Source organism: Nycticebus coucang, chromosome 12 (genome assembly GCF_027406575.1).
Source record: "Nycticebus coucang isolate mNycCou1 chromosome 12, mNycCou1.pri, whole genome shotgun sequence".
NCBI lineage: Eukaryota > Metazoa > Chordata > Mammalia > Primates > Lorisidae > Nycticebus > Nycticebus coucang.
In genome coordinates this window covers 47,311,310-47,521,238 of record NC_069791.1, presented here as the reverse complement: position 1 = coordinate 47,521,238, position 209,929 = coordinate 47,311,310, and the positions used below count along the sequence as shown (strand labels likewise).

The following is a 209,929-nucleotide window of genomic DNA, read 5'->3' as shown; positions in this document are numbered from 1 at the left end:
CCCAAGAGGAGAAGGGGTGCCAGAAGGCCTGCCCAGTCGTCTCACATCCCCATTGTTTACAATAGAAATTTTCCACCCCCCCACATCTGTTGGCTTGGCTTCTCGTTCTCCCGTCCCGGGGACAGATATAGAACTCCGTTTGTTGCATCCGGCGCTGGGCGGGCAAGTTGCCACAGCCAGGGGCGTCTGCAACGTACTGGCCTTGGGATGTGGAGCCTTGGGTAAGTGAGCGCTTTGTTAAATGGTGATCAAGGCTTGATGGAACCTCTTTAAAGGTCTCATCGGAGATATCCCAATTATCTAGCCCTGCTATTAGGGCGCAAATATCTGGGGTGAGGGACGGCCACCAGGTCCAAGGAGGGTCTTCTTTTGTAGTACTCCATACTACATCACCAGTCTGAGAGAGAACCTGCCAGGTTAACCTCTGGGGGGCATGGGGCTTGGGACCGGAACTACTTATCACCGGGAGTTGTATCAGCAGGAGCAGGGCTACTGCGGCGAATGCGGAGTTTGAGGGGGTTGTCTGTCTTTTCCACTGTCCACCCGGAGTCTGGCGGCGGTGCTGGTTTGACATGAGATGCGTGGATCCAGGCTGCGATGCCATCGACTTTTATTGCCGTAGGGGTTGTGAGCAGCACCAGGTATGGTCCTTTCCACCGTGGTTCAAGGTTGGCTGTCCGGTGGCGCCGGATGTACACCGAATCTCCAACCTGGAACTGGTGAGGTATTTGCAGATCCCCGGGCTTGTAGGCCTCGATCAGCCGGCTCCACACCTCCTTTTGCACGGTTTCAAGGGCTTTTAATCTGGTGTATAGAGATTGAGAGGAGTAAGATTCTGGGGAAGGGAGGTGCTGCATGGCAACAAGCAGGGGGTGAGCTCCATATAGGATTTCAAAGGGGGTCAGTTTGAGAGTGCTAGGGGTGTTGCGCACACGGAACAGGGCAAAGGGAAGGAGGACTGTCCAGTCAGTAATGCCAGTCTCTAAGGATAATTTAGTCATGGCCTCTTTTAGGGTTCTATTCATCCTCTCTACCTGCCCTGAGCTTTGGGGCCGATAAGCACAATGTAATTTCCACTCAAGCCCCAGGATTTTGGCTAAACCTTGATTAACCTGGGCAACAAAAGCGGGACCGTTGTCGGATCCGATTACCTTGGGTAGCCCAAATCTTGGAAAAATTTCTTCTAATATTATTTTGGCTACGACTTGAGCAGTCTCCCTTTTTGTAGGAAAAGCTTCGACCCATCCTGAGAAAGTATCTATGAACACCAGCAAGTACTTGTATCCGTATTTGGCCGGCTTAATTTCTGTAAAATCTGTTTCCCAGTAGCTCCCAGGACGATCTCCTCGGAGTCGTCTTCCCTGAGGTAATGTGCTAGGCTGGGTGCTTACTAATTGGCAAGGTCTGCACTCTTTTGCAGCTGTGTCAACGAGTTTACTTAATTCCATAATATAGTATGGGGAGGACTGAACAATAGTTCTTAGATGCTTGGGGCCCAAATGAGTTAATTTATGAAGTTGTCTGAGAAAGGTGATCGCCTGCTCTTCAGGGAGGATGATTTTTCTTTCCGGAGTTTCTCGGATCCCCTCTGGGGATTCTAAGTGGAGGTCTAATCTGTTCATTCTCTCGAGATCCCGCTCCGAATATTTAAAGTGTTTGGCAAGGGGGGGTGCTATTTCTTTAAGGCTAGGCCTTAAAGTGTTTTCATATAGCGGCAGGATGTTGAGCCTTTGAGCTGCTAGCTTAGCTTCTCGGTCGGCTCTTTGGTTTCCCTCGGCAACTCTGGACCCCCCTTTCTGATGCACAGGGCAGTGGATAATGGCCACTTTCTTAGGGAGGTGAACAGCCTCCAGTAGACTTAGGATTTCTTCCTTGTGTTTAATTTCTTTTCCTGCTGAAGTCAGCAGTCCTCGCTGCCTGTAAATGGCCCCATGAACATGGGCCGTAGCAAAAGCATACCTGCTATCGGTGTATATGTTAACTTTTTTCCCTTCCGCCAAACGTAAGGCCTGGGTCAAGGCGACCAGCTCGGCCTTCTGGGCCGACGTCCCTTCAGGCAGACTACTTGCCCAGATGGTCTGCTTATCGTCCACTACCGCCGCCCCGGCCACCCTTTTACCTTCTATTATGGAGCTGCTCCCATCAGTGAACCAGGTCAGCTGGGCATCCGGCAGGGGCTGATCACAGAGGTCCTTCCGAGTTCCAGTTTCCTCAGCCAATACTTCTTGGCATGTGTGTAATACATCTTTCTGGACAGAAGTATCAGGTAATAGGGTAGCTGGGTTGAGGATGACAGGCGGGCCAAACTGGACTCTGTCTCCGTTTAATAGGAGACTCTGGTAATGTGTCATGCGGGCATTAGACAGCCACCGGTCAGGGGGCTGTCTGATGATGCTTTCTAAAGCATGGGGGGCAATGACTGTCAACTTCTGCCCCATAGTCAATTTGTCTGCATCTTTTACCAGTACCGCTACTGCCGCCACAGACCTCAGACAGGCTGGCCAACCACCAGCGACGGGGTCCAATTTCTTGGAGAGGTATGCTACCGGTCTTTTCCATGGCCCTAAAGGCTGCGTCAGCACCCCTCGGGCCACTCCTCTCTTCTCATCTACGTATAGGACAAAGGGCTTTGTTACATCTGGTAGAGCCAGGGCCGGGGCTGATAATAAGGCCTTTTTAATGTTGTCAAAGGCCCGCTGTTGGCTGGCACCCCACTCGAAGGGAGTGCCTTCCTTGGTCAAAGGGTAGAGGGGAGCTGCCAGAGTAGCAAACCTCGGTATCCATAAGCGGCAGAACCCTGCAGTTCCTAAGAATTCTCGCACCTGGCGGGGCGAGCGGGGAACTGGAATCTGAGTCACAGTATGCTTCCTAGCTTCCGTTAACCATCTCTGCCCTCCTCTTAAGGCGTAACCCAGGTACGTTACCTCTTTCTGGCAGATTTGGGCTTTTTTAGCAGAGGCTCGATATCCTAAGCGGGCTAGTTCTAGCAACAGTTCTGTGCCCCGATAGCACTCTTCTTTTGTTGTTCCGGCTAGTAGTAAGTCATCTACATATTGTAGGAGCGTCACCTGAGGGTGGCTGGCGCGAAAGTGAGCTAGGTCTTGGTGGAGGGCTTCATCAAAGATGGTTGGGGAGTTCTTAAACCCCTGTGGAAGTCGGGTCCATGTCAATTGCCCGTTGTTCCAGAGTCCGGGTCTCTCCATTCAAATGCGAAGATGTTCTGGCTAGAGGAGTGTAGTCGGAGGCAGAAGAAGGCGTCCTTTAAATCCAGGACAGTGTACCAGATATGGTTTGGAGGGAGAGGGCTTAACAGATTATAAGGGTTAGGCACGGTGGGGTGGATGTCTTGTGCCCGCTTGTTTACTTCTCTTAAGTCCTGCACAGGGCGATAGTCACCTGTGCCGGGTTTCTTGACGGGTAATAAGGGCGTGTTCCATGGTGACTGGCATTTTACTAGTATGCCCAGCTGTAGGAGACGCTGAATGTGAGGCTTAATTCCTTCCCGAGCTTCCTTAGTCATAGGATATTGGCGCACTGCCACAGGAGTGGAAGTAGCTTTGAGTTCTATGACTATAGGCGGCCTTTCTGCAGCCAGTCCCATTCCAGCAGTTTCGGCCCATGCCCCGGGATATTTTTCTAGCCAGTCCTTTACGAGACTAGTCCCTTTCTCCCGCTGCTTTTCAAAGAGTCTATGTTCATCCTCTAAACGCATGGTCAGGGCTATTACCCTCTTATTTTGGGTTACCTCTGGGCCATCAGGAGTAAAAGTGATTTGGGCTTCCATTTTGGTGAGTAAATCTCTCCCGAGGAGGGGCGCAGGGCACTCAGGGATAATTAAAAATGAGTGGGTTACCCGTCCCACTCCCAGATCTACTGATCTTCGGGTAGTCCATGAGTACTGCTGATGCCCTGTGGCCCCTACAACCCAGGATTTTTTCTTGGAGACGGGTCCTGATGGTTCAAGTAGGACTGAGTGTTGAGCTCCGGTGTCTACAAGGAACTCAACTGGCTTCCCCTCCACCTTAAGTATTACCCTAGGCTCGGGGAGGGGTTCCGAGCCCCGTCCCCGCTAATCTTCTTCTTCCTCTAAGGCCAGTACTTTCTTCTTTTTTTTAGGACATTCCCTGGCCCAGTGCCCCTTTTCCTTACAGTATGCACAATGGTCCTTATCTAACGGGATGCGGTTATTCAGACTACCTGACTTCTTAGTTCTACCTTGGGCCTGTTCCTGGCTCTTCTCCCCTACTACTGCGGCCAAAATCCGTGTTAAGTTTTTCTCCTGTCTTCGGTCTCTCTTATTTTCCCTTTCTTCTCTCTCTTTCTCCTTTCTCTGCTCTTTTTCTTCCTCAGTTTCTCTTTTATGGTATACTTTCTCAGCTTCCTTAACTAAATCCTGCAAGGTATAGTCCTGCAATCCTTCAATTCTCTGCAGCTTTCTTTTAATGTCTACAGCTGACTGCCCTATGAAAGTCATAGCCACGGAAGCCCTCTGTCCTTCAGAGGCAGGGTCAAATGGGGTGTAGCGCCTAAAAGCTTCCATTAGACGCTCAAGAAACACAGAGGGGGGTTCCGTGGCCCCCTGTATTACTTCTCTTACCTTAGCCAAATTAGTGGGGCGTCTTGCCGCCCCACGGAGGCCAGCCACTAGAGCCTGGCGATAGACTGACAGTCGCTCCCTACCTTCTGCCGTGTTGAAATCCCAGTCTGGTCTGGAGAGGGGAAAGGCAGCCTCGATGATGTTGGGGAGCTGGGTAGGATGCCCGTCCGCCCCGAGTACATTCTTCCTAGCTTCTAATAAAATCCTCTCCCTCTCTTCAGTAGTGAAGAGAGTCTGTATGAGCTGCTGGCAGTCATCCCATGTGGGCTGATGAGAGAACATCAGGGACTCTACCAGCCCAGTCAGGCGTTGGGGGTCTTCTGAAAAAGGGGGGTGATTAGTTTTCCAGTTATACAGGTCTGCGGAAGAAAATGGCCAGTACTGGAGGGGCTGGAGAGGAGGTGGTTCCTCATCTGTTGCCACCGGCGGGGGGGCCGTATGCCCTCAGGGGTAGGGCAACAGTAGTGTCGGGAGACACTCCTCCCCGGCGGTGACTCCTGGTACCTTGTGCGGGCCCCAGTGAAGGTTCCCCCGGGGGTGCAGAGGGGGCAATCGCCGGATCCGGCGATGCTGGTCCTCCCTGCCCCCCGACAGGAGCCAAGGCGGGAGGGTATGGGGGAGGAGGGGGTGGAGGGTCGAGGAGAAGATGATCAGTCTGGATTTCCGGGTAGATCTTCTTAGGGGGGTCCGAACTGTCGCCCCCTTTTCTGGGACCGGAAGATTGGACAGCGAGCACCTGAGGATTAGACGGGGGCCTGGATGTGGCAGTCCACGGCCGAACCCAGGGGGGCGGATTCTGCACCAGGTCCTGCCAGACTATGATGTAAGGTTGTTGATCCGGATGGGCTCCCGGTCCTCTCTGAAAAACAATCTCTTTAATAGCAAAAATAAGAGATAAGTCAAAGGTTCCTCCTGAGGGCCAGCCGACGTTAAAAGTAGGCCACTCCGAGGAGCAGAAAGTCTGCCATGGGCCTTTTTTAACCTCTACTGACAGATCACGACCTCTTCTCTTCACTTCAGTCCAATGATCTAGAGTTAAACTCAGAGGGGTCGTCACAGTCTGTCCCATCGTCAGTGGATATGTCAGAAACACAAATAACAGAAATAACAGAAATATTACAGGTACAAGGACCCACCTACTACACTTGGTCCTTCACAAGCCTATAACAGAATCAGACGGGCGCGTTTCCTGTAATTTTTGATCGAACAACCAGACTCGACCAGCGCCCTTACAGCAGGAGACAACCAGGCGTCCCTGGTTCTCCTCAGTTCCTGGGGCGTCCCCCAGGGTTTCAGCCTGTGGTCCTCCGGGCACGTCTACCGACCACTGTCCGGCCACTCTCACGAGGTGCCGAACGGCTGCGAAATCGAAAGCGCGCACACAAAGTCAAACAAAAGGACTGAAGACACAGACTAGACAGTTTTTGGGGTACCCCTTTCTTACTTCCAAGGTCGACTCTGCAGGTGAGGGGTGGTCGTTATCTCCCGGACGAGCCCCCAAATGGAAGACTTGGGGGCAGAACCCCCCCCTCAGCCCGGAGCTCTGACCACCCCAATCAACCGCAAGAGTCGTCTCTTGATGCAAAAACGCAAGAGGATTTTTATTCCTGTACACGGGGGACTTGATTCACAACTCTTTTAGGAGCCGAGAAATCAAGTCCCCCACAGCAGTTTTTTACAAGCTTTTAAAGGCAAAAACTACAAAATGGGCGGGATAGCAGACATGCAGGGATTTTATCAAAGTAAGAGAGAATACACACACCTGGGATTCTAAGTAGATAAGGAGAACTCTAATTCACTATTCAACTGTCTTAAGACAAGACTAACAGTCAAATATTTACTATTAAGTAAATATTTGCTGAAGCTCCTGGGGCTATTTACTTAATAGTAAATATTTGCTGAAGCTCCTGGAACAGTTACAAAAGGTCACATTCCTAAGGTAGGGGGCGAGAAGTGGTCACATTCTCATGGTAATATTTTCTTTCAGAGCAAGACCCACCCTCTCTAGAAACTAGCTGGGCATTGCAGTGGGTGCTTGTAGTCCCAGCTACTTGGGAGGCTGAGGCAAGAGGATCACTTAAGCCCAGGGGTTTGAGGTTGCTGTGAGCTGTGACACCATGGCAGTCTACATAGGGAGACAGAGTGAGACTCTGTCTCAAAAAAAAAAAAAAAGTAAAAATAAAAATAAAAACAAAAGAGAAACAAGTTAAAACTGGAAGAATAGGAAAATATGCAAGAGTAAAAGGAAAGCTGGAAATGCTATATTAATACATGTTATCAGTCAAAGTAGACTTCAGGTCAAGGAATATAAAGACAGAGGAACATAAAAGTATGAATCATTAAGAAGCTATAAAAATCCTAAATTATGAACAGAGCTTAAAGCAACAGCTAATAGAACTAAAAGGAAACAAATTCACAATTATAGTTGGGCAGTTTTAATACTATTGTCTCTGTAATAGTGGATAGAAAATCAGTCAAGATATACAAGGCTTGCGGGCGGCGCCTGTGTCTCAGTGAGTAGGGCACCGGCCCCATATACCAAGGGTGGTGGGTTCGAACCTGTCCCTGGCCAAACTGCAACAACAACAACAACAAAAAAATAGCCAGGCATTGTGGCGGGCACCTGTAGTCCCAGCTACTCAGGAGGCTGAGATAAGAGAATTGCCTAAGCCCAAGAGCTGGAGGTTGCTGTGAGCTGTGACGCCATAGCACTCTACAGAGGGTGAAGAGTGAGATTCTCTTTAAAAAAAAAAAAAAAAAAAGACATACAAGACTTGAACATTGATAAATCAAACTGACCTAAATTGACCTTAGAGAAAACTGTATTTCAGGCTCGGCGCCTGTGGCTCAAGTGGCTAAGGTGCCAGCCACATACACCTGAGCTGGCGGGTTCAAATCCAGCCCAGGCCCACCAAACAATAATGACGGCTGCAACCAAAAAATAGCTGGGCACTGTGGCAGGTGCCTATAGTCCCAGCTACTTGGGAGGCTGAAGGAGTAGAATTGCTTGAGCCCAGGAGTTGGAGGATGCTGTGAGCTGTGATGTAACAGCACTCTACCCAGGGTGATAGCTTAAGGCTCTGTCTCGAAAAAAAAAAGAAAAGAAAACTGTACTCAAACGGCAGAATATTTAAGTGTTCATAAAACATTCACTAATAGAATCACAGTGTGGCCCATAAAACAAGTCTCAATATCTTTAAAATGATTAAGTCTCTAACCATTAAGTAATCAAATCTACAAATAATAAAATATCTCGAAAATGCTCAAATATTTAGAAATTAGGCACACTTTTATGTAAACCATGATTCAAAGGTTAAACCATAAGCACAAGCTTGTAGTAAGTAGTATATTTTCAGCCCCATCCTGGGAGACCCAAATTACCCATGTCAGAAATGAAAACAACATTAAAAGGATAAGGGACATATTTTATGTCAATAAATCAACAACTTAGACAAAATGGACAAATTCTTTCAAAGACCCAAATTACTAAAATTAACACAATAGAAAATATATGTATCTATTGGAGAAGCTGAGTTATTACAAACTTCTGTGATACATGAGCAGTGAAGAATCCTACCAGAGCATAGTTGAGGGCCCTAATCCTTTCCTTCCCATAGAATTCCCAAGAAAGAAAAACTCTCTATTACTCTAATTGCTGGACAAAACACAGAGTCTTCAAGGTTTTTCAGTTGTGTAATGGTAGTGGGGGAGCCTTTGGTAGGATAATTAGAAGTCAAAAGATCTCAAGATAATCATTTTTTCCAGCTTATGATGGAAGACAGGCCATCAAGCCTTCTCCCTTTTGGGAGTTACAATTTCCTCTGGAAACCAGAGGAAGGGCCTAAGGGAAAGAGGCATCACACAGGAATCTGGGGGAAATAGAATACAACATAGGTGTCTGGATTCTACTAGATTCTACCTCAGGCATCCTCAAACTGCGGCCCGTGGGCCACATGAAGCGGTTGTGAATTGTTATTTGTTCCCATTTTGTTTTTTACCTCAAAATAAGATATTTGCACTGTGCATAGGAATTTGTTCATAGTTTTTTTTTTTTTTTAAACTACAGTCCGGCCTTCCGACGGTCTGAGAGACAGTGAATTGGCCCCCTGTTTAAAAAGTTTGGGGACACCTGTTCTACCTTGTAACACACAATTCATTGCCTCCAACGCACTAGTCTCTCCAGAATGGGTAGTGAGCTGATTAAGGATTCAAGGTTCAGAAAACTTTACATTGGAGACTAATATAAAGAAATAAATACTGAGAGAATAAAGGAGTCCACACAGGCCTTGAAAATTAATTACAAAAGAACAAAGATTAGACTTTAGACCTCGAGATCCATGTCCTCCTTTTCCCTCCACCCACAACTCAATCAACAGTTTTGCACTGGAGATTTTCATACTCAAATTGGGCATCTCCTGTCAAGTTTCATCATTAATCAGCTGATTATTTTGAGGGTAAAAAAAGAGACATTACAGTACCTAGTACACAGTAAATGGAGGACAAACGTTAATAAAATTACCCTTCATTTTAGCTTCTTTAAATCTTCTACAGTTGGTTTTAAATACTGATTAAATCTTAATCTGCAAGTGCAAACTTCAAGTAGAAAATTTTCCATAGGGGTCAGGGAGACCTAAACTGAGCACAGTAATTCATCATTTGAATTAAATTTATAGAAATAATACAATTATATATGAGACAAAGAATTAAAATGAAAAGGAATATGTAAACTTCAGCTGAAAACCTATCTGGGAAAAGGAGTACTGAAAACAAATTGTAGTGCTTTTCCCATTCTTGAGACCACCTTTATTTTTATATTTTTAAACTTTTTTAAAGAGATAAGGGCTTTACTTTACTCCCTAGGCTAGAGTACAGTGGCACAATCATAGCTCACTGCAACTTTGAACAACTGGGCTTAGGAGATTCTCCTACCTCAGCCTCCTGAGTCAACAAGCCTGGCTAATTTCCAAAGAAAATTTGGAGAGATGAAGTCTTGCTATTTTGCCCAGGCTGGTCTTGAACTCTGACCTCAAAGGATCCCCTCCCCTTCAAAGGATAACAGGTTTTGAGGTACAGCACCCAGCCAAGACCACCTTTAAATCCAGGCAAAGCAATCATAGCTTTTCTTTTCCTTTGACTTGAAAATAGCACAACTTAGGAGATTCTAGTTTCTGCTCCAGGGGAAAGCAATGGGAGGAGTCAGGAGAGACCAAGGTAAACTTATGTGAGAGCACCTGCTAAGAAAAGGAATTATGTTGGTTTGTTTTGTTTAATTGATATTTGAGCCCAAATACTACAATTAAAAAAGCAGCTTTTCCCTCTTCCTATCAAACCAATAAGCTTAGTATCACTGAGTTCTCAATTGTTTTTACCACAATCCACCCTCTAGGAAAAAGTATAATTACATCATATTGAGCTCTACACCAGGAAAACCAAAGTTCATTTTATAAGCTAATTCGGGGGAGGGGAAGAAAGAGAGACAGGGTTCACCGAGATTCCTCCTAGGAGTTTACTGCAAATGAGCAGTCCTGAACCAGACTATGCCTTATTCTGTGCTCCCAGTCACAGGTGCTGTCAACTTTGAACCAGACAATAGCCCTTTTCAAAACCAGACAATAGCCCTTCTCAAAACTTTCTCAAAACTTTTTTCTAAAGCAGTGTATCTTTGAGAAATGCAAATAATAAAGCTGGGTTTTACTGCGTTTGAAAGTCTTATTTACATCACAGCAAAGCACAACCAACTTCTGTTTTAATTTATTGCTAAAAAGAAATGACGCTTTTATTTTTCCATTGTTTTATTATAAAAATCAACATTTGTTACCATTCAGCTTATTGTAATAATCAAAAAGGGGATTTATACAAGGCATTTTTATACAGTTTATAATTAAAGCACTTATTTTACAAAAGGGGGAAGTGAGTAAGTGGACAAGGGCTGACCAAATGTTGGCCATTATAATATAAATACATCCTTGCAAAGCACCATCGTACCAAAGTCGATGAACAAGAAACACCAGTTGACTTTAAGACAATGACAAAGATTAAAGCTTAAGGAAAAAAAAACACAAAGGATAAACAACTGAAAGCAGCACCAGATCCTTCACTTGCAAATAAGGCTAGTCCAGTTTAAGCTTCTTGGTATCCTCTTTACTCTTTTTAAATGTTCCTCACTAACCCATATACTTATTAAGTCCTTGTGATACTGGATTTAATCAGACTTTATTTTCCTTGTAATACCCAAATTTTGGCATTGATATATAGAGATAGATCTATATATAATTTCTATCCGCTATCATGGCTATATTTGATAAAAACCAAAACATCCAAAATGGACAATTAAGCGAAAGTACTTTGTGAATAATTCTTTGGTGCTAGTTTTGGGCAAATACTAATGTTGCTGGAAATACAATGGCTTGTTAGGTCTACACTCCACTCCTAAGTACAAGAAGTCATTTAGTTTGTAATTCTATTGGTAAAGTCAAGAAGATTGTTTTCAGCAGTAAACTTAATGATTTTAAAAGCTTTATGAAAAAGAAAAACAGAGGGTAAGGGGTAGGTAGAGTCAGTAACTGATTAATGTAATTTACCACCCTGTACACTCAGGTTTAGGCTTAGTGTAAAGAGATGTGTGAGATCAAGTGACTCTGAGGATATTTACAATGCTTATTTAAAAAATTTTTAAATTATAAATGTATACCTTCATGCTTGAGGCCCAAAGTCCTCTACTCTAAAACATTGGGAATTTCAAAAGCTAAATTTTGAAATTTCTTATGAAATGATGCAATTCCAGAAGTCAGAAATTAACCCATATGTTATTAGTACTTTTTAAAATCATTTGTTATTCTCTTGGCTCATTTTAGACTTGGGATAAGGAATACCAAACAAAAATTAAATTTCTTGATTTTGGGAATTCTGACGATGTTTTAAGTAACACTTGATTATAAACTTTAGGACTTAGTCCACTTAGTGTACAGCCTATATAGATGCTCAAATATTTTGTCTACCAAATGACACTGGGTAAACATACTAATATCCACGCTCCACAGTACGGATGCCATATACAGACTTAAGCATCAAACATTTATTAAAAGCATGACATATGTGGGGTGTGAAAAGCCCAAGACTTTGTTTCTGAATCTTATCAGATATGTAATGGTAAACAGCATGTAGCTCCTGTGGCCTGCAAATCAATGACATAGCAGTGTTTTCACTGCAAGAAATAAAACACTTTAAAAAACTACATTTCCAAAAATCTAGTCTAGGCACAGGACTAGACAGGAAAACAGCAGCAGTCCTTTTATTGCAGAGAAGCTGGCTTGGTTAAGACAAGCCTCTCAAATTTCTATTACGACTATTGGTATCAGGTCCCATAAATAAGCACATTTCATTAACAGGTTAGGTAAGCCACAGCTATTAACTCACTTGAAGTATTTATTAATTTTTTACAGCAAAAAATGATGTTCCCCCAAACTGACTGCTACCTAATATATCTGATGGCTATTTTTACATCTCAAATATTGAATAATCTTCCCTTATACAAATTATTGACTTTAGAGTATTTTTAAATGAAGAGATATAACCCTTGAGACCATTGTAAAATTGTACTGCTCAAAGACCCCCTCCCCAATGACTGACATATATTAGATATAAATGTACTTTAATAAAGTTTCCATTTCTAAATACCTAAAATCTCTGCAGAATAGTTGATCTCAAAACTTACTAATCTCTTGGTGGTACATCACCAAGTGTTTTTATATTAAAATGATATAATCTGCTAAACAGATAATTATATAATCTGCTAAACAGGCATCTCGTGAAATGCTAGTATAGAAGAGTAGCAGCAAGTGTCAAATGCATAAAAAGATTAATGGAAGAAAAAAATTAATACTAAGAAAATTCTATCCACCAACTTTTTCTCTTGCGAATATGTCATTATCTGACTTAAGCAATAAACCCCAATGGGCCACTGTTTAGAAGACTAGGGCTTTGTTTGAGCTAAGTCCAGAACCTTAGTTATAAAAGACTACTACGCAGAAAAGCCTACTGTGGAATACAGAAAGTATGTTATGCTCAAGTTCATTTCTTAATTTTAACCACATCAGTGGGTATGTACATATGTTCAAAATAGAGAGTTTTTTATTTAGGCACTCTAATGAAATTTTTATTCATTCTTTCCGCTCGGATAATGAATTTAATAGTGAGCTAAATTTAAAAATCCTTTTGCATTCCTTCCCAATTTGTGGTTTCATGCTTATTTTTTCTCCTTAGTTTAATTAAAGCTCTTGTGTTTAAAATAATCAAGATACAGTTTACTTAAGCTTAACTGTCCATATAACCTGATGGCAAATCCATCTTTTCTGAATTTGACAATTCTCTCATTAAAAGGTATTCCCAGAAATATTAACAATCTATCTCGATAGCTCCAGAAAGAGGATACTGAGATTAAGCTGAACTGCCTTCAAATAATTTCAAACAAATTGGCACACAAATTAGTATTTTGCAAGAAGAGGCCATTGCCATAGCAGTACAAGCACTTGGACTGAGATACAACAAGGCAATGTTCTTCTCAGTTTATTATAGTGCAAGTTTCCACATGGGAAGCCCACCCAATAAAGATGTACATTAAAAAATGTAAACATACAAAATTCTCAAATTCTAATTGATACCCAGTTATTGCTAACCTTTCCATCTTCGCTTAGGCATCATGCACCCGTGTGTCCCAGAATGCAAGTTGGATGTCCATTTTGTCTTATGTGAGCACTCGGTTCCAGCCAACAGAAGAGTTAATGCTTATCTGACTAAAATGCAAAACACTGATGGTTTACCAGTTACATGCAAAATCAAGTGCACCTGATTCTTATAAACTGTCCCCAACATTCTGAGCATTATCCTGAAACCACATGTTTTCTATAAGAAGATTATTACTTAGGTATTTTTTAATTTCTTGAAAAGTTACTTCAGAAGCTTCAGCTAATATCCTGAATCCTTCCTTTTATTGTTTTCTCTTGAGCCTTGAAACTCAAGAGAGGCCTCAGCAATATAAAATTTATGAAAGAAAAAAAAATCATTCAATAACTAACTGACCAATGTCTGTTAAGGTGAATGTACATTAGTTAAAAGCACATTCAATTTTAGTAGAGAAGTGCTAGACACATGGAAAAAGCAGGAAACTAACTTATGGCAAGGTGGCAGAGCATACTAGAATCATTCCACAGTCAGCCCTGACAGCTGAAGATGTAGCAGCCCTCGTACGGTACAGGACAGCAGGTCAGGCAAATGACAAATGAGGCTTCCGCCATTCCCCTCCACCCACTCAAGTTCTAACAGCTGAGAAGTTAACAGTTTGTCTTCTCATTTCATTCCCATTGTTAAATTTGCGGAATTATTAATCCATAATGGGGATAAGAGAGAATATACATAAAATATATGAGGTGATTATAAGAATAATTTGTGGATAATTTGAAAACAACCTAACATTCACAGTGGGTAACAGGAAGATATTAAACTCTTGCTACACATTCAAGAGGTATGTATGCAGACATCATTCTGAGAAAAGAATTGGCCTAAAAAACAAGAAATTGTCACAAACCATTAATAGAGGGAAAACCTAATGATAACAAAAATTTTTTTAAATAGACTGTCTCTAACCAGAATATATTTAAATGTTTTACTCAGAAAAAAAAAAAAAAAATATATATATATATATAAAGACTTCATACTGTGATATTATAATGCTGAAAGTACTGCAAGGATATATGATTAATTTACAACAAAACACATGGTTAAATTTGTAACTCTTAAACATTGTCTATATGTGTTGTAAAAAGACATTTTACTGAGCATTACAACAGTCTTGGAAGTAAGGAAGAGCAGTAATGTGTATAACCTTTGATCATTACGCAAAAACAGTGTCAAACTGAAGAGCTAAGCTTACTGGGGAATGGAGCTTGTAGAAATTTTAAAATCAGACCTTAATTTAGAAAGTTCCATTTAATTAATTCCTCAGATAAAAAACTTGAATATTTCCCATGGTATCTTGGCAAAATGACCTACAAAGTTAGTTCTAGGGGAGGCAACAAACTGAATATGCCTAGAGAAAAAATTAATTTTTAACAGAAGCATGGATTCCAAGGTAGGGACAGAAGACTTGCACACACACACAGCCTCCCAGCATCTTCTCAGACAGCTGTCTTTCCTACAACAGCATGACTCAGAATGAATCTATATAAATATCTATTTCTTCACTAACATTGTTGGATTCCTACAGAAAACCCCCCTTGTCCAAGGTTAGTATTAATTCCTTTTTTTTCTATTATTTCTTAACTTGTTTGCCCTCAAAAGTTAATTAACATGAAGGCTATTTGGCTACTTCCAAGTATATGGTTTGATGCTCTCAGATGGATTTAATTTCTTTCTTCTCTTTCGTTCTTTTTTTTTTCGGTATCAATAAAGCCAGGACATTCCTAGTCAGTGATGCTTTTATTATTCCCGTTTCCTTTGTACTCAGTCACTTCCATGGATTTAAGGCATGCTTTGTGTATTTAGTTTGCAAAAATAAAACTTTTAGTACAAATTTATTTTTTATACAAACTTTTATGGCACAAGCAGCAAATCTGCTGTTTTAAGAAAATATATAAATATCCTTTTCTTCTGTACAAATATCTCCAGTATTCCCTACCCCATTTTATAATTTTAACTGTACATTGTCTGCCTCGTCCTTCTATAATAATTCCCTCCCCCCCTCCAGATCTCAACCAAGTTTCTATTTACATTTTCACATTGGAGGCAGTCAGAGGAGGAGGGCCCCTCCTCAGGAGGAGTCTGTACAGGGAGAGGGTGGCGGTGGGTAGAGGTGATGAGAATAGCTCCTCTCTGTGTATGGAGAAGGTGGGCAGCTCTCATAGTTCTCCTCTGCCGACAAGTATTGGCTTCGGGGCGTGGGAGGTGGGGGCACAGGTTCTGAATCATAGTTCAAGTCACTGGTATAGCCCTTGGCTGTTGTCACTGAGGTCATTCTCCGGCTAGGGGCATAGTCACTGTCACAAACATCTGTGCTGCAGGGTGTTGTGGGGGGTGCAAAGTGGCGGTAACTATATGGTCTGTAGCTGGCGTAGGGAGAAAATAAAGAGAAATGGAGTTAGTTTTAAAAAAAAATAGATGTTCCCTATCAGAATACAGAAATATCACGTGTAAACTTCACTTTGAAAACAGTAAGCTACTGCAATTTAAGTTTGCACAGACTGAGGCAACTTTCAATGGCAGATTGGCAGAAGAAGATAGCATATATTTTCTTATTTGCAAATAAAATGTAATTAGAGGCAAGCAAAAATGAATTAAGATAAAATGCAGGGATGAATTCAATGTAGCCTCTGGATGTGCTCTTTTTTAGTCAAGTTAACTACATCACAGAATAAAAAGGACAATTCAAAGCTGTACTTAATGATCATCTTTTGGAAAAAAATATCTGTTTTATACATTTTGCCCTTTACAAAGCAGACCTCACCCATTTTTGTAGTTTCATTACCTATGAAAAGAATGGGTTTTTACATAATTTAACTACTCAAACATGTCAACATTCCCTCAACATTCTTTAACTGCTCCGTAATTTACCTGATGAACAATTAATTTAATAATATCTGAAGATTTCATTTCTTTCCTTAAAATTCGAATATTGTATATATCCCAGGCTGAATTTTGGTAGAAAGCCCAAGGGGCACATCTATCCCATTACATTTCCCTTTACTAATGGGAAAGGGAAACTGTAGTGGTTTGTGGAAAATAGCTTTCATTCCCTGTGTATAGACAAGAATATTGTCATAAGAGCAGCTTTAATGAACCATCACAATGATAAATTTTAAAGTCACGTAGGACTAGTTAAGTTCTAATGTATGTATGACAGAGGCCTAATTTATTTATTTGTCAGAGGCTTTATTTATTTATTTATTTATTTTGGAGACAGAGCCTTGCTATGTCCCCCTCAGTAGAGTCCCATACCATCACAGCTCACAGCAACCCCAAACTCTTGGGCTTAAGTAATTCTCTTGACTCAGCCTCCCAAGTAGCTGGGACTACAAGTGCCTGCCACAACGCCCGGCTATTTTTTGGTTGTAGCTGTCATTGTTGTTTGGCAGACCTGGGCTGGGTTCGAATCCGCCAGCCTCACTGTATGTGGCTGGACCATACCACTAAGCTACAGGCACCAAGCCAGAGGCCTTATTTATTTATATTTATGTATTTTTTTCAAGCAATCTTTAGTTGTTAAGCATGTAGCATGGCTAAAGAAAGGGGCATTGGAAAAAAAGCAACATCCTAGTGAAAATAAGAACTGACCTAAAGTGCTGGATTTTTTGTCATTCCTACTTCTATTTATTTGTAACCTTTTCATTCTATTGATAAATATGCTAACATTAATCTTATATTTATCGCAAAGATTTATTCATAAGCTTTCTCATCAAAGTTGACTACAAGAGAAGCAAATATAAAACTAATACAACATTTCAGAGCTAGCCTGCAATCCTAGCACTTTGGGAGGCCAAGGCAGCAGCATCACTTAAGGCCAGGAGTTCAAGACCAACCTAAGCAACATAGCCCCCATCTCTAACAACAAAGAAAATCAGCCAAGCATGGTGGTGTGTGCCTGTAGTCCCAGCTACTCAGGAGGCTAAGGCAGGATAATCACTTCACCCTAGAAGTATGAGATTGCTGTGAGCTATGATAATGCCATGGCACTCTTGCCTGGACAACAAAATAGACCTTTTCTCAAAACTCCCCCAAGAAACAAACAAAAAATACCTGATTTAACAATTCATAAAATACCTAGCAATTTATACAGAGCCACAAGATAATATCCCAGGATACAATCCATTTTGCATCTCTTGGGATTGCCTCAAAAGTAAGAGCTGCCAGAAAGACCAAAAGTTACATGACTTGCTGAACAGGTTCTCAAATGCTGCTACTATCAAAACTGACATGATGTTATAGTTTTGTATTTTTTAAGTCTTATCTTTCTATCCAATCCGGTGTCAAGCCCTGGTAAAATTTCAGGCCAAATACTGCTATTTTTATGAATAAAAAGAAACTGAATTAACAAAATTCTTCTATGCCCCAGTTTAAACAAAAATCTCAACAAATATAAAATAAAAATCTCAATAAATGACTCAGATGAAAAATAAATTTGTCATATAGATATGAAAAATGGTTAATCAAGTATTTTTTTTTGAAACAGAGACTCACTCTTTTGCTCAGGTTGGAATGCAGTGGCGCCCACCACAATACCCAGTTAATTTTTCTATTTTTACTATAGACAGGGTTTCACACTCTTGCTCAGGCTGGTCTCAAACTCCTGAGTTTAGGTGATTCATTTCAGCCTACCAGAGTGCTAGGATCATAGGAGTGAGCCACCGTGCCCAGCCTGTTTTTTATTATTGTTGCTTTAAATTTGCTTTTCATTGACAAATAGTAATTGTATATATTTGTGAGATGCAATGCAATGTTTTGATATAAAAATACATTTATAGGTGTGAGCTGCCATGCCTGGTCAACAAGAACTGTTTTTGATATAATTATGTTTATTTTGATCAGTGTTTACTCAATTTGATTTAAACAAATTAATTTTTAAAGGTTTAGGTCTTTTACTTTTAAAATTTTAGGCTTTGGTTTTTCTATTTTAGCTTTTTAGAGCAAACTTGTAGCAGGAAAAACGATTTACAACAAATCATGAAAACCAGTTTAAGATCAGGTATAGTGGTTCACATCTGTAATCCTAGCACTTTGAGATATCAAATTGGGAAGATCAATTTGAGGCCAGGAGTTTGAGACTAGCCTGGGTAACAGCAAGACCCCATCTCTATAAAAAGATAGGAAAATTAGTCAGGCATGGGAAAATAGTCAGGTATGTGCCCAGCAACTTGGGAGGCTGAGGCAGGAGGATCACTTGAACCTAGGAGTTTGAGTTTGCTGTGAGCTATGATGATGCCACTGCATTCCAGGCTGGGCAAAAAGTAAGACTCTGTCTCAAAAATAAAATAAAATAAAAATCAGTTCAGAGCCAAAGCTATCTCAAATAGTCTTATCTAATAAAACTGAGAATTCTGAATGAGATACTGTAAGTGGTTTTCACTTTATTTCTATTCATGTATATGGTTATATCAGGTCATTTTGACAAAAATGCAAAAAAACACGTATTCTAGTAACAGGCATTCAATGTTTAGACAGAGTAAAGAAGCTGACAAGTAAGGCTGAAACAATCTGATCTGGTCATTGCTCTGTATAATAGACTCACAAATCAGCACAAAGCCAGGAGTTCACCTTTTTTGGCTTATAAATATACTTCATTTATTTTGGTCAGTTGATTTATTCCACGCAACTACATGAAAAATCTTTCAATCTAGATCATAACAACATACATTAGCAAGGGCTGAACCTACACTTCTCTCAACCTTTCTCAAATTCTTTATTAACATCCCTGATGTTTTAAGCTCTCACAATTCTCTAAACCATGATCTTACCCCATATTTCATTCTTAGATTATCAAATTTAACCTGAGCAGTAACCTACTGTAAAAATCAGTCCCTTTGGCAGGTGGCCTTTCTTCAGAATACTGCCAAAGCCTGGGCTCTACTTTATTATTATAAAAGCCAGCATCAGCGGCGGTGCCTGTGGCTCAATGAAGTAGAGCGCTAGCCGCATATGCCAGAGGTGGCGGGTTCAAACCCAGGCCCGGCCAAAAACTGCAAATAAAAAGCCAGCATTTGTGATTCTCTTTTTAAGGGGGAGGAAAAAAACAAACCTAAAGTATAATATTTGAAAGGAAAGATGTGTGGTAGGGGCAATGACAGCATTACTAAGACAAGATGTTTATTCTCTCTCTGGTAACCATCATCTATTTATTTGGGGCTTTCTCAAGTCCACAACCAGCATATGTCTTCCTTCGTAAATACTTCAACTTTTATTATAGAAGGCTGTGTATTACCTGTATGACCTATGAGTGGAAGGACTGTTTGAAGAATACCCAAATTCCATAGTGTAATGTGATCGCTCTGTGGCTGGGGATGGTGGAGGATTCAAAATCTAAAAGAAAAAATAATAAATATATTAAAAATAATAATAGTTTATCACAGAGACTATTGGACTGACTTTCTACTTTTTCTTTTGTCATCTTTATTAATGTTCTTTTCCATTATCCTATAGCACAATTCTTGCTTTCCAAAGAACCAGCCTCAAACAGTACTTTAGGATTGTGTCCCTCATTTCCTAAGACAAAAATTTCATCATGGCTAAAAAGTACAAAGTGAAGAAAAGAAAATCTGTAACCTGCAAGTCACTGCTTTAAGATCAGTGGAGCTATGTTCTGTTTTTTATTATTATTATATTATAAATATTTAAAGAAAATTTACTGATTTAGTAGAAATTCCAGGTGTGCTTTCTATTCTGGGAGGTCATAAAACAAAACCCCTCATCTCTCAAGAGGTACCATTCTGACTTGGTGCCCATATTCAGTGGTTAGGGCGTCGGTCACATACACTGAAGCTGGCGGGTTTGAGCCCGGCCCAGGCCTGTTAAACAATGACAACTGCAACAAAAAAATAGCCCAGTGTTATGGCGGGTGCCTATAGTCCCAGCTACTTGGGAGGCTGAGGCAAGAGAATCACTTAAGTCCAAGAGTCTGAGGTTGCTGTGAGCTGGGAAGTCTCAGCGCTCTACCGAAGGCAATATAGTGAGATCCTGTCTCCAAAAAAAAAAAAAGAGGTACAATTCAGTTTTTCTAAATTTACTCAAATAATGAGATTAATGACCAGTGCTTTCAAAATGCTGGTTATTACCCAATAAACTTAAAGATTTATAAGAACAGAGGTGTGGCAGTAAATTCTTCTTTGAGGATTTTATGCCTAAATTCTGTATTCAAAACTATTTTTACATACTATCACTGAGCAGCCACATTTGAATAAGTTAAGAAATCTACGACCCTATGTATTTTCAGCATTCAAAGTAAGACAAAGGAAAACAGAGTGCTTACTGCAGGGAAGTAAGTGCCTTTGGTGCTTGAAGAACTACTTGACGATGCTCCTGTGACATGAGCACGATCATAGGGGGGTCCACTGCTTCCCCCCATGATACTGAGGGAACTGATCACTGATTTACCACGAGACATTCCTGAAATGAAAGGAGAATTAAGAAACTGAACATGAATAAGACCTATAAAAATGCACAAAATAATTTTATTCAATATCAGATTACCAATATCAATACTCAAGTAGTTTGACTTTACAACAACTTATCCCCTCTTTTCCTAATAATAATTGAAAACATATAATGGAGAAAGAAATCAATGTTCTCTAGAAGTGAATGCATCCATTGAGAGCTGGCCTAGAACAAGGCCATGAACAACTCCCACTCCCCTCCCCTGATGGAAGCAGAAATCTTCAACATAAGACAATTTCTACCTCTTGGAGGATTTGAAGGAGAAAGGACTGTGAAGGGTAAAGGCTGTGAAGCAGGGTGGATTAAATAATAGATTTTTTCAAAAGAAAATAAAAACCATTTTTTAGGGCATAAACACAACATATACAAGATATTTCTTCATCTCCTAAATGCAAATGCTGCTGGGATCAAAACTACCGATGCTAAAGAATAAATTCTGCTTTTTTTCCATGTAGCTTCCCAAATTCTACTAAAAATAGGTATGGCAACAAAGAAGCATTACCATTAACAGTTTAAAAACCATGCCTGTTTATTTAAGAGTTACACCCAGAGCAAGTTCCTATTTTTGGAGGGCTTTTACTAAGGCTCTTCCTTCACCATAGTCATTAAAAAGAAGGCTTCTTTTTACTAAGGGCACAGAAAATATTGGAAATAGAGCTATATTTACTTAAATATGACCTACCTAATTATAAAACTTCTCACTACTCAGCTATGCTTCAACTAGCCCAAGTTTCACTCTCATAATGCAAAGTCAGGAGAAAACATGACACCAAATAATTATTCCCTTCTATTGCCCAGCTATTTTCAGGTCTTAGGTGGCTAAAGGAAATCTTATTTATTTTTTGCCCTCCTTTTATTCCTGGACTCAGTAGTACTGGGGTTCCCTGGTAGTGAACCTAAAGAGCTTGTGGTTTGTAACTCCTTTTACTAAATGACTGGCTGACTCACTTTCAGAAGGGCTTGTGGGGATGTGTGTGTATTTGCTTTCTATCTTTGGGCAGTTCCTACCAAACTGTATCTAAGGCCTTTTGGGTAAAGAGAAGATGCTAATAGGTAAAATGAACATTTGTTCATATGTACACACACACACTTTTTTCTTTTTTGAGATAAGGTCTAGCTCTGTCTCCTAGGCTAGAGGCAGTGGCATCATCATAGCTCACCACAACCTCAAACTCCTTGACTTAAGGGATCCTCCTGCCTTCCAGGTAGCTGGGACTATAGGCACCTGCCTCCATGCCCAGCTAATCTCTATATTTTTTGCAGAGATGGGGTCTCACTCTTGCTCAGGCTGATCTTAAACTCCTGGCAAACGATCCTCCTGCATCAACCTCTCGAAGTGCTAGGACTTCACACGTGAGTGGTCTTATATTTTTTTAAACCCAAAGTAGATTGAAAGACTCCGGTTAGCATCCTGTTTCCATAATGGACCTTGGCAATCTTGCCAGGACCCAAGACTTAATTCTCAATGGATCAGTCTTAACTCACCCGGAAGAGAGCCTGACAAAGAGCTCGGGTGTGGCACATAACCCAGGGGAACAGAGGCTGGACCGTGCACTACATAGTCATTAGCCATGGTTTCCCCATCTCCCTTCATACGTGGACACAACATCCTCTGGCAGATAAAGTATATAGTTCCAGACACAAAAATAGTGACAATCACTCCAATAACTGAGCCAACTGTATTGGTGGTCTGCGGAGCCGGCTCTTCAGTGGGATCTAAAGGAGAGAATGCAGCAAGGTCATCTTATACATTCAAAAGAGTGATCAAAAAGAGGACTTGGCTAGCAGAATGTGAAGTTATGAGCCTAAAGAAGATAATAAACATTTCTTTTTTATGAAAAAAACACACCATGCCCCGTGGACATGTGGATTAAATGTCATCATTAGGAATCATAATGAACTATCCTTAAGTGAAGGTGGAAATAAAATACATTTGAAAATATAATTGTAAATTGACAGAAACAAAGATGGTAAGAGAAGTGTAGATTTAAACACCACGAAGAAGCTTTAAATATATACACAAATAAAATCTATTCTGCTTCACTCTGCATACTATAAAAATCAACAAGGTTATTTTGGAATTTTAGGGCTAGAAGATAACAACCTAGAAAAGTCATCAAATGTTTTACCTTGAATAGCGAAGAACCAAATGCTGTTCTGGGCACATGTTAGATTTTAGATTTGAACAGTGACAATTAAACTAGGTGAATAAAATCAGAAACTAAAGATGAGCCTTAGCACTAGACTAATTGTTGCCTTCAGGGTTTTAGGATGCCTGAGAGCAAGGGATATAGGTCTCCAATACTTGATTACTGGAGGAATCAGAGAAAGGTCAGAGTGCCTGAGGATCCTGCCCATGGTATCCACTGTCCTTGGATTCCCGAGCTACCTTATGAAGCAGAGGGCATCAATATGGTAGAGCAGTGGTTCTCAACCTTCCTAATGCCCTAATGCCACAGACCTTTAACACAGTTCCTATGGGTCACGACCCACAGGCTGAGAACTGCTGCAGTAGAGGGAAAGAGTAAATGGGCTTATCAAATGGAGAGCATTAATCTTCTATTCAGAAGAAAAATGCTTTCATCCGAACAGTTAAATTATATCTCACAGTTACAGGTCCTTTAAAAAAACATCTGCTTCATCCTACCTCAAATCTCCCATGCATATAGCTAAACTAATCCTCTGGCAGATTATATAAAAGAAGTTAAGTAAACATGACATCACTAAGTTACATTTGGTCTGCGGAGGTACAAACTCTTCTTAGTCCTTATGAGCAACTATCCCATTTTTATTCCTAATGCCTTGACATTCCTTCCTAAGGCCATACTTCAAGAAAGAAGTTTGGGTGGAGCCGTGGCCCAGTGGGTAGGGCGCCAGCCCTATATACCAAGGGTGGTGGATTTGAATCCGGCCCTGGCCAGCTAAAACAGCAATGAGAATTGCAAACAAAAAAAAGCTGGATGCTGTGGTGGGCGCATGTAGTCCCAGCTACTCGAGAGGCTGAGGCAAGAGAATTGCTTAAGCCCAAGAGTTGGAGGTTGCTCTGAGTTGTGACGCCACAGCACTCTACCAAGGGGGACAAAGTGAGACTCTGTCTCAAAATTAAGAAAAAAAAAAGAAAGAAAGAAAAAAGTTTATATTCAGTACCTTCAATACCTAGTCTCTGCATCTCATCTTAACTCACTGAAATAAGGTTTCTACCCAGAGTTCAAAAAAACTTCTGTCTACCATGTTTAATAAACTCTTCATCTCACTGACTTCTCTGTACATTCAATGCTGGTTCCTGTTTTCTTCTAAAAAATGCCTAATCAATATCCTTCCAAGACATCATTCTCTTCATTTTATCATTTCTAATTATTGTTTTGTTGTTAGGGAATCGTTGAGTGTACAAAGAACCAGGTTATACTGCTTGCATTTCTTTTTCTTTTTTTTTATAAAATATGGAATGCTTCACGAATTTGCATGTCATCCTTGCGCAGGGGCCATGCTAATCTACTCTGTATCGTTCCAATTTTAGTATATGTGCTGCTGAAGTGAGCACAATAGTGCTTGCATTTGTTAGGTAAAGTCCCTCTTATTGGGCGGCACCTGTGCTCAGTGGGTAGGGCGCTGGCCCCATATACTGAGGGTGGTGGGTTCAAACCCAGCCCTGGCCAAACCGCAACAAAAAAATAGCCGGGTGCTGGGCGGCGCCTGTGGCTCGAAGGAGTTGGGCGCCAGCCCCACATGCTGGAGGTGGTGGGTTCAAACCCAGCCCTAGCCAAAAACTACCAAAAAAAAAAAAAAAAAAAGAGCCGGGTGTTGTGGTGGGCGCCTGTAGTTCCAGCTACTCGGGAGGCTAAGGCAGGAGAATTGCCTGGGCCCAGGAGTTGGAGGTTGCTGTGAGCCGTGTGATGACATGGCACTCTACTGAGGGCGATAAAGTGAGACTCTGTCTCTACCAAAAAATAAATAAGTAAAGTCCCTCTTGTAATTAATTCTGTCCTGCCCCTAAGAGGCGTGCCATACACTGGGACCCCTACCCACCTCCCTCCTTCCCTCATCGCCTACTATGTACTAGCATCAATTGTCCTCATATCAGAATTGAGTACACTGGATTCTTGTTTCTCCATTCCTGTGATGCTTTACTAAGAAGAATGTGTTCCACCTCTACCCAGCTTAATACAAAAGATGTCAAGTCTCCATCCTTTTTAGTGGCTGAATAGTGTTCCATGGTATACATATATACTTGTTAATCCATTCCTGGGTTGGTGGGCATATAAGTTGTTTCCACGATTTGGCAATTATAAATTGAGCTTCAATAAACAGTCTAGTGCAAATGTCCTTATGATAATATAATCTTTTTTCTTCTGGGTAGATGCCCAGTAACAGGATTGTAGGATCAAATGGGAGGTCTAGTTTGAGTTCTTTGAAGATTCTCCATACTTCCTTCCAGAAAGGTTGTATTAGTTTGCAGCCCCATCAGCAGTGTTAAGTGTTCCCCTCTCTCCCCATCCACGCCAGCATCTGCAGCTTTGAGATTTTGTGATGTGGGCCATTCTCACTGGGGTTAGGTGACATCTCAGGGTTTTGATTTTGATTTACATTTCTCTGATAATTAGAGACGAGTGTTTTTTCATATGTTAGCCATTCATCTGTCTTATTTAGAGGAGGTTCTATTCCTCTCATGTGCCCATTGATATAAGGGATTGTTGGCTCTTTTTTTGTTGCCTGAGTTCACTGTAGATACTAGTTATCAAGCTTTTGTTCAATTGATAATATGCAAATATCTTTCCCCATTCTAACGGTTGTCTCTATGCTTTGGTTGTCTCCTTAGCTGTACAGAATAATTCTAATTATTCTTTCCCTGCTGCTTCCTTTGTTGGCTTCATTCTCTTCTGCCTCTTAAGTGCAGGTGTTCCCCAAAGAGTCCTACCTACAGCTTACGATTTTCTCCCTATGCTTACTCTCCTGGGAGATTTCGTCCACTGCCACAGTTTTAATTATTAAGAAACTGAAGGGCACCACATTTCTCTCCTGAGCCACAGACCCATACAATCAACAACTCCCTGAATAGCTTCAATGGGGTATCTCCTGGGTATCTTTAATGTAACATATCTCAAACGGAATTCATCTTCACTTTCATCTGCTATTTCTTCTAGATTCCAGAGGTAAAGGAGATCATAACCATAGTCTAGTACAGGACAGTAAAGAGTGATAAGGCCTGTGGATGGTAAGGTGCATGCCTGTCTAAAGCCATCTAAATCAAAAGAACAAAAAACATTAAATTATCCAAATATTGTATCTGCAGCCAGGATATAGTATAGTACTTCATTTTCAGTCTCTGCAATGTATCCAAGCTAATGACACCAGTCCCTCAGTAAGGTATCTGTGGGTCAACTGAAACTTATCAACTATATGGTTACCAACTCCTCTTTATTCTATTTCTGAAATAACTCTGAAATTTATTCCCTCTTTTCTACTACTACTGCTTTCTCCTGATAAAGCCTCCTTTTAAAATTATAAGATACAAGTCATTAGTAGAGAGAATGATCTAATAGGTTATATCCAGCATTTATAGAAGTAAAACAGAAAAAAACATCAGAACATATTCTACATAATATGGGTAAGTACTATTATGTCACCCTTTTGGTTTTTTATGCATGTACCCACATCTTTGTATTCCTCTAGATGTGATCAAAGAAGTCTGAAAACAACCAATCTAACAAATTTCCTGCCTATAAATTTTATCACTTCTAATTTATCTGCTTTATAGCTTTTATATTTGCTTGGGCATACTAGTCTTATTCTTGAAATTTTCAATCACTCTCCTTTGTTAATAGAATACTACCTAGGCTTTTTAGAAGAGCATAGTCCTCCAGGATTTTACCTTTGCCTATGTTATCTCTTTTTTTTGGTAGAGACACAGTTTTGCTTTATCACCCTTGGTGGAGTGCCATGGCATCACACAGCTCACAGCAACCTCCAACTCCTGGGCTTAGGTGATTCTCCTGCCTCAGCCTCCCAAGTAGCTGGGACTACAGGCACATACCACAAAGCCTGGCTATTTTTTTTGTTGCAGTTCGGCTAGGGTCGGTTTTTAACCTGCCACCCTCGGTATATGGGGCTGGCGCCCTACTCACTGAACCACAGGCAGCGCCCAGCCTATTTTATCTCTTGCTGACAAGATATAGCCTTTGTCAGCCCCATTTACATGCAGTTTCCAAAGGCTGGCTGTTTCACTTTCTGCTTCTGACCAGTATACTCCCTCTTCCCTCTTCTGCATAATGAACACTCTCATTGACTGACACCTGATCTTAAGTACCATTTTTTAAAGAAAGACTTCCTTGACCAACTCCATCTCTGTTCCTAAAAAGTTGACTACTCTCCTTTGTACTATTACTTGCATAGATCTCTACTGCAGCAATTTTGATATTACTTATCACAGTCTATTATCAATAGTACCTACTATGAACCAAGTTCTGTGTTTGTCAGGCTAAATGACATATACATTAAATCTCAGTCATCAGGGCAAGTGTCATCTTCATTTTAAAGATAAGGAAACTAAGATTTAATAAGAAAAAAATAATTTGTTGGTAAAGTAGAAGAGCTATAATTCAAATTATATTCTCACTGTTATCTAAACTACAGAGGTCTTTGAGAAACCTGGTGCATGTATCCTTAGCATTACAGCAACGTCTAACATTTTGCTGAATAAATGAATAGATTGTAAGTCTTATTGAGTAATCACACTTTGGAAAATTTTTTAATGTGTTTTTTTTACACTTGGTCTTAACCAAAAGGCCAAAAAGCAATAAATGTTTATTTTTTTGAGAAAGGATCTTATTCTGTTACCCAGGATAGAACACGGTGGTGTTATAATAGCTCAATGAAACTACAAACTCCTGGATTCAGGACCTTAGTCTCCTGAGTAGCTAGGACTACAGACATGAACTACCCAGTGCAGCTGATTTTTCTATTTTTTTGTAGAGACGGAATCTTGCTATGTTGTTCAGGCTGGTCTCAAACCCCTGAGGTCAAGTAATCCTCTTGCCTCAGTTTCCCAAAGTGATAGGATTACAGGTGTGAGCCACTGCACCTGGTCTTTATTTGAACTTTGTAAAAATACCAGCTTGATTTCATCGTTACAGTTGAAAGCATTTTTTTTTTGGTTATTTTATTTTATTTTATTTTTTTGGCTTTTTTATTTTATTTCGTTGCTTATTTTTTATTTCTTTACTTTTTTTTTGTTGTTGTTGTTGAGACAGGGTCCCACCCTATGCCCCTGAGCAGAGTGCAGTGGGAGTGGTAGCACACCACAACCTCAGACTCAGGCTGCGGGCACCCCCGCTGCCTCAGCCTCCGGAAGCCGCTGGGATTATAGGCGCTCGCCGCGGTGCCTGGCTGGGTTTTTCCATTTTTTTCCACGAGTCAGGGTCTCACTGTCGCTCAGGCGAGTCTCGAACTCCTGAGCTCAAGCGATTCTCCCTCCTCAGCCTCCCACAGTGCTGGGATTACAGGCGTGAGCCACCGCGCCCGGCTACTGAATCTTATCTAAATTCTATCCAATAAGTTTTGACAGGTTAGACCTGGGCTTACAATGAATTCCACTCAGAATTAAGTGTGCTGATTTGGGATACACTGTATGTGAAGACAATAGTTAATAGTTAAGAATCTTGTAGGAACTGTAGGCTGTTCAGCCAAGCATCTCAAAGTTTAGGGATATATGCTGACCCAAAGTATCCTCAGGGTGCATTTTAAGAAAGCTCTTAGAATCTAGCCACTGAGAAATTGATAGAAACAGTTCAAGAAAACAAAGGGAGACAAATATGGATTAACTTTCTGAAATTAAGTTTAGACCATCAATTAATTTCCATGTATCTAAATTATTTGAGAATTTTGTAACTTTGGTGTGGCAAAACATTTATTATTTTCTGGTGCTTTACTAAATATTTCTGTGAAGATTTCTGTGCATAAGAAAACTGCTGTGTTTGAGGAATTATTGAAAGCAGAGCATAAAAAAAATCCCTGTCACAAATAATTAGCTTAACCTTTGTTACTTAATAAGGAAATCTTGATAAGTAAACCTCACACATAATGAAAAAAAGTGTTTTTAAAAGTTCAAATAATTTACAAGTTCTTAGTGCTACTTACAACAATCCAGTTCATCTGATTTGTCACTGCAATCCATATTATGATCACATTTCTTGTGTTTTCCAATGCACTGACCATTGGCACAGCGGAACTGATCAATTAAACAAAGCACTAGAAAAAAAATGCAAGTAATTTTCTTATTTTTAATACCATGTAAAGCCAAATTCTTAGCAGAAGTCAAAAGGTGCTTTCTAAGTATAAATGAAAAACCGACTGACTAGAGTTTTAGAAATAACTGAAACATTATTCTCTGGGAATTTCCACTGATGGAATGGAAAAGGAAATCAGGTAGAAATTTCTTATTTTTTCTTCTTCACTAATAATTCTTGTTGGTTACTTTAAGTTTCACTGTATTAAAATTTAGTAAGGGAAAGCAGAGACTATCAATTATTTTATATCTTAATAAATAAATCAAATAGTTCAGAGTTCATTGGCTACGGACTATTTCAACATTCTGACAACCTCATATATTTCTCAATTTTCAAAGCTTATTAATCTGCATGTTATAGATGTGAAATGAATTAAAATAACAATTTGGAACAGAGTGCTATGTTCAGACGTAATATGGTCATGTATACTTGAAAACACCCAATTTACCACTGAGCCAAAGCAATACTCTGATTTTAAAGAACTTAATGGAAAAAAGTCTGCATAAGCAGGCACTGAGGAATTCTGGATACCTTCACAGTTCTTCTCATCTGATTTATCCTGGCAGTTTGCGTCTCCATTGCATCGGAGGGCACCATCAATACACTGCCCACTGGCACACTGGAACTGGGACTCTGAGCACACAGGACAATTGAGTTCATCACTGTGATCTTCACATTCAGTAAACCCATCACACCTCCATGCCACAGGGATACAGTCAATTTCCCCCGTGAAACAAGTAAACTGCTGAGGAGAACATGTTGGGGGTTCTTCAAATGAACAAGGGGGAAAAGAATGACAAAAATACAACAATGGTCACAGGGAGGTACAAACACTTAAAGCTGAGTGAAGCTGTTGTAATAATTAATATATATGAACACTTTATAATAAGCATATTTTGTAAACTAACTCATCTAATTAGAGTAGAAAAGTTTTTACACATTTAGGCTCACTAAAGTCTACATTTAGACACACTAGACTCACTGTGTAAAAGTTTTCTCATACAGTGTAATTCAAGGAGGATTATAATATTTACAATCCATTTTAATCTCACACATGACCTAAGGATAATCACTGTAATTACCAACCTCCAAAATTTTAAAGTTAGTGTAGAACTCACAAATCGTCTCAAATCTGATGTTCCAAAAGATGGCCTACAAACCCGTGGGGGTCTCTGAGACCTCTTTCAGAGGATCTACCCGGTCAAACTATTTTTATAATAATACTAAGATGTCTTTTTTTTTTTTTTCACTACATTTGTACCAATGCTACAAAAAGAATGCAGGGTAAAACTGTTCGTACCTTCACAGACTCAAGGCAATGGCAAAAAAACCACTAGTCCTCATACTCTACACAGTCACACACTCAATGTTTAAATGTACAAACAGAAAAGGCCAGTTTCACTTAAGCACATTCTTGACAAATTATATGAAAATCAATTCCTGAGTACATGTATCTTCAATGTTCTATTTAATAAAAAGAGAAATATGCATAAAGATCATGTTGAAAACCTAAGTATGATGATTTCTACTGGGAAAGCATCTGATTGATTTGAAAACTCAATTAAAAACAGAACACCATTTTTACCTGAGAGAATAGCTGACATGTGAACTATACACTAGTTACTTATACTTGGGTATCTGGCATCAATTTAAAAAAAAAAAAAAAATGAATCAAGTGAGTCTCTTATTTCAAGGTGTTAACAATGGATAGTATTTGTGGCAAATTATAACACTGGAGCTTTGAATCAGAAATTAGAATTTTGGAAAACCTAAATCCAGTACTATAAAGTCAACAAATTCCTAGTACATAAAAGATTTTTCTGATTGAGAGTTGGCAGTGATATCAAAAATTTGTGACTTTTTTTATATTGTATAATGAAATGGGTTGAAATCTAAAGATGTGTAAGTTTCTAAATGAAATCCTATTATTTCTAAATGACCAAGGTATGTGTTTACAAAATCATGCCTGGGTAAAAGATCCATTCTGAGTACAAAATAAAGCAGTACATTTTTACATAAATGAAAAAAATTACAAAAAGTTAACTGACAGAGTCCCAAATCCCACCCTGCAACTAAACATATAGAAAACTATCCCTTATCAAGATGTGATAGAGAATCCAAGATAAATACCCAAAATTATTTGAAAAGGCTAGGACAGTCCTGCATTTTCTAACTGTGAGGCCTAACTTTCATTTCAACCCAACTACACATTACAAAATACTGAATTTTAGACATGAGAATGCAGCCCAATATTAAAGAGTCACAGAAATGTACAATTAGTGCTGCTCTTCTCACTGAAAATATCTTGCTTTAAACACTGAATTGTCTTAACATATATCATTTATAAAATCATGTGCTGATTTATTGTCATGTTTAATAAATGTTTTTAAAAGTTCTTGGTTTTAAATTCTAATACAGTAAATATAGATAAATATATCTATGCAAGTAAAAGCACTTTGGGCTCCTCAATTTTTTAAAATGTAAAAATACACAGAGACCAAATCATTTGAGAACTCATTCAAGCCTTATTTTTTTGTTTTGCCAATGGCGAAATTGAGGCTTAGACAGCTAAGTGACTACTCAGGGTCACAGAGCTTCCCAATTAGAAAAAAAATAGTACTATAAGTGAGTCTTGTTTAGTCCACTGCCTTTACTGCTTTATCACAGGCTGACTTCTGTGAAAAGCCTGATAGTAAATTCTCTAAAAACATACAACATTATTATATGATTATGGATCAGAATACCTTTTATCTCTAAAACAGAGAATATTACATATAATAGGTGAACACTGTAGATGAGGAATTTAAGGGATTTATTTTCTAAGAGCCTATTATGTAATCAGCACTATATAATGTGGAGAATTGAAATAGATAAAATATAATTTATGTCCTTAACGAACTTTGAATATGGTTGGGGATACAAAGAAACTAATAAACATAAAGCAAACCATCCTTGTACATCATGCAACTGTGGCAACAAATGCTGCAATTCAGAGAAAGAGGAGAACAACAGCCAGAGAAGTTTCATAGATTTTGAAAAGATCGGCTGCATTGTGGAGTAAGATTTAAGACAGGCATGCAAGAAGAGAAATACGCACAAGTAAAGCCACAGAAGCAAAGCAAAACAAAATAGAACATGCCACAGTGATCCTCAAACTCTAAACAGCCAAATAAAAAAATTGAACACGTTGGGAAGGAAATATAAGATGAGATGGATAGATAAGACAAGCTCAAATGAAATCACATCTTGAAGGTCTGGCAGAGACATTAAGATTTTGTATTTATCTAAATCAATATTAAATTACAAAAAGACATCCACACAAATGTTTACTGCTGTTTTTTAATTTTTATCATTTTTTTAAGGCAGAGTCTTGCTCTGTTGCCTGTACTAGAGTACACATGTAATAGTATCATCATCTTAGCTCAAAGGTATCTCAAACCCTTAGGCTCAAGCAATCCTCTTGCCACAGCCTCTAGAGTAGCTGGGACTACAGGTCTGTACTACCACACCTGACTAATTTTTTTACTTTTTTTGGTAAAGATGGGGGTCTCAATATGTTGTTCAGGCTGGGCCGGAACTCTAGGCCTCAAGCAATTTTCCCACCTTAGTTTCCCAAAGTGCTGGGATTATGGGTATCAACTAGCATGCCCAGCTGGCTATATTTTTAATAACAAAATATGGAAAACAATTGGAATGTCCTTATAAGAGAGTGACAAATCATAGTATTAAATAATAAAATACTATTTAGCTATAAAAAGGAAAAACTACTGCTATACTCAACTGTATAAATGAATCTCAAAAGTATATTAAACATGAGAATCCAGACATAAAAGAGTACACATACCATGATTTCATTTATATGAAGTTCAAGAACAGCTAAAACTAATGTATAGGGATAAAAATCAGAACAGTAGTTATTTCTAGAACATAACTGACTGTTAAGGGACATGAGAGCACTTTTCTTAAAGTCAATGTTTTGTTACCTTGATTTGGGTGTTGGTTAACACAGTTGAAGACATTTGTCAAAGTTCATTAACTATCAATTTACATATAAATTTAAAAAACATAACAAAAATATATCTGTACCTCCCCCCAATAATAATCACTTAATGCACAAGCAAATGCACAAACACACACACACACATGCCTTTTTAAAGACGTTTTCAAACTGGAAAATGAGAATCTTGATTCTTTTTTTTGTACGTTATCATTACCATAAAAGGAATTTCCCTTATTGAAGTAATAGTGTAGCACCTTGATTGAGACATGTGCTATTTTTGTGTGTATGGTAAAATATACATAACAATCAAGAGTCTTTTTAAATTTTCTGCCACTGTAGATAATAGCACAATACAGTCTTTTTCCTTAACTGAATTAGAGTTATCCCCAAGAGGAGGATTTCTAAAATGAGGACATGAATACTATTATGTTTTATACTGCTACATTATGATTTAACAAAGAAAATATCAATTTGTTATGCTCCATGAATGATCAAACCAATTTTAGTATATTATCACTACATTCACTGACATCTTTTTTTTTTTTTTGGAGACAGAGCCTCAAGCTGTCGCCCTGGGTAGAGTGCTGTGGCATCACAGCTCACAGCAACCTCCAACTCCTGGGCTCAAGTGATTCTCTTGCCTCAGGCCTCCCAAGTAGCTGGGACTAGAGGCTCCCGCCACAACGCCCGGCAGCCGTCATTGTTGTTTGGCAGGCTTGGGCTGGATTCGAACCCGCCAGCTCAGGTGTATGTGGCTGGCGCCTTAGTCACTTGAGCCACAGGCGCCAAGCCCACTGATATCTTTTTAAAAATCTTTTTTTGCTAGATAAGAAAGAAAAATGGGAAACTGCCAATGGATTTGAACCAAAGAATATTCTTTTTCATTGGACATACTCCCAACAATGGCATATACGTAAACTGACAAAATCTAGAACTCATTATAGGAGGTAGAATTAATTCATTTTGTTCTGCTCCCAGGGGTGCAGAAGCTACTTCATTGTTAGGAAACACACTTAACTCACAGGTTGAAAATAATGTGGTAATACATATACAAGGGAATACTATTCAGCCGTAAAAAGGAAGAAAATCTTATCATTTACAATAATACAAATAAACCTGAAGGACATAATTAAGGAAAAAAAAAAAGACAAATACTTCAAGATCTAACTTATTTGTAGAGTGTAAAAAAGTCAAATGGATGGGGCGGTGCCTGTGGCTCAAAGGGGTAGGGCGCTGGCCCCATATGCTGGAGGTGGTGGGTTCAAACCCAGCCCTGGCCAAAAAAAAAAAAAAAAAAAGTCAAATGGAGCAACAGAGTAAAACAGTGGTTACCACAGGCTAGGAGGTGGAAGGACTGAGGGCAAAACCAAAAGCCTAATATGGTACAGAATAATGGAATACAAGTAACTAACTTAGAAGACAAAGCAACTTCACTGCCTAATTACATAAGGCCAGACTAGGATATGGAATATGTTAGCATCCAGGTCCGCACAAGAAAATTACAACTTATTTACCTCCACACGACAGCTCATCTTGAAGCAAAACCAGGTGCATGGGACAAGAACACCTTGTAGTACCATCTCCCTTTACGAGACAAATATGTGAACAGCCACCATTATCCTGAGCACAAGGGTGCTGTCCTATAGGAGGAAGGAGAGGAAGAGGAAGAAGAAGAAAGGAAAGAAAATAAAAAGAACAACCCTGTCAGAATAAATCATTTATAAATTACAAAGAAAAAAATAAAATCAGCTTGGACTTTATTTCTACACAATGATCCTTCACACAATCTACAAGAAAAACTTTTTTTTTTTTTTTGGCCGGGGCTGGGTTTGAACCCACCACCTCCGGCATATGGGACCAGCGCCCTACTCCTTGAGCCACAGGCGCCACCCGAGACAGTCTTGTTCTGTCACCCACGATACAGTGCAGTGGCATCATGATAGTTCACTGCAACCTCAAACTCTTAGGCTCAAGTGATCCACCTACCTCAGCCTCCTGTGTAGATGGGTCTATAGAAGGCCACCCTAAAGACCATCTGGAACAGCTCCAACAGATAGACACCTACCTGAATGCCACCCTGGACCTCCTAGGAGGCGAGGACAAGCTCTGCCAGTGTAAGTGCAGTGATGGATCTAAACCTTTCCCACATTATGGTTATAACCCTCCCCCTCCGAATGGATGTGGCTCTATACTGTTTGGTGTTCATCTTAACATTGGTATCCCTTCCCTGACAGTACTACAACCAACGCACAGGTGCTATGAGACCTGTGTCAAAAGCAAGAATGACTAGGGTAAGTTCCACTACTGCCTCTCCAAGACCTGCCAAAATGTGCAGAAAACACTAGTATGTTCAGGCATGTGAAGTAACAGTGGAGCTCTTGTTGGACAGTGCCATACACCCAGGCTGTAAGCTATACCTGGACAGTCAACAAGCTACATATAGGTGTTGTTATGAAGAAAAAAATGGATCTTTAAAGATGATGCTGACAGCTGATGACAGACGAGAATGGAAAAAAATAACATTTGACCAAGAACTAATGTTTTTACAGCATAAAACTATTTTACTGTGGGAAAAGATTATTTTCAGATCTTACAAAAGCTAATATTTTGACATTAAAACCTCAAAGTAAAACACAGTGAAGGAGGTCAGAGGAGGCAAGCCTGCCTTTTCAGCGCTCTTCTTGGGGGTATTGCCTTAGTGTGCGAAATTGTCTTGACCAGTGTACGTTAAGGGCAGAATTTTTACAAAGAAGAATATATACCTTGATTTTTCTAACCATATTTACCAAAAAAAAAAAAAATTTATCAAATATAAAATCTATTATAAGGGTTACTCAACATTATTTTATTTGGAACTATAAGAAATTCTTCACTTAGAAGTATTATTTGTTTACTAGGAAATTTTAAATACACATTTTTGCCTAAAAAAACTGAATTTGTTCTTTTTCTATTTTAATTACACATAATTTGCTGTTTCTCTGTAGTCCATTTAGCATATAAATAAGTCACACTTCTATTAGGACTACTTACAGGGACATGGTTTTCACATCTGTGTCTCTTGTAAAAGTGACACCATCAAGCTGATTACCTCTCAGGGGACAAACCCAGGGTATCTAAAAAGGTGACATGAACAAGATTCAGAAGCATAGCTCCTGCCATTTTACTGACCACTCTTAAGACAAAGGTCATCTTTTGTTATACAACCTTTGCCTAAACTGGAGTAAAGATGGACTTAATGAAACAAATGAAGTTATTTAATAAACACATTAGAGCTCTATTTGCCGTTTTGCTTAATGTTTACTTCCTAGCACTTGTTCCTTGTGGTGAAAGGTAGGTTATTTTTAAAAGAGTGTAACCTTTTACTAATTGTGGTCTTAATGACAAAATGGCAAAACTAAAAGTGAATGAAAATTCTATCATGAAAGAGGTCAAAAAGATGTAAAGGACATATTAATTTCTGAAAACAAACACGAGTCCTCCAATTAGCTTTACCCCATCAGCACTTACTGTATTCTTGAAGGTTCAGCTCCTTCACCGCATGAATGTCACTAAGCTGGGCAATTCGAGCCTGGACTTTTGTTCTACCCTCTCGACCTGTCATGTCAATTTTTTCAATCATTTGTTGCTGCTTATCAATCCAATAGAGCCAGTTTTCAAATACAGTCAGTCCCACAGGCTGCAAGATATTGGAGTCCTCTAATACTATCCGGTTTGCACCTTTAAAAAGGAGAAAATTTAACAGAAATTATTCTGGTGGATCACATCACACTTTTTTTTTTTTAAATTAATTCTTGGGGATTCATTGAGGGTACAAGAAACCAGGTTACACTGATTGCATTTGTTAGGTAAAGACCCTCTTACAATCGTGTCTTGCCCCCAATTCACTTTGTTGCCCTCAATAGAGTGCCATGGTGTCACAGCTCACAGCAACCTCAAAAACTCTTGGTTCAAGCGATCCTCTTGCCTCAGTCTCCCAAGTAGCTGGGACTACAGGCACCTGCCACAACACCCGGTTATTTTTTGTTGTAATTGTCATTGTTGTTGTTGTTTAGCAGGCCAGGTCAGGTTTGAGCCCACCAGCCCCAGTGTATGTGGCCAGCACCCTAACCATTGAGGTACAGGTGCCAAGCCCACACTTTCAATAATTATTTACCAATAAGATTCTAAAAGTAAAGGCAGGCATGGTAGCTCATCCCTATAATCCTAGCACTCTGGGAGGCCATGGTGAGAAGACTGCTTGAGCTCAGGAGTTTAAGCCCGGTGTGAGCAACAAGACCTTTCTCTACTAAAAATAGAAAAATCAGCCAGGTGCCATGGGCTACGCCTATAGTCAAAGCTACTTTGGAGGCTGAGGCAGAAGGATAGACCTGAGACCAGGATTTTGAAGTTGCAAAGAGTCATAATGATGCCAAGGCACTCTACCTGGGGCAACAGAGCAAGACTCTGCCTCAAAAAAAAAAAAAAAAAAAAAAAAGAAAAGAAAAAAGAAAGAAAAAGAAACTCAAAAATATGGAAAAAGAAAACATGTTAATATCTCTACTACAAACTTGAACATCATGCTGACATACAGACATCAGAAAATAGGTAATAAATAGACATTTATGTGTAATCAAAAGCAAATATGCCCAAAGTAAATACTCTAGTTCACAGAAATGTAGAAAAGAACTTAGAGCAGCAGTTAAAAAACTATCAGCAGAGTGCATTTTTCAAAACCCTAAATTTTATATAAAACACATGAAAATGGCACTTCTCTGAAGGAAACAGTGCTGGTAAATCCAGCATTTTGTGGTCTTGGTGTCCCCCACTTTCACATCTGAGGCACCCCCGAAGAACAACCCTACCCTTACTCTGGTTTCTTAGAACATAGAAACAAATGACTGACTCAAGAGGTTACGGGTGCAAACCTCACCCCAAGTTAAGAATTATTTCTACATCATAGAACCATACATCCTCTGAAAAGAGAACTTGTTCTACTGTTGAATAGTGAGAAAGTTCTTCCCATACCATGAGTTAAAATCTGTGTCCACACATTCCTCCCATTCATGGTTCTCTCTCATTCAGAAAGAAAGAATACACTCATTCTTTCCCTCTTCTCCACAGGAGTCCTCAAATATTTACAGAACATTTCCATGGTTCCTAAGTCCTGAGTTCAATTAAAGAAAGACATTAGCTAGGCTCAGTGCCCATAGCACAGTGATTATGGTACTAGCCACATACACTGAGACTGGCAGGTTCAAACCTGGCCTGGGCCAGCTAAACAACAGTAACAACTGCAACAAAAAATAGATAGGAATTGTGGCCGGCGCCTGTAGTCCCAGCTAATCGGGAGGCTGAGGCAAGAGAATCACTTAAGCCCAGGAGTTTGAGGTTGCTGTGAGCTGTGATGCCACAGCACTCTACCGAGGGCAACTTAGTAAGACTCCGTCTCAAAAAAAAAAAAAAAGAAAGACATTAGCTAATATGTTGAAAATACCAAAGAAAAAGTTCTAGGAAAGAGGTAAGCATAATGCTAAATTCTAAATAAATGCAGAAAACTGGGAACATATTCCAGATGGGAAGGCTTTACCTAAGTCAACATGCAGATCCATGGTAGGCTAAGCGCAAGCTTACTTATGTTCACTACAAAGGTGATTAAGAAAAAAGAAAATTCTTGTCCCATACAGACAAAGAAAGCAAAGGAGTAGATAGGAGTAGAAAACGGATACAAAAATTTGGAAGTTGGAGAACTTATAGATGAGGGGTAATAACAAAGCAGCCCAGAGAATGACATCAATTAGTTCAGAAACCGGGAGCACCAGGTATTTTAGAATAGAGCACAGGTAGGAGATATAGCTGGGGCTAAAAAGACTATTAATTTCAAGAACACCAGGTAACCCACTTTTATCCTCATGCACGGGACTAGAAGATTTCTCTGTAGGAAAAACAAAAACAAAATAACAAGCAAAACAATTAAAAAAAAAAAAACCCGAAGGGTGGGGTATGATGGTTCACGCATATAATCCTAGCACTTTGGGAGGCCACAACAAAAGAATCACTCAAGGCCAGGGGGTCAAGACCAGTATGAGCAACATGACAAGACTCCCATCTTTATGAAAAAAATGAAAAATCAGCCAAGGAGCAAACACCTGTATTTCTAGTTACGTAGGAGGCTGATGTGGGAGACTTGCTTGAGACCAGGAGTTTGAGGTTGTTGTGAGCTATGACGACACTAGTGTACTCTAGCAGGGGCAACAGAGCCCCAGAGTTCAAGTGAGATTACTCAGTAAGACATAGCAAGAATAAAGAACTCCACATGTCACCTGGGAAGCTCATCAGAAAACAACCCATCTCTGTAAGAGACTTACTGTGTCACAAGTAGCAGCAATGCATTAAGTTAGCATTTTTGGTGCCTCTTACAAAATATAAAATACCAAATATTTTTTAAAACATTTACCTTTGGGTGGTGCCCAGAGCTCAGTGGGTAGAATACCAGCCACATACACCTCAGGCTGCAGTTGGAATCCAGCCTGGGCCAGCTAAACAATAATGACAACTGCAACAAAAAAATAGCCGGGCGTTGTGGGAGGTGCCTGTAGTCCCAGGGCACTGTAGTTCCTCTACTCGGGAGGCTGAGGCAAAAGAATCGCTTAAGCTCGAGTTTGAAGTTGCTGTGAGCTGTGATGCCACAGCACTCTACCCTGGGCACAGAGTGAGATTCTGTCCCAAAAAACAAAAACAAAACAAAACATTTGCCTTTAAATTTGAAGCCCAAGACAAATGGAACAAAGAAACTTGGAGAAAAAGACATTACTAACAACAGAAGAAAATAAGTTGATCGCAGTTTTAAAATGCTAAAGAATAAGATGCATTTAGAGAACAAAAAAGAGCCCTTGGAAACTAAAAGCATTATACCTAGAAATGAAAAAATATATATCCAATAAGGTGGTTGGATGATAAATTTGAAAAGTGCTCCTAGAAAGCAGAACCAAAGACAAAGAGATGAATAATAGGCAAGAAAAATACAGTTATAGTTAAGAAGGTCAAGCATCAAAATAAAATAGAAAATAACTTATCAAAGAAATAACATAAGAAAACATTCCAGAACTCAAACTGTCTTAAGTTTCCAGATAAAAAGGACTTGCCTTATAACCAGTGCAAAAGAAAGAAAGAAAAGAAACAAAGAAGAAGGAAGGAAGGGATCACACAAAGGCATATTACAAAATTCTAGGACACTGGAAAAAAAAAAGACGTTAAGAGTTTCTGAAAGAAAAACTAAAGAATCACCTATAAAGAATTGGGAGTTATAATTACATCACGCTTCCCAGTAACACAAGATGTCCAAAGACAATGGGATTCCATCTTCAAAATTCTGCAAGAAAATAGCTATGAAACATGGAAACAAATTATCAACCAAGTATAAGGAGAAAAAAAAAGTTCAAAACAAACAAGATCAAGAATTTTAACCTCCTATAAGCCCCTTTTCAAGAAGGCACTAGAAGATAGTCTTTATTAATAAAAGGGCATTAACCAAAAGAAATGGAGTCCAGGAAACTGTAGGTTCAGCACCAAGGAGACTATAAGGAAGAAAGGAAATTGGCCTAGAAAGCAAGCACACCCAGCCTATAGCAAGATGATGAAGAAATCCAGGAGGTACACTTGCAATCAGAAAAGAAAAATAGGCTCGGCACCTGTGGCTCAAGTGGCTAAGGCACCAGCCACATACACCTGAGCTGGGGGGTTGGAATCCAGCCCAGGCCCGCCAAACAATGACGGCTACAACCAAAAAATAGCTGGGTGTTGTGGCGGGCACCTGTAGTCCCAGCTACTTGGGAAGCAGAGGCAGGAGAATAGCTTGAGCCCAGGAGCTGGAGGTTGCTGTGAGCTGTGATGCCACAACACTCTACCCAGGGCAACAGCTTGAGGCTCTGTCTCAAAAAAAAAAAAAAAAAAAGAAAGAAAAGGAAAACAGGTACATTGTTTGATGCATCTGCATGATTGAAACAATATTTATGTTAGACAAGTATTAACTGTAGGTAGAAAAAAGTTATAGAAGGAAATATAGCTAATAGTAATATTTTCATATCCATAAATAATAATTAAGTATACATTTTAAAATTATGGCACTGGTTACTAGGCAAGTTCTTTCTATTTGGAATCTTATACCATGAGTTCTGGAAAGTTCATAAATATGCTGGGAAGATGAAGAAAAATTTTTATGGATGTTTTAGGTACATAAGGTTTAAGATAGCAAGATTTTTATCTTCCATTTAAGGAAATCAACTTATGACGTCTAAAATTGGAAAATCAGGAGGGCAGGAGTACAGAGGATATTTGGTAGGACCTCACCTATTGGGCACAATGCAATCGTATACTGCAAAACTATTAAAAGTAGAGCAAAAATGTCTGACCACAACGAGTAAGTGAGGTGATAGTTATTGTTAATCAGTGTGATGTAAGCATTCCACATTATCTATCAAATCACCACATTGTACCCCATAAATGTACAGTTATGATTTAATAAAAAAAGAAAATAAATAAAATTGGAAAATCAAGAAGTAGCAACTTTAAGCAAGTTATTTAAAAATAAATGAAAGTAGATGCCTCTACAAGTGGGAACTGAGCAGGAAAGAAGAGCAACAGACTTTAAAAACAGAGTCTCAGGCGGCGCCTGTGGCTCAGTCGGTAAGGCACCGGCCCCATATACCGAGGGTGGCGGGTTCAAACCCAGCCCCGGCTGAACTGCAACCAAAAAAATAGCTGGGCGTTGTGGCGGGCGCCTGTAGTCCCAGCTACTCGGGAGGCTGAGGCAAGAGAATCGCTTAAGCCCAGGAGTTGGAGGTTGCTGTGAGCTGTGTGATGCCACAGCACTCACCGAGGGCCATAAAGTGAGACTCTGTCTCTACAAAAAAAAAAAAAAAAAAACAGAGTCTCACTCTGTGCCCAAGAAGAGTGCCATGACATCACAGCTCACAGCAACCTCAAACATCTGGGCTTAAGCAATTCTCTTGCCTCAGCCTCCCAAGTAGCTGGGACTGCAGGCGCATGCCACAACACCCAGCTATTTTTGGTTGTAGTTGTCATTGTTGTTTGGCAGGTCCGGGCTGGATTCAAACCCGCCAGCTCAGGTGTATGTGGCTGGAGCCCTAGCTGCTGAGCAATAGGCACTGAGCCTTTTTTTTTTTTTGGATACAGAGTCTCACTATGTCACCCTTAATAGAGTGCTGTGGCATCATAGCTCACAGCAAACTCAAACTCTTGAGCTTAAGTGATTCTCTTGCCTCAGCCTCCCAAATAGCTGGGACTACAGGCACCCGGTACAATGCTCAGCCATTTTTTGTTGCAGTTGTCATTGTTGTTTAGCTAGCCTGGGCTGGGTTTGAACCCACCAGCCTTGGTGTATGTGGCACCGTAACCACTGTGCTACAAGTGCTGAGCCAGACTTTTAAATTATAAGACAGGTAGAACTATTTTATTTTCATAAATATTTAATGTATTACTGTAATGAAAACTAAAATTCAAATTTAAAACAGTAAAAAAGAGAATGATTAAAAAAAGATTAGTCAGTGGTAATGAAAGGTGAGTTTCAAGAAGACAACTGGTGTAAATGGGAAACCAACAGAGTGACTATAGGACTCCAAAAATGAAGATGACTGGATCTCTACTGATGGCAGTGAGAAAGAGTATTAGTTATGAAACACTGGAACCAACAAGGAAAAGATATGTTTCTTTGTTGCACAAACTAAGCATGCCCTAGATGCAATCCACTAGGTCCTGTGGTGACTAAAGATACAAAATAGAAAAATACTATCATAAAAGCTTAAGATTATAAATATATAAGGAAGAAAAAACAACATGACGGTAAACTTTTTTAGAGACTAGAAAAAGACATTTCTTTATATGAGGCCACTGTAACCTTGATGGCAAACCCCAACAAATGAGAAAATAAAATTAGAGGGCAATCTTTCTCATGAGCATAGATACAAAAATCTTAAAATAAAATATAAGCAAACCAAATCCATCAACATATGAAAAGAATAATGCATAATGCTAAATTTTACTTATAGCAAACTGAGAAGTTCCTTAATTTGTTTAAAAAAATTGTTATCTAGAGAAAAACCTTAGCAAACATAATACTAAATCACAAAGTATCAAATGCATTCCCTAGGATCAAGAAAAAAACAAAGAAAAACAAGGATTCTATTATCATTCTACTGAACACTGAATTGGGGATCCTGGCCAGTATAATAAGGCAAAAAGGATAAAAGGACTGGAAAAGAAAAAAATAAAACTTTCATTACTTGTAGAAACATGATTCTATAATACATAAAATTTTAAAGATAAATGTATTTAAGCAAGATTCCTTAGTATAGGCTCAACATACCAGAAGAAGAAAATATATTTTATTTCTACATTACAGACACAATCAGAAAGTTAAATACTGTATTATAAATTTATTTTATTTTTGAGACAGAGTCTCACTACGTCACCCTCGGTAGAGTGTCATGGCGTCACACCTCACAGCAACGTCAAACACTTGGGCTTAAGTGATTCTCTTGCCTCAGCCTCCCAAGTAGCTGGGGCTACAGGCATCCGCCACAATGCCCAGCTTTTTTTTGTTGCAGTTGTCAATGTTGTTTAGCAGGCCTGGGCTGGATTCAAACCTGCCAGCCCTGGTGTATGTGGCTGGTGCCCTAACCACTGAGCTACGGTGCTGAACCTGTATGATAAATTTAGAATACACTTTACCACTAGCATTCGAAAGCACCAAATACCAAGAAATAGTTAACTCCAATGAAAGGCAAACAAGGCCTCTATACTGAAAACTATAAAACACTGACAGAAATTAAAGATCTAGATAAATAGATACACCATGTTCATGGTTTGGAAGGTTAATATTATAAAGATAATAACTATTTCTAAATTGATTTATCAATTTAATGCAAGCCCAATAACCACCTTAAGCTGTTTTTGGAGGGAAGGAGGACTGGAAACTCACAAGCTGATCCTACAGTGTATATATGGAAATTGCAAAAGGTCAATCATAAAGGCAATCTTTTTTTTGTTTGTTTGTTTTTTGAGACAGAGTTCGACTATGTTGCCCTTGGTAGAGTACCATGGCATCACAGCTCACAGCAACCTCAAACTCTTGGGCTTAAGTGATTCTCTTGCCTCAGCTTCCTGCGTAGCTGGGACTACAGGCACCTGCCACAACATCCAGCTATTTTTTTTGTTGGACAGTTGTTGTTTAGCAGGCCTGGGCTGGATTTGAACCCGCCAGCCTTAGTGCATGTGGCTGGTGCTGGTACTGCTGTGCTCTGGACGCTGAGCCCATAAAGGCAATCTTAAAGAAATAGTAAAGATGTAGATAACTCTATTACAAAGAAATAGATCAGTGGTTCTCAACCCTCCTAATGCCGTGACCCGTTAATACAGTTCCTCATGTTGTGGTGACCCCCAACCATAAAATTATTTTCGTTGTTACTTCATAACTGTAATTTTGCTACTGTGATCATAATGTAAATATCTGATATAAAGAATGGTCTTAGGCGACCTCTGTGAAAGGGTCGTTCAAACCCCAAATGGGTTATGTCCCACAAGTTGAGAACTGCTGAAAGAAATCATAATTAAGACACTATAAATAATGGCAAAGTGACCAAGGGAAGGTCATGGTCTAGAAACAAACTCCTACAAATATAGTCACCTCATTTATGAAAATGGTAATACTGAACAGCATTGAGGAAAGATGGTCTTTTTTAATAAATGATGCTGAATCAAAATATAATGGTGGAAAAAAAGAAACTTTAACTCCTTCCTCACACTACACTAAAAAATGTTATAAAATTCTAAGACATTAGGGAAAAAAATAAGACATTAAGCACTTCTGAAAGGAAAACTAAAGAATCACATATAAAGAATTGGGAATTATAATTACATCATACTTCCCAATAACACAAGATGTCCAAAGACAATGGGATTCCATGTTCAAAATTCCAGGTGGATTATAGATCTCAATGAGAAAAGTTTTTTTAAAAAATGCAAACAAGAAAGTATCTTTCAAATTGTGGTATATGCATATCATGGAGTACTATTCAGCCACAAAAAAGACGGTGACTTCACATCTTTTGTATTATCCTGGATGGAGCTGAAACAGTCTTCTTAGTAAAATATCACGAGAATGGAAAAACAATTATCCGATGCCCTTAATACTAATACGAAGCCAGTAGATGATCTAATGCATGCCCACATAAGAGAAAAACCTCATTTCAAGTTAGGGGGAGGGGTAAAAAGAGAGGGGGAGAGAAGAGAGTGGATGGGGTGGGCATGGTGAGGAGAGGGCACGGTGAGGGGATGTTTGGCACACCTTATGAGTATGGGACATAATCACAAGAGGGACTCTACCTAACAAAATCAAATACTTTTTTTAAATTAAATCATAGCTGTGTACATTAATGCAATCATGGGGTGCAATGTGCTGGTTTTATATACAATCTGAAATATTTTCATCAAACTGGTTAACATAGCCTTCCAGGAGGCACCCTCTTAGTTATTGTGTTAAGACATTTATATTCTACATTTAGTAAATTTCACATGTACCCTTGTAAGATACACAAAATCAAATACTTTTTAGTTGATTGTTTGTACGCTCACATTAACCTGAAATTTAAAAAAAAGAGAGAAAATATCTTTGTGACTTTGCAACAAAGATTTCTTAATATAAAAGGTGCTAATTATAAAAGGAAAATAAATAAACTGCACTACATTCAAATTAAGAGCTTCCTTTTCATTCAAAGATACCACTGGGAGAATAAAAAAGGTAAGCCATAAACTGAGAGATCTATGCAATACATTCCTTTGACGAAAGATTCGGATCCAGAACGTACAAAGAACTGCTATGCCATCAATACGCTTTCAAGTTATCACCACACTTTTAACAAAAAGCTGTTTTAGAAATCAGAAAACTACAGAATACTCTCATCAACATATTTTAAGAAGATAATGTAACTTCTATATCAAAACCAAAAATAGTTTAAGAATGCTAAATCAGGCCAGGTGTGGTGGCTTACACCTGTAATCTTAGCAATCTGGGAGTCTGAGGCCGGTGGATCACCTGAGCTCAGGAGGTGGCCACTAGCCTGAGCAAGAGAGAGACTTCATCTCTACTAAAAATAGAAAAACTATTCTATTTTTGTGGTGCACACAGACAGTGCCAGCTTCCAGGAGGCTAAACAAGAGGATTGCTTGAGCCCAAGAGTTTAAGGTCGCTTGCAAGGGAGGACATCACTCTACCCAGGGCACAAAGTGAGACTTTATCACAGAAAAATAAGAATAATACTAAATCAGAAACCAATTTGCTCAGTAAGCCAATTTCGGCAATGCATTTCAAAAATGCACTATAAATAAGTTGGATTTAACTCAGGAAAAAAAAAAGCACAGTAATTGCACAAGTTAACAGATCTATGTGATAGAATAAGAGAAAAAATAAACATCATCCTTCCCAATAACACAAGATGTCCGAAGACAATGGGATTCATGTCTTCGGATTCATGCAACAGAACTGAAAAATTAACTCATGTATGTTTAAGAATCTCATTTATAATAAAAATCCCAAAACAGGCTTGGCACCTGTGGCTCAAGTGGCTAAGGCACCAGCCACATACACCTGAGCTGGCAGGTTCGAATCCAGCCGGGACCTGCCAAACAACAATGACGGCTGCAACCAAAAAATAGCCGGGCGTTGTGGTGGGCACCTGTAGTCCCAACTACTTGGGAGGCAGAGGCAGGAGAATCACTTGAGCCCAGAAGTTGGAGGTTGCTGTGAGCTGTGACAGAAGTTGGAGGTTGCTGTAAGCTGTGATGCCACAACACTCTACCCAGGGCAAAAGCTTGAGGCTCTGTCTCAAAAAAAAAAAAAAAAAATACCAAAACAATGGAAAAGATAGATTTAGTCATGGCAGTGAAATACTGATCCACTATACAGACAAAAAAAGATGGACTCCTTATCTCATCCTATAAGCAAAAGACAGCCCTAAAAAAATCTGCAAATAAAGTATAAAACTACCATAGGCTTGCCAGGGTGCCTCACCCCTGTAATCCTAGCATTCTGGGAGGCTGAGGCAGGTAGACTGCGTGAGCTCAGGAGTTTGAGACCAGTCTGAGCAAGAGTTGAGACCCTCTCTCTACTAAAAACAGAAAGAACTATATAGTACCCTAGGTTTCCCCTACTGAGGAAGCTGAGGCAAAGGATCACTTCAGCCCGAGAGTTTGAGGGTGCTGTTGAGCTATGGTGACACCATGGTAGCCAGGGTGACAGAGTGAGACTCTGTCTCAAAAAAAAAAAAAAAAAAGATAAATAAGTAAAAATAAATCTCTACAGAAGAGGTGAGTTGTGGCGTCTAACATCTGTAATCCTAGCACTTTGGGAGGCCAAGGTGGGAAGATCACTTGAAGCTAGGAGTCCCAAAACAGCCCGAGCCAAATAGTGAGGAGCCCATCTCTACAAAATTAAAAAACTTAGCCAAGCATGGTGGTGCACATCCATAGAGGATAGCTTAAGACTGGGAGTTTGACCAGTAAGATTAGCCCATATCACAAAATCCCAAGACCAGAGATGTTGGCGTGGATGTGGAGAAAAGGGAACAATTCTACACTGCTGGTGGGAATGCAAATTAATACATTCCTTTTGGAAAGATGTTTGGAGAACACTTAGAGATCTAAAAATAAATCTGCCATTCAATCCTATAATTCCTCTTCTAGGCATATACCCAGAAGACCAAAAATCACATCATAGCAAAGATATTTGTACCAGAATGTTTATTGCAGCCCAATTCATAATTGCTAAGTCATGGAAAAAGCCCAAGTGCCCATCGATCCATGAATGGATTAATAAATTGTGGTATATGTACACCATGGAATATTATGCAGCCTTAAAGAAAGATGGAGACTTTACCTCTTTCATGTTTACATGGATGGAGCTGGAACATATTCTTCTTAGTACAGTATCTCAAGAATGGAAGAAAAAGTATCCAATGTACTCAGCCCTACTATGAAACTAATTTATGGCTTTCACATGAAAGCTATAACCCAGTTATAACCCAAGAATAGGGGGAAGGGGGAAAGGGAGGGGAGGGAGGGTAGGCAGAGAGAGGATGATTGGTGGGTGCATCTTACAAGGGTATATGTGAAACTTAGTAAATGTAGAATGTAAATGTCTTAACACAATAACTAAGAAAATGCCAGGAAGGCTATGTTAACCAGTGTGATGAAAATGTGTCAAATGGTCTATAAAACCAGTGTATGGTGCCCCATGATCACGTTAATGTACACAGCTATGATTTAATAATAAATAATAATAATAAAGATTAAACTAGAAAAAAAGAAAAGAAAGATTTAATCAACACACACACACACACACACAAAAGACTGGGAGTTTGAGGTTTCACAGACCTACAATGACAATACCATACTCTATTCAGGGCAAGAGAGTGAGACTGTCTCAAAAGTAGGAAAAAAAAAAAAAAGGCACTACAGAGAAAATTATAAAAATGTACTAAAATTGACTGAACAATACCAAAGTTTAAAAAAGGGGGAGAGAGAGAGAATACTCCACAGTTACAGATAAAAAGAATGAATTCCAATGCCAATTTTCTTTATATATATAAAAGAAAATATATATTATGAAACTTAATAATAAACTAATATTCTGAATAGGTAAAGAATTTCTAAAAATCAGAAACAGAAAAATGGCCAGAGGCTATGAACCACAAAATTCATAGAAAAAACATGAATGACCACTAAATACAGAAAAGATTTTGTTAAACCTCAATAGCAAACAGGGAAATAAAGATTTTATTAACGAGATAAGCCTTTTAAACTACTGGATTGGGCAAAAAGCCTGTGAGTGTCTCCCAGTAACAATCACTGGGACTTTGTACTAAAAACTTTCCACTTGAGGGGTATTTATTACCTTGCTGTATACATTAACTAAAGCTGCCCCCATGACTGAAGGACATAAAATGATCTTGAAACCTGAAATACCCATGTTGTCTTGGGTGCTATCAGAGAAACACTTGAATGGGGATGGCAGTGCCCGAAGAGTTCATAATAAAATGGAAAATGGTTTATATAAAATCGTGCTACCTGGGGAATGCAAGGAGAAAATACAAGCGAGAAGCCTCTTTCTCCCTAGGACTGACTCCGGAACTAAGGAGCTACCAGATTCTATCTTCACTTGGACAGTACCCTGTAACAGCTTACAACTGACTGACAAAGAGCTGCTTGGTTTGCAGATGACAGGTTTAAGGTGAATGGACAATATTCTATTTATAAGGAGAAGGCAAAAATAAATCAGTTCAGTAGGCTGAATTATGTCACTGCACACAGATCTACCATTATTCTTAAGAATGATAATATTCCATACAGTGATATACTAGAATGCATTTCTCCATGAAAAGACTATCACAAATAATGCTGTGAATATCCTCATATATTTGAGCAGTATTTCTGTAAGACATCAATCTAAAAAGGAAAATGCTAGATCAAACGGAATGCATATTCTAAATTTTGATAATTACTGGCAAATAATTACTGGCCCTCCATAAAGGTTCTACCCATTTCCACTTCCACCACAGCAGATAAGAGCATGTCATTCTGGCTAATGCTGAATGTAACCAACTTGAACATATTTTTACCACTCTGATAGACACAAATAGTGTAGTATTTTAATTAATATCCCTCATCACTAATGAGGCCATACTGAATATCTAGCCATCAGAAATTGGTAGTACGGGAGTTAACTATCATTATAGATAGAGAACTGCAGAGAAATAAGAAAGTAAAAATCTATCTTAAGACCAACAAATAATTTAATTTGGTTAAAATACCAGGAATTAAAGGCCATAATAAGTTTGTAAAAGGCGAAGACCAACTTATACCAACATATGTGTACCATTAGACATTTTTCCTGCTGGTTATGAGCTTACACTGAAGATTTTTTTTTTTAAGAGACAAGAGTCTCACTTTGTCACCCTCTGTAGAGTGCTGTAGCATCACAGTTCACAGCAACCTCCAGCTCTTGGGCTTAGGTGATGCTCTTGCCTCAGTCTCCCGAGTAGCTGGAACTACAGGCACCTGCCACAATGCCTGGCTATTTTGTTGTTGTTGTTGTAGTTTGGCGGGGGCCACATTTGGTAATGGGGTTGGCGCCCTACTCACTGGGCCACAGGCGCCACCCACCCTGAAGATTTTTTAAGTAAAGTAATGACATTAAAACCAGGCTTTGAAAAATTTTGGAGCTATGCATAAACTTTCATGGGGAAAAATCTAGGAGGAGATCAATCACTGGTTAGAATTTGGGCCAGCGATGATGAGACCATAAACTAGAACACAAGAAATAGGAAAGGAGAAGAGATACATTAGAAATATATTACCTATGGAGCCAAGAGCAAGAAAACTGGCAAATAAATAGATAACAGGGGAAATAATCATGTTGATGGCTGAAGAAAAAGCACTTCACCCACAAACTTGATGCTGACTACATTTAGTAAGTAAAACCATTAAGAAATGTATACAAAAATTAAACCATTCAAGAACAATACAAATTCTCTCAAGAATGATCTTAAATCAAAATTTAGAAATACATTTTTTGGGTACCTGAGAGATCACTGCTTTCAATTCGCCGGAGATCTGAATCAGCCCAGAAAAGCTTGCCCAATCTGCTATCAAGGGCTAAAGCTATTGGCTTACTCAGGCCACTAAAAAAGAGGACCTCCCGTTCTGTTCCATCCAAAGCAGCCCGTTCAATTTTGGGAGATCTTTCCTGAAGATTGGTAAAATACATATATCTAAAGAGAAAGGAAGAAAAAATCAGTTACTAGAATAAGCCACATGAACTACAAATATTCTTGTTGATGAAGACAAAGTTAACATAGTATTTTTAAATTTTATTTATAAATGTTTTAAAATACATTTTTAAGAAAATTCATGAGGTACTTTTATTACTTTTCAAAAATAGTAATAAAGGTACACAGATAGAAGTTCTTTGGGAACTTTTATAGATTAATAGAACTGTGTTAGATACAAGCATACCTATATTTCCAGAACAATGCATTAAATAAAAGATCAATGACCAGAGAGACCTGTACACAAAGTTTTTAATCCTTTTCTAATTAATCTATCTAGTAACTAAGTCACGCATGAACCATTTCTCCTAACTTGTAGATTTCATCCCTTTCCTATAAGTCTTTTGAAGTAAGCTATTCATTCAGGTACCACTGAGCACATTTAATTAAATGTAAAGCTCTGTATTAAATGAAAAAAAAACATATTAGTTCTTGTAAAAGAACATAAAATCTAGTAGGAAATATAAAACTGAAAAATAGTATAAGGCAAATTAGAAAGGACTAAGTATAACTAGAAAGGTACAGATACAGTGTGCTGAGTTTTCAGGAGAAGGGAAGTCACATTCCGCAGGAGGTGGGGTAGATTAGGAAAAACTTCATGAAGGATGTGGCAGCTGAAATGGTCCCGAAGGTGTGGGTAGGATTTAGGCAATAGTGACCAAGGAAAGAAATTCTAGCCAGTGGAATCAGAGAAGGTAAAAGAAAGCTTAAGAAAATACAGGGGCAAATGGATGGACAGAACATTGAGTTGTTCACTGGGGCACAGGACACTTAAAGGTAAATAAAAACAGGTAAAAAAGAAAGTTAAGGAGGGGCTCAGATGCCATGCTATCTGAATGCTGCTTTAGTAACATACCCTTTTTCTGGGTTTACCACAATGGCTCGAGGTCTGTCTTGTTCACCTTTTAGCACCACTCCAATTGATCTCCCATCTAATCTTGTCACATTAATGACATTGGTAGCCTCACAAGTCCAGTAGATGTAGCGGCTATAAATATCAATGCTGAGGTCATAGGGTTGTATTTCTAGGTTCTGATTCGGAGCTGAGCTCACAACCACAGTAAAGCCCTAAGGAAAGAAAAGAACACACATGGAAAATTAAGACTCCAGGACACACAGGAGCAAGGAAAACTACATAAGTGAATGAGGGTGGCATGACAAAGTCATCACCAATATAAGAGCATAAGTTATCCTTAGCACAGCATATTGTATCCTAATATAATTTTCATCCCAGTATCATCATCAAACAACTATTTACTCAAAGAAAAGATCACCAAGACGAAGAAAAGCTACTAGGTCAAGAATTTTAGTTTTATACAGACACACACATGGACACCTAAGCAGAGTCAAAACTTAAGTGAAATAGAATGGTTGATCAGTCTAGTCACTAGTCAAAAGAAATGGATTTTAAACTGAGGCTTCCCAGAAGCGGAGACTCTGTAATCCCAACACTGTGGGAGGCTGAGGAGGGAGAATTGCTTAAGCTCAGGAGCTCAAGACTTAAGCTGAGTGAAAGTGAGACCCCACCCCCCGACTCCTAAAAAAATGAAAAACCCAGGTGGGCGCCACACCGAGCACCTGCAATCCCAACGGCTGCCGGAGGCTGAGGAAACAGGATGCCCACAGCCCAAGTCTGAGGTTGCAGTGAGCTATGATGCCACTGCACTCTGCTCAGGGCATAGGGTAGGACTCTCTCTCAACAACAACAAAAATAAATAAATAAACTGAGCCCTGAATTACCTGGCTGCCATCTTCTTGTGCCTTTCGGATCATGTTTTGTCTTGAGTCAATCCAATAGAGTTGCTTGTCCAGTGGGTCATAGTCAATGGCCCGGACATTCCGAAGGCTATGGATAGGAAGGATGATGTCAGGGCTCTGTTGTTCATCAATCACCATGCGGTTGATGGCACTCTTTTGACTGAAGAGCAGGAAAGTAGTAGGAGCTTAAAGAAAGAAAAGAGCAAATGTAAAATACAATTACTCTAAGAGCTCTATATTATCACCCAAAGATTTGATCAGTCTGTTTATATAAATCAGACATAAGATACTGAAGAAGTAAGGCTAAGGACAGAATTCTTTGGCATGCCCTCAAAAACTCTCTTCAGCATAACACTAATCAGTGCCCTGGTTACCAAACCATTCATGAATTTACCCAGTGGCATAGCTATCTAAACTATTTTTTTAACATCTTGTCCACAGAGATATCACAAGAGACTTGATTTCATTGGGACATTTGATAAAGATTTACAAAATTTTCCTGGTCCACCAAGTGAATAACTCTATTCCTCCTTAACCCATTGTTATATATATGGTACGTGGCAGAAAGCTTGGTGCCATAGGTCAAGGCAGACATTTAAAGACTGATTTTAGTCTCAGCCTTCTCACTATCTAGTTATTTAATCTTCTCTAAATCATAGAATCCCTCTGGATCAAAGTTTACTCAGCTGTAAAATAAATGGTATAGTCATCTTGTTCCTCTCACTGAGTTGCTATAAGAATTTTACAACATATATGAAAATACTTTAAAAACTGTAAGACAGTATGTAAATGTTAATTGAAAATACCTATTATTACTATCAGTAGTAGCAGTAACAAACTTGGAATTAAGCTCTCACAGACAGCAGATACAGACTTTTATTTTGTGCGTATGTGATGACCTACATGGAGAGGGAGCAGGTAAAAATTGCCAAAAAAAAAACTAATAATAGATTCTTTACACTCATTATCTCTAATCCTCACAACGAACCTTGCATTTATATTTTCACTAAAAAATATGGTGTTGATGACTTAAATTCATGAAATTAGAAAATGCAACAGAGACAGTATTTCCCTTTCCCTGAGACTAGGCCTCTGATTACTATGTAGTCTTCTTTAACACAGGAATACCTAGAAAAGAACGCATTATAGAGTGCTGCTGTCAACTTCAAAGTCTAACAACATTTTATAAACCCTCATTAAAAATATGTACATATTCCATAATCATATCCTATTTTCTTTTTTTAATTTTAATTTTTATATTCTATTTTCTTGGTGCTCTATTTTCTTCATCATCTAAATCCAGTTCAATTTTGCCTTTCAGGAATATAAAACATAAATAGCCAAACCAGGACTTCTTGCTTTATTTCCTCCTATGGCCCATTTTCATGGCTCCGCTATTCATGGTCCCTCAGATACTTTATGCTTACATTCAAATGTACAGTGGCCTAAATCCCAAAGGAATTCATTGGTACTCACAAAGAAACTTGGTAGTCACAAAATTGCATTTCTGCTTCATTTAATTTCATCAGTTAAAAGCCCACACTCAACTTGGAAGATGTACAAAGTATCCTAAGTGATACTATTGGACATTTCCTCCATTATCTGGAGTCCATCACTTAATGATTTAGCAACTTTTAGCAATTTAAGTAGAGACCAGGTCTTAAGTAGTAAGAACACGTGTCATATAGAAAAGTATCCCACCACCTTTTTGGGGGGAAAGAATTTTTGGCAATACTATTTTTTTTTTAGTAAATCAAGAAAAAAAGGCTCCAAATTTAAGATTCCACCAAAATAAACACCAATTGTACAAAGATATGCAATGAATCCTTGAAGAAAGAACCTCAACCCCCAATCCCAAGTTTTAGTTCCCAAATTTTACTGTCTAGAAAGCAATTAACCAAATATATATTTGTCTCCTAGTACCCTTTCTTTTCCAAGTCAAGTTTTAACCTTCAATTAAGATTTCACAATTAGGTATGGACCTTATGATTCTAGAAATGTGGATTAAGATAAAGCTAAATATGGCTCCAAATAAATGTTTGTTTCAAAAAGTCTACTTGGACCAGGCGTGGTAGCTCACACTTATCATCCTAGTACTCTGGGAGGCCGAGGTGGGGGATGGCCAGAGCTCAGGAGTTTGAGACCAGCCTGAGTAGAGTGAGACTCCGTCTGTACTAAAACTCGAAAAACTAGCCCGGCATTGTGGTGGGTGCCTATAATCCCACCTGTGTGGGAGGCTGAGGCAAGAAAATTGCTTAAGCCCAAAAGTTAGAAGTTGCTGTGAGCCGTGATGCCACAGAACTCTACCTAGCTTGACAGAATGAGACTCAAGGTGGGGGGGGGCGGAGTCTATTCAAAGACATTAAAAATTATAAGCAATTGGCTTGATATTTCTGAAAGGAAGCTGAATTTTTATTTTTATTATTGGGGAATCATTAAGGGTTAAAAACAACAGGTTTCACAGCTTACATTTGTTAGGTAAAATTCCTCTTATAATTGTGTTCCACCCCTAATCAGTGTGTCACACACTGTAACCCCCACCCCCCTCCCTAATTCCCTCTTTGCACTCCCCCACATCCCCACCATGTACAAGCATCAATAGTCCTCATATCAGAATTGAGTACACTGGATTCTTGCTTCCCTATTCTTGTGATGCTTTACTAAGAAGAATGTATTCCTCTCTCACCCAGGTTAATACAAAAGATATAAAGCAGGGGTCCTCAAACTACGGCCCGCAGGCCACATGCGGCCCACCAAGGACATTTATCAGGCCCGCTGGGTGTTTTTGCCACAGCTGCCTGTCTGGCTTAGCAGCCAACTCGTCCCCAGCCGCAGTGCGCATATGTGGAATGTGCATCAACTCTCCGACTCTGCTCCTTCTTTCTGTCTCTCCCCACCAGGTGTTTTTGCCATCCTGCTTAGCAGCCCACTCTTCCCGGCCCACAGTGCGCATGTGTGGAATGTGCCCCCCACTCTCTGACTCCCCTCCTTCTCGCCATCTCTCAACTCCTCCTCTCAGTCTCTGGTGTAATCAGAGGAGTCACCAGGTTGCCTGTGCAGAGCCTGCTGTTGCCTAAGGACTGAGGTAAGAACAAGTTAGAATTTATTTTTTTTTTTAAGTGAGAAGGTCTTTTTTTTTTTTTTTTAATTTTGCAGTTAGTAGGGCCTTTTTTTTTTTTTTTTAGGTTAAGGGGGGGCCTTTTTTCCCTGAAGTTAGGAGGTCTTTTTTTTTTTTTTTGCAGATGGGGGCGCCTTTTTTTTTGAATTAGAAGAGCCTTTTTTTGAAGTTAGGAGAGTCTTTTTTTTTAAGTTGGTTAGTTGGTTGGGGCTTGTTTCTAGGGGGGTTGCATCACAGTGATAACGCAAATAGCGCTCAGTGCTAATGCAAATAGTCAGTGCTCAGTGGTAGTGATAATTCTAAGCACTCAGTGTTAATGCAAATTGTTAGCACTCAGTATTAATGCAAATTGTCAGCAGTCAGTGTTATCGCAAATGGTCAGTGTTAATGCAAATGGTCAGTGGTCAGTGTTATTGCAACTAGTCAGCAGTCAGTGTTAATGCAAATGGTCAATGCTCAGTGTTATTGCATGGGGGCCCCAAAATGGTAATCTGCCTAGGGCCCTATGGGAACTTAATCTGACTCTGCAGACAGCCAAGGAGTAGGAAACCCAATTTAATTGACAGTAAGTGCATTTATATTCTGATTGCTATTCAGTTGTGTATGTTGTATATTGTGTGCTGTGTAAGCCCTGGTTCACACTGTTGTGATCTCTGAGCATATGCTTGTATGGCTGAACTCACATTAGATTCGGAAAAAAAACGGCATACGTGTCTTGTTTTTTCCTGCAGTGGAATCTGATCGCATGGGTCTTCTCACCCATGCGATCAGATTCCTGTGCGAGTTCACAGATCTCAGTGCCGTTTGCACAGGGTAGTGTGAACTGGAAACGTGGTGGAAGAACCAGCTCTGAAATTGTGCCTCTTCCTTTACCGCACCAGTGTGAGCCTGAGGTAAACGCGGAGTTCCACCATATGGGCACTGGCGAGGCTGAAATGATGTGGACTGGCAAGGCTGCATTGATGGGCACTGATCAGACTGCATTGATGGGCAGTGCAGTCTATATGTCTCTGTGTGGGCAAAGTTATTGCTGGTATATTGTTTTTGGAGTGCTGTGTATATATATATATATATATAATATATGTATTTTACTAACAGCAATTTGGAATCTCTAGGAAACAATGATATCAAGAAAGAGAAAAATTGACTCGGAGTGTAGGATATTCAAAGAACAGTGGACTTATGATTACTTTTTCATGCAGTACAAGGAAAGAGCTGTGTGTTTGATATGCCGGAATATAGTGTCTGTGTTCAAAGAATACAACTTGTGTCGACACTATCAAACTCAACATAAAGATAAATATGATTGTTTGGTGGGAGAAGTGAGAAAAGATAAAATATTAAAACTGAAATATATATTTACTCAGCAAAATACTTTTGTGAAGCAGAAACAGCTAAATACTTCATCACTGTGAGCTAGTTTTCAAGTTGCCAAGCTAACAGCGTGCACTGGCAGACCATTTGTGGAAGGAGAATTTGTTAAAGAATGCCTTCTTTCTGTTGCCAAAGAGATGTGTCCAGAGAAGGCCAATTTATTTAGTTCAGTGAGTCTTTCAGGACCCTCAATTACATGAAGGATTGAAGAAATGGGAGACAATTTGCATCAGCATTTGCAAAACTCCACGAAGAAACTTTCCGATTTTTCCTTGGCACTCGACGAAAGTAATGATGTTGGTGATTCTGCACAACTTCTAATTTTTTTTTTTTATTTTTATTTTTTGTAGAGACAGAGTTTCACTGTACTGCCCTCGGTAGAGTGCTGTGGCGTCACACGGCTCACATCAACCTCTACTCTTGGGCTTATGCGATTCTCTTGCCTCAGCCTCCCCAGCAGCTGGGACTACAGGCGCCCGCCACAACGCCCGGCTATTTTTTGGTTGCAGTTTGGCTGGGGCTGGGTTTGAACCCGCCACCCTCGGCATATGGGGCCGGCGCCCTACTCACTGAGCCACAGGCGCCGCCCACAACTTCTAATTTTTATTCATGGGACAAATGACTATTTCCAAGTCACAGAAGAGCTTGCTGCACTGCAAAACATCAAAGGAACAACTACAGGAGAGGATATCTATGAAAAGGTTTGCCAAACTGTGAATGGTTTGGAGCTGGACTAGGCAAAACTAGCCAGTGTGACAAGTGATGGTGCTACTAGCATGGTAGGGTCTAAGAAAGGAGTAATTTCTTACATGAACCAAGAGATGGACAAACATAACTATTCTCATCCAATACCCACACACTGCCTCATCCACCAGCAAGCGCTGTGTAGTAAGTCACTGAAGTGGGACTCTGTTAGTGGGACTCTGTTATGAAAACTGTGGTATCTTGTGTTAACTTCATTAGAGGTAATGCACTAAACCACAGACAATTTTAGGAATTTCTGTCTGAGCTAAATGTTGCCTATGAACATGTTCCGTACCACACAGAAGTCCACTGGCTGAGTCAAGGGAGAGTTTTGAAACATTTCTATGACTTACTTCCACAGATTATAGCTTTTCTGCTTTCAAAAAACAAAGAAGTACCAGAGCTCAATGATGCAAAATGGAAATGGTACCTTGCCTTTCTGACAGATGTAACAGAGCTACTCAACAGTTTCAATGTGCAACTTCAAGGAAAGGGGAAGCTCATCTGTGATATGCAATCACATGTGAAAGCATTTGAAGTAAAATTAGGCCTCCTCATCAAACAAGTGAAGGAGGAAAATTTCTGCCATCTCCCCACAACTCAAAATCTGTTAGTGGAAAATCCATTGGTTGCATTCCCAAATAAAACGTGTGGATTCACTGGAAAAGTTGCAAAAGGAGTTCCAATTTAGATTTAAAGAGCTTCATCTCCACGAACAGGACATACAGCTTTTCCGTAACCTATTTTCTATTGACATTGAAAATGTGGATACGATTTACCAAATGGAACTGGCTGAACTGCAGAATTATGACTCTGAAAGATGCATTCAAGTCAAGCAGCCTTCCTATTCATCTCTCCCCTCTGAGACATATCCTAATCTCAGGAACCATGCACTCAAAATGGCAACCATCTTTGGCAGCACTTACGTCTGTGAACAGACTTTTTCCAGAACTAAACATCTGAAATCTCCAATCAGATCTAGACTAACGGATGCACACTTGAATCACTTGTTACGACTAGCAGTGACAAATATGGAACTGGACATTGACCATCACATTAGCCAAAAGCAGAAGTTTGTGGATTTAACTTTACTTGTTCTTCATTTTAAATATTGCATTTGTTCCCGCTTTGTTTTTTTACTTCAAAATAAGGTATGTGCAGTGTGCATAGGTATTTGTTCATAGTTTTTTTTTTAAACTATAGTCCGGCCCTCCAATGGTCTGAGGGACAGTGAACTGGCCCCCTGTTTAAAAAGTCTCCATCTTTTTTAGTGGCTGAATAGCATTCCATGGTATACATATACCACAGCTTGTTAATCCATTCCTGGGTTGGTGGGCATTTAAGTTGTTTCTACAATTTAGCAATTGTAAATTGAGCTGCAATAAACAGTCTAGTGAAAATGTCCTTATGATGAAAGGATTTTTTTTTCTTCTGGGTAGATGCCCAGTAATGGGCTTGCAGGATCAAATGGGAGGTACAGTTTGAGTTGAAGATTCTCCATACTTCCTTCCAGAAAGGTTACAGTAGTTTGCAGTCCCACCTCTCCACATCCACCCAGCATCTGCAGCTTTGAGATTTTGATACGTGGCCATTCTCACTGGGGTTAGGTGATATCTCAGGGTGGCTCTGATTTACATTTCTCTGATTAGGGCTTAGTGACAATGAGCACTTTTTCATATGTTAGCCATTCATCTGTCTTCTTTAGAGAAGGTTCTATTTATCTTACTTGCCCATTGATATAAGGGATTGTTGGCTTTTTTTATTACTTAATTTGAGTTCTCTGTAGAGTTTAGTTATCAAGCTTTTGTCTAATTGATAATATGAAAATATCTTTTCCCATTCTGATGGCTGTCAGGAAGCTGATTGTTTTGCTTCATTTACAAGTCAATCAGAGCTTAAAGTGACACAGAATATGCCATTTAAAAAGTCTAAATCTGTTTTAATTTATGTAAACTCTAATCACTACATCCACATTTCTTGCAGTCTAGTGCTTTAAGAATTGTCCTATCACGTTGTCTGAGTCTTGAACTCCCATTATGAAAGCAGCAACATGTAGAAGCTGGAGCACAAAGTATAAGAAAAAGGGATTTTTTCAGCTTTCTTTTGAAAGGCACAAAAGTTTACTGGTAGCTTAACAAAAGGCATTTCTCTTGTTAAGAATAAACTATAGGGCTCAAAGGGGTAGGGCGCCAGCCCCATATGCTGGAGGTGGCGGGTTCACAACCAGCCCCGGCCAAAAAACCACACACACAAAAAAAGAATAAACTATAAGTAAGACCAAGCCCATCAGGTATGACTATGCCATTTGCACACTGTGCCGAAGGTATTGAGTGGGAACGGAAATGTGGTCCACACTTCATTAGCTACACCATGCACCTGTGAGGCTAAATCTGCCCAGAGGGAACATCTTTCCCCAATTTTGCACAAAGGTGCCATAGAGAGAGGCCACTTCAGTACTGAACAAAAGATTATACAATTTGACTTCCTGTTCCTCTTACTCTGTTCCTAGGTGTTCCTCTAACATGTCAGACACGTTCCCCTCAAGGCCTCTGCATTTACTGCCCCCTTCTGTTTGATAGGTCTTCTCCAGTTATCCACATAGCTCATTTCTTTACCTCTTTCACTTCTTGATACAAATGTACTTTTGCACCAAAACCCCCTTGATGACCCTATTTAATTCTACAACCTCTGAAGCCATCGGCTTTTCTTACTTTTAATATTTCTCCATAATACTTATTACCATTTAACCTAATACAGTTTATTTAGTTCATTAACTTTCTTACTAGAGTGCAAGCCCTGCGGAGGCAGGGATTTATGTCTATGTCGTTCATTGCTGTATTTTCCACTGGTTGAAATAATGCCCTATGTAGCCAGTATTCCATAAATACTCAGTGAGAGAATTAATGAAGAAACAAAGAAACAAGCATTAGAGCTGGGCATGGTATATGTACCCAAATGCATGGGTACATGTTTGTAGTTCCAGCTAGTCAGGGAGGCTAAGGTGGAAGTGAGGGAGGATACCCAGGAAGGGTGAGATCCAGGAGAACAGTTCTTCTCAAGAAGACCACAAGGATAGACCTGCTGCAGGGTCCTCTCTATGGTGACTCAGCTCTTGGAAATTTGTAGACTTAACTTCCTGGAACTTGGGAATTTCCCCATCTGTGAAATCCTGTCGTTCTTGTGGGGGCTGGAACAGCATCTCCCGTTTGATTCAAACTGACCAATGAGAAAGGTACCTGTGAGTTGGAACTTTTTGACTGGAGATAAAAAGGGAAAAACCGAGCCAGTTGGGGAGGGCAGCCATTTCGAATTCTTCTATGCCATAAGCTCTGCCAGCTGAAATAAAGCCCTTCCTCTTATAAACATGGTGTTTGGGTGCTCTTTCTCTCCACTGCGCCTCGTCTTCCTGCAACAGAAGGCTAACTTGAGCCCAGGAGTTTGTCCAGTCTGGGTAACATAGCTAGTGAGGCTCCATCTCTTTAAAAAAAAAAATCAAGTATAAAAGCATTGGATGTCAAAGAGAGCCCTGTAAGCAGGACTTTGAAAGTAAGAAAATAAAATTATTTGAGAGGAAATAAAATGCACATTTATTAAGGACCTCCGACATGTTACATATCATGAGAACTAGATGTTATTTAATCCCCCAACTTATCTCCATTTTACAGATGAGGAAACTGAGGCTCAGAAAGGCTAAGTAATTTTTTCAAGTCACAAAGCTATTGAGTGGAAAGGCCCATGTATTTTCCCAGATGCTGCCCTGCTTCTTTATTCATTTAACAATAACTTCTTGAGTACTACCATATATTGAGCACAATTCTAGGCATCTAAGATAACACTGCTAAAGAAAAGAGAAAAAATTGTTCCTTCATGATGTCTACATGCCATTAGACAGTCAGCAATAAACATAATGAAGAAAATCATAGCGTATAAACGTACAGTCTATAAATTACAAAGCATATAAAAGGGTGGTAAGGAAATAATACCATTTCCTATAAAATGGGAAAAAGAAATAATACCTAAGGCCCAGTGGCAATGATGACCGTGTAAAAGGATGATGGGCAGTTTTAAATAATGTAGCCCAAGTCTCACTGTGAAAGTCACAAATAAGCAAAGACTTGGAGGTGAAGGATATCCTGGCAAGTATTTGTAAAGAGAACATTTCCAGGGAAAAGAAATAAGCAGTGTAACACTCCTGACATGAGAGTAGCTATTTGAAAGTAGCAAGGAGGCCAGTATGGCTGCCATGCAGAAAGCAAGGGAGAAAACAGTATAAAATGAGGTTAGAGAAGGAATTGGGAGGTACAAAATGTGGGTTATAGATTATGTAGGACCAGGGAAGCCTTTATAAGAACTAGATTTTTACTCTGTGTGAAGTGAAGAGTCATTTTTAAGATTGTGAACACAAAAATAACATGATCTGATTTAGCTTTTATAACAGTCGAAAGGTAAATTACACGGTGTTAAAAAACTTTTGAGGATAAATACTTTTTTGTTTTTTTGAGGTAAGAGTCTCACTATGTTGCCCTCGGTAGAATGCCGTGCATCACAGCTCACAGCAACCTCAAACTCTTGGGCTTAAGCAATTCTCTTGCCTCAGCCTCCCAAGTAACTGGGACTACAGGTGCCCGCCAAAACGCCTGGCTATTTTTTGGTTGTAGTTGTCATTTTTGTTTGGCGGGCCTGGGCTGGATTTGAACCTGCCAGCTCTGGTGTACGTGCCTAGTGCCCTGGGCACTACAGGTGCCAAGACATGCTAAGTACTTTGTATTAAACTCTTGCAGTTATGTTTTAGATTCTAATACGTCTCTACAGAAATATGAAACAGTACCCCATTAATTTTTAAAAACACGTAAGAAGCCTCCTGAAGCACTGGTGGTCTACTTCAGAAAGGTAGCCAACAGAGACACCAGAACACTCAGCTGTAATTTCTCACCACCTTCAAACACCAACAAGCATGAGTAGGAACAGCTAAAACAATAATAACACTAAAAAGTCTTTCCCTATTTGTTTCCTTCCATCTTATTACCCCATTTACTCCTTCCATTCAAAGCCAAACTTCTTGAAAGAGTTATGTATGCTCCCACCTCTTCCTTTTTCTCCATTCACTTTTTAATCTACTCCAATCTGCCTTTCACCATTATTTCCCTGAAATTACTCTTTTCAGAGTTACAAATAACCACCTTACCCTCAAATCCAATGGATATTATTTATCTTTTTATGGAGACAGAGTCTTCTCTGTCGCCCTGGGCTAGAGTAACATGGTGTCAGCCTAGCTCACGGAAACCTCAAACTCTTAGGCTCAAGTGATCCTCCTCCCTCAGTCTCCCAAGTAGCTAGGACTACAGGTACACACCACCACACCCAACTAACTTTTTCTATTTTTAGTAGAGGATAGGTCAAGCAGTCCTCCTGCCTTAGCCTCCTAAAGTGCTAGGATTATAGGTGTGAGCCACCATGCCCAGCCTAAGTACTATTTTAGACCTCACCTTGCTCAACTTTTCAGCAACATTCAACACAGTTCATTTTTGAAACACTCTTATCTCTGTATTCTGAGCCTCTCTTTTCTCTGCTTTTCCTCTTACCTCTCTGGCTGCCATTTCTGTGTCCTCTGTGAACTTTCCCTCTTCAACTAGAGTTTCAAGGTTACCAGGTCCCTTCTTTTCTATCCACCAGGAGTCTGCAAACTATGCCCATAAATCAAATCTGGCCTGCTGCTTGTTTTTGTAATAAAGTGTTACTAGAATTCAGTCATGCCCATTTAAAATAGTATGTTGTCAGTGGCTGTTTTCATGCTACAGTAGACAGAGCAGGGCAGAGCCGAGCAGGTGCTCATAGACCCATACATGCACAAAGCCTAGAATATATGTTTACTATCTGGCCCTTTACTGAAAAGCTTACTGCCTGCTACACTGTATCATCTCCCTGGACAACCTTACTCATAAAGTAAACATCCTGGCAATTCCAGAATTCATATCACCAACCTCATCTCTCTTCTCTAACAGTCCATCTACTATGACATTTAATCTAGAAGTTATCTTTGCTTCCTCTATTAGTAAGTTTTGTTTCTTCTCTCTTCAAAATATACCTTGAATCCCTCAAAATCTCTCCATCACCACACACACTGCAGCCACCACAGTCCAGGCCCACCTGCTATCATCACACTATCTAACTGACCTACCTGTTCTTGTTACTCCTCAGCAGAAATCAGGTCACGTAGCCTATTAAATCTTCACAACAACATTATAAGGCAGCTACTATTATTATTCTCATTTTACAAATGAGAAAAACTAAGGCTTTAAAAATTTTATGTTACTTGTGTAAAGCAAAAAGCTAATTATGTGTGTATACTCCAAAGTATAAGTTCGATAGAGTGCCTTGGTGTCACAGCTCACAGCAACCTCCACCTCCTGGGCTTAGGCGATTCTCTTGCCTCAGCCTCCCGAGTAGCTGGCACTACAGGCGCCTGCCACAATGCCCAGCTATTTTTTGTTGCAGTTTGGCCAGGGTCAGGTTCAAACCTGCCACCCTAGGTATATGGGGCCAGTGCCCTACTCACTGAGCCACAGGCACTGCCCCAAAGTGTAAGTTCTTACTTGTTAAAGTGCATGCTTTTGATCTTTCTCTTTCACAACTAAAGCCTGTGTCAGAAGAGACAAAATCCTTTTCTATTTGATCTCTGATATGTTCTCTCGGGTGCAGAATAAAGTAATTTTTTTTGATTGTTTTAAAGATAGATAGGGTCTCACTCTGTTGCTCAGGCTGGAGTGAAGTGGTGTCATCACAGCTCACTGTAACCTCAACCTCCTGTGCTCAATCCTGAGTAGCTGGAACTATAGTCACACCACCACACCCACCTAATATTTTTATTGTTTTGTTGAGGTGGAATCTCACTGTGTTTCCAGTCTCCAACTCCTGGCCCCAAGTGATTCTCTCACCCTGGCCTCCCAAAATTCTGGGATTACAAGTGTCAGCCACCATACCTAGTTTTTTTTGTTTTTGTTTTATTTCCATAAAGAGACAGAGTCCTGCTTTGGTACAAACCACCATACCTGGCTAACTTTTTTGTTGTTGTTAGAGATGGAAGTCTCACTATGTTGCCCAGGCTGGTCTCAAATCCCTGGCCTTCAGTGATCCTCCCACCTTGGCCTCTCAAAGTACTAGGAATACAGGTATGAGCCACCATGTCCAGCTCAAAATAAAGTTTCGATAGTTAATTATATCCAGTATCCTATATAGTGGTCTGATACTTTCTTCTATACTCTTCAACTTGTCTATCCATCAAGTTGTCTATCCATCAACTTGTCTATGAGCCTTCACATATACTTAAATCATAATCCAAGTTTCTTCTTGACAGTAATCTCTTGTTATACATCTTGTTCTTAGCACTGTATGTGTGTGAAATGCTTGCCAATCTTTAAAAATCAGGAGATGCTGTAGCACCTCCATCCCCATATACATACACATCCAAAAAAAAGAATTTCAAAGTCTAGATTCATGACTGGATAAGAAGATCTGGCAACCTCAGTTACAGTTAAGTAGCGACTGCCCAGTATGCTCAGAGAATGTGCTTTCCAGCTCTTTGTCTATCAGCTATTATTTTATACTGGGTTAAATTTTTCTGTGTAGCCTCTTCTACATTTAAATTTTTTGTTTGTCTTATTACATGTACTTCTAGGGACAGGAGGCTATATTTTAGGATTCCCTTTATCGTTTGTACTTCCTTTCGTTTATGATGAATAAATCTGAATTATGTACACCACACATGTGTAAGTCTGTCCTTCATGCCCTCTCTGATGCTATGCAAAGCTTGCACTAAATATTCAATGTCCAAAGGTAAAAGGTTTAATTCTTCTATAACATCTAGCTGCTATCATCAAACGGTAAGTAACAAAAACTTTAATTTCTCCCCCTTAACCCTCCCCTTTAAACTAAACAAATGGTCCACTCTGAACTCTATATTTTACTTTAGAAACAACATATAAACTAAAGCCCTTTGAAATGACTACTGTCTCTCCTAATTCTAGCTTCTTTGCAGGAAACGCAGCTTACCACTGCAGGTCCTGTTGTCAGCATTAAGAGAGTAGTGTGCAGGGCATCCACAGACAAAGCCTCCAACTGGCACAGCCAGGCAGAGGTGGGAGCAGTGCCCATTGCTGGAAGCACACTCATTCCATCCCGCCTGCCGAGAAGAGTGAAACACAAGGATGTCCATCACATAATCCAAATGGCCCTGTATGATGGTGCGGTTTTGGCCGCTGGTTTTGTTGGCACGCTCAATGCTGCGTCGGCTCCAGTCTGTCCAGTAGATGTAATCTTGGTACTGAGTTAAGCCAAAAGGATGAGGCAAGTCATCTGCTATAACTTCACGGTTGAGTCCTATTTTGGAAAGGGAATAGACGGGGAGAAGCAGAAAGATGAAATATGTGAGAATGTTAAGTGTCTTGCTAGCAAAAAAAAAAAAAAGTAACACATAAAGCATTACATTTGTAAGCAATTTAAAATAGAACAATTCATTTAAAAGCAATTCTAAAACCAAAACAGTCCTCTGAAATCAATACATCTGCAGTCTGACCCCATGCCTCAAACTTATATTCCTGCTATAAATCACTGAGTCAGTTTAACTCCTGCAGTGTTTTAATTGTGATTTTATTTTCTCTACATAAGAATCAATAGTTTGTTTTTCCTTCTTCCTTTTATAGAAAGATAGAAATAAGTCACTTGAGGAATATCTAGGAAGCTATAAATTTCATTACAATCCCAATGACAATGACATTTTCCTCATAACAAAGAAATATGAATGCAACTACCTAAACCACTACTACAAATAAGAAACAGAATACAATTCCAGAACAGGGGAAGGACCTAGACCAGTGCTTCTCAACCTTCCTAATGCTGTAGCCCTTTAATATAGTTCCTGTGGGTCACGACCCACGGGTTGAGAACTGCTGATCTAGACATTCATATGAAGTTGTATTAAAAGTATCTAACCAAAGAGGAATAGCAAGCACTGAATTTTGCACGGAAAGAATATACTATCTGTCTGAATAAAAAGTAGTAACGCTTACCAAGCATATTTGAAGATTCTATTAAGTTGGTATCCAGGTCTGTCCAGTAAAGCCTCCTTTTAGCATAATCGATAGTTAGGCCGTTTGCCCGCCCCACATTTGGAACTAATGTAGTACGTTCACTTCCATCCATAGCAGCTCTGTCTATCTTAGGTTTTCCACCCCACTCAGTCCAATACATAAATCTAAATTCAAAACAATGGATATTTAACATTTCAATTTTGATTATCTGGAGAAAGGGTCATAATCATACAGCAGAACCACATAAATATAAATAATATACGGCAAATCAAGGAAATGAGTAAAAGAAAATCATGCCTATAATTCTTTCAATTATTTTGGCACTCTCAGCTAAATCTTTTTTTTCTCATATCCCAAAAAGGAAGTGAGTCAGCTTTCCTTAGTCTTTCCAATAAATTTGTTCCATCCAAACCTAGAAAATGGAAACAAACCAATGGTTTCTTTATTGCAGCAGTGGCATTTATAAAACCTAACACTCAAGAAAACAGCAAAGGATTAAAGCTTCAGTCTCAAAATCTGGTTCACTTCTGAATAAAACATCTTTGTATTTCTGAATACAATTTCTCAATCTGAGTTTTTTAAATGTTGAACTTACTTTTCAACTTCTGTAATCAACTCTCCTCCAAAACAAACTGAGCACATGAAAGGTAAAAATAATAGCAAGCCTTTAACAAGTCAAAGCAAAGTCTGAAAAATGTATTTGGTCATATGGTCCAATGGAGCATCCCTGGATATGTCAAGTGAGGCAATGAATACTACCTTCTCCCTTAATATGTCAAGTGAGGCAATGAATACTACCCTCTGATCTCTGTAAAATCGTAGAATAATTACTTTGTTTTCCTTTTACCTTTTTAGCTTTTTCACTTTAATCATAGAGCAACCCTACAGCAGAGGCCAAAACATAAAAGACACACTGTATCTGTCTAATGTCTTCCCATCAGTTACACGGCAAAGCTACAACTAGAACCTGATCCTTAGCCAAATGTTCAACTAAACTGATAAGGTGCTAGCTTTTGAGACACTCTGAATATTCGCACTAGGAAAGCACTCCACATGCCAACTCTCATGAAATACCTGAGGACAGATATTTACTCATCAGCCCGTCAGCTTATGGCTGACTTGGTTGCAATGTATGAACATGCTTTTCTGAAAACTAAAGTTGTCCAGCCTTTGTTTGCATTTGTACTTGTCAGTTGACAGTCATGTGCATTAGGAGAGCCAAGGAGAAACAACTGTGAGAGACATTTCACACTTGCCAGCAACAACCTATACCAGAATCCTTAGTCCCAACTACTAAATTTATCTGTCTGGCAACTAACCCATAGAGCAAAGATCACCATAATCTTACCATGTCAGTGCAGAGTAACTCTGATATGGTCTTTTAACTAGATAGATAACTAGCTAATCTTGGAATCAATATGTGATTTCAGGAAAAGTATTTTAAATTACGGATACGGTAAATTCATATGTTCACACTGCTGACTTCTTTTAAAAGTGGAATTTTTACTCAAATTTCAGATTTCTTTGCTGCTGGCTTTTAAAAATGTGCTAACTCTTGTTAGATCACCTACCCTCAAAAAACAAATCTTGTTGTACATAAACCTATCTTAGTCTATCTTATAATGCCAAAATTACTCCAAGTTTAGAATAATGATCTAATTGTCCATTTGAATTAAGAAATATTCCAAAATTAAGCCTTTACCATGCACACAACATTGTTTCAGTATGTTTACTGTAACAGGTTGGAATCCAGTATAACTGGGGAGGGGGGTGCAAGCAAATATAGATTGATAACATTTTTAAAAAAGGTTATTCATATACAGGGTAGACATAAAGTTCATGGGCAATTTAAAATAGTTTAACTTGGTAAACTGCACATGAACTTTATGCATATTTAGTATATAATTACTGTAACATTTTATTATTAATCCATTTTATTCTTTCTTCACCCAATGTTTATAATGATGAAAGTAAAATCCGCTTTTATTCATTTTCAATCAGTGAAATCTTAAAATAAAGCCTATCATTTAGTTACAGCATTCCTAATAAGCATTATTTAAGACATGAAGAATATAATTTATAATGAGGCCACATTCCTGAAAATGTATGAAGTAGTTGCAAAGAATGCGGACATAAAGCTGTTTACCCTTCAGCAGGATCCAATGCTAGTGCTCTGGGGCTATCAAGGTCTTTCCACACCAAAACTTGTCGGTGCTGCCCATCCAACTTTGACACCTCGATTCGATTTGTTCCTGTGTCTGCCCAGTACAGGTTCTTCCCAAGCCAGTCTACTGCCATGCCTTCTGGATAATCGAGGCCAAATTCCACCACGTGTTCTAGTGCACTGCCATTCATGAAGGCTCTGCTGATGGTCTGCAGAAATAAAATCAACAACTAAGTCATGTGGCATAAGTATAAAACACTATCCAGAAAGGAGGTTTGGTTTGGTTTTTGTTGGGCATAGGAGGACCTAAAAGTGTCAATAAAATTCCAAATAAAATTGACATAATTTAGAAATATAAATACTTGATATCAATCTCTAATAAATGCAACTGAAACTTCAAGTTTTTTGCTATTCAGGGAAAAAATTTTCAATTCTTAAGAACCAAAAATCTATGAAATAAGACAGAGGAATGATTTTTCTTTTAAACTGTTTTAGCAATCAAGTGAAAAGATGTGACCAGAATCCTGAAGACTCTTAACTGATAGCTTTCTGAAGGTGCTTGAGAATATGCCACATCACTGTGTCAATTTAGAAGATCTCAACAACTATATACCTTATAGAATGGATGTAACTATTGTGACATTATTACCACTGTAGCTTTGAATACCGCAAAATTTAAAATTACCCTAATTCAAACTAATAATAGATGCTACTTCTTGTCAAGTATTGTCCTAAGTACTAATACTTAGTATCCATAAATTTTTCTCATTTTAAACTCCCAACTATTTCTCTTGAAATAGAGATGATGCCTATCATGCAGAGGAGTTGGGAGTAAAACTTAGCAGGTCAACCAATTATTCACTTAATAGATTTTACAGAACACCAGTAGATTCCAATTCGGTTCAGCTCCATCACTCCATATTTTTTGCATATTAGACAAAAGTTTACACAGTTATCTGAAATACAAAGCCCAAAACAACTTGGAATGATTATTTCTTCTTCCAGATTTTCTGGTCAGGAGCTTCTTCTCTTTCACTATCCCAGTATGCTTTTCAATATTTATTTTATGAAAAAGAAAATAAACATTTGCTATAACTCACAATTGGTATTTTATATCTCAATCAGCCTCCAAAATTTTGTTTAAAATAAATCAATAATCAAGTCTATATAAGCCATTTTATATAAAGCATACAATTAACTCAACTAATTACAGAAAATACCATTGAAACAAAATGGAGAAAGATGGTGTCTTGCAGATTTAGGAGACTCTAGGCAAAGCATCTTGTATTATTGATACCTAATAAAATACTGAGTGGGCCTTTCCCTTCATTTCCTTTAAAAAGTTACAGGTTTTTGTTGACTTTTGCCTATTAAGCAATGAGGGAGATGGGTCATACAAGATTCAGAAATTCTTTATTATTTTTTTTTTAATTAAATCATAGCTGTGTACATTAGTATGATCATGGGGCACCATACACTTGGTTCATAGACCGTTTGACACATTTTCATCACACTAGTTAACATAGCCTTCCTGGCATTTTCTTAGTTATTCTGCCAAGACCTTTACATTCCACATTTACTAAGATTCAAATATACCCTGTAAGATGCACCGCAGGTGTAAGATTCAGAAATTCTAATTGCTCCTTTCAGTGCTCTTAAGACTCTAATTCTTTTGCTAACCTTGAGTGATATATCAGTCCAGTAAATGCGGTTGTCCGTCACATCAAAATCCAAAGCAGAAGCTTCTTTGACACCAGTGAGCGGAATGGCTACATTATTATTGTTTGTTTCCAAAGAAATTCGTCTGATATCCGCTCTCCGTGAAAATAAAAGGAAGGCCTCTGGGACAATGCAGGTCTTCATGTCACTGATGAGTTCGAAGCCAATGGGGCAGGCACAGCGAAGGCCCTGAGGTCTATAGAGGCAAAGATGGCTACAGCCCCCATTTTCATCAGCACAGGGGTTAGTACCTAAAAGACAAACTAATTATAAAAGGGCACAGAAAGATACACACACATTGACATAATCAACACATTTTCACTTTTAAATTACTAAGCATTTGGTTCACAAAGACTTATGGTTATTTCTGCACCCACTCCAGGGTCTCAATTTCTAATTTTTCAAATAAGCAATACATGGACTAACAGAAAAGAAGGGCATGGCAAAATATTTTCTTTTTATACCCACAGTAAACTTTATTTTATTTTACTTTTGGAGACAGAGTCTCATGCTGTCACCCCAGTTTGAATGCAGTGACATCATTGTTGTTCACGGCAACCTCAAATTCCTGGGCTCAAGCAATCCTCCTGCCTCAACCTCCCAAGTAGCTGGGACTACAGGTCCTCACCACCGTGCTCAGCTAATTTTTCTATTTTAGTGGAGATGAAGGCTCACTCTTCCTTAGGTCTAGAACTCATCATCTCAAGCAAGGGTCTCTCAAAAGTGCTAGAATTACAGGCATGAGCCACCATGTCTTGCACCGTAAACTTTAAAATAAGGTACACTGTTCGTGCAATAGGAATGAATTATTTTGATGGAGATGTGCATGTGCCCATGCTTGTGCATTCAACTCTTCTATTCAAACTGTGTAGCCAGAATACTAAACCAACATTTTAAAAGTCCCTTCTCATTAAAAAGGGGTTAAAGATGATTCCTACACTGCCTCACAACATCAACAATTGACACTAATGCTTCACAAAGCTGCAGGCTATCTCTATCTTTTCTTATTCCTGGTTTCCACGTCCAAGAGAATTTTGGAACTACTTACCGATGATACGATGAACATTTGTGGCCTTTAGGCCCATGAGGTCAGGCAGCTGATCTATGATGATTTCCCTTTCTGCACTTCGCTTGTGAACTCTTTCAATGCTACGCCTCTGCCAGTCAGTCCAGTAAACATAGTCACCCAGTAAAGTAAACCCAAATATGTGAGGAATTTTATCTTCCACTAGTACTCGTCTTCCAGTGCCATCAGTATTCATCACCTTCAAGTTTAAATTCAAAGAGAAGGAAGAGGATAACATGTATGTTTAACCTGCAAATATATGTATAAATGATAACTCCAACTACCTGTTGCATCAAAATCCAAGAGTCTTCTTAGTCATTCCTAATACAATGCTTTCACAAAATTACAACATGATGATTTAATGAGTACATTTCAAATAATCGATATAATCTTGTATTTAACCTCTTCTTCTCCAATCTCTTATTCTTCTTCCTTCTAAAAACTCTGGCAACTTTGTATTAGTATACAACTCTTCTGTGAAATGACTGTGTCAAAACAAGTCACAGTTTGTTTTGTTTTACAGTTGTTTCAGTTTGTTTTTACACTTGTTTTCAAACTATAATCACCTTTGCATACATTATTTTATCACATATTTTGTTTTATAACATTATTTTACTTTATTCTGAGAGTGTGCCTATAGAAACTTAGATTCATGTAAGGTCACATGGCTTGTAGACAGAGCTGACCTCTTTGTTAGAACTTTTTCCGCTTATCATTCCCTTTGTTGTTGTTTCCTACAACAATAACGATGACAAAAACAGCTTAAAAGGGCTCTCAATAAATCTCACTCCTCTGAGCTTATAATCACAAAGTATTAGGGGTTTATAACACCTTCTCTATATTTTAAATGTCAAGAAACTAGGACATACCCACTCCTTCTAACTACCCATAGCAACATTATTAAATGCATTCTGACATTCACATTGTAGCAACTTGTGCACCATTCAGTGTTGACTTACTTGGAATATCTCTTACTGACTTTATGGATAAAAATGATTAGTATATTGCAATCAGTGTAACCTGGCTTACTGTACCCTCAATGAATCCCCAACAATAAAAAAAAAAAAAAATGATTAGTATAAAACATTACATCTAACACCCTTTGCTGGTGGGTAGGGGCAGATACAGTTCACATGTATATGTTTTTGGTACCAGAATAACATTTCTAAAAGCTAATTTGCTCAAAACACAGTTAAGAGACCGTCTAAAATGTCATATAATTAACAATGACATTTCAAGTGGGGGGGGGCCTCAATCATCCTATTAGGGAGTACTCAACACAGAATGCTAAGTATGCTATATTATAAATACTACTTTTCTTACAAGATTATGGCATGTTAAAACATGTCTGATATTATTTTATTCCTAGCTTTAGTTCTATCTCAAATCAATTAGCTTGCATTATCTCAGATTTAATACATTACACTAATTTGCTGATCATCCCTAGATTCAAATGTTGGGAAGTTTATTAAAGTTTATTTTTTGATCTAAAAGCACAAACTGGATGACCAACTTCTTTTTAAAGATGATATTTCTATTTCTACTTCAAAAATATTATAGGATTGACCAACTTTTCTTTCAGCTATATCACCCTATAACTTTTTAATTTGTTCACTGTGATGAACAAGTAGCTTAAACAAAAGATGGATGATTAAGTATAAATTAGGAAAACAGGTTAAGAATGAAACTTAAAAATCAGTGAGGGCTCAGTGCCTGTAGCTCAGCAGCTAAGGGCGCCAGCCACATACACCGGAGCTGGCGGGTTTGAATCCAACCTGTGCCTGCCAAACAATAACAACTACAACCAAAAACAAGCTGGATATTGTGGCAGATGCCTGTAGTCCCAGCTACTTTGGAGGCTGAGGCAAGAGAATCATTTAAGCCCAAGAGTTTGAGGTTGCTGTGAGCTGTGACGCCATAGCACTCTACCCAGGACTACAGCTTGAGATTCTGTCTCCAAAAAAAAGAAAAAAACACAGTGAGAAAAAAATAACAAAAGCCAAATTCCAAGACCTTTTTAGCTCACACAACTCTCATATCTTCTATTTAGCAGTTACCCTTTGTTCTTCTCTCTAAAACTTTCTCGTGATCAACAAATAAAGTAACAGAAACAGATTTACATTTCTAATATAATTTTTGTCATTCTTTGGGTACTCTTAAGCAATTTCTTGTGTGTAAAATTAGGGAGAGAATCACTGCCTTCACTGAATTATTTAAGGGTCAAATAAAATAATGCTAAACATATAGCACAGTATTAGACTATATAGTGGGTACTTGGTAAACATTGGTTCTTGCCCTTTAAAATTATTTTATTAAACTGCTTTCATCCCTAAATGTAAATAGCTACCTGTTATTTAAATAAATTAAACAGTGCTTCAAAATAAAAATACATATACAAATATAAAAGAACATGTGGAAATAAAAGAGCAATCACACACTGTTAAACTGAACAATAAAACTAGCAGGGACCTTTCTATATTCTGGCAACTCCTACCACCTACCATGTACTAGCATCAACCAATGGAAAACTACAGGGCTACAACCTTATTCCCATTTCCTATCCCCATTTTTATTGTTTGCTTTTCCTACAGAGATATAAAGTAACTAAAAGAGTAAACAAAAAGGAGCAAATAGTTTGACAATTTGATTGGAGTATACTTCTGCTGCTCTACCAAACCATTACCCTATCCCCTCCCAAATCAAACAACATTAATAAAATTACGTAATGAATACAAACTGCCATGACAAGTAAGATGGATGCTCAGAGTTCAGAACAGGACTTCTTCTTACTAGGGACAGCAATCTAGTTGGGGAGGTAAACTAAATTTATATTAAAATTACACACATATACCCTCTGTAGCCTATAAACAGTCAAGATAAACTTGGGGAAATAGAGCTGAAATCCATCTTGAAGATCAGGATTCTGACCAAGAGAAAGAGAAAAAGATTTTTCCAGACTCCAGAAAAGATTCTATTTATGTATTCATTTATTTTATTTTTTTATTGTTTGGGATTCATTGAGGGTACGACGATTTAGGTTACACTGATTGCATTTGTTAGATAAAATCTTCTTATAATTGTGTCCCACACCCAAAAGGTATGCCATACACAATGACCATCCCCCCATTCCCCTCCCTCCTCCCCCATCTCCCACCATGCACTGGCATCGATTGTCCTCATACCAGAATTGAGTACATTGGATTCTTGCTTCTCCATTCTTGTGATGCTTTACTAAGAAGAATGTGTTCCACCTCCATCAAGATTAATACAAAAGATGGAAAGTCTCCATCTTTTTAGTGGCTGAATAGTATTCCATGCATACACCACAACTTGTTGATCCATTCCTGGGTCGGTGGGCATTTAGGCTGTGTCCACATTTTGGTGATTGTAAATTGAGCTGTGATAAACAGTCTAGTGCAAATGTATAAAATTTATAAATGTATAAAAGTGATAAAATGATTTTTTTTTCTTCTGGGTAGATGCCTAGTAATGGGATTGCAGGATCAAATGGGATCGCAGGATCTAATTTGAGTTCTTTGAAGATTTTCTATACTTCCTTCCAAAAAGTTTGTATTAGTTTGCAGTCCCACCAGCAGTGTAAAGGTGTTCCCGTCTCTCCCACATCCATGCCAGCATCTACAGTTTTGAGATTTTGTGATGTGGGCCATTCTTGCTGGGGTTAGATGGTATCTCAGGGTGGTTTTGATTTGCATTTCTCTAATAATTGGGGATGATGAGCATTTTTTCATGTTAGCCATTCGTCTGTCTTCTTTAGAGAAGGTTCTATTCACCTCTCTTGCCCAGTGATATATGGGATTGTTGGGTCTTTTTTTGTTGATAATTTTTCTCTATAGTTACCAAATTTTTGTCTGACTCATAATACACAAGTATATCTTTTTGTCTGATTCATAATATGCAAATTTCTTTTCCCATTCTTAAGGTTGTCTGTTTGCTATGGCTGTTGTTTCCTTAGCTGTACAGAAGCTTTTCAGTTTAATGAAGCCCTATTTATTTTTATTGTTGCAATTGCCACAGAAGTCTTCTTCATAAAGTCTTTCCCAGGCTGATATCTTCAAGTGTTTTCCCCAAACTTTCTTCAAGAATTCATGTGGTTATCCAGTTCTCCCAGCACCATTTACTGAATAGGGATTCTTTTCCATAGTGTTATGTTCTTATTTGGTTTATCAAAGATCAGGTGGCTGTAAGAGGTTAGTTTCTATTAAGTCCCAAAAGTCAATGTCTCTATTTTTGTGCCAATACCATGACCAGTATTGATCAGTATGACCTTCTAGTACATGGCCGAAAGTCTGGTAAGGTGATACCCCTGGTTTGTTTTTATTACTAAAAATTGCCTTGGCTACACGGGGCTTCTTCTGGTTCCATACAAAGAATTCTTTTTTCTAAATCTTGAAAGTATGATGATGGTATTTTAATGGGGATTGTACTGAATCTATAGATTGCTTTGGGTACTACAGACATTTTCACAGTGTTGATTCTTCCCAGCTATGAGCAAGGTATGTTCTTCCATGTGTTAATATCTTCTGCTATTTCTTTTCTTAGGGTTTCATAATTTTCTTTGTAGAGGTCCTTCACCTCTTTTGTAATGTATATTCCTAGGTATTTCATTTTTCTTTTTTTAAAGCTACTGTGAAGGGAATTGCATTCTTGATTACCAGAAAAGATTGTAAACATGTGCTAAGGCACAGCAGTCACGGATGCACATGATGTGTCTGATGTTGAAAGAAATGCTTTAACTTCAGCAGAAAGAACACAAAAGAAACTCAAGATGACAGCACCAGGCAGATACCACCCAATAAAGCTGCATTTCAGGAATCCCTCCACTTACCTTTGTCACTGTGTTTATACTGTTAATGCTAAAGATAAATATCTTATTTGAAATACAGAATTATGGTTGGCAAAAATATTTTCAATTTCTGTGAGACAGTAACAGAGGCCCAAAATACCTTGTTCAAAAGTCTTAGGGAGAGCCAGCTATATTTCAGAATTCAGACTTTTTCAAAAATATTTAGAAAGGCTTGGTGCCCATAACTCACTGGTTAGGGCGCCAGCCACATACACTGGAGCTGGCAGGTTCGAACCCAGCCCAGGCCTGCTAAACAACAACTACAACAACACAAAAAAATAGCCAGTCGCTGTGGCAAGTGCCTGTAGTTCCAACTACTTGGGAGGCTGAGACAAGACAATCATTAAGCCCAAGAGTTCAAGGTTGCTGTGAGCTGTAATGCAATGGCACTCTACCGAGGGCGACATAGTAAGACTCTGTCTCAAAAAAAAAAAAAAAAAATTTTGTTTTTTAGAAATGTTAACTGCCTTGAGTCCAAGGCAGCACTTCAATGCCAAACGTGTTAATATTTCTGCAATAGTACGTGTAAGTAGTCCCACAAAGTAGGATAAATAGAGACCACAAATAGTCTCATACTGCTTCAGGTCAGGTTTTCCACCAAATGAATTAAAAGCAACATTTGGTATTCAGGGCTTTTTGGATTTCAAACATGCCAATCAAGGATTATACATTGGAAATGCTTTGTTCAACTTCACTTCAATCCCTAACAAAACTGGGGATCAATGTTAACTGTTGCTTAAAGTACAAGCAAGGCTGTCTGAGGAAGAGAGCAAAGGAAAACTATAAAATAGTAAGGAAAGAAATCACAGATGATGTAACAAATGAAAAAACATCTCATATTCATGGATTGGAAGAATCACTATTATTAAAATGACCATACTGCCCAAAGCAATCTACAGATTCAGCATAATTCCTATCAAAATACCAATGTCATTTTTCATAGAATTAGGGGGAAAAAAGTCCTGAAAGTCATATGGAGCCAAAAAAAGAGTCTGAATAGTCAAAGCAAAACTAAGTAAAGCTGGAAGGATCAAATTGCTTGCCATCACATTATTATATAACAAAAAGCCTGTAACAACCAAAATAGCATGATACTAGTAATAAAATTAGAAATATAGATCGATAAAACAGAATAGAAACCCCAGAAATAAAGCCACATACCCACAACCAACTGATCTTTGACAAAGTAGACAAAAACATACACTGGGGAAAGGACATCCTATTCAATAAATGGGGCTAGGCCCGGGTATGGTGGCTCATACCAGTTAATTCCCACACTTTGGGAGGCTAAGGTAAGAGGATTGTGTGAGGCCAGGAATTCAAGACTGACGTGGGCAACAAAGTGAGACCTCATCTCTACAAAAATAACAAAAAAACCACTGGAGCATGCTGGTGTACACTTGTAGTTCCAACTAGCCGGGAGGCTGAGGCAGGAAGATCGCTTGAGCCAAAAGTTCAGCGCTGCTGCTGGCACTGTGCTCCAGCCTGGGCAATACAGTTCTCTAAGAACTCTTCTCTCTCTCTTTTTTTTTAAAGTTGCTGGAAAACTGTACAGTTATATGAAGAAGACTAAAATTGGACCCATATATCTTACCATACACAATAATGGACTCAATGGCCTAAAGATTTAAACATAAGAGCTGAAACTACAAAAATTCTAGAAAAAAAACCTAAGAAAAATTCCTCTGAACATTGGCCTAGGCAAAGAAGTTATGACTAAGACCTTAAAAGCAAATGCAACAAAAATAAAACTAGACAAATGGGAGTTAAAGTACTAAGGTTCTGCACAGCAAAAGAAATAGTCAATAGAGTAAATGACAAGCTACAGAATGTGAGAAAATATTCGCAAACTATGCATCCAACAAAGGACTAAAATCTAGAATCTACAAGGAACTTAAACAACTCAATGAGGGAAAAAAACATTAAAAAGTCAGCAAAGGATAAGAACATTTTTCAAAAGAAGTCATACAAAAGGCCAACATATGAAAAACCACTCAACATCACCAATTATTAGAGAAGTGTAAATTAAAACAATAAGATACCATCTTACACCATGAGAATAGCAATTAATAAAAAGTCAGTAAAAAAGAGCTGTAGACGAAGATGTGGAGAAATGGAATTGCTTATACCCTGTTGGTAGAAATATAAAGTAGTACAACTTCTATGGAAAATAATATGGAGATTTCTCAAAGAACTACAAATAGAATTATCATCAGATCCAATAACCTGACTACTAAGTATCTACCTAAAGGAAAAGACATCATTATTATCAAAAAGATTGCTGCAGGTTGGGAGCAGCGGCTCAAGCCTGTAATCTCAGCACTAAGGGAGGCTGAGGCAGATGGATCTTTTGAGCTCAGGAGTTCAAGACCAGCCTGAGCAAGATTGAGACCCCCGTCTCTAAAAATAGCTGGGAATTGTGCCGGGTACCTGTAGTCCCAGCTACTTGGGAGGCTGAAGCAAGAGGATCACTTGAGCCCAAGAGTTTGAGGCTGTTAGGAGCTCATGGCACTCTAATGAGGGCAACAAAGTGAGACTCTGTCTCAAACAAACAACAAGAAGATAATTCCACTCATATGTTTATCACAGCACTACTCACAATAACAAAAGATATGGAATCAACCTACCAGTCCACCAATGGATAAATGGATGAAGAAAATGTGGCATATGTGTAAAATGAAATACTATTTGGTCATTATCTTAAGTAAAATAACTCAGAAACGAGAAGTCAAATACTGCATATTCTCACTTAAGTGGGAACTGAATAATATTTGCATAGACAAAGAGCAGAATAGACTCTGGAAATTGGAAAGATGGGTGGGGTGTGAAGGATGAAAAATTACCCAACAAGGACAATGTCCACAATTTGGGTGATGATGTCACAAAACAATCCTGACTTTACCACAACACAGTATATCCACACAACAAAAATGCACTGCGCCCTCTAAATCTATAAAAATAAAATTTAAAAATTACATAAGTAAGAATGTCTTTAGCAGCACCTGGTGAAATAAGAGCAAATGCTAATAATGATCTTGCAGGGAGGCTTTGGATGGCACAGCGGCCAGGAATTCAGAGTTCCTGAAAAGCCACAGCCAAAGACTGGGTTGCTTTACCGGCCAGAAAACTAGTCCCTTCTAGCTATTCTTTTTCCTCTCACTTTAAAAGCAAAACCTAAAAGATAATTAAGACATGCTAATGATTTTTTTTTTTTTTTTTTGGGGGCCGGGGCTGAGTTTGAACCCACCACCTCCGGCATATGGGGCCAGCGCCCTACCCCTTTGAGCCACAGGTGCCGCCCTGATTTTTTAAACATAATTGTTTCAGCTTACTATTTCCTTTTATTTCTTATCTCCTTTTTCTCATCTGTTGTAGTTTGTACAAAAGGTTTGAATCTAAAATCATATTGTCCAAGAGAAACGTAAGCCACAAATGTGAACAATATGTGTCAATTTAAAATTTTTTAGTCAGACTTTTAAAAGTAAAAAAAAAAGGAAAATATTTTAAGATTTTAATACATCCAAAATATTTTAATTTCAACATATAATCTTATATAAGACATAATGACATCTTACGAGTTTTTTTAATACTGGGTCTTCTTAGTGCCTATTTTACACTTAATAATTCCAATCTAATTTTTTTGCCACCCAGATACTCCCTAGCTCTTATTTAAAGAGGTTGGTGGATTACTTGAGTTAGCCTATACTTTTTCTTGTTGTTAGGGAATCATTGAGGGTTCAAAGATCCAGGTTACACTAATTGCACTTGCCGCACCCCCGGCATCTAGCCGGGGTGAAGTGGCGCTGTCCGCATTATAAAATGCGTGAGTAGGTGGTATGTGCTCCCCGGAGCGAAACCCCCAGCCCCCCTGGTTTGCGACAGCAGCGCATAAGTTGCCTAGCATGCCTTTGTTTGAACGTAATGACTCACGAGGTACGGCATAAAAGCCTAAAAAACCTTTGCTCTGAAACCTGTCTGTTCAGTTGGATGCCTGATTATTGCCTGATTGTCTTGAGAAACTAAGAATAAACACAGTGACTTACTGATCCACAATTAAACACAGCAAGTATAGCTGTGCTGAACTCAGTGGCTCCAAGAGAGCCTACACAACAGCACGTCTCTACCATAAATGTCAGTGACTTGAGACAATGCAGGCACGGCAAACAAGATGTTCCAACATGACACCTTCTGCAGTAAAACTTTACTTAGAAAAACATCTTACTTCACTAATTTTCATATGTAACACAAATCAATAAAGTAGTTTAATGTTTAACAAACAATGAATCAAAATATAGTTACTAATTAGAGTAAAAATATATAGAAGTAGTCAAGCATTATACATAAAAGAATATGTTCAGCTGTTCTTAAAAGAAATCATAAGAAACTGAGACCAATTACAGAACTAAGAGAAGTCACAAATCTTGACATTCCTAGATAAGGAGAAGCAACCAGGTGTTACTAATGAAACCACTTCCCTAGAACAAAAACCTTGAAAAAATAAACCACCTCCCTCCAAAAAGAAAAACCTTGAAAACATATAGTGCATGATAAACCACATATGGAGACACAAAGATAATTGGAGACACAAAGATAATTCACAAGCATAAGCAAATTAATGATTATATTGTTTTAACCCTGGAAAGAAAATGTATAAATACCAGACTTAAAAATCAATAAAGTGCAGCTGCTTTGTGTAGCAGTCTGTCAATTCATCCTGCGTCGACCTTTCAATCAACCTGTGCCGTTCGCCCTGAGCACCCTCAGACTGAGGCCCATCGACTGGCGGTCTGCGACATGCACTTGTCAAGCAAAGTCCCTCTTATAAATGTGTTCCTCCCCCAAGAGGTGTGCCAAACACCATGAATCCCCCACACCCTCCCTCCTCTCTCTCCCCTCCCCCATTCCCTCAACCCCCACCATGTCATCAAATGTCCTCATATCAAAATTGAGTACACTGAATTCTTGCTTCTCCATTCTTATGATACTTTACTAAGAAGAATGTGTTCCACCTCCATCCAAGTTAGTACAAAAGATGTATAGTTTCCATCTTTTTTAGTAGCCGAATGATATTCCATGGTATACACATACCACAGCCTGTTAATCCATTCCTGGATTGGTAGGCATTTAGCTGTTTCCACACTTTGGCGAATGTAAATTGAGCTATCTTACACTTTTAAAAGAGAAAAACATAAATATGAACTCACCTGATGATTTTATTATTATCTATTTTAGGTTACATAAAATAATTCAGGTGTTTTTGTTTATAATGTTTTTGAATGTGATACTTCTTAAAACAACTCAAGGAAGAAATCCAGGCTTCCTCTTGCATCACTCACAATAGAAAGTTTCTCTCTTTCTACCCTTCCCATTTCTTCTACTGCAAACCATGTAATCCTTTATTTTTTTAATTTTGCATTATTATATGGATCCTTCCATTTAGCCTTTCCTCAGTGTCAGAAAATGTTGTCTTCCCCTCTTTCTTGAGTTTCTGTTCCTCACCATTGCTCAAAAGCTGAGTGATAAGATTTCTCCTGTAAGAAAGGTATGTCTGCATTTTTTCTCCACTTTCCTTCTTATCTAACAAGAATGTACCTCTTCACAACTGCAACTTCCATCAGCCAGAAGAGTAATATTTTCCATCATTTGTAGGACCTCCTTGGAAATCCGTAACATCCACAGTACTGATCAGCTTTATCCACTCTTCCCATAAATTTTGAATTCTAAAATAGCTGTCAGTTTTTCACATTGAACAGGCTGTTTATTCCTATAACCAGTGATCAACTATGTCTGAGGTCCAAAGAATGTACTCAGCATTGTCACTAACCTCTTGCGATGGAATGAGAGGCGCATCATTTTCACATCACATTAACAGGCATGTAATTCATAATCCTGAAGTATCTTCTTCTTCAGATCACTTGCGAAATTTTTCCTAGAAGCTGTAACTATTCCTGTTATATGTATTTTCATTTTATGTAATTCAAACAATGTCCTCTGACATTGGAGCAGGAGGAAAATCATTATGCCAGACAAGATCTGACACAGGACTGGAAAGGGCTTTTGGTTTTTTGTTTTTTTTTTTGCAGTTTTTGGCCTGAGCTGGGTTTGAACCCACCATCTCAGGCATATGGGGCCAGCGCCCTACTCCTTTGAGCCACAGGTGCCGCCCCTGGAAAGGGTTTTAAAGCACATCTCAATTTAGACAAGCCACATTTTTAAATGCTCCACACCTATATGTGGCTAATGGCTACATAACTGTACCATGCTATAGTGTTGACTATGCAGCCTATAATGCGAATGATTTGCTTCTTTTTGAGTTGCGATCACTGTCTCTCCCATAGCTATCACCTACAAGCTTACCCTAGACCCACTAGGTTCAGTAAAGCCACAAACAACTAAATGTCTTCCACTGGGCTGGGTGCAGTGGCTCGCGCCTGTAATCTTAGCACTCTGGGAGGCCAAGGCGGGTGTATTGCTTGAGTTCAGGAGTTTGAGACCAGCCTGCGCAAGAGTGAGACCCTGTCTTTAAAACCGGGCACTGTGGCAAGTGCCTGTAGTCCCAGATACTGGGGAGACCGAGGCAAGAAGGTCTCTTGAGCCTGAGTTTAGAGGTTGCTATGAGCTAACATGCCACAGCACTTTACCAAAGGCAACAAGGTGAGACTCTGTCATTTAAAAAAAAAAAATGTATCTGCTCGTGTTGTCTGTCTGTCTTCCTATTCTAATGGTTAGGAATGGAATTCCTAGGAATTCTAACATGGGTTAAAATTACTTCAAAAAGTTTGAAATATGTATCTTCTGGTGTTGTCTGTCTTTCTAGTCTGTCTTCCTATTCTAACATGGTTTAAAATTACTTCAAAAAGTTTCCGATGAAAAAATTAAAACTACTTTTTGTTCTTACAGTACATTTGCAATCTTAACATTTTAAAACACTAGCTGAGACTGGTAGGGCGCCGGCCACATACACCAAGGCTGAAGGGTTTGAACCCAGCTTGGGCCAGCTGAAACAACAATGACAAATGCAACAACAAAAAAGATAGCTGGGCATTGTGGCAGTTGCCTGTAGTCCCAGCTACTTGGGAGGCTGAGGCAAGAGAATTGCTTAATTCTCAAGAGGTGGAGGTTGCTGTGAGCTGTAACACCAGGGCAACAGTTTGAGATTCTGTCTCAGATAAATAAATAAATTAATTAATCAAAACACTAGTTGAGACCTGCAAGGACAAAGACCTGATTCCTATTAATACCACAGTTATACTAAAAAGAGAATCCACCTCTGCTATCTCTTTGGCTCTCCCCTTAAGACCTGCTACCCTCTAGTTCAGCCAGGTACTAATAATGGTTGAGGCTAGGTACTTTATGAAAACCTTTACTCTACTTTCTATATATCTGCAATTTTCCATAATTAAAAAAAAATGGAGAAAAGCAGGAAGTCCAAGAACACTTAAGCAATAATAATGATGATGATGATAAACTGATGTCATTAATAAATGCTGTTACCATTTCTGCTGTTAACAAAATGACATAGAAAGCAATTATAAGGATAGGGATCCTCTGAAGAAATTAAGAGATCAACAGCTTAAACAAAATCTGATTGTGCATCGAAAGACACAGATATGCATTTTCCTTTTACACACAGTCTAATGATTACTTTCTGAAATGTTTTCCTCAATTACTTTCGCAGAGCTGACACTCCTATTAGAAAACTGGCTTCTACACCAAATATTCTTGTACTAACAATATAATCTTCTACAGCAGCAGTTCTCAACCTGTGGAACTGTATTAAAGGGTCACAACATTAGGAAGATTCAGAACCACTGTTCTACAAGGTAGGGGCAACATAATACAACAAAAATATGCTGCTTTGTCTCAAAGAAAAGCTCTCATATTCAACAAGTAAAGATTTTGGACAGATTACTAGCTATATACATACGGTTTTAAGCCCCTTATGTATAAAACAACACGAATCCTGACAAAAGTGTGTCTGTTCATGCTGAACCCAGAACAAATGAACCATGTTAGGTGATTCCAAAAGATTACCCTTATGCTTTAAGAGCTGAGCCAATGTTAATTAAATCTGGCAACTCCTAAGGGTGTGCTTTACTTCATTACCTCAAAGTGGTTTAATTAGTTAAACTGAAATTAGGCTTTTGTCACTTCTAAAATCTCACTCCAAATCTGAACCAGAGTCTATACTGGTTTGGGCTATTTCAACTACTTATGGTATGGGTTTTACATTCTGAAATACTCTAGGAATACAGGCTACAAAAGGAAATAGATATTGGTTAACATTATCTGTACAAGGAAGAGGCAAACCTTAGTTATCATATCCAGCTGTTGAGCAGTTTTACCAGGTTATTAAACGCCAAGATAGGATTACCCATAAAATCTTGGAATGCTGCCAGTCTACTACCAAAATTGCTACTATGCTGCTTCACTTGACCAGACACGTTCAAGGAACAAATGACAGGACAACCAAGAGCCTATTACAAATGAGCTAGAGTGGGAATACTATAAAGTTCTAGAAGAGAAACTTAAATTATGCACAACATGAACCATTCCCTTCTAATGCTCCACCCAATATCCAAAATTAAAAGGTTAGGCATAAGACAGACAGACAATTGGGGGGTTGGGAGTATACTTTTTCTTTGCTAGTTTCACAGGGTATAAAATGTAATTTCACATAAAGGGCATGTTAAAAATAGAGTATCGGGCGTGGCACCTGTGGCTCAAGGAGTAGGGCGCCAGTCCCATATGCCGGAGGTGGCGGGTTCAAACCCAGCCCCGGCCAAAAACCACAAAAAAAAAAAAAAATAGAGTATCATCCATGAAAATAATATTTTAATCATGCCAAATCTCACTGAAATGGTAAGTAAAAAGAAAAGCTTTAGATCCAGTAGGTGAAGAAAAGAAATACCATGTATCTGTTTAAGACAGCAGAAAGGGCAGTTACAGTGCTGTATTCAAGGTCCTTTTTTTGGCCTAGTTCAAGATACATTGTATCTGAGAACATACAAGTGATTTTTAATATAAGAGAAATAAAGCACTTATTTACTCTAGGTAGTTTTATAATATTTTTACAAGAAGTAATGCTTGGAATATTAAATGTTTCCAAAGACTACACTCTTTTTTCAGATACATAGGGCCAGGTATTACTACTGTGACAAAATGTTTCTAAAACCCGAATTACTCAAGGAAATTTTAAAATTGAGAAAAGGTTTCCAGATAAAGCATGGTGATAAACACTAACAACACATTGGTCAAATATACTCAGTTGCTTGTCTTGAAAGCCCAAAACTCTTAACAGGAAAAACATTAACATGTTAACAAGGGAAAACTCTGTCTTTGCTCTCATTCTTTTTGAGTATAAATAAAATAAATACTATTTGAAATTTGAGTAGGGAAAAAAATCATAATACCATAGCATTAAAAGACAGATTATTCTAGTTCTAATGAGCACGCTATATGCCCAGACACTAGATTTTAAATTCAGTATTATTCTTCATTAAGAAGAACCAGGGCGTGCTCTCTTGGGCAGCACATATACTAAAATTGGAACAATACAGGGAAGATTTGCATGGCCCCTGCGCAAGGATGACATGCAAATTCGTGAAGCATCCCATTATTTTTTAATTGGTGGGACCACACCTATGGTGCATCTTACAAGGGTACATGTGAAATTTTCTAGGTGTAGAATATAGATGTCTTAACACAATAACTAAGAAAATGCTGTGAAGACTAGGCTAACCAGTTTGATGAAAATATTTCAAATTGTATATAAAACTAGCACACTGTATCCCATGATTGCATTAATGTACACAGTTATGATTTAATAAAAAAAAGAACCAGGGTTCCTTGGAAAAATAGCTGATTCCAGGGCTGAGTCAAGGGAAATACATGTAAGATGAGGGTGGAACATGTTGTTTCAGAAAGTGCTTTAAAAATGATGAAGCTATAGTCCCAGCTACTCGGGAGGCTGAGTCAAGAAAAATTGCCTAAGCCCAGGAGTTGGAGGTTGCTGTGAGCTGTGTGATGCCACAGCACTCTACCGAAGGCGATAAAGTGAGACTCTGTCTCTTAAAAAAAAAAAAAAAAAAGATTAACCCCCCCCCCTCAAATCATTAAAAATTACCATATGATCCAGTAATTCCACTTTGGAGTATAAATGAAAACAGGATCTTGAGATACTATCACACCATCGTTTGTTATAGTGTTCATCAGAATATCCAAGAGTTAGAGCAACCTTAATATACATCAAGGGATGAATAAATTTTTTTTAAATGGTACATGTATATACACAGAGTAGCCATAAATTTCATGTGCAATTTAAAATAGCTGACTACTTTAAATTACCACAGGAACTTCACGGCCGCCCTGTATAATAGAATATTATTTAGCCTTTAAAAAGCAGAAAATCCTATCACATGCTACAACATATATAAACCTTAAGGACATTATGCTAAGTAAAATAAGCCAGTCATAAAAAGATATATACTGCATAATTTCACTTTATATGTAGTATCTGCTGTAGTCAAACTTGTAGAACAAAAGGAGAATGGTGGTTGCCAGGAGCTGAGGGGAGGAAGAAAAGGAGAGCAGTTGTTCAACGGCTATGGTTTCAGTTTTGCAAGATGAAAAAGTTCTAGAGCTCTGTTGTATTTTTTTTTTATTAAATAGCTCTGTTGTATTATGCATATGGTCAATACCACTATACCGTACATTTAAAAATGGTTAAAATGATAAAGTTTCTGTCTGTTTTACCACAATTTTTTAAAAACATGGGCTATATGAGAGGAACACTGGAATCAACTTGAAAGTATCCCAATGCCAAATCTGAGACAATCTGTGCAACAGTATACTAGTATATCTCATTTTATGGTACTTCATTCTTTTCTTTCTAAATAGAAAGCTATATTACATTTGACAAAAAATAAAATAAAACAGCTAAGCAAAAAATACCAAACATTGTTTAATTTTTAGAAAGAAGAACTTGGGACAGAAAGAATAATTGTGTCCATAAGGAATTATCTAGAAACTAACAATGGCTAATTTCATGAGATCTGAAAACTGCTTTCTTTTATTTAAAAACAACAACATTTTGAAAATGATGAAACATGTTTATTATTGACAGACTAATGAAATTTGTGGCACAGAAGAATTTTTTTACATTCTGACAATAATATAGTAACTAAAAAACAAAAGCAATATTATAATTCTCCACCAAATCCAAAAACCAAATCATCAGAGTCAATCCCAAAACAAAAATAAATCAATAAAAACAAATGAAAATCTGAGCAGAGACTACATCAATTGCACAAAGCTAATTTCATCCCTACTTACAAACTCAAAGTCTGGCAGATTTCTGAAGCTCAAAATTACAAATGAAAATACTAAAACAATACCATTTTATCAAAAATCTCAGTAGAATAAAAGGAATTCTAATCCTCCTCCAAGATTTAGTTACTTCAGATTAAATCTAACAATGAAAAATTATATTGTACTAAGTGAAGAGTTTAGGGACTATATTAGATTTCAACAAAAAATTTACCGAGTCTGCTTCATTACATTCCTAGCTGGTCTAAATTTCAGACCACAGGTAAAACTGAAAAAACTGGAAAATCCTTTGCCCACTGTGGACGACTAAAGCAATAACTACTACACAGAATCTTTACATAGCTGGTGGTGACATTAAATTGAAACAAAAGTTAAAATACCTACCATTGTAAACTGCTCAATGGTTTGCAAACTTCCTTCCAAGTCCCCAAATATGGTCCTTGCCATTAACTTTCCACTTACCCTTTCTGACCCTTCTTAAAAAACATCTCTGTGACCCATTTAAAACTATAGTAGTTTCCCACCTCTACTGAAATAACCTCCAGTCTTTAAAAAAAAAAAAAAAAAATCAGTATTTTACATGGACTCCATTAGTTAAAAAAGAATTATTATTTGTATGTTTGGCAAGCTTCAAACATTTATTTAAACCCATCAAGCATCTTAGTAATGGTGTAGTTTGTATAAAGGTCAGCACAAAATCTAAATGGATAGCTTACCAGGAGAGGTGGTTTCAGCAAAATTGAGTTACTCAAGACTTTGGCAATGAATAAATTTTCTTAAGGTAATAGGGATTAACTGCACAGCAAATAAGGAAAAGTTGAAAGAAAAAAGAAAATATTCATGTCATTTACAACATAAATTTTCTTTAGCAATTGTCCCAAGGCAAAATGTATTATCCTCTCTTAACATAAGATATCCAATTAGTACAATAAACATCAAAAAATGTTATAACTGATAAGAAACTTAAAGGTCATCTGGTTTAAATGGTTTTATTGGCCAGAGAATATATGAATTATCTAACATCTCTCAGTTAAATGGGAAAATCAAGTAAGAATTAAGGTCAGGGTCCACTATCACAAAATATTTCAATAAAGATCTAGAGATTACCACTCTTAAAAACTAAACACTATCATAAATTGAGAGGCTAACTCTCCTCAAGAAAGTAGGACACAAAATCAATTTTAATTCAGGAGTATAAAAAAGCATTTTCAAATAATCAGATTTTAACTAAAAATATCTCCACACATATATATTAGAACATGAGATGAAAATGTGTAATGCAGCGGCACCCGTAGCTCAGTGGGTAGGGCACTGGCCACATGCACCAGGGCTGGTGGGTTCGAACCCAGCCCAGGTCTGCTAAAAAAAGAAAAGAAAATGTGTAATGTGAGAATACTTTAAAAAATGGTTCAAGAACAAGTTCAGGCCAGGTGCACTGGATCACACCTGTAATTCTAGCACTCTGGGAGGCCGAGGCAGATGGATTGCTTGAGTTCTGGAGTTCGAGCCAGCCTGAGTGACAGCGAGACCCCATCTTTACTAAAATTAGGAGAAAAACTAGTTTGGCATCATGAAGAGCTCCTGTAGTCCTAGCTATTCAGAAAGCTGAGGCAGGAGGATCTCGAGTCCAAGAATTTGACGTTGCTACGAGCTATGATGCCAACACAGCACTCTAGCCTGGGTGATAGAGTGAGATTCCGTCTCAAAAAAAAAAAAAAAAGGAAGAAAGAAAGAAAAAATCCGAAGTTCAAACCTTGTCACTAAAACACTATCCAAGTACCAGTACACATCAGATTATCATAATTTGTATAGATAAAACTATCCAAATTCCTAATTAAATCAAAGCATCCTGTTTGGTGAGGCTTTAAGGTTTGTTGTGGTAGCTCAGTATGGCATGATTACATCTGTCATCAAGAAAGTTTCTCTCTTTATATACTTGCGATAATTTTTTTAGAGCCAGACTTTCATGGATAATGACACAGTAGAGCATGCAACTGGATGATGTACTACTTTGGTTGTCAAAGATTATAGAATTAAATAATATTTCAGGACTGTTAACCAACTGGCAACTTTCAAATAACAGTTCGCAAATTCATTACCAAGAAATGCACCCCAAACAGATGCAAAATGGTATAACATTGTGGCTCCCAACCCCTGGGCTGTGAATTGGTACAGGTTCACCTGGGCTACAGCGCAGGAGATGAGTAGCAGGAATTGAGTGGCAGGCAAACAAGCAAAATATCCTCTGTATTTACAGTCACTTCCCATCACTCACATCACCACCTGAGCTCCAGCTCCTGTTAGATAATCTTTGGCATTAGATTCTCATGAATGCAAACCCTACTATAAACTGCACGTGTAAGAGATCTAGGTTATATATTCCTTATGAATGACAACAACCAAAAATGAGATTATGGAGTAGAATGGATATAAGCAACACACTTCAAATTGTTACTCTCTCCCATAACCCCCAGATGGGCCCATCTAGTTGCAGGAAAAGCAGCTCTGGGCTCCCACTGATTCTGCATTAAGGTGAGTTGTATAATTATTTCATTACATATTACAGTGTAATAGTAACAGAAATAAAGTGCACAATAAATGTAATGTGTTTGAATCACTGCAAAATCATCCTCCTCCCCAATCCCCAATCTGTGGAAAAACTGTCTTCCATGAAACCAGTCCCTGGTGCCAAAAACATTAGGGACCACCAGTATAGCAGAACAGCTCCATGTTTACAATTAATGAGTTATTTATAGGCCCCAAATCTATAGGGTCTAAGTTGAGAAATCTAATGATGATGTTTATCCATATGAGTATCATTCTTCTTCTATAATCATAAGTCATGAAGATTTGGGGAGAAATATGTATTTATACACATACAGAACATATAGTAAGATAAAACAGATGAAATGGGCTACGATTTGGATATTTAAGTTCATTATCTTGACTATTTCTCAAGATACAATATAGTCAATTTTAAGGAATACTGAATGTTATAAAATAGCAAAGATTCAAAAGCAAGTACTTATTAGCACTTGTAATATTATCAAAAGAGCTTTGCTGGTGCAGTGGCTCACACCTGTAATCCTAGCACTTGAGAGGCCGAGGCAGGTGGATTGCCTGAGCTCACAGGTTCAAGACCAGTCTGAGCCAGAGGTAGACCCTGCTCTAAAAAATAACCAGGCGTTGTAGCAGGTGCTTGTAGTCCCAGCTACTTGGGAGACTGAGGCAAGAGAATCGCTTGAGCCCAAGAGTCTGAGGTTGCTGTGAGCTATGACACCACAGCACTCTACCAAGGGTGATCAAGTGTGACTCTGTCTCAAAAAAAAGAGAGATTTCAACAATAATGTTATAATTTCTTAAGGAAAAATTAATCTCAGTAAGAAGTATCATATAAAGATGTTCTTGCATATGTCTGACAAACTCTTAAAATACATAGGCTAAAGATGCCAAATAAATTCCTTTAAAAAGAAATCTGAATATTTAGGAAACAAATTTCTTTTTTAGGGTATTGATAGAATAGAGGAAGTTATAAGAGGAAAATGTTGCCCTGCAATTTCAAGCTTAGAACATGAAACAACATCCAAATGCCAAGTTTTCAGCACACATCATACATAATAATAACCTCTTTATTCAAAATTTCTTGGAACTACCAGTTCAAATAATCACTGTTTCTATTTGCTAATGAAGTTGTGGGTCTAATTAGATATGAACAAAGCTACCTATGGAAATAGTATCCTTTTAAAGCAGGGAAGCTTACACTTACATATGCCTCAATGGAGACAAGAAAAATCTCTTTTTTTACCTGTAACTACCAAGTGTTATTGCATTGGGTGCTGAAGCTTAGAAATAAAGGGAGAGGATCTAAAATAAAAAGTATATAATTGAGAGAATAAGCTTTGAGGAAAATTTAGTTATTACAGTATTATTTCTAATAAAATCAGTGATTCAAAACATTAATTTTGTTAATCTGTTAAACTGGTATATAATGAAAAAAACATCCTCAAGAAAATATAAGCTAATAGTACATTCTTAATTTTATATCATGGGCAAGAAATGCTTTAAATTTATGAATTATCAACATGTCTTTGCTATTATCATAGTAAGCAGTACCAGGCCCTCAGTGCCACAGATACTTTTGGGAGTGAAACCTGACCAAGAAAATAACAATGTTAAGACACAAAGCTGTTCTGCTTACTGTAGGGTCATACAAAATAAAGGCTTTTGTTGCTTCTTTCAGAAAAATGAAATTATTCTTTCTTTTAGTGTGTTCTTATTTGTTATTGAGAGCCCCGAGAATGCGAGAATAAAAACTGGGGAGCGAAGGAAACATAATGCAGACAAGTAAACTAGAAAGGCTGTTCATAAAAGGCAATGAAATCATTTCAGCATAATGAAGAAGAAAAATAAACAAGTACCAGCAAGTATCTTTCAAATAAGATGTACAGGTAAGTGGACGCTATGAACTGACAAGTAAGGAAAGCAGACATATCCCCACATACACATTATTATATTAAAGCTGCAGTCAGTACCACAACTATCTCTTTTTATTTTTTCTTTTTGAGATAGAGTCTCACTTTGTTCCCTTTATTGAGTGTTGAGTGGCTCACAGCAACCTCAAACTCTTGAGCTCAATCCTCTTGCCTCAGTTTTTCTATTTTTAGTACACACGGGGGTCTCACTCTTGCTCAGGCTGGTCTTGAACTCAGGAGCTCAAGCGATCCACCTGCCTCAGCTTCCTGGAGTGCTAGGATTACAGGGCAGCCAGCAACTGTCCCTTTAAAAATGTGACATCGGGTGGCGCCTGTGGCTCAAGGAGTAGGGCACCGGTCCCATATGCCGGAGGTGGCGGGTTCAAACCCAGCCCGGGCCAAAAACCACCAAAAAAAAAAAAAAAAAAAAGTGACATCATCAGCAATGCCCCATGTTCACTCTCTCTTTCTGTAAGTAAACCTTTTCGCTCTTTCTACAACTTAGTACAATAAAAAATCAAGTCAAAACCCCTAAATTTCCCAATCCTTTTCCCTAGTTTCCCTAATCCTTAAACCTAACCCTTTAATGTAGCCAGCATCTTGTCACATTATCACTTATAAGAAGAGGAAGTAAGAAGCTGATCTCAGGAATCTCCATTAAGGGAGTAGACAGAATAAACGAACGAACATTATGAGCTTTTCCCATGTGAACCACTCAAAACACAAGGGCTTACTATGCCTCACACTGCTACATAATAATTAACCAAATAACTATCTTTTCTTCCCAAATGTGTTGTAAACACATACAGAGCAATTTGATCCCAAATAGATTCTAAATCTTGCAGAAGGAAATAGGGTTACGATAACCACAATCTGATATTCTCTTATTGTCCCTGGGGAAAAGCAGCTTTCATTCCTGGGCTGGCACAGCAGGGGAGTCTTCTTAAGGGGATGGTGCTGATGGGATCATGTCACCCAGACTGGGGTCAGATCAGTATCTGGGATCAACTGCTAGCAAATACACTTCTTAGAAAAAGAAATATTTTAAAAATCACGTATCTTTCTAAAAGTTTTTAAGTTAAATATTACCTACCTACTATCAAGGAAAAGGAGATCAAAAGCTGGTGGTAGCAGTTGCTCCTATAATTATTACTACTGTTAGGATGGGAAACTAACAGTTTTTCTCCTCCAGTTATACAAGATTTCTTTAGATGAATAGTTGTGCTCTTTTCTTTAGTTTGCCATGTACCAGCAATTTTACTACATCATGAAAAGAGAATAAATAACAATATCTGCTCTATTTCCCAGATGTGTCTATGTAAAGAAAACACAAAAGCATTGATGCCCAACTAGTGAAATTTCACCAGATCTCCAGGGCAAAGAATAATGGGAAATCTTCATGTGCACAGTTTAATGAAGTAAATTTACCACTGACACCAAACAATCTGTCAAAAAGAGGACAAAGGACAAAACAGTAGCTAAGCTCCAGCAAACCTGGAAGAAGAAAGATAGATCTAAAAGATCTAAAATGCAAGTTAAGGATGTTGATACTACTCAAATGAGAAGGAAATAGGGACCAAGGGAACAAATAACACCACTATATACACACGCACAGCTCAAGAAGACATGACAAGGACAGAAGGAATACTAATTTTAGATCTACGGTACTCACCACAAACCAATAATCCTGTTTAATCAACATTACATATGGTTATGTAATACACATTCATTTTTATCCTTGAACACTGTCACTATTTTGATATCTAAGGTGTTAAGTATATGCGACATGAAAAAAATAAGACTTGAAAATTTCCCAGTAAGAAACAAATGATTTTATTTTCAACCTAATCAATCATAGTGGGCTAAGAAAAACAAGACCAAATATGTAATTTTTAAAATGCCTACACAACATTAAATCAAATGTTCTTCCCTGTATAAGTTTTATTGCTACAGACATTCTTCTAGGACACATGAGCTTTAAACTATTTTTTCAAGAGTAATATGTGTAGACTCATGTATGATTTGTAGCTGAACAAAAATACACAATTGTGAACTAGCTGGGATTAAGTAGGCAATCTACACTCAAGCAGATCTAAAGGAAGCTAAAAGCCTATCTAAAAAGTGAACTAACTCGTAACATTTGTCTCACTAGCACTACACTCCAGCTATTGAAAGAGTCAAACACTAACCTGGATTTTAAGGAAGGCGGGGAAGAGGCAGTGAAACGCCAACAACAGGGAGAAAATTTATATAGTTAGTCTATGTAAAATTTTCTATTAATGGAAACCAGCTGTAAGAATAAGAGACGTCACTCTCACTATTTGAGCCTGGTAGAATACTAATGGGTGTTTCTTCCATTCCAAGTTTTCATTTTTTAGAAGGAAGCCCCTTTAAGTCATTATTCTCTTAGAGTCCCTAGCACTCCTCAGAATTACCTTTCTAAAATAACTGTTATTTTAAAAAAATAATAAGTAACTGCTCTAGAGTCAAATTTTCTATCCTTTAGAAGGATACAGTGGCTCTCTGAAGAGCCATTGAGAGCTATTCCTTGTATAAGTCATATCTTCCCCAACGAAAAATTGAGATCCTGTTTTAAACATGTGATCCAAAAAACTTCTAACACAGTCTCATTCAAAGTTCAAATTTTAGACTTAACACTCAATATCAGAGATATATGCCACTTACAAAATACAGGATAAAATATTCTCTATGGATTATTGTCACCATAATTCTATTTGATTGCCACAAACTTAATTCTAACACTTCGTTAATATTTTTCTCCAAATTTTTGTTAATTAATCTTTCTTCCATGCATCCCATATATCAGTTGAAAAACTGTTTACATGTAACCATCTTTAATATGTTCCATGACCTACCCCCAACACCAATAACAATAATAAAAGTTATATATACATATGGGCTTGGTTTTCCTGACTGAAATAAGCCAGCTCTTCCAGTATACATCTTTCAGTTTGCAGAAACTGTCCCTAGGAAATTCGGGCAGTGGCTTTATCTAAAATGAGGAAAATCATCTTTGTAAGCTTTAAGACTAGAAACAGATGAACACCCATTTCCCATACCAATATATCTCAGAAATCCTGGGATTATGTAGAAGAGAATACATTATCCCTAGAAAAGAGAAAGTTAAGTAAGATTTCTATAAAAGATACCTCTGGCACCTACACAACTATTAAGAGACAAGAATATCTGTATTGAATTACTATTAACTCAAAATCATCATAAAACTAGTTTTAAAATGAAAAACAAACCTCAATTTTGTCTGTTTTGGCATCTCCCCAGTATATTTTGCTTTCATCATAATCCAAGGCTAAACCATTTGGCCAACCAAGAGAGGTGTTAACCAAAACTACACGGTCAGAACCATCCAGAGCTGCTCGTTCAATTTTTGGAATTTCTCCCCAGTCAGTCCAATACATGTACCTATAGAAGTATATAAAAAATGAGCTAAAAATAGACAATAGAGCATAACTTTCAGATATATAAACATAAAGAGTATGTTTAAGACATTTACAATAGCAGTATGTAAGTTTGTGAGAAATTTTCAGATCAGTGTTTTCTGATACTAAAAACGCCTCCCAATGAGATTTTATTTTTAGTTATGAAACCATTTTGTGCTCCTTCCTATGAACTTCATCTCTTTTTCTTGGCTTGTCATCCATGACACAAAAAGTTTATCCCAGTAGTAACATTCAGATGACAAGGTGAATTCCCCAAAACATCTTCTGCACCACTAAGTAATTCTTCTTATGGCTCCTGGATGTTGAAGTGGCTCTAAAGCATTGATATACACTGAGGTATAATAATTAGTTACTATATTTATCCTCAGAATAAATCTCATAGTAACAGTAACATTGGTAAGTACATTTCCCTGGACTATGGTCACCATGGCACAGCAAAAGAAAAAAAAAAAACCCAAGACTAGAAATAAAGCTATATGGCCTGATTCTTATACTTAGGGAAATACAAAGTAAGACATATTCTTAATATAAAAACTAGAAGTGGGATGAAATTAAATCTTCTAAGGAATGGAAAAGAGTTCTGAAAACAATTTATTTCCACATTTTTCATGGTTATGATGCAATCTGAGCAAAATCTACAGACAACACCCAAAGTCAGCAAATGTGGACTTAATTTAGCAAGAAAAACTATTCAAAATATTCAAGGCAAAAAATTAGCATTTCTTTAACTTGAGATCTCACTCCAATCATCAATTTTTTTTTCTTGAGACAGTCTCACTTTGTGGCTCTCGGTAGAGTGCCGTGGCTTCACAAAGCAAAGCAACCTCAAACTCTTGGGCTTAAGAGATTCTCTTGCCTCAGCCTCCCAAGTAGCTTGGACTCTAGGTGCCTCCCAAAATGCCCAGCTCTTTTTTTAGCGACAAGGTCTCGCTCTGGCTCTGGCTTGGGCTGGTCTGGAAGTCATGAGTTCAGGCAATCCACCCACCGTGGCCTCCCCAGAGTGCGAAGATTAACAGGTATGAGTCACCATGCCAGGCCTCAACCAATGTATTTCAAAAATGGATAGGCACTGAAGAGTTTTGTATTGGAAACCAACATACATACTTCACTATTGTCTTAGTCTATATTTTCACAGACCTGGCAAAATTAAAAACAGCAACTTCTTACCCAACCATTGGATCTAACACAATAGCCCGGGGTTCCTCTAAGTCCTCTGAAATCAAGATCTTCCGCATGGTTCCATTGAGCCTTGTCACTTCTATCCGATCAGTGCCAGTGTCTGTCCAATAGAGATTTCGTGCAACCCAGTCAACAGCAATACCATCAGGATGAGCAATCTGAGCAGTGACCACAAACTGACTTCCAGATCCATCTATGAATGAACGGCGTATGGCTCTCACTTCATCATCAGTCCAATAGATGTAGCCTTCCACAGGATCGTAATCTATGGCAATGGCATGGCGGATGTCTTCTAACTGTAGCACAATGTCTGTAAAATCTGGTGTATCCAAGGAAATGCGTCTCAAGTCTGTCCTTCTAGCTAAAAGCAGTAATTCAGTGGCACCTAGAACAAAGTGAAATGAAGAAGAAATATTTTGAAACCCACAGGTAACATTTAGCCACTCTTAAATAAAAAGAATGTAGAACTTCTTCAGCAATTGAAAAATAAATGGACATTTATTTTATAGTAAAAATGGAAAAAAAAATAGTGAAATAGGAAGAATCTGCTCTGAGATCAAGCTCTACATGGCTTACCTTTCCAAACCAAGTTTCAATATACACTCTCTGGTTTCATTCAATTTATAACTTCTGGAATTAATACTACTATCTAATGAATAATGAACAATGACTGAAAAGCTAAATAGCTGAATATTAAAGAAAGAAGAGATAGAGAATGCAGAGCCTTTCTTTAAGAAGTTTTTGTCTAAAGGTAAAGAAATCTAGCACAAGATTTTCTTTTTGGACACAGAGCCTCAAGCTGTTGCCATGGCATCACAGCTCACAGCAACCTCTAACTCATGGGCTCAAGCAAGTCTCCTGCCTCCTCCTCCCAAGTAGCTGGGACTATAGGTGCCCGCCACAACACCCAGCTATTTTTTGGTTACAGCCATCATGGTTGTTTGGCAGGCCTGGGCTGGATTTGAACCTGCCAGCTCAGGTATATGTGGCTGCTGGCACCTTAGCTGCTTGAGCCACAGGTGCCGAGCCTAGGACAAGATTTCTTTCTTTTTTTTTTTTTTTGTAGAGACAGAGTCTCACTTTATGGCCCTTGGTAGAGTGCCGTGGCCTCACACAGCTCACAGCAACCTCTAACTCCTGGGCTTAAGCAATTCTCTTGCCTTAGCCTCCCGAGTAGCTGGGACTACAGGCACCCGCCACAATGCCTGGCTATTTTTTGGTTGCAGTTTGGCCGGAGCCGGGTTTGAACCTGCCACCCTCAGTATATGGGGCCGGCGCCTTACCGACTGAGCCACAGGCGCTGCCCAGGACAAGATTTCTTAAGAAGTTTTCGTCTAAAGAATCTTTGTGGTTGATGGGAAAGTTCTAAAATTGGACTGACAGTTGCACAACTCTGTATTAAAAATCATTGAACTGGGCGGCGCCTGTGGCTCAGTGAGTAGGGCGCCGGCCCCATGTGCCGAGGGTGGCGGGTTCAAACCCAGCCCCGGCCAAACTGCAACAACAAAAAAAAAATAGCCGGGCATTGTGGCGGGCACCTGTAGTCCCAGCTGCTCAGGAGGTTGAGGCAAGAGAATCGCGTAAGCCCAAGAGTTAGAGGTTGCTGTGAGCCGTGTGACGCCACGGCACTCTACCCAAGGGCGGTACAGTGAGACTCTGTCTTTACAAAAAAAAAAAAGAGTAAAGGCCACTTGCACACCTAAAATAAATAAAATAAAAAAAAAAATCATTGAACTGTATACTTGAAATGGATGGATTTTCTATGCAATGTCTGTAATGCTGCATTTTAGTGAAATTGTCTTAAAGAGAAATACAGGGGAATATCTAATAGAACTCAGGGCAAAGGAGAAGAAAACAGCAGCAATGGAGAGAGGGAATCAGGTAAACATAACACAGTGGTTGAGAGTAAGAGTTGTGGATCCAACAAAACTGGATGCAAGAAGCTACACAAACTTAGGGAAAACATCTAATTTCCCTAAGCATATTTTCCTTATCTATACCTCAGAAGGTACTATGAGGGGTCAAAGAGATAAATGCAAAACTCAGGAAGGTACTGAGTATATAAGTACTCTATAACTATTCACTGCTACAATATTATTCTATTAAAAAATGAAGATGTATGAATTTTTATTTCACTGAAGTTTTAAATTAATTTACGAAATGCTTTAAACTCACACCCCAAATGTTTAACCCCATAACTGACAACAAGGTCACTGAGCTCAATCTTTGTTTTTATTTTTAATGTTCAAGTAAACCATGAGCAAAAAACTGTCTAACCATAAGAAGCTAACAAATGATAGTAAGGAGCAAATGACAACTGAAAGAGTAAGAGACTGCTACTTTAAAAAGGAGTCCAAAAGAAAACACTGGCATATAAACTTTAGGCATCAATCTAGAATTATACAGTTAACAAAACTTGAGGAGTAAAGACTCTCACCTTCACTCTAGGGCTAATCATAAATGAACTCTAACTTACGGAAAATACAGCCCCAAACACCGTGGTAGGCATCAAGAAGGAGTAACAGTACAATTCACTGTCCTTGCTGACTACCAAAAGAAGCCAGCCCAAAACATTACACAGAGCTGTTAATCTGAAAAAGGTGATCAAAACAGAATGGTAAACTTAAGGCTACTATATGCCAAATGTACATTCAAAATTTTAAAGTGGTTAAACATGTACATTTGCACTCCTATGGGAGAGTATAAAGACCACTACTGCTAAAATAACTCCTCTGTTTTAAAGTCTCAAGCTACATTCTAAACAAAAAAAGCAACATTACAAAAAGCCTTTGTTTTAAATTGAAACCAAATTATTGTTTGCCATAGAAACTGTCCAACGATAGTCAGCCAGCTTCACCTTTGTCTATGAGGATAATTTATCAATGCCAAGTCATAACAAACATCCTATACAGGACTCAATTCCATCTCTCTGACTCCCTGACCCCTGTGCCGGAAAATCTCTAACACACTCCAAAATATAGGCTTCTGCTTTTCAGATTTAGATAAAGAAGCCATTGCTAAACTTAACTATTTTCTTACCAGGTCTTGCCGGTTGACAGAAAACCAGATGGTGATCCATAGGGGTAAGAATGAAGAATAACATTCTAATTAAGACGAGAAAGAGAAGAACTAGTGTTCTTCCAAACCAGCCCTTGAAATGTCCTAACTCAGTACACTTCTCCAACGTGCCCTCTCCCTCCAGAAAATTAAGAGTAAGGAGAAGAGGCAATGTATCGTTGTTAAGTATAAAAATAAGTTGTTTTAAATAGTATATTAGGAATTTTTTCTTCTTCTGAAAGTACATCTGTCATTAAAAAGCAACTAGAAGTATTCTTCAATCATTTCTTAGAAAATATATCTATCTCATGACACTCTTTACAGATTAAAGTCCAATAAATAATTTTCCCTCCAGAGGTTTTTTTATTAACACATGCTACCTGCTGTTACAAAGGCATTCTTTATGAGAAGTTATACTCGTTTCCACAAGAATCAATTGTGATATCAAACACTAAAAGATCTGATGGAGAAAAGATAACAGTACCTTCTTTCCCCAAAATATTATGTTACTTAAAACATTAAAATAGTTTATCAAATAGCATTGAAGAGATGCCATAGAACACAGAGCATTCCCCTGTTATATAAATTTGGGGGAAGGTTGTAAGACTAAACCTATTTTCCCCAAGTACTGTGAACTATACAGCTGATTATAAAGAAGCAAAATAGGTCATAAAGATTCTTGATTGTTATCATAAAATTTTTCTTTCTAAGAGAACATTTTCTTACCATCTTTGCAGGTTTTTCCATTCTCCAGGAGTTTGACCCCAGTGGGGCAAGCACACTGATAAAAAGGCTTGACTGGAGACATCAAACACAAATGGGAACAGCCACCATTATCAATTCCACATGGATTTGTAGCTGTCAAATATAAATCACACTGATTAATGTCAACGATTACTAGGTATACAAAGGTTAACCACCATAACACGAGGATAGTAATAAACTAAAATTATTACCAAATGTCACCCAAGTGTTTGACTACCAACCCTTATCCACAGATGGGAATTATGCTCAGAAGGGAATTAATCAATGAGAATTTATGTAGCATTTTTTGTCCAAAGAAGAATACACAAGAAGTAAAACAAGAGATCCCTGCCCTACAAAAGCTTACAATATCGTCAGTAAAACAAAATTAACAAACAATAAAACTCAAAAAAGAATACAAAAGAATGAAACTAAATGTTATTTTGCCCATTATAAACTATATGAATAGAGCCAAATGGGAAATAAATCACAGAGGTATAAAGAAAGACATAATGGAAGACACAGGATGTGGCGGGAGCCTTAAAGGACAGGAAGGGTAGACAGGAGGATTCAGGTAGGGTGAAGTCACATGAATAAAAAGACTGGAGGTGTACACTGAGTAAGATGGTAAGATGGACAGTGTAACTGGAGGTTAAGGTTTCTGTTGACTAATAGGAACTAAAGTGGAATGAACCCAAATAACACAGACTATGGTGGAGGGCACTGAAAGCCAATAATGTAACGAGAATGTTGAAAAGTCATGCTTTGGAAAGGTTAACATAAAAAAGGATAAGCACAATGGATTAAAAGAAGGGAAACTGGGGGCAGAGACAACATGGCTGACTGAAGCCAGCTTTCCACAGAGGCTCCCATCCAGAAGGAGAGTTAAAGGCCAGAAATTTAGCAAGTAACCTGGTGGATTAGAACTGCACCAAGACAGAAGGTGAAAAAACTCACATCAACCCCACTGAGGCGAGCTACAACCCCAAGGATACAACAAAAGGTACAAAAAACATCACCAAGCGGATGGGAGTCCCCTCCCCAATGAGAACGGCTCAGAGTGCCCTACAAACAAACGAGCAGAGTTCAAAGGTCCTTTCACTATAATCCACAGGAGAGATCCTCTAAAAACTGGACCTACCTCCACTACTAGGGTGCCATGGCGTTCTCCTGCCAGGTATAAAACTGAATGAAACTATATACGTTCTCTACCTGCAATTCCAAGCTCCCAGCACTCCCCTCCACTCTCACTCTGAGGTCTGGAGGCCTGTGCCCCAGGAGTCCAGATTCTTGGGTTATTTCTCGAGGGGTGTGGACAGGGCCTGGACTGCAGCTGGTCAGTGCTGATTCTGCAGCACAGGAGTGAACAGAGGATGGTCGGCTGAGAGGGAACGACGCCAGAGCGGCGGTACTCCGAGGTGCAGAGCAACAGCCGTTTTGGGCAACAACAGGGCTTACCCCCAGATATTCCAAAGTCACACCCCCTGTCTTTCTGGGCAACCAGAGGAGGCCAGGCATCTTCTCAGGTGGCAACCACCAAGAAACAGATCTGGGATGGAAACACAGGCCCGGTAAGTAAAGGGTTTGCCTGAGGTCGTACCGGCCTGGGTAGAGCACAGGGACTAGAAAACGCACACGCAGAGCTGGGAGATTCCCAGGGCAGGACTGACCTAGAAGACCGCTTTACTGAGCCGAAGACGCACCCAGCCCCTAGGGGACCATCAGCTTACACAAAGGAGGAGAGGCAGAGGCTGGCTATGACAGGTAACCGTGCTGCGAATATAAACAGCTGAGAACATACAGCAGCACTGACAGGGCCTGAGGCACAGGTTCTGGGTACTCAAAACAGCTTCTCTTCTGCAGGGGAATTTAGCAGGGACAGAAGCAAATTCCCACAAAGTTGTTCTCTTCTGTCAATAACATCAATCAGGGGCGGGGCTACAACTAAGTGAACACCCCCCAGCCTTCATCAAGCACCCAAGGTTATAAGGCCTCGCCTGCCCTGCTGGATAGAGACAGAGAGCAGAGGCCTGGCTGAACAGACATAGATTTCCTTGTGATTCAGGCAGGTGCAAGCCCCTGGAGTATCTGTTCATTGGAGGCAACTGGGTCACAGCCCTGAGGGGTTATCAGTGACTGGGTGTGACAGAGCTGCAAGGTAGGGGAAGGAGGCATCAACCTTCCCAGACTAATCTATTTGCTGGGCGGGTGCTCCTGACTTCACGGAGCACCGGAGCAAGTCATATCTGAGTTATGAGTAGACCCCGGCGATCTAGCTGCCAGAGACCTTTTAAACTCGCCCACCTGAGACAGGTGCTAACTAAGACAATTGATTTGGACTTTTGAACTGAGCCAATTGCCCGAGGACTATCCAAGTGGTGGCCTGGGTGTGTGGTTATAGGAAGGATTGATTTTCCTTTTCCAATTGTTACCTGTGGGGGGCAGGGGGACTTAATTGCTGGTATTTCTCCACGGCTGATACTTCAACCCAGAGTAACTGTTTCACTAGGGTTGGACAGAGACCAGCTGAAAACAAGACAGAGCCACTTAGCCCCACAACACCAAACAGGTCCCCAGTTTCTTAGGCCATATCACTGTACGGGTCCTCAACAAACCTCCAGGGGAAAAGTCAAAAGATGTAAAATAATCATGGGGCGGAATCAGTGGAAAAACTCTGGTAACATGAATAACCAGAATAGATCAACCCCCCCAAGGTAAGATAAGGGAGATGTAAACTGGCCAAGATGTCAGAAATGGTATACAGAATTTGCACTGCAAACAAGATTAATAGAATGGAGGAAAATTTGAATTAGAAATTCAAGGAGCAATTCAAAAGTTAGAATTAGAAATTAAAGGAGCAATTCAAAAGTCTTAAGAATTTCACAAATTTAAAGACAAAACCAACAAAGATTTTAACGCACTGAAGCAAGAATTTGCAGCCCTCAAAGATCTGAAAAATACAGTAGAATCCCTCAGTAACAGAGTGGAGCAAGCAGAAGAAACAATTTCTGACAATTAAGACAAAGCTTTTGAACACTCCCAAACTCTCAAAGAGGAAGAGAAATGAAGAGATCTGAAAAACAGATCATTCTCTGAGAGAGCTCTGGGACAGTTCGAAGAAGGCTAATATCCACCTCATTGGAATCCCTGAAAGTGATGACGTGGCCTCGCAAGGCAGAGGCCCTTCTCCATGGAATTATAAAAGATAATTTTCCAGACATGCAAAGAGATTCTGAAATTCAGATAGCAGACTGTTTTAGAACCCCAGCATGACTGAACCCGAATAAGACATCCCCCAGGCATATCATAATTAACTTCACTGAAGTTAATATGAAGGAGAAAATTCTGAAAGCAGCCAGACGTAAGAAATCCATTACCTACAAAGGGAAGAATATTAGAATGACTGCAGATCTCTCTGCTGAAATTTTCAAGCCAGAAGAGGGTGGTCATCGACTTTTAATCTCCTAAAACAAAATAACTTTCAACCCCGGATACTGAATCCAGCTAAACTGAGTTTCATTTACGATGGAGAAATTAAATACTTTAATGACATTCATATGTTAAAGAAATTTGCCATAACCAAACCAGCTCTTCAGGATATTCTCAGACCTATCCTCCACAATGACCAGCCCAATCCTCTACCACAAAAGTAAACTCACTCAGAAACTCTTGATCAAACTCCAACTTCCACACTGGCGAAAGGATTAAAAATGTCCAATAGACTTTAAAAACTCAACACCCAAAATTTTACCTGACTTATCAATATTCTCCATTAATGTGAACGGCTTAAACTGTCCTCTAAAGAGGTACAAGTTGGCTGACTGGATACAAAAACTCAGGGCACATATCTGCTGCATACAAGAGTCACATCTTACCTTAAAAGACAAATACACACTCAGGGTGAAAGGATGGTCATCCATATTTCAGACAAATGGTAATCAGAAAAAAGCAGGTGCTGCAATTTTATTTGCAGATACAATAGGCTTTAAACCAACAAAAGAAAGGAAGGGTAAGAATGGTCACTACATATTTGTTAAGGGTTATACTCAATATAATGAGATTTCAATTATTAATATCTATGCACCCAACAAGAATGCACCTCAATTTATAAGAGAAACTCTAACAGACATGAGCAACTTGATTTCCTCCAGCTCCATAATAGTCGGAGATTACAACACTCCTTTGGCAGTGTTGGATCGATCCTCCAATAAGAAGCTGAGCAAAGAAATTTTAGATTTAAACCTAACCATCCAACATTAGGATTTAGCAGACGTCTACAGAACATTTCATCCCAACAAAACTGAATACACATACTTCTCATCAGCCAACGGAACATACTTCAAAATAGATCACAACTTAGGTCACAAGTTTAATCTCAGTAAATTTTAAGGAATAGAAATTATTCCTTGCATCTTCTTGGACCACCATGGAGTAAAAGTTGAGCTCAGTAACAACAGGAATCTGCATACTCATAAAAAACATGGAAGTTAAATAACCTTATGCTGAATGATAGCTGGGTCACAGATGAGATTAAGAAGGAAATTGCCTGTGGCTCAGTCGGTAAGGAGCCAGCCCCATATACCGAGGGTGGCGAGTTCAGACCCAGCCACGGCCAAACTGCAACCAAAAAATAGCCGGGCGCCTATAGTCCCAGCTACTTGGGAGGCTGAGGCAAGAGAGTCGCTTAAGCCCAGGAGTTGGAGGTTGCTGTGAGCTGCGTGAGGCCACGGCACTCTACCAAGGGCCATAAAGTGAGACTCTGTCTCTACAAAAAAAAAAAAAAGGAAATTGCCAAATTTTTGGAACAAAATGACAATGAAGACACGAATTCGCAGAACCTCTGGGATACCACAAAGGCAGTCCTAAGAGGGAAATTTATAGCACTGCAAGCCTTCCTGAAGAGAACGGAAAGAGAGCAAGTTAACAACTTAATGGGACATCTCAAGGAACTGATAAAGGAAGAACATTCCAACCCCAAACCCAGCAGAAGAAAAGAAATAACCAAAATTAGAACAGAATTAAATGAAATTGAAAACAAAAGAATAATACAACAGATCAATAAATCAAAAAGTTGGTTTTTTGAAAATGTCAATAAAATTGATAAACCTTTGGCTAACCTAACCAGGAAAAAAAGAGTAAAATCTCTAATCTCATCAATCAGAAACGACAAAGACAAAATAACAACACACTCCTCAGAAATTCAAAAAAATCCTTAATGGATACTACAAGAAACTTTATTCTCAGAAATATGAAAATCTGAAGGAAATTGACCAAAACTTGGAAGCACGTCACCTTCCAAGACTTAGCCAGAATCAAGTGGAAATGTTGAACAGGCCCACGTCAAGTTCTGAAATAGCATCAACCATACAAAACCTCCCTAAAAAGAAAAGCCCGGGACCAGATGGCTTCACATCAGAATTCTACCAAACCTTTAAAGAGGAATTAGTACCTGTATTACTCAACCTGTTCCAAAATGTAAAAAAGAAGGAAGACTACTCAACACGTTCTATGAAGCAAACATCACCCTGATCCCCAAACCAGGAAAAGACCCAACAAGAAAAGAAAATTATAGACCAATATCACTAATGAATATAGATGCAAAAATATTCAACAAGATCCTAACAAACAGAATCCAGCAACACATCAAACAAATTATACATCATGACCAAGTCGGTTTTATCCCAGGGTCTCAAGGCTGGTTCAATATATGTAAATCTGTAAGTATAATTCAGCACATAAACAAATTAAAAAACAAAGACTATATGAATTTCTCAATTGATGCAGAAAAAGGTTTTGATAATATCCAGCATCCCTTCATGATCAGAACACTTAAGAAAATTGGTATAGAAGGGACATTTCTTAAACTGATAGAGGCCATATACAGCAAACCCACAGCCAATATCGTATTGAATGGAGTTAAACTGAAATCATTTCCACTCAGCTCAGGAACCAGACAAGGCTGCCCATTGTCTCCAGTGCTCTTTAACATTGTCATGGAAGTTTTAGCCATTGCAATTAGGGAAGAAAAGGCGATCAAGGGTATCCATATAGGGTCAGAAGCGATCAAACTTTTGCTCTTCACAGATGATATGATTGTATATCTGGAAAACACCAGGGATTCTACTACAAAACTCTTAGAAGCAATCAAGGAATACAGCAGCGTCTCAGGTTACAAAATCAACACTCATAAATCGGTAGCCTTTATATATACCAACAATAGTCAAACTGAAAAAAACAGTTAAGAACTCTATTCCGTTCACAGTAGTGCCAAAGAAGATGAAATATTTGGGAGTTTATCTAACAAAGAATGTGAGAGATCTCTATAAAGAGAACTATGAAACTCTAAGAAAAGAAATAGCTGAAAATGTTAACAAATGGAAAAACATACCATGCTCATGGCTGGGAAGAATCAACATTGTTAAAATGTCCATACTACCCAAAGCAATATACAATTTTAATGCAATCCCTATTAAAGCTCCACTGTCATACTTTAAAGATCTTGAAAAAATAATACTTTGTTTTATATGGAATCAGAAAAAACCTCCAATAGCCAAGACATTACTCAGAAATAAAAACAAAGCAGGAGGAATCATGCTACCGGACCTCAGACTTATACTATAAATCGATATTGATCTAAACAGCATAGTACTGGCACAAAAACAGAGAGTTAGATGTATGGAACAGAATAGAGAACCAAGAGATGAATCCAGCTACTTACGGTCATTTGATCTTTGACAAGCCAATTAAAAACATTCAGTGGGGAAAAGATTTCCTTTTTAACAAATGGTGCTGGGTGAACTGGCTGGCAACCCATAGAAGACTGAAACTGGACCCACACCTTTCACCATTAACTAAGATAGACTCTCACTGGATTAAAGATTTAAACTTAAGACATGAAACTATGAAAATACTAGAAGAAAGTGCAGGGAAAACCCTTGAAGAAATTGGTCTGGGCGTGTATTTTATGAGGAGGACCCCCCGGGCAATTGAAGCAGCTTCAAAAATACACTACTGGGACCTGATCAAAGTAAAAAGCTTCTGCACAGCCAAGGACACAGTAAGTAAAGCAAGCAGACAGCCCTCAGAATGGGAGAAGATATTTGCAGGTTATGTCTCCAACAAAGGTTTAGTAATTAGAATCCACAGAGAACTCAAACGTATAAGCAAGAAAAGAATAAGTGATCCCATCGCAGGCTGGGCAAGGGACTTGAAGAGAAACTTCTCTGAAGAAGACAGGCACACGGCCTACACACATAGAAGAAATGCTCATCATCCCAATCATCAGAGAAATGCAAATCAAAACTACTCTGAGATATCATCTAACTCCAGTAAGATGAGCCCATATCACAGAATCCCAAGACCAGAGATGTTGGCGTGGATGTGGAGAAAAGGGAACACTTCTACACTGCTGGTTAGAATGCAAATTAATACATTCCTTTTGGAAAGATGTTTGGAGAACACTTAGAGATCTAAAACTAGACCTGCCATTCGATCCTACAATTCCTCTACTAGGTATATACCCAGAAGACCAAAAATCACATGACAACAAAGATATTTGTACCAGAATGTTTACTGCAGCCCAATTCATAATTGCTAAGTCATGGAAAAAGCCCAAGTGCCCATCGATCCACGAATGGATTAATAAATTGTGGTATATGTACACCATGGAATATTATGCAGCCTTAAAGAAAGATGGAGACTTTACCTCTTTCATGTTTACATGGATGGAGCTGGAACATATTCTTCTTAATAAAGTATCTCAAGAATGGAAGAAAAAGTATCCAATGTACTCAGCCCTACTATGAATCTAATTGATGGCTTTCATATGAAAGCTATAACCCAGTTATAAGCTAAGAATAGGGGGAAGAGGGAGAGGGAGAGAAAGGAGGGGGGAGGATGGGTGGAGGGAAGATGATTGGTGGGATTACACCTACGGTGCATCTTACAAGGGTACGTGTGAAACTTACTAAATGTAGAATATAAATGTCTTAACACAATAACTAGGAAAATGCCAGGAAGGCTATGTTAATCAGTGTGATGAAAATGTGTCAAACGGTCTATAAAACCAGTGTATGGTGCCCCATGATCGCATTAATGTACACAGCTATGATTTAATTTTAAAAAAAAGGGGGGGGAGTGAAAAGCAGAGAAAACAAATTAGCAAATTTGAGACACTGTGGAAAGAGATGTATTCAAACAATATTCATACAAAAAAATGAACATGAGATAGAAACAAACCTAACATGGGTAAATATGAAGGTTAAAAGAAAATAATACCAAAGAGTACTATAAATTTTTGAACCAGTAAAACATAAAGGATCAATACTGCCATTTAAAAAAATGTTTGTTTTCCTGTGGGCTAACCATGACAATAAAAATTTCGTTGAGTGATCAAACATTTTCTGTTTTACAAAAGTATAACATACACTTACAATCATTTTTAAGGACTCAAGATCATCATATCCTAACATAACACATTCAATGTTTGATTATCACCTCCTGAAGAGATGTTAATATAAAGCAATGCATGATCCAAAAGCATGGATCATGCATTGCTTTATTTTTGCCTATGGAACACAATCTGAAATATACTCAGACACACACCAGACATTTATTTACACACAAGTGCTAAACTTTTAACATTCTCGTATTCCTTTAAACTTAATTCTAGTACTCTCTTACAAGAAGATGATGTCAGCAATTACAGCCTAAGTCATTGTAAAGGGTGACCAAAAATAGAAGCAAAACTAAGGAGATAAAATAAAAGGGGTGCACAGAAAAAGTTGACGCAGGTATTTTATTCAATAAGCTGAGATACTTAAATTCATCAGCTAGATTAACAAAGATTTCTACTCAAAATAAAAATGAACACCAACGTACAGAGAAGTAATACGAACAAGAAATCCTTTTGTGTATAAGCTTAGCATTTAAGCTATCTCAATTTCTTAATTTATTTCTCTCTTCTCTGACTCTATTACCTCTGCCCCAAACAAATGGTTCAGGTGGTCTGGAGTGACAAACAGGGTATAAATGGTTTAGGCTACCATTTAACCTGAATTATAGTTTGATATTTTCTCCCTTTTTATTCCTCCCAACTACCTTTGGATATGCCCCCTCTCCTGACCCTCACTACAGCCAGACATTAGAGTGCTACAAAACTATTCCAACTTGCAATTCAAAAATCAAGATCACTTACCATTTGGCTGCCTCTGTTGGCTGAAGGCATGGATATCCATGGGCGAGAAGATGTTAGAATGGATTTCACGCAGACCCTCGCCAGTGTACTTGTTGCAAGCCAAAATGGAATGTGTATTCCAGTCAGTCCAGTACAGTGTGTCCTCAAATAACGTCAAGGCGAAAGGATGTGGAAGGGAGCCTTTAACCACTGCCTGCCTGTAACACAAACAGAAAAATACAAACTTGGTTCTAAATTTTCTTCTTCTATCCAAACTTCATCTCTTCCATCAAAATGATGTCAGTTCACATTAACACATATAAATCCAGAGTAATACCAATGTTTAGGTCAAAAACATCCATGAAAAGTAATTCACATAGTGAACTTGAGCACATTTAAAGACATCCAAAACCCCCAACCACGCATTTCAGAACAGACCCTAATTTGGCAGCAGGTCCCAAATTCCTTACAAACTACCAGACAGAAAGGACACACTGCTTTCTGATTGTTAACAATGCTGTCATTCCCACTTCTCTGGACTCACAGCTTCCACCTTTTCACAATTCATGTCATTAAAAGGAGAAGGTAAGGCTTGGCACAGTGGTTACAGTGCCGGCCGGAACACAGTGGTTACAGTGCCGGCCACCTGCATTGAGGCTGGCGGGTTCCAACCCAACCCAGGCCAGCTAAACAACAATGACAACTGCAACAAAAAAATAGCCGGGCACTGTGCCAGGCGCCTGTAGTCCCAGCTGGGAGGCTGCGGCCAAGAGAACTGCTTAAGCCTAGCCCAAGAGTTTGAAGTTACTGTGAGGTGTGACTCCATGGCACTCTACCGAGAATGATATAGTGAGACTCTGTCTCAGGGGGGGGAAAAAAAAAAAAAAGGAGAAGGTAAGCAAGGCAGAAGTCCTGGGGGTCACAGTAGGAAGATTTATTTCAGGAATAGGTTTTTAACTTGTGGAAGGAACAAAAATCTGAGCCTGTTTTTCTATACCTTCTATGGTTTTCATAACTAAGAATAAAAACATATACCAAGGCTAAGAAGGCACTTAGGTAGAGCTCTTCCTGCAAATCCCAGCCTAGCTCCAGCAAATGATCACCTACTCTGGTTTTTTCCTATACTGTTATTTAACTTTCCCAATTTTAGCAGCCAAAACAAAGTGCTGCCACTGGCAGAATGTGCTCATGAGACAAAGGAGACCAAAATTTTCATAAGCAATAGATACTATTTAAAAAGAAAAGTAGAGAACTTGATTAGTACTCAAGGCACAGAACTTTCCAGAGTGCCATAGCTACCCAATAAGTAAATGCTCTAGAATAAAGAATAAATCATGTTTGAGTGAGAGTAACATTCAAGAAAATAAATGTGTTGATCTTTTCATAAATCCAAGTTTCCCAAAAGTCTACCCAGGACAAAGTAGAGAGGGAGAGGGGGGAAAAAAAGGAGGATAAAGTGGAAAAGGAAGGGAAAATAAGGTATTGAAAAGAAACTAAAAGTATACTATATCTAGGAAGATGATTCAATGTTCAGGTCTTTTAGGTTACTCCATCTCTAGTGTCTAACAGATTACCAGTATATTAAGCTAAATTCAAGAGCAATATAATCATTTTTATCTAAGCAGAATTATAATCTGTGACTACACATGGAATGGTCCTAAAGTATTACAAATTCAGGCCAAACTTTTAAAAATCAAATACAATATGAGCATGACTAGTTTGCCAGCAAACCGTATTTTGGAACCTCACACCTACTGTGTCATCTCACATGACAACAGTTTTCTCTTCTCATTTTCATTCTCTCTTCCCAAGCAGATTACCTTTCCTTTTCATTTCTTAAATAGAACTAACACAACGCTTACTCCTCAAGCACTGTCTTCCACTTTTCAAATGGACCATCTTATTAAGTTTACTAACGGTACTATACTATTTATAAAAATGATATCATAGTTTAAGTTCAATTTTTAAGAAGCCTGTATATTTCACACTAGAGTCTTCCAAAATTCATGATGGTAACACACAAAGAATACTGAGAGACTGCCAACAAAGACAAGAAACAGAAGTGAAAAATAAATAGTAGAAACTAAGTTACTTGACATTTCATCAACCATCGTAAAGAACTTCAAATTATATAACCAGATCTTTCAAAAACACTGGAGGAAAAAAATAGCCTTTGAAGTCTTTGTATATCATCAAATAAAAACTTGAAATTCACTCTAATAAACTAGACATAGGAAAATAAACAAATGGAAAAAGCAAAATCCCTCCCTAAAAGCTATATTCATTTTATATAGTAAATAATACATACGATTAGAAATCAGATAAGAGTTGAATTTAAACTTCCCACACACTTACTACTTTACATAGTATCTGCAAACTTTGTTTTCCTCATCTGTAAATGTTAAGAAAATAACGTATCCTCACTGAGTTACTGTGAAGATTGAATGATAATGTATGCAAAAGCCATTCAGCACTACTCTTGGTACTTTATTACATTCCATAAATTATTCCTCAATTTTAGGGAATATATTTTCAATTTCAATATGTTAAGACTTCTGATATAAAAGTAACATTTTATACTGTGAATATTTCATGTAGTTGTTTTTAAATCATTAAGTTATTAAAATCAGCAGTTTATGAGAATCAATAAATACTAAACACTAAATTTAAACACCATTTTTTTTTCATAGCCTTCCTTAATCTTCTCCCCTCACAAGCCAAATTATTACTCTTCCTCTCTGCTCTCATAGCACTGAACTATTTTACCTTAAACTTCAAGCAATTCTCCTGCCTCAGACCTTCAAAACTGCTGGGATCACAGGTGTAAGCCCCGACACCTGCCCATCAGTAAACTATTTTCTAACTGTTTACCTATCCAACAACTCTATAACTGATAACCTTTTTGAGAGTAAGGACTCTGGCTTCTGTTTCCAGGTTCTTACACAATGCTATGAGCACAAATTAGATGTACATAACATAAATGAATTATTAGACATTTCATGAATGCAAGATAAAACTAAATGCTTTTAAAGAAACATATGAGATTAACACAGCTATAGATAAATGACCCAACACTCCTGGGTCATTTTTTATTTATCTAGCCAAAGGTGACTTGTTCCTAAAATAGAGATAACTATGCATAATCTTCCCCTTCTTTCTGGCTAAGATTAGCAGGTAAGGGCAGCACCTGTGGCTCAGTGGGTAGGGCGCCGGCCCCATACACTGAGGATGGCAGGTTGGAACCTGGCCCCGACCAAACTGCAACAACAACAAAAAAATAGCCGGGTGCTGTGGCAGACGCCTGTACTGCCAGCTACTCAGGAGCTGAGGAATGAGAATCGCCTAAGCCCAAAAGCTGGAGGTTGCTGTGAGCTGTGACACCACAGCACTCTACCAAGGGTGACAAAGTGAGACTCTGTCGCTTTAAAAAAAAAAATTGGTGGGACCACACCTATGGTGCATCTTACAAGGGTACATGTGAAATTTACTAAACGTAGAATAAAATATCTTAATACAATAACTAAGAAAATGCCACGAAGGCTATGTTAATCAGTTTAATGAAAATGTTACAAACTGTATATAAAACCAGCACATTGATAGAGGGCGGAGTAAGATGGCGGCCGAGTAACAGCTTCCTTGCATCTGGGCACCGTGAGTCTGGGGAGATAGGACTCCAGGCATTTCTGGCTAGTGGGATCTACCTATCATCACCCCTGTGAGGATACAGGGAGTCAGAGAGACTCTTCTGGACCCCAAGAGGAGGACTAAAACAGTGGAAAACCGGCAAGTGGTCGCGTCTGTTCAATCCGTCTAAACCCGCCCGCAACTGTAACTTCAGCAGCAGCAAGACTGCAAACCAGAAAGGCCTTACCTGTGAACTGTTTTGGTGTCTTTGGACGTGGCACTCAGTTGAACTGCCTTGGGGAGAGCCTGAGCGGGAGTGCGGAGAAATTTGGCCGTTGTCTAGGGCCCCAGTCTGAGCCGCTGAGCCAGACGGAGCCAATAGTGTTTGGCTGTGGGTCACAGGGAGCCATTGTGAGCGATCTGGCCTGGCAAGCTCTGCCCTCAGGGTTGCACAGCTAGAATTGGGTGGGAGCTGGTAACCCAGCGACCAAGTAGCCTAAGGGCGGGGTCTGAGCCGCCTTGCAGCCCTAACCCTCAGGGGCAGAGTGAGACCAGTTATGGCACACTGGGTAAGTGGATAGCCACTTCAGCAGTGATTCCAGCGAAAAGCACTTTCCTGGGAAAGCTTCTGCTCAGCAAGTGAACAAGTTCAAAGTGCCTTTTAAGTGGGCTGAAGAGAGATTTAGGGTGTCTACCTGCTGAGGTTTGAGAAATCAGCAGCCTCCAGTCATATCAGAACTGTGATTAACATTTCATACCCCAGAAGACGACGTGTTGCCCAGACAATATTCAATAACATATACATACTGCTTGGTTTTTGGTTGTGTTTTTTTTTCGGTTTGGATGTTTTTTTTGTTTGTTTATTTTGATGATGTTGATGTTGTTTTGTTTTTTAAGTTCAACCTTTTCCATACAGATCCTTTTTCTTTCTCAATTTTTCTAGTTCAACTATACTTTCCCATTGCTGCCTTTTTCAATAATTAGAACTTCATTTTTGCTAGTGTTTCTACCGCTATTATTTGCCTTTCCAACCAATTTTATCCCATAAAGTTTTCTGTTTGCTTGTTTTGGTTTGATTTATAGCATTTTTGTCTTTCCTCTCTACTTGGTGGAGGTGGGGTACTGTGTCTAATCAGGTTAGCAAAGAGCTGCTGACCTCAAGGGAACCACCCAACTGGGCACCCCCAGAAGGTGGGGTTTTTTTAAGGTTGTGTCAAAGTACCCGACTGTACACCTATATTGCCCTGTCTCCCTCTTTCTGTGCCTCTCTTCTTTTTGTCAATATTCCTTTCACCCACCCCACTCCTTTCTCTATTTTTCTTTGTTTTTCTTATCACTCGGTCCTCCTTTCTTTCATCCCTTTTTTGCTCTTCAACCTTCTCACCCTTCTGGTCCGGTAACCCTCAGTCCACAGGCATGAGAACTTAAAGAGCAAGAGGAAGTAAAAGGAAAATTAGGGCAAGGAAACAGATAAAAGAAATCACTCATGAGGAAGAATCATCAGAAAACTACAGGCAACATGAAGAACCACTCCAGAACCACGCCAAGGGACCATGAGGTAGCTACTGCAGAGGATTCCACCTATAAAGAAATGTTAGGAATGACAGAAAGGGAATTTATAATACACATGTTGAAAACAATGAAAGAAATGATGGAAACAATGAAGGAAACTGCTAATAAAGTGGAAAATAACCAAAAGGAAATCCAAAAACAGAATCAAATAAGAGATGAACGATATGAAGAATATAAAAAGGATATAGCTGAGCTGAAGGAACTGAAACAGTCAATTAGGGAACTTAAAGATACAATGGAAAGTATCAGCAACAGGTTAGACCATGCAAAAGAAAGAATTTCAGAGGTAGAAGACAAAGTTCTTGAGATAACTCAGATAGTAAAAGAGGCAGAAAAGGAGAGAGAAAGCAGAACATTCACTGTCAGAATTATGGGACTTTATGAAGCGTTCCAACATACGAGTTATAGGAATTCCAGAAGGGGAAGAAGAATGCCCCAGAGGAATGGAAGCCATACTAGAGAATATTATAAAAGAAAATTTCCCAAATATCACCAAAGATTCTGACACACTGCTTTTAGAGGGATATCGGACCCCAGGTCACCTCAACTCTAACCGAGCTTCTCCAAGACACATTGTGATGAACCTGTCCAAAGTCAAGACAAAAGAAAAGATTCTGCAAGCTGCCAGGAGTAAGCGCCAGTTGACCTACAGGGGCAAATCAATCAGAGTGACCGCAGACTTCTCTAATGAAACTTTCCAAGCAAGAAGACAATGGTCATCTACCTTTAATCTACTTAAACAGAACAATTTCCAGCCCAGAATTCTGTACCCTGCTAAGCTAAGCTTAAAAATTGACGGAGAAATCAAATCATTTACGGATATACAAACATTGAGGAAATTCCCACAACAAGACCAGCTCTACAGGAAATACTTCAACCTGTTCTGCACACTGACCACCACAATGAACCAGCAGCAAAGTAAGAACTCAGAAATTAAAGGACAGAACCTAACCTCCACACTGATGCAAAAGATAAAACTAAGCAATGGACTCTCACAAAATAAGATGAATACAATACTACCACACTTATCAATTATCTCAATAAATGTTAATGGCTTGAATTCCCCACTGAAGAGACATAGATTGGTTGGCTGGATTAAAAAAACACAAGCCATCATTTGCTGTCTGCAAGAAACACACCTGGCTTCAAAAGACAAATTAAAGCTCTGAGTCAAGGGTTGGAAGACAATTTTTCAGGCAAATGGAATTCAGAAGAAAAGAGGAGTTGCAATCTTATTTTCAGATACATGTGGATTTAAAGCAACTAAAGTCAAAAAAGACAAAGATGGTCACTTTATATTAGTCAAGGGAAAAATACAACAATAAGACATTTCAATTCTAAATATTTATGCACCCAATTTAAATGTTCCCAGATTCTTGAAACAGACCTTACTCAGTCTGAGCAATATGATATCTGATAATACCCTAATAACAGGGGACTTTAACACTCCTCTTACAGAGCTGGACAGATCCTCGAAACAGAAATTAAACAAAGATATAAGAGATTTAAATGAGATCCTAGAACAACTGTGCTTCACAGATGCATATAGAATACTCCATCCCAAACATAAAGAATACACATTCTTCTCATCACCCCATGGAACATTCTCCAAAATTGATCAAATTCTGGGACACAAAACAAATATCAACAGAATCAAAAGAACTGAAATTTTACCTTGTATCTTCTCAGACCATAAGGCACTAAAGGTGGAACTCAACTCTAACAAAAATGCTCGACCCCACCCAAAGGCATGGAAATTAAAAAATCTTCTATTGAATAACAGATGGGTGAAGGAAGAAATAAAACAGGAAATCATTAACTTCCTTGAGCATAACAACAATGAAGACACAAGCTATCAAAACCTGTAGGATACGGCAAAAACAGTTTTGAGAGGAAAATTCATCGCTTTAGATGCCTACATTCGAAAAACAGAAAGAGAGCGCATCAACAATCTCACAAGAGATCTTATGGAATTGGAAAAAGAAGAACAATCTAAGCCTAAACTCAGTAGAAGAAAAGAAATATCCAAAATCAAATCAGAGATCAATGAAATTGAAAACAAAAGAATCAATCAGAAAATTAATGAAACAAGGAGTTGGTTTTTTGAAAAAATAAATAAAATAGATAAACCATTGGCCAGACTAACGAGGAATAGAAAAGTAAAATCTCTAGTAACCTCAATCAGAAATGATAAAGGGGAAATAACAACTGATCCCACAGAGATACAAGAGATCATCTCTGAATACTACCAGAAACTCTATGCCCAGAAATTTGACAATGTGAAGGAAATGGATCAATATTTGGAATCACACCCTCTCCCTAGACTCAGCCAGGAAGAAATAGACCTCCTGAACAGACCAATTTCAAGCACTGAGATCAAAGAAACAATAAAAAAGCTTCCAACCAAAAAATGCCCTGGTCCAGATGGCTTCACTCCAGAATTCTATCAAACCTTCAAGGAAGAGCTTATTCCTGTACTGCAGAAATTACTCCAAAAAAATTGAGGAAGAAGGAATCTTCCCCAACACATTCTATGAAGCAAACATCACCCTGATACCAAAACCAGGAAGAGACCCAAACAAAAAGGAGAATTTCAGACCAATCTCACTCATGAATATAGATGCAAAAATTCTCAACAAAATCCTAGCCAATAGATTACAGCTTATCATCAAAAAACTCATTCATCATGATCAAGTAGGCTTCATCCCAGGGATGCAAGGCTGGTTTAACATACGCAAGTCCATAAACCTTATCCACCATATTAACAGAGGCAAAAATAAAGATCACATGATCCTCTCAATAGATGCAGAAAAAGCATTTGATAAAATCCAGCATCCTTTTCTAATTAGAACACTGAAGAGTATAGGCATAGGTCGCACATTTGTAAAACTGATTGAAGCTATCTATGACAAACCCACAGCCAATATTTTACTGAATGGAGTAAAACTCAAAGCTTTTCCTCTTAGAACTGGAACCAGACAAGGTTGTCCTCTGTCACCTTTACTATTCAACATAGTGCTGGAAGTTCTAGCCAATACAATTAGGCAAGACAAGGAAATAAAGGGAATCCAAATGGGAGCAGAGGAGGTCAAACTCTCCCTCTTTGCTGATGACATGATCTTATACTTAGAGAACCCCAAAGACTCAACCACAAGACTCCTAGAAGTCATCAAAAAATACAGTAATGTTTCAGGATATAAAATCCATGTCCACAAGTCAGTAGCCTTTGTGTACACCAATAACAGTCAAGATGAGAAGCTAATTAAGGACACAACTCCCTTCACCATAGTTTCAAAGAAAATGAAATACCTAGGAATATACCTAATGAAGGAGGTGAAGAAAGGAAACTATGAAATCCTCAGAAAGGAAATAGCAGAGGATATTAACAAATGGAAGAACATACCATGCTCATGGACGGGAAGAATCAACATTGTTAAAATGTCTATACTTCCCAAAGCAATCTACCTATTCAGTGCCATTCCTTTCAAAATACCAACATCGTACTTTCAAGATTTGGAAAAAATGATTCTGCGTTTTGTATGGAACCGGAAAAAACCCCGTATAGCTAAGGCAGTTCTTTGTAACAAAAATAAAGCTGGGGGCATCAGCATACCAGATTTTAGTCTGTACTACAAAGCCATAGTGCTCAAGACAGCATGGTACTGGCACAAAGACAGAGACATAGACACTTGGAATCGAATTGAAAACCAAGAAATGAAACTAACATCTTACAACCACCTAATCTTCGATAAACCAAACAAGAACATACCTTGGGGGAAAGATTCCCTATTGAATAAATGGTGTTGGGAGAACTGGATGTCTACATGTAAAAGACTGAAACTCGACCCACACCTTTCCCCACTCACAAAAATTGATTCAAGATGGATAAAGGACTTAAATTTAAGGCATAAAACAATAAAAATCCTCCAAGAAAGCATAGGAAAAACACTGGAAGATATTGGCCTGGGGAAAGACTTCATGAAGAAGACTGCCATGGCAATTGCAACAACAACAAAAATAAACAAATGGGACTTCATTAAACTGAAAAGTTTCTGTACAGCAAAGGAGACAATAACCAAAGCAAAGGGACAACCTACACAATGGGAAAGGATATTTGCATATTTTGAATCAGACAAAAGCTTGATAAGTAGGATCTATAGAGAACTCAAATTAATCCACATGAAAAAAGCCAACAATCCCATATATCAATGGGCAAGAGACAAGAATAGAACTTTCTCTAAAGACGACAGACGAATGGCTAACAAACACATGAAAAAATGTTCATCATCTCTATATATTAGAGAAATGCAAATCAAAACAACCCTGAGATATCATCTAACCCCAGTGAGAATGGCCCACATCACAAAATCTCAAAACTGCAGATGCTGGCGTGGATGTGGAGAGAAGGGAACACTTTTACACTGCTGGTGGGACTGCAAACTAGTACAACCTTTCTGGAAGGAAGTATGGAGAAACCTCAAAGCACTCAAGCTAGACCTCCTATTTGATCCTGCAATCCCATTACTGGGCATCTACCCAGAAGGAAAAAAATCCTTTTATCATAAGGACACTTGTACTAGACTGTTTATTGCAGCTCAATTTACAATCGCCAAAATGTGGAAACAGCCTAAATGCCCACCAACCCAGGAATGGATTAACAAGCTGTGGTATATGTATGCCATGGAATACTATTCAGCCATTAAAAGAAATGGAGACTTTACATCCTTCGAATTAACCTGGATGGAAGTGGAAGACATTATTCTTAGTAAAGCATCGCAAGAATGGAGAAGCATGAATCCTATGTACTCAATTTTGATATGAGGACAATTAATGACAATTAAGGTTCTGGGGGGGAAAGCAGAAAGAGGGTCGGAGGGAGGGGGTGGGTCCTTGGTGTGTGTCACACTTCATGGGGCAAGACATGATTGCAAGAGGGACTTTACCTAACAATTACAACCAGTGTATCCTGGCTTATTGTACCCTCAATGAATCCCCAACAATTAAAAAAAAAAAAACAAAAAAAACAGCACATTGTACCCCATGATTGCATTAATGTACACAGCTATGATTTAATAAAAAAAAAAAAAAGATTAGCAGGTAAGCTAAACTTCTAGTTCCTCTCTGAAAACCCAAGTTACTTCAAGAAGGAATTGACCATGGGCACTAAGAACAAAAGTGGCGGGTAGATCAAAGCCCAGCTCCTCAGTAGTCTTTCACAACAATAACAAGAGCGAAAACATGGATTTCTACTATGGAGACCAAAGGAAAGAAGCTGCAATACCCCTCCTTCTGGTGTTCTGATTTAGCACTAGCAATCAATGAGCATCATTTCCTGCCTGCAGATGTCATTTCTGCAGCTTGGTGATAAAGCTCATGTTCACTAGTACACCAAGGGCATGAGCCCTTTTGCTACATCCTTCAGATTCCATGAACACTCTATGTGCTTCATTTGAATTCTGCACCAATTAGAATTATCCTCCATAAAATACTTCAGTACTTTCGTTCACTTTTTCTTTCTATACTTCCTCCCAGAAAGTCATCCTCTGCCCCTGTCTCAGAACTGCCCACCTGTATGGGTAATAAATCTTTGACCACAACTGTCATCACAAGACAACTGTCATGAATTTTGACATCTGAACCTAATCTTGGAAAGGAGCTTCTCTCCATCACAGTGAGGCTGTTGTAATACCGAAGAAGCTGGCATCAGTGGTGGTAACGCTTTTGAAAAACTTCACAAATCCTGCACATGGAAACAGAACCAAAGACAAAGAAACCAAAAACCCATGAACAACATTCACAAGAAAGCTAGATGAAAAAATACAAATGTACCCAGGATACAAAAAACTGTAGAAAACTATCAACAGCCATTAAGACCCATATGCAGGAGGAACCACAAATAAACAACAGGGCAGCTGTCAATTTTAAGGGCAGGAGAGAGCTATGATAATGCTACTGCACCAAAGCTTGGATGACACAACAAGAATCCTTATTTTAAAAAAAGAAAAAAGACTAAAATAAGTTACTAGTCCTTAAAAAAACAAACATAAATTAGAATTAGAAAACTCAGAATTGAGGTCACAGAACTGATGAAAGAATTAGAAATGTTAAGAATTTATCATTTCAGAAATAAAGTTGAAGAAGCAATACAATAGTGAATAAACACAACAGATCAGGAAACAGAAACAAAGTGAAAAGGAAGAAATTTTTAAAAAACAAAAAGAAATAGAACAAAGATTTTTTAAAAATAAAATATTTGAAAAACAAAGGAGACAAGGGATCTACACTGGAACAAGAAAATACTGCAAATTGTAACTCAAACCCTCAAGAAGAAACAAACACAAGAAAAAGTAATTATGTAGGTTAATAAAAAGTCTCTATAATATAGTTTTCTCTTTTTTCCTTTTAAACTTTTGGCAGCACATAATCTTGTATAAAGCAATAATTATAATACTGTATTGGTTGTAACAGAAATGTAATACATGGTATAAATGACAATAGTATCCCAAAAAGGATGGGAGACGGAATAAAACTATACTAAAGTAAAATTTCTGTACTTTACAGGAATTGAGAATTGAATGTTACATTAAAGTAGATTTTAACAAAACACACATTTGAATTCCTAAAACAGTTATTTAAAAGAATCTCAAAAATATAGTTTTAAAATATCCAGGAAGGGTATCCATATAGGGTCAGAAGAGATCAAACTTTTACTCTTCACAGATGATATGATTGTATATCTGGAAAACACCAGGGACTCTACTACAAAACTCTTAGAAGTGATCAAGGAATACAGCAGCGTCTCAGGTTACAAAATCAACACTCATAAATCGGTAGCCTTTATATATACCAAAAATAGTAAAGCTGAAAAAACAGTCAAGGACTCCATTCTGTTCACAGTAGTGCCAAAGAAGATGAAATATTTGGGAGTTTATCTAACAAAGAATGTGAGAGATCTCTATAAAGAGAACTATGAAACTCTAAGAAAAGAAATAGCTGAAAATGTTAACAAATGGAAAAACATACCATGCTCATGGCTGGGAAGAATCAACATTGTTAAAATGTCCATACTACCCAAAGCAATATATAATTTTAATGCAATCCCTATTAAAGCTCCACTGTCATACTTTAAAGTTCTTGAAAAAACAATACTTCGTTTTATATGGAATCAGAAAAAACCTCTAATAGCCAAGACATTACTCAGAAATAAAAACAAAGCAGGAGGAATCACGCTACCGGACCTCAGACTATACTATAAATCGATAGTGATCAAAACAGCATGGTACTGGCGCAAAAACAGAGAGGTAGATGTATGGAACAGAATAGAGAACCAAGAGATGAACCCAGCTACTTACTGTTATTTGATCTTTTTGACAAGCCAATTAAAAACATTCAGTGGGGAAAAGATTTCCTTTTTAACAAATGGTGCTGGGTGAACTGGCTGGCGACCTATAGAAGACTGAAACTGGACCCACACCTTTCACCATTAACTAAGATAGACTCTCACTGGATTAAAGATTTAAACTTAAGACATGAAACTATAAAAATACTAGAAGAAAGTGCAGGAAAACCCTTGAAGAAATCGGTCTGGGCGTGTATTTTATGAGGAGGACCCCCCGGGCAATTGAAGCAGCTTCAAAAATACACTACCGGGATCTGATCAAACTAAAAAGCTTCTGCACAGCCAAGAACACAGTAAGTAAAGCAAGCAGACAGCCCTCAGAATGGGAGAAGATATTTGCAGGTTATGTCTCCAACAAAGGTTTAATAACCAGAATCCACAGAGAACTCAAACGTATTAGCAGGAAAAGAACAAGTGATTGCATCTCAGGATGGGCAAGGAACTTGAAGAGAAACTTCTCTGAAGAAGACAGGCGCACAGCCTACAGACATATGAAAAAATGCTCATCATCCTTAATCATCAGAGAAATGCAAATCAAAACTACTTTGAGATATCATCTAACTCCAATAAGATTAGCCCATATCACAAAATCCCAAGACCAGAGATGTTGGCGTGGATGTGGAGAAAAGGGAACACTTCTACACTGCTGGTTAGAATGCAAATTAATACATTCCTTTTGGAAAGATGTTTGGAGAACACTTAGAGATCTAAAACTAGACCTGCCATTCGATCCTACAATTCCTCTACTAGGTATATACCCAGAAGACCAAAAATCACATGATAACAAAGATATTTGTACCAGAATGTTTACTGCAGCCCAATTCATAATTGCTAAGTCATGGAAAAAGCCCAAGTGCCCATCGATCCACAAATGGATTGATAAATTGTGGTATATGTATACCATGGAATATTATGCAGCCTTAAAAAAAGATGGAGACTTTACCTCTTTCATGTTTACATGGATGGAGCTGGAACATATTCTTCTTAATAAAGTATCTCAAGAAAGGAAGAAAATGTATCCAATGTACTTAGCCCTACTATGAAACTAAAAATTTCTGGCTTTCATATGAAAGCTATAACCCAGTTATAACTTAAGAATATGTGGAAGGGGGAGAGGGAGGGGGGAGGGGAGGATATGTGGAGGGAGAGTGATTGGTGGGATTACACCTACGGTGCATCTTACAAGAGTACATGTGAAACTTACTAAATGTAGAATATAAATGTCTTAACACAGTAACTAAGAAAATGCCAGGAAGGCTATGTTAACCAGTGTGATGAAAATATGTTAAATGGTCTATAAAACCAGTGTATGGTGCCCCATGATCGCATTAATGTACACAGCTATGATTTAATAATAAATAAAAATAATAAAAAAATAAAATAAAATATCCAGGAAGGAAGTAGAATGATATACTAGAAAATATCTACTTAATACAAATGAAGGACAAAGGAACAAAAATGAGAATACACATTCTTCTCAATTAAAAGTGGAATTTCACCGTGATAGACCACATGTCAATTGATAATTTTAAAAGGCTGAAATCACAAAAAGTATATTCTCTGCCTACAATGGAACTCATTAAGAAATCAACAACAGGCGATCGGTTGTGGAGGCTCATGCCTGTGACCCCAGCACCCTGGGAGGCCTAGGTGGCGGATCAAGCTCACAAGTTCAAGACCAGGCTCAACTAGAGTGAGACACTGCGCGTTGTGGTGGGCACCTATAGTCCCAGCTATTTGGGAGGCTGAGGCAAGAGAATTACTTGAGTGCAACAATCTGAAGTTGCTTTGAGTTATGATACCATAGCGTTCTACCACGACAAAGTTTAAGACTCTGTCTTTAAAAAAAAAAAAAAAGAAGAAGAAGAAGAAAAAAAGAAATCAACAACAAAAAAAAATTCAGGAAATCAAATTCTTTTATAAATTCTAAATTTTTGAAATTCATCCTCAATTTCTTCTAAAGAATGCATCAAGAAAGAAATTCAAGACAATTTTTAAAACATTTTTAGCTAAAAGAAAATAAAAATACAAAATATAAAATGTATAGGATGCTGCCAAAGCAGTAATTAGGATGAAATTTATAGAATACAAATGTCTGTATTAGAAAAAAAACACAGTTCTTTTTTGAGACAGAGTCTCACTACGTTGCCCTCAGTAGAGTGCTGTGGTGTCACAGCTCACAGCAATCTCTAACTCTTGGGTTTAAGCAATTCTCTTGCCTCAGCCTCCCAAAAGTAGCTGGGACTACAGGTGCCCACCACAACACCCGGCTACTTTTTGGTTGTAGTTGTCACTGTTGTTTGGCAGGCCCGAGTTGGATTTGAACCCACCAGCTCCAGTGCCCTGGGTGCTGAGCTACAGGCACTGAACCAAATAAAAAAAAAGTTCTTAAAGTTAATTATTTACACTTCAATTTTAAGAAACCATAAAAAGAGCAAACTAAATCCAAAGCAAGCATAATGAAGAAAATACAAACATAAGGGTAGAAATCAATAAAATATAAAACAGGAAAACAACAGAAGGGAAAAAAATCTATAAAACCCAAAGTTCATTCTTTGAAAAGATTCACAAAATTAACAATCCTTTATAGCTAGACTAACCAAGAAAAGAACTGTGAAAACAATGAATAAAATGAATTTTCAAAAAAGGAACATTACCTTACAGAAATTAACAGGATTATAAGGAAATGTCATGAACTTTATGCCAACAAATCAGACAAATTTACAAAATAGAAACATTCCTAGAAAAAGACAAATTATCAAAACTGACACAAGAAGAAACAGAAAATCTAAATAGATTTATAACAATTGAACTAGTAATTTTTTTTGTTTGTTTTGAAGACAGTCTCACTTTGTTACCCTTTGTGGAGGGCCCCGGCATCACAGCTCACAGCAACCTCAAACTCTTGGGCTTACGCAATTCTCTTGCCTCAGCCTCCCAAGCAGCTGGGACTACAGGCACCCACCACAACACCTGGCTATTTTGTTATTGTAATTGTCATTGTTGTTTGGCAGGTCAACGCCGGGTTCTAACCCACCAGCCCCAGGTGTATGTAGCGCAGCTAGGGCTAGCTCACCCCTAGCTGCTGAGCTACAGGTACCGGGCCTGAATTAGTAATTTTTAATCTTCTCCAAAAGAAATCCCTAAGTCCTGATGGCTTCACTTGTAAATTCCACCAAATATTTACAGGAAAAATGGTCTGAAACAGTCACGCACAATTCCAAAAAGCAAAAGAAGAGGTAATAACTTCCCAACAGATTCAGTGAAATGAAGCTAATCCACACTAATCCCCAAACCAGATAGAAATATAACAAAGAAAAAATAAACTACAGATCAATAATATCCTTCATGAATAAAGACATAAAAATCCTTAGAAGAATATTAGTAAACCAAATCTAACAATATCTAAAAAGGATTATAAACCATAACCAAGTAGAATTTATCTGAGAAAGGCATTTTGGTTTTACAACTAAAAACCAAGTAACACAATTCACATGTTCATAAAATAAAGAATAAACCATATGATCAGGCGGCGCCTGTGGCTCAGTCGGTAAGGTGCCAGCCCCATATACTGAGGGTGGTGGGTTCAAACCCGGCCCCGGCCAAACTGCAACCAAAAAATAGCCGGGCGTTGTGGCGGGCGCCTGTAGTCCTAGCTACTCGGGAAGCTGAGGCAAGAGAATCGCTTAAGCCCAGGAGTTGGAGGTTGCTGTGAGCTGTGTGAGGCCACGGCACTCTACCGAGGGCCATAAAGTGAGACTCTGTCTCTACAAAAAAAAAAAAAAAAACAACCATATGATCACTTTCACAGAAGCAGAAAAATCACTGAACAAAATCCAATAATTATTCATGGTTTAAAAAAAACTGGGGGCGGGCAGGGGGGGAAGGAGGTAGCTCACGCCTGCAATCCTAGCACTCTGGGAGGCTGAGGCTGGTGGATTGCTTGAGCTGTAGCAGTCAAGAATAGCCTGAGCACGAGTGAGAGCATGTCTCCATAAAAATTACCCAGGTGTTAGCTCGGCACCCATAACACAGTGGTTATGGTGCCAGCCACATGCACCAAGACTGGAAGGTTCAAGCCTGGCCTGGGCCAGCTATACAACAATGGCAACTACAACAACAACAAAACAAATAGCCGGGAATTGTGGGGGGTGCCTATAGTCCCAGCTAACTGGGAGGCTGAGGCAAGAGAATAGCTTAAGCCCAAGACTTTGAGGTTGCTGTGAGCTTTGATGCCATGGCACTACCACAGTAAACTCTGTCTCAGGGGGAAAAAAAAAAAAAACTAGTCAGGTGCTGTAGAGGGCGCCAGCACTTGTAATCCCAGCTACTTGGGAGGCTAAAGCAAGAAGATCTCTTGAGCCCAAGAGTTTGAGGTTGCTATGAGCTATGTCACTACGGCACTCTACCTAGGGCAACAGAGTAAAACTCTGTCGTCCCCCCCTCCCCCCCAAAAAAACAAACCTCTCAATAAAGTAGGAATAGAAAGAAATTTCCTCAACCTGGTCAAAGCCTTTACAAAAGCCTATAGCTAAGATCATGCTCAATGCGCGTGCTCCCCCCCGCCCCAAAATAAATAAATAAAAAAGAATGCTTTTCCTCAAACATTGAGAATTGGTAAGGGATGTCTCCCATTTGACACTGTACCAGAGGATCTAGCCCAGTGCAATCAAGCAAGAAAAGAAGGCCTCTAGATTAGATAAGGAAGATGTAAACTGCCATTATTCCAAGATGACATGATTCTATATGTAGAATACACTAAAGTTTTTTTTTTTTAAAAGGCCTCTCAGACCTAATAAACAAATTCAACAAGACTGCAGGATACAACCACACTATATAAAAATAAACTGCAATTCTATATATTAGCAATAAAAAATGTAAAATAAATTAAAATTAATAATTCATTCATAGTACCAGCAAAAATAATAAAATATTTGGGGATAATCTTAACAAGAATATAAGAATCATTATACACAAAAATTAAATCAAATTGAATCATAGATCTAAATTTAAGACTTAAAACTCTTGGAAGAAAATAGATGAGTAAATGTTTACAACTTTGGGTCAGGCAAAGATTTCTGAGGACACTAAAAACTTAACAGAAGAAACAAATAGTAAATTAAATTTAATCAAAATTAAAAGCTTTTGCCCTTCAAAAGACACCAAGAAAATGAAAACATAAACCACAATCCAACAGAAAATATTCCTAAATCACACATCTAATAAAGAACTTTTATCTAGAATATATAGAAAGCTTATTTACATCTCAATAAGACAAATAACCAATTTACAAATGGACAAAAGGCTTGACAGCGTCCTAAACATGCAACTAGGCCTCACGTAAGAGAAAGCTAAGGTACATTGTGTTCAGGAAGATTACACGCAGGCCAGACACAAGGCCAGACCCTTGCAGACAAGGGTCTGCAATAGAAACAAGAATGAAGCATAATTGGACCTTAACCTTTCAGCAAAATCTGGTATTTATAGACTTTTTCCAAAGTAATTCTTTTTCTCCTGATTATGAAATGAATACATTTATGTTCACTATAAAAATCAGGAACTAGAAATATAAAGTCTATCTTTCTGGTCCTTTACCATGTACTTGTATACATTATATACATGTGTAAGTAAATTTATACAAACACCAGGAATTCTCAGTTATCAAAGAATGAATAAAAGCAGGTTTGTTTTTTAAATAGTTAAGGGACAATAGAAAACAAACTAACCAGTAAGACTTAGAATAAATAACTTAGTAAAACTGATTTGCACTAAGTTAGAGTAAGACAGAAGGAAAAGAGCTGAGTCAAAACAAAAGTAATAAGCTAGGCCTGGTGACTCACTCCTGTAATCCTACCATTCAGGGAGGCCCAAGTGGGTGAACTGCTTGAGCTCACGAGTTTGACACCACCCCAAGCAAAAGTGAGACACTCATCTCTTCTAAAAATAGAAAAACTGAGGCAAGAGGATAGCTTGAGCCCAAGAGTTGGTGGTTGGGTGATTCACACCTGTAATCATAGCACTCTAGGAGGCCGAAGTGGGTGAATTGCCTGAGCTCACAGGTTCGAGACCAGCCTCAGCAAGTGCGAGACCCATCCCCCATCTCTTAAAAAAAAAAAAAAAAAGAGCTGGGCATTGTGGCAGGTACCTTAGTCCCAGAGGCTAAGACAAGAGAATCACTTTAGCCCAAGAGTTTGAGATTGCTGTGAGGTATGACACCACAGCACTCTACCAAGGGCAACATAGTGAGACTCTGTCTCAAAAATAATAATGATGATGATGATAATAAACAGGCCTACACTAAAGCAAGTATGAAGAATGTTTACTACTTACTATTATAATCACTGAGCTTCTTCAGGGAGAATATTACACACAGTAGGTTCTTGTTACATTAACAATGGTTCATTTGCCCAAGAGAAAAATAATTTATTTCAAAAACTCCTCAATTTATATGATAATGTCTGAATTTTTCCCTCACTTTCAGCACTTTGATTGTATGAGCCCATAGGTTTCTGGCCTATTATTTTTAATATACATGGGGTCTCACCTTGCTCAGGCTGATCTCAAACTCCTGAGCTCAAGCAATCCACCCGCCTTGGCCTCCTAGAGTGTCAGGATTACAGGCATGAGCCTGGCCTAATGTTTTTTGATTGTTGTAGGTTGTCTCTATGCCAATAATTAAACCAAAGTATAAATTTAAGGTCTTCTCAGGTCTTTTCTGAATCTGTGCCCCTCTCTGGGCATGCAAGGTCACATTCTTATTTTCACCATATACAGCTGCCTTTGAATGTTCCAGTCTTTTGTGTCTGGCTCCCCAGAGGGTAAAAAGAGAAAAGTGAAAATAAAGAAGGATGGAGATATTCAACCTTTTAAGTACCCTAGAAGTCACTTCAGCAGGAGAAGGAGCTGGCAATATAATGGGGGAAGGTGAAACAAAAGCAAAATCAGCACTGACAGCACAAGTTCTTGATTTTGGAGAACACTGGACTTTTGTGTCTACCCTGGCTACCTCAAGTAGTATGGAAAGTACTCCAGGAATATGTTCCAGCCACCTGCCACAGGGTTAGGGTGATGATGGGTAGCTGTTACTGTGCTAAAAGCTGAAACTGACTGAAATTTACTGCAATTAGAGTCCAAACCTTCCTCTAGAATTTGCAAGCCTTCAGTAGTCTACAGAGTCTACAGAGTTCCAAAATAGTTACCTCAGAAGTATGTCAAGTAACTTTTTTGTAAAAAACAATGTAAACGGTATTATTCTGACTCCTTCCATATTTAGTAATACATATAATTATTTCTTACTGTTTCTGTAACACATCAGCAACTCCTGGATCTACTTTCCTGTCTCAAATCTTTTCTTTCACTGGTTTCATCCCTGCTTCTCTGAGTTGGGTGAGAATTTCTCAAGGTTACTTTCCATTTCACTGTTTCAATTTTTTTAAGAGCAGTTAATCTGGTCATCACTGCTTAAACTGTCTTCTAAATTAAACATACCTAGTCTTTATTATCATTGCTCTTACTGATCTTGGATGTGTTCTTCCATTCTACTTGCTCTATTTTCACACCTCCTCTTTAGTTTTGATTTAAAAAAAAAATTTTTTTTTCTCTTAAACCTATGGCAAATTACAGGATCTCTATTCTGTTTGCTCACTGTGAGTAGTTCATTTGAACTGTAGTATCTTCTCATGTGCCCAATTTTTTTTTTCTATCTGCTTATGTTTCAGAGGGCAGTCTGTATTATTTGAAAGTTGAGATCAATTCAGTTACCGCCTGCAAATTCCAGATTCAAGTTTTCAGATTCAGATGAAGGGAGAAGGAAAATAAATTTTAATTTATTACATATTCACTTAATTCAAAAATGAAGCCAGACTAGGCAGTAAGGGGAAAGAAGCTAGTGATAGTAGCAGTGTATGTGAGTGTTTCTTATGCAAATTGGTGGTAGCACTAAAAAGTCTGCCAATACTATTCATTCTCTGGTACTCTGTACTCATCCAAGCCTAACATACTTACTATGGCAGGTGTACTTGCCATAATATATGTTTACTTCAGTGCCAGAGATGCTAACAAAATCCAAGTGAGACTCACTTTCCACTGTAACCCACCTTCTCCTCATCACCATCACTTTCAGTCATCATCCCTGAGTTTTGGTTGTCACTGCTCATTTGAAGAAATCTCTTCAATTTGCTTCTTTTGAAAGCAGATTATTCATAAGCTCAGAGAGGTTTTCCTGGGACTGAAGGGTTTCCTGAAACTTGGGACTTTCAGTTTTAAAACAGGGCAGTCCTGGCCAAACAAGGATGGGCTGTTCACCCTACAGTTCAGTCACATTAGGACATTCTTTAATCTAAAACCTTAACGCCTGCAGATGTGTCCAACCTGCAGTCCATGGGCTGTATACAGATTATGGGAGGACTTTTTAACTTACCTGTGGTGGTGGATATCACAAAAATTATGCACAGATCTTTTTTGGGGGGGTAGGGGGCTCACCAGTTTTCATTAGTGTTTGTGTATTGAATGTGTGGCCCAAGACAACTCTTCTTCCAATGTGCAGCACAGAAAAGGCTGGATACCTCTACAGGTGTAAAAGTTCTTCAAGGTTTCTGGTATGTGGTAGTCATCTTTCCCTAAGTCTCTAGCACTTGAAGTAAAACTTCTCTATGTCCACAGCTTTAATAACCACTAGCTTCTTAATAACTCTATAAATCTCTCTCTCCAACTTAAAGTACTCTGCTGAGCAGCAAGCTCATATATCCAAAACTTTCTGATCTATATCACCAGAGTTTTCTACTACCAACTCATACACATGTCCATAGGTAAACTCAACCTATGCGAGTGAAGGGGAGGAGAAAACATTCTATCCTCGTTTCCTGAATTTCCTACCCGAGTACATGGCACTTCCATCTAAACAATCATTCAAAGCAGAAACTGAAGAGTCATCAAAGACTCTCCATCATAGAGTCATAATGGTTTATTAGACTGAAGCATGGTAGGAAGACAAGTACAGAGAACATTTGTGTAAAGGGAAGTAAAGGAATTACATCATTTAAGTCTCAAAGAAGAGTGTGTATTTCATCCTGAGGATAATGATGATTCACTGGAAAAGTGAGAGAAGTAAAACAATTGCTTTTTCCAAAGCATTTTCTATATAACTACCAAAATGCTATTTCTAAAAGACAAATCCGGCCACTACCAAAACAGTATTTCTAAAAGACAAATCCAGTAACATCAACTGCTCCTTAAAAACCTCCAGAGGCTCCTAATACCTTTCAGAAATAAATTAAAATGCCTTATTTTAGAAGACTGGACCTTGCATAATCTAGCTCTTTCCTACCTCTCTAGACCTGCCGCTCACCATTCCCCGACATTTCCTTCTATTGCTGTGCTACACTTACAAAATAGTCTTTAATAATCTTAACTTTAAAACCTGACTCTAGGCATTAAAATGTGCCACAGAGGGCCTTTTTACTCCATTTTTAAAGTTTATTATTTTTGTTCAGTGTTTGTCAATGAGGTTAAAAATGCACATTCATACCCTTGACACCTTTGTTAAAATCAACCACATATATACACAGATATATGTACCCATTTCTGAATTGTATTCTATCTCCAGCTATCCTTAGACTCAGTACCTCACTGTCTTAATTACCAAAGCTTTAAAGTCAGTCTCGAAATCAGATAAAAAAGATCTCATATTTTTTATTTTTTTATAGTTTTTGGCCAGGGCCGGGTTTGAACCCGCCACCTCTGGTATATGGGGCCGCTACCCTACTCCTTTGAGCCATAGGTGCCGCCCCATTTTTTTATTTTTAAAAAACTGAGTTATTTTAGTAAATGGCTGGCACTCCTATATAAATTTTAGATGCAACTTGCAATTTCCTTACCAAAGAAAAGTTAAAACCTTTTGGGATTTTCATTAAGACTATGTTGAATCTATAGACTAGTTTCCAAATTGCCATCTTAAAAACATACGGATAATTTTTAAAGATAAATATTGCAGTCTTCCCCCATTTGCAGGTAGAGAGGAAAGAACTCTACCATTTTAAATCTCACAGCACATAATCTTTTTTTTTTCCAATCCTATGTAATTCTTTTTTTTTTTTATTGTTGAGGATCCATTAAGGGTACAAGAAACCAGGTTACACTGATTGCATTTATTAGGTAAAGTCCCTCTTACAATCCCGTCTTACCTCCAGCACATAAGAATCTTACAAGTAATATACTTTCTGCAGAGACAGTGTTTCTGAGATATTATTAATGCATGTTATGAAATGTAAATTAGAACCTTGAGCTACCTGTGTCCAAAACAAGCTACTGATATCCTTAAACTATTTTCCATAGCTTGTATAAGAAGTGTTTTAAATGATATATAAACATAAAATAATTAAGCATATACTATAAATTTTTCACAAATAGCTATGCCCTGTTGCTGTTGTAGCCATTGTTAAAGAAGAAGGCAGCAATGAATTGTAGTTCATCATGGAAATTATAGAGATTTGTGGGTTTTTTCAGATAAGACTTAAAACCAACAATTATATAACTTTCCCCAGAAATACATGGTAATACTCTTTTTTACTTTTGTAAAAGATTTCTCTGGAATATGTAATAGGTCCAAAATTATGGATATTATTCCCAAAAGTCAACTAGTGCTCAATTAGCTTACTTCTTCTAAAACCAGACTACATCCTTACACTGCCCATCTGGCTTTTTGGCAGATTCTTTGGTATTCATCTCAAAAGGAATTCAAAAAGTGTCAAAGTTTAAACATAAATCCCAAATCCACTATCACTGGAAAAGCTCATGCCTTGCTGATGACTAATTGAAAGCATGATTTCCATAAAGAATAGCACAAATTATTATTCTATAATCAATATACTTTCCAAAATACATTTAAATAACCACCTGATAAGTGCTAGTTTCTGTGCCCTGCTACATTTTGCTGTGATCAGAAGCAAAAATTAAAAAAGGAATGCTTATTAAAAGAACTTAGAGCTTTTTCCTTCCCTGGATTCTATTATTTTAATTTCCAGAAGATTACTATCTTGAGTAACATTAGTCATTTATTGCTCCTGGTTTTTAGTAAAGACCACCATGAGAAAGTGATATGAAATATACATACACACACCAAAAAAATGCTAATATTCACCATATTCCCTTGCTGATTCAGTGTGAAAAGTTTCTTCTCTAATATGATAAAAAACTTCTCCTGCAAAGAACTTGGAAATTTTGACCTTTCCAATAATGTATGCTAACTCATTCTACCCTAGCAGCTGAAAAGTTTAAAGGCTGTTTTTAATTCGTTTATAATAAAATAAAGCAGATATAAAGAAAAGTTTTTTTAAAAAAGCCCTCTTTGCCTACTGGCCATGACAATGGAGGTCCATTTGCGCTCTATAGGGGAACTTATCTTCATTTGTAAACCTTACTCTGTAAGTCTATCTTTCTCTTCTTTAATAAACATTGTTTCATGCTGGCCTTTAACAATAATTGTATAGCTTAATGAGTTACTACTGTAAGAGAAACACTCACAACCATGAATTCAGCCCGATCAAGAAAGAGTGGCTCAGTGAGTAGGGTGCCGGCCCCATATGCCGAGGGTGGCGGGTTCAAACCCAGCCCCGGCCAAACTGAAACAAAAAAATAGCCAGGCGTTGTGGCGGGCGCCTGTAGTCCCAGCTGCTTGGGAGTCTGAGGCAAGAGAATCACGTAAGCCCAAGAGTTAGAGGTTGCTGTGAGCTGTGGGACGCCACGGCACTCTACCCGAGGGCGGTACAGTGAGACTCCGTCTCTACAAAAAAAAAGAAAAAAAAAGAAAGAAAACTTGCCAATCACCTCAGAAGGCCCTTCCTAAACCCTGTCCCAATCCCTCCCTCTCCACAAAAACAATTATTCCAACTTTGTAGTAGTCATTTCCTTGCCTTATACAGTTGTATTATTTTACTATAAATGTACATCCATAGAAAAGTAGTTTAGTCTTGAGAACCCATTTATTTCATTTGCTATGCCTTTTACATCTCACATAAGTTCCCTCTTCGTATCTTTCTTTTCTTACAGTTTATCTATTAAAGGGCTTGGGATATTTCACTTCTATGTCCAGATTTGCTGATGTACGTGCATGATACAGTTCAGTATGTCTCTTGGTTCTATTGCCTACAGAAGCCAGGTGATACATAGTCTTGATCAGATCATGCTGAATCAATCCCTTTAGCAAGATGACAGGTGGTGCTGTTCTTCCATTAGATACGTAATGTCTCTTCTTTTTCTTCTTGTGATATTAGCAGCAATTGGTGCTTATTACCTAGATCCATTAGTTCTCTTGGAAGTTACAAAATGGTGATACTCTAATTCTATCATTCCTTTTTCATTTATTACTTGAAACAGCACTTCCATATCTACTATTTTGTTAGCCAGTGGTACATTCATATAGGAAATGCATGATAAATTGCTTCTTTCTTTTATTTATCAATGTTAAAGGCAATGAATTGTTCCCTATCATCCTCTAAGAATAACCAGTTATTTTTAAAACATCATTATGAACTCAAGGATTTAAACATACTTGATAGGTTTCTGTCGATCTTTGGCCAGTGGGTGTTCTCAAGGTATTTCTCCAGTTTTTCAAATTCACCATAAGTAATATTTAATAGCCTCTGTGCTATCTGGTACGTTTCTTGCCCAGTAACCAGAATGAGTGATTTCAACAGAGGACCTTAGTTTCTTTTCTTTTTTTTTTTGTAGAAGACAGAGTCTTACTTTATTGCCCTTGGTAGAGTGCCATGGTGTCACACAGCTCACAGAAACCTCCAGCTTCTGGGCTTAGGCGATTCTCTTGCCTCAGTCTCCTGAGTAGTTGGGATTACAGGTGGCCAACACAACACCTGGCTATTTTTTTGTTGCGGTTTGGCCGGGGCTGGGTTTGAACCTGTCACCCTCAGTATATGGGGCCAGCACCTATCAACTGAGCCACGGGCACCGCCCAAGACCTTAGTTTCTTTTAAGATGGAATGATTTTCCCAAAACTAGAATCTGGGTGCTACAGAAGTTCGTTGCATACAGCATTGTAAAAGTTCAATTGGTACTCAACTGGTCATTTTTTCCTAGTCCTTTTCAGTGGTCACATTTAAAAACAACATAATACGAGTTTGAATGGTACTCAAATGGTCATTTTATCCTAGCCCTCCCATGGTCACGTTTAAAAATTTGTATGTATGTATTTTCGTATGATGAAATACCTGATTAAGCACATATTACTACTTTCAATTAAAACCTGGAATTATCAGTTTCTTTTACTTAACCTCCATAGGTTACCTCCATAGTATTACATCCTTATCTTTATTCTTCCACATTACAGTATTAATATATCCCATTATTATTCACTTACTTGATACAACAATATAAATAGTCTCAGGATAATATTAACACCACCACATACAAATACTATAAAGAATCTGACAATTTCTTTTGCATACTCTATTCTTACTCCTATCTTCTACGTGCATAGTTGCACATTATCTAAACATATAGCCAGTACATACAGGGTGTCCACAAAGTTCATGCGTAATTTAAAATAGTTCCTGTATTATACTCTTCCCATTTTTAATCCTCCTTTATCTTCATTCTACAATTAATTATATGTTTAATGCTCATCACCATGATGATGATTCACTCATCATTTTTAATTGTCTAAAGCTCATTTACTAAAGTCCTACCTTTTTCGGAAGGATTCAGGGAAACAATAATCTGTAATTTCTTGCATGTTGAAAATAGCTTGTCCATAGCTTCATATGAGAAAGTCAGTTTTTGCTGTATTTAAAATGCTTGGCTCATTGTTTCTTTGGAAGGTCTTAAAATTATTTCTCTATTTTCTTCTGGCATAAAGTGCTGCTGTTAGAAAGTTTAATACTAACCCAATTTTCTTTGTCTCTTTTTTTTTTTTTTATTAGAGATACAGTCTCACTTTGTTGTCCTGGGTAGAGTGCCATGGTGTCACAGCTCACTGCAACATCAAACTCTTGGGCTCAGGAGATCCTCTTGCCTCAGCCTTCCAAGTAGCTGGGACTACAGGCACCTGCCACAATGCCGGGCTGTTCTTTCTCTTTTAAGTCATTTACTCTTTCTTCTCAGAAGTCCAGGGAATTTTTCTTTCTTTTTCTTAACATACTATAATTTTATTAGAATATGTCTTGTGTTATTTGCTCTGGGTTTTACTTTCAGGTACATGGTGTTTTCTTTCAATATGCAGTGTCAACTTTTTAAGAAATTCTTCCTAAATTACAGTTTTTCACATTTGTTCTATTCCCTTGCTTTTTCTTCCTAAAAGATTATTATCTGTGTATTGTTTCTTCTTTGCCTATCTTCAACATTTGTCACTTTCTAATTGTTGTATATCTTTCTAAATTTCTTTTTGGTTTCCAATTTTTTTCTCCTTTTTGACCTCTACTTGAAGGCAATTTTGGTTTATTCATTCTTGTGTTCCTTCCTATCATCTAATTTCTGAATTTTTCTAATTTTGTGTTGTTCTTTCACAGTTGATACTGGTTTCTAAGTGACTTGGCTCATTTTTTATTTTATTTAATTTATTTAGGGGTTTTTTTGGTTTTGTTTTTGGAGACAGAGTCTCACTCTATTGCCCTGGGTAGAGTGCTGTGATATCACAGATCACAGCAACCTCAAATTCCTGGGCACCCGTCACAACACCCGGCTATTTTTAGAGACAGGGTCTTGCTCTTGCTCAGGCTGGTCTTGAGCTTGTGAGCTCAAGCAATCCACCCTACTACATGTATAGTTGCACATTATCTAAACATATAGCCAGTACATACAGGGTGACATGTAGCATAAGCATGACAACTAAGTGTTCACACACATGTGTGAAATGTACTTCCCTCAAACCATGTTACATCAGCACATTACCCATCTGATGTGAGGAAGAAAAAAAAAAGAAAAATAAATTAAGTGTTCCTAAACTTTTTTTTTCCCTCCTTCCCTCTTTCTGTCCCCCCCCATAACCATAATTGTCATTAATTGTCCTCTTATCAAAATTGAGTACATAGGATTCATGCTTCTCCATTCTTGTGATGCTTTACTAAGAATAATGTCTTCCACGTCCATCCAGGTTAATACGAAGGATGTAAAGTCTCCATTTTTTTTAATGGCTGAATAGTATTCCATGGTATACATATACCACAGCTTGTTAATCCATTCCTGGGTTGGTGGGCATTTAGGCTGTTTCCACATTTTGGCAATTGTAAATTGAGCTGCAATAAACAGTCTAGTACAAGTGTCCTTATGATAAAAGGATTTTTTTCCTTCTGGGTAGATGCCCAGTAATGGGATTGCAGGATCAAATGGGAGGTCTAGCTTGAGTGCTTTGAGGTTTCTCCATACTTCCTTCCAGAAAGGCTGTACTAGTTTGCAGTCCCACCAGCAGTGTAAAAGTGTTCCCTTCTCTCCACATCCACGCCAGCATTTGCAGTTTTGAGATTTTGTGATGTGGGCCATTCTCACTGGGGTTCGATGATATCTCAGGGTTGTTTTGATTTGCATTTCTCTAATATATAGAGATGATGAACATTTTTTCATGAGTTTGTTAGCCATTCGTCTGTCGTCTTTAGAGAAAGTTCTATTCATGTCTCTTGCCCATTGATATAAGGGATTGTTGGCTTTTTTCCTAAACTTTTAAAAGGAACTGGTGTTCAAAGTAGTTTTTCTAATGTCACAGAATTCACTCTGGTTGTTTTCATACAATGTTAAAAAATATGGCAAAACTGGCTGAGATCTCCTAGCTGTTCTCCTCCCCATCCTTATCTGAAGCTTCTCTTCCCTTCCTCTCTTATTCCTATTATATCGCCCCTATCCTGCTCAATTTTGATTCTACTATGCAATTCAATTTTTTTTTTCTACTCGGTGTGGCACCCTGTCCTAGATGAGAACTCCAGTGGGTCCACTTCAATAGTTACATTTTGAGAGTTCACTGGGCATAGATTGCTCTATCTCCTGTCTTTACCATGGTCACACTGCACTTGCTTAATAGTGAAGTGGGCAATCCCTCACTTGCCCTTTCAGCTGCTGCTCTTAAAATAGCTCACCACACTGTTCAGCAAATAGTTGAGGCTATTTTGGCATTCCCCTGCTTTCAAGTCCTGTAAGTCCTATTAACTCTCTTTGCTTACTCCTACATGAACAATAGTGACACCACGGACGTCTTTTTGTATTGGCGGTATGCCTTTATTTGCTTGTATTTTTAAATATCTGAGGTTAGTTTACTGTCAATTTTATCCACATGCTTTTGGATTTGTATCTAGTTTCTGTAAGTTTTAGTCAAAAAACTATGACATGAATATGCCTAGGGATTCCTAGAATCCCTTTCAAAGTCAGATTTGAAATTCAAATCAGCAATTATTCTTTTATATTCACCACATACTTACTTTTCTGACTTTTTTGGAGGGTGGGGGGAGACAGAGTCTCACCATGTTGCCCTCAGTAGAGTGCCATGGCATCACAGTTCACAGCAACTTCAAACTCTTGGGCTTAAACGATTCTCTTGCCTTAGCCTCCTGAGTAGCTGGGACTACAGGTACCCGCCACAACGCCTGGCTATTTTTTTGGTTGCAATTGTCATTGTTGTTAGCAGGCCTGGGCAGGGCTTGAACCCACCAACCTCGGTATATGTAGCTGGCACCCTACTCACTAAACTACAGGTGCCCCAAGCCTCTGAATTTTTTTTTTAACTATTTTTAAAATGTCTTGTAAAAGTCATTTAACTCTCCTTTAAAACAAAGCAAAAAATACCCCAACTCTATGATTACTAAAAGTTTATTTTAATTAAATTCTTTAAGCTTTTCCTGAACATACTTCTAAATGTTCATTCATAGTTCAGAGAATTTACAAATGTTTATACTTTGAAAATTCCTTCAACTACCTAGCATTCTCATCTTGTGGGATCTTAGATTAAGACTACCAAAAATCCAAATAACCATTCAAACACAAGAATGCAAACACAAAGCATCTTCAAAAATCTTAACACAATCTGAGAAGAAATTCCATGTGTATTTATTACAGACGTTGTCTTCCTTGAATACGGGGACATGTGGTACATGCAGTAGGTATTCTCCTAGACTGGCAGTGAATAAACTACCGCCTACATGCTCATTATTTGTTCAATAAATGAAGTTTTGCTGTAACACAGCCATGCCTATTCTCTTACTTATTACCTATGTCTGCCTGCAAACTGTAACAGCAGAGGTGAATAGCTAAATTAGAGAAAAATAACCTACAGTATTTACTACCTGGGCCTTTTCAGAAAAAGCTGTCCAGACCCTGTCCTAGTCTAGACAGTTATCAAACAGTTATCCAGGAGCAGTACTTGTGGGCTTCCCTGGTAATTTGGACTGGGAGAGCTCTTTTTTGTACTATAATATTGCAGGATGTTGGGTATCCTTGGCCCAACAGGACCTAAACTCTGGTAGCATTCCCAGTCTTTGGGTTAACCAAAATTCCCTACATGTTTCCAAATATTCTTGAGAGGGAACAAAGGTACTACCCCTGGTTGAGAAGAACCACTGAAGAACTTAGCTACAGTAAGGAAAAAAGAAAATACAGTCCGTAAATTCTTACTACCAAAATGGATGAGAAGTATAATTACTTCTTTAAAGAGCAAACTAAGACCATTCTCTTTCTCTTTTGACACTTAGTCAAATATACACTGACTTCTTAAGAAAACTAAGCTATATATTTTAATATATCAAATCATTATAAAGTTAAAAAAAATTATAAAGCAATGTTACCGATTTGTTCCATCCAGATTTGATTTGTGGATGAAATTAAGTTTTGCATCAGCCCAATAAAGCTTCTGTTCTTCATAATCCAAAGTTAGTCCATTTGGCCAGTAAATTTCAGTGTTTATTATAACGAAGCGACTTGAACCATCCATTCCAGCACGTTCTATCTTTGGCACTTCTCCCCAGTCGGTCCAGTACATGAACCTAAAAAAGATAAAAACAAAGCCATGACAAAGGCAGAAAACAATAAAATACTTTGTAATCATCACTATTTAAAAAACCACTGGATCCTAATTTATTGGAAAAAATGATATTTACACCATCTCAATGTATCTCTGAGCCACAGATCACTTATTAGCAACAAAGAGGGAAATGATGGGAATAATCATGTTAGAGGAAATAAATCTGGCAGGCACCAACAACCAGGTATCTAAGTTAACATTATTAATAAGGGAACAAACTGGTTGCATATATTTTTTAACATCATATACTGAAAAGGACATCATATCTTTTAAAGAGTATCTCTTACATAATTTTTCTGCCAGAAAAACGCACAACCTGAATAAAATGAGGAAACAGACTCAAGTTGAGAGACAGTCTACAAAAACAGTTGGCCTTTGGGAGAAAAAAATTGGTCTTTGAAAACAACATCGTGAAAGTTAAAAAATCTGAGGAACAAGCTAGACTGAAGAACTGGTAAGGTGAAAAAATGTTAGAAAGACATTATTGCAGGAAAATGCAAAAGTTATGGAGTGTCAAATCATATGGTAGGATATAATAGGGTTAAATTTCCTAAATATGCTAACTGTACTGTAGTTAGGATATAGAGGAGTTCATTATACTGTTTTTACTTCTATTCTAAACTCTGAAATTTTTCAAAATGAAAAGTCTAATAATCTTATTTCAGAAAAAAGAAATCTTTCCTTGATATAAAAGAAAAGGAGAACTTCAGACCAATTTCACTAATGAACATAGATGCAAAAATTCTCAACAAAATCCTAGCCAATAGATTACAGCTTATCATCAAAAAAGTAATACACATGATCAAGTAGGTTTCATCCCAGGGATGCAAGGCTGGTTTAACATACGCAAGTCCATAAACATAATCCAACATAATCCACCAGATCAACAGAAGCAAAAACAAAGACCATATGATCCTCAATAGATGCAGAAAATGCATTCAATAAAATCTATCATCCATTTCTAATTAGAACACTGAAGAGTATAGTCACAGGTGGCTATACTCTTAAACTGATCGAAACTATCTATGACAAATCTATAGCTAATATTTTACTGAATGGAGTAAAACTGAAAGCTTTTCCACTTAAAACTGGAACCAGACAAGGCTGTCCTCTATCGCCACTACTATTCAACATAGTGCTGGAAGTTCTAGCCACTGTAATCAGGCAAGAGAAGGAAATAAAGGGCATCCAAATGGCAGCAGAGGAGGTCAAACTCTCCCATTTTGCTGATAATATGATCTTATACTTAAAGAACCCCAAAGATTCGACTCCTGGAAGTCATCAAGAAATAAAGTAATTTCTCAGGACATAAAACTCAATGTTCACAAATCAGTAGCCTTTGTACACGCCAATAACAACCAAGATGAGAAGCTAATCAATGACCAATCCCCTTCACAGTAGCTTCAAAGAAAATGAAATACCTAGGAATATACCTAACAGAAGAGGTGAAGGACCTCTATAAAGAAAAGAAATAGCAGAAGGTATCAACAAAAGGAAGAACATACCATGCTCATGGCTGGGAAAAATCAACATTGTTAAAATGTCTATTCTTCCCAAAGCAATCTACAGATTCAATGCCATCCCTATTAAAATACCAACATCATACTTTCAAGACTGAGAAAAAATAATTCTGTGTTTTGTATGGAACCAGAAAAAACCCGTATAACTAAGGCAGTTCTTAGCAAAAAAAAAAAAAAAAAAAAAAACAACACAAAGCCTGGGTGGGGCATCAGCCTACCAGACTTTAGGCTGTACTACAAGGCCACAGTGATCAAAACAGCATGGAATTGGCACAAAAATAGAGACACAGACATCTGGAACCGAACAGACACAGACATCAGGAGACAAAACTAGTATCTTACAACCTAACCTTTGATAAACCAAACAAGCACACACACTGAGCGGAAAGAATCCCTATCCGATAAACGGTGCTGGGAGAACTAGATATCCACATGTAAAAGATAAAAACTGGAGGGTGGTGCCTATGGCTCAAGGAGTGGGGCGCCAGCCCCATATACGGGAGGTGGTGGGTTCAACCGGCCCTGGCCAAAAACTCCAAACTAAATAAAATAAAACAAAGATAGAATCTTGACCCACACCTTTCTCCTTTCCTAAAATTTAAAATCCTTTGAAGACATGCACACAGCTTAAAAAGCTACAGGTACTGCAACTTCCCTGTTACTAAACTTACCACAAGGCCATTTGTTATCAAGACAAGTGTGGTAAAGCACAAGAGTAGACATGCAGATCAATGGAAAAGAGAAATTCCAGAAATAAACCCTTGTCCTGGTCAACTGACTTTCAATGGGGGTGTGAAGACCATTCAGTGGGGAAAACAATCTGTTCAATAAATGACGCTGGTACAACTGGCTATCCACATGCAAAGGAATGGAGTTAGGCCTGGACCTCACACCATACACACAAAATAACTCAAAAGGGATAAAGACCTGGGGCGGCATCTGTGGCTCAGTGAGCAGGGCGCCGGCCCCATATACCGAGGGTGGCAGGTTCAAACCCAGCCCCGGCCAAACTGCAACAAAAAAATAGCCAGGCGTTGTGGCTGGCGCCTGTAGTCCCAGCTGCTCGGGAGGCTGAGAGGAGAATCGCTTAAGCCCAGGAGTTGGACGTTGCTGTGACCTGTGTGATGCCACGGCACTCTACCGAGGGCAATAAAGTGAAACCCTGTCTCTACAAAAAAAAAAAAAAAAGGGATAAAGACCTAACTGTAAAAACTAACACCATAAAACTCTCAGAAGAAAATATAAGAATAAATCTTCATGGCCTGGAATTGGAGAATGGTTTCACACATATGACACCAAAACCATAAGCAACAAAATAAAAAATAAATCAAACTTCATAAAAAAACTGTATCATAAACTTTTGTGTTTCAAATGACACCATCAACAAGGTGAAAAGACAACCCACAGAATGGAAGCCAGTATTTGCAAATCAATTATCTGACAAAGATCTATTATTAAGAATATATAAAGAACTCTCAAAACTCATTAATAAAAAGACAACCCAAATTTAAAATGGGCAAAGACAGGTATATTACAAAAGAAGATTTATAAATGGTCAAAGCACAGAAAACAAGTTCAATATTAATCATTAGGGAAATGTAAACTGAAACTATAAGATACCACTATACACCCATTAGAATGGTTATAATTTTTTATTTAAAGAAAGAGAATAATAAGTGTTGCAGGAAAGAGAGAAAGCGGAAACGGCATACACTGCTGGTGGAAATGCAAAAATGGTATAACAACTTTAGAAAACATTTGGTGGTTTCTAAAAACAAAAATTAAATACACATATCATATGACCCAGCAATTCCACTCCGAGGTATATACTGATGAGACGGAAAACATATTTCCATACAAAAACCACATGCTCAGAGTAAAATCATTCATAATAGCCAAAATGTGTAAACAAAATGTCCACCAATTAATGAATGGATAAACAAAATATAGTATTTCTATACAACAGATTATTCAGACATACCAAGAAATGAAGTATTGACATACTACAATATGAATGAACCTTGAAAACAAGCTACATATTACATGACTCCATTTATAGGCAATGTCCAGAATGAGCAAATTCATGACAGAAAGCAGATTAGGGGCTTCCAGGAGGTAGGAGGAGAGGACAACAGGGAAAGACTGCTAACATGTACAGAGCTTCTTTGGGGGAGTGATGAAAATATTCTGATATTAGACAGTGGTAACTAAAAAGTCAATAAATTGTGTATGTCCAAAAAAAAAAAAAAAAGAATTTGTGGTATGACTTATATCTAAAAAAATTTTTAAGCTATAGAACTCCCTCTGTCTTGTTCAGAGAAGACAAATTCAAACTCTAAACCAGCAAATTGATCAAATGGTAAACCCCAATTGATCACACAACCACAACATATGAATCGATTCTTTAATCAATTACTGGCCTCCATACATTCTTATTATCTCATGAACATTTTTTTCTTTCTTTGAAATACCTTTCACTTTTCTCATTCCAAAGCCTATATGTCTACTCAAAGTCATTACTCTAATGAAAGTTCCCTAAGCAATTCCCCTTCAATTCTTTTTCAATTGATTTAGCAACTAGATCTCATCTCTTTAATCCTTTTGTTTATGTGCATCCTTAGAGTTGTCTTGTTTCTGTTTAGTGTGTATTTCTCTTTCCCAACTAAGTTTTAAGCCAAAGTGAATAGAACAGCAAAATAATTACAGAAAATATCTGATTTATTGCAGATCTGCTATTTTCTAACTTTATGAAGGAACAACAGATTATTCCTAGGGCAAGTTTCAATTATAAATTTTATACACTACAACTGTCTACCTCATATCAACCATCACACCCCACCTCATGCATTTTTCTACATTAAAAAGGAAAAAAAGTACAAATGATTCAATTCATAATAAAGATACACACAAATCCCATAACCATTGACTTTTCATTCACAAAAATGTTCTATCATAGATAACTCAGTATTTTGGTATCCAGCTTTATTTAAATTACTTTCCTATGTATAGAGAATCCCTCATTTTATGAGGCAGAGCCACTTTCTGAAACTAAAGAAACTGAAAATACCAGAAATTTGCCTCCCAAATCTCTCTTGCAATAAATAGAAACAGGGTCATGAGACCTGAGCTTTGCCAGTCAGATAAACCAACCCTGACTTTGAAAAACAAGCAAGGGCCAGGCACGGTGGCTCACACCTATAATCTTAGCACTGTGGGAGGCTGAAGTGGGTGGATCACCACCGTGAGCTCAGGACCAGCCTAAGCAAAAGCAAGACCCTGTCCCTACTAAAAATAGAAAAAACTAGCCAGGCGTGGTGGTGGGTGCCTGCAGTCCCAGCTATTCTAGAGGCTGAGGTAAGAGGATCACTTGAACCCAGGAGTTTGAGATTGCCGTGAGCTGTAACACCATGGCACTCAACCTAGGGCAACAGAGTGAGCGTCTCGAAAGAAAGAAAGAAAGAAAGAAAGAAGAGAGAGAGAAAGAGAGAGAGAGAGAGAGAAAAGGAGAGAAAGAAAGAAAAGGAAAGAAAAAAACAAAAGTACGGAAAAGAGCAGGAGATAAGAGGTGAAAGAGGGAAATAACAACAGCAGTAAGCACCACTAAATCCATTTTGGTGAAGTGGAAGGCACTAGCAACAGCCCATTCCATTCAGTTGAATTATTTAATTCTTTCTTAATCCTGTTTTTAAAGGGAGCACTGACAGCAGTTTTAGGCTTGTCACTTCATTATCAGAGAACAGTGGTGAGCATGCCATCTAACAGTGAAGGCATCACTGTGGTATGATTTGTAACATTGTTCCTGCCTGTACGTTTGGAGTTTTGTTCTTTTACCAATTAGAAAATTCTATGAGTAACCTAATATCCTTTTTTTTTTTAAGAGACAAAGTCCCATTTTGTCCCCCTCGGTAGAGTGCCATAGCATCACAGCTCACAGCAACCTCCAGCTCTTGGGCTTAGGCGATTCTCTCGCCTCAGCCTCCCTAGTAGCTGAGACTACAGGGGCCAGCCACAACACCAGGCTGTTTTTTGTTGCAGTTTGGCTGGGGCCGGGTTTGAACCCGCCACCCTTGGTATATGGGACCGGCACCCTACTCACTGAGCCATAGGCGCCTCCCAACCTAATATGCTCTTTTTTTTTTTTTTTTTTTTTTTGCAGTTTTTGGCCGGGGCTGGGTTTGAACCCACCACCTACGGCAATGGGGCTGGCGCCTTACCCCTTTGAGCCACAGGTGCCACCCCCTAATATGCTCTTTAATCATAAAACCGTCTGTGATAAAAGTAGAGAAATTTCTATTGCTTAAGACTATAAACTAATACATATTCTTAGAATGAAATACCATCCCAAAGAACCACTTTAAAGCAATGATTCTCAACCTGTTTGGCAACAGTTTGGCAATTCTTCCACGGATGAGGGAGCTGATGTGAGTCAAGCAATTAATTTATTATGGGTCCCTGTGCAGAGACAAAACCTGTCTGTTAATGACAATCTGTATTTGGAGCTGCTTCCCAGTGGTAGCATCACCACCTCAGATCCACTTCAAATCATCAGGCATTAGATTCTCCTAAGGAGCGTGTAACCTAGATTCCTCACATGTGCAGTTTACAGTAGGGTTCACGCTTCTATAAGAATCTTACACTCCTGCTTATCTGACAGGAGGCAGAACTCAGGTGGTGATGATGCCACCGATGGGGAACAGCTATAAATACAGATACAGATAAAGCTTTACAAAGTCACCCACCACTACCTCCTGCTGTGCAGCCCAGTTCCTAAAGGCCACTAGTACCAGCCCATGGCCCTGGAGTTGGGGACCACAGCTTAAGATTAGACAAAGTGAGGACGGCGCCTGTGGCTCAAAGGAGTAGGGTGCTGGCCCCATATGCCGGAGGTGGCGGGTTCAAACCCAGCCCTGGCCAAAAACAGCAAAAAAGAAAAAAAAGATTAGACGAAGTGTATCCAAAGTATCACAGCTCTTCCCATAATCTATTGTGACCCTTCTCTCATTTAGGACGAATGTCACCATCTTGAGAATGGCTGCAGGAAACTGTCATCCAAATCACATACTGACCCTTCCATCTAAAACAGTAGCTTCATGTATGGCAATATAAAGGCAACAATTTATTACAGATGAAAAAGCCAACTTAAAATTAAAATTTCATATATATACATCACTATAAACAATGAAAAATAGAATGTAAAAAAAAAAAAACCAACTGAACTTTTTGCTTTACCCATGCCTTAATAACTTCAAAACCCAATAATCAGCACATAGTGATGAGAGAACCAGTTCTTGAATATTAAGAACCTAAATTTGCATGGTTAATAGTTATCTTTAGCACGGTGGTTCTTAGATTATATACCTCCCCCACTTTCCCCACTCTGACACACATGCAAAATAACAGCAACAGCAGAAGCATGAAATACCTACAGCAGGAAATTTCAACTTTGGCAGCACTTGAGGAAGACCTGAGAGACTTACTAAAACATTCATAACTTGGTTTTTTCCATCAGAGATTCTGTTGAAATTGGTCTAGGCTGGACCTCAGAAATCAATTTTGAAAAACTCTCGCAAGGAATTCTAATGCACCTAGACAGGGTTAAAGACCTGTGAAGAAAAACGTGACTTTAATCAAGCACCTGGTAATCCATAGCATTGTGTTCCTGTACTGGTGGTGTCAATGTATTCAAGGCATTAACCACTGACCTTACATATCAGCTAGTCATTAACCCCAGTTGGTACTCAGCCCTTAAGCTGTGCTAGACCACATAAGGTAACAAAGCACCAAATAAATTCCTTCTCATACAATGGCCTTCCATATTTCTGCCCAAAGCTTTACAAATTGAGAAAGGAAATTTAAAAAGTTCATCCCCACTGCTTAAATTTTTCTAAGCAGAAATTGTATATAGCTCTGTGAATAAAAATAAATTTTCAAATTTTTACAATCTTTCAAGCTTTTGGTACTCACTTCTTTTTTTTTTTTTTTTTTTTGCAGTTTTTGGCCGGGGCTGGGTTTGAACCGCCACCTCCGGCATATGGGGCCAGCACCCTACCCCTTTGAGCCACAGGTGCCACCCAGTACTCAACTCTTTATACAGGTTATCCATAAAGTTTGTGTGTGATTTAAAATTGTGTACTTTTAGACTACTTTAACTATTTTAAAATAGTTACTATATATAGTAGTAACTCAAAAGGTTGCAATTTGCTAGTTCAATGCATTATACATGGTCTCATTTTACTTACAGGATTATGAACATATAAAGTATTTATATTAAATATGCTTATACAGTTTTTGTCTTCAGTTTAGAAGATGTTGACAAATGGTAATGTTAGGTTACCCAGGAATTTTAATCAAAATATATACAATTTAGTATAGCCATTCTGAAACTGTTTGACTTGAATCTACCCAAAAAATAATTATGAAATGTTTGTTTTTTCCTTAAAGGAGATCAAGTAAGAAATGTATATTTTAAAAGCTGTCATGCCTTAAACAAAACTGCATTACAAGAATGCAATTGAGGTCATGATAGCTCACATCTGCAATCCAAGCATTATGGAAGCCAAGGCAGGAAGATGACTTGAGGCCAGCCTGAGTGACACATCAAGATTCAGTCTCTTAAAAAAAAAAAAAAAATTAAAAAAGCAATTAATAACTCTGAGTGCTCACCACACAAAAGTATAATTGTCTCCCCTACCCTCAGGGGATACATTCCAGGAGCCCCCAGTAGATGCCTGAAACTACAGCTAGTACCAAACCCTACATGTACTATGTTTTTTGTTTTGTTTTGTTTTAGAGATAGTCTCACTTTGTCACCCTTGGTAGAGTGCCGTGGCATCATTAGCTCACAGCAACATCAAGTAATCCTTTTGCCTCAACTTCCCAAGTAGCTGGGACTATAGGGGCCTACCACAATGCCCAGCTATTTTCTGAGACTATGAGCTCAGGCAATCCACTCACCTCAGCCTCCCAAGTGCTAGGATTACATACATGAGCCACCTCGCCTGGCCATGTACTATGTTTTTTAATACGACTTTTTTTTTTTTTTTTTGAGACAGAGTGTCACTTTGTCACCCTCGGTAGAGTGCTATGGCATCACAGCTCACAGCAACCTCAAACTCTTAGGCTCAAGTGACTCTCCTGCCTCAGCCTCCTGTAGGCTCCTGCCATTTAATATAGCTTAATTTACAAGTTAAGACTCAGGAAGAGATTAACAATAATAAAACAAAACAATTATAACGATATATTGTAATAATATTGTACATGAATGTATTCAGTTCTCTCGTGCTCTCAAAGTATCTTATAACTGTACTCACCCCTTCTGCTCAAGATGATATGAAATAATAAAATGCCTACATGAGATGAGTGAGATGAATGAACCAGGGGTCCTCAAACTACGACCCGCGGGCCACATGCGGGGGTGTGACTGTGTTTATTCCCGTTGTTTTTTTACTTCAAAATAAGATATATGCAGTGTGCATAGGAATTTGTTCATAGTTTGTTTTTTTTATAGTCTGGCCCTCCAAAGGTCTGAGGGACAGTGAACTGGCCCCCTGTTTAAAAAGTTTGAGGGCCCCTAATAGGCACTGTGAAGTAACTGACCTGTGAGGTAAGTCACAAGTAGGATCATCTGCTTTGAGTGACCCTGTATCATTGAGCCATAACCATGTCAATGCCTGATGCCTGATGTCAGATGTCAGGGTAGATGACTAACAGGTGGGTAACGTACCCAACATGGATATACTAGACAAAGGGATAATTCATGCTCCAGGCAGGACAGAGCAAGATTTCATCACGCTGCTGAGAACAATGTGCAAGTTAAAATGTATGAGTTGTTCATTTCTGGAATTTTCCATTTAACATTTTCACACTACAACTGACCACTGCAACTGAAACTACAGAAAGCAAAACTACAGAAAAGGGGATGTACTGTAGTATATTTCTGAGTGCTTCCAAGTTTTCAAACATGGCTGAAAATAAAAGGCATACTTATTACCCTCTTCTTCAAATCCACATAAATCAGCAAAGTCTACAGCAGTCTTACTGGGATGTTCACAACAGACCAACACACCCCAAAGCCATACACCAGCCCTTTTTGCTGGAGAGAGTAAGAGGAGACATCTCTGGATCTATTCATTAGAATCTGACATTAATTTTAGGGTTATTCTGCCATAATTGCTTTAAATATTCCTTTCTCTTTTTCTTCTTATACTTCATTCCCATTATGTGTACATTATGCCTTTTGTAGTTGTTCTCAGACATTCTGTTCCCTTTTTCTGTTCACTTTTATTTGCTGTTCAGTTTTGGAAGCTTGTGTTGACATATCCTTAAGCTCACAGATTCTTTCCTTGGCCATCCATGTCCAGTCTACTAAATGAACTTCAAAAACATTTTTCATTTCCATTAGTGTTTTTGATCTGCATTTCTTTGATTCTTGTAGAATTTCTGCCTTTCTTGCTTACACTATCCATCTGTTTTTGCATGCATGTCATCTGTTTTTTTTTTTAATTAGAGTCCTTAGTTGTTTTAAATTTCTGACCTGCTTTGTGCAACATCCCTGTACACTTAATCTGGTTCTGATGCTTGTGCTCTGTCTCATCAAACTGTATTTTATACCTTTTAGTATACCTTGCAATTTTTTGTTAAAAGCTGGATATAACACATCAGGTAAAAGGAATGTTGGTACATAAGCCTTCAGCAGTCTTTTAGTGAGCCTTTGCCCTGGGTGAGCTTCCTGTGAGCTTCCAAGCGCTTCTCAGTTTTTTTCACCCCTTTCGGTGGGACAGGATGGTTAGAGAAGACTGTAGTGAAGTACTTCTCTTTCTCTCTGTATTTTCCTCCCCCCAGAGTGGTTAGGCTCTGGTGAGATGGATTATTTTGAAGGCACACCTTGTTCAAGAGAGAATGCTCCAGCATATCTAAAGTGTTACTTTGCCTCTTTTCCTACTGAAAGCCCTGGGAATTTTTCTCAGCTCTTCACTGTGAGGACCTGGTAGAACTAAAGGTAAAACTCACAAAAGTGTGAGGGCCCCCTATGACTGAGTCTTCCTGCAATTTTATACTTTCATACTTGTCCATACTAAGCCTCTAGGAGTTCATCAATTACAGTTTATGTTATTCTACCCTGATGCTGGTTTCTGTGGAGGTTTCTGTCCACAAGTTTCTACTCTGTAAATTTGTCAGCAGTGGTTTGCCCTGCTTAACTTATCTATCTGATGGGTCTAAGAAGAGTTCATTTTTCTCAATTTGTTCAATTTTACCTGATAGAATAGAGTAACAACTTCCAAACTCTACTTGCTGAACTGGAAATTGGATGTCAGTGCTTTGTGTTTTGCATTAAAAACTTGAATATGTGGGGCGGCGCCTGTGGCTCAGTCGGTAGGGCGCCGGCCCCATATACCGAGGGTGACGGGTTCAAACCCGGCCCCGGCCAAACTGCAACCAAAAAATAGCCAGGCGCTGTGGTGGGCGCCTGTAGTCCCAGCTACTTGGGAGGCTGAGGCAAGAGAATCGCTTAAGCCCAGGAGTTGGAGGTTGCTGTGAGCCACGTGACGCCACGGCACTCTACCGAGGGCCATAAAGTGAGACTCTGTCTCTACAAAAAAAAAAAAAAAACTTCAATATATGAAGCAGGGTTGAACAATAATAATACAGTACTTAGGAACTAGAAAGATCTTACATAGTATAGTCTGGAACCTTAACTATATTATATGAATTCCAGGCATATTCTGAGGTTTTAATATAGATTAGGGCAGGCATCTAGGGAGCAGAGCCTGTATGCTAAACCTTGGCCTCAGTCTAGTTCCCTGCCATGTTCTCCTGATAACAGGTGGGTAATGTATATACACAACAGGGATACACTACACAAAGGGATAATTCATGCCCCGGGCAGGACAAAGCAACATTTCATCATGCTGCTGACCCATAATATGGATAACAGGATCTACTGATACTGCTATTTACGACAAATCTACAGTGAACTGTATACTGTTCAGTGAACTAGAATGACTTTAAAAATCCCTATGGTGAGGGGGGTGCCTGTGGCTCAAAATCCCTATAGTGAGGAGGCGCCGGTCCCATATGCCAGAGGTGGTGGGTTCGAACCCAGCCCTGGCCAAAAACTGCGAAAAAAAAAAAAAATCCCTATAGTCCTGAGATGAGTAACTGAATCCCTATCATCCCAATTTATACACAGGAAGATTGAAGTGGAAGTGAAAGCAGTATAATGAATTCTTAACTTTTTTAAGCTTTCATTTATTTATGATAGACACATAAGTGATACTCTCGGAACCTGATTATAAAATAAAGATATGAAATCTGTTTCTTATATAACTCTTAACATTTTTCATTTGAAGCCTACTCATGAGCAGATAAGTGTTAGTGATCTGTAAGTGAAGTTTCTGAAATGAGTCTCCTACAGATTGTGAAAAACGTGGTATGTTCATTGAGATAAGCCTGCAAGCATGCAGACTCTGAACTCTGTTTAGTAAAATTGAAGATGGCTTTAGAAATACATATGTTTGTCTGAGGATGAGTGGTAAAATTGTCTGCAAGATGTTATATACGTAGAGAACAAGAAGCATTATAAAAAAGCACACTGCACAGTTGCCAAAATTCATAGAATTTTACACTAAGAAGAGTGAAACTTAGTGAATTCAAATAAAAAAAAAGAATCCATTGGCTTGGTGCCCATAGCTCAGTGAGTAGGGCGCAGACCACATACACAGAGGCTGGCAGGTTTTGGCCTGGACCTGCTAAACAACAATGACAACTGCAACCAAAAAATAGCCCAGGATTGTGGCGGGCGCCTGCAGTCCCAGCTACCTGGGAGGCTGAGGCAAGAGAATTACTTAAGCCCAAGAGTTGGAGGTTGCTGTGAGCTGTGATGCTACAGCACTCTACTAAGGGCGACTCTGTCTCAAAAAAAAAAAAAAAAAAAGTCCATTAAGCGGTTGGGGAATTCCAGGATGGAATGCAGACTGAAACAGAAGAATCTTACTATATTAGAAATATATAAAACCACCTCATTGAAAGTGGTGGTGGTAGAAGAGTGTTGACATAGTCACTTTAGAAATGCGTAGAGCCTATTAAAACTACAGGCAAAGGAGAAGGCAGCCACACTACAAGACCCACTAGAAGAGACAGACCAGAAACTAGAGGTGAAGGAGGAGCAGGAGGAATCCGAAGAAACAGCTCCTGGTGGCAAGAAGCAGGTAATACCGGGTTTTGTGTACTTGGGCCACATCCCGCTGCATTTCCAACCCCTGCACATCTGCAATCTTCTCAGCTCCAACAGTGAGGTTGGAGAAGTTTTCTTTCAGGCTGAGGACTGGTTCATGAAACGGAAGAAGGCAGCAGCGGCCACAGGAGGAAAAAGGTCTACACCGAGGGCTGGGTATACAGCAAGGTCTACACCGAGGACTGGGTGGAGTTCCGGGCCAAGCGCGTCGTGGCCAGTCTACACAACATGCCTATGGGTGCCCGTAGGCATAGCCCCTTACGTTATGACTTATGGAACCTTGAGTATTTGTACCGTTTCATCTGGTCCCACCTCAGTGAGCACCTTGCCTTTGAGCGCCAGGTTCACCTGCAGCGCCTTTGAGCAGAAGTTGCTCAGGCCAAGCATGAGACTGACTTCTATCTTCGAAGTGCGGAGAAGGGACGTTTCCTTGCATCTGATGGGATCCTGCCTGCCCAGATGGCTCCTGGGCATTTGCCCAGCATCCCGCTGAGCAGGAGCTGAGGGCCCGGAAAACAGCCGGGCCAGGAGGGCGTGAACAGGCTAGCCTGGCTACTGCCCAGGACCAGGCCCGCTCCAACCGAGGGCTCCCTGCCAAGATCTCTGGAGCTTCACCACCCTCAGAGAGCATGGAGGGACCCTCCCTGGTTAGAGACTCCTGAGGGGCAGGCAAGCTCATTTCATCTCCTGGTCCTGCCCTGTTTTTTGTCTACCTCACACTAGAGTGATAATGACTCCCCAGGCAGATATCTTATTGTGTTTTTCATACAAAGAGTCTCTGGTGAGGGCTTAGATGTGGAAGTTTTGTGAGCTTCCCCTCTTTCCCATCTAATGCCTGTACATGCTTGGCTGAGTCACCTAATTCATATTTCATACTAGCATGATTATGACTATTTCAGATGCCTGTTTTGGTTTGACTTTTGGCTGTTGGTCCACAGCCCAGTGGGTTCCCCTAAAAATACCACTTCTTGGCCCCAGGAAGAACCTTTATTTACAACTAGAGTGATAATGCCTTGTCCAGGCAATCTTGTTCAATTTAGCAACTACAGGTATAAGCAGCAATAGCATCCTTTTTATTTAAGAAAAGTTAACAGGTACAGGAGTTAATGGGATGAGACTGGGTTGGGAACCACTTTCCAAATGTGTTTATAGAAAAGAAAATAACATTTTTATATGATTTCTTTAGTTTCATGATGAGGGGTCATTGGACAAGTTTCGATTTTCATTTCCTTGTGTTCTATTCACCTTCATTTCATCTCTTGGACCTAAGAGTTTCCCAATTAATTTGGACTTTTTTTTTTCCTATTTCTGTCTTTTTAATTTCGTTTCCCAGTTTATCAGTCAGTTATCTAATTCAGCATTTACTAAGCCACTGTGTCAGGAAACAATCTGTCATAACACATGGGCCTTGGCATTAAGAGTCTGATAGGCTACTAGAATAGAGGCATCCTGGTGCATGCATGTAAGAGGTGGACTGGGAGCTGTAGCAGGGCATGGAGTGCTCTCATGAACCTGATTCATGGTCACACCATTGGAATTGGGTCAGTCTTTATGAAGGTTTCTAGGTCATTCCTGGAATATGAACAGGGAGAATGACAGCAGAATTCTGAAAGAGTCCACTGTGCTCCTACAATTACAAACAATGCTTTATGGATGGAGTGTTGGAGTGGAACCACTGTAAAGGTGGGCAAAGCCTAGGAGGGAAGTCAGTCAGGAACAAATGCCTATTAGGTGCACTTATGTGTGTTGGGGCTTTGACAAGGGAGGATTTATGAACAGGCATGCAGAGCATTCCTAGGTGCTTCAAAGAAACAATGTAAATCACTAAGAGGAACTAAAAATCTGGGTGTCACAATAATCTAAGAAATCAAAACAGTTCCATGTAGATTAACACTAATCATCATCCAGCCTGTTAACTTCAGGATACTTCCTGTGCAGTTCCAGAGTATGATTATTATTTAGATATAATAATCTCCTCAGTGTGCTCACCCATGTGCTCTTGGGAGTTGGAGTGGATTTATCCACTTTTGCTGTAAAGTATCCCAAGTCACATTATGATCTTAACTTGGTAGGTGCATTTTCTCTGGAAAAATAAAAGTGAACATACAGTAAAAAAAAAAAAAAAAAAGACTACAGGCAAAAACTGTGAATGCTCTCCAGCTGCAGTGTACTTTAGTTGGTAATAATGCTTTCTATAGAGGTATAGTTAACAATTTTGATACAGCAGTTCTGATATCTCTAATAATGTGTGCCAAAATTAAACTAGTAAAATGGATGATGGCTGTGGGAGCCAAGCTTCTCACCACTGGCATAGAAAGTTATAGATAAGCAAGGAGAGGAGGCTAGAATGATCCATGTGGATTAGAACTAAACGTTGGTATCATGTCATACTTAGCTTACTACAGAGTATGTATTTTAGATGAAGTTAGTTTGTTAACCTTAAAGTGATAAAAAATAAAAGTCTCAGTCCTGGAATTAATGATCATTTTAAAAATTAAGATAGAAGTAGACGAAAAGTATACTCTAGTTAGTATTTTCAGCATTTGATAAACAAAATCTTGTAGGATTTATTAGATCTCACAGACCGGGGGAGGATTCTAGATTCAAATTTATAATTACCAATCATATTAAGAATGATCTCTGATATAAGAGACTTGTATTGATACAAACAAATCAAGCTTCTTGTTCATAAAATAGCGAATATTTGAAGTATTTATAATTTCATTTGAATTACTGTTTAAATATAATGTGGATAATGAGGTATGAGCCTACCTTCACTGTCATTACCAAAGAGAAACATTAACAGTTTCTGTGTAGTTAATACTTGTACCTAATTTTCAGTTAAACATTTGGTTTGTGGCAAAACTTGTAGGATATTCATTTCCTAGTCATTCTTCAAAGCTCAGAGGAATGACCATCACATGCATCAAAAAGTTTGGGAAGGCTAATAGCTGGGCGTTGTGGCAGGAGCCTGTAGTCCCAGCTACTCGGGAGGCTGAGGCAAGAGAATCGCTTAAGCCCAGGAGTTGGAGGTTGCTGTGAGCTGTGTGATGCCATGGTACTCTACCAAGGGCCATAAAGTGAGACTCTGTCTCTACAAAAAAATAAATAAATAAATAAATAAGTTTGGGAAGGCTGGGTACCTGTGGTTCAAGCAGCTAAGGCACCAGCCACACACACATGAGCTGGCGGGTTCGAATCCAGCCCGGGCCTGCCAAACAACAATGACGGCTGCAACCAAAAAATAGCCAGGCATTGTGGCGGGCGCCTGTGGTCCCAGCTACTTGGGAGGCTGAGGCAGGAGAATCGCTTGAGCCCAGGAGCTGGAGGTTGCTGTGAGTTATGATGCCATAGCACTCTACCCAGGGCGACAACTTGAGGCTCTGTCTCAAAAAAAAAAAAAAAAAGTTGGGGAAGAGTCAGGAACTCAGATCTTCTCCCCCCTCCCCTTAATGGAAATGAAGAGTTTGAATAAATAGTTGGGGAGATATTTCTTAAAAGCCTGGAAGCAGCTTTATAATTGATATTTTTCTTAGATAATGGCATGCACTGTCTCCTACACTGTCTGGAGAATGATATAAAATGTCATATTTTGGTGTTGGACTGTATCTTCTATAATTTGGGGTTCAGAAAATAGAGTCAAATATGATTGAGATTTAATTGGTGGGTTTTCTGAATTGATCTGGGAGTAATTTGCCAAATACTTATCTAGAAATATTCCTTAGTGCTTTTTAGAGTCATATATACAACTTTTATTACTATATATTTACTACATATTTTCTGATGTTACAAAGACACATCTATAAGGAAAGACAATACTTTGGTTTTATTTTTTGTAACAGCGCAGATTCTGACGCAATGGTTTTAAGATGGACCTTGACTAGTCTATGAACCATACTTTGACTAGTAAAGCTTTAGAGGAAGGGTGGGCAAATATTTTCTACAAATGCCCAGCAGTAAATAAGCAGTCTCCCTTATCCTTGAAGGAGATGGCCTAAGACCCTCCCATGGTTGCCTGGAACCACAGGAAGTACTAAACCCTCTATACACTGTATTTTTTCCTATATTTACATTACTTATGATAAAGCTTAATTTATAAATTAGATATAATAAGCAATTATCAATAATAATAAAATGAAGCAATTATTAACAACATACTATTATACATGTTAATAACAGGTTACATGAACATGGCTTATCTTGTTCTGTTACACTCACTCTCAAAATATCTTACTGTACTCCATTCACCTATTTTTGGATCATGGTTGACCCTGGGTAACTGAAACCACAGAAAGCGAGATTGTGGCTATGAGGGGAAAGGGGGACTACTGTATTTTAGTCTCGGCAGACCACATGTGGTCCTTACTGCATATTTTCTGCTGCTGGTGCATTTGGAGGTGGTTTTTTTTTTTTTTTTTTGTATAACCCTTGGAAATGTAAAAAACCTTCGCCAGTTCATGGGGACATACAGAAAAAGAGCAAGGGCCAGACATGACCTACTGGCCAATGTTTGCCTATCTCTGCTTCAGAGAAAGGGTGTATGGATTCAGTTGATAAAAAAAGAAATTCTAGAATTGGTGTTTGTCATGACTTTTTAGTATTTCAAATGATCATTTGATTGTTTCCTATTGATGTGTTACCTATTGATTAATGAGGTGAATTATTGCTGATTTGTAAGCTTTTTGTAATTGTTTACAAATTTTTTTAAATTTTAAATGAGGTGTAATTTACATACAGAAAAATTTACCTTTTTCAGTGTATGGTAGTATGAATTTTAACAAGTACATGTAGTTGTGTACTGTCAAAGAAACACAAAGCCAGATACTAAAACAGTAAGAAAAAATTTTATTTATTTTCCTTTTTGATTTTTAGAGACAGGATCTTGTTCTGTTGCCCAGACTGGAATGCACAGGTGTCATCATAGCCTCTGCAAACTTCAATACCTGGGCTGATGTGATCCTCCTGCCTCAGCCTCCCAAGTAGCTAGGATTACAGGTGTCTATCACCACACCCAGCTAATTTTAAAAAAATTCTTTTTGTAGACTCTGGGTCTTGCTATGTTGCCCAGGATGGTCTTTAACTTCTGGTCTGAAGTGATCCTCCCACCTAAGCCTCTCAAAGTGCTAGGATTTCAGGCATGAGCCACTGCACCCAGCCAAGAACAGATTTAAAATCACTAATATGCTATTTCAACAGGGCATTTTGATTTGTACAGAGCTCACTAAGTATTTCAAAAGGAGAATTAGATGGGGAAGCGGGTGGGAAGGGATGCAGTAGAATCAGGGAAGTAAAAAATTACAAACAGCTGGAGGGGGCTTTGGTCCATCTGAAACCCATCTGAGTTTGTTAAATGACCCTTAACAAAGTTAGGTTTCCACCCTCCCCAGAGACCGGGAGAATGGAGCCTGATCTTTAGGTGCTAGCTAGAACAAACCGTAAATTCTTTCAGCAGCCTTGGGTTTTCTCAAGAAGGACTTTAAGGAAGGTAAGGTCAGCCTAGGAATGTGGCCTTCCAGTTTTAGAAACTATTGTATTTTGCCACGTATAATAGGTTCCCATGTAAAACTGTACACCCATGTTTTCGGCCCAGACTTTCAGGAAAAAATTCTTTTACTTTTTTACTTTTTTTTTGCAGTTTTTGGCCAGGGCTGGGTTTAAACCTGCCACCTCCGGCATATGAGGCCAGCACCCTACTCCTTTGAGCCACAGATGCCACCCTACTTTTTTTTTTTTTGGAGCCAGAATCTCATTTTGTCACCCTGGGTAGAGAGCTGTGGCATCATACCTCAAGCAACCTAAAATTCTTCGGCTCAAAAGCTCCTCTTGCCTCAGCCTCTCGAGTAGTTGGGACTACAGGTGCCCACCACAATGCCCGGCTAGTTTTTCTATTTTTAGTAGAGATGGGGTCTCACTCCTGCTCAGGCTGGACTTGAACTTCTGTGCTCAAGCAACCCACCCAGCTTGGCTTCCCAGAGTGCTAGGATTACAGGCATGAGTCACTGCACCTGGCCCCCGTTTTAATATATTAATTCAAATGAATGCAGTTTTTAATTTACGTACTTGCTTTCTGTATTATAAAGGAATTTTAGCATTTATTTTTTAACAAATGATGGTACATGAAATTTTATATAACAAATAAAACACAAGAACTGATACCAAGTACACGAAATTTTATGTACTGGTAACAAATAGTACTACCCATGTACAGTGTACATCCTTATTTTGCCCTCAAAACTATGGGCCAAAAAAGTGCACTTTATACACAGCAAAACATGGTAGGTCAGAAATAGATCTACAAAAAATAAAAATAAAAAGGGAAAGGAAAGGGCCAGGTGCAGTGGCTCTCACCTATAATTCTAGCACTCTGGGAGGCAGAAGCTAGTGGATCACCTGAGCTCTGAAGTTCAAGACCAGCCTGGGGTGGAGGCAAGATGGCCAACTGGAGCCAGCTTTCCACAGAGGCTCCAGTCCAGAAGGAGAGTTAAAGAACAGAAGTTTAGCAAGCAAGCCGATGGTTTGGAACTGAGCCAAGAGAAAAGGTTGAAGAACGCACATCAACCCTGCTAAGGCAGGCTGCAACCCCAAGGAAACAAACAATAGGTACAAAATTCATGGACATGTGGATGGGAGTCCTCTCCCCCACGAGAATGGCTGGCAGTATACTCTATACAATCAAGCAAGCACAGTTCAGATCCCCTCCTATTTTATCCCACGGGAGACCCTCTAAAAACCAGAACTCCTTCCCTAGAGAGAACTTACGAATGTGCCATGGCACTCTCCTACCAGGCATAAAACTGTATAAAACTGTATATATTCTCTACCTGCAATTCCGAAATCCCAGCACTCCCCTCCATTCTCACCCTGAGGTCTGTAAGCCTGTCCCCCATGAAGTCCAGATTCTTGGGCATTTTCTTGAGAGGGGTGGACAGGGCGTGGGCTGTTGCTGATCTGTGCTGACTCTGCGGCACGGGAGTAAGGAGAAGACAGTGAACTGGGGGAACCATACAGAGAGAGCGAGGCGGTGCCCCTCGGCACAGAGCATCAGCGGCACACTGCTGCCTCTCTGGGCAACCAGAGGAAGCCGGGCATCTTCTCCGGTGGCAGCCGCTAGGGGAACAGATCTTGGATGGAAATGCAGGCCTGTGAGTAAAGGGTATGCCTGAGGTGGCACCTGCCTGGGCAGGTGTGGCAAAGCCAGAGACTAAAATATGCATGCACTGAGACAGCATACTCCCAGGGCGGGGCTGAGCCAGAAGGACTGCTTTAGTGACCCTAAGAAGCACCCAGCCCTCAGGGGATCATAGCTGAAACAAACATAGGCGGGCAGAGCTCTAACTGCACCCGCTCCAACACAGACTACAGCCGAGACAGACACGCTAGCTCTGGGCAGCTGCACAGACCGGGGCTGAGTCGCAGTTTCTGTGAACTCAAATAGCGTCTAGTCTGCAGGGGAATATAGCCAGGACAGAATCAAATTCTGTGGAATTGTTCTGTTCTGTCAGCAACATCAATCAAGGGTGGGGCTGGAACTGAATGAACCGCCCCCGCATCCATTTAGCACCCAAGGTTGTCAAGCCTGAGGTCCCCCTGCCAGATAGTGGCAGAGAACGATAGCCTGGCCTGGAAGACATAGATCTCTTGGTGGCTCAGGCAGGCGCAAACCCCTGAAGCATTTGCTCATTGGAGGGAACTGGGTCACAGCCCTGCAGGTTTGCCAGTGACTGGGTGTGACAGAGGTAAAAGGTGAGGAAGGAGGCATCAACCTTTCCAGACTAATTCATTTGCTGGGTGGGTCCTTCTGACCTCACAGAGCACCAGAGCAAGTCATACGTGAGCTGCCAGCAGACCCCTACTATCTAGTTGCCAGAGACCTTTTGAACTCTCCCACCTGAGACTGATGAAGACTGGGACAATTGATTTGAACCTCTTAAACTGGGCCAATCACCCGAGGTATCCAAAGTGGTACCCTAGGTATGTGGTTGTGAGAAGGTTTGATTTTCCTTTTCCAGTTGTTGCCTATAGGGGGCAGGGTGACTTAATTGCTGGTATTTCTCCACAGCTGAGACTTCAACCCAGAGTAACTGATTCACTACAGTGACCAACTGAAAGCAAGACAGAGGCTCTTAGCCCCACCACACCAAGCAGGTCCCTGGTGTCTCAGGCTGTAGCACTGTATGGGTCCTTTGCAAAGCTCCAGGGGAAAAGTTACAGACACCAGTCCCAACTCTTAGGCAAAGGGCTGGTTAATCACTACTCCATGAGCCCCCAACCCAACTTCACCTTATCTGCTCATCTACCCAAATGGTGTAAAATAATCATGAGTCAGAATCAGTGGAAAAACTCCAGGAACATGAATAACCAGAGTAGATCAACTACCCCAAGGAACAACATGGCGGACACAACTAAAGATCCCATTCATAAACAAATGGCTGAAATTTCAGAAATCAAATTCAGAATTTGGATTGCAAATAAGATTAACAGAATGGAGAGAAAGTTGGAATTAGAGGGCGGCCCCTGTGGCTCAAAGGAGTAGGGTGCCAGCCCCATATACCGGAGGTGGCAGGTTCAAACCCGGCCCTGGCGAAAACTGCAAAAAAAAAAAAAGTTGTAATTAGAAACTCAAGGAACATTTCAAAAATTGTCTCAAGAATTCAATGAATTCAAAGACAAACATACCAAAGACTTTGACACATTGAGACAAGAATTTGCAGCCCTCAAAGATCTGAGAAATACAGTAGAATCCCTGAGTAACAAAATGGAGCAGGTAGAAGAAAGGATTTCTGACATTGAAGACAAAGCTTTTGAATGCTCCCAAACACTCAAAGAGGAAGAAAAGTGGAGAACAAAAACAGATCATTCTTTAAGAGAGCTCTAAGATAATTCAAAGAAAACTAATATTTGCCTTATAGGAATTCCTGAAGGCGACAAGGGGGCTTTGAAAGGCACAGACGCTCTTCTTCATAAAAATAATGAAGGAGAACTTCCCAGACATGCCAAGAGATTCTGAAATTTAGAAAGCAGTTTCAGAACCCCAGCACGAATCAACCTGAATAAGACATTTTCTAGGAACATATAATTAACTTCACCAAAGTTAAAATGAAGGAGAAAATTCTGCAAGCAGCCAGACGTAAAACCATGACCTACAAGGAGAAGAACATTAGATGACTGTAGATCTCTCTGCTGAAAACTTTAAAGCCAGAAGAGGGTGCTCATAGACTTTTAATCTCCTAAAACAAAATAACTTTCAACCCAGGAACCTGTATCCAGTGAAACTGAGTTTCATTTATGATGGAGAAATTAAATACTTTGATGACATTCACATGTTGAAGAAATCTGCCATAGGGCGGTGCCTGTAGCTCAGTGAGTCAGGCACTAGCCCCATATAAAGAGGGTGGTGGGTTCAAACCTGACCCCGGCCAAACTGCAACCAAAAAAAAAAAAAAATTTGCCATAACTAAACCAGCTCTCCAGGATATCAGACCTATCCTCCATAATGACCAACACAATCCTCCACCACAAAAGTAAACTCACTCAGAAACTTTTGATCAAATTCCAACTTCCACAGTGGAGAAAGGATTAAAAATGTCCACTGGACTTTCAAAAAACTCGATACCCAAAATGGTACCAGGCTTATCAATATTTACAATTAATATGAATGGCTTAAATTGTCCTCTGAAGAGGCACAAGTTGGCTGACTGGATACAGAAACTCAGACCAGATATCTACTGCATACAAGAATCTCATCTTACCTTAAAAGATAAACATAGTCTCAGGGTGAAGGGATGGTCATCTATATTTCAGGCAAATGGAAATCAGAAAAAAATCAGTTGTTGCAATTTTATTTGCAGATACAATAGGCTTTAAACCAACAAAAGTAAGGAAAGATAAGGATGATCACTTCATATTTGTTAAGAGCAACAATTAACATGATGAGATTTCAATTATTAATATTTATGCTCCCAACCAGAATGCACCTCAATTTATAAGAGAGACTCTAACAGACACGAACAACTTGATTTCCTCCAGCACCATAATAGTCAGAGATTTTAACACTCCTTTGGATAAATCCTCCAAAAAGAAGCTAAGCAAAGAAACTTTAGACTTAAACATAACCATTCAACATTTAGATTTAACAGACACCTACAGAACATTTCATCCTAACAAAACTGAATGCACATTCTTCTCATCCGCCCATGGAACATACTCCAAAACTGATCATATCTTAGGTCACAAGTCTAACCTCAGCAAATTTAAAAGAATAGAAATTATTCCTTGCATCTTCTCCGACCAGCACGGAATAAAAGTTGAACTCAGTAACAACAGGAATCTGCATACTCATATAAAAACATGGAAACTAAATAACCTTATGCTGAATTATAGCTGGGTCAGAGATGAGATTAAGAAGGAAATTGCCAAATTTTGGAACAAAACAACAATGAAGACATGAATTATCAGAACCTCTGGGATACCACAAAGGCAGTCCTAAGAGGTAAATTTATAGCACTGCAAGCCTTCCTCAAGAGAACGGAAAGAGAGGAAATTAAGAACATAATGGGATATCTCAAGCAACTGGAAAAGGAAGAACATTTCAATCCCAAACCCAGCAGAAGAAAAGAACTAACCAAAATTAGAGCAGAATTAAATGAAATTGAAAACAAGGATTATACAACAGATCAATAAATCAAAAGGGTGGTTTTCTGAAAAGGTCAATAAAATAAACCTTTGGCTAACCTAACCAAAAATAAAACAGTAAAATCTCTAATTTAATCAATCAGAAATGGCAGAGATGAGATAATCAAAGACTTCGCAGAAATTCAAAAATACTTAATGAATATTACAGAACACTCTATTCTCAGAAATACGAAAATCTAAAGGAAACTGACCAATACTTGGAATCACACCATCTTCCTAGGCTTAGCCACAATGAAGTGGAAATGTTGAACCGGCCTGTATCAAGTGCTGAAATAGCAAAATCTCCCTAAAATGAAAAGCCCAGGACCAGATGGCTTCACATCAGAATTCTACCAAACCTTTAAAGAGGAACTAGTACATGTAATACTCAACCTTTTTCAAAATATAGAAAAAGAAGGAATACTACTCAACACATTCTATGAAGCAAACATCACCTTGATCCCCAAACCAGGAAAAGACCCAACAAAAGAAAATTATAGACCAATATGACTAATGAATATTGATGCAAAAATATTCAACAAGATCCTATTAAACAGAATCCAGCAACACATCAAACAAATTATACACCATGACCAAGTGGGTTTTATGCCAGGGTCTCAAGGCTGGTTCAATATACTAAATCTATATAATTCATCACATAAACAAATTAAAAAACAAAGACCATATGATTCTGTCAATTGATGCAGAAAAAGCTTTTGATAATATCCAGCATCCCTTCATGATCAGAACACTTAAAGAAAACGGGTATACAAGGGACATTTCTTAAACTGATAGAGGCCATCTACAGCAAACCCACAGCCAATATCAGATTGAAATCATTTCCACTCAGATCAGGAACCAGGCAAGGTTCCCCATGGTCTCCATTGCTTTTTAATACTGTAATGGAAGTCTCAGCCATTGCAATTAGACAAGAAAAGGCGATCAAGGGTATCCGTATAGGGTCAGAAGAGATCAAACTTTCAGTCTTTGCAGATGATATGATTGTATATCTGGAAAACACCAGGGATTCTACTACAAAACTCTTAGAAGTGATCAAGGAATACAGCAGCATCTCAGGTTACAAAATCAACACTCATAAATCGGTAGCCTTTATATATACCAACAGTAGTCACACTGAAAAAACAGTCAAGGACTCTATTCTGTTCACAGTAGTTCCAAAGGAAATGAAATATTTGGGAATTTACCTAACAAAGGATGTGAAAGATCTCTATAAAGAGAACTATGAAACTCCAAGAAAAGAAATAGCTGAAAATGTTAACAAATGGAAAAACATACCATGCTCATGGCTGGGAAGAATCAACATTGTTAAAATGTCCATACTACCCAAAGCAATACACAATTTTAATGCAATCCCTATTAAAGCTCCACTGTCATACTTTAAAGATCTCAAAAAAAATACTTCATTTTATATGGAATCAGAAAAAAAACCTTGAACAGCCAAGACATTACTCAGAAATAAAAACAAAGCAGGAGGAATCACACTACAGGACCTCAGACTATACTATAAATCGATAGTGATCAAAACAGCATGGTACTGGCACAAAAACAGAGAGGTAGATGTCTGGAACAGAATAGAGAACCAAGAGATGAACCCAGCTACTTACCATTATTTGATCTTTGACTAACCAATTAAAAACATTCAGTGGGGAAAAGATTCCCTATTTAACAAATGATGCTGGGTGAACTGGCTGGCGACCTGTAGAAGACTGAAACTAGACCCACACCTTTCACCATTAACTAAGATAGATTCTCACTGGATTAAAGATTTAAACTTAAGAAATGAAACTATAAAAATACTAGAAGAAAGTGCAAGGAAAACACTTGAAAAAATCAGCCTAGGCAAATATTTTATGAGGAGGACCCCCCCCCCCTAGGCAATTGAAGCAACACCAAAAATACACTACTGGGACCTGATCAAACTGAAAAGCTTCTGCACAGCCAAAAACACAATAAGTAAAGCAAGCAGACAGACCTCAGAATGGGAAAAGATATTTGCAGCTTATGTCTCTAACAAAGGTTTAATAACCAGAATTCACAGTGAACTCAAACATATTAGCAAGAAAAGAACAAGTGATCCCATCTCAGGCTAGGCAAGGGACTTGAAGAGAAACTTCTCTAAGGACAGGAGCATGGCCTACAGACATATGAAAAAATGCTCATCATCCTTAATCATCAGAGAAAAGCAAATCAAAACTATTTTGCGATATCATCTACTCCAGTAAGATTAGCCCACATCACAAAATTCCAGAACCAGAGATGTTGGCATGGATGTGGAGAAAGGGAACACTTCTACACTGTTGGTGAGAATACAAACTAAACGTTCCTTTTGGAAAGATGTTTGGAGAACACTTAGGGATCTAAAAGTAGACCTGCCATTCGATCCTACAACGTATATACCCAGAAGACCGAAAATCACATTATAACACAGATATTTGTACCAGAATGTTTACTGCAGCCCAATTCATAATTGCTAAGTCATGGAAGAAGCCCAAGTGCCCATCAACCCACAAATGGATTAATAAATTGTGGTATATATACACCATGGGCTACTACGCAGCCTTAAAGAAAAATGGAGACTTTACCTCTTTCATGTTTACATGGATGGAGCTGGAACATATTCTTCATAGCAAAGTATCTCAAGAATGGAAGAAAAAGTATCCAATGTACTCAGCTCTACTATGAAACCAATTTATAGCTTTCATATGAAAGCTATAACCCAATTATAGCCCAAAAATATGGGGAAAGGGGAACAGGAGGGGAGGGGAGGGGGGAGGATGGATGGAGGGAGGGTAATTGATGGGACCACACCTATGGTGCATCTTACAAGGGTACATGTTAAATTTACTAAATGTAGAATATAAATGTTTTAACACAATAACTAAAAAATGCCATGAAAGGCTATGTTAACCAAATGGATGAAAATATTTCAAATTGTATATAAAATCAGCACACTGTACCCCATGATTGCATTAATGTACACAGCTATGATTTAATAAGGGAAAAAAAAAAGACCAGCCTAAGCAAGAGCAAGACCCCATCTCTAAAAATAGCCATTCATTGTGGCAGGTTCCTGTAGTCCCAGCTACTTAAAATGCTGAGGCAAGAGAATAACTGGAATCCAAGAGTTTGGCTGGGTGCAGTGGCTCATGCCTGTAATCCTAGCACTTGGGAGGCTGAGGCAGGTAGAACGCCTGAGCACAAAGGTCCTACACCAGCCTGAGCTGTCTCTAAAATAGCCGGCACTGTGGCGAGTGCCTCTACGCCCAGCTATTAGGGAGGCTGAGGCAAGAGAATTTTGTGCTTGAGCCCAAGAGTTTGAGGTTGCTGTGAGCTATTGACACCATCGCATTCTACTGAGGGTGACAAAATGAGATTCTGTCTCAAAAAAAAAAAAAAGGAAGGAAGAGTATTAGAAAAGAAGTGAAAGTAAAATGAAAACTTTTATTTTTCTTATTCTTAATTGAGTTAACAGTTTGTTCAAATAATAATAGTAACAAGGTCTTTGATGATTACAGCTCGTGTATAAGTGAAATGAGTTACAGCAAGGGGAGAAATTAGAAATTCTTTGTTCCACTGAATTTTCTTATGAACCCAAAATTATTCTAAAAACTACTCTTTTTTCGGGGGGGGGGCGGGCAAAGCCCTTTTTGCATCAGTTTCTTTTCTGTACAGCTTGGTACTCATTTTTAGTGGTCAGTATGACTGCTACCAAGTCGTCAGCACACTTCTTCCAGGGCAGCTAAATTATGTATATGTAGCCAACAGAAGGAAGAAGCAGCAGAGCCTGACACAGAGAGATAAATGTGCTATGCCTAAAATGTACCTAGTAAGTATCTTCAGTTTGTGCAATGACCTGGCAGCAGAATGGGGCTCTTTACTTGGATCTTCTCCAAAGCAGTCACACTGTATTTCTCCCCAGTCTCCAGTCTCAAGATCTGCTTTATGAGACTTTGCCCTTCTCTAAGAAAAGCATAAACATGGCAATAGGCCCAGGAGAAAGGCACTCACGGCATTCAAGGATGCAGCATGGAAGCTGATCCAAGAGGAGCAGCAGCTATTGAGGCCTATCTAACAACGCAGTACAGGGATGTGCCACTGGACAACTGTGGCAAATTATCTCACAGGGAACTCCATCTGCAAACACAAAATCATTGCTCAGCATGGGGAAAGGGAAGGGAAGACCTCAGAAAATATACACTGGGTACCTATGAATTAAAATGAATTTATCCTCCAGAAGGAGGCAGAAGGACCATCTACTCTGTAGATTGGGTTATGATTATCTGAGGACTTTATTTGGGCCAAGTGAGAGAACAAAGTTGAATTACAATATTTTAATACTGTCAAGTAAAAATCTGTATCCCTTGGCGCAAGTATAGTGCAAGACAAAATTAGTATGCTCTGAGCTCAAATGTTTAAAATCTAGACATGAGAAACAAACATATAATACCTCTTAAATGCAGCAGACACTATTAGGTACTAGAAGATTAAAGGTTTTCTCTATGTACCACAAAGAGATTACATGACCTAGAAAAAGTCAAAGTAAAATTCATAAAAGAGCTTTAAAATTCCCAGAGAACTTTTTTAACTTGCCGATTTCTCACATCATTATGCCATGTCGGCAATTTTTAAAACAAAATTAGATCCTTTAAGGTTTTTGTCATTTTTCAAAATAATTCTACACCTTTAAAATTTCCAGAATCTTTACATAGGAGAGTACAGCTGATACAGAAAGTATCACAAGGGCAATGAATGTAAAATAAGTCCTCAAGAGTTATATCTAAAATGGAGAGGTAGAAAAGGTCATTTGCAGCACTGAAATGTGTAACAGATATTAACTCTGGCTGTGACTCTTGAGCTATGTAAGAGAATTTGAAAAAATCAGGTTGCGGTAAAAGGCAACTGCTATGCATAAAAGCTTGAATTACACACTAAAGTGTTATACTATGTATTCAACCAGAAGCAATATTTAAGGGCTGATACTTTTTAAAACAGTTAACCTCTAAAAATGAAAAAGAAAGGTATCAGCCAATAAAAGAAAAGTATAATCTTTCAAGATTAGCTATCAGGATAGAAGACATTGGATGGCTTGCATAATAGAAACTTCAGGATACAGGGGAAAAAGAAAACGGGGGGGGGGGGGGAAGCATTCTTAAGATTCTCTGCTAGGAGCCCAGGGTGGTGACTCATGCCTGCCTGTAATCCTAGCACTCTGGGAGGCTGGGGCGGGTGGATTGCTTGAGCTCAGGAGTTCAACACCCACCTGAGCAAAAGCAGGATTCTGTTTCTAAAAAACAGCCAGGCATTGTGGTAGGCACCTGCAGACCCAGCTACTTGGGAGGCTGAGGCAAGAGGATCACTTGAGCCCAAGAGTCTGAGGTTGCTGTGAGCTGTGATGCCATAGTACTCTACGCAAGGGGACAAAATGAGACTCTGCCTCAAAAAAAAAAAATAAAATAAAATAAAATAAGTAAGATTCTGCTAGAATACTACATAAACATTTTCTATTATTAAAAAGAATATTTGGCACCTATAGCTCAGGTGGCTAGGGCGCCAGCCACATACACCAGGGCTGGTGGGTTTAAACCCAGCCCAGGTCTGCCAACAACAATGACAACTACAACAACAACAAAAAAAAAAATAGTAGGGAGCTGTGGTGGGCACCTGTAGTCCCAGGCACTTGGGAGGCGGAGGCAAGAGAATCGCTTAAGCCCAAGAGTTTGAGGTTGCTATAAGCTGTGACACCATGGCACTGTACCAAGGGAGACATAGTGAGATTCTGTCTCAAAAAAAAGAGTATTTGACACTGAAACTTGAAACTCTCCCCCTTAACTCAAAACATTTAAAACTTAGAATGAGAGGTAAGCCTCTTGACTACATCATCACTTTATTCTGGACTCTTTCCAAAAATAAATAATTGCCCTGAACACAATTAGGAGTAGTATGATAATTTCTGTTTTTGCAATTAACTTACCTTAGACACCTATGGATACTGAAAAGTACTTAACAATAAAGTTGCTAAATCTAGCTAGTTGTGTAATATATTCTACAAGGGCTTTGATAAACAATATATTTAAAAGTCAATTTTAGTGTCCTTTGGGAAAACCCAACATATAATAAATATCTCCCTTAGCGTCTCAAAAGCTAGGCTATAGGCTTATATAAAAGAACTAGTTCTTTAGCAACAATTATTACTCTCCAATTACGTAGTCTATTTGGGCCCTAATTTATTTGGCCTCAGTGTGTTCTATTTAGGCTTGAATTAAGAAAGGATAAACATATTTACTTGATATTAAATAATTAAATATATGTAGTTATAGCTCCACTTTGCAATAGTATGTGCATCTGCTGTTCGTCAAAAATCAGGTAAACCAGTACCAGTTATATGCTGTTCACTAGTGTCCTTATGAATATAATTTTATTGCTGTGTCTGCTCTGATATTCATTTGTAATGCACGCTGGAAAATAAATTTTAAATGGAGTAAGGGGTAGATGGTAGGCTTAATTTTAACTGGGAAGGAATTTAAAGCAAGTATACTAAGTATTTAAGATGTCAAAATTTCTTATGCCAGGAAAGTAAAAATATCTCAAACTGACAGACTATACACCATTTTTAATACAAATTAATTTTGTGCAAATTTATTATAATCCAAAGCATGTAATTCCTTTGATTAGGTTAAAATAAAATAATAAACTTCCCAAAATATTCACACTTCCTAATCTGGTATGTATAATCGATCTGAATCCAACTCCCCGGAAGGAAAATACTCAGAAATGTTTGTTTTCCATAAATTGAGATTGAAGAAATAAATTTTCACTATTTGCAAAATGTAATTACACACAAAGGTGACTAAGACGATGTTTAAAATTAAGCCATAAAAACTGAGTGAACCAGATCTATACTAAATTATAAATCACTTCATGATCCTTAAAGTTCCTTACATAATCCTACCCATAATTAAAAGAAGTCATTAATATAAATATTAGCAAGTATGACTAACACATATACATGCACATGTAGTAACAGGCAATATTTAAAAACATACAAGTTAGAATTTCTATTTCTGGTCATTTGGTAGCAAGATAACCAGAAAACCTTTTTTTTTCAAAACACCTAGAACTACTACCCTGTTTCCCCGAAAATAAGACATCCTCCGAAAATAAGACCAACTTACAGGAAAGATAAGACGTCCCCTGAAAATAAGACCTAGCGCATCTTTGGGAGCACACCTTAAAATAAGGGGAAACAGGGTAGTAGTTAATCTTTGTATTAGGTTTATAGGTATACATAAAATTTATAAATATACCTTTAAATGTGGAGCTAAGATATCTTCAAAGTAAGAGAAATCTCCAGAAACCAAAACTGAATAAGAAAGTAAAAGCAGTGATGCCACAGCACTCTATTGAGGGAGACAAAGTGAGACTCTGTCTCAAAAACAAGAAAAAAAAAAAAAAAAAAAGAACTCACAATTTCAAAAAATAAATATAAAAACGTAATCTCTGCTTGAACGGGGTAATGATAACTTGGGTGTACTCATTTGTCAAAACTCAAATTAACTAAGAAAATGCGGTGAAGGCTATGTTAACCAGTTTGATGGAAATATTTCGAATTGTATATAAAACCAGCACATTGTACCACATGATTGCATTAATGTACACAGCTATGATTTAATTTAAAAAAAAGTCATAGTTCTAATAAAAAAAAAATATATAAAAAAACCTCAAAGTAAGCCAGGTGTAATGGCTCATACCTGTGATCCCAACTACTGAGAAGGCTGAGGCAGCAGGATTACATGGGCCCAAGTCCAGCCTGAGCAACACAGTGAGAATCTCTCAAGGGGAAAGGAAAAAAAAAAAAACAGAAAAAAAAGAAAAGAAAACCACCTCCAACTGCACACTTAAAATCTGTCCATTTTACTGTGTATAAATTATACTCCAATTTAAAAATATAAAATAAAGTGGTCACTGGAACTATCACTCGGATACTTGGCAAAAGCAAATCAAACCTCCCTATAGAGACATGCCCCCAGTGAAGGCACTCTAAATTCTTTCCCACAGACAACCCCTCTGACGATCAGTTCGTAATCCAAAATTATAAAACACTCAAAGAAGCATTTCATCATAAGCAATAAGCAGTTATGACAAAAACACAGTGGATTTCTAAGAACCTCAATCAACTGAACAATCTAATAGAATAAAACAGAAGACATAAGAGTAAGACGTCATAACAGTAACAGACAACCCTAATAAGATAATACAAGAGGGCGGCACCTGTGGCTCAGTGGGTAGGGTGCTAGCCCCATATACAGAGGGTGACAGATTCAAACCCAGCCCCAGCCAAACTACAACAACAAAATAGCCGGGCACCTGTAGTCCCAGCCACTTGGGAGGCTGAGGCAAGAGAATCGCCTGAGCCCAGGAGGTTGCTGTGAGCCATGTGACACCACAGCATTCTACCAAGGACAATAAAGTGAGACTCTGTCTCTACAAAAAAGAAAATAATAATAATAATACAAGAAATAATCATCAGCACAGGCTAAAACATCAACAGATGAATTGTTAATAAGGAACTAGATACTGGCAAAGTACCAAAAACATCACTCCACAAATAAAAGATATAAGAGAAAATAGCTAAACTTTATAATAAAGATACTAACTTTCACCATTTGAAGCTTCTGAATAATCTTAGCATCACTACAAGTACAACAAAATTAAGGACTTTCCGATGTGATGTGTACAAAATACTCAGTATCTATGAACCATTTGTGCCAAAATGTTAAATCTATCACTAATCAAGTTTTTAAATCTGTTTGATTTTCCAAGAATCACAAGAAGATAAGAATAAATCAAACACCATAGAATTTATTAGGAAAAAAATCTGGGACATTCTATATGACCCAATCTTTTCAATAAGTTAACGGGATAAGAGGGAGAAAAAGGTACAAGTGAAATACTAAATATTCCAGAGAAACATAAGAAGCATAAACAAATGCAACTAGTGAACTTTACTCTGGATCCTGCCTCAAACCAACTACAAAATGGTATTTTACAGACTACTGTAGATACCTGAATATGAGAAGAGTTCATTTATAATATTAAAGAATTGTTCACTTTGGGGTATGTGAAGACAATAGTATTGTGATTATAGAAGAAAGTATTTTTTAGAGATGCAAAATGAAATATTTACAAATGCAATGTCAACATCGGGATTTGCCTTAAAATAACTCAGCTAACAAAAACAGCCTACGTGCCCATTTATAAAAGAGTGGTCAAATGAACTATGGCACATTCACACGATGGAATACTATGCAGAATTTCTTTGAGAAACACCTCTATGAAATGATACCTGAAATGTTATGGTGAGGTGAAAAAAGAAAGCACAAAAGAGCATCTACAGGGTGTTACTCTTTCATGTAAGAAAAAAGGGAATATAAGAATATACGCATGTAGCAGCTCTTTAGTACATGAAGTAATTCACAAAACAAAACCTACAGAGAGTGAGAAAAGGCTAGGGAAAAAAAGTGCAACAGGACCAGGGAGGAAGGGATGGGCAGGAAAAACACTTCTTCTGAGTATAATTTTTTGTGTTATTTTTAACTCTTAGAAAAACTTTATAATAATAAATTTATTATAAATGATTACAAAGGATACAGATGAATAGCCAAATGGAAAAGACACAACAGCATGGGGTCTAGAAGGGTCCTTATAGAATTGGGGTTCGGGGCGGCGCCTGTGGCTCCAGGAGTAGGGCGCCAGTCCCATATGGCCGGAGGTGGCGGGTTCAAACCCAGCCCCGGCCAAAAACCACAAAAAAAAAAAAAAAAAAAAATTGGGGTTTGCCAAACCAGATCTGGACCCCCATGGTTCAGGGATTTTTACAAAAGCTTCATTATATACACTTGATGGACTACTAACTCAATATCCAGATCCTCTCCCTTTCCCAGAGGATGTGGGATAGAGGTGAGAGTTCCAAGCTTCTAATTATGACTTGGTCTTTCTGGTGACCAACCCCATCCAAGAGCCTACCAAAAGTTGCTTCATTAGAACAAAAGATGCTCCTTTCACTCAGGAAATTGGTCAGACGCTGGAGTCAAAGACCAAATATTAGAACAAAAGATGCACCCAGCATCCTCACTGCTTAGGAATTACAAGGGTTTTAGGAGCTCTGTGCCAAATAATTTTTGCAATATCACATTAATATAAATAATTGAATAAATAAGTGTGAGAGACAGAACAGCTCTTCCTTAAGGTAGAATTCTAACCAGTAATGCACATAGAAGGAACAATGGAACGAGAAAAATCACCATTTGACAAACACCACAGTAATAATTACTACAGGCAAAAGCTGTCAAAAAATGCTAAAATTCGAGGATGACAGTATGATGAAAAACAGTATAATTGCATAGCCTCAAATATCTACTGCATGTCAAAAAAGAAAAAAAGTAATCATGGGAAAAAAATACCTATAACCAAGTGATTAAATGTAACTATTGCATGTACCTGCCAATATGATGCCTTGAAAAGGGTACAACATCACTTCGTGGTATTGTTGCCAAAAATGTATCACTTTAATATAACCAAAAGAAACAGGTGAACCAAAATTGAGGGACATGCTACAAATGACTAGTGGGTAATCTTCAAAAAACATCAAAATTAGACACAACTAGGAAAGACTACTGGGAATGTCACAGATTAAAAAAGACTAAGGAGGTAATAACTAAATGCAATATGGGATCTTGGACCAGAAAATGGACTAATGGGGGAAATGGAGAAATTTAAATATGGTCTACACATTAGTTAATGACTACTATAGTCTACTATGGTCTACTATTAGTTATAGACTACTATAACTATCCTATGGTAATAAAAAATGTGTACCTTAGGGGAAGCTAGATGAAGGTTAATATTAGAACTCTGAAGAATTTTTGCAACTTTTTTGTATTAAATTACTTTTATACTATTTTCTCAACTTTCTGGTAGTTGAAATTTTGTATAAGTCTTTCAAATAGGGCACAAAAAACTTCCAGAAATGCAAACTATTGTCACTGATATTAAAAACTCAGTGTATTAAAACTACACAATTAGGCACAGCCGTAGAGAGAACTGTTATCTAGAAGGCAGGTACAAAAATTAACCAGTAAGTAGCTCAAAGAAATAAAGAGACATTATATATGAAAGCAAAATTAAGAGGAAAGGAGTGGGGAATTAGCAAGTCCATCACACATCAAATAGAGTTCCAAAGGAGAGTAAAAGTAACAAAAGAAAACTAATTTAAAAAAAAAAAAGAATTTTCTAGAATTAACAAGCAAAAATGCTTAGATTCTAGAAATATGAGTTTTAAGTAGGATAAATAAATATATCCACATTTAGGTTCACAATAAGCAAAGCAGAAAAATACCAAAAAAATCAAGAGAAGCCCTTAAAATCCTGGTGGAAAAAAAAATGTAAATTACTTACAAAGCAAAAAAAAATTAGAAAACAGACTTCTCATAGCAACAACTAAAGTTACACATTCTTAAAGGACTGAATAAAAATAACCTATATCCTACAGTCACATCATTATCAATTCCAGAAAGAAGGATAAGTACGTTTTCAGATAAGGACCAAGGATTTACTATTAACAATCACTGAAAGTATTGAAGGACATACTTCTAGCAGAAGGAAGCTTAAAACCAAATGGATTAAGTGGGATGCAAAAAGCAATGGTAAAAGAAGTATCTGGTATGAGTAAACCTAAAAACACAGTTCATAAAATGCTCCTTGATGCCTGTAGTCCCAGCAACTTGGGAGGCTGAGGCAAGAGAATCGCCTAAGCCCAAGAGTTGGAGGTTGCTGTGAGCTGTGACGCCATAGCACTCTACCGAGGGCGACAAAGTGACACTGTCTCAAAAGAAAAAAAAAATTTAAAAAAGAAAAATGCTCCTTGAAACAAAGCTACCATGTTGCATTTTTAAAGCAATTCAAATTGCAAAAAAGAAAATAGAAAGAAAAAAGCTTCTGGCAAGATACTTTTCACACAGAGAAAAGCAAGAAACTGGACTTTGAAAAGCTGAACTAAGACTCTGCTCCTTCGCATTTTATCTTTATCAAGGCTTTCCTTTCTTCACCCAAAAAGTGAAAGCATGTAGCTAAAAGATCCTTAAGACTCCCTTTCTGTTCTAGGACTCAATGGGTAGAAAACTGGCCTTTCCAATTTAACAGAACACCTTTCAAATATGCAAGCTGTTATGAGTTCAGAACAAGACCCATGCACAGATCCAATGGTTTAAAGCAAAGTCCATTCTGGAGTTCCTTAGATTTTCAATAACTAGCTATCTGCCTCTATGTAAAAGCAATTGAAAACAGATATGATCTCAGAGGAAGAATAAAGAAAAACCATTCTACATTCAAAGAGCTAACAGAGGAAGGCAAGGAGTGTGATCTAAGTGGTAGGACAACCAAGATAGTGTAAGAATCGGTAAATCCAGTGAAAATTTCCAAAAGGAATAGGGTATGAATACAACATGCTGCAAAAAGAATAAAGATAATCAGTGGTGCCCATAGCTCAGTAGGTAGGCCACTGGCTACACACACCAAGGCTGGCAGGTTGGAACCCAGCTGTGCCAGCTAAAACAATGACAACTGCAACAAAAAAATAGGCAGGGGCAGTCCCATATGCCAAGGGTGGCAGGTTCAAACCCGGCCCGGGTCAAACTGCAACAAAAAAATAGCTGGGTGTTGTGGAGGGTGCCTGTAGTCCCCACTATTCAGGAGGCTGAAGTAAGAGAATCGCCTAAGCCCAGGAGTTGGAGGTTGCTGTGAGCAGTGTGATGCCATAGCACTCTACTGAGGGCAATAAAATAAGATTCTGTCCCTACAAAAAAAAAAAAAAAAGAAAGAAAGAAAAAATAGGCGGGCATTGTGGTGGGCGCCTATAGTCCCAGCTACTTGGGAAGCTGAGACAAGAGAATTGCTTAAGCCCAACAGTTTGAGGTTGTGATGCCACGGCACTCTACCAAGGGTGACATACTGAGACTCCGTCTCAAAAAAAAAAAAGAATAGGGGTGACACTTGTGGCTCAAAGGGGTAGGGCATTGGCCCCATGTGCTGGAGGTGGCGGATTCAAACCCAGCCCCAGCCAAAAAAAAAGAATAAAGATAATCACAGTTTATTCCTAGTTCACAAATTAGCTGACAAACCCTTCCAAAATCTTAAAAGTTCAATGACATAAATACTGGTAAAATCAAAACTAATTTACTGTACTTTCTGAAAATCTAACTACTCTGGAATACATCAAACACAGACAAAATCCCCCAAAATGCAAACAGTCAATACCCATAAAGATTCCTATTCTTTGCATTACAAAATTTCATTCTTTCTGCTAAAAATTAAAAGGTCAATACTATAAGCAAAGAGAGCTTTCATTTATAAAAAGCAGAGCTATGTGATCTTACCTAATGTGTACCATGTGAGGGTGCATGTCCCAGGGTAAAGGGCCCAACTACAACTTGAATCTTATCTTATAATGAAAAACAGTGTAACCTAAAAATTTGCACCCTCATATTAATTTGAAATTTTTTAAAAAATTTTAAACACTATGAAAACACTGGACTATGGAAAGTCATTTAGTTTTACTGCAAATACTCCTTTTCAGTATTCCCTTAATGGAAGTGGGCTCAGAGATATGGGGCATAAAAAAGTAGATAATATAATTAAAACTTATTAATTTGAGACAAAGTGATACGTACTCAATATAAAGCATTAAAAACTGGATGAGAGTTAAGATTTTTTTTTTTATTAAATCATAGCTGTGTACATTAATGCGATCATGGTAGAGTTAAGATGTTTTTAAGAAAAGCTCTCTCCAAAAAAAAAAAAATTAGGAAAGAAAAAAGCTCAATACTAACATTTGGGAACATACGTACATACATACACACACACACACACATATTTTTTTTTTTTTTTGAGACAGTCTCACTTTGTCGCCCTTGGTAGAATGCTGTGGCGTCACAGTTCACAGCAACCTCAAACTCTCAGACTCAAGTAATTCTCTTGCCTCAGCCTCCCAAGTAGCTGGAACTACAGTCTCCTGTCACAATGCCCAGCTATTTTTTTAGAGATGGGGTCTCACTCTTGCTCAGGCTAGTCTGGAACTCCTGAGCTCAAGCAATCCACCTGCCTAGGCTTCCCACAGAGCTAGGATTTATAGGTGTGAGCTACCATGTCTAGCATTTCTTTCTTTTTTTTTTTTTTAATTTCCAAAGGCCTTGACTCATATCTCATAGGCTGGCTGGTCAAACTAAACCTATAATCCACATTTCCAGACCAGATTAGTGTTTTTTGTGATACGCATGCACCATTCTGCATTTTTAGATAATAAACTCAAAAAATCCACCTCCACAAAAAAAAAAAAAAAGGGTAGTGCCTGTGGCTCAAAGGAGTAGGGCACCAGCCCCATATGCTGGAGGTGGCAGGTTCAAACCCAGCCCCAGCCAAAAACTGCAAAAAAAAAAAAAATCCACCTCCAAACAGATATGAATCTATATAATCTGTGTAAAACTGGCTACATTTTCCATTCTTCATAAAAAAAGAATCCTTTACATCTCAAAGTATTTTTCACTTTATATTAGATGGAATTGGAAAAAAAGGTTAAACTGGTTAATTTAGGGGTGGAGGAGCTTTAAAAAAGAAATGTGATGATATAGGCAATAAGGGCAGTAAAAACAAAATTTAAGAATCTTCTCTGGAAAGATACAATTCTAAAAATAACATTAACTTAATTTGCTAGTAAAATACCAAAACTAGGTGTGACATAAAACAAGTTCCAGGCTCAGCGCTCATAGCTCAGTGAGTAGGGCACCAGCCACATATATCCCAAGGCTGGCGGGTTCAAGCCCAGCCCAAGCTGCTAAACAGCAATGACAATTACAACCAAAAAACAAAAATAAAAAAAAAAATAGCTGGTGTTGTGGCGGGCACCTGTAGTCCCAGCTACTTGGACCGGGTAGAATTGCGTAAGCCCAAAAGTTTGAGGTTGCTGTGAGCTGTGATGCCACAGTGCTCTACTGAGGGTGACATAGTGAGACTTTGTCTCAAACAAACAAGCAAAAAAAGTTCCAGTGAGTACTTTTCTTGGGGGGTGGGGGCAGAGTCTCAAGCTGCTGTCCTGGGTAGTAGAGTGCCCTGATGTCATAGCTCATAGCAACCTCCAACTCAGTTACTCCAGCGATCCTCTTGCCTTGGTTTTTCTATTTGCCTCTCTAGTGGAGACAGGGGTCTTACTTTTTGCTCAGGCTGGTCTCAGTGAATACATTTTTATAAAATGTGATCTTGATAACTTCTGTTGAAACAAACTAAAGGCTAAAAATCTTATTTATGTTTCAAATAAACATTTGTAATCAATGTCATACTGATTTGGAATTCACAGGGGACCATGCTAAAATTAACATTTGCTTAGAAAAGGCTTACTCTCCTAAAAAAGGAAACCTAGTAAAATTATAAGAGAAAATATCATAAAATACAAACATATTTACATTAGTCATTTGAAATATGAATATAGAAAATACTTTTAAACATGCTTAAAATATGGTAATTCTATGTATATAATATAGTAGGTAAATTATAGATCACTCTTTTTTTTTCCACTGAGGTAGATCTGTATGTATTTTTAAAGCATAACTTACAGTGTCATTAGCATTGATAAAAATGTATTTTTAATATATATATTATTCAGACTGGGCACAGTGGCTCACACCTGTAATCTTAGCACTTAGGCAGGCCAAGGCCAGGAAGATGGCTTGAGGCCAGGAGTTGGAGACTAACCTGAGTAAGAGCAAGACCCCATCTCTTCAAAGATAAAAATAAGCTGAGTGTGGTGGCATAAGGCTATAGTCCCAAGTACTCAGGAGACTGAGGCAGGAGGATTGTGTCAAGCCCAAGGTTCCAGTGAGCAGTGATGATGCCATTGCACTGTAGCTCAGGTAACAGAGCAAAACGCTGTCTTTGTATTATATAAAAAAATAATAATAAAATAAAATATATGTGTATGTGTATACATACATTCAGAAGAACTGACTCTTCTGAATAACATATATATGTCATTCAAAGCTGTTCAGTATGAATTCACTTCAAACTGAATCACTAACGTGATTTGGAACATAAAGGATGCTAAATAAACAAACAAACCCTTAGAACTACTTACAGATTTGCACCTAAAAGAGGTTCTCAACATAACCAAGAATAGTACAGTTGGTTAGTATAGTAACTGTAGAATCAGACTAAGGTATTCTACCATCAGAAACAGTCACAGTCAGAAATTACCTTTTTACTCACTATAATGTAAGAATACCATTTTCTGTAGCTATGGTTGTGCATTTCCTGAACAATTTCATACATACATTCTCTTGTTTCTTAGTCTGAATTGTACTCTGCCATTCACTATTAAAACAAAATAGAACCATCTCAGACTGAGACCAAATTTAGAGAGGGAAATAAAAACCTTCCTTCAGTGTAAACTAAATGGACTGATTACACAAAGAACTCCATACATCCGAAACACACAGATGTCTGCACTACTTCCCAGGGCTCAAACAATACCAGTCATTCAGTAGATTTCCTTTTAAATAAGTTGATGTGAGAGCTCAGTCAGCTCTCCTGAACCTCATAACCCAGCATCTTGGAACTCTGATAAACTCTACATTTTTCTTCAGCACTGTTTTCATGTACTTTGTCTGAAAAGCAAACTTCATGTTTCTCCCAGAAAAATACAGCTGGAAATCATTTCTTCTTTTTAACAAGTGATAGACTCTACCTATGATTACTTTTCCACTAAAACCACAATCCATGATCATCCTAAAAGATTTGATATATTTTCAATGCATGCTTAAAATATAATTTTAAATACACTCTATCATGCTCATCAAATGCACATATACACCATTTGCAGGATTCGATTTGTTTCCAATTACATAATTTTTAAATAGTCACATGATACAAAGTAACTTAATATCTTGATTACCTTAAAAGGTGGTACTAAAAGTAAGAATATCTTACAAGAAATTCTAAGAAACATGTTAAAACAGGGAAAAAAGGTAAATTTTCTCACTCTTTCTCCCTCCCCTCCAATAACCACAGACATCAAAAATAATCAAAGAGGCCGATGCCCATATCACAGTGGTTACAGCATCAGCCACATACACCGAGGCTGGCAAGTTGGAACCCAGTCTGGGCCAGCTAAAACAACAATAACAAACTTCAACAAAAAAAAAGAAAAAAAAAAATAGCCAGGCGTTGTGGTGGGCGCACCTGTAGTCCCAGCTACTTGGGAGGCTGAGGCAAGAGAATCACTTAAGCCCAAGAGTTTGATGCTGCTGTGAGCTATGATGCCACCACACTCTAACAAGGGCGATATAATAAGACTCTGTCTCAAAAAATTCTACCTTCAGAGCATAATATTATGGATTATTCAATAATCTCATTTATTAGCTGAGTCTTTGGTAAATTCTCACATTCAATATTGAGAAGCAGCATGGATAAATTAAAGCCACAGAAACACTAATGAACATTTTAATCATACGGTAATCTGACTAAGACACTTATCAGTCCTGCTACCCAGAAACAAAACTCATTTGATTTAGGAGACAAACTGAGAATAATTTACTCACTGAATTATTAGATCCTAAATAGTCAAGAGTTGATTACATCTCAGCTCCCTTTAATATGTACTATCCCATAATCATAATCCCTTATAGAAACAATTAAAATGTTCCAGAATTTGGCAAACAAGCTATTTATCTACCCAGCCTCCTTAAGAGCACTTGTGGCCCTTTTAATTCCTTTAACATCCTTCCCCTCTCCATATATATATTAATAAATATTAATATTTGGCTGAATTCCATCATTACCCTCAACAGTGATTAAGACTGAATTTGTCAAGAAGAAAAAGAAGGAGAGGAGACTATCTTTTCACCAAAGTATTCTTCCCTGAATGACCACTGAAAGCACCAAAATCCCATGTGTTCTATAAAGCAATAACCTCAGAAACATTTCAATACCTCAAGACTTACAACTTGTTAGCAAAATACAAACTCCATTTCTCAAAAATATCTCTAAAGTTCTCAACAACCAAATTCTTTGATCAGTACAGTTTACTACACAGACATCATTTCAGGGTCATGTTTAGATAGTTATCTATACTTGGGGATGAAAGACTCCAGCATGACAACTTATTCAATAAAGAAGAATCAAGGGGGCGGCGCCTGTGGCTCAAGGAGTAGGGCGCCAGTCCCATATGCTGGAGGTGGCAGGTTCAAACCCAGCCCCGGCCAAAAAAAAAAAAAAAAAAAAAACAGAATCAAGAAAGAGTATACAGTAGGATTCAGGAACAGTAACAGAGAAGCAATGCAGAGACCTACTTCTCATTTTTTAATAGGATTTACTCAGAGCTTTATGTTTCCTTTCTCATTAGAAAATAAACCTTTGGGAGACGCCATCTTCCAGTAATTCACCAAAATGACAAACACAAAGGGAAAGAGGAGAGGCACCCGATACATGTCCTCTAGGCCTTTTAGAAAACGTAGAGTTGGGCAGCACCTGTGGCTCAAGGGGTAGGGCACCGGTCCCATATGCTGGAGGTGGTGGGTTCAAACCCAGCCCCAGCCAACAAAAAAACCACACACACACACACAAAAAAAGAAAACACAGAGTTGTTCCTTTGGCCACATATATGCGAATCTACAAGAAAGGTGATATTGTAGACATCAAGGGAATGGGTACCGTCCAAAAAGGCATGCCACACAAATGTTACCATGGCAAAACTGGAAGAGTCTACAATGTTACCCAGCATGCTGTTGGCATTTTTGTAAACAAGTTAAGGGCAAGATCCTCACAAAGAGGATTAATGTTCGTATTGAGCATATTAAGCACTCTAAGAGCCAAGATAGCTTCCTGAAATGTGTGAAGGAAGCCAAAAAGAAAGGTACTTGGGTTCAACTGAAGTGCCAGCCTGCACCACCCAGAGAAGCCCACTTTGTGAGAACTAACGGAAAGGAGCCTGAGCTCCTGGTACCCATTCCCTATGAATTCATGGCATAATAAGCATATAACATAGCACATAGGAGTACCAATGGACCCATGTTTTTAGGTGCAAGAACCTATTTATTCCCCATGAGCTCATGACAATAGGTGTACAGCATAGCACACAGGATAACCAATAGACCCCATGTAACAGTGATACAAGGTGCTGGAACCTACTTCCCATGAATTCAAAAGTCAATCAACTCTTTGTCACATTCAATGGCAAGGTGCCTTCCTGAGCTACTGGAACCTCTTCCCTATGAATTTATGACATTGTAGATAAAAATAATAGCCTACTGCTACTATAAAAATATTTCTTATGTTGGGCGCGGTGGCTCACGCCTGTAATCCAGCACTGGGGGAGGCTGAGGAGGGAGAATCGCTTGAGCTCAGGAGTTCGAGACTTGCCTGAGTGACAGTGAGACCCCAACTCATGAAAAAAAATGGAAAAACCCAGCTGGGCGCCGCAGCGAGCACCTGTAATCCCAGCGGCTTCAGAAGGCTGAGGCAGCGGGGTACCCGCAGCCTGAGTCTGAGGTTGTGGTGAGCTACCACGCCCACTGCACTCTGCTCAGGGGCATAGGGTGGGACCCTGTCTCAACAAAAAAAATATATATATATTTCTTGTTCATTCACTGAAAGTGTGTATTTTTTACCCAAAAAAGTATTAACGCAAATTATAATGTGTCCTAAAAAAAAAAATAAAGAAACCTTTACTGCAAATATATGTTAAGTTTATCAGAAATGAGTTAACAACTTAACTTCTATTTTTCATTCAGTGCTGGTATATTAAATAATATTTCAGACTTTAATACATGTATAAAAGACACTAGGATCACAAAATGATTAGGTATATGAGTTATAAGATAATGAAATTTTTTAAATCTCATCTTGAGCTATCAAATACTACTCTTAAGTCTTCATTTCTTCTCTCTGTTCTAATTATGTTTTGAAATATGGAAAATAACTGTAGAAGAAAATAAAAAACTACAAACATGACATACTCCACACTATTAGAAAACTTCAGAAACACTTTAAGACCACAACATAACTTTTTACATTGAAGTCTATTTGACAAAGAAATCCAACAAGTCTAAAACTCCTAAATAGGAGTTTTAGGTAAGGGGTTTTATACCAGTGGAGAGAAGCCAGGAGGAAATGCAATGACCTTTGTACATTACACAAAAACTTACCCACTTGAAGGATCTAAGGCAATAGCTCTGGGTTGATCCAACTCTTGCCAAAACAGAACTTTTCGTAAAGATCCATCTAAATTAGAAACTTCGATCCGATTAGTTTCAGAATCTGTCCAGTACAACTTTTCTCCAAGCCAATCACATGCCAGGCCATCAGGGGACAATAATCCAGAAACAACAACATTCTGTACACTCTCAGTTTTGTTAAATTCTGTTCGTTTAATGGCTTCTTCACTGACATCACTCCAGTATATCAAGCCACGACCAAACACAAAGTCCACCGCAGCTGCATCCTCCAAGCCTCCAACTACAATCGTAGCATTCTCTTTGCCATTTGTAGCATCAACCAATCGCAAGTCCCGTCTGTTTGCATAAAGCAACAAAGGGGCCGCTGGAACAAAAAAAGAAAAATATGTAAGTAAAAGGAAAGAAAACATATTGATTCTTACAAACTGGGTTTCAAATTGGCATTAGTGAGCAAATACTATCCAAAGTAAGAAAAGAATAAATAAATCAGGAGACTATCTACAATTTTTTTACATGCAAATTGCAGCATTTTCAAAATAAAACACAGTAAAGGGGAAGTAAGTCCATAGTTTTTCTTGTGAAAACAGTCTATCAGATAAAAAGCTTAGCTATACCAAAAATTGGCAACAATGCGGAGCTACTGAAATACTCATGCCCTACTGACAGAAATGTAAAAATGGTACAGCTACTTTGGACAACAATTTGGCAGTTTCTTAAAAAGTTAAACAACCTATCATACAATCCAGTCATTTCACACCTAGGTATTTACTCAAAACAAAGAAAAACATATGTCAATACAAACACTTGTACATAAATTTTCATAGCAATTTATCTGTGAATAACCCAAACTGGAATGAATTCAAATGTGATCAACAGATTAATGGATAAACAAATTGTGATACAGCTATACAATACAAAGTAATGAACTATTTGTACATGAAAAATGGGTAATCTCAAAATAATCCAAAGAGAAAGAAGCCAGACCAAAAGATGAGTATATACTGCATAACTCTCACCTATATAAAATTTTAGAAAAGGCAAACTAATCTACTATGACAGAAGGCAGATAATGGTTGTCTGGAGATGGGCAGAATGGAAAACAGAGAGAGGGAAGGATTATAAAGAAGCACAAGGCTCGGCGCCCATAGCACAGTGGTTAAGGTGCCTGCCATATGCACTGAGGCTGGCAGTTCGAACCCAGCCCGAGCCAGCTAAACAACAACTACAACTGCAGTCCCAGCTACTTAGGAGGCTGAGGCAAAAGAATCACTTAAGCCCAGGAGTTTGAGGTTGCTATGATCTGTGACACTACGGCACTCTACCCAGGGCGACATAGTAAGACTCTGCCTCAAAAAAAAAAAAAAAAGAAGCACAAGAAAACTTTTGTGGGTTATGGCTATGCTGTCTTGATTATGATGATAATTCCAGGTGAATATATTCCAGAACTTAAATTGTACACCTGACACGAGTGCAACTTACTGTATATTGATTACACCTAATAAAACTGTTAAACAGTCTGGCATATCTTATTATTAGAATGACCTGTGAATAGACCTTACAACAAAACTAAATATAAAGTCTATCTTAGAAAATAACATTTAACTTTCAGAAAATTGCAGCTGTTAGGACAGGAGTAGTATAAATTTCACATTTTGGAGTTTTGTTTTAAATACCTAGTCTAGGTTTCTGACATTTACTTTCCTAGTACCAATTAGTAATTAAAAATCAGAATATCACTATCTTACAGAACTTTCTCTGATCACGGGAATGTCCTCTCCACTGCACAACACAATAATCACTAGTCACATAGGGCTAAGGAATACTTAAAATGGGGCTAGTGTGATTAATAATTAAACTTTTAATTTTATATAATCTTTTTTTTGTTACAGAGTCTCCCTATGTCATCCTCAGTAGAGTGCTGTGGCATCACAGCTCACGCAACCTCAAACTCTTGGACTTGAGCGATTCCCTTGCCTCAGCCTCCCAAGCAGCTGGGACTACAGGCACCTGCCACAACGCCACGCTATTTTTTGGTTGTAGCTGCCATTGTTGTTTAGCTGGCCTGGGCCAGATTCGAACCCATAACCACTGTGCTACAAGCACCAAGCCAACTTTATATAATCTTAATTCCCTTAAATTTAAATAGAGATATAAGGCAGCGCCTGTGGCTCAAGGAGTAGGGCACTGGCCCCAGATGCTGAGGGTGGTAGATTCAAATCTAGCCTGGGCTAAAAAACTGCAAAAATAAATAAATAAATAGCTAGTGGAATATTAGTACAGATCTAGAGACTAGAACGAAGAACACAAATGAGGGAGCAAAAATAAGACCAGAGTTATGATGCCAATACATGATCTTCTTTCATAATTATTTACTAAGGGTCTAAAATTAACCAGTTCCAGCCTGGGCAATACAGCATGACCTTGTCTCTACCAAAAAATGTAAAAATTTTTTAAATGAGCCAGATGTAATGGCATGCACATGTAGTCCCAGCTACTTGGGAGGTTGAGGCAGGAGGACTGCTTAAGCCCAGGAGTTTGAGGCTGCAGTGAGCTATGATCATGTCACTGTACTATAACCTGGGCAAGAGAGTGAGACATTTGTCTCAAAAAAATAAAATAAAAGTAACCAATTTCCTCTTTTTTAAGAAATTAATTTCAAAAAATTAAAGTGCTTAAAAACATGTAAAGAAGAAAAGTGACTTTTATACCAATTTATAGATTGTGTCTGCCACTGTTATGTGAGTTAAGTTCATATTTAAGTACAATATGAATTTCCCTAACCTTAAATCCAAATTTCTTAGTTTAAAAAAATAAAAAAAAAAGCCAAGCAAAGTGGCTCACATCTATAATCCTAGCACTCTGGGAGGCTGAGCAGGTGAATTGCTTGAGCTAAGGAGTTCGAGACCTGAACAAGAGTGAAACTCCATCTCTACTAAAAACAGAAAAACCAGCTAGGCATTGTAGCAGGCACCTGTAGTCCCAGCTACGCAGGAGGCTAAGAGGACTGCTCGAACCCAAGAGTCTGAGGTTGCTGTGAGCTGTGATGCCATGCCATTCTACCCAGGGCAACAGAGTGAGACTGTCTCAAAAAAAGAAAAAACTTAACCATCCTTTCTGCTTATCCAGTATATCTACTTTAGATACTGGCAAATTCAAAAATTTCCCTAACGGATTCACTGTTTACACATTTCAAGCCATCACACATCATACGGATTTATTAGTTTCCACAGAGTTCACTGCATTCTTACATTGAGCCTCTCATACTATGAGCCAAATATAAACATCAGGAAAAAAAAGTCTCTCAAAAGTTAGAAATTTTTTCTTTTTTTTTTAGAGACAGAGTCTCACTTTATCGCCCTCAGTACAGTGCCGTGGCATCATAGCTCATAGCAACCTCCAACTCCTGGGCTTAGGCAATTCTCTTGCCTCAGCCTCCCAAGTAACTGGGACTACAGGCGCCCACCACAACGCCCTGCTATTTTTCTGTTGCAGTTTGGCCAGGGCTGGGGCCAAACCAGCTACCCTTGGTATATGGGGCCAGCGCCCCACCCACTGAGCCACAGGCACCACCCAGGTTAGAATTTTTTTTTTTTTTTTTGCAGTTTTTGGCCAGGGCTAGGTTTGAACCCACTACCTCTGGCATATGGGGCCGGTGCACTACTCCTTTGAGCCACAGGCACTGCCCCAGCTTAGAAATTTTTAATTGAAAAAAAGAAAAAGAAAGAATGTCCCTACTAATAAAGGATACAATGCTAAATTCTGGATAGGGGTAAGAAATAGCCCCAAAGCACTTAAATATTTAAAATTCAACAATGATAGTAATCTCATATTTATTGGGCACCTTCTTTATAGCACTATCCTTGGAAAATTGTGTATATCAAATCTGTATAAGTCATCAGATGGCAGCTAAATGTCTTTCATAACTTCAAGTCAAATATTAAAATTTCTACATGTACTGGCCTTTTTGGGGGGGATCAGGGCCAGGTTTAAATCTTCCACCTCCGGTATATAGGGCCGGCGCCCTACTCCTTTGAGTCACAGGTGCCGCCCTGTACTGGCCATTTTTTAGTCTACAAAATCAAAAATATCTTTCTGGTCATTAAAGGCCTCACAAGCCTTCTGAGTACAAAAAAAAAAAAAAATCACAGGAGCAATTTAATCTTTTTGAGCAGCACTAGTTACAATGGAAGATTTCTAAAAGATTATATATAAACCACACTATTAAAAGGAAATCCTAGAGTTCATCCTATACAATCATCCTTATGATGCCTGAATATGTTCTACTTTCTACTATATTGTCACTAGTATCTGTTCAGCGATATATTAATTAGGATATCTGACAGTCATAATTTTATCTATAACATAGCCTTTACCTACCAAAGAGATACACTGGATCCACACACACTTGCCCCATGGTTGCGACATGCATGCTATGCACACAATAACTTCATTCTAGAGAGCTCACATTCCAACTTCCTAATATTCAGACAACCCAAATAACCATCATCCCATCTCTGTAGTGGTACTCAATAATCATGGTACTCAATAATCTTTGTTTCCCTTTATTAAATTCATAGAAAATTTCCTTAAGCAGCTTTCCAAAACTTTTTGTTTTCCTGAACACAAATTCCATCCCTTACATTAATAAAATAATCTCAGAGAAGCAGAAACGAAGTAAATGTTATAAAACCCAATACCTTGGGCAGTGCCTGTGGCTCAGTGAGTAGGATGCCGGCCCCATATACTGAGAGTGGCGAGTTCAAACCCGGCCCCAGATAAAACTGCAACAAAAAATAGCTGGGTGTTGTGGTGGGCACCTGTAGCCCCAGCTACTGGGGACGCTGAGGCAAGAGAATTGCCTGAGCCCAAGAGCTGGAGGTTGCTGTGATGCCAATGTCATAGCACTCTGCCAAGGGTGACAAAGTGAGACTATCTCTAAAAAAAAAAAAAAAACCCAATACCTTAATTTAAACCTCTCAAAAATTTCTCTGTTATCTTTACCTATTTTCCCTTAATGTCCTCATTCTCAAACAACAAGTTGCCTTTCCTTCTTTCTAAGGCTAAAGCAATACTTTTGGTCCAGCCTCCCTACCTCCTCTCTGCAACTTTTGCTCTATCAATTGTTCTGCATTTCTTGTATTTCTGATGGCTCATGCCAGGTTCCTACTACCAAAAACTCTAATAACCCTAACCTTGCCACCACCAAGAGAATAATTATATGTCTGCTAACCACAAAATCTTTTAACACTGGTATACACTTCATACCACCATTCATTAGCCATTAACTCCTTTCATCTAACTTCCTATCCATCACTCAACTGAAAATGCTTTCTCCAAGTCTTTGTAGCCAAATCCAACAGCCTTTTCTCAGTCCTTGTTGACCTCTCTTCAGCAGTCAATGTTATCAACAAGCAGTCGATGTTATCAACAATATCCTTACCTATGTAGAAGGTTCTCATAGTATACTATCTATTATCCTGTGTGTCTGCCTTTGGTTTCAAATCTTCCAACTCCTATATATAGGTATCCCAAGATTCTGTGTGTGTTCCCCAAATGAGTGTATAGAAAATTATCCAAGTTCACCTGGTCAACCAGCAACTCTTTTCCAGTTCTGCCCCTCTCACTTCTGGTACTCTCTACCTACCATTAAATTAAATTCACAACATCTCCCCCACAAAATAAATAAATAAATAAATCCCTCATCAGTCAATAACAGCACAATTCTAATCTTACCAGCATGACCTGGAACCATTTTTGACTCTGCCCTTTTCCCCAATATGCCAATTACCGTCTTGCTGACTTTTCTTTAGCATCTCTTTAAATCTCTTCTCCATTTTTAGAACCACTACCCTACTCTATAGACCTTCATGATCTTAGATCTAAACATTAATAGTAATCTCAAAACTCTCCCTTCCCTTTTCTACTTCTAATATTTTTTACTTCGTCCAACTAAAAAAGCTTTCTGATTCCCCTTCCCTAAACCGCAAAGTCTTAATACCTCAGCCCCTCCACATGACATCTACCAAGGACTCTAAACTTATTTTACAGTCTCCGCATCACACAGATTTTTAACATGTAAACAGTATATCTTACCTCATCACCACCATTTATTCATTTCCCTGCCTACTCCAAACCTCTCTCCCTTTCTCCAAGCAAGCAAATGAAAAGTCCTTCAAGGCCAGATTCAAATCTGACCTACTCTGTGAATTTTTCTAATTGCCTAAACTTTCCTTCTTTGAGCCCTTACAGTCTTTATCACTTACTTGACATTAGCATTTCTTTTTTTTTTTTTTTTTTTTGTAGAGACAGAGTTTCACTTTATGGCCCTCGGTAGAGTGCCGTGGCCTCACACAGCTCGCAGCAACCTCCAACTCCTGGGCTCAAGCGATTCTCTTGCCTCAGCCTCCCGAGTAGCTGGGACTACAGGCGCCCGCCACAACGCCCGGCTATTTTTTTGGTTGCAGTTTGGCCGGGGCCGGGTTCGAACCCGCCACCCTCGGCATATGGGGCCGGCGCCCTACTGACTGAGCCACAGGCGCCGCCCAAGCACACTTCCTACCTCAACTAGGATCTCAGTGCTTTGGGAACAGCCATATCTGGTATCTAATTTTATCATGAATGCCTAGAACAATTCACTGACCACAACAGTAACATGGTACACATATTTACTAATATTTAAAAGCAATCTTCCAGAACCTGACCTAAAAATATATTTGTGATAAACCTAAAATGATTTTACATTTAAATACTGACCAAGAGCTCACAAAAGCCAATTACTCACCCACTGACTTAGCTTGATCAAAGTTATCAAGGTTTTCTCCTCCCCACAAACCCTTAAACTTTGGCTAGCCCTAAGCTTAAGCAAGCAAACCATCTCGTAACTCATTCAGAGATCAGCTGACAGCAGAGAAAACATCTATTTAATTGCCCTAGCAATGTCATCTGCCAACCCCCATCTGCTTGCCCACTCTCCCACAATGACTCTGCTGGGCACCCTAACAAAAAATAAAAAGCCTTTTGTATTTGATTCTGAGACACCTGCAGATCTTGTGGTCAGACCATTCTCTCTCCTGTAATGGTATTTTCAAATAAAGTTTCTCCCTACATAAGCCCAACTTTATTTTTATTTGACATATGTATGATGATGTGACATAGATGCAGACTAAACTTCACTTATGAACCTACACCATCTCCACCTCCATAATAACACGTTTGCGACTCATTTGAATGTTCCTCCTGAAATTCAAAGATTGAGCTATCTTTCCTTGAGAACTCCTAAACCAGTGATCCAGACATCTTGTCTGTTGCAACACAGTCAGGAGTTACTTTGATTGTTTCAAACAAGTAAATCATTTCCTTAGCTGTCCCTGACCCTTGAGCAGGAACAGTCCTGGCTTTGGTGATACCCCTTTTGTTTTCCCTTGACTCCTCTAGGAGAGATTGCAAGACTGAATTTCCTTAGTACTCACAATGGAGTACTCTTTCCTAGCTTCTTTAAATTCTTATGTATTATTTAATTATCTAATCCTCTAGGTATCTTTCACTCTATCAGATGCCCTCCTTCTTCTTCTGCTGACTACATGGTACACCATTACAGCACTTCCTCAGTTCACTTATCTTCAAAAACAGCAAAATTTTACTAAGGAAAATTGAGCTGGCTGACTTTCTTCTCGTCATTCCCCACATTTCCTTCCTCCTTTTTCCCTTGAATCCTTTGACCTACTCCCCTCCAACACCTCCCCATTAGCTCTAGACTTCCCGCTGCCCACAGTGGACTCATAAGGGAATCAGGGACCTGATGCTGAAAACAGGCTGACCTTTTACCCGCTCAGATGAGCTTTGGAGACAACTAGTAAGCCACTCAGTCCCTCACTCAAACTTTAGTCTCCATAAGATTACACATCGGGACAAAGGAAATCTTAAAAGTCTTTTCCACAAATGCTAGTGGGAACAATTCAGACCTCATATGAATTGAACAGGTAACCCCAACTTGACCCCATTCACCAGAAAAGCAAATGTGATGAAAATGTAAAGATGAGGAAGGACAAGAGCCAACTCTTTCACATGAACCATCAGTGGAGTCAAACTTCTGAACTCAAGTATAAGCTCTCTCTTTGTGTCTGTCTATACGTCCATAATACGTATGTATATGTACCTACCTCCAGATGGTATTACTAAAATCAGGTTATAAAACACCTTAAAAGAGATCTATGCTGATTGGCTTATACTTATGTATTTACATAAATAAAATATTCCTAAGATTTGCAGAAATTAAGGAAATTAAACTTCTTATACTTTCAGAAGTGTTTTTATAGAAACTAACCCAAACATTTTAAGAATCCAAGTTAACATGAATTTTGATAAACTCTGGCAAATGAGACTAGTTTTACATTATTGGTTTAATAAAAACAGCTATGTGTTAAAAAGAAAAACAGCTGGGCAGTGCCTGTGACTCAGTGGGCAAGGCGCCGGTCCCACATACCGAGGGTGGTGGGTTCAAACCCACCCAGCTAAACTGTTAACCAAAAAAAAAAAAATAGCCAGTGTTGTGGCAGGCACCTGTAGTCCCAGCTACTCGAAAGGCTGAGGCAAGAGAATCGCCTAAGCCCAAGAGTTGGAAGTTGTTGCGAGCTTTTACAGCACTCTACCGAGGGCGATAAAGTGAGACTATCTCTAAAAAAAAAAGAAAAGAAAAGAAAAGAAAGAAAAACAGCTATGTCTTTTGAGTTACTGACATTAAGCATAACATAACACATACAATTTACTTTTGAATTATGTTCCTCCAAAATTTTTGCAAGTTTATTGACTGAATAGCATTACATCTGCATTTGTATTTGGCCAAATCCGATCATTAATCTAACACACTTTATTTCAACAGTAATTTTATAACAAGCCAAATTAAACATACTTTTCAAAATCTTTAGATTTAAAGAACTGTTAGACATATGCTAAGTTAATGCATGGATATTCATTAAATACTTACACCATTTCTAAGTAAAATATAACACTGAATGATTCAAGTTTATATAGGTTTTGTGCTTTTCTTTTTTTTTTTTTTTTTTTAGAAAAAGAGTTTTTCTTTGTAGCCTTTGGTAGAGTGCTGTGGCATCACAGCTCACAGCAACCTCCAGCTCTTGGGCTTAGGTGATTCTCTTGCCTCAGCCTCCCAAGTAGCTGGGACTACAGGCACCAGCCACAACACCCAGCTATTTTTTTGTTGTTGCAGTTTGGTCAGGGCTGGGTTTGAACCTGCCACCCTCAGTATATGGGGCTGGGGCCGCCCTGTGCCTCTTATTTTTATGGTACTGAGAAGTTATGCACATTTGAGTCTATTAATGAATGTAGTCATTTTTGCAACATTGAGAAGTTGTACTATCAGAAAGTATATGGCTATAAGAAGTTGTAAAATGTATATTCATAAGCTCTGCTAGTCTATACAAAATGCTGAGATATGACAGTTTCATAAATTACCCACCTCAGAGTTTTCTCTGTAAAACAGAGGTAACTATAATTGTAAAAGTTATAATCTTACATGTAAACAAGACTCTACTAGGAGAAATTTTGACAGAAAGGAATAACTTTATATGCAAGGTATGCTTTTGTTAAGAAAAAAAAAAGTTGTGTTCTCAGAAAATGACTTTTTTTCTAAAATGACAAAGAGGAAAAAGTAGGACAAAACCTGAATGGATATAGAAAGTTATAGAAAGTTCATGGAAAAGAAATTTTATTTCTTGTGGTCAAAGCTAGCTAAGATTTGATGGGTAAGATTTTGTAAAGTGCTTTAGTATCAAATATCATATTCATGCACAACTAGATTCTGGTTTTCTGTTAAAATGTCCAATTTTCTTAGGTTATTAATCTACTCTTAAGAAAGAGGTTATAGAAGGTTTTCGTTACCTTCTGAATAATCTCCCTAGAAGGCAAAGATTCTGCACCTCGCTAAAATTTCCTGTGCTTGATGCTGACTTTATCATGTCCTTAATTATCTTTTAAAAAGTACTCTAACTTTTGAAAGAGCTAAAGTTCTTTATAATTTTCTTTTGTCACTTTGGTTAAATATGTTGCATGTATTTTTTTTTTCTCACTGACCCATGATACTATTTCATCAAACTTTCAAACCTCCTGACGATTTCTAATACACTGCCTTTTCAAAATCAAATCCTAAGTGATGCCTTTTGCACTAACAACTGCCTTTGAGATTTCCCAGAGGGCCCTCAGAAAACCACAAAGAATTTATTCTTTCACCTTGTAAAAACGATATGTTAAAAATAATTATGCTTATTTGACCAAATGTTGTGAGTTATGTTGGAAGCACTGTCATATCAAGAGATGCTTACCCTCCCTGGGTTAAGTCTGTATGGGGTAAAATGCTACCAATGTGAATATTTCAGAATCTATAAAGGTACAAAGTTCCTAGAAATTCATCAACGCCCTCAGTGTTCACATCTATGGATCAGTCCTGCCTCTGCCTAATGTTAGACAACAGCATTAGTGTCATCAGTCATAATTTCAGAGTTTTGTCCTTAATATTAACTTGGTCAGTATTTGACTTCTTTCATTTGAATACAGTATTTTTTAGCTAGACCAGCAGTTCTCAATAGAGAATTCCATAACTTAATTACAGAATTTTATTATACAGATGTTAAGAACCCACTCCAAACTGACTTAATCTTTTTGCTTAATAACCCTGATATAGTCTTGATATAGTCTACATATGCTTGATATATTCGTGGCACATTATTATCTCAAGATCATACATATATAACATATATCTTCTTTTTCTCTGTAAAGATTATGTTCAGCTATATTCATACATGACATGTACTTTCCACTATTCTTTAAAATAAGGTTAAAAGCCAGATGCAGTGGCTCATGCCTATAATCCTCATAGCACTCTGAGAGACTGAGGTGGGTAGACTGCTTGATCTCGGGAGTTGAAAACCAGCCTGAGCCAAGAAAGAGACCCCATCTCTAAAAAGAGGCAGGCATTGCAGAAACCTGTAGTCCCAGCTACTCAGGAGGCTAAGGCAAGATGATTGCTTGAGCCCAAGAGAATTGTTTTGAGGCTGCCGTGAGCTGTGATGCTACAGAACTCTACGGAGGGCAACAAAGTGAGACTCTGTCTCAAAAAAAAAATAAAAAGATAAAAACAAAATAAAATAAAATAAGGTTAATCATCATGCTTATAAATATTTTATCTAACACTTTTTTGGATTTACCTGATTTGGGTTTGCTTGCTACAAAAACCACCTAACTTCCTAGTCTATTCCATTATTTTCTGTAACAAATTCTGACCAGATATTTCACTTTTGAGACTATAGTTAATAGTTTGATCACCACCATTTTAAGTCTTTTGACATCCAGATAGCTTTTGGTTTTATTCTGATGTTTCCCCAAAAGCAACTGCAAATCAACAACAAGCCACAGTGTTCATCTTTGATAAAAAAGAACTATGCCAGGTAACTCAGGCACAGCCTCCTGATGATGTCACTTAAATAACTTTGAGACCTCATAGTGGACTGAGTCAGGATTTCCAAATAGCTAGCAGAGAATCAGATGGGTTCATCAAACTGCTAACACAGATCCAGCAGAACAAGAATTAATTACATAGAACTGAATAAAATGATGAAGGATGATTGTGGGTTTGTTTAAAATACTGCTGATGCTCTAATGTCCTATTTTCTAGATATAAGGAAGCCTGTTCTCTTTTCTCTTAAGCTATCTATCTATAAGTCATGACAATTTAAATAAAACATTTGTTTTTCTCTCTATCTGACTCCTCCAGAATTCAAAAACTATTATTGAGTATTCTTATTTTCATGGCAATATAGCTATCTGCATAGATTCAATGAGTCTGCCTCCTAGTTAAAAACATTAGTTATACAAGGAAGGCTTTGACTGGAATGCCATACTTGAAAGCGCTGCTCTTTTAATCAGATATGACCAGATATTTTCAAGAAGGTATGTTGACTTTATAAGCCAATGCTTACAATCCTCTTAGAAAATCATCCTGAGGGCGGCGCCTGTGGCTCAGTCGGTAAGGCGCCGGCCCCATATACTGAGGGTGGCGGGTTCAAACCCGGCCCCGGCCAAACTGCAACCAAAAAATAGCCGGGCGTTGTGGCGGGCACCTGTAGTCCCAGCTACTCAGGAGGTTGAGGCAAGAGAATCGCTAAAGCCCCAGGAGTTGGAGGTTGCTGTGAGCTGTGTGAGGCCACGGCACTCTACCGAGCGCCATAAAGTGAGACTCTGTCTCTACAAAAAAAAAAAAAAAGAAAAAGAAAATCATCCTGATACTCAGCTTACACAGTTCCCAACCTTACAGGTAAATTAAGGCCTCACTTTCTGTCAGGCCCAGAAGCCCCAGAATATTCTGAGAACCTCAAGAAAAGGAATTCACACAAAGTATAGGTACTGCAAGTGAAACCTGATGGTGAGTTTTCGACTTAATACTTCATTAGCCTCTAGAAGCTTTTAAAGTCCAATCTGAGATTTATTAAAAAAAAATTCAGCAAGCAAATTTAAAAGCCCTACCTGGTAAACACTAGTCTTGCTACACCCAGGTAAATGAGCAGGCCAAATCTAAGGAAACTAAGTTCACAGAGACTCTTATTCTGTCCCTAACAGCCACAAATTTTGCTTTATACAACAAGGGAACTAACAAGTGCTTATCACAATTGCCCACTTCTTGCTTGCCAACTAGGTTTGAACAAACTTTAGTCAGGCTTCGCTCCTCCCACAAGCCCCCAAACTTTGGTTTGTACTAAGCTTAAGCAAGTACCCTGTTTCCCCGAAAATAAGACCTACTTGCAGGAAAGATAAGATGTCCCCTGAAAATAAGACCTAGTGCAGCTTTGGGAGCACACCTTAAAATAAGACACTGTCTTATTTTCAGGGAAACAGGGTACATGAGGAACTTCCTCCCTCATTCTATTGGCTGACTGCAGAAAAACATTTTTTTCCAGTTAAACCATCCCGATCATGCGATCTGCTCACCCATACTGATTTGGCCCACACTGCCACAAAGTTCCTGCTAGCCTTGCTTCTCCTCCCTATAAAACAAACGCCTTTTTCTGTTTGATTTTGAGATGCTTGCAGATCCTGCAATAAGTACATAATCCTATTCAAATAAGTCCAGATTTGTATTCAGTACTAGACACACCACCTATCTGCAAACTCCAAAATTATATTAACATTTATTTCCCTCTATCAAAAGTGATCAGTATTGGCTTGGCACCTGTAGCAGTTACATACACCAAGACAGGTGGGTTCGAACCTAGCCTGGGCCAGCTAAGCAACAATGACATCTACAACAGATAAATAGCCAGGCGTTGTGGCAGGCACCTGTTGTCCCAGCTACTTGGGAGGCTGAGGCAAGGGTTTAAGATTGCTGTGAGCTATGACGCCACAGCACTCTACTGGCAGTGATACACTGAGATTCTGTCTCAAATAAAAAAGAGTGATCAGTATTACTTTCAAAACCATAATAAAGTTTAGGCAAAATTAGGTAGATACAGAAAGTACTACACGTAAAAAAAAAAGAAGTTTTAATTTTTTATATTTTTGAGTCACTCTTGGTCTGTCACCCCGTAAAGAGTACACTGGCAATGGGCGGCGCCTGTGGCTCAGTGGGTAGGGCGCCGGCCCCATATACCAAGGGTGGGTTCAAACCCAGCCCCGGCCAAACTGCAACCAAAAAACAGCCGGGCGTTGTGGCGGGTGCATGTAGTCCCAGCTGCTCAGGAGGCTGAGGCAAGAGAATCGTGTAAGCCCAAGAGCTGGAGGTTGCTGTGAGTCCTGTGACGTCATGGCACTCTATGGAGGGCGGAAAAGTGAGACTCTGTCTCTACAAAAAAAAAAAAAAAACAAAAAAAGAGTACACTGGCATTACCATAGCTTACTGCAACCTCAAATGATCCCCCTGCCTCAACTGGGACGACAGGCACAAGGCACTGCACAAGGCTGATTTTTCTATTTTCAGTAGAGATGGATCTTGCTCTTGCTCAGATTGGTCTCCAACTACTGAGCTGAAGTAATCCTCCTGCCACAGCCTCCCACAGTGCTAGGATTACAGGCATGAGCCACCACTCCTGGCAACATGTAAAATTTCAATCCAGTATACCAGCAATCTGGCCTTTGGCTAATCATTCATCTTTCTGATTTATAAAATGAAGTTGGACCAGGTAATTTCTAATATCCCTCCTAGCTTATTACTCTAGATATGAATTTAATAAAAAGGTTTAACTATTAACATGGATATTCATAAAAGGCTATTTAGAAACATGCTAGTGAACTACTGAGTGCTTTTCCAGCAGAAAAAGAAATGTCAGATATTTTTTAACATCTGTTTCAGTTAAATAAAAAGCTAAGATTTCAGAAATAATTTCTCAAGGTAAGACCACAATAATCAAACCCACACTCATTTGGAAGTACTTAAAGATCCATGCAATGGAATATTATTCAGCCATAAAAAATGCAGTACTGGGTGGCGCCTGTGGCTCAAAAGAGTAGAGTGCCGGCCCCATATGCCAGAGGTGGTGGGTTCAATCACGGCCCCGGCCAAAAAATGCAGTACTGATACATGCTACCAATGGATGAACCTTGAAAACATTATGCTACATGAAAAGAAGCTAGACACAAAAAGCCACATATTGAGTTCCTTTTTCTTTTTTTTTTTTTCCTGAGACAAGATCTTGTTCTGTTGTTTGGGCTACAGTACAGTAGTATCGTCATAGCTCACCGTAACTTCCAACATCTAAGTTCGTATGAGCCTCCTGCCTCAGCCTCTCAAGTAGCTGGGGCTACAGGCATGTACCACAATGCCCAGTTAACATTTTCATTTTTTCTACAGATGGTGTCTCACTATGTTGCTTAGGCTGGTCTCTTAACTGCTGGCCTCAACCAATCCTTTCAGCTCAACCTCCTGAAGTGCCAAGATTACAGGCATAAGCCCCTGCACCACTATATGGAGTATCAGGAATAGGCACATCCCTAGAGGCAGAAAGTAGAATTATGGTTACAAGAGGCTGAAGGAAGGGGGAATGGGAAGTGACTGCTAAGACATATGAAGGGTTTATGCAGGGTAAAAAAATATTCTGGAATTAGATAGTAGTCATGATTATACTATCTTGTTAGTACAGTAAAAACTGGAATTTGAACTCTTGAAAAATGGAGATTTGTAGTATATGATCCACAAAACTAGATCAAAAAGCACTTGAGAGTATGAATTATATTATTAATACAATCGTTAAATCTTAAAATCAGAGAACACAATTATATAACCCATACTTTAAATTCAACTTCAGACATAAATGTTATTTTTTCTAGTCTAACGTATCTAATCTATGCTAAGAAATCTTTATACTAGTTAAGTCATAACTTAACTATGTCTTACAAATAATTTGAGACAGAACACAAAATGAAACTCCAAATAAGTCTATGTAAATGTCATGAAACCTCACCTTTTTATATTGCTTTAAATGTAAAATGTATAATAACTAGTATATGCAAAGCTCTGGTATACACTGGTATATGAAGAAGAAAAAAATCTACTCCTGAGAAACTTTTTGTCTAAGGGCTATTTCTTTATTAGCATAAATCAAGAATGTTATGAATGTTACCCAATGTTATTAACATTAATCAAGAATGCTATAAACCCAAGTGCCCATCAATCCACGAATGGATTAATAAATTGTGGTATATGTACACCATGGAATATTATGCAGCCTTAAAGAAAGATGTAAAGAGAGGTAAAGAAACTTTACCTCTTCCATGTTTACATGGATGGAGCTGGAACATATTCTTCTTAGTCAAGTATCTCAAGAAATGGAAGAAAAAGTATCCAATGTACTCAGCCCTGCTATGAAACTAATTTATGGCTTTCATATGAAAGCTATAACCCAGTTATAACCTAAGAATATGGGGAAGAGGGAGAGGGAAGGGAGGGAGGAGGGAGGATGGGCAGAGGGAGGGTGATTGCTGGAATTACACCTATGGTGCATCTTACAAGGGTACATGTGAAACTTAGTAAATGTAGAATATAAATGTCTTAGCACAATAACTAAGAAAATGCCAGGAAGGCTATGTTAACCAACGTGATGAAAATGTGTCAAATGGTCTATAAAACCAGTGTATGGCGCCCCATGATTGCATTAATGTAACACAGCTATGATTTAATAATTAAAAAAAAAAAAATGCTGGGTAGTGCCTGTGGCTCAGTGAGTGGGGTGCTGGCCCCATATACTGAGGGTGGTGAGTTCAAACCCAACCCTGGCCAAACTGCAACAATAAAAAAAATTTAAAACAAAATGCTATAAAGACCAGGCCAGGCATGGTGGCTCAGGCCTGTAATCCTAGCACTCTGGGAAGTCGATATGGGATGATCACTTGAAGACAGGAGTTCAAAATCAGCCTGAGCAAGAGTGAGACCCTATCTCTACTAAAAATAGGACAATTAGCCGGGTGGCTTGTGCTTATAGTTCCAGCTACTCGGGAGGCTGAGGAAGAACAACTGCTTGTGCCCAGGATTGTGAGGTGCTGTGAGCTAGGCTGAGGCCATAGCACTCTAGCCCGGACAACAGAGCCAGACTCTGTCTCCAAAACAAAAACAAAAAACAAAAAAGAATGCTACAAAAACCATACACTGTGCAGCTAAGAGTTCATGCTAATGAAGTTGACCATACAATGCATAGCTAAGAGTTCATGCTAAAGTTCAGCTGTCAGCTTTTTCAGACTTGAGAAATATAATACCTTTAAATTGGATATTTGGATATATGGTACTTAAATTACACCTCTCAATAAAGTTAGCCAATAATAAGGAAGACTTCTATTCCTAGAATCCTTTACTTGGTGCAGTTTGGATCTAGTAGTGATAAAACAATGACTAAGGCCACCAGGAAAAACAGCCTCCTGGTCAAACATGTAATATATACATATATGTGTAATTATTTTCCCAAAGGAAAAAAGATGACTGCTTTTGATCATATTCACCTCTGCCTTTTCATTTTTACTAAGAACCTAATCAACAATTCCAGGCCTGGGTTCAATTATAACTTACATAACTTAATGCGAAAAGCTTAAAAATATTTCATTTCACATCCCCAATCTCCTTCAGAAATTAGTTCCAAAATATCTAAGCACTTATACATGTACATTGTCCTTCCCAGCAAGGTATACAGAAACTAAAACTAGCAAGTCATATTATGCCTAACAGGATCACAGCAGCAACCTATCAATAATTTTCATCGAACAGAGCCCAATCACATTTTCATATTTTCTAGCCTCATACCTGAAAAGCTTGACCCATTTATGAGTATTACTGCCACAAATAACACAAACAGCTTGAGAAACAAAAGTGTGTTATGCTAATATCAAATACTGTTTTCTTCATATGTACTATTTCTTGTATAATACATGAGAAATTGTATTCTAAGACAGTAACTTTTAATAGCTTGTTCTTAGGTTGCCTAGTCCATGTATTTGACTAAATTTCAAAGTTATTCACATGGGACTGACAGTAGATGGCTCATAACTATAATCTCAGGACTTTGGGAGGCCGAGGCCAGAAGATAGCTTGAGGCTAGGAGTTTTGAGACCAGCCTGGCATAGCATGACACCATCTCTATAAAAAATTTAAAAATGAGCTGGACATGGTGGTACACACCTGTAGTCCTAGCTACTCAGGAGGCTGAGACAAGAGGGTCGCTTAAGCCCAGGAGTTTGAAGTTGCAGTGAGCTGAAACAACAAAATTATTCACATAGAGCAATGTTTTATTCATTAAGATGAGGCTTATTTTACAGAAGGTAAACACTCATACACACAGTAAAACATGCAATGTAAGAACTCAGTATAACATCTATTGATTCTGCTGGGAGAAGCCCACCAGTTCAATAATTATTATAAACAAGCAATACAATTTCTCAGAGAATGTTTGATAAAATATTCTGCCCACACTTAACTCTTAATAAGCAAGTACAACAATGAATTAAGCTATTCTCTAATTTATTTATAATAATTATCACCCATACAGTGTTAAGGTTGCAACCGTTTTAGAACAGTGATTTTCAACCAGGGTATAGTGAGACGATCTTAGGTGTGCTGTGAAAATGATTAAAAATCATCAATTAGATTATTTTCAAAAAAAGTTTAAAGCACAGTGTAAGTATATTCTTGTTTTATTCTTTTTTTGATCAATATTATTTAAATGTACCATGGAAATTTAACTATAGGTGCAAGAGCGTCGTGAGAAAAAATAAAAATTGAAAAACACTGCTTTAGAATGTGATATGAATTTAGTAGGTGGACGTTCTATTTTATATAAACCAAAATAGAAAATGTCAGAAGTAAAAGTATTTCATGGAGAGGCTCGGCTCCCGTAGCACAGTGGTTATGGTGTCAGCCACATACACACCAGGGCTGGCTGATTAATGCCCCATCCGGGCCAGCTAAACAATGACAACTGCAACAAAAAATAGCTGGGCATTGTGACGGGCACCTGTAGTCTCAGTTACTTGGGAGGCTGAGGCAAAAAAATCGCTTAAGCCGGGCGGCGCCTGTGGCTCAGTGAGCAGGGTGCCGGCCCCATATACCGAGGGTGGCGGGTTCAGGCCCAGCCCCAGCCAAACTGCAACAAAAATAAAAAATAGCCGGGCGTTGTGGCGGGTGCCTGCAGTCCCAGCTACTCGGGAGGCTGAGGCAAGAGAATCACCTAAGCCCAGGAGTTGGAGGTTGCTGTGAGCTGTGTGACGCCACGGCACTCTACCGAGGGCCATAAAGTGAGACTCTGTCTCTACAAAAAAAAAAAAAAAAAAAATCGCTTAAGCCCAGGAGTTTGAGGTTGCTGTGAGCTGTGACGCCACAGCACTCTACAGAGGGTGACATAGTGAAACTCTGTCTCCAAAAAAAACAGTATTTCATGGAGCTTTTATTTCAATTGCAGAAGAGTCAAACAAAGTTCAAAGACCACTGGCCTAAAACTGTCAACTGCCATAAACAGTGCCTAGAACATAGCAGATACCTAAAATGTTTTACCAGTCTTTCCTGAGCATTAATATTTCTTTTAATTTGGCCGTGTTAATCATAGCAACCATTTATTCAATGTCTATGAGTACTATTAACTGTGCACTGTATTTACCCCTTCACATCTCATCAATTCTCACAAAAATCTTGTAAGTTACTATCCCCAACTAACAGGGGAGGAAATTAAGACTAAGTAACTTGTCCAAAGTGGCAGAAGATTCCCTTTTGACAACAAAGCTCATACCTTTCTGCTATAGTGCCCCTCTTTTTAATCTTTTCCAAATATAAACTTTCAATAAAACTTTCATGAGGAAAGAGCACAACAACCTATTACTTGTTTTCACAATATGTTCAAAATATTCACCCAAAAATAGACATTCTCACAAAATACTTTCCATTTATATATCCCTTCATAGAATCTCCATTGATATTCAAAAAAGACAGTCCTTTCTGATAACCAAAGCATGTATAAACACACAGCAGTTCCATTAAACACATGGAAAAACCTCAGGAAACACAGGAAAACTGTAAAATTGAAGGGAAATCAGTTAGCCCTTGTTTAACAAACTTTAAAGTTTTATAATCAAATTATTCTCTAGCCATACAAGCAAAACTAAGGCCAAGTAAGCAAGTAGGGTTGAAAATTTAAGACTGAACTATATGAAATTGTCACCATGTATCAGCAGTTCACATGACTCAACCTAATACCTTAAGGATTATCTAGTCCAAGTTTTCTCCAAATATGTTTCTTTGAATGAAGATTCAACAAAACGTTAAAAGGGCTTGTGGAAAAATTAATTGTCAAGGCTGGGAAATAATGGGTTAAACAAAGTTAAAACTGGTCTCTTTACCTCAGGACTTCTCAAGGCCCTTAATGTGTTAACATGAATTATGAATCTCTAAATAAAATGTACAGAGATTATGTGATTTACCTAAAGTCTCACAGCCAGAACCATAATCTAATTCTCCTGATTCCCACTGCAAAATTCATTCTACCTCCCGGAGACTTTATAATATGCAATTTTAAAGAAAAAAGCTTCACTAGAAAGGTAAGATAGGAAATACTAGTGGTTTCTTCTGACAATATTTACCACAACCCCACCAAAACAAAAACAAAAAAGTAGCGAACAATCTTTATATAACAAAAATCCTTCTCAAAAAAAAAAAAAAGCTAAGGCATGGTATTTACATAGATTATACACACTCATGGTAGTACAAAACTTATAATCTTATCAAAAATATTTCCTCTAGAAAATCAGAAGCAATTTTTTTCTAATTAGTACCAGAATGGAACTAAGAGAGTATAAGAATGGCAATCTAAATTGTGGTCCATTAGAGCAGAGATCAAGTCTGTTTTGCTCACTATTATACTAGAGGCTGACATATAGTAGATATTTCATATGTATTTGCTAAAAAATTAATAATAAATCTCTGTTCCACCATTAATTAACTGTCGGATCTTGATCAAGTTATAGATCTACGAATCTGAGTTTCTCCACTTGCAAATGAACTAGTTAGACTTAAATGGTCAAGATCCCATCCACCTATAAGAATTCATGAATCCTAAATAAAACCTCAAATCCCCAGCATTTGAGGATATGGTCATAAATAATCAAAAATTATAATGAAAAATAGCATCTGCAATGCACTTTACATTCATTACTTCATTCAACACACCCAACAACTCGGCAAATTAGGTATCATAACCCACATTTTAGAGGTAAAGTCACTGAGATCCAAAGAAGTTGACTAGACCAGAACCACAAAGTTACAATATAGTGAAACTTGGGCTTTAAACCCAAGATTTTGGTGTTGAAATGCCCAAATCTTTCCATTACACCTTGTCACGGGATGATAAAGATAGGGATGCAGCACTGATAACAGCATTCCCTGGCTTTCAGCTAGTGATTCAACAGGGCTACAGTACAAATGTTCTCCCAAATTCTCACATATAACCAATGTTAAAACTCCAACTGTTCTGTGAAGAAAGATTATCTAAATCCAAGAAATCAATCACATTTTTCTCCTTGGAGTCTAAGGCTGAGTATCATTAGTATAACAGAGGATGACATTACCAAAGAGTGAAAAGAATCTAAATCACGAACAAAAATGCAGTGTTAGTACAAACAATACGTACTCACAGTAAGTACAGTACTGCTAAATAGAAAGACCACATTACACCATTATTTTGCCACATGTAAAATGAGAGCTCCACTTTTGAAAATCTCGCTTGTGGAAATGAGACAATTTGAACTATTACCTCTTTTAGGTCTTGTTACATAATATAATGCTTCAAAACATTACTGCAAGTACAACTTCTCTGAACTCCAGTAATGATCAAACCCTACTCTAGAATCAATCCTAGTGTTAAAATAAACAGTATTTACATCACACCCTTCCACTCCAAGAAATACAACTGGACAAGCAGAAGCATGCCAAACTATAGATTTAGATTTCCCCAAGACTCTAGCCAATCAAGTGGTTCTTGTATTTGTTCACTCTATTAACCTTCTCTCTTGAAATACATTCATAATTCTTATGCCAAATACAATTGTTTGTCACAGGTATAGCAAAACCCCTTTCAATAGCATACACTATAAAATAAACAGATACTTATTAAACCTCACAGGTATATAACATTGCATTAAATTCTCTGCCATGAAAATCAAATAAACATTACCTGTCTGGGTTTTACATGTGGAAATAGTTTAGAATATTTTCATAGTGAATCTTAATTGTTGAGTATGTGATAGAACATGCAAACATAATAGTGTTGCATTTTTATAGAGTAACTAAAAAAATTCTTCCTCAAAAAAGGTCACGCTCATCCAAAATACATATACACATGTCCTATACACACAGAAATGACACACCTGTCATAAATCATTAGTTACTAATGTGTTCTGTAAACAAGTTTTTAGAGAAGTTAACGAAAGTTTAGCTTGATAAATACCTAAAAATCTCCAGAGGTCCCACATCTGAAAAGAACTGACCTTTCAATGCCTGTGAGAATTTCAACAAAACCAGAACTACAGGCCACAGCATCTAATAGTACTTAAATTCCTCTGCTGGTAAATGTTCAACAGCATCCGATTCGATTCAACTCAACTTCAACAAGTTTGAGAAGAGCTATCAAAAATCCTGTGAGCCAAAAAATCAGTGTGAACTGTCACAAAATAAAAGCGTCACAGCTTATTTATCAGTTCTGCAGTCCAATTCAAAATATCACACGACCATCGAATTTAAGAGATTCCCAGAGCGAATTATCCAGAACAGTCTGCCTTACTTACCAACGTGCCAATCAGCCCGGAGGGGGTGCACAGCAAATGATAATGTAGGTCCCAGGACCGGCTATCCTTCACACAAGGATGACTTTCCCACTGGTGCCAACTGTACACTTGCATACTCCGAAAATAGGGGTAAGCCCTGAATACCACAGGTTACAAGGGTAACGTGTCTACTTTATTACGGGCTGGAGCCCAGAAGATTCCCAATGCTGAAACGCTCGACCTATAACCCTAGAGTCACTTTCCAACTGTGCTCTCACCCTGGATCCTTATATCCCGAACGGAAGCCAATTATTAGTTGTAACAAGGCCTGGAAAATTTGTGAGAGGGCTTTAAAAGTTCACCTAGGAGACCCGGAAAAGGGGGGACTTCGAGACACAAGGCCAACGTTAAAGCATCTTGGGCTCGAATATTTTAAAAGCTAAAATATGTACAAAAATCCTTTTTCCTGATGACTCCAGGCAGAAAGAGGCACAGGGACACTCAGTCATTCTGAAAGAATGAGGTGCCAGTGGCTCACCAAGGCAAGCAGCCCGGATTGTCCAGATAAGGTCTGGAAAGCCAGGCAAGGGTCTGCATTGTGGCCAGGCGCTGAGCCCAGCCCTGCCCGGGCCCCTTTCTCTCTCCTTCCCCACGACCAGGCCTCTCCTCGCTCCTCTTCCCCTTCTCCTCTTCCCTCCCCTCCCCCAGACACAAATCAAGGCCACCTCTCCCCAAATCCCCACCAACTTTCCACACACACTCTCCCTACCTCTCAGGAGCACACAGAAACTGCAGGCCAGGAGGCTCCTCAAGACGGCCCCCATCTTCCCGTCTCGCGTTCTCTTCTCTCACCGGCGAGGGGCAGCCAGAAGAGGGGGAGGCGAGCAGCTGGGGCGGCCGCCGCAGCGGCAGGTCTGCACGCTCATGCTTCCCAGACAGAGAAGAAAGAAAGCACGTCAAGGCTCCGCGCGCGCCGCCGCCGCCGCCCTCTCTAGCGCGCCGCTTTGCTCCCGGCTCGCGCGACGCCAGCGTCTGCTTCCATCCCGCCGCCTCCTCCCCCGGCGCCCCGCTTCCCCCGCGCAGCGCCTCATTCAGCCTCTTCCTCTCGCGCAGCGGCGCTGGGATGCGGCGCAGGGATATGCGGCACGGAGGCGGTCTCCCTGCGCGCGGGCGGCCCCCTCCCTCGGCGCTGCCTCCCGTGCGGTCAGGACAGCAAGCGGGAGACCACGCACACAGCCTCTACGTGGAGACCTCGGGAGATAGGCCCGGAAAGCAGGGGAGAGCTGGAGTGGGAAGGCCGCCCAGCGGCACATTCCTATGGGATTCTTTCCTGGCCGGGGCGCCGCGGCCCTCCCCGCGGAGGACGTGCGGCGACGTCGAACAACATTGGAGCCGGCGTGGTCGGGACTACTTTCTGCGGCTCGGCCCGGCCGCCGCCTGCCCGGCTCTTTGTGCGGCCGCCGCCGGCCCAGCCAGCTGGGGCGCCGGTTCCTCGCCGGCAGTCGCCGGGGCTGGGGGGGGCGGGGATACGGGAAACCGCGGAGCCGCAGGTCCACGCTCCTGGAGCCTCGGCGGATGACGTTACGGGGTGATGAGTTCACTTTTGGGGATTGAAAATTGTCTAAGCATCTTTTTTTTTTTAATTGAGGAAAAATAAAAACGAATGCTGGTGAAGGATGTTCAAACGCCCTTGCAAAACTGATTTTTATTTTCTCCCGGCTTCCCAGAACAGACTGTTTCCAGAATTAAGCCCGGTAAGAGCAAAAGATTTCTAAACTGGCAGATAAAAGTCCAAGATAAATGCGTCAGCACCTAAGACAGAGCAAAGGGACAGATAGTTGGACATAAATGTAGTTAGGATTTTACAAGTTGCATGTAATAATGAACGTTTGGCATGCTTGAGAAGAAAAGGATCCCCCAGAGTCTTAGACTTTGCACAGCCTCTGCTGGTCCCAGAGCATTGGGCATTCCAGAGTAATGGCCCAGACGCCCCCTGAAACCTGGCAGGCTCCAGCATAGGCAGAGACACTCCAAGAAACAAACCAATGAAGCCAATGGGTGCATTATGCCCTAATGTCACAAGCCCTTTCTTGGAAGCTGATGGGGAGAAAAAGTGGAGCTACTACTGCAGTGTCACAAGTATTTCAGTGACATGGGAGTTACCAGTGCTTGCACACACATTACCAGATTTGACAGTCAAAACTACGTTCAGGTAAGGCAGGTTTTGTTACCTAACCATCTTCACCGGGCAGAGGAGGAAAACGAGAACTAGAGAAGTTCAAAAACGTACCCAGGGCTCAAGTAGGAATTAGCAAGATCTGAACTCAATCCAGGTCTGTGACTTCAGACACTGCTCCTTCCAAGAAATGCATGCTGAGCCAAAGGTGATGCAGGTCCATAACAGTAGACCTGCATGGAACAGCCAAATTTCTCCTAAAGTCGCCTGAGAAAACTGTAACATTAATTTAAATGATCTTCCAAGAACCAGCTCAGAACTCTGCAAGTTTTGTATTCCAGCTTCTTCAGAACAGAAACTGAGATGACTAGATTTTTCAACAATAGCCTGGCGAGTATGAGTATATTGCTGTGAAGCTCATGAGGCTGAGGAGACACCACAAAGTAATGCAGAACACACAAGATTTGGGAAAAGATGTGGGTTAGGATCCAACCTCTCAGTTATTAGGTGTGTGTCCAACCTTGGGCAAGATATTTGAATACACTGCACCTCAGTTTTCTCCTCTGTAATACAGGGGCTAATACCTCCTTCAGACTTGCAGTAAGTGACCATTTCCTTCCTTCCTCACCTCCTTCAAGGTGAATGGTGTCAAAATAAGAATTCTTGCAAAATAATGAAAGAGAGGGAGGAAAATGATTTGTAGATATAAGTACCCTGTTTCCCCAAAAATAAGACAGTGTCTTATTTTAAGGTGTGCTCCCAAAGATGCGCTAGGTCTTATTTTCAGGGGATGTCTTATCTTTCCTATAAGTAGGTCTTATTCTCGGAGGATGTCTTATTTTCAGGGAAACAGGGTAGTTAATCATGAAA

At 38.7% G+C, this 209,929-nt stretch overlaps 1 protein-coding gene, 2 non-coding genes and 2 pseudogenes across 6 annotated transcripts; 3 read left to right on the top strand and 2 right to left on the bottom strand.

Annotated features, from left to right (window-relative positions):
- Positions 1-10,377: 10,377 nt before the first annotated feature.
- Positions 10,378-208,009, bottom strand: LRP6 (LDL receptor related protein 6). 4 transcript variants are annotated; one of them, XM_053555772.1, is made up of 24 exons: positions 207,653-207,935; positions 202,259-202,330; positions 184,567-184,960; positions 140,643-140,840; positions 110,298-110,494; positions 101,084-101,215; positions 97,289-97,685; positions 95,912-96,083; positions 71,961-72,177; positions 70,874-71,163; positions 69,176-69,402; positions 67,009-67,193; positions 65,993-66,319; positions 52,690-52,892; positions 51,806-52,017; positions 50,702-50,892; positions 36,581-36,790; positions 34,588-34,713; positions 29,605-29,841; positions 28,925-29,035; positions 22,277-22,507; positions 20,607-20,743; positions 19,563-19,660; positions 10,378-15,696 (listed from the first exon to the last, which is right to left on the bottom strand). In XM_053555772.1, exons 4-24 carry the CDS (start codon positions 140,834-140,836, stop codon positions 15,402-15,404), a joined length of 4,389 nt encoding a protein of 1,462 aa, XP_053411747.1. In that variant the 5' UTR covers positions 140,837-140,840; positions 184,567-184,960; positions 202,259-202,330; positions 207,653-207,935; the 3' UTR covers positions 10,378-15,401. The 4 variants fall into 4 exon arrangements, with proteins under 4 accessions (XP_053411747.1, XP_053411743.1, XP_053411745.1 ...); XM_053555768.1 differs by lacking the exon at positions 202,259-202,330 and having other exon boundaries at positions 207,653-208,009; XM_053555770.1 differs by lacking the exon at positions 202,259-202,330 and having other exon boundaries at positions 29,605-29,706; positions 207,653-208,009.
- LOC128562850 (U6 spliceosomal RNA) lies at positions 24,226-24,332 on the bottom strand. The gene has a single exon (XR_008373550.1). It is a non-coding gene; the product is annotated as a U6 spliceosomal RNA (small nuclear RNA).
- Positions 86,359-86,465, top strand: LOC128562868 (U6 spliceosomal RNA). The gene has a single exon (XR_008373567.1). It is a non-coding gene; the product is annotated as a U6 spliceosomal RNA (small nuclear RNA).
- LOC128563055 (uncharacterized) lies at positions 137,687-137,779 on the top strand (annotated as a pseudogene).
- Positions 150,359-154,293, top strand: LOC128561050 (activator of basal transcription 1-like; annotated as a pseudogene).
- Positions 208,010-209,929: the final 1,920 nt, after the last annotated feature.

Bases quoted from the DNA above. Each gene is read 5' to 3' on its own strand.
- LRP6 (XM_053555768.1), bottom strand. From the start codon at position 207,707: ATGGGGGCCGTCTTGAGGAGCCTCCTGGCCTGCAGTTTCTGTGTGCTC. The intron at 140,841-184,566 runs GTAAGTTTTTGT...TATCTTTTTTAG, and splicing joins GCCTTAGATCCTTCAAGTGG to GTTCATGTACTGGACCGACT. The intron at 29,842-34,587 runs GTAAATAAGTTG...GTTCATTTGAAG, and splicing joins AGATGAGCTGTCGTGTGGAG to AACCCCCAACATGTTCTCCT.